The sequence below is a fragment of the Thermobia domestica genome, chromosome 7, assembly GCF_964235325.1.
Source record: "Thermobia domestica chromosome 7, izTheDome1.hap1.1, whole genome shotgun sequence".
NCBI classification, from domain to species: domain Eukaryota; kingdom Metazoa; phylum Arthropoda; class Insecta; order Zygentoma; family Lepismatidae; genus Thermobia; species Thermobia domestica.
In genome coordinates, this window is record NC_137460.1 from 287122916 (window position 1) to 287366708 (window position 243793).

Consider the following 243793-nt stretch of genomic DNA (forward strand, 5'->3'; position numbering starts at 1 on the left):
TAGCACTATACTTAGTAGAATATGTCGTACCTCACAAACTGTTTTTAGCGTACATAATGTAATATTATTTCCAGATTTTCATTACTTTCCTAGCTATAAACATAATGCTGTGATCTGGTTTACTGTACAAACTATCATGTTTATTCTTGTAACAGCACGACCATTGTGTCTTGAAATGTATGAGATGTATTTAACATACCAGGCTATGAAGCTCTCTCCTGTATGTAAACGAAAGTATTTTGCCAACTACTTATCTGCAATAGCTCCCACACTTTCTTATGATGTAACCCACAAACAAAAAATGAACTGAACCGGTAAGTTTTTTTTTCTTGAATAATGTTTTTATCTTGAATAATATTTTACACTTTCAGTGAGGCTGTGAATAGTAAATATCCTTGTATATTTCTCTGTATTTCGATGGAAATAAAGTTATTAAAAAAAAAAAATGTTAGCTCATTGGTAAGCTGTCGGATTTCAAATCATAAGGTTGTGAGTTCGAATCCCATCTGGGTCAATACTTTTTTTTTAAATTATATTTTCCGCAATGCATGAAAAATTATATAAAATAATTACATTAAAATACATAAGTTGTTTATATATAACATAATAATTGCAGAACATAGTAATTATTATGTTTAAAATATAACATCTGAGATAATTTTCACAGTAGGTCGGTATTATATATGAGGATGTAAATACAAGTTAAGAAACTCGTTCAATAGCAATAAATAAATCATGTAGTGTATTTATTTGCAGCTATTTGTCATATAGAGAGTAATTCTCAACATTCATGATATAGAATGTCATTTATGTTCTTGAAAAGTTATTCGATGCATAAACAGAGGGTATAAACAGAGAATCCAAAGTCGGAATGCTCGCAAAAAAATTCATGAACCCCAAAGGTCACGTGAGCAGACTGGAATGCCACAGCAGAAAGTCTTTACATAGATTTTCAATTCAATTCCTGATATATGCTTTTGCAATGTGGAAGTGGTGATGCCTTGAGTCGCCCTCTCTCGCTCGCTCGCTCGCTCACTCTCTCTCTATTTATACAGAATATAAAAGTGGATTTATGTGTGTGTTTCAACATAATTCTGATATATCTAGAGCAATTTTAACTATATTTCTTACAGTCTGGAAAAAGAGTACTGTCGGGATACATATCAAAAATGCTAGAAACGGGTCGATATTATTATTGAATCCATAGTTTCGTGGTCGCTTAGGTGAATAGCTCTACTTTCAATTCAAGTCCAATTAAGCTCCCATTAGCACCCAGGGTGGTTACGTAGCGACATAAAGATATCGAATCCAACCGATATTAGAATCGAATCATAAGTTTTCAGCGCCGCTAAGAGTGCAGCATTTCCCATTAGTCCACATTAGTCCCATTGCCTAGAGGGCAACATATTTGCAGAGTGCAAATTTTAAAACTTGAATAATATTTTAATTTTTTCCGTATGAAAAAGTTAAAAATCATGAGCAAATATACTATTTCACGAACAATCCTCTTTTACTATTCTAATATGTTTAATAATAGCGTAAGAAATGTAATAGTAATTCAGAACATGTTTCACAGTTGTTATTTTTTCTTACATAGTTGTAGCTGTAGCATGTAGTGAGTGGAATTTAACTGTAATAAATTCACTAATTAACCATATTCGAATTAAGTTTTATTTTTAAGTTCGGAATGAAGGGGCGGAGAAATATGGAGTTATTGGGGGCACCGAGCTTTTCTACATTTTACTTTCAAGATCTCCATTTTTCTTTTGTCATTTGTTCCTAATAAAAAAAGTTCAGTCACTTTTGGATTGTCATAGGATAGTAGGAGTTGGATTTTGGGATGCAGCCTGTGAGATTCTAGAGGAGCTAACTGCTTGAAAAAATATTTTTGAATCATCTGTAACATATGAAATAAGGATATGCATCATAAAAAATTGAAAGTAACTATGTCTGCGTAATCATCACGGTCAAATTGCAAAGTCAAATGAATTGACGTTTGGTATATAATCAGGCTCCAATCCCAACTGGGAAGTTATCATACGCGTGTCACTTTCATTATAATACATATCCTTAGGGGGAGAAGAAGTCCGAATTTTTGCGAAAAATTTAGTATCTCACAAGCCGTTCAACTGAGAGCTGAAATTCAGCATATAACTCTTTATTAAAAATAAAGAGAATATGCCCTGGCATTTTTTAAAATTGTCTTTTATGAGCGGGGGGATAATTTTCATGCATTGAGGAAAGTAGAATATCATAAAGGAATCTCACCTGAACGGGTATCGAACTCACGATTTAAACGCTCGGTGGTGTACCACTGAGCTAACATGACCGCTTTTCGGAAGCCGCTTCTGAAATATAACTGAGCTCATACGTAAATGCTCTTTTCCGTATGGAAATCACAATGACGAAACGAGAGTGTGAATACATAGTCTCGAAATATTGTATCATTAAGTATTTCAATCAATGTTACTTTTTTCTACACTTAATACCATTTCAACATGTCTTATTATATTTAACAGAAGGAAAAACATATCTGTACATCTTTTCCCGATTACTAAGGTTGGCTTTGGAGGTTCCAACCAGCAGCTTTAGTTTACTGTTTTCCGAAGACACCCGAAGTTGGACTTCGAAAGTGTTCGTCTCAAAACAGCTATAATCATATCGCTCAATCTGTTTGGTATATGGTATATGTTTTTATACGTGTAAAGTCAGTATAACAATTCATTCTTTAAACAGCTTTTCGTATGTATTAATATTCCTTTATAAAAACTGTTTTTATTATTATTATTACGGCGCACCATTTTCAGATTTCTTTCGCGAGTCGTTGACCAAGTCGTTCGCCACCAGCGTTGCCAGACTTACAGCTCGGAATTATTCCAAAACCTGATCGAACTTATGCTAGATTCTGTCAAATTATGCTAGATCCTCATAATTACTAATTCAGGAGTTAAAAAAAAAAACAAAGTTGAGATACGATAACGTAACTTAAAATACACAGAGAGCAAGAATGCATGGATAGAACTCAATACTTCACGCACCAAAATTTTAACTCAACTAAATTACTGCAGTCGTTGCCAAACTCAATGGCGTATATATCGTATAAATGAATGCAAAGTTTTTGTTTACATATTTTGAAAGAAAATTACTTCGCAGCATAAGCGGAGTTGGGAATCGTCTGCTGGGGGGGGGGCAGATTTTTGGTCGGTCTCGGAGCTGTCATTTCAGGAATAAATATGATCATGAAGTCAGAAGTAAAGATGGTGAAGTTGTCAAAAAGTTGGGGGGAGAATGGCCCCCATAGCTCCGCCCATGCCTCGGAGTTAAAGGATTAGAAAACCCTGGATGGAGGGGAAAAAAAGCCCAAAGCCGTTCCGAACTTACTTAGGAAAATAAGACTGCCTGTATGGTTTACCGAGTGTATGAATCAATGGAAGAGGATACATTTCTGCCGTTCTTTTTCTTCCCACGACCAACTTCTCCAGGTTTTACGGCTTTTTGATAACTTGCTGAAATTGTGCTAGATTTGGGCAGGATGCTAAAAGCAAGATGCTAGGTGCTAGAGACATGCAAATTATGCTAGATCTAGCATCATTATGCTAGATCTGGCAACGCTGTTCCCCACAATAGGCTTGTCGTGCAAGTAACCAATCACACGTCAGGTACTAGCTTTTACCTATTGCTTTCTTCTCACAGCTCAGAACATTGGTAACTATGGATAGACGTACAGCAGTAATTACTTTATGGAAGTTTGAAGGTTATTCTGCAACTGCAGCTAGCAGGCGAGTAGGTGTCCCGGCCTCTACAGGAAGGCAATGGATTCGGAAATATGGTGCTACAGGTCAGACCGGTAATTTACGATCTCCTGGTCGTCCGGATGTGTCAACCGAAGCCCAAGATGCGAGATTAGTAAACGAAGCCCGGTTAGACCCACTAAGGACGTCTAGACAGATAAGGGAAGCTTCTCTCTTTCCTGGTAGTAAGCATATAGCTCTGCGAAGGCTTCGTCATGCTGGGTTACGTGGCCGTGTTGCTGCCGTGAAGGAAAAACTCTCAGACGACCACAAAATTACCGTCTCGCGTTTGCACAGGCGAATGTGGGTCTCAATTGGGAAAACGTAGTTTTCTCAGATGAATCCATATTCACAACATCAAAGGAGGGACGCCGTTTTGTGTATCGTCCGAGAGGCACCCGATATGACCATGGATATGTGGCTGCTTGCAATCGCAGTGGCCATGTATCTATTTTATGTTGGGGTGGATTTCCAGTCGCGGAGCAGGACAGCTTCATAGAATTGAAGGACATCTGGACAATGCTCAGTACTTAGACATTATCAGTAATATCATGGTGCCATCTGTTTCAGCCTGATGGTGTAATTCAGTTCCAGCAATACCAGTCGCCAATACATAATTCCCGTGTGGTTCAGGAATGGTTCGCAGGGCACCCTGAGATTGATTTAATCGACTGGCCGCCTCGTGGAGCAGACCTCAATCTCATGGAAAATATGTGAGCAGAAGTGAAGCGTACTCTAAGGGAAAGTTGGCCTGAGGCAGATCCGCCAAGAACTCAGGATGACCTGTGGCATCTTGTTTCCGAAGCATGGCTGGAGGTAGGGGAAGGAGATAGATTTGTCACCCATGTAATAGATTCCATGCCCAGAAGATTGGAGCGTGTAATAAATTCAGAAGGGTCTTGGACACAATATTAATGACCCCGCCTTAACTCCCGAAAACAGCCCTTTTCAGGGCTACCTAAACGCTTCTGAAAATATTTCTAGAAGTAAATCACTCCTTGTATCCGATTTCTGTGCAATCCTGCTAACAAAAGAATGATAATTAGCTGTAGGCTTTGAACTCAAGACCTCTTCAGTGGCAAGTCCGTACTCTACCAGTGAGCTACCATGAACACGTAAACCTAACCCGAAGAAACACGACTTTCAATTTCTGGTATTCGATGACAATGATGCTCATATACTTTGCAAATGTTGTATTCAACTTGGGATATTCTGCAACACACACACACACATAAACAAAGCGAAAGAGAGAGAGAGAGAGAGAGAGAGAGAGAGTGAGAGAGAGAGAGAGAGATGAATACACAAAAGCATATTCAACGTATTCGAATGAGACTCTAAGTAACGACATTCCGTTCTAAAGAGAATTTGTGTTTCTTCCCGTGACGTTAAGGGGATCGGGAAAAGCTATGTGTCTTGAAGCAGGATACGACTTTGGATACTCTGTTTATACACTTTCTACATCCGTAGGAATATACTGTATTTCACGAATATAAATAACATACTGTAATGAGAATATTGAGAAGTTAAATCTGTATGACAAATAGCTGCAAATAAATACACTACATAACTTATTTATTGCTATTAAACGATTTTCCTAACTTGTATTTAACATTCTCATATATAATACCGACCTACTGTGAAAATTATCTCAGATGTTATATTTTAAACATAATAATTACTATGTTCTGCAATTATTATGTTATATATAAACAACTTATGTATTTTAATGTAATTATTTTATATAATTTTTCATGCATTGCGGAAAATATAATTTAAAAAAAAAGTATTGACCCAGATGGGATTCGAACTCACAACCTTATGATTTGAAATCCGACAGCTTACCAATGAGCTAACACAAGGACTTCTAGAACTAAGCTTCTAGCGATGTATAACGGATCTCAAGATAATTATGACATTCATATCCATGACAAACGCTGTTTCTGTTCTACTTTGACTTTTATTTTAGTACTCAGGCGATAATTATGTTCTATTTCTTAATTTTGAGCATTCTTTTACATATGGAAAGATTCTTTAACGTATTTAAATGCTCCATTACGTATAGAGAGCTAAATGACAAACAAGCATGTGCAAGGTTTCGAAATATTGTATCATTAAGTATTTCAATCAATGTTGCTTTTTTAAACACTTGGTAACAAGTCTTATTATATTTAAAAGAAGAAAAACAAATCTGCAAACTTTTTCCCGATTGCAAAGGCTGGCTTGGAGGTTCGAACCTGGCTTACTTTTTCCCGAAGATACCCGAAGCTGGACTTAGGAAATTTTTGCCTCAAAACACCAATAAAGAATGCGCTCAACCTTTTTGAGACAAGGTGTACCATTCAACTTATAAACAAAAATGCTAGTTCAGACATAAAACATACATTTGTAGTGGTATTCAGATAAATTCACAAAGGTTTCTTTTCAATTTCTTGTTACATTTTAAATATTGGAATACGATATTTGTTCTCTACGAACTCGATGTATGTTCCCTGCACTTTACACACACACACAGAGAGAGAGAGAGAGAGAGAGAGATAAAGAGAGAGAGAGAGATAAAGAGAGAGAGAGAGAGACAAACACTGTATATTTTTACTTCCCAACTTGAAATATTAGAAAATTTTCTGGTTTCCGAAAGCTAATTGGAAAATGATAATTTGTTGCTGTCTAAGTTTCCTTTACAGGAATTTAATTTTATATCTGAATGTGCAGTTAAATATAGTGGAAAAATTTCCACCTAACATCACTATACATAATATACAAAATTGTCCTGATTATGAAAAGTTTTTTCACTTGTCTCTACATCGTGATGAAAATTTTCCGATTCATGAAAATTCGTTTCACTTGTTTCTACAGAACACTAAAACTTTACGATTCCAAAAAGTTGTTTTACTTTTTTCTTGAAAATGATCAAAATTTTCCGACTCATAAAAAGTTCTTCAATTTTTCCATACAAGGAAGAAAATATTTCCATTCATGAAAAATTGTTTCACTTGTTCCTTCATAGTACTGAAAATTGTCTGAGCCATGAAAATTTTCAGATTCTTTAAACGATCTTTCACTTTTTAACATTTCTATACATGAATTCTATCAATTTTATAAATACTGAGAAATTGTTACTTGATCACTGATATTTAAGAACGAAAAAATCCGAAAAAGTATAGAAGAAAATTTTCATCTCGCATCACGTCTAAACAATGATGTAGGAATACGTGGAGTATATTTTCATGAGTCAGAAAATTTTCCATTTCAAAATTTTCTAGTAAATTTTTATCACTGTACAGGACAGACAATTTTTCGATTCATGATTGTTTCACTTGTTCCTACATAGTACTGAAAATTGTCTGAGCCATGAAAATTTTCAGATTCTTTAAACCATCTTTCACTTTTTAGCATTTCTATACATGAATTTAATCAGTTTTATGAATACTGAGAAATAGTTACTTGATCACTGATATTTAAGAACGAAAAAAATTTTCCGGAAAAATATAGAAGAAAATTTTCCACCTCGCATGACGGCCAAACAACGATGTAGGAAGAAATGGAGTATGTTTTTATGAATCGGAAAATTTTCATCACTGGTTGTACCATACAATAAATGTGCCCGTGGGTTTTCCCGGGTTATCTCATTTTTCCACATGCACATCCCACCATTTTTTCAAAAAATATAACTTTACTGCGTACATATGCGGTAATCTGTTTCTCAACAGGCTAAGTTTATTCCTCAGAATAACTGTCCCCTAGGTTTTCCCGCGGTTCTCCCGTTTACTGCCAAATTATCATTTTACTATTTTTCAAAGACTGTAAATTCCCTCTTAACCCCTTTTCATACAAAAAGAAAACGGTAAAATAACAATGTACAGAAAAAAGAGAACTTACATGTGTCTTTTAGGGCGAAGAGAAAGACTGCAAACAACAAAAAATCGGTAAGACACAGTATACACACTAAATATCACAATATAGGGAAAAGGGAAGGAAGTCAAGGTTTATATAACTTTTATTTGGGACAAAGGAGGTTATTCATCCAGCATCATTTAACATTTTCTCTGCAAAAATTAAATAGACGAATTCAAATATTACAAAAATGAGACTTTCCAATATTAGTAAATTTTAATGCAAATGGAAGGTAGAGATTTTAGATCAGTTAAGAAGCACCACATCTTGTTTTTGTAAATTCAAATTACGATTCGCACATACACTTCATGTTCAACTTGTACGATAAAATTTCATTCTAATGCATAGCCATTAATTTGTGTTGATTACAAATAGTTATACTATCATTCTGTCAATGCATTTAGAAGTACTGAGTTCTCAGAAACATATTTCACTCAGTCAATGAATCTCATTCATCTCTACCAAGTTCCTTACAATAGGGAGGAAAAGTATGTGAGCCCGGGTCAATCACCCAGGTCAGTGACAGAGTCGATTCAGAGTTGCAAAAGGAGAGAAAGAAGTAGAGTGTTTCCGTAAGGCTGAATGAAATACAGGAGGCCAGCGCCAATGTATGCAGAGGGATTTTTCATACACGTTTCTTGTAACGGACAGTGGAGTTCATCGACAGGGGAGGAATACTGACGTCAGAGATAGATACACTTTCACTCACAATAGTCAGTTCTTCCTGTTAGCGTTTAGTTAGAAGTAACCAGCCAAGCAGCTCGAAGGCCTATCTAAAAAGTGGTCCACGTCATACTATACCTATAAAGAATATGCAAAGCATATGAATATTAAAATAAACGAATAAAGAAATGTTCCTTCCTTATCCTGGATTCTCTTCCTCCAATTCACCTCACAAGTTCGCGATGTCTTTTCAGATTATTACCAACGAGTTTTTTAAAACGTTCACACACAGTGTTCTGAATTTGCAAAATCAAATGATCCAATAAAGTAAACATTATAAATGAGTAAAGAAATGTCCCTTCCAAATTTCTCCATGGCTAAGCGGATAGTATGCCACCATTTCACATAGGAGTCCTGGGTTCAATTCCCATTTTAGTACGCTCACACAGAGTGTTCGAGTAATCATTGTAAGCTTTTAACATTTCGAAGCAATTTAACATTTTTTTTTATACAATATCTAAAATCAATCCTGAAACGTACAACTGTTATAGTACGTTCAAACATTCTAATATTTTCGGAACACTTTAACAACGAGTATGCTTTGGCATACGAACCAACATGTATGGTAAGCTTCCTCTGGAAGCGAGCCATAATGAAATCATTAAGAGGGATTGTGAAAAAGCCAGGGTTCTTCTGAAAAGACCATTTTGAGGGGCCTGAGCAATACAAAAGCTATAGAAGTCCCTACACATGGGTATTCTTCAGGGGCTCAATCTCAAGCCAAGATTCTTCTGGGAGAGCCTTTTTTGAAGGTCCTGAGCAATACAGAGGCTATAGGATGTCGCTACACAGGGGCACTCTTCTGGGTCTCATTCTCAAGCCAGGGTTCTTCTGGGAGGGTCATTTTTGAGGATCCTGTGAATTAAGGACCCAGGGATCATATTTTTAAATAACGAGTATTATTATAAAAATACGAATAAAATAAAAAAGCCAGCATCCATGCTCCTAATAACGTCAAGGGTCATTCATATCCCAAATGTCATTCATATTTTAGAAATCAAAACCTATTTTCAGATGTACCACTTAAGACAACAACACTTTCTATAACTTGTAAAACATGATGAAACCAATCAGAACTAACAAATTCTGCAAGGACGGCAAATCCTTTTGATGTTGAAAAATCTAGACTGGTCGACTTCCTGACATTGTGGAAACTTTCCTTCAGCGAATTTTCATTTATTGAACTTGAGGCAAGTTCACATTTAACATTTGAGATTTTATCCTCAGACAAGTTTATAAACCGCGTTACTCAATATCAGTGGAGTGATTTTTGAACCGTATTACAAATGCAATTAATATTTTTGTTTATAAACTACGCATGAGGATTAATTGTTATGACTAAAGCACTTTTTACTTTTAGCATGAAATATCGTCCCCATCTGGCTATGAGAGAGCGTTTGAAAGAGTTAGTGGAATGATAATGTGGGAGTACCCCGAATAAACTCACACTTATTTGACTGGGGATCGAATCAGGAACCCCACACATCAGACCCCGTGCCGTAAGCGTCGCTAAACCACCGATGGGCGGTTATCTCACCAAAAATTTGCGGACCCGAAGCAACGATCCGCGGTGGCCTCTCTTCTGTTTTGAAAAGTATACCATCAGCGTCCCACCAGTGGCAGAGACGCGACAAAACGCCAATGAACCACAAAATTAATCCCACAAAATATATTAAATCGCCTATATGTGTGATTTGTTTACATTAAGGTAAGTCTAAAAACAATTTAAAAAGTACCAAAAAAGTACCGCGGAGGGGGCTCGAACCAGCAACCTTATGCTTACTAGGGAGTGTACTTCCAATTTCGGCACGGAGGCGACGAAGGGAACGTCGTTTGTAAAGGGATAAATCGTTGAGATCCTTTTAATGTGGTCAGTCAGGGTGTTCCTTTAACCTTTATTTTACGGCTGTCAGTACACTGCCAGAATAGTAAATCCGTTCTTTCCCGCGTGGCACTGTACTGACACAGGCGAAATGTTTACTTTGCCCCGCGAGCACACATATTTTTTTTTAAATGATGTGCCTGATTGTATGAAGAGATAGTCCATAGTGAAAGGAAAAAAAAACGTTGGTACTCAACCGGTGTGCTCGCGGGTCAAAGTAGACCTTTCGCCTGTGTCAGTACAGTGCCACGCGGGAAAGAACGGATTTACTATTCTGGCAGTGTACTGACAAGCCGTAAAATAAAGGTTAACCATTTATATTGGACGATAACTGTTTGGGATAAGACAAAATTGGTTCGCCATGTAATTGTATAACAAAATTACGCGTGTCTATTTACTTTAGTTCATAGTTCTCCCACACTTTCTAATGATCGACGACAGTTCCCATCTAAATTCATACAATTATCGCACTCAAGATTTTTCACTTCGTGATATTGAGGCAGAGGTTATTCTTGACACCCGGCTCTCACTTTAGGAACAATTCGTCAGGAGAAAATAATATATAATAATAACCGCATGCAAATGACTGGCAACAGTTTGTGTTGGTCCCGTCGATTTTCGGCGACGAATTGAAGGAGCGCGGACGAAAACAAAGTCCTCGCTGCTCTAGTAGTGGTATCTTCAACACCCCCACTCGAGATATCTGTTTCGACTCAATGAAACCCTGCCGCAGTAGGTTGTAATATAACTATCGCCCACATAAATATTCATGAGGGTCGATAATTTTGACATGGTAGCAGTTCTTAATCCACGGGCGGCTGACAGTTTGAAGAATGGATACACCCTTTTTTCTGCATAGTAATGATCTTGTAAATAACACAGAAGAAATAAAATTATGTATGCACCTGCGGACCAATATAGTAAATGGAAAACAGAACATGACACATAATAAATGTTTTCCGCTTAAAGAAATGTTAATTGGACATGCAGAATACAGAAAGACCTTTCGGAAATAAAATATGCAGATCACACACATAGAACAATTTAATATATACAATTTAATGAAAGGTAGAGATTTTAGATCAGTTAAGAAGCACCACATCTTGTTTTTGTAAATTCAAATTACGATTCGCACATACACTTCATGTTCAACTTGTACGATAAAATTTCATTCTAATGCATAGCCATTAATTTGTGTTGATTACAAATAGTTATACTATCATTCTGTCAATGCATTTAGAAGTACTGGGTTCTCAGAAACATTTTTCACTCAGTCAATGAATCTCATTCATCTCTACCAAGTTCCTTACAATAGGGAGGAAAAGTATGTGAGCCCGGGTCAATCACCCAGGTCAGTGACAGAGTCGATTCAGAGTTGCAAAAGGAGAGAAAGAAGTAGAGTGTTTCCGTAAGGCTGAATGAAATACAGGAGGCCAGCGCCAATGTAAGCAGAGGGATTTTTCATACACGTTTCTTGTAACGGACAGTGGAGTTCATCGACAGGGGAGGAATACTGACGTCAGAGATAGATACACTTTCACTCACAATAGTCAGTTCTTCCTGTTAGCGTTTAGTTAGAAGTAACCAGCCAAGCAGCTCGAAGGCCTATCTAAAAAGTGGTCCACGTCATACTATACCTATAAAGAATATGCAAAGCATATGAATATTAAAATAAACGAATAAAGAAATGTTCCTTCCTTATCCTGGATTCTCTTCCTCCAATTCACCTCACAAGTTCGCGATGTCTTTTCAGATTATTACCAACGAGTTTTTTAAAACGTTCACACACAGTGTTCTGAATTTGCAAAATCAAATGATCCAATAAAGTAAACATTATAAATGAGTAAAGAAATGTCCCTTCCAAATTTCTCCATGGCTAAGCGGATAGTATGCCACCATTTCACATTGGAGTCCTGGGTTCAATTCCCATTTTAGTACGCTCACACAGAGTGTTCGAGTAATCATTGTAAGCTTTTAACATTTCGAAGCAATTTAACATTTTTTTATACAATATGTAAAATCAATCCTGAAACGTACAACTGTTATAGTACGTTCAAACATTCTAATATTTTCGGAACACTTTAACAACGAGTATGCTTTGGCATACGAACCAACATGTATGGTAAGCTTCCTCTGGAAGCGAGCCATAATGAAATCATTAAGAGGGATTGTGAAAAAGCCAGGGTTCTTCTGAAAAGACCATTTTGAGGGGCCTGAGCAATACAAAAGCTATAGAAGGTCCCTACACATGGGTATTCTTCAGGGGCTCAATCTCAAGCCAAGATTCTTCTGGGAGAGCCTTTTTTGAAGGTCCTGAGCAATACAGAGGCTATAGGATGTCGCTACACAGGGGCACTCTTCTGGGTCTCATTCTCAAGCCAGGGTTCTTCTGGGAGGGTCATTTTTGAGGATCCTGTGAATTAAGGACCCAGGGATCATATTTTTAAATAACGAGTATTATTATAAAAATACGAATAAAATAAAAAAGCCAGCATCCATGCTCCTAATAACGTCAAGGGTCATTCATATCCCAAATGTCATTCATATTTTAGAAATCAAAACCTATTTTCAGATGTACCACTTAAGACAACAACACTTTCTATAACTTGTAAAACATGATGAAACCAATCAGAACTAACAAATTCTGCAAGGACGGCAAATCCTTTTGATGTTGAAAAATCTAGACTGGTCGACTTCCTGACATTGTGGAAACTTTCCTTCAGCGAATTTTCATTTATTGAACTTGAGGCAAGTTCACATTTAACATTTGAGATTTTATCCTCAGACAAGTTTATAAACCGCGTTACTCAATATCAGTGGAGTGATTTTTGAACCGTATTACAAATGCAATTAATATTTTTGTTTATAAACTACGCATGAGGATTAATTGTCATGACTAAAGCACTTTTTACTTTTAGCATGAAATATCGTCCCCATCTGGCTATGAGAGAGCGTTTGAAAGAGTTAGTGGAATGATAATGTGGGAGTACCCCGAATAAACTCACACTTATTTGACTGGGGATCGAATCAGGAACCCCACACATCAGACCCCGTGCCGTAAGCGTCGCTAAACCACCGATGGGCGGTTATCTCACCAAAAATTTGCGGACCCGAAGCAACGATCCGCGGTGGCCTCTCTTCTGTTTTGAAAAGTATACCATCAGCGTCCCACCAGTGGCAGAGACGCGACAAAACGCCAATGAACCACAAAATTAATCCCACAAAATATATTAAATCGCCTATATGTGTGATTTGTTTACATTAAGGTAAGTCTAAAAACACTTTAAAAAGTACCAAAAAAGTACCGCGGAGGGGGCTCGAACCAGCAACCTTATGCTTACTAGGGAGTGTACTTCCAATTTCGGCACGGAGGCGACGAAGGGAACGTCGTTTGTAAAGGGATAAATCGTTGAGATCCTTTTAATTTGGTCAATCAGAGTGTTCCTTTAACCATTTATATTGGACGATAACTGTTTGGGATAAGACAAAATTGGTTCGCCATGTAATTGTATAACAAAATTACGCGTGTCTATTTACTTTAGTTCATAGTTCTCCCACACTTTCTAATGATCGACGACAGTTCCCATCTAAATTCATACAATTATCGCACTCAAGATTTTTCACTTCGTGATATTGAGGCAGAGGTTATTCTTGACACCCGGCTCTCACTTTAGGAACAATTCGTCAGGAGAAAATAATATATAATAATAACCGCATGCAAATGACTGGCAACAGTTTGTGTTGGTCCCGTCGATTTTCGGCGACGAATTGAAGGAGCGCGGACGAAAACAAAGTCCTCGCTGCTCTAGTAGTGGTATCTTCAACACCCCCACTCGAGATATCTGTTTCGACTCAACGAAACCCTGCCGCAGTAGGTTGTAATATAACTATCGCCCACATAAATATTCATGAGGGTCGATAATTTTGACATGGTAGCAGTTCTTAATCCACGGGCGGCTGACAGTTTGAAGAATGGATACACCCTTTTTTCTGCATAGTAATGATCTTGTTAATAACACAGAAGAAATAAAATTATGTATGCACCTGCGGACCAATATAGTAAATGGAAAACAGAACATGACACATAATAAATGTTTTCCGCTTAAAGAAATGTTAATTGGACATAGTAGTAGGGACCCCGTTATATCTAGTCGAGTCAGCAAAAATTTTTGTGACGTCATAGGTCAAAGGTCAATGACCTTGGCCCGGGGTCAATGACCGAGGGGTACTTAGGACCACCCCCTCTAAATTTTGGCAGGGTCACCTTGGCCCACCCCTTAAATTTTGGCAGGGGTACATAGGACCACCCCCCTTAAATTTTGGAAATTGCCAAATCTAAAAATTGGGTGTGGTAGCCTAGGACCAGGGTATGTACCTCTATTAGTATTGGGTGTCTATGTCGTTCCCTTTCATGGGTAAAAAATTGCCAAAAATTCAAATTTCGGGGGTTTTTGACCTAATTTATCCCCTTTGATGAGGTGTTATTACCTTATATAGTTATATGGGCGTATACAGGGGTTCATTACCTTTCATAAGACATGGGTATATTAATGCACCCATTGAGAAATTTGGGAGGGGTACCTTGGCCCACCCCTTAAATTTTGGAAATTGACCAATTTAAACATTTGGTATTATAGTACAGGACCCTAATATGTATTATGATAAATTTGGATGGTCCACCTCGTTTCCTTTTAGGGGTACCAAATTGCCAAAATATAAACGTAAGCAATACGTTATACCACGTGTTTGGTTTTTGGCTCAATTTATCCCCTTTGATGAGGTGTTATTACCTTATATGGTTATATGGTCATGTACAGGGGTCCATTACCTTTCATAAGACATGGGTATATTAATGCACCCCTTGAAAAATTTGGGAAGGGTACCATGGCCCACCCCTTAAATTTTGGAACTTGACCAATTTAAACATTGGGTATTATAGGACAGGACCCTAACATGTATTATGATAAATTTGGGTGGTCCCCTTTGTTCCTTTCTAGGGGTACAAAATTGCCAAAAATATAAACGTAAGCAATACGTTATACCACGTGTTTGGTGTTTGGTCGATTTTATCCCCTTTGATGAGGTGTTATTATCCTATATAGTTATATGGTCATGTATAGGGGTCCATTACCTTTCATAAGATATGGGTATATTTGTGCACTCCTTTAAAAATTTGGGAGGGGTACTTTGCCCCACCCCTTAAATTTTGGAAATTGCTCATTTTATATATTTGGTATTATAGTACTGGACCCTAACATGTATTATGATAAATTTGGGTGGTCCACCTCGTTCCCTTTTAGGGGTACAAAATTGTCAAAATATAAACGTAAGCAATACGTTGTACCACGTGTTTGGTCTTTTGGCCCAATTTATCCTCTTGGATGAGGTTCTATTACCTTATATGGTTATATGGTTATGTATAGGGTCTATTCCCTATCATAAGACATAGGTACATTTGTGCACCCCGGGAGGGGTACTTTGACCCACCCCTTAAATTTTAGAAATTGCTCATTTTATATATTTGGTATTATAGTACTGGACCCTAACATGTATTATGATAAATTTGGGTGGTCCACCTCGTTCCCTTTTAGGGGTACAAATTGTCAAAATATAAACGTAAGCAATACGTTGTACCACGTGTTTGGTTTGACCTAAGTTATCCCCTTGGATGAGGGTCTATGACCTTATATGGTTATATGGTTATGTATAGGGGTCTATTCCCTATCATAAGACATAGGTACATTTGTGCACTCTTTTAAAAATTTGGGAGGGGTACTTTGGCCCACCCCTTAAATTTTGGAAATTGCCCAATTTAAACATTTGGTATTATAGTACAAGACCCTAACATGTATTATGATAAATGTGGGTGGTTCACCTCGTTCCCTTTTAGGGGTACGAAATTGCCAAATTTTAGTACAACCACGTGTTTCGTTTTTTACCTAATTTATTCACATGGATGAGGTCCTATTACCTTATATGATTATATGGTCATGTATAGGTGTTCATTCCCTATTATAAGACAAGGGTACATTGATGCACCCAGGGATGGGTACCATGGCCAATCTCTTAAATTTTGGAAATTTTCCAATTTAAGCATTCGGTATCATAGTACATGCCTCAACATGTATCATGATAAATTTGGGTGGTCCACATCGTTCTCTTTTAAGGGTACAAAATTGCTAAAATATAAACATAAGCAATATGTTGTATCACGTGTTTGGTTTTTGGCCCAATTTCTTCCCTTTGATGCGGTTTTATACCGTATATGGACATATGGTCATGTATATGGGTTCATTTCCTATCATAAGACATGAGTACATTGATGCATCCTTTAAAAATTTGGGAGGGGTATCTTGGCGCATCCACTCGGTTTTAGAAATTGTTTAATATAAGCATTTGGTATCTTCGTACAGGTCTTCAATAGGTACCACTATAAATTTGGATGGTCCACATCGTTCCCTTTTCATAGGTAAAGAACTACCAAAAATCAAATTTCGGAGGTTATTGACCCCTATTTAGCATGTTATATGGATATGTACAGAGGTTTATTACCTTTATATGTTTATGTTCCCTTTTAAATTTGGGAATTATCAAATAACAAAATTCGGTAAACGTTTTCTAAGACCCATTGGTGTTCCTCTTATGGTCAAATATTCAAAATTTAAATGTTATTGACCGGCTTTATTATTGAATAAGTACAGGATTTATTACTTTTTTCATAAGACACAGGTGTATTTGTGTACCAATCTTAAATTTTGGAAGGGGTACATTTCTTATTGTCGCATCAATAATTGGTAATTGGATAGTATCTCATTCATTGGGTAAATCATTATGATTACCTGATCGGTTATTGACCTATGATGGAATTAGGAGTCCAGGACATTGGTACATTGAAACTTTGTAGGATAATTTGATAATGCGTCATTGGTTTTGATTATTCCCGCCAAATATAAACGTAAGCAAGACGTTGTACCACGTGATTGTCCTTGATGAGGTAGTGTACAGGGATTCATTTCCTTTGTTGTGGTACTTCTTAAGTTTGAGTACACACACACTTCTAGAAAACAGTTGGTTCTACTCAGGTAAACAATTGACGGACATTATTGACCTTATTAAACATATAATGATATGATTAACTCTAAGACTTAGGTATATCAAGAGAAATATTCTTTAAATTTGGGAATGGTGATAAACAGAATTTTAACATAAGGTGCGAAATTTGAAACAATACATTGAACTTTAGTCACAGCTCATAGTCTAAGATCATTGGTGGTGATTGATTTGAAATCTGATAGCTAACCTTATTGAATCTTATGACTCATAGACGAAAGGCAATACATGCTACAACAGTTTAAAATTTAATCATAAGGTGATGTAATCTGACACTAGCAAAGTTATTGTTAATGCAATTTGATTGGATGATCACTATCTTTCCTGCAATCTGATTGGTTGATCACTATCTTTCGTGCAATCTGATTGGTTGATGATTTTCAAATCTTTGCTGTATTCAGTTTTAAGTTTTGTTTAACATTTAAAAATCTTGGTTTCGTTCAACATTTTGCACTCACTGATAAATATGATCAAAACCGTTTATTTGTTAATCGAATAGTTAAAAACCGGATAAAGTTTGACGGTTAACCGTGAAACGTAAAATTTTTAGTTTGAAACTTTTTGTTTGAAAATTCTTGCTTTCAAATTTTTGTTTGAATTTTTTGTTTCAAAATTTTGTTTGACATTTTTTTTGACAACTTTTGTTTCAAAATTTTTTTTGTTTAAAAACTTTTCGTTTGAAAATTTTTCGTTTGAAATTTTCGTTTCAAAATTTTGTTTAAAATTTTTCGTTTCCAAATTTTTTTTTGAAATTTTTTGTTTCAAAATTTTTGTTTGAAATTTTTTCGCTTCAAAATTTTGTTTGAATTTTTTTCGTTTAAATTTTTTGTTGCAAAATTTTGTTTGAAAATTTGTTTAAAATTTTTTTTCGAAATTTTTGTTTTGAAATTTTTCGTTTCCAAATTCTTTTTGTTTAAAATTTTTAAGTTTGTGCACTCATTAGTGAAGAACCGGAACTGCTTAGAAGAAAATTTGGTTTGAAATTTTTCGTTTGAATTTTTTTTGAAATGTTTGTTTCAAAGTTTGGTTTGACATTTTTAAAAGTTTGTGCACTTATTAGTAAAGAACTGGAATTGTTTAGAACAAAAACCTCTGGCAACATTGTGGTGCAATAGTACACGTCAGAACCTGGGGGGTTGTACTTGAAATGAAAAAACACAATTCATTGAAATGGATCATTTTATTACACTCCACATACATCCATACCAGATAGTGGTTCTGGATATTGTCGATACAATGTATTTTGAACTTCTTGCACTAGTTTTTCTTTAGCATATAATTTTAATTCCAGTTGAAGTCTTTTAAGGTCTAATGCAATATCAATTGGTGGAAACTCAATGTCCATTTGATCACAAATAAACTGTTTATCAATACAGGTATGCACCCACGAACGATGTTGACAACCGTCACAATATCTAGATACATGTTGTACAATATGCATAACACATTTTTCAAAATAGTACTTTTTCAGGAATATACTAGTTTTGTTGCACACTTCCACTGCATGTTTCACACACTGAAATACGCTGATAAATTTGTTCCATTCCGTTTCCGTTAGATACACCATGTTGCGAGGGACATGGAATGTACTCTTTTTACGTAACAGCACCATCTTCTCTTCGAGGACTGTACGCAGCACCACTTCATGATTTGAGCCTAATGATTTGACTATGGTCACATTTAGCTCATCATGAAAATAATCGTTCATTTGGTCGATTCGTGCCATTCTTCACAGGTCAGTTGTACACCAAATTGTTCTGCTTTGCCCAATCGAATCACAGGTTCAAATGTTCTAGCACTGATACCAATCATCACATGTTTTGTTTGAAATATATTTATTGGATAATAGCTTGCGAAGATGAACTCTTTATCGTTAGAAGTACACATCTTTCCTCCTGAAAAGCACTTGCTCAAATGATTTCGTGGGATGACACTGTATTTGCTGGTTTATAGTTATTGCTGACGTCATGTGCTGACGTTTGAATTCATGATTTCATCACAGTTGCTGACGTCATGCCGACCAACCATATTCATACAACTACAGCTGACGTCATTGGAAAGAAATGTGCTGATTCATGATTTCATCACAATGGCTGACGAATCCGGCTGTGTACTAAATTCAAGTTGATGACTTCGACCCAAGAATCCTTTGTAACATAAAGATACAGATCCAGTATTTAAGAAACGCAGCAGTTCTTCTTGTTTTGATGATTCCATGGGTAAATATCTTGCTGGTAAAATTATATTCTTATCATTTTCAACCTTCACTACGATTCTTAATCCAAACTTTGTAGGGATCATTTGGCTAGCTAAGATTCTATAAGGTACATTCTGTTGTAAATCAGTAATCTTGGTAAATGATTTCATCACATCACGTGTGTTTAGAAACTGCAGACAAGTAGCCATGATGACGTTATCATGAATACTAACTCGAACGATACTTATATATGATGCAAAACTGATGACGTTGCATTATCATGTTCTGACGTGTACTATTGCACCACAATGTTGCCAGAGGTTTTTGTTCTAAACAATTCCAGTTCTTTACTAATAAGTGCACAAACTTTTAAAAATGTCAAACCAAACTTTGAAACAAACATTTCAAAAAAAATTCAAACGAAAAATTTCAAACCAAATTTTCTTCTAAGCAGTTCCGGTTCTTCACTAATGAGTGCACAAACAAAAATTTTAAACAAAAAAAATTTGGAAACGAAAAATTTCAAAACAAAAATTTCGAAAAAAAATTTTAAACAAAAATTTTCAAACAAAATTTTGCAACAAAAAATTTAAACGAAAAAAATTCAAACAAAATTTTGAAGCGAAAAAATTTCAAAAAATTTTGAAACAAAAAATTTCAAACAAAATATTTGGAAACGAAAAATTTTAAACAAAATTTTGAAACGAAAATTTCAAACGAAAAATTTTCAAACGAAAAATTTTTAAACAAAAAAATTTTGAAACAAAAGTTGTCAAAAAAAATGTCAAACAAAATTTTGAAACAAAAAATTCAAACAAAAATTTGAAAGCAAGAATTTTCAAACAAAAAGTTTCAAACTAAAAATTTTACGTTTCACGGTTAACCGTCAAACTTTATCCGGTTTTTAACTATTCGATTAACAAATAAACGGTTTTGATCATATTTATCAGTGAGTGCAAAATGTTGAACGAAACCAAGATTTTTAAATGTTAAACAAAACTTAAAACTGAATACAGCAAAGATTTGAAAATCATCAACCAATCAGATTGCACGAAAGATAGTGATCAACCAATCAGATTGCAGGAAAGATAGTGATCATCCAATCAAATTGCATTAACAATAACTTTGCTAGTGTCAGATTACATCACCTTATGATTAAATTTTAAACTGTTGTAGCATGTATAGACTTTCGTCTATGAGTCATAAGATTCAATAAGGTTAGCTATCAGATTTCAAATCAATCACCACCAATGATCTTAGACTATGAGCTGTGACTAAAGTTCAATGTATTGTTTCAAATTTCGCACCTTATGTTAAAATTCTGTTTATCACCATTCCCAAATTTAAAGAATATTTCTCTTGATATACCTAAGTCTTAGAGTTAATCATATCATTATATGTTCAATAAGGTCAATAATGTCCGTCAATTGTTTACCTGAGTAGAACCAACTGTTTTCTAGAAGTGTGTGTGTACTCAAACTTAAGAAGTACCACAACAAAGGAAATGAATCCCTGTACACTACCTCATCAAGGACAATCACGTGGTACAACGTCTTGCTTACGTTTATATTTGGCGGGAATAATCAAAACCAATGACGCATTATCAAATTATCCTACAAAGTTTCAATGTACCAATGTCCTGGACTCCTAATTCCATCATAGGTCAATAACCGATCACGTAATCATAATGATTTACCCAATGAATGAGATACTATCCAATTACCAATTATTGATGCGACAATAAGAAATGTACCCCTTCCAAAATTTAAGATTGGTACACAAATACACCTGTGTCTTATGAAAAAAGTAATAAATCCTGTACTTATTCAATAATAAAGCCGGTCAATAACATTTAAATTTTGAATATTTGACCATAAGAGGAACACCAATGGGTCTTAGAAAACGTTTACCGAATTTTGTTATTTGATAATTCCCAAATCTAAAAGGGAACATAAACATATAAAGGTAATAAACCTCTGTACATATCCATATAACATGCTAAATAGGGGTCAATAACCTCCGAAATTTGATTTTTGGTAGTTCTTTACCTATGAAAAGGGAACGATGTGGACCATCCAAATTTATAGTGGTACCTATTGAAGACCTGTACGAAGATACCAAATGCTTATATTAAACAATTTCTAAAACCGAGTGGATGCGCCAAGATACCCCTCCCAAATTTTTAAAGGATGCATCAATGTACTCATGTCTTATGATAGGAAATGAACCCATATACATGACCATATGTCCATATACGGTATAAAACCGCATCAAAGGGAAGAAATTGGGCCAAAAACCAAACACGTGATACAACATATTGCTTATGTTTATATTTTAGCAATTTTGTACCCTTAAAAGAGAACGATGTGGACCACCCAAATTTATCATGATACATGTTGAGGCATGTACTATGATACCGAATGCTTAAATTGGAAAATTTCCAAAATTTAAGAGATTGGCCATGGTACCCATCCCTGGGTGCATCAATGTACCCATGTCTTATAATAGGGAATGAACACCTATACATGACCATATAATCATATAAGGTAATAGGACCTCATCCATGTGAATAAATTAGGTAAAAAACGAAACACGTGGTTGTACTAAAATTTGGCAATTTCGTACCCCTAAAAGGGAACGAGGTGAACCACCCACATTTATCATAATACATGTTAGGGTCTTGTACTATAATACCAAATGTTTAAATTGGGCAATTTCCAAAATTTAAGGGGTGGGCCAAAGTACCCCTCCCAAATTTTTAAAAGAGTGCACAAATGTACCTATGTCTTATGATAGGGAATAGACCCCTATACATAACCATATAACCATATAAGGTAATAGAACCTCATCCAAGGGGATAACTTAGGTCAAACCAAACACGTGGTACAACGTATTGCTTACGTTTATATTTTGACAATTTGTACCCCTAAAAGGGAACGAGGTGGACCACCCAAATTTATCATAATACATGTTAGGGTCCAGTACTATAATACCAAATATATAAAATGAGCAATTTCTAAAATTTAAGGGGTGGGTCAAAGTACCCCTCCCGGGGTGCACAAATGTACCTATGTCTTATGATAGGGAATAGACCCTATACATAACCATATAACCATATAAGGTAATAGAACCTCATCCAAGAGGATAAATTGGGCCAAAAGACCAAACACGTGGTACAACGTATTGCTTACGTTTATATTTTGACAATTTTGTACCCCTAAAAGGGAACGAGGTGGACCACCCAAATTTATCATAATACATGTTAGGGTCCAGTACTATAATACCAAATATATAAAATGAGCAATTTCCAAAATTTAAGGGGTGGGGCAAAGTACCCCTCCCAAATTTTTAAAGGAGTGCACAAATATACCCATATCTTATGAAAGGTAATGGACCCCTATACATGACCATATAACTATATAGGATAATAACACCTCATCAAAGGGGATAAAATCGACCAAACACCAAACACGTGGTATAACGTATTGCTTACGTTTATATTTTTGGCAATTTTGTACCCCTAGAAAGGAACAAAGGGGACCACCCAAATTTATCATAATACATGTTAGGGTCCTGTCCTATAATACCCAATGTTTAAATTGGTCAATTTCCAAAATTTAAGGGGTGGGCCATGGTACCCTTCCCAAATTTTTCAAGGGGTGCATTAATATACCCATGTCTTATGAAAGGTAATGGACCCCTATACATGACCATATAACCATATAAGGTAATAACACCTCATCAAAGGGGATAAATTGAGCCAAAAACCAAACACGTGGTATAACGTATTGCTTACGTTTATATTTTGGCAATTTGGTACCCCTAAAAGGAAACGAGGTGGACCATCCAAATTTATCATAATACATATTAGGGTCCTGTACTATAATACCAAATGTTTAAATTGGTCAATTTCCAAAATTTAAGGGGTGGGCCAAGGTACCTCTCCCAAATTTCTCAATGGGTGCATTAATATACCCATGTCTTATGAAAGGTAATGAACCCCTGTATACGCCCATATAACTATATAAGGTAATAACACCTCATCAAAGGGGATAAATTAGGTCAAAAACCCCCGAAATTTGAATTTTTGGCAATTTTTTACCCATGAAAGGGAACGACATAGACACCCAATACTAATAGAGGTACATACCCTGGTCCTAGGCTACCACACCCAATTTTTAGATTTGGCAATTTCCAAAATTTAAGGGGGGTGGTCCTATGTACCCCTGCCAAAATTTAAGGGGTGGGCCAAGGTACCCCTGCCAAAATTTAGAGGGGGTGGTCCTAAGTACCCCTCGGTCATTGACCCCGGGCCAAGGTCATTGACCTTTGACCTATGACGTCACAAAAATTTTTGCTGACTCGACTAGATATAACGGGGTCCCTACTACTGACATGCAGAATACAGAAAGACCTTTCGGAAATAAAATATGCAGATCACACACATAGAACAATTTAATATATACAATTTAATGAAAGGTAGAGATTTTAGATCAGTTAAGAAGCACCACATCTTGTTTTTGTAAATTCAAATTACGATTCGCACATACACTTCATGTTCAACTTGTACGATAAAATTTCATTCTAATGCATAGCCATTAATTTGTGTTGATTACAAATAGTTATACTATCATTCTGTCAATGCATTTAGAAGTACTGGGTTCTCAGAAACATTTTTCACTCAGTCAATGAATCTCATTCATCTCTACCAAGTTCCTTACAATAGGGAGGAAAAGTATGTGAGCCCGGGTCAATCACCCAGGTCAGTGACAGAGTCGATTCAGAGTTGCAAAAGGAGAGAAAGAAGTAGAGTGTTTCCGTAAGGCTGAATGAAATACAGGAGGCCAGCGCCAATGTAAGCAGAGGGATTTTTCATACACGTTTCTTGTAACGGACAGTGGAGTTCATCGACAGGGGAGGAATACTGACGTCAGAGATAGATACACTTTCACTCACAATAGTCAGTTCTTCCTGTTAGCGTTTAGTTAGAAGTAACCAGCCAAGCAGCTCGAAGGCCTATCTAAAAAGTGGTCCACGTCATACTATACCTATAAAGAATATGCAAAGCATATGAATATTAAAATAAACGAATAAAGAAATGTTCCTTCCTTATCCTGGATTCTCTTCCTCCAATTCACCTCACAAGTTCGCGATGTCTTTTCAGATTATTACCAACGAGTTTTTTAAAACGTTCACACACAGTGTTCTGAATTTGCAAAATCAAATGATCCAATAAAGTAAACATTATAAATGAGTAAAGAAATGTCCCTTCCAAATTTCTCCATGGCTAAGCGGATAGTATGCCACCATTCCACATAGGAGTCCTGGGTTCAATTCCCATTTTAGTACGCTCACACAGAGTGTTCGAGTAATCATTGTAAGCTTTTAACATTTCGAAGCAATTTAACATTTTTTTTATACAATATCTAAAATCAATCCTGAAACGTACAACTGTTATAGTACGTTCAAACATTCTAATATTTTCGGAACACTTTAACAACGAGTATGCTTTGGCATACGAACCAACATGTATGGTAAGCTTCCTCTGGAAGCGAGCCATAATGAAATCATTAAGAGGGATTGTGAAAAAGCCAGGGTTCTTCTGAAAAGACCATTTTGAGGGGCCTGAGCAATACAAAAGCTATAGAAGGTCCCTACACATGGGTATTCTTCAGGGGCTCAATCTCAAGCCAAGATTCTTCTGGGAGAGCCTTTTTTGAAGGTCCTGAGCAATACAGAGGCTATAGGATGTCGCTACACAGGGGCACTCTTCTGGGTCTCATTCTCAAGCCAGGGTTCTTCTGGGAGGGTCATTTTTGAGGATCCTGTGAATTAAGGACCCAGGGATCATATTTTTAAATAACGAGTATTATTATAAAAATACGAATAAAATAAAAAAGCCAGCATCCATGCTCCTAATAACGTCAAGGGTCATTCATATCCCAAATGTCATTCATATTTTAGAAATCAAAACCTATTTTCAGATGTACCACTTAAGACAACAACACTTTCTATAACTTGTAAAACATGATGAAACCAATCAGAACTAACAAATTCTGCAAGGACGGCAAATCCTTTTGATGTTGAAAAATCTAGACTGGTCGACTTCCTGACATTGTGGAAACTTTCTTTCAGCGAATTTTCATTTATTGAACTTGAGGCAAGTTCACATTTAACATTTGAGATTTTATCCTCAGACAAGTTTATAAACCGCGTTACTCAATATCAGTGGAGTGATTTTTGAACCGTATTACAAATGCAATTAATATTTTTGTTTATAAACTACGCATGAGGATTAATTGTTATGACTAAAGCACTTTTTACTTTTAGCATGAAATATCGTCCCCATCTGGCTATGAGAGAGCGTTTGAAAGAGTTAGTGGAATGATAATGTGGGAGTACCCCGAATAAACTCACACTTATTTGACTGGGGATCGAATCAGGAACCCCACACATCAGACCCCGTGCCGTAAGCGTCGGTAAACCACCGATGGGCGGTTATCTCACCAAAAATTTGCGGACCCGAAGCAACGATCCGCGGTGGCCTCTCTTCTGTTTTGAAAAGTATACCATCAGCGTCCCACCAGTGGCAGAGACGCGACAAAACGCCAATGAACCACAAAATTAATCCCACAAAATATATTAAATCGCCTATATGTGTGATTTGTTTACATTAAGGTAAGTCTAAAAACACTTTAAAAAGTACCAAAAAAGTACCGCGGAGGGGGCTCGAACCAGCAACCTTATGCTTACTAGGGAGTGTACTTCCAATTTCGCCACGGAGTCGACGAAGGGAACGTCGTTTGTAAAGGGATAAATCGTTGAGATCCTTTTAATTTGGTCAATCAGAGTGTTCCTTTAACCATTTATATTGGACGATAACTGTTTGGGATAAGACAAAATTGGTTCGCCATGTAATTGTATAACAAAATTACGCGTGTCTATTTACTTTAGTTCATAGTTCTCCCACACTTTCTAATGATCGACGACAGTTCCCATCTAAATTCATACAATTATCGCACTCAAGATTTTTCACTTCGTGATATTGAGGCAGAGGTTATTCTTGACACCCGGCTCTCACTTTAGGAACAATTCGTCAGGAGAAAATAATATATAATAATAACCGCATGCAAATGACTGGCAACAGTTTGTGTTGGTCCCGTCGATTTTCGGCGACGAATTGAAGGAGCGCGGACGAAAACAAAGTCCTCGCTGCTCTAGTAGTGGTATCTTCAACACCCCCACTCGAGATATCTGTTTCGACTCAACGAAACCCTGCCGCAGTAGGTTGTAATATAACTATCGCCCACATAAATATTCATGAGGGTCGATAATTTTGACATGGTAGCAGTTCTTAATCCACGGGCGGCTGACAGTTTGAAGAATGGATACACCCTTTTTTCTGCATAGTAATGATCTTGTAAATAACACAGAAGAAATAAAATTATGTATGCACCTGCGGACCAATATAGTAAATGGAAAACAGAACATGACACATAATAAATGTTTTCCGCTTAAAGAAATGTTAATTGGACATGCAGAATACAGAAAGACCTTTCGGAAATAAAATATGCAGATCACACACATAGAACAATTTAATATATACAATTTAATGAAAGGTAGAGATTTTAGATCAGTTAAGAAGCACCACATCTTGTTTTTGTAAATTCAAATTACGATTCGCACATACACTTCATGTTCAACTTGTACGATAAAATTTCATTCTAATGCATAGCCATTAATTTGTGTTGATTACAAATAGTTATACTATCATTCTGTCAATGCATTTAGAAGTACTGGGTTCTCAGAAACATTTTTCACTCAGTCAATGAATCTCATTCATCTCTACCAAGTTCCTTACAATAGGGAGGAAAAGTATGTGAGCCCGGGTCAATCACCCAGGTCAGTGACAGAGTCGATTCAGAGTTGCAAAAGGAGAGAAAGAAGTAGAGTGTTTCCGTAAGGCTGAATGAAATACAGGAGGCCAGCGCCAATGTAAGCAGAGGGATTTTTCATACACGTTTCTTGTAACGGACAGTGGAGTTCATCGACAGGGGAGGAATACTGACGTCAGAGATAGATACACTTTCACTCACAATAGTCAGTTCTTCCTGTTAGCGTTTAGTTAGAAGTAACCAGCCAAGCAGCTCGAAGGCCTATCTAAAAAGTGGTCCACGTCATACTATACCTATAAAGAATATGCAAAGCATATGAATATTAAAATAAACGAATAAAGAAATGTTCCTTCCTTATCCTGGATTCTCTTCCTCCAATTCACCTCACAAGTTCGCGATGTCTTTTCAGATTATTACCAACGAGTTTTTTAAAACGTTCACACACAGTGTTCTGAATTTGCAAAATCAAATGATCCAATAAAGTAAACATTATAAATGAGTAAAGAAATGTCCCTTCCAAATTTCTCCATGGCTAAGCGGATAGTATGCCACCATTTCACATAGGAGTCCTGGGTTCAATTCCCATTTTAGTACGCTCACACAGAGTGTTCGAGTAATCATTGTAAGCTTTTAACATTTCGAAGCAATTTAACATTTTTATACAATATCTAAAATCAATCCTGAAACGTACAACTGTTATAGTACGTTCAAACATTCTAATATTTTCGGAACACTTTAACAACGAGTATGCTTTGGCATACGAACCAACATGTATGGTAAGCTTCCTCTGGAAGCGAGCCATAATGAAATCATTAAGAGGGATTGTGAAAAAGCCAGGGTTCTTCTGAAAAGACCATTTTGAGGGGCCTGAGCAATACAAAAGCTATAGAAGTCCCTACACATGGGTATTCTTCAGGGGCTCAATCTCAAGCCAAGATTCTTCTGGGAGAGCCTTTTTTGAAGGTCCTGAGCAATACAGAGGCTATAGGATGTCGCTACACAGGGGCACTCTTCTGGGTCTCATTCTCAAGCCAGGGTTCTTCTGGGAGGGTCATTTTTGAGGATCCTGTGAATTAAGGACCCAGGGATCATATTTTTAAATAACGAGTATTATTATAAAAATACGAATAAAATAAAAAAGCCAGCATCCATGCTCCTAATAACGTCAAGGGTCATTCATATCCCAAATGTCATTCATATTTTAGAAATCAAAACCTATTTTCAGATGTACCACTTAAGACAACAACACTTTCTATAACTTGTAAAACATGATGAAACCAATCAGAACTAACAAATTCTGCAAGGACGGCAAATCCTTTTGATGTTGAAAAATCAAGACTGGTCGACTTCCTGACATTGTGGAAACTTTCCTTCAGCGAATTTTCATTTATTGAACTTGAGGCAAGTTCACATTTAACATTTGAGATTTTATCCTCAGACAAGTTTATAAACCGCGTTACTCAATATCAGTGGAGTGATTTTTGAACCGTATTACAAATGCAATTAATATTTTTGTTTATAAACTACGCATGAGGATTAATTGTTATGACTAAAGCACTTTTTACTTTTAGCATGAAATATCGTCCCCATCTGGCTATGAGAGAGCGTTTGAAAGAGTTAGTGGAATGATAATGTGGGAGTACCCCGAATAAACTCACACTTATTTGACTGGGGATCGAATCAGGAACCCCACACATCAGACCCCGTGCCGTAAGCGTCGCTAAACCACCGATGGGCGGTTATCTCACCAAAAATTTGCGGACCCGAAGCAACGATCCGCGGTGGCCTCTCTTCTGTTTTGAAAAGTATACCATCAGCGTCCCACCAGTGGCAGAGACGCGACAAAACGCCAATGAACCACAAAATTAATCCCACAAAATATATTAAATCGCCTATATGTGTGATTTGTTTACATTAAGGTAAGTCTAAAAACACTTTAAAAAGTACCGCGGAGGGGCTCGAACCAGCAACCTTATGCTTACTAGGGAGTGTACTTCCAATTTCGCCACGGAGGCGACGAAGGGAACGTCGTTTGTAAAGGGATAAATCGTTGAGATCCTTTTAATTTGGTCAATCAGAGTGTTCCTTTAACCATTTATATTGGACGATAACTGTTTGGGATAAGACAAAATTGGTTCGCCATGTAATTGTATAACAAAATTACGCGTGTCTATTTACTTTAGTTCATAGTTCTCCCACACTTTCTAATGATCGACGACAGTTCCCATCTAAATTCATACAATTATCGCACTCAAGATTTTTCACTTCGTGATATTGAGGCAGAGGTTATTCTTGACACCCGGCTCTCACTTTAGGAACAATTCGTCAGGAGAAAATAATATATAATAATAACCGCATGCAAATGACTGGCAACAGTTTGTGTTGGTCCCGTCGATTTTCGGCGACGAATTGAAGGAGCGCGGACGAAAACAAAGTCCTCGCTGCTCTAGTAGTGGTATCTTCAACACCCCCACTCGAGATATCTGTTTCGACTCAACGAAACCCTGCCGCAGTAGGTTGTAATATAACTATCGCCCACATAAATATTCATGAGGGTCGATAATTTTGACATGGTAGCAGTTCTTAATCCACGGGCGGCTGACAGTTTGAAGAATGGATACACCCTTTTTTCTGCATAGTAATGATCTTGTAAATAACACAGAAGAAATAAAATTATGTATGCACCTGCGGACCAATATAGTAAATGGAAAACAGAACATGACACATAATAAATGTTTTCCGCTTAAAGAAATGTTAATTGGACATAGTAGTAGGGACCCCGTTATATCTAGTCGAGTCAGCAAAAATTTTTGTGACGTCATAGGTCAAAGGTCAATGACCTTGGCCCGGGGTCAATGACCGAGGGGTACTTAGGACCACCCCCTCTAAATTTTGGCAGGGGTACCTTGGCCCACCCCTTAAATTTTGGCAGGGGTACATAGGACCACCCCCCTTAAATTTTGGAAATTGCCAAATCTAAAAATTGGGTGTGGTAGCCTAGGACCGGGGTATGTACCTCTATTAGTATTGGGTGTCTATGTCGTTCCCTTTCATGGGTAAAAAATTGCCAAAAATTCAAATTTCGGGGGTTTTTGACCTAATTTATCCCCTTTGATGAGGTGTTATTACCTTATATAGTTATATGGGCGTATACAGGGGTTCATTACCTTTCATAAGACATGGGTATATTAATGCACCCATTGAGAAATTTGGGAGGGGTACCTTGGCCCACCCCTTAAATTTTGGAAATTGACCAATTTAAACATTTGGTATTATAGTACAGGACCCTAATATGTATTATGATAAATTTGGATGGTCCACCTCGTTTCCTTTTAGGGGTACCAAATTGCCAAAATATAAAAGTAAGCAATACGTTATACCACGTGTTTGGTTTTTGGCTCAATTTATCCCCTTTGATGAGGTGTTATTACCTTATATGGTTATATGGTCATGTATAGGGGTCCATTACCTTTCATAAGACATGGGTATATTAATGCACCCCTTGAAAAATTTGGGAAGGGTACCATGGCCCACCCCTTAAATTTTGGAAATTGACCAATTTAAACATTGGGTATTATAGGACAGGACCCTAACATGTATTATGATAAATTTGGGTGGTCCCCTTTGTTCCTTTCTAGGGGTACAAAATTGCCAAAAATATAAACGTAAGCAATACGTTATACCACGTGTTTGGTGTTTGGTCGATTTTATCCCCTTTGATGAGGTGTTATTATCCTATATAGTTATATGGTCATGTATAGGGGTCCATTACCTTTCATAAGATATGGGTATATTTGTGCACTCCTTTAAAAATTTGGGAGGGGTACTTTGCCCCACCCCTTAAATTTTGGAAATTGCTCATTTTATATATTTGGTATTATAGTACTGGACCCTAACATGTATTATGATAAATTTGGGTGGTCCACCTCGTTCCCTTTTAGGGGTACAAAATTGTCAAAATATAAACGTAAGCAATACGTTGTACCACGTGTTTGGTCTTTTGGCCCAATTTATCCTCTTGGATGAGGTTCTATTACCTTATATGGTTATATGGTTATGTATAGGGTCTATTCCCTATCATAAGACATAGGTACATTTGTGCACCCCGGGAGGGGTACTTTGACCCACCCCTTAAATTTTAGAAATTGCTCATTTTATATATTTGGTATTATAGTACTGGACCCTAACATGTATTATGATAAATTTGGGTGGTCCACCTCGTTCCCTTTTAGGGGTACAAATTGTCAAAATATAAACGTAAGCAATACGTTGTACCACGTGTTTGGTTTGACCTAAGTTATCCCCTTGGATGAGGTTCTATTACCTTATATGGTTATATGGTTATGTATAGGGGTCTATTCCCTATCATAAGACATAGGTACATTTGTGCACTCTTTTAAAAATTTGGGAGGGGTACTTTGGCCCACCCCTTAAATTTTGGAAATTGCCCAATTTAAACATTTGGTATTATAGTACAAGACCTTAACATGTATTATGATAAATGTGGGTGGTTCACCTCGTTCCCTTTTAGGGGTACGAAATTGCCAAATTTTAGTACAACCACGTGTTTCGTTTTTTACCTAATTTATTCACATGGATGAGGTCCTATTACCTTATATGATTATATGGTCATGTATAGGTGTTCATTCCCTATTATAAGACAAGGGTACATTGATGCACCCAGGGATGGGTACCATGGCCAATCTCTTAAATTTTGGAAATTTTCCAATTTAAGCATTCGGTATCATAGTACATGCCTCAACATGTATCATGATAAATTTGGGTGGTCCACATCGTTCTCTTTTAAGGGTACAAAATTGCTAAAATATAAACATAAGCAATATGTTGTATCACGTGTTTGGTTTTTGGCCCAATTTCTTCCCTTTGATGCGGTTTTATACCGTATATGGACATATGGTCATGTATATGGGTTCATTTCCTATCATAAGACATGAGTACATTGATGCATCCTTTAAAAATTTGGGAGGGGTATCTTGGCGCATCCACTCGGTTTTAGAAATTGTTTAATATAAGCATTTGGTATCTTCGTACAGGTCTTCAATAGGTACCACTATAAATTTGGATGGTCCACATCGTTCCCTTTTCATAGGTAAAGAACTACCAAAAATCAAATTTCGGAGGTTATTGACCCCTATTTAGCATGTTATATGGATATGTACAGAGGTTTATTACCTTTATATGTTTATGTTCCCTTTTAAATTTGGGAATTATCAAATAACAAAATTCGGTAAACGTTTTCTAAGACCCATTGGTGTTCCTCTTATGGTCAAATATTCAAAATTTAAATGTTATTGACCGGCTTTATTATTGAATAAGTACAGGATTTATTACTTTTTTCATAAGACACAGGTGTATTTGTGTACCAATCTTAAATTTTGGAAGGGGTACATTTCTAATTGTCGCATCAATAATTGGTAATTGGATAGTATCTCATTCATTGGGTAAATCATTATGATTACGTGATCGGTTATTGACCTATGATGGAATTAGGAGTCCAGGACATTGGTACATTGAAACTTTGTAGGATAATTTGATAATGCGTCATTGGTTTTGATTACTCCCGCCAAATATAAACGTAAGCAAGACGTTGTACCACGTGATTGTCCTTGATGAGGTAGTGTACAGGGATTCATTTCCTTTGTTGTGGTACTTCTTAAGTTTGAGTACACACACACTTCTAGAAAACAGTTGGTTCTACTCAGGTAAACAATTGACGGACATTATTGACCTTATTGAACATATAATGATATGATTAACTCTAAGACTTAGGTATATCAAGAGAAATATTCTTTAAATTTGGGAATGGTGATAAACAGAATTTTAACATAAGGTGCGAAATTTGAAACAATACATTGAACTTTAGTCACAGCTCATAGGTGGTGATTGATTTGAAATCTGATAGCTAACCTTATTGAATCTTATGACTCATAGACGAAAGTCTATACATGCTACAACAGTTTAAAATTTAATCATAAGGTGATGTAATCTGACACTAGCAAAGTTATTGTTAATGCAATTTGATTGGATGATCACTATCTTTCCTGCAATCTGATTGGTTGATCACTATCTTTCGTGCAATCTGATTGGTTGATGATTTTCAAATCTTTGCTGTATTCAGTTTTAAGTTTTGTTTAACATTTAAAAATCTTGGTTTCGTTCAACATTTTGCACTCACTGATAAATATGATCAAAACCGTTTATTTGTTAATCGAATAGTTAAAAACCGGATAAAGTTTGACGGTTAACCGTGAAACGTAAAATTTTTAGTTTGAAACTTTTTGTTTGAAAATTCTTGCTTTCAAATTTTTGTTTGAATTTTTTGTTTCAAAATTTTGTTTGACATTTTTTTTTGACAACTTTTGTTTCAAAATTTTTTTTGTTTAAAATTCGTTTGAAAATTTTTCGTTTGAAATTTTCGTTTCAAAATTTTGTTTAAAATTTTTCGTTTCCAAATTTTTTGTTTGAAATTTTTTGTTTCAAAATTTTTTGAAATTTTTTCGCTTCAAAATTTTGTTTGAATTTTTTTCGTTTAAATTTTTTGTTGCAAAATTTTGTTTGAAAATTTGTTTAAAATTTTTTTTCGAAATTTTTGTTTTGAAATTTTTCGTTTCCAAATTCTTTTTGTTTAAAATTTTTAAGTTTGTGCACTCATTAGTGAAGAACCGGAACTGCTTAGAAGAAAATTTGGTTTGAAATTTTTCGTTTGAATTTTTTTGAAATGTTTGTTTCAAAGTTTGGTTTGACATTTTTAAAAGTTTGTGCACTTATTAGTAAAGAACTGGAATTGTTTAGAACAAAAACCTCTGGCAACATTGTGGTGCAATAGTACACGTCAGAACCTGGGGGGTTGTACTTGAAATGAAAAAACACAATTCATTGAAATGGATCATTTTATTACACTCCACATACATCCATACCAGATAGTGGTTCTGGATATTGTCGATACAATGTATTTTGAACTTCTTGCACTAGTTTTTCTTTAGCATATAATTTTAATTCCAGTTGAAGTCTTTTAAGGTCTAATGCAATATCAATTGGTGGAAACTCAATGTCCATTTGATCACAAATAAACTGTTTATCAATACAGGTATGCACCCACGAACGATGTTGACAACCGTCACAATATCTAGATACATGTTGTACAATATGCATAACACATTTTTCAAAATAGTACTTTTTCAGGAATATACTAGTTTTGTTGCACACTTCCACTGCATGTTTCACACACTGAAATACGCTGATAAATTTGTTCCATTCCGTTTCCGTTAGATACACCATGTTGCGAGGGACATGGAATGTACTCTTTTTACGTAACAGCACCATCTTCTCTTCGAGGACTGTACGCAGCACCACTTCATGATTTGAGCCTAATGATTTGACTATGGTCACATTTAGCTCATCATGAAAATAATCGTTCATTTGGTCGATTCGTGCCATTCTTCACAGGTCAGTTGTACACCAAATTGTTCTGCTTTGCCCAATCGAATCACAGGTTCAAATGTTCTAGCACTGATACCAATCATCACATGTTTTGTTTGAAATATATTTATTGGATAATAGCTTGCGAAGATGAACTCTTTATCGTTAGAAGTACACATCTTTCCTCCTGAAAAGCACTTGCTCAAATGATTTCGTGGGATGACACTGTATTTGCTGGTTTATAGTTATTGCTGACGTCATGTGCTGACGTTTGAATTCATGATTTCATCACAGTTGCTGACGTCATGCCGACCAACCATATTCATACAACTACAGCTGACGTCATTGGAAAGAAATGTGCTGATTCATGATTTCATCACAATGGCTGACGAATCCGGCTGTGTACTAAATTCAAGTTGATGACTTCGACCCAAGAATCCTTTGTAACATAAAGATACAGATCCAGTATTTAAGAAACGCAGCAGTTCTTCTTGTTTTGATGATTCCATGGGTAAATATCTTGCTGGTAAAATTATATTCTTATCATTTTCAACCTTCACTACGATTCTTAATCCAAACTTTGTAGGGATCATTTGGCTAGCTAAGATTCTATAAGGTACATTCTGTTGTAAATCAGTAATCTTGGTAAATGATTTCATCACATCACGTGTGTTTAGAAACTGCAGACAAGTAGCCATGATGACGTTATCATGAATACTAACTCGAACGATACTTATATATGATGCAAAACTGATGACGTTGCATTATCATGTTCTGACGTGTACTATTGCACCACAATGTTGCCAGAGGTTTTTGTTCTAAACAATTCCAGTTCTTTACTAATAAGTGCACAAACTTTTAAAAATGTCAAACCAAACTTTGAAACAAACATTTCAAAAAAAATTCAAACGAAAAATTTCAAACCAAATTTTCTTCTAAGCAGTTCCGGTTCTTCACTAATGAGTGCACAAACAAAAATTTTAAACAAAAAAAATTTGGAAACGAAAAATTTCAAAACAAAAATTTCGAAAAAAAATTTTAAACAAAAATTTTCAAACAAATTTTGCAACAAAAAATTTAAACGAAAAAAATTCAAACAAAATTTTGAAGCGAAAAAATTTCAAAAAATTTTGAAACAAAAAATTTCAAACAAAATATTTGGAAACGAAAAATTTTAAACAAAATTTTGAAACGAAAATTTCAAACGAAAAATTTTCAAACGAAAAATTTTTAAACAAAAAAATTTTGAAACAAAAGTTGTCAAAAAAAATGTCAAACAAAATTTTGAAACAAAAAATTCAAACAAAAATTTGAAAGCAAGAATTTTCAAACAAAAAGTTTCAAACTAAAAATTTTACGTTTCACGGTTAACCGTCAAACTTTATCCGGTTTTTAACTATTCGATTAACAAATAAACGGTTTTGATCATATTTATCAGTGAGTGCAAAATGTTGAACGAAACCAAGATTTTTAAATGTTAAACAAAACTTAAAACTGAATACAGCAAAGATTTGAAAATCATCAACCAATCAGATTGCACGAAAGATAGTGATCAACCAATCAGATTGCAGGAAAGATAGTGATCATCCAATCAAATTGCATTAACAATAACTTTGCTAGTGTCAGATTACATCACCTTATGATTAAATTTTAAACTGTTGTAGCATGTATAGACTTTCGTCTATGAGTCATAAGATTCAATAAGGTTAGCTATCAGATTTCAAATCAATCACCACCAATGATCTTAGACTATGAGCTGTGACTAAAGTTCAATGTATTGTTTCAAATTTCGCACCTTATGTTAAAATTCTGTTTATCACCATTCCCAAATTTAAAGAATATTTCTCTTGATATACCTAAGTCTTAGAGTTAATCATATCATTATATGTTCAATAAGGTCAATAATGTCCGTCAATTGTTTACCTGAGTAGAACCAACTGTTTTCTAGAAGTGTGTGTGTACTCAAACTTAAGAAGTACCACAACAAAGGAAATGAATCCCTGTACACTACCTCATCAAGGACAATCACGTGGTACAACGTCTTGCTTACGTTTATATTTGGCGGGAATAATCAAAACCAATGACGCATTATCAAATTATCCTACAAAGTTTCAATGTACCAATGTCCTGGACTCCTAATTCCATCATAGGTCAATAACCGATCACGTAATCATAATGATTTACCCAATGAATGAGATACTATCCAATTACCAATTACTGATGCGACAATAAGAAATGTACCCCTTCCAAAATTTAAGATTGGTACACAAATACACCTGTGTCTTATGAAAAAAGTAATAAATCCTGTACTTATTCAATAATAAAGCCGGTCAATAACATTTAAATTTTGAATATTTGACCATAAGAGGAACACCAATGGGTCTTAGAAAACGTTTACCGAATTTTGTTATTTGATAATTCCCAAATCTAAAAGGGAACATAAACATATAAAGGTAATAAACCTCTGTACATATCCATATAACATGCTAAATAGGGGTCAATAACCTCCGAAATTTGATTTTTGGTAGTTCTTTACCTATGAAAAGGGAACGATGTGGACCATCCAAATTTATAGTGGTACCTATTGAAGACCTGTACGAAGATACCAAATGCTTATATTAAACAATTTCTAAAACCGAGTGGATGCGCCAAGATACCCCTCCCAAATTTTTAAAGGATGCATCAATGTACTCATGTCTTATGATAGGAAATGAACCCATATACATGACCATATGTCCATATACGGTATAAAACCGCATCAAAGGGAAGAAATTGGGCCAAAAACCAAACACGTGATACAACATATTGCTTATGTTTATATTTTAGCAATTTTGTACCCTTAAAAGAGAACGATGTGGACCACCCAAATTTATCATGATACATGTTGAGGCATGTACTATGATACCGAATGCTTAAATTGGAAAATTTCCAAAATTTAAGAGATTGGCCATGGTACCCATCCCTGGGTGCATCAATGTGCCCATGTCTTATAATAGGGAATGAACACCTATACATGACCATATAATCATATAAGGTAATAGGACCTCATCCATGTGAATAAATTAGGTAAAAAACGAAACACGTGGTTGTACTAAAATTTGGCAATTTCGTACCCCTAAAAGGGAACGAGGTGAACCACCCACATTTATCATAATACATGTTAGGGTCTTGTACTATAATACCAAATGTTTAAATTGGGCAATTTCCAAAATTTAAGGGGTGGGCCAAAGTACCCCTCCCAAATTTTTAAAAGAGTGCACAAATGTACCTATGTCTTATGATAGGGAATAGACCCCTATACATAACCATATAACCATATAAGGTCATAGAACCTCATCCAAGGGGATAACTTAGGTCAAACCAAACACGTGGTACAACGTATTGCTTACGTTTATATTTTGACAATTTGTACCCCTAAAAGGGAACGAGGTGGACCACCCAAATTTATCATAATACATGTTAGGGTCCAGTACTATAATACCAAATATATAAAATGAGCAATTTCTAAAATTTAAGGGGTGGGTCAAAGTACCCCTCCCGGGGTGCACAAATGTACCTATGTCTTATGATAGAGAATAGACCCTATACATAACCATATAACCATATAAGGTAATAGAACCTCATCCAAGAGGATAAATTGGGCCAAAAGACCAAACACGTGGTACAACGTATTGCTTACGTTTATATTTTGACAATTTTGTACCCATAAAAGGGAACGAGGTGGACCACCCAAAATTTATCATAATACATGTTAGGGTCCAGTGCTATAATACCAAATATATAAAATGAGCAATTTCCAAAATTTAAGGGGTGGGGCAAAGTACCCCTCCCAAATTTTTAAAGGAGTGCACAAATATACCCATATCTTATGAAAGGTAATGGACCCCTATACATGACCATATAACTATATAGGATAATAACACCTCATCAAAGGGGATAAAATCGACCAAACACCAAACACGTGGTATAACGTATTGCTTACGTTTATATTTTTGGCAATTTTGTACCCCTAGAAAGGAACAAAGGGGACCACCCAAATTTATCATAATACATGTTAGGGTCCTGTCCTATAATACCCAATGTTTAAATTGGTCAATTTCCAAAATTTAAGAGGTGGGCCATGGTACCCTTCCCAAATTTTTCAAGGGGTGCATTAATATACCCATGTCTTATGAAAGGTAATGGACCCCTATACATGACCATATAACCATATAAGGTAATAACACCTCATCAAAGGGGATAAATTGAGCCAAAAACCAAACACGTGGTATAACGTATTGCTTACGTTTATATTTTGGCAATTTGGTACCCCTAAAAGGAAACGAGGTGGACCATCCAAATTTATCATAATACATATTAGGGTCCTGTACTATAATACCAAATGTTTAAATTGGTCAATTTCCAAAATTTAAGGGGTGGGCCAAGGTACCCCTCCCAAATTTCTCAATGGGTGCATTAATATACCCATGTCTTATGAAAGGTAATGAACCCCTGTATACGCCCATATAACTATATAAGGTAATAACACCTCATCAAAGGGGATAAATTAGGTCAAAAACCCCCGAAATTTGAATTTTTGGCAATTTTTTACCCATGAAAGGGAACGACATAGACACCCAATACTAATAGAGGTACATACCCTGGTCCTAGGCTACCACACCCAATTTTTAGATTTGGCAATTTCCAAAATTTAAGGGGGGTGGTCCTATGTACCCCTGCCAAAATTTAAGGGGTGGGCCAAGGTGACCCTGCCAAAATTTAGAGGGGGTGGTCCTAAGTACCCCTCGGTCATTGACCCCGGGCCAAGGTCATTGACCTTTGACCTATGACGTCACAAAAATTTTTGCTGACTCGACTAGATATAACGGGGTCCCTACTACTGACATGCAGAATACAGAAAGACCTTTCGGAAATAAAATATGCAGATCACACACATAGAACAATTTAATATATACAATTTAATGAAAGGTAGAGATTTTAGATCAGTTAAGAAGCACCACATCTTGTTTTTGTAAATTCAAATTACGATTCGCACATACACTTCATGTTCAACTTGTACGATAAAATTTCATTCTAATGCATAGCCATTAATTTGTGTTGATTACAAATAGTTATACTATCATTCTGTCAATGCATTTAGAAGTACTGGGTTCTCAGAAACATTTTTCACTCAGTCAATGAATCTCATTCATCTCTACCAAGTTCCTTACAATAGGGAGGAAAAGTATGTGAGCCCGGGTCAATCACCCAGGTCAGTGACAGAGTCGATTCAGAGTTGCAAAAGGAGAGAAAGAAGTAGAGTGTTTCCGTAAGGCTGAATGAAATACAGGAGGCCAGCGCCAATGTAAGCAGAGGGATTTTTCATACACGTTTCTTGTAACGGACAGTGGAGTTCATCGACAGGGGAGGAATACTGACGTCAGAGATAGATACACTTTCACTCACAATAGTCAGTTCTTCCTGTTAGCGTTTAGTTAGAAGTAACCAGCCAAGCAGCTCGAAGGCCTATCTAAAAAGTGGTCCACGTCATACTATACCTATAAAGAATATGCAAAGCATATGAATATTAAAATAAACGAATAAAGAAATGTTCCTTCCTTATCCTGGATTCTCTTCCTCCAATTCACCTCACAAGTTCGCGATGTCTTTTCAGATTATTACCAACGAGTTTTTTAAAACGTTCACACACAGTGTTCTGAATTTGCAAAATCAAATGATCCAATAAAGTAAACATTATAAATGAGTAAAGAAATGTCCCTTCCAAATTTCTCCATGGCTAAGCGGATAGTATGCCACCATTCCACATAGGAGTCCTGGGTTCAATTCCCATTTTAGTACGCTCACACAGAGTGTTCGAGTAATCATTGTAAGCTTTTAACATTTCGAAGCAATTTAACATTTTTTTTATACAATATCTCAAATCAATCCTGAAACGTACAACTGTTATAGTACGTTCAAACATTCTAATATTTTCGGAACACTTTAACAACGAGTATGCTTTGGCATACGAACCAACATGTATGGTAAGCTTCCTCTGGAAGCGAGCCATAATGAAATCATTAAGAGGGATTGTGAAAAAGCCAGGGTTCTTCTGAAAAGACCATTTTGAGGGGCCTGAGCAATACAAAAGCTATAGAAGGTCCCTACACATGGGTATTCTTCAGGGGCTCAATCTCAAGCCAAGATTTTTCTGGGAGAGCCTTTTTTGAAGGTCCTGAGCAATACAGAGGCTATAGGATGTCGCTACACAGGGGCACTCTTCTGGGTCTCATTCTCAAGCCAGGGTTCTTCTGGGAGGGTCATTTTTGAGGATCCTGTGAATTAAGGACCCAGGGATCATATTTTTAAATAACGAGTATTATTATAAAAATACGAATAAAATAAAAAAGCCAGCATCCATGCTCCTAATAACGTCAAGGGTCATTCATATCCCAAATGTCATTCATATTTTAGAAATCAAAACCTATTTTCAGATACACCACTTAAGACAACAACACTTTCTATAACTTGTAAAACATGATGAAACCAATCAGAACTAACAAATTCTGCAAGGACGGCAAATCCTTTTGATGTTGAAAAATCTAGACTGGTCGACTTCCTGACATTGTGGAAACTTTCCTTCAGCGAATTTTCATTTATTGAACTTGAGGCAAGTTCACATTTAACATTTGAGATTTTATCCTCAGACAAGTTTATAAACCGCGTTACTCAATATCAGTGGAGTGATTTTTGAACCGTATTACAAATGCAATTAATATTTTTGTTTATAAACTACGCATGAGGATTAATTGTTATGACTAAAGCACTTTTTACTTTTAGCATGAAATATCGTCCCCATCTGGCTATGAGAGAGCGTTTGAGAGAGTTAGTGGAATGATAATGTGGGAGTACCCCGAATAAACTCACACTTATTTGACTGGGGATCGAATCAGGAACCCCACACATCAGACCCCGTGCCGTAAGCGTCGGTAAACCACCGATGGGCGGTTATCTCACCAAAAATTTGCGGACCCGAAGCAACGATCCGCGGTGGCCTCTCTTCTGTTTTGAAAAGTATACCATCAGCGTCCCACCAGTGGCAGAGACGCGACAAAACGCCAATGAACCACAAAATTAATCCCACAAAATATATTAAATCGCCTATATGTGTGATTTGTTTACATTAAGGTAAGTCTAAAAACACTTTAAAAAGTACCAAAAAAGTACCGCGGAGGGGGCTCGAACCAGCAACCTTATGCTTACTAGGGAGTGTACTTCCAATTTCGCCACGGAGTCGACGAAGGGAACGTCGTTTGTAAAGGGATAAATCGTTGAGATCCTTTTAATTTGGTCAATCAGAGTGTTCCTTTAACCATTTATATTGGACGATAACTGTTTGGGATAAGACAAAATTGGTTCGCCATGTAATTGTATAACAAAATTACGCGTGTCTATTTACTTTAGTTCATAGTTCTCCCACACTTTCTAATGATCGACGACAGTTCCCATCTAAATTCATACAATTATCGCACTCAAGATTTTTCACTTCGTGATATTGAGGCAGAGGTTATTCTTGACACCCGGCTCTCACTTTAGGAACAATTCGTCAGGAGAAAATAATATATAATAATAACCGCATGCAAATGACTGGCAACAGTTTGTGTTGGTCCCGTCGATTTTCGGCGACGAATTGAAGGAGCGCGGACGAAAACAAAGTCCTCGCTGCTCTAGTAGTGGTATCTTCAACACCCCCACTCGAGATATCTGTTTCGACTCAACGAAACCCTGCCGCAGTAGGTTGTAATATAACTATCGCCCACATAAATATTCATGAGGGTCGATAATTTTGACATGGTAGCAGTTCTTAATCCACGGGCGGCTGACAGTTTGAAGAATGGATACACCCTTTTTTCTGCATAGTAATGATCTTGTAAATAACACAGAAGAAATAAAATTATGTATGCACCTGCGGACCAATATAGTAAATGGAAAACAGAACATGACACATAATAAATGTTTTCCGCTTAAAGAAATGTTAATTGGACATGCAGAATACAGAAAGACCTTTCGGAAATAAAATATGCAGATCACACACATAGAACAATTTAATATATACAATTTAATGAAAGGTAGAGATTTTAGATCAGTTAAGAAGCACCACATCTTGTTTTTGTAAATTCAAATTACGATTCGCACATACACTTCATGTTCAACTTGTACGATAAAATTTCATTCTAATGCATAGCCATTAATTTGTGTTGATTACAAATAGTTATACTATCATTCTGTCAATGCATTTAGAAGTACTGGGTTCTCAGAAACATTTTTCACTCAGTCAATGAATCTCATTCATCTCTACCAAGTTCCTTACAATAGGGAGGAAAAGTATGTGAGCCCGGGTCAATCACCCAGGTCAGTGACAGAGTCGATTCAGAGTTGCAAAAGGAGAGAAAGAAGTAGAGTGTTTCCGTAAGGCTGAATGAAATACAGGAGGCCAGCGCCAATGTAAGCAGAGGGATTTTTCATACACGTTTCTTGTAACGGACAGTGGAGTTCATCGACAGGGGAGGAATACTGACGTCAGAGATAGATACACTTTCACTCACAATAGTCAGTTCTTCCTGTTAGCGTTTAGTTAGAAGTAACCAGCCAAGCAGCTCGAAGGCCTATCTAAAAAGTGGTCCACGTCATACTATACCTATAAAGAATATGCAAAGCATATGAATATTAAAATAAACGAATAAAGAAATGTTCCTTCCTTATCCTGGATTCTCTTCCTCCAATTCACCTCACAAGTTCGCGATGTCTTTTCAGATTATTACCAACGAGTTTTTTAAAACGTTCACACACAGTGTTCTGAATTTGCAAAATCAAATGATCCAATAAAGTAAACATTATAAATGAGTAAAGAAATGTCCCTTCCAAATTTCTCCATGGCTAAGCGGATAGTATGCCACCATTTCACATAGGAGTCCTGGGTTCAATTCCCATTTTAGTACGCTCACACAGAGTGTTCGAGTAATCATTGTAAGCTTTTAACATTTCGAAGCAATTTAACATTTTTTATACAATATCTAAAATCAATCCTGAAACGTACAACTGTTATAGTACGTTCAAAAATTCTAATATTTTCGGAACACTTTAACAACGAGTATGCTTTGGCATACGAACCAACATGTATGGTAAGCTTCCTCTGGAAGCGAGCCATAATGAAATCATTAAGAGGGATTGTGAAAAAGCCAGGGTTCTTCTGAAAAGACCATTTTGAGGGGCCTGAGCAATACAAAAGCTATAGAAGGTCCCTACACATGGGTATTCTTCAGGGGCTCAATCTCAAGCCAAGATTCTTCTGGGAGAGCCTTTTTTGAAGGTCCTGAGCAATACAGAGGCTATAGGATGTCGCTACACAGGGGCACTCTTCTGGGTCTCATTCTCAAGCCAGGGTTCTTCTGGGAGGGTCATTTTTGAGGATCCTGTGAATTAAGGACCCAGGGATCATATTTTTAAATAACGAGTATTATTATAAAAATACGAATAAAATAAAAAAGCCAGCATCCATGCTCCTAATAACGTCAAGGGTCATTCATATCCCAAATGTCATTCATATTTTAGAAATCAAAACCTATTTTCAGATGTACCACTTAAGACAACAACACTTTCTATAACTTGTAAAACATGATGAAACCAATCAGAACTAACAAATTCTGCAAGGACGGCAAATCCTTTTGATGTTGAAAAATCTAGACTGGTCGACTTCCTGACATTGTGGAAACTTTCCTTCAGCGAATTTTCATTTATTGAACTTGAGGCAAGTTCACATTTAACATTTGAGATTTTATCCTCAGACAAGTTTATAAACCGCGTTACTCAATATCAGTGGAGTGATTTTTGAACCGTATTACAAATGCAATTAATATTTTTGTTTATAAACTACGCATGAGGATTAATTGTCATGACTAAAGCACTTTTTACTTTTAGCATGAAATATCGTCCCCATCTGGCTATGAGAGAGCGTTTGAAAGAGTTAGTGGAATGATAATGTGGGAGTACCCCGAATAAACTCACACTTATTTGACTGGGGATCGAATCAGGAACCCCACACATCAGACCCCGTGCCGTAAGCGTCGCTAAACCACCGATGGGCGGTTATCTCACCAAAAATTTGCGGACCCGAAGCAACGATCCGCGGTGGCCTCTCTTCTGTTTTGAAAAGTATACCATCAGCGTCCCACCAGTGGCAGAGACGCGACAAAACGCCAATGAACCACAAAATTAATCCCACAAAATATATTAAATCGCCTATATGTGTGATTTGTTTACATTAAGGTAAGTCTAAAAACACTTTAAAAAGTACCAAAAAAGTACCGCGGAGGGGGCTCGAACCAGCAACCTTATGCTTACTAGGGAGTGTACTTCCAATTTCGGCACGGAGGCGACGAAGGGAACGTCGTTTGTAAAGGGATAAATCGTTGAGATCCTTTTAATTTGGTCAATCAGAGTGTTCCTTTAACCATTTATATTGGACGATAACTGTTTGGGATAAGACAAAATTGGTTCGCCATGTAATTGTATAACAAAATTACGCGTGTCTATTTACTTTAGTTCATAGTTCTCCCACACTTTCTAATGATCGACGACAGTTCCCATCTAAATTCATACAATTATCGCACTCAAGATTTTTCACTTCGTGATATTGAGGCAGAGGTTATTCTTGACACCCGGCTCTCACTTTAGGAACAATTCGTCAGGAGAAAATAATATATAATAATAACCGCATGCAAATGACTGGCAACAGTTTGTGTTGGTCCCGTCGATTTTCGGCGACGAATTGAAGGAGCGCGGACGAAAACAAAGTCCTCGCTGCTCTAGTAGTGGTATCTTCAACACCCCCACTCGAGATATCTGTTTCGACTCAACGAAACCCTGCCGCAGTAGGTTGTAATATAACTATCGCCCACATAAATATTCATGAGGGTCGATAATTTTGACATGGTAGCAGTTCTTAATCCACGGGCGGCTGACAGTTTGAAGAATGGATACACCCTTTTTTCTGCATAGTAATGATCTTGTAAATAACACAGAAGAAATAAAATTATGTATGCACCTGCGGACCAATATAGTAAATGGAAAACAGAACATGACACATAATAAATGTTTTCCGCTTAAAGAAATGTTAATTGGACATAGTAGTAGGGACCCCGTTATATCTAGTCGAGTCAGCAAAAATTTTTGTGACGTCATAGGTCAAAGGTCAATGACCTTGGCCCGGGGTCAATGACCGAGGGGTACTTAGGACCACCCCCTCTAAATTTTGGCAGGGGTACCTTGGCCCACCCCTTAAATTTTGGCAGGGGTACATAGGACCACCCCCCTTAAATTTTGGAAATTGCCAAATCTAAAAATATGACTCGGTGTACTTTTATGGAATTATAACGTGACTAAGATATAATATGGAGGGTAGAGGGAATCAACATTATTGATTGCAGCGGAACTTGAACTAGTATTTTTCCACGTGGAGAACCGTACGCTAAACTTTATGCTTGCAGTGCGAACTTGTTACTTATATATAGCTATGAATTGTGTATGACATAACAGGAACCGAGCAGAATTGGCGTCGGGAATCGAACCAGGGCTTTTCCATGTGAAAAACCGTATGATAAACCTTAAGCTTAGCAGGTGTTGATACTTATATGTAGCTATGAATTGTGTAAGATGTATAATTAGTATTTAGAAAGTATATGTTAAGAAGAAAGTTATACTGGATAGGAAGCAATGACAGTGCCGGAAATCGAACCAGAGCTCTTCCACGTGGAGAACCGTACGCTTGCTTGCACTGTAGAGTTTTTAAGTTTTACTGTGTATGAACGAACTTATATTGGATAGGTAGTTAGCAGAATTTGCACCGCGAATCGAACCATGGCTTTCTCACATGCAAAGCCAATATGGTTAAGAACGTTAGTGCTACGTTGAATATCATATTTTGTGATTTGAAAAGTCATAATAGGTAACTAATTGCAGTTTTTTTTCTGTTCTAGGTGCTAAAGCAAATAATAAGTGATAGAAGCTAGAAAAACCAGAGAGCGAGAACGACAAAAGACGTGGATTTGACGTGATGAAGGAAAAAAAATAATAGAAACACTGGAGAACAAAGCTTTTTTACTGAATTGTTTGCTGTTGAAATGTAGCGGTGTTTTATAGACTGGTTTTAAAACATGGATTCACTGAAACCTTTGGATCTTAGTACAAGAGGTGAAAGTGATTTTACAGAATCGTCATCTTTGCAGGGAACAGAGGTTTTATATCAACTGGTGGTGATCCCGCACTTTCCGCCATTGGAAACGGAAGTTACCCCGGCCAACTTGGATGTATTGACGTCTTTATCGGGGACATCCCAACCGGTGGTGAGTCTACAACCTCCGCCACTGGAAACAGAAGTTTTCCCGTTACTTGATGTTGATCATGAAATAGAAGAATATCCCCCTACACCTTCAGCAACAGTAAGTAATTCCCCAGCGCAGAATTGGGAGTTGGAAGAATTTTTAAAGTTACCATGTGAGTGTAGTGTAGAACGTACATAATTGGATTGTATAAAAGAGTGTATAATATATTGGAAACCAGACGATATTTGTATTTGTATTACATGCGGTTTTTTGGAAGACGGACAGTTAAAGCATGATTGTTTCATGTTGGATACGGAATCTCTAGAACGGAAAGCTATAGAAACCATAACAAAAGTTGAGGTTCGTAAAGAATTATTATCAATTTACAGAAAAAAAGCATGGACATTTGTTTTTGATTACATGGAACTTTATTGAACGTTAGTAGTAGTATAAAAAGGGGCGTTCTGCGCCACTGACCCCCTACCCACTTTCTCAGTCCCGCCTGAAGCAGACAACGAATTCTTCAGCGCCGCCTGACACACTATGCCGGGGGACACAGGGAGGATACGAGAAATCGAGCACCTTCAACCGTCCACCCACGGTCTTTTACGACCTCCATTTTAGGGGTGTATTTGTTCTCTTTTATGAGCACCTTTTTAGGGGTGGACTCATTCTTTTTTATGAGCCCATTTTAGAGGTGGACTCGTTCTCTTTTATGAGCACATTTTCCAACCCCTTAGCAGAAATTACGAACACATAGCAGAACTAGTAAAAAGAGTATGTCTTATTTTCCAACCCCTATTTTAACATAGCAGATAATACATAAGACTCGTTCTCTTACGAACACATAGAAGAGCATAAGATTACGTAACACAGCAGGGGTGTATTCATTCCCTTTTATGAGCACTTGTTAAGGTGGTGTACTCGATCTCTTTATGAGCACATTTTCCAACCCCTTAGCAGAAATTACGAACACATAGCAGAACTAGTAAAAAGAGTATGTCTTATTTTCCAACCCCTATTTTAACATAGCAGATAATACATAAGACTCGTTCTCTTACGAACACATAGAAGAGCATAAGATTACGTAACACAGCAGGGGTGTATTCATTCCCTTTTATGAGCACTTGTTAAGGTGGTGTACTCGTTCTCTTTTATGAGCACATTTTCCAACCCCTTAGCAGAAATTACGAACACATAGCAGAACTAGTAAAAAGAGTATGGCTTATTTTCCAACCCCTATTTTAACATAGCAGATAAAACCTAAGACTCGTTCTCTTACGAACACATAGCAGAACATAACAGGGGTGTATTCAACCCTTAATTGAACATAGCGCAGTATGGTTCTTTAATCAGACAGAGACTACGAAACATAGCAAGGGTGAACTCGTTTCCTTTTATGAGCATATTTTCCATCCCCTATTTTAACATAACGAATATAGCAGAGGATATGAAACATAACAGGGGTGTACTCGTAATTACGAACACACACAGCAGAGCGGAGAATACATAAGATTCATTCCCTTTTATGACCACTTTTTCCACCCCATAGCAGAGACTACGAACACACAGCAGGGGTGCATTCATTCCCTTTTATGAGCACTTTTTAAGGGGGTGTACTCGTTCTCTTTTATGAACACATTTTTCAACCCCTTAGCAGAAATTACGAACACATAGCAGAGCAGAGAATACATAAGACTACGTACTATTTTCCACCCCTTATTTTACCATAGCAGAGACTATGAACACATAGTGAAGAGGTGAACTCGTTCCCTTTTATGATCACTTTTTTCCACCCCTATTTTAACATAACAAAAATAGCAAAGACTATCAACATTAACGCTTCGTTCTCTTTTATGAGCACTTTTTTCAACCCCTATCTTCCAACGGCCTATTTAACATAGCACATATTACATAAGACTATGTAACATAGCAGAAATTACGAACACATAACAGAGCATAGAGAATACATAAGATTCATTCAATTTTAGGGGTGAACTCGTTCCCTTTTATGATCACTTTTTCAACCCTTATTTGAACATAGCAGAAATTACGAACACATAGCAGAGCAGATAATACATAAGACAAGCAGGGGTGTTTTCAACCCCTATTTTAACATAACGAACATAGCATAAGATTCATTCCATTCTATGAGCATATTTTTTTTCAACATAGCAGAGATTACATAAAATTCGTTCCACCCCTATTTAAACATAGCAGAACTGATAAAAGAGTATGACTTATTTTTCCACCCTTATGTTAACATAGCTGAGATTATTTTCTTTCTCATCCAGGGCTTGGGACCGGCAATGACGGAGTTTAAAAAAATAACAACACCATCATCATACTCTCATAAATGAATAAACCATAATATCATTAGCATCAATAGTGGTAAGTGAGAATTTGTTTAAGAAATTGTGCAGCGAATAACCAGATGCACGACATGCTAGATATAAATAACAGTAATGTCCACAAAATTGAGATAAATCACTTTGAATACGTCTATTATTCCATGTATAATACAGACAGTTTCGTTTTAAAAACCTTATATGATGTTGTATATAGGGAGGTATACCATAGCTATCGAAATACTCTCTCACACACATATTAGATATATAAACAGCAACCCAATGTTCACCAGGCTTTTCACTAGAATCAGTATTTATAATTATGGCGGCTGGAAATGTATGAATAAACAAAGGTAACTCATCTGCAGCATATACACCAATAAAATGATCTTTAGGTAAATTTTGTTGTAATGCTTCATAAAGTTCAATTGTATTTAACATTTTTTATTTAATTAATATATATTTTTGTCTGGAAATCAATTTCTAATTCTGAAGAGAATTAACCATAAATATTTGCTGTTACAGGAGATGGCAGTGCTTCTTTAAAATGAACCTCTAAACGTACACTTCCTTGCCGTTGTGGACTAGTATGAAATGCAGCACTTGCGCTTGAATCAGGAGTTAAATCAAACACCAGTAGAGTATAACCATTAGGATATTCGGCAAGTGAAATATCATTACCTTGATTAGAATAATAAATACCTGAACCTGTAAATAAAGTATAATATGCTTGTATATATAGCTTATTATCAAAATCAGCTTATTATTGGTTTGGATGGCACAGGCGTTCCATCAACATACAGTGTAAAAAACGACATACTAACATGTTGAAAATTGAACGGATTTGTTTGATAAGTACCAATGAAACCAGCATTAGTAACAAAACCAATAATAATACGTTTAGGAACTATGCCTGAAAACAGATCTGGAAGTGTACTATCCATAATTCCTTGTGGCAGAGTTTCTGTCTTCACCTGCTCTTTTGTTAGAGGATATTTTATTCTAAATTTAGGATTTTGTAATACTTTATTTTGTGCTATTTTAACTTCTGGTGATACATCAACCTTTTTCACAAGCAATGTTGCATCTGTAATTACAACTTTTCCATCAGCATCTGCGTCACCCATTAGACAGAATGTAGGTTTAGCTGGAATTAGTTTAATGCGCAGTTGTACACCATTCAGTAAAAATTTCTCCTGATTAAATATATCAGCATGAATATAACCCAATAATTCAAATGACTGACTTAAAGCAGTGAGAAGAAAACGTTGTTTAAATCCTACATTAGCATCGGCCACACTGTCCATATGTCCTGCAGTATCTTTAAACCACATTGATGTTTGAAGATGCGTTGATTTAGCTTCAGCATTATAATTTAGTAGTTTTTCAATATACGATCGATATGGATATGTGTGTGAAGAGTAGGAAATAAGTTGATTATTTAAATATAATTGCAATTCACTGAACATTGCATTGAGAAAATCATTTACAGGGCCGATTTTCTTATCGGCAGAAGTTAAATTAGAACCATCTGATTTAGTAATTTTACCTTTAATATAAAACATTGTGTGCGATAAGTCAATATAGTCATCCCCATGACCGGGGACAACAAATTCTATTGGTGCATTATCAGCTATCGAAGCCACAGGCTTATATGGAACTATTTTATTACCTATAATACTGGTTTGAGTGGGTAAACCAGCAAATAAATCTAATTCTGATTTCATACACTCACACTGCATTTTTCTCTCTATTAATATTCACACATGGTAAAATTTATAATACCGTATTACGTTTGCGAAAATGTAATTTTACACATACACTGCCATGTTGGAAAGGAAGTGGGTTACCTGTACTATCTCTTAAATCAATAATAATTTGATCAAATTGTTTACGCTGCACGGGGACATAGTGAGGATTGTCAAAAATTTGTACATTATTAATACCATACTCTGTAATATTTGTATTTATAATACGTAACAATGGAGCTACTGTGTCACCCACCATTTGTGGTTCTACAATATCACTGTAAATATACATAAGTGTAGGTAGCGATTTTTGTAAATCAGGTGGATAACGAGCATGATGCACAACTGCAATATCTTCTTGTTGTATGTGATCAAAGCCTAGTATTCTGGCTAGTTCAGGAGATAGACGTACTTCTATACGCCTCTCTTGATCTTTTATTACTCTACTGACTTCAATTCGTTTTACTGATGCTTTAACTTTTAATTGTAAATTTAATATATCACTTTTATGATTAATTTGAGATAGAATATCATCAACATTATAATAGTGTCCTGGTAAGCTTTAGTTATGTTCCAGCTTTCTGTATTCATGAGACGGTAATAAATATTATTAGTATATTTGGAAACATTCTGAAATGAATTTGTATAATGTACTTCAACAACTGCCGTCTCCCACTCACCTTTCTCTAGCACCAATGGATGATATAATTTGGTGGTATAACATGACAAAGTATTTTGTGGAAAATACTCCATAGAACTGTTACTCGGTAGTGTAAGATAAAAGCTAGTCTGTTCCATATTAATCAAAAATATCACTCTTCCTTTTCTTTGTACCACCAGTCGTCTTTGCAAAATGAACTTTTCTCCGTTTTCTTCTTCTTCCAGATCCTTCCAACACTTGATTTATTTTATTTTGAGCTTTAGTTTTTAAATTATTTTTAGCTTCTTGCCAACGTGATGTTAAAGCTTCGTCAATAGGTCTATTATCACCTAATACATCTCCAGCTACATTAATTCCTGTACGTAACAATTCTTTACCAACAGTTTTTGCTCCTTGTTTAATTAACGGAAATACACTTCGAAATAAACCACCTAAAAAACTTCCAATACCATAACCTTCTTGATATGGTGCACCTCTATACACGTTATAACCACCTCCTGCTTGGTGAGTATAGTATTTAAAGTATGGATCATTCATTATTATTATTTTTTCCTATATACACAAATATAACAGTTGTTTATAATATTGTATTGCGGCTAAATGTTTTTTAAATATGACACAGGAATCCATGAATTAAAGGAAGGGGGATATCCCCGCCAACGAACAAGTACACGTTTACCTTTAACTTCTAAAATTTCATCTATTTCATAAACTTTAGGCAGAGGCACTCCTTGTAATTCCTCCTCGTAAAATGTACCATCAATTACTTCACCGTTTAAGTCCTCCAACACATAAACCACTTTCTTTTCCTTATGTATCACCTGTTTTATTTTAAATATTTCTACAGTCCACTTTTCCTTGTACCCTTTTTCAAAATGCCGTTTTGCTTTAGTAATGCGCACAGTATCACCTTTTTTTATTTTGCAATGTTAGTATGTGACATTGGTTTTATTAATTTATTTCAAACTTGTTGAAAAGTGTCCTGGTTCACACTGGCGGGTGGTAATTGATGAGCTCTATGCGGTCTAGAATTATATGCATGAACAAGTTTCGATAGCACATCTATGTATCGGTAAGTCTTCTTGGCTGTAAAATATTTCCACATTCGTTCTTTAAGAGTTCGATTAAAACGTTCCACCACACTTGCCTTAATTTCGGAGTTTTGTGTTGTGAAGAATTTAATATTTTGCTTTTTTAAGTATAACTGAAATGGTCTATTAACAAACTCTGTACCTTTATCTGTTTGTAGACGTAAGGGTCTACGACGAGTAGATGCAAATATTTGCTTAAATGCTTTTATAATGTTTTCACCAGTTTTTGTACGTACAGGCACAGCCCAGGCATAACGACTAAACAAATCAATCACTGTTAAAATATACCTATTACCATCATTATACTTTTGCAGACTGCATATCGTTTAAATCAGCTTGCCACTGATCGTCGATATTGAACACTAAATAGGGATTACGTGGAAACTTTTTACGTACTGGCTTATGCAGAGTATAAGTCGACTGTTCTTTTACCCACTATTGCACTTTGTGTAAAGGAATAGATTTCTTCACAGCTCTCCATAATGACGTTGCGGTTGAAAACGAGGCAGGGTGTGAAGGGTTATAATAAATATCGGCCAGCTTCTTCATATTTTATAATCACACCATCTGTTGACAACTTTACGTTTACGTGGTGGCTCCTCCTCCTCCTCCTCTTCTTCCTGTTTTGGATCAGCAGCAGATGATGATGTCAGCTTACGAATATATTCTATACGCTGTGGGTTGCCTATATACTCTAAAGGTATATTGGATTTTGCTAACAGTACAGCGAAGGGTTCCCAGCCTGTAGGGGGAATATTTTTCTTGCGATACCTGACAAAATCTGCTATTAGATCTACTATATTAGCTCCAGGAATTAATTTATTATAAATATTAACATTACCATTGTCATCCCAATGAATGTTGGAATTTTGTTTTAATCTACGTAATAAAGGTCTTGCTTTACGCAGACAATTTTCGGGGAGAGTAGATAGTATTTCATCGTCCTCCCCGTCCTCATCCTCCTCCTCCTCCTTCTTAGTTCCAACACTAGTTGATGTTGTTGCAGTAGGTTTTTGCACAATGTGTAAATATTTTTGTAACACCTCTTTATAGCGTATCCATTTTTCTTCAACACTCATATTTTTATTATTTAAAATATTTTTCATCTCATCATCTAAATTAGATATAGTTTGATATTGGTGCAATTTTTCTGGTGCAATTAAAACAAGCTTTTGTGCATGCTGCATAATTATTTAATTAAAGTAGATAGTATACCTCCAATAATAGGTGCAAGCAAAGCAGTAAGAAACCCACCTTTTTGTACAATTATTCGTTTTTTCTTTTGTTTTAATGATGGACCTTTTTTCGCTAAATACCTCAATTCCTTTCTATATCTTTTTAATCTATTTTTCTCTTTTATTTAACGGAACATTTCCTTGTAATACGTTATAGGAACATTCACAAATAGAACGAATTAATTCGGGATCAGCATTTTGTAAAATTGCTTGGCGTACTTTGGGTTTCGCCTTTGCTAAAAGTTTTAGTAAATGTGCACTCTCTTTGCTAATCATTTTTTTCTTTTTGTAGCTATTATATTTAAATTGAGTATTAAAATATATCAGTTATTGAGATTATTTTTTACCGGTACATAAACATAGTTGTAAGAATCTGAGGGGAAAATTTTTGTTCGAACACGATGTTCGTCGGGAGTGCCCTGTTTTAAATCAAAAACCAAATAACTATGAGGATCTTGTGTTGCGTCCTGATAGGCTTCCTGTACAAATTTTGTGTTACCAGGATATAATTGGCGTGCTAGATAACTAATTTGAGCCTGGTCTCTGGGGTTTTTAAAACATATTATATAATGGCAATTTAATGATATGTCTCGCATACCTTTAGCTTGATGAAACATATTTTGAGTTATAAAAATAACGCTTAAATCTCGGTGGTGGCTACCTTTAGTAAAAAAGTCAACAATTCGTGTATCACATTCTCGCATTAAATCGTCAATAATTACCAGATGGGGGCCAGCTTGTGCTGGAAAATCATCTATTTTGGGGAGCCCTTCTTTAAATGTACAACCTGAGGATAGAGTTTCATACAGAGGTTGCCACTCACCATAACACCATACTATATTTTTCCATTTTTCGGCATAATGTTTTAAAAACTCTTTTACAAAATATGATTTACCACACCCAGTGGGGCCAGCTATAATACAAGTAAATGGGTGTTGAAACTCCATATTCTGTTACACCACAAAATAATTATGAATATAATAACATATTATTATTACTTTTCAGGCATGTTTACAACTTTACATAATTGAGAACAAGTAATTATGGTCCGCTGAATGCACGGCAAATGAAGCTGGAGTTTTCGCCATGTACAAACACAGAAATTTACCTGACCATTACTATCGTCATCTGACGAGCGAATAAAACACTGACGAATACCTTTAAGAGTATCTGACAATGATATTTTATAATTTTCACTAATGAAAAATTGTGTAGGCAATGAAGAATTTGTAACAGCATTAAAGTAGTTTTCAATATATGAATAATATGATAGAAAAGTATACCACTCATCAGGTGAAAGACGAATACGATCAGAGTACTTATGTAAAGTGATAATAACAGAAAATTCTCCCTCATCATCGTATGCTAGACCAACACATACCTCGAGTTCATTGAAATAATAATAATATTGATTTAAAATTTGATTATCCATTTTTTTTACTCTCTACTTAATTAAAAACTATCGTTTCTACTAATACTGTATTTACCCTATTCGATTTCTTTTATAACCGTAGGGAAGTGTATCAAAATTTTCTATTCGTTTCCTTTTACTAGCAGTAACCTGATAGATTTTATGCGCCTCCGGCTTAGTAATCAATTTATAATCTTTAGTACGTACAATTTGTCGACCGAGAGGAACGCTAATAGAAGGCGAATTATTTAAAATCATATCTTTCATCTGTTCAAAGTTAACATATTTTAATGTTTTATTATTCAGTGTGATTCCCTTGATTTTACATATTGTCTTTGTTTTACCATTAAGAGTATTAACAACAGAATAGCCGTAACATTTGGGACCACCAGCACAAAATTCTTCGATATATGCATCCGGACCATATTCTGCCAACTCATTCTTCCATTCCCCTAAATGCACTCCTATTTTTAACTGTGGCTCACCAGGCGATTGAGTGTAAATAATACTATCGGTATCATAATATAACACACGCTCGCCAAGTAAATCCAAATAACGAAATAACTCGAGGCGAGCGTGTGTCGTGGTGTATGCGGCGATTATCACGTTAATGTTTTTAGCAGGAGCAATAACGCTCTCATTAACACTCCAGTTGAGCACACGGAATTTGTCGCCGATTGGAATACACGAATTAACCTCAATATTTGGATTTGTTAATTTATCGAAATACTCCTCGGGAGTTTTAATGATAGCGATTTGCTCCATGTTTTCTCTCTGTGCGAACTTACCCCACAGGCTGTTTACTCCTAGCTTTGAAATTCGTTTCTTAGGTTTGTTGCGCATAATCTTTTCCCGGTCTAATCGGATACCCTCTTTCTCATAATACTCCTGTATGAACTGGTCTTTTTGTTGTTCGGTGACGCATCCTGCAGGCCAACCGTTACACTCAGTCTTGATCTTCATAAACAGGTTAATGTATTCCGTGAAAAGACCGCCCTCTTTCTTTTCAGCGTCATACATTACAACCTCATAGCTCCATACCTCGTGTTTTTCTAGCACTCTATATCCTTTCTCGACAGCTACCCGCACTTCGTCTACAACCCACACTCCAGTCAAAGCTCTTTCCCCTTCTGAATGCCGGCATTCTTCTTCCTCATTCAGAGTGTCCGCGCACGTTCGGCATAAGGGGAATAATAATTTTCCACCACTCCGATAGGGCAGCACCGGGTGGTAGAGATTGGCCGGGGGTAAAACCGAACACTTTATTATTCCCTCAAACGCTGAAATATCGGGACACTCGTCATCACCTACATAAACTTTCGGATGACCCACAGGATATTTTTTCACCTTACAACAGTAAGGATAGAGGGAGATTATATCTGTATACATGATACGTTCTCCCTCTTTCGCCTTTCTGTAGAGTTTCACGTTGTCGACTCTACCGCCATACAGGGCATCCCGCGGGTGAATTGGGGCTTTTTTAGTCATGATGTGGTTTTTTACAAATATACTCACCGGTGGGTGTTCTTTTAAAAACTCACGCCACCGGCATTCCCACATTTCATGGACTATATACCCCAGCTCTTTTAAACGATTAATTCTGTTTACACTACTTTCATAACGCATATTGAAAGTAGTGTACGCGTCATTATATATGGGGTTGTCACGGCCTGTGGGGTAACACTCCCGGCACCCGTGAAATAGACACCCTTGGTACTCCCAAACGTGTTCTTCTCCGTTATAGTGTGCATATCCATCCACTTTATACCCTCCTCTCACCACAACCTCTCGCCCGTTACCAGAATGTTGGATTCGTGTTTTCAATCTGTCGCCCTCGTACACGAGCCACTGAACGGCGCCGACAGATTGATTATCACGCCACCTGTAGCCACTATGTGGGATAATACCAATGGTGTCTTGGCGCAGGAACTTTTTTCGATACATTAAGTTGCACGCGCTGGCAATGCTTATAGTCTCGAGGAACGGGTTGACGCCCGATATAGCCTCAAACTCGTTCATGAATTTTACGCAAGCATTGCGCAGCACGTCCACATCGTTCATACAGTATTTTATAAGTTGTTCTTTTAAAATGAAACCCGTCTCTCCAAGTGTTTCCTTTTCCTCATTGTACCAACGCAAAAACTTCTCTTTCTGTTTCTTTTTCAAACCTCCCACATCGTAATACTCGATACCTGGTAAAGCACCCCTATACTCCTGATTAGCTTTTGCATTGAACAAATGAGGGAAATGACCCTTCGAGACGGGCAGATCGAACGCGTCGCCTAATTTGGCCAAAGGCATCGGCAAGAAATTTAGACTATCGATAAATTTTAAACATAAATACTCCATCGATAAAATTTTACACCCCCGCATAATAATTCGCGGCGTCCACTCTTTATGAAGCATCATTGCACGTAAAATAAAATGGGCGTCGTAGCCCTTTGCGTTATGAGCTACGACGACTATTTTATTTATTTCAGAACGCCTTTGTGCTAAATAGTCTAAAAATTCGCCGATGCATTTGTCCCCGTAAAATACATGTGTTCTATCGCCGCATACGCCACACCGTTCAGTCTCACTGTTTTTACAACAGTAGCAAACCTGTTGGCTGACTAACAGGTTGGGCTCATGCTCAAAAATACCACCGGCTACTTCTTTATCCTGGCGGCACTCAATATCGTAAAACACTAATAGCCATTTCTGTGGGGTACGCGTTCGGCATGGTTGTATATAACATAAATGCCCTGACGGCATCATATTATTACACCCTGTGCAGAATACCTCCCCACAGACATGTGGATTCCGCCCTTTTTTCACGGCGTAGGCTTTACGACATTGAGGGCACACTTTCAGAATAGCGCACAATGAAGCCTTATGGTTTTTGAGGCACTGAGGCCCGTAAAAACATCTATTGCATTCCCGGCAGTATACTACACTTTTCGTAATTGTGCATGGTGGTCTGTTCTGGCGTTTATTGCATAAAGCTTTACACTTCCCTACGTGCCTGTCTTTGGTCTGAAATTTTTTGTGGCATTCTTCGCAGAAGTATCCGCATGAAAAGGCTGCTGTTAGGCTAGTGATCACGTTATAATGGTTGTTAATATATAACAAATTAATCTGTTTGCCATGACCGTGACCCTCAAAAAATATTTTTTCTCCCGATAACCCATCATACACGGTGATTTTATAGTCCGCTAAATATGCCTGAAATTTTTTTAATTCCGGTATCCCCCCGCCATTCTCTAGGCTAACACCAGCCTTTTCACTTAACTCGGATACCTTTTGAAACATGTGTTTTGCGTTTTGATTGCGATATCTATGTCTTTCTTTTGTATCATTTTTATGTTCAATAAGCCCTATAGCTACCACCAGAGCTTGACCCAAACAATAGTATTCAGGGTTTTTAATAACTATTATACCTCTGTTATGTTTTATGTACTCGTTTATGTCAGAAAAATTCTGTTTCACTCGTCCCATACCAATAGGTAATTCGACGTGGTGAAAATAGAGAATAAAGCGATCTTGATATAAGAATGAAGTATTGGATTGAATTACTTTTTCTAATGCACCCCACACATTTTCAGCAGTCATATTATTAGCAGTTCGAAACGACAAATAGAATGGTTTATCTGGGTGATTTTGGTTTATAAAAGTCAACCCTACACGATGATGAGGGAGCACACCTCTCATTACATACCGTACCAAATCATTAATACCATTTTCTACCCATTCAATGGGGTTTTCTCCCTCGGGGGGAGGAGTTAATTCAATTGTCAGTAAATTCCCGTTATCTTTAAACTGTCTATAATATTGCTGAGATTCGGATATTATATTAAATCGCTCCATTTTTTTTGCTGTTTATCTAACTTTTAGAATATTGTAAAAGCGTTAATGCTTGCTGTTTTATCTTAATTGTAGTCTTCCAACTATAGAACACCGATTAGTGTTTTTTCTAATAGCCTATTATTCTTAACGTTCAACAATTATTCACTGTAACGCTATATTTTTTGCAAAATTATTCTCGAAAAAATCAGGTATTTGCAAGAAAAAAGTAATTGGGGCTGTTCCAACTATAGAACACCAATTAATGTTTTTTCTAATAACCTATTATTCTTAACGTTCAACAATTATTCACTGTAACGCTATATTTTTTTGCAAAATTCTTCTCGGAAAAATCAGGTATTTGCAAGAAAAAAGTAATTGGGGCTGTTCCAACTATAGAACACCAATTAATGTTTTTCCCAATAACGTATTCTTTCTAAACCTGTAAATAGAAAAAAAACGGAATTTTACTTTGCAAATCCACCACCGAAAATTTTGACAAAGTTAAAAAAAATGCTTATTTTTACAAAAATCTATATTCGGCTTATTTTCGCGCGCTGTGACACCGGGTTTTCACGATCGTATTCAACACAACGTATATTTCAAAAATAATCTATCTTGGGTGAGGTTATGAGGAACACTTAAAATCCACCACCGAAAATTTTGACAGAGTTCAAAAAATACCCAAAAAGGCACATAAATTCTGAGGTAGATGAAATTGCATTTCTCGTTGATAGAAAATTGAGTAGGTTCCCTCGGTTTCTTTAAATTCTCAGCTAGCTAAAATGGCATATCTTTGCTAAGTATGTTCACCTTTGACCTCGATGATCATTATTTTGGAACTTGTAGCACCTGATGACTAATTACCAGACTTGGAAACACCATCTCAATATGTGGCTCAGTTTTCGTGTTATTAGTTTTTAAGTATGTTGAGCTTTGACATCGATGATCAATGTTTTGGATCTTGTAGTACCTGATGACCAATTACTAGATTTGGAAACATCTCAATATGTGGCGCCGTTTTCGAGTTACTAGGTTTTAAGTATGTTGACCTTTGACCTCGATGATCAATGTTTTGGATCTTGTAGTACCTGATGACCAATTACTAAATGTGGAAACACCATCTCAATATATGGATCCGTTTTCGAGTGATTAGGTTTTAAGTAGGTTGACCTTTGACCTCGATGGTCAATGTTTTGGATCTTGTAGTACCTGATGACCAATTACTAGATTTGAAAACAGCATCTCAATATGTGGCTCCGTTTTCGAGTGATTAGGTTTTAAGTATGTTGACCTTTGACCTCGATGATCAATGTTTTGGATCTTGTAGTACCTGATGACCAATTACTAGATTTGGAAACATCTCAATATGTGGCTCCGTTTTCGAGTTACTAGGTTTTAAGTATGTTGACCTTTGACCTCGATGGTCATTATTTTGGAACTTGTAGTACCTGATGACCAATTACTAGATTTGGAAACAGCATCTCAATATGTGGCTCCGTTTTCGAGTGATTAGGTTTTAAGTATGTTGACCTTTGACCTCGATGATCAATGTTTTGGATCTTGTAGTACCTGATGACCAATTACTAGATTTGGAAACAGCATCTCAATATGTGGCTCCGTTTTCGAGTTACTAGGTTTTAAGTATGTTGACCTTTGACCTCGATGATCAATGTTTTGGATCTTGTAGTACCTGATGACCAATTACTAAATGTGGAAACACCATCTCAATATGTGGCTCCGTTTTCGAGTGATTAGGTTTTAAGTATGTTGACCTTTGACCTCGATGATCATTATTTTGGAACTTGTAGTACCTGATGACCAATTACTAGATTTGGAAACAGCATCTCAATATGTGGCTCAGTTTTCGTGTTACTAGGTTTTAAGTATGTTGACCTTTGACCTCGATGATCAATGTTTTGGATCTTGTAGTACCTGATGACCAATTACTAAATGTGGAAACACCATCTCAATATGTGGCTCCGTTTTCGTGTTATTAGGTTTTAAGTATGTTGACCTTTGACCTCGATGGTCATTATTTTGGATCTTGTAGTACCTGATGACCAATTACTAAACGTGGAAACACCATCTCAATATGTGGATCCGTTTTCGAGTGATTAGGTTTTAAGTGTGTTGACCTTTGACTTCGATGGTCATTATTTTGGAACTTGTAGTACCTGATGACCTATTACTAGATTTGGAAACACCATCTCAATGTGTGGCTCCGTTTTCGAGTTATTAGGTTTTAAGTGTCATACAAACGACGTCCAGGTAAAAGTAGGTGTGGTTTTGGTAATCAGCATGGTCGAAAACCCACCATATGCTGAGTTTAATCCAAATCGGTTAAAATTGTCATGGAAAGGACGTATCCCACATGAACCATAAGACCCAGGTAAAAGTAGGTGTGGTATTGGTAATCAGCATGGTCGAAAACCCCCATATACCGAGTTTCATCCAAATCGGTTAAAATTGTCATAGAAAGGGCGTATCCCACATAAACTATAAGACCCTGGTAGAAATAAGTGTGGTATTCTTTACCAGCATGGTCGAATCGGAAATGTAAATGTTTCTGCGCATGCGTGTTATTTCCAAGTGTGGGTGTATACTATGTTATTTAGGGGATGAAAAACCGGAACCAGCACTGCAACTGGAACAGGCTGTAGTCTAGTGTAATTTTTCTGCGCATGAGTGGAATGTGTATTTAATTGGAAATTTAATTTTACTGCGCATAAGCAATCAAGTGTGTGTGTGTGTGGTTGTTATTTTTTTTTATTCTCTGCTCTATTATGTTGCTATAAAGTGCTCGTAAAAGAGAACGGGGGTGTTATGTCTTATTTTATGTTTCTGCGCATATGCTCATAAAAGTGCTCATAAAAGGGAACGAGTGCACCACTTAAAATGTACTCATAAAAGAGAACAAGTACACCCCTGCTATGTTATATGTGCTATGTTAAATAGGCAGTTGGAGAATGTGTTATCGATCTGCTATGTGTTCGTAAAGTGCTCATAAAAGGGAACGATATGTGCTATGTTAAATAGGTGGATGAAGAATGTGATATCTGCTCTACTATGTGACATGTGCGTGGACGGGGATCCGGCGCCGGCCGATCAACGCAGACCGTGCGCGTGGCCGACCAATCAGCGTCAAGGGGGGCGAGGTCCTGCGCCAGCCAATCGGAAGGGGGTCCCGCGCCAGCCAATCGGTGTGAACGGGGCGGGGTCCGGTGCGGGCCAATCGGAAGGGAGTCCCGCGCCAGCCAATCGGAGTGAACGGGGCGGGGTCCGGTGCGGGCCAATCGGAAGGGAGTCCCGCGCCAGCCAATCGGAGTGAACGGGGCGGGCCAATCGGAGGTCGTAAAAGAGCGTGGTCAATCAGCGTCAGGGGGTGTGGCCGGCACCGACCAATCAGCGTCAAGGGGCGTGGCCGGAGGCGTGGCCTGCACAGACCAATCAGCGTGAAGGGGGCGTGGCCGGCCAATCAGCGTCAGGGGGCGTGGCCAAGGGGGCGGGGTCACGTGACCTGCGCCAGCCAATCAGCGTCCAGTGTTTGCGCATGCGCAGTAGGAAAAAAAACAGGCCCAAGTGTCCCCTATCTACTGACCTGTTTATAATTTTTTACGTACTTTACGTATTTTACGCGTCATGTAGAAAACCTTTTTTTACGCGTAATTAAACAACCCTGAATACACCCTCCCTCTTGAAAGTGACATAAGTCCTGAAATATTTCATCCAGTTTTTTGCTGATATCATCAACCGGTTGGGTTACTTGATATCCGGATACAACAGGAAAACTTGTTATAACATCTGGTGATGAAGGTTGTATAAATCTTCTGGTTAAACTGCAATTGACTTTAACTAAATGATCAATACTCAAAGCTTCTTTTATAATTGATTCACATTGCGGCTTAATACGCTTTAAAACGTTGGTGTGTCACATAAATAGTATTCAGTCTTTTCATCTGGTAAAATATATGTTCTAAGGGTACGCTCGAATGCAGTTTTTACCCCCTGATTAGCTTTTTCTGTCTTTTCACAATATTACTTGATGATGATAATGAATGAATACATTTCATATGTCTGCCATAATATTTCTTTGTAATCCAATTGTTACACATACTACATTGTTGCTTTGAATCCATATTTTATCGTTAATGTTAACTCTTCCAACTATAGAATACCAACTAGTGTTTTTTTTCTAATAACGTATTATTCTTAACGCTGTAGATCACCAAGTAATGTTTGCTGTTTTTTTTTTATCTTAATTGGGGCTTCCAACTATAGAACGCCAAGTAGTGTTTTTTTTCTAATAAGCTATTATTCTTAACGTTCACTGTTTTACAACGATATATTGAAAGCAATGTTTATAGCATTTCTAATGAATCAAATTGGGACTTCCAACTATAGAACGCCAAGTAGTGTTTTTCCTAATAAGCTATTATTCTTAACGTTCACTGTTTATAGCATTTCTAATGAATCAAAGCCGCTCACTCTGTCCCTTATTTTTGTAACTATACTATAATAAAATGTCTTTTTTTCCTAATTAATTATTGTAAATTTTTGCAAAACTCCTCTCGGAGAAACGCTATCTCTCATAACTGGGAGATGATTGCCTGAGGGCCAGGTTGCAACTATGGCACTGAAACCCCCTGCCATGGCACGGCATTGGAGCTCTTCATCTCCCAAATGAGAGATAGAGTTTTTTTATTCAACAATCTATGGAGATGTAATCCTTTATAACCCGGCCAGTTATAAATTATTACGGCTCCGAACAGGATTCGAATCTACGTTATCGACCGAATTTCTGTTCTTTAGATTGCTGCTTTTACCAATTGCGGTACAATTGAAAAGACAAAAAAATTTCTGAATAAAAAGGTATTTAGCAGAATTATTAATCAATTATTCTTTTCTCCTATCTGCCGGCAATGCCATCTATTAGCAAAAACTATCAACCATTATTTTCTGACTGTATTTTACTGCCATCTGTTGGGCTGATTAATAATTACCAACAGCGCTAGTCCCAACATAATACAATATCACTCCCGGATTTCGACGTCGCCAAATTTAATATTGCCACGACAGGGGTGGGCCAAAATTTCAAATAATCGATAATTGTTCGCTCACTGCTAGGGGTACAGCTAGGGGTATACGGTTTCCAAAACCCAAAAGTACTGAAAATCGAAGTCAAAAGTCAATGCTAAAAAAACCTTTTAACTCCGCCATTGCCGGTTACACCCCTTTTGCTATGTTTAAATAATGGTGGAACGAATTCTCGGCTATGTTAATTTAAAGTAGGGGTTGGAAGAAATACACCCCCTTTTGCTATGTTAAAATAGGTGTGGAAAAAAAGGTGGTCATCAAAGACAACGAGTCCACCCCTAAAATGTGCACATAAAAGCGAATGAAGACACCCCTAAAATGAACTATGTTAAAATAGGGGTTCAACAGCCCTGCTATGTGTGTTCGTCTTAAAATAGGGGTTGAATACACCCCTGCTATGTGTTCGTAATTTCTGCTAACGGGTTGGAAAATGTGCTCATAAAAGAGAACGAGTACACCCCCTTAAAAAGTGCTCATAAAACGGAATGAATACACCCCTGCTGTGTGTTCGTAGTCTCTACTATGGGGTGGAAGGAAATGAGTCCACCCCTTAAAACGAATCTTATGTATTTTCCGCTCTGTTTTGTGTGTTCGTAATTACGAGTACACCCCTGTTATGTTTCTTATTCTCTGTTATAATCGTTATTTTAAAATAGGGGTGGAAAAAAGTAATCATAAAAGGAAACGAGTTCACCCTTGCTATGTTTCGTAGTCTCCGTCTGATTAAAGAACCATACTGCGCTATGTTCAATTAAGGGTTGAATACACCCCTGTTATGTTCTGCTATGTGTTCGTAAGAGAACGAGTCTTATGTATTATATGCTATGTTAAAATAGTGATTGGAAAATAAGCCATACTCTTTTTACTAGTTCTGCTATGTGTTCGTAGTCTCTGCTAAGGGGTTGAAAAAATGCTCATAAAAGGGAATGAGTTCACCCCTAAAATGGGCTCATAAAAGGGACTAAATACACCCCTAAAAAGTGCTCATAAAAGAGAACAAATACACCCCTAAAATGGAGGTCGTAAAAGACCGTGGGTGTATGGTTCATGGTGCTCGATTTCTCGTATCGTCCCTGTGTCGTCCGGCATAGTGTCAGGCGGTACTGAGAAAGTGGGTAGAGGGTCAGTGGCGCAGAACGCCCCTTTTTATACTACTGTTGTGACGAAATCTTGTTATGACGTTGAATACACTCCCACTCTATTAAAAATTTTACTAGAAAAAGATTTTGGGAAATATACTGATATGGTGTAAAATGTACAAGAAGAATGTACGAAAGTACGTTAAAAGTAACCTTAGTGTGACTAAAAGATTTTTATATTGAATTAGATTGTAGAAGATATTGCCAATAACAATAATAAGACAAACATATTTTTACATTTATGTATTTTCTTATAATGGAATATAACTTTAAGGAGTATATTTGGAAAATAATAGAACATACATTGTGATGTCATATTAGCGAATTGTTTCTTGGAAAAGATTTATTTTGTATCGCCTTGAAACATATTATTGAACAGGGAATTCGAATAAAATAATATTTGTTTTGTAATATAATACGGAAAATGCATAGGACACTTTATTAAATGTAAGGAAAAATGTGATTTACACATGCGCAGAAGCTTTTATTGTAGGTATATAAATAAATGTATCACACTTGAAAAAATTAATGTATTTGATTTGTTTTTGTTGAAGAGCAGAAAAATGACTAGCAGGGAGATTGTTTATGTTTCACCTAGAGGAAAAGAAATTCAGCGTGAAAACGAAAAACCTATACTGTTAATTCACCCGTCTTACCCCGATTTGCCAGATGAATTACGTGATAAAGTGAGAATCATATATTCATCACAAGAAATAGAAGTAGTATATTATTTTAGATGCTATAATAGATATAATGATGAAATACTCCCGGAAAGTGATGATGACAGTGTTTCAAATATTAACTGTTTTCAAGTGGAAGCTAATGCGTGAGAGTGTACTAGTGAAAGTATTAGTGATACATGTGTTATACAATTATTTAATGAGTACACACCAAATTCAGTATAATTATGTGAAGCATGTTCTGAAAATGAAAAAGATCACAACTGTTTGCTGCAGTATGATTACGAATTATTACAAAAGGTGTGGACGATCTTAATTAAACGTGAAATGAGAGAGAAAATCTATAAACTTTATTTAAAGAAGCATTTTAAAGTTTGTAATATTAAGAACACTTATACTTTGCAGAAAAAATTAACTGATATATGAATACACTACAGAGTGTGATTGTTATATCAAAGAAATAGTAGAAATGTTTTTAGAGAAAGATAAACAATTATTTAATTCTGTAAATGAACACTCAGACACTGTAGCATATGCATTTGATTGTGTATGAATAGAACATATTTATTCTCATATATATTAGGGCTAAATACTTTGATGTAAGTTGAGAAATTGCAAAGGGTTATAGAGAATTGAACTGCTAACTATATTATTTTATAAATGGATCAATTTGTAGTATTGTAATATTAAGAATTTAATAGGTTACAAACATTGGACTAACACATGTAAATAACAGTTAGAGCTAAAATACTGAATTACTGGCAGGTAAATTGTCAGTGAGAGTAATGTATTGTTTCCTTTAAAACAAATAAACTGATGTTAGAAAAAATAATTTTAGTTGTTTTTATGCTATATGAAGAGGCTAGTGTTTAAGAAGCAGTGTATTAAAAGAAAAATAATTGTTTGCGAAGAATGTGGTAGGAAACTGAAAATATTCAATACTTTATACTAGATTTTTACAGACATTATCAACGTAAGTGAATGATGAACTGTTATCGATTCAACAGGAGGCACTGAGGTTGATACATTGTGTTTAGTTTATGATATGAAGACTTTAGAATTCTTGTTTACGCAGTTACTTTAAATGAAAAAACAAGATATAATCTTGTATGCAGAATGGATTGAATTAAGGGTATACCGACGCGAGCGATTTTTGGACGCGGACCAAATTTAAAACTCTATAACCCAACAAACATGTCAACACTTTCTTAAGAAAATTGTGGTTACAGTAGAAGAGAAATGCGTGATATACTGTAGAAAAGTCGATGTTACAGTACTCTTGTAGTCTTTTTGTCTTTAAAATGAAGTTAGTGTACACTTTTGCTGAGAATATAGATGACAATATTGTAAAATTACGTGTCGTTTTATTGCAACTAGAATAATGTTACTTCAATAATGCTTAAACGCAGTGACTGTTAGTGCTGGATCCACCCTCCAACAAATTTTAGAATGTGCAGACCCTTACTTGGTATATGCTTTTAAAAAGAATAAACATTGTATGGTAACATCTTGAAACTTGTAAACCCAAAGTGAGGTATAGTAGGATATGGGGAGAGCACGGTGACTCACTGGTAGAACGACATTTTGATGTTTTCCCGGCGGGAGCTCCCGTGGTTCGGATTCCACGTTAATTAATAGGTCCATGTCTCATATCGCCTCGCTGCTGAACGGGACATTTAACTCAGAATCAACTCAACATTTTCATGTTCGTGATTTAAAAACAATCAAGTGAACTTTGTGGTGGACAACATCTTTTTTCCTGGTACTTCCATTTCCTACGTTTATTTATTGGCTTAATTAGCTTATCCGATTTTTTCTCTCTCTTGCAATAGAATCATTACAAGGATATGATCATACCTTATAATTATTATTAAATAATCCTTATTGAAGGTTTAATTTACTTCGCGATTTCTTTGGAAACAATATTTTTTTTACTTGAGATGGATTGTTTTCTTAGGAAGGAAATGTCAGAATCCTGAGAAAACTTGCTTACATGCTGTGTGCCAAACATAATAAGCCCTTGGCGGGCTAAGATCGAACCATGGACCCATCACGCGCCAGAGGTGAACGATTTTGAAAGCGATGAAGAATATTTTATAATCCCACAGTAGTATCAATAATTGTTTGAGATTCTTAGTATACTATGTGATACACAGGTTACATGAATTTTATTTTGTTCTTTTGAACTATTGTTTAGGAGGACCAGAAGGATAGATTTCAAGAACTACCTATGGTCCACGGATTACAGTTTTAATTTTACAGCTCCATACACTTGCATTCAAAATTATAGGGCCGTTAGATGGTTGTATAAGACTCCTTTTGGAATAAATGTTTTCGCTGGAACCTTTCTTAAAATTTAATGTAAAACTTTAAACATAGTGAAGAAAATAAGAACATGCTGAGATGAAATAAACTTGAAAACTTCCACCGTGCAAAATAATTAAGGAAAACAGCCTCTGTTTCAAGCTGAGACTATCCATGGTTGAGATTGACCACCAAGTATAACGATTTGTTTTAGATGATGAGTTCGTATGCTTATGCCACTAGCTAAAACTGGAAAAGAGAACCAGGTAATGTTTGTAAAATGGTATTATATGCTTCAATCTCAGAACATATGCAATTGTGATGGACAAAAAATTCCCTGAGTAGTAGTGGTGGTGGACAACAACAATTTCACGAAACATCTGTTGGTATCAAAAGTAGCGATAAATGAACTTTGAAAAGACGAAATGTTTCTTTATCTGGACTGTTAATACGTATTTGAGATTTCATCGGAACGAACATTTAACTTAAACTATAATAAACAAACGAACTATTTAGTTGTATTATATAAGGGCGAAACAGGTATGGATGAAACGTTTATGTATTGATTTCGAACAGGAGTTGTGTGCGAGTACTTCAAAATTTTTTAACTTTTAATATTAGAGATTATTTTATACGACCATATAATATTTATTATTTCTTATACATATTCACTTTCATCATTTGTCCATTTTAATGTTAGCAGAAAAAATACGAAAGTTAAGAAATTTGGCGAGTAGCGACTCGAGAAATTTCACTTCGTGGATATGAATTTCTTCTTTTACTGGCTTGAGAGCAAAGCAAGAACACTTATTCTGGCATGTAGATATGAGTATCTTCTTTTTACTGGCTTGAAAGCAAAGCGAAAACATTTATTCTGGCACGAGTCTTATATACTCATCTACTTGAGACATTTTACAAGTAGGCAACGTTGAATAGTTAATGATTGTAAAAATGTTGAATATGAAGAAAGTGGTAGGAAATGGAGAACCCCGAGAAAATCCAAAGGGTGTTGTCCATCACAAATTGTCATGGTCTGGGATTGAACTAAGGGATCCTCGTGCCAAATTGATACACTCTACTAATGGAGCAAAGTATTTCCGTTCAAAGAAGTATTCCGTACAGTCATAATTATGAATGTTGTCTAATATTTTTCTCGTAGGTTTTCGTGCTCATGTTTTTAAATACAACATTTTTTCTACTAACATTACAATGGACAAATGAAAGTGAATATGTATAAGAAATAATAAATATTAAATGTTCGTATAAAATAATCTCTAATATTAAAAGTTAAATAAAATTGAATTACTCGCACACAACTCCTGTTCGAAATCAATACATAAATGTTTCATCCACACCTGTATTGCAATCCTATAATGCAACTAAATAGTTCGCTCGTTTATTATAGTTTAAGTTAAATGCTTGTTCCGATGAAATTTCAAATACGTATTAACAGTCCAGATAAAGAAACATTTCGTCTTTTCAAAGTTCATTTATCGCTACTTTTGATACCAACAGATGTTTCGTGAAATTGTTGTTGTCCACCACAAGTACTACTCATGGAATTTTTGTCCATCACAATTGCATATGTTCTGAGATTGAAGCATATAATACCATTTTACAAACATTACCTGGTTCACTTTTCCAGTTTTAGCTACTGGCATAAGCATACGAACTCATCATCTAAAACAAATCGTTATACTTGGTGGTCAATCTCAACCATGGATAGTCTCAGCTTGAAACAGAGGCTGTTTTCCTTAATTATTTTGCACGATGGGAGTTTTCAAGTTTATTTCATGTCAGCATGTTCTTATTTTCTTCATTATGTTTAAAGTATTACATTAAATTTTAAAAAAGGTTCCAGCGAAAACATTTATTCCAACAAGAGTCTTATACAACAATCTAATGGCCCTATAATTTTGAATGCAAGTGTATAAAGCTGTAAACTTAAAACTGTAATCCGTGGACCATAGGTAGTTCTTGAAATCTATTCTTCTAGTCCTCTTAAACATTACTTCAAAAGAACAAAATAAAATTCATGTAACCTGTGTATCACATACTATACTAATATCTCAAACAATTATTGATACTACTGTGGGATTATAAAATATTCTTCATCGCCTTCAAAATCGTTCACCTTTGGCACGTGATGGGTCCATGGTTCGATCTTAGCCCACCAAGGGCTTATTATGTTTGGCACACAGCATGTAAGCAAGTTTTCTCAGGATTCTGACATTTCCTTTCTGAGAAAACAATCCATCTCAAGTAAAAGAAATTATTGTTTCCAAAAAAATCGCGAAGTAAATTAAACCTTCAATAAGGATTATTTAATAATAATTATAAGGTATGATCATATCCTTGTAATGATTCTATTGCAAGAGAGAGAAAAAATCGGATAAGCTAATCAAGCCAATAAATAAACGTAGGAAATGGAAGTACCAGGAAAAAAGATGTTGTCCACCACAAAGTTCACTTGATTGTTTTTAAATCACGAACATGAAAATGTTGAGTTGATTCTGAGTTAAACGTCCCGTTCAGCAGCGAGGCGATATGAGACATGGACCTATCAAAAACATCAAAATGTCGTACTACCAGTGAGTCACCGTGCTCTCCCCATATCCTACTATACCTTACTTTGGGTCTACAAGTTTCAAGAGGTTACCATAGAATGTTTATTCTTTTTAAAAGCATATACCAAGTAAGGGTCTGCACATCCTAAAATTTGTTGGAGGGTGGATCCAGCACTAACAGTCACTGCGTTTAAGCATTATTGAAGTAACATTATTCTAGTTGCAATAAAACGACACGTAGTTTTACAATATTGTCATCTATATTCTCAGCAAAAGTGTACACTAACTTCATTTTATAAGACAAAAAGACTACAAGAGTACTGTAACATCGACTTTTCTACAGTATAACACGCATTTCTCTTCTACTGCAACCATAAATTTCTTAAGAAAGTGTTGACTTGTTTCTTGGGTTGTAGAGTTTTAAATTTGGTCTGCGTCCAAAAATCGCTCGCGTTGGTACACCCTTAATTCAATTCATTCTGCATACAAGATTATATCTTGTTTTTTCATTTAAAGTAACTGCGTAAACAAGAATTCTAAAGTCTTCATATCATAAACTAAACACAATGTATCAACCTCAGTGCCTCCTGTTGAATCGATAACAGTTCATCATTCACTTACGTTGATGATGTCTGTAAAAAAGTCTAAAATAAAGTATTAAATATTTTCAGTTTCCTACCACATTCTTCGCAAACAATTATTTTTCGTTTAATACACTGCTTCTTAAACACTAGTTTCTTCATATAACATAAAAACAACTAAAATTATTTTTTCTATCAGTTTTTCTTTTAAAGGAAACAATACATTACTCTCACTGACAATTTACCTGCCAGTAATTCAGTATTTTAGCTCTAACTATTATTTACATGTGTTAGTCCAATGTTTGTAACCTATTAAATTCTTAATACCAGGGAAGCAAGAAAGTTCGTGCGCTTTTGAACCACTCCCGCTTCCATTTGGCTGCTGCGGCGACATCTGTCACCGTAGCATGAAAGTTTTGACTGTTTGGGAAAGCTTATTCATTGACGCATCAGCCACGGTGAATATAACAACGCATTTGTCAGTGTAGTGTGTAAAAATCGCTCGTGATCATGTCAGTGTAAAATGAAGTTTTTAGAGCTTGTTTGCTTTACGAGTTTAAATTGGGGACAAATGGTGCAGAAGCAGCTAGAAAAATATGTGTTCCGTTCGGAGAGGGTGTAATAAGTAAACGTACAGCACAAAAATGGTTCCAGACCTTTTCAACTGTTGACGAGACCTTGCAAGATAAGCCTCGCTCTGGGAGGCCTAAATCAGTGGATATGGACCACCTGAAGGCCTCTATTGAAGATTATTCCAGTCAAACTTGTGAGGAACTTGCTCACCGATTCGAGGTAAGCAGGAAAATTATTCGGGTAAGTCTGCATGAGTTGGGGAAGACCTGAAAACTGGGTCAGTGGGTCTCTCACGAGTTGACCGCTATGAGCCAAGTTCTAAGACAGAATATCTGTTCATTTTTGTTGACGAGACACAAAATCTGTCCAATTTTGGACCGTATAATAACTTGTGACGAGAAGTGGGTCATGTATGACAATAAAAAACGGCCATACCATTGGCTATCACCGAATGATCCGAAGCCTTTGACTGCAAAACCGAACATCCATCAACACAAGGTTTTGCTCTGTGTTTGGTGGACTACAAACGGTATCGTGCACTACGAATTCTTGGAACGTGGTAAGACAATTACCAAAGATTTGTACTCATCACAACTGAGAACGGTACCCACCAAACTGACCCAGAAACAGCCAGCACTAGTGAACAAAAGAGGTGTGCTCTATAACCAGGACAACGAGCGCCCTCACACCGCAATACAGGCACTGGAAGTAATCTCAGAACTTGGTTGGGAGCTTGTATCTCATCCTCCCTACTCCCCAGATGTCGCCCCTTCGGATTGCCATTTATTCTTGGCCATAGACAACTTTATGCCTGGCAGGCAGTTCAAGACTGAACAAGACGTCAAAAATGTAGTTGCTGAGTTTTCCGAGTCTCCGGAACAAATATTCTACAAAACTGGCATTTACAAGCTTGTTGAGCGCTGGGAGAAGGTTGTAGAAGCAAATGGAGGCTATTTTGCCGAATAAACAAACCGTTAAAACCCTGTAATTGACAGTTTTCTTCCATAGTATAAAAGCGCACGAACTTTCTTGTTTCCCTGGTATTACAATACTACAAATTGATCCATTTATAAAATAATATAGTTAGCAGTTCAATTCTCTATAACCCTGTGCAATTTCTCAACTTACATCAAAGTATTTAGCCCTAATATATATGAGGATAAATATGCTTGAGTATGATAAGTATGCTTCTATTCATACACAATCAAATGCATATGCTACAGTGTCTGAGTGTTCATTTACAGAATTAAATAATTGTTTATCTTTCTCTAAAAACATTTCTACTATTTCTTTGATATAACAATCACACTCTGTAGTGTATTCATATACCAGATTATTTTTTTCTGCAAAGTATAAGTGTTCTTAATATTACAAACTTTAAAATGCTTCTTTAAATAAAGTTTATAGATTTTCTCTCTCATTTCACGTTTAATTAAGATCGGCCACACCTTTTGTAATAATTTGTAATCATACCGCAGCAAACAGTTGTGATCTTTTTCATTTTCATTATATTCAGAACATGCTTCACATAATTATACTGAATTTGGTGTGTACTCATTAAATAATTGTATAACACATGTATCACTAATACTTTCACTAGTACACTCTCACGCATTAGCTTCCACTTGAAAACAGTTAATATATGAAACACTGTCATCATCACTTTCCGGGAGTATTTCATCATTATATCTATTATAGCATCTGAAATAATACACTTCTTCTATTTCTTGTGATGAATATATGATTCTCACTTTATCACGTAATTCATCTGGCAAATCGGGGTAAGACGGGTGAGTTAACAGTATAGGTTTTTCGTTTTCACGCTGAATTTCTTTTCCTCTAGGTGAAACATAAACAATCTCCCTGCTAGTCATTTTTTCTGCTCTTCAACAAAAACAAATCAAATACATTAATTTTTTCAAGTGTGATACATCTATTTATATACCTACAATAAAAGCTTCTGCGCATGTGTAAAACACATTTTTTCCTTACATTTAATAAAGTGTCCTATGCATTTTCCGTATTATATTACAAATCAAATAATATTTTATTCGAATTCCCTGTTCAATAATATGTTTCAAGGCGATACAAAATAAATCTTTTCCAAGAAACAATTCGCTAATATGACATCACAATGTATGTTCTATTATTTTCCAAATATACTCCTTAAAGTTATATTCCATTATAATAAAATACATAAATGTAAAAATATGTTTGTCTTATTATTGTTATTGGCAATATCTTCTACAATCTAATTCAATATAAAAATCTTTTAATCACACTAATGTTACTTTTAACGTACTTTCGTACATTCTTCTTGTACATTTTTACACCATATCAGTATATTTCCCAAAATCTTTTTCTAGTAAAATTTTTAATAGAGTGGGCCTGTATTCCACGTCACAACAAGATCTCGAAAACGTTCAATAAAGTTCCATGTAATCAAAAACAAATGTCCATGCTCTTTTTCTGTAAATTGATAATAATTCTTTACGAACCTCAACTTTTGTTATGGTTTCTATAGCTTTCCGTTCTAGAGATTCCGTATCCAACATCAAACAATCATGCTTTAACTGTCCATCTGCCAAAAAACCGCATGCAATACAAATACAAATATCGTCTGGTTTCCAATATATTATACACTCTTTTATACAATCCAATGATGTACGTTCTACAGTACACTCACATGGTAACTTTAAAAATTCTTCCAACTCCCAATTCTGCACTGGGGAATTACTTACTGTTGCTGAAGGTGTAGGGGGATATTCTTCTATTTCATGATCAACATCAATTAACGGGAAAACTTCTGTTTCCAGTGGCGGAGGTTGTAGACTCACCACCGGTTGGGATATCCCCGATAAAGACGTCAATACATCCAAGTTGGCCGGGGTAACTTCCGTTTCCAATGGCGGAAAGTGCGGGATCTTCACCAGTTGAGATAAAACCTCTGTTCCCTGCAAAGATGACGATTCTGTAAAATCACTTTCACCTCTTGTACTAAGATCCAAAGGTTTCAGTGAATCCATGTTTTAAAACCAATCTATAAAATACCGCTATATTTCAACAGCAAACAATTCAGGAAAAAACCTTTGTTCTCCAGTGTTTCTATTAATTTTTATTTCCTTCACCACGTCAAATCCACGTCTTTTGTCGCTTTCGCTCTCTGGTTTTTCTAGCTTCTATCACTTATTATTTGCTTTAGCATTTAGAACAGAAAAAAACAAAACTGCAATTAGTTACCTATTATGACTTTTCAAATCACAAAATATGATATTCAACGTAGCACTAACGTTCTTAACCATATATCCTTTGCATGTGAAAAAGCTATGGTTCGATTCGCGGTGCAAATTTTGCTAACTACCTATCCAATATAAGTTCGTTCATACACAGTAAAACTATACCATTTATAACTGAAAAAGTCTACAGTGCATTCAAGCGTATGGTTCTCCACGTGGAAGAGCTCTGGTTCGATTTCCGACAGTGTCATGGCTTCCTATCCAGTATAACTTTCTTCTTAACATATACTTTCTAAATACCAATTATACATCTTACACAATTCATAGCTACATATAAGTATCAACATCTGCTAAGCATAAGGTTTATCATACGGTTTTTCACATGGAAAAGCCCTGGTTCGATTCCCGACGCCAATTCTGCTGAGTTCCTGTTATGTCATACACAATTCATAGCTATATATAAGTAACAAGTTCGCACTGCAAGCATAAAGTTTAGCGTACGGTTCTCCACGTGGAAAAATACTGGTTCAAGTTCCGCTGCAATCAATAATGTTGATTCCCTCTACCCTCCATATTACATTATCAACACCCTCTACCCTCCATATTATATCTTAGTCACGTTATAATTCCATAAAAGTACACCGAGTCATATCATTTTCAATGCCGGAAAATCCGTAATCAATTCCCGATATAAACAAACACTTCCGTCCCCTTATACTCCAGACAATTACAATATGTTTTACATGTATTTCATTTTCCAATGTCCCTTTCCCATATAAAAATGAACAAGTACAATACAAGAAAACTACAAAGATAGTACTTACCAATCTTCCAGTCTCTCTTAGTAGTAAAATATCTTCTTCGCAAACCTAACACGTGTTCTTCATGTAATCTTCTACGTAAATGTACACATCATGCAAATGCATCAGTATTTATATACCCTTAAATCTTTCCAGAATTTTCCAGTGTGTTCTTTCCCTATTCCAACAATAATAACCTTGAGAAAAGATCTGGAAGTTTCCAGCGTTTTCTTTCACTCATTCCAACGACCAACATAAGCTGCTGCGTTACATATCATTGTTCTATGTGTGTGATCTGCATATTTTATTTCCGAAAGGTCTTTCTGTATTCTGCATGTCCAATTAACATTTCTTTAAGCGGAAAATATTTATTATATGTCATGTTTTTTTTTCATTTACAATATTCGTCCGCAGGTGCATACGTAATCGTATTTCTTCTGTGTTATTTACAATATCATTACTATGCAGAAAAAAGGGTGTATCCATTCTTCAAACTGTCAACCGCCCGAGCATTAAGAACTGCTACCATGTCAAAATTATCGACCCTCATGAATATTTATGTGGGCGATATTTATATTACAACCTACTTGCCGCCAGTGGCACACGAACGGCAATCCTTCGACGCATCGCTATATCGACTATTGACATTTACCCGTAACTGGGCTACTAGGTGTTGGCGACGTTTACGGCATGGGGGAAGTATCGTGTGCTTTAAAACTAAACACGAGGAATGATATGGTTTAGCGTCGCTTCAGCTTAATGTTGAAACTGAGCGGCCGCAGTGGTTGAACCCGGGCCAGAGGCGCGTACACCAATTATTTAAGGATCTCCTCCGTGGCTAAGCGGTTAGCGTACGCGCCTTTAGCGTGGGAGACCCGGGTTTGATACCCGGCTGGAGCTCATGTGATTCGGATTCCACGTTAATTAGTAGGTCCATGTCTCATATAGCCTTGCTGCTGAAAGGGACGCTAAACTAAAATCAACTCAACTCAGCTAATCATTTAACTATGAGGAAGCTCAATTTCTAAAAGTTACCACTTTTCAAAAACGACGCATGAATTTGTTCCCCGAAAAACTTTGACAGCGTCTTTTTTTAGCAGCGAGACGTGGATCTACAGTTTAACGAGAAGTCCAAGCTCCCGCCATGAATCGAACTTGAATCTTCCTTGTCAGAGGAACGTACACTAACCACTTAGCACGAGAAGTGTGCATGAAAAGTTTACAAAGCAGGCGCATGAGATTTTGTTTCCCTAACGACAATGTTTCATGTTCGTCATACGTTTCAAAGTTCTGTGTGAGGGAAAATGCTTACTACAATCATTCTCTCAGCTCAGTTAGAAAGCAGTTTCTTTCATTCATGCATTATTTTTATTACTACAAAAACTTAGCTCAGTTACGTGCTGATGTTACGTATACCACCTGGCCCCGGGTTTGATTTCCAGTATGAGAACAATAAAACTTTTTAGCACTAAGGCTATTTGAGATATGATTTACAAAAACTTTTCAAGATAATTCTCTTCTTCTTTGAGGATTGATAGTGTAGTCATTTTGTTACCGTTAAACGTTTCTCCTTTTGTCTTTCTTTCTTTGATAAACGTGTAAGTGAAATCTGATCTGGGAATTCAATTTTAATTAGTATTTTTTTTTTTTTTTTTTTTTGCTTTTTTCGTTTTAGATATATATTTTTGCCTACATCGTTTTTATTCCTTTTTTGTTTGTCTTACCCTTTCCTGTTTGAATATGGCTATCACTGGGTTTACTGTCTTGCGAGAAATCAATAGACATTATCGTCGTTTTAATCTCGAAGGACTATTGCTGGAAATTCAAATGAACACTCCGACCAGAGACACCGATATTGTTCAGTGGGTTCAATCTCCTTTCAACAGATGTTGGATTATTTATTGGAAAATGTCGACGAATCATCGCTGGTTGGATTATCTATTTTATCTTCTGATGAAAAAGTTTAACAAAAAAATTCCAAAATAATGCTCTCTAAACCAGCTCTTATATGTGTATAATGATTGCTTTTGGCTGTTGTAGTGGTCTGTCTCTGGAAACAAAACAACTCATAGGTGGATGTGAACACCTATGGGTTGTCATGTATTTGCTGTCATGTTGGTTGTCCGATTATCAGCAACAGTAAAACTACCCTCCTATTGAAAAAAGCTGTCACTTCTTGTATCTCCAACCTGTAGTTATTAAAATTTCTGTTTTAGAGCTACATGTACATCTATTCATATAAGGTACTGCTAAACATTTAATGAAAATGTGAAAGCCTACCTAATTTTCGAAGAACATATTTTTCAGGCATGCCCGGAACTTTGCACATGTGATAACACGGTATATGTCCCTTAACATCTCAGACTTCAACAGCTACAGGCAGTGTTGCCAGGTCGTAACTGTTCGTAAAGTCGCTACTGTACCGTCAAAATTCCGTCACGTTCCGCTACACTTACTGAAATTCCGCTATTTTCCGCTACATTATAAAATTGAACTTTGATGGTTAAAAAAAAAACACTTTTAATAACACTTCAAAATATTTCCTGTGTCCCCGCCGGAAGTAAAACCCAGGACCAATTGATTACAAGACGACTAGCATATCAGAACATTATAGGACTAGTTCTTAGTAATCAGAAATATCAGGATATTTTAAGATTTGCCCTTAGTAATCAATGAGATTTTATGATTGACCATAACATTTTAAAATTTCTATGACGGGGAATATTTATTAAAATTTTTATGACGGAATATGTTTATTAGATTTAATCTAAGTACAGTATTTGATTTTTATTAGAGATACCTCAGAAATGCAGCACAGTTAAGGACAATTCTAAAACATGGCTACGAACCTGTTATGGATACACTTGTCAGCATACAATGTTATTTTAAGAAGCACATTTCTTGCAAACAAACATAAGTACTTTTTTTTTCAAATACTTGTGCACTTTTGGAAAACTATTTTATGGAGTTAAATGTAAATGATACAGGTCAACAAATGTAATTTCCGTACAGATATGTATCCAGGCAAAAGCGGAGTTTGGTGGTCGCAATGAGGTGACCGAACCAGGCCCCGCGCTTTTAGAGACCCCACGTTTGAGCATGGTTCGTCCAAGAAGTAGATACAAAAGCACATCGCAATTTTTACCAGTACTCTGGCCCCGTGGGGTCGTTATTGACACTAGCTCAGCGCTCACCTAACGCCGCCTCTGTATCCAGGAATTTTATTGGGAGTGATCTCTAAGTTTTTCCAATTAGAATCTAAATTCAACCTGAATATAAATTGTATATTAACTCTGTAAAATCCACATGAAGTTTAATCAAATTTATATAGAAGTTGGACTTCCGGGTTATCTCTCGTCCTCGTATCCTCACCCGTGCGTACGTACCTGTTTGCGTAGTGCCGTCTATTACTTCAAAATTATAACACTTTACTTAAATAATTTTTGATTTGAAGTAGCAAACTCTAAAGAATTTTGGATTATACGGCTTTTTGTAGATGTACATTAACAAAAGATGCATCTTATAGCTCAATTGCAATTTCCATTTTGAATAAAGTCAGCAGGAGCAGGCAGAACACTTGGGTAATTCTCCTCTCCTCTTACATCAGCGTTCTCGAAAACAGGATAATCCCGTTTATTGAAATTTGTTACTTTCTCTCTACAAAATTATATTATGCATTATAGAAAGGAAGAAATGTTTTCTAACCTAATTTATTCACTTTTTTCAAGCTATGGGGGGAAACGGGAAGTTTTAAGATAAGTTTTCAAAAGTCGCTACATTTTCCGCATTTTTCGTCTGTCGCCGCTCTGTCGCCAGGGCAACGAAAAGTCGCTACGCGTAGCGGAATTCCGCTACGGTTGGCAACACTAGCTACAGGAAAAGAGAGAGGATGTGGAGGAGAATGGAATGTTTTTTCTTTCGAATAGGTAAGATATTTTAAGTAGTTTCTGCTTTTATGTTTACGTATACGTGTTTATTTGATGTTGTTTCAGGGGGAAAAGTTTTTAGGCAAACGCGCGACAAATATATCGAAAACCGACCTTTAGAGCTGAATTTAGTGACATTTTCTTAGTTGTGGCTGGTAGCAGTGGTAGAAACGTCATACTCATTAAAAAAATAAAAATGTGAGTTCGACTGTTGGTTAGGGCGAATGCCTCGTGTGTAGTGGTGTTCTGTGAAGAAGAGAGTTGAGTGGGATTTCCTATACATCTACACTACACTTACACTTTCTTTTATATTTACATGTACATACATCCCCTTCTTTTTTCCACACTTTGTTCTTTTACATTTTACACTTCCCACTTTCCTCTAACTTTCTGCCCTGTTCAACTTGGCCTTCAGCCCTCTTTCACTGTCTGAACTTCTTTCCCGATTCTGACCTATTCCTGACTTTGACCATTTTCCCGATAGTGTCTTTGGTAATAGTATACATGAGAACACCCTGTCTTCCGTGCGCGAGGATACTTCATATTATATATTTATACGTTACCAAATTAAATCACTGCGTTGTCTTCATTATATGTGCTTAACATTCTATTTTTACTTTCTAGAATAAATTTTGTTGATTTCGATTCGAAAAATGTTAAATATTTTTAAATGTATATCATGATGCAGACCAAAATCCTTGTTGCATATAATGTAATGCGCTATAGCATATAAAGTACAAGGGCAAATAGGTACGTTCTTTTTTATTTTCGTATCAGTGGATAAGTAAATGAAAGTGGGTTTGTTACCCCCTTTCTAAGTTCGTAGATACTCAATGAATAATCCCTAAAACTATGAGCGTCCAGCTTCTTCTGGAACTCAGACGGTCTTACGTATACTATATCCGTGTCTTTTTTACCAAATTGCGTCCTGCATTTATTCAATTTTTTTTATTGAATCATAAATCCTCCGTGTTCGGTACACATTTGACAATTTTGCAATCGTAGCACACACGACTTGCGAGCTGGTGCACCTACCTGTTTGACCGGTACTGGTCTACAAGACAAGACAAGACATTTTAAAAATGATGAATTGGAAAGGAAACAAACGGGGTTAAGTCTCCTGTATTTAATATTTACGTAACTACAGTGATGTAGGAAGGTAAAGGGTAATTGTTTGAAATTTCTACCTTCTATTTTGTTCCTGTGAGCGTAAGCGTAGCAAAATACATTTAATACTGTTAGTCGTGCAGGTGTAGTTTGGGCGCACCAAAAATTGTTGAAAAATTATAATTCTTTTACTAATTTCTTTCTTATTGTCTTCTAAAAGTTAGCGCTGGGGGACATGAAAATACCTCATTAGGCAAAGATAACTTTCAAGGGGTGCCATCAGAGATAATTGTTGAAAAATTGGAATTCCTTTTCGATTTGCGTATAAATATGGTTTCCGGATGTACGGCTTAAGGACTACAGTGACCACTAACAATTATATCTATCCGAGTCAGGGTAGGGCAAAGCTGGCGGGCCCACACAGTAGCGCGGGTGGCGCCTGGTGTAGGCGCGTCGCCGATGGAAGGTATACACGTGAGCCAGGATAGTGAAAAAAGTGGATTTTGGCAAATATAAGAGTTTCAATACCACTTGTCATGGCTTTATACTAGTAAGTTGAAACATAATATACAGCTTCTATACAATATGCACAAATACACCGCCGGTGAAAAATAACATCTAACACAGTCTCCTTTCATATGCACTCAGTTTTTTATCCACCGTACATCACTTCTAAAGAGTTTAAACTAGGAGCACTACACTTGTAATCCTAAAATAGAGCGGCATTGCTTTGCATACAAAGTATTCAGCTTTACCTACAAATCTTCCAAAACGTGGTGCCCCAAAACTACACTAGCTTCCACTTAGATTCGAATGTTCATAGCTGATTGCGTAATTCACTTATAAATACACGAACCACAAAGGATACACTAATAAAACGAAAATTCAGAGAATTAGGCTATATCTCACGGGAAAAAAACAGGGAGCGAGGTAAATACAGGCAATTTACATTAAAATAAGAAAATTAACCCGACCTAACCTAACCATACCTAAGCAAAAGTAGGCAATATTAAAAAAGTAATTTTTTAAGAAAGAAAACGAAAAAAAATGCTGGCCCGCCTCAGGCCGACCTATTCCCAGAAAACGAATTAATTATGCACATTGAGTTAATCACAAGCTGAGAACGGGAGAGTATCAATCTTCAAGTGTGCTTCATATTTTCTTCTCCAGGTCCGCTGTGCGTTATAAATTGGCTATCGCTGTGTTACAACATTTCGAATAGAGTTATAGTATAAGTGTGTACACTTGTTATATTTACTGGAACCACACGAAAATACATAGAAAAAAGAAAAAGTATTATTAAGCTTCTTCTGCAAATTACTAGCATGTGACCGTGGCTTACTTTTTAGTGATTATGCTTCAAAATACAGTGTGAACATTTGGCATAAAAAACTAGTGCATAAAACACGAACCAATTTGTGGCCACTAAAAACCAAGAATCCTAATAGATTCAGAGCAGGAGCGTAGCAAAGAGGGCCCCAGCGGCAATTAGGTTTTCGTCCATGGGAGCAGGTGTGTCAGTGGCAGTTGGTATAGACATGAATAAGAACAGTAGAGAATACTTTATATGTCACAAAATACAGCTCTTATGTGTTACACAGCTTCCAGCGAGATAATTAATGCCATCCTACAAGTACCAAAATGTACTAAATTACGTTAGATTCTATATGTTTAGTTAGATGTTTCTCTTTTTGTTAATGTTTAGCAGAAAAGGTCCAGCAATTGTTTCTAAAAAAAATTCTGTTCATATTAGGGTAGTTTAGGTGAGTTTGGGTTAGTTTAGGTTAGGTTAGTATATGTTAGATTATGTTAGTGTAGGGGTCCAGAATAATTTTCCAAAAAATTATAAAATTTCTGCTTATTTTAGGTTAGTTCAGGATAGGTTAGATTTCATTAAATTTTCTGTGTTTTACATGCCTATCCTATCTGCCAAACATAGCCCCTTATTATTTTGTGTAGTTTCAATTCCTTCCCATACTTACGATAAACTTCACGTGTTCAGTAGTTCATGCCTTTCACTCAATATTAACAACTGATGCTCTTTATTTTTTATAACTCGATAAAACCCAAACACGATATGTCACAATCTTGTTATTTACTCACTACCATTCCCATAAATTATAAGTGTACCTCTCCCGCAAATAGTCAGTCCCTTCCGACTCCATATATAGTGCCCCTTACAACATCAAAAACAACTTTTCATTCGTTTAACAACATTCAACTGACAACAATAAGCATTTTCTTAACTTCAACTATTCCTCTCTCTTCACTTACTCTTCCTCGTAAACCAAATAAATTCTCCAATTCATCTGGTACATTTTCTAAAATTGATCCGGCGATACAGCAGTTAACCCAAAGATCTTGACATATCGCGTTTGGGTTTCATCGTGTTATACAAAAATTACGAATGTCAATTGTTGAAATTGTGTGATAGACATGGTTTACTAAATACTCGAACAGTTCGTCGTAAGTGTGGAAACGAATTGATACTACACAAAAGAAGAGGAACATCTGACCTCTCTTTCTCGTTTTCAACCCAGCTGCGTCACGGCGAAGCACGAATTCACAATACTTACATTCTCGTCAAGTCCGGAGGTGGGAGGCGGCGGACAAGAATATAAGTACTTTAAAATGAAAGTATGTGCGTATAACTAAACTAGGCACAGACAACAAATTATAAATTAATTTAGTAAACAAATAATAAAACCTGATTTATAATGTGTAATTTATGTAATGACATTTAACACGAATTGTAATACATTTAAAATAACATCAACATTATAATCAAACAAACGAATTTTCTATTTTATAATATTTACGGCCGTTTCGATTTATTTCGAGGTTATAATGTGGCTCTATGATGTGAGTAATAGTTTGAAGTGTTTTATACTCACAAAGATCTTCGACCGGTCAACTCCTGGTTTATCGGTTCCAACTAATTACAGGAATTCCGCAGGAAGTTTCACAAATAGCTCGCGTTGATCCGCTTACAGCTACAAAAACAGTTACTCCAAGATTTCAAACGTTGTTAGTCCAAATGCCGCTGATTGCTTTTAATCCCGTCCAATTTCTACTCTCAATATTAGCTTATCGAAAAGCGAAAAATCAAAAAGTTTGACATCGGCTGGGAAACCTGTTAGTAATGAATCAATAATAAACTGTAATATGTAAGAGCTTGGAGCAAGGTATCACACTACCCTCTCTGGTTTCATAGCAAACAGGTCAATAGACTCGTAGCGCAAGAGCTGGAGTCCGTCGGCAGTCAAGGGAATCTGGAACCTTTGATAAAGTGCTCGAGCTGAGCTATTGTTGATAACGGTCTACATTACAAGCGCAGTGTTCCAATTTTATATCAACGAGAATGCCTAAATCGAAGTGCACATTTTCTTCCAATTTGAAGACTACCCTTTTCTGAAGAAAACGGAGTTGACTGACAATTTGCCATCCTACTTTTTTTTTTTCCATTACACATTGTGGAAATTTGGACACTCTTCAACATCAAAAAACAGGCAAACATAAGATGGTTTCGAGTGCTTCTACATCTACAAGCACAAGGAAGATGAATGACTTTTTCTCTAGCAACACATTAGGTAAGAGAAATTGTAAGAAATAGTCTAGGGCGCAGGATTGTGCTTTAGTTTAGGGCTTGGAAATGTGTAAATTCAGTCCTGACAATCACACACGACGCAAGCAGAAAAATCAGCTACGTTTTCATCAGATTAAACTGACAAACGCAATTTTGGCAAATACAGCCACGTTGAATTGTGTTGAAAAGTTGGTGGTAGTGGGGGGGAGGGGGGGCGATGGAAGATGTCCCGTATTCTCTCGAAGAAAATATGGTAGGCTTATTCTTTCCCGAAAATGAATTTAAAACAATTAACAAAGGGAGAATTTATATTTTATAAAGAAAATGCTTATGCAGAGTCGTTTTGACGTATGATTTAGCGTCATACTAAAGGCCTTATTACTAGAGGAATCTTATGTTGGTCGAACTCTTTAGGATATCACTAATCACGCGTCAAAATGACTCTGCATACGGCCCAAAATGTCTTAAATGAAGTTAAATATGTTCCAACTTAAAATAAATAGTTTTATTGTTGAAGTATTCATGCCTTTCCAATGCATTGTGTGTTCAATTGCGGGAATTTCCCGAGCACTTCTTTAACGACGGGTTTTCCCCGAAAATGGGACTTTCTTTACCGGACATCGACATTTCCACTAGTATGGAAGTTTAAATTCAGCACTTGAAATAGCAGGGTTACATAGTCTTCGGAACTGCGAGCATTAAGCTTCTTAAATGTGACAAGAATTTTTACGCTCTTGCTGGTGTTGATTCTACAGAATGCTTATTTGAAGAGTAGCAACAACTTAACTATTGTTTTTGGAAAACAAATTTTTTACTGAAGAATATTTGTGTTACCATCAAATGTATGAAATAATACTAATAGTTTACTAATGTATTTACATATTTACTGGTGATACAGGCACCTATGTCCTTGAACTCGTCAAACGTATGAGGGATAACGTTCCCCGGCGTCGCTGAGCACACTATTCACGGAAAGTATTTTCTAAAATATAAAATTGCATATTTTACTTCAAATAGGCTGTAAACAGAATCCATACACTAATTTGTTCTGTAATTATTTCGAGCTAAGATAAGCTGTTTTATTCATTCAGTGCATTCAGAACTTTATATAGCTGTAGCGTTGAATGTTGTATACTTTAACATGAAAGCGTCTAATTCGCTCAAGGGAAGTCTAAAATCTGATAAAAGTCACTTTCAATATGATCACCTTAGTTGTACCAATAGTATACTAAAAAAAAAGCTCAAAAACCCAGTTGGGTTTTAAAGTGGGTTTTTTCAGGTGGGTCCAACCCGAAAAAACTCGCCGGGTTTTTTCGGGCTGGGCCCACTTGGGCAAACCCTGGTTTCAGCCCATGACAGCTACCGCCGACAAGGAAGTATCATACCATATGTGAAAGCTTACAGTATTGGCTACTCTGAAATACGGGGGTCTTTTAGTCATGCAGTGTTGCCACGTAATAAACGAAGAAAATTGTAAAAAGGGAATTTATAGGGATTTTTCTTAAATTTTCCCACATTCCTTTCGTCAGTATGTTTGACAAGTGTGTTAATCATCTAAAAGCCCATATAATTCTAACTCCAAAGAGGTACAATGTTTACTTCTGTGGACATAACGAACAGAGTTATAATAATTTCGAAAGACCACGGGACTTCGTTACCGTTTTCTTTCAGAACCTAAAAAGAGGGTTTTAGCCTATGAAAGGTACCTCCTACAGTAAAGTATCATACCCCATCTGAAAGCTACTGTGACATACAGGGGTATTTTACTCCTTATGCAGTGTTGCTACGTGATAAGCAAAGAAAATGGTAAAAGGGAATTTTAGGGATTTTTTCTTAAATTTTCCCTCATTACTTCCCTTCAGTCGGTAGTATAGATAAGTGTGTTACATAACTTTAAAGCCTATATAATTCTAAATCAAAAGAAGTATAAATCATAGTCCTGTGACAAAAATGGACAGAGATACAGGCATTTCAAACGACCACTGAGCTAAGTAAAAATGTCTTTAAGATTCTAAATTGGGGAGGGGGGGCATTACCCCCTGAAAACTACCGATTTCCGAAAAGTGTCATACCAAATCTCCAAGATTACAGTGTTGGCTATCTAAAATTTTAGGTGTCTTTTACCTCCTCGAGATGAAACCATAAACCCCCTCTGGCTCAAGGACTATCAAAAGGATGCTAATTTATTTATTTTTGCAATCGTAATAATCTTATTTAATTTCTGAAGAGTATGTTTAGAAATATTAAACCTAACCTAATCCTTAACATTTTGGAGTTGCTCTGACCACAAAGGCCTAATAATTTATTACTCTAATCAGTTATATTCCCCTTATAGCTTATCTGCTTTTAGTAGGTATGCTTAAACAAAAAAAATTGTTTACCTAGCAAACCACCAGAGAACTCCTTCATGGCTTTTTGAGATGCTGTTAACCGTCGTCTTTGGCGCGGTAGATCCTGGTTCGATTTCGGATGGGAGCTCATGCGGTTCGAATCCCACGTTAAACTGTAATTCCATCTCTACTATAGCCTCACCACAGATAAAGAGACTGAACTTTTAATTCAACCATGGAACTCACCTGGAAATTCGGCAGCAGTAATAGGTGGATTCACGCAAGTGCATAGAAAGTTAGGACGTTGAGGGTGGCTCTGTTCTTTGAACTATGTACCGCTCCCGACACTTTCAGTAAAGCATGTACTTAGCCTTTAGACTTAGTTCCTACTTTTCACAATGTCCGTTTGCTCCGTACAGTTTTTTTTTTTTTTTTTTTTAACTTTATTATTATTTCGTCTTCCTCTACAATCACGCAATTAAATTGGCTTATCTCCCTAAAGAGCATTTTGACAAGATATTAACATTGTAGCTGCGAAGTTTGGCAACGATGTAGCAAGTCTTGGTATCCTGAAATAACTCTGTAGGTTTATTCTCGAATATATTAAACTGATATGATGACTTACGAAGTAGCAAGTCCTATGTCTCAAACGGACATGAAAAAATGATCATTAACACACTGTATTTGATTATTATAATGCTCCGTATAAACATCAAACAAACAATAGTAGCTTCTTCAAGTTTAGGCCCTCCAAGAACTTTGTGAAAGCTACTCTTCCTTTGCCTACTTTTTATCGTATGAATGTGGACGGGGAGCGGAGACACGATCACTTCGTCATCGTTCCCAGCAGAAGATGTACAGTGTAATACACATATTCGAAGCGAAGTGAGGAACGTAAGTCTAAGCTTGTAGAGGAGATTAACCTCCATCATCATGCCAAGTTTCATGGAGATCGGAAAACATCAGCTGAATAAAATATCAATTCAAACTCGAAAGACGACAGAATGCACAACAGAAAACTACTTAGAGGAGGTTGGCAAACGAGAGCGACGGGCAGAGCACAGTGTTTAGAAGAGAAGTTGTGCGATTTTACGCTATATCTGTGGTTTGCCGCAGACGCGAAAAAAAAAAAAAAAATTAAAAAAGGAACTCATTCATTAACTTTAAAACCTGACGAAAAATAAACAAAACAAAGAAAAATGTTGTAGTTCACAACTGATTCAATTTGTTCAAAGTGATTCAACCGGTTATAATTTGTGATTCAAATTATCGTAAAATAATAGTAATTTGTTTCCAGTACATTGTGGAAGTAACTAAGTTTAATGGCATGCAGTTCCATTATTACTGTTGACATCCTCATATCTTTACTGTAGGAAAGTAAATCGTTAGTGGGATCTCCGTTATATACATATCTTGCATATCTTTTTTTTAAATCCTTGGGTTTTGAGAGTAGAAAAGCAAACATGTTTATTCTTACTGACAGTTCATTCTCACGTGTTACATTGAATGGAGAGAACTGATCCAAGAAATCAAGCATATTTCAGATGTTATTCATGTTTGAAATATTTTACATGGTGATACTAAAACATTCTTCTTCTCGAAGTTTTCCCATTTTCTTCCACTTTCTTCTTTCCATTATTTCAATCATTCTCATCATCACCGTCTCGGTACATGCTGCTTGCATATTATCCACGGTGCGGTAGAAACTTGTGTTGAATCGCTAGACCGAAATGTATGTAACCTAACACTCATTTCTACAATTTATTCTGCGACTCTTCAGCTCGTCGAGGATTACAGGGTGCACAAAATCTCTTGTGAAGTTGTGCAGCGTCTGCTGGTTGGAAAGTGCCATTTGTTTTCAGAGAGCATTCGAAATTTGGAACTGTGTAATTAAATTTCTAGAACAAGCAATTCTGCGAAACACAAGACCTATAAAAACTCTTAGGAAGGCAGCAAACGATACATTTATTAAGTGCAAACTGACTTTCTGCAAGATGGGGTGTTGAATACCAGCCCTTCCTACTTAGGTTTCAGACTTCAGGGACGATGGCAGTGTTCGTCTTTGATCCTGTAGGGAAAGAAGATCTTACGACTTGGTGTATAAAACTAAGTGTACAGATAGAGAGCTGTTAACTGTTATTATAGCAGAAACAGGTCTTAGCTTGAGCAAAAATATTAACATTAGGTTTGTTGCTTGACGTTTTCTCGCAGAAATACGAACAAAGACTAAGAAACAACAGAAACTGGAGTTTTCACGTCTGCTGGTGGGTCCTAACTTCTATGATTAGTAAACTTCAACACAGCATTCCTTTGAACTACAAAAGAATTAACGATCCGTCGTTCTAAGGTAATTTAATATTCTCCTCATGTAAGTCGAAAAAAGGTTGACGAACTTCATGTGTTTCACATTATAGATGATGTGCTTGCTGAAAACTCAGGGAAATACAGCATCCCTTTCTCCCAGTCTAAATTCAGCAGAACTTTATGAAGTCTCCCAGAGTTGTAACAAATTAGAACTTGTCTGCTCACAGCAAGTTTCTTGTTGGAACTGAAGAATTCAAACATTTATTGAAGATAGTAAAAAAAAAAAAAAATTGGGCTTTCATTCTCGCGTGGAAGTAAAAGGGTTAAAAGAGGGTTTTCCAACAATAAATCACTCTTAATGGAAAATATGCATGAAAAGACTATTGTAGCAGAAAAGGATATTCATAACTGAATATTGGATACAGAATATGTTGAGCACACGCAAATCACCAAAAGGATTATGCTTTACTTGAAAGGCTTAGGAAATGCTACGAAGGGTATTGCACCAGCAGAAAGAGTAAATGAGAGAGTAGAACAAAAGGGGAAACTGAGAAGAAAATGTTGGATGCACAACTGATAAACTGGAGAAACAAAGGATGCATCTACAACAGGAAAGTGATGAAAATGTGGTAGCTGTTGACACCAAAATGAACAAGATCAAGAATAATAGTAGGGACGTTAACTGCGCACTTCAGAAATGCTTGTTTATACCTGGCAGAAGGAATCTAGAGGTAGGGCTCAAAGTTTTTGGTAGCCATATTGAAAAATGACCGCCATCTTGAAAAATAGGGCCATTTTTCAGAATATCCATTTTAAGTAGCTACTGCCTTAACATTATTCATCCGAATGTCATTGTTAGTACGTCATTCTCTTCAGAATAAAACAGGCTTTTAAATGCAACATGGCATATGTCCGTATTGCGTGCTAGAAAAGAAAAATTTGGAGGACATCAGGAATTTTTCTTTTTGGAAATTTGAGCCCTTCTAGAGCCGCTCCAGGTAAGAGTACGCGACCCTAATGTACCCTGAAATAATACAAAGGGGTTATGGTAATCTCTTTAACAAATAACATTGGAATATCCTATATAATGACATGAGAAAAAAATATTTCCTAATCCTGTTTGCAAGTAGAAAATTTGCAGGGGAAATTTCGATCTAAAATTTCTGGATAAAATAATAATCTAACAAATTTCATGGCTAGTACGTCATTTTCTTTAAAATGGTATAATTTCTCAACTGCAATACTGTCCATTCCCCTGTGAGGTATGGGAAAAGTGAAATTTGCGGGAACCGGGAAATATATCTGAAAACCCTTCTCTAAAGGTTTGGGCTCTTTAGAGCGGTCTCAGATGAGAGTATGCGACATTAATATACCCTGAATAATACATTCGGGTATTGATAATGTTTCTGCCAAATACCATTTCGATATCATACATAGTAACGTTGGGAAAAATAATTTCCCAATTTGTTTGTAAGGAGGACAAAATATCATTTTCTAGCAGTACTTTATAAAAGTTGACTCTGACGTAATTAATCCCATTGTCGAGGAGGCAAAGAAAACCACTCCATTGTGTTCGCGAAACATTCATACAACGTGCAGCATCGAACCCCCCCCCCCCCTTCTCTTCCACTTAATTTGTCAGAGTGTGAACACCTACGATAAATTGAGAAGTCGAATCATTTGCAATCAGGGTTGGGTAATTACGCGTAAAAAAAAGGTTTTCTACGTGACGCGTAAAAACGCGTAATTTACGTAAAATACGTAAAGTACGTAAAAAGTTATAAACAGGTCTACAAATTAAAAGAAAACGTTCTAGGCGCTGAGCTTTTAAAAAATTCTTCCTAAAATTGTATGGAATCTAGCTGGATTTTGCAAAACTTAATCCGTAAGCATAAACTGGGAATTTTGTATTGGCTTTGTAAAGTAGCATTGTATAATACGGTTTGCAAGCGTGACTGTTCAAAACCCATTTAATCATGTTTTAAACTTTCTGTAATCGAGAAAAGTTTTATGCCAGAGAAGCCGTGGTAAGCCTTCGTGGTCACCATTTGTGACGACTTTCTGCAATGTCTGAGACAAGCATCACGAACAAGTAGAGGAGTTTTTGTTGGAAAACCTAGGCCCTTCAAGAATAACTAGCTACCAGCAATACCGGGGAAAATGGAAAATTTGAAGAACTTATGAAGAAGGGAATTACAACACCACGCACATTCTGGTATTTCGCTACTCGGCAACATAAGGAGTTGTCGGAACTTGGTGTGAAGTTACTGAACATCCTAGCATCTTCAGCGCAAATTGAAAGACTTTTCTCAAATTGGTCCTTTGTCCATAACGTCGCAAGGAACCGGCTCAGCTTCGAACGTTCGAAGAAACTACTTCAAATATACTACACCCTCAAATTACAAGACAACTCAAGTTATGAATATTAGTGTGATTAAGAGTATTGTGTTCGAATTGTACTAAACTAGAATGGAAATGGCATGTAACTTTTTTTAGAATTAAAATAATAGCTAAATTTTAAATGAAATATACTCATTGTTATTGGAACCAAGTGAAATATATTCAGTATTCGAACTAGAAAGAAAGACAAATTGTTTCTCTCCAAAAACAACGAAGAAACAAGTAGTTCAATATTCTGTTGAGTATTTTCTTCAGTTTTGACTATTTATTATGAGCTTGAAAAAAATTCTACATTAAAAGTTCAAATGCTAGTCAAGTGCTAAGGGAAGTAATATATTTAGTGTTGTTGTTGGACTTGGAAGAAAAGAGCAAAATAAATGAGTTCATTCCGAAAAATGTAGTATATGTTCTGTTGGGTGCTTCTATATTTTTTCAGTTGTGTGTGTTTAAAATGGGAATCTAATAACTTTTACATCGAAAATTCAATATGTCCCAGTGCTAAGTGAAGTGGTATATATAGTATCGGTGGGACATGGAAGAGAAATCAGTTTATTCTAAAATTTCATTATTTCAATATTCTGTTCAGTATTTTTCGTATCAGTTATGTGTGTGTTAGTGTGTAATATGAAGGTGAAATGAGCCTAATAGTCAATCTCTTTTTCTTTTCTAATAGAAGTTTCAAAGTATACTGAAATGTTTCGAGTTTTATATTAAAAGCTGCAAAGTTATAACAATAAATTGTTATAATCAAAAGGTTACTTGATACTTTCAAACATATCCGAACCAACACGTATTTTTAATGTGTGTGCTTATATGTTGAGTGGTTGTGCTTGTGTGTGCGCTAATAGGTGGAAACTAGTAGTGGGTCGGCGAGGGGCTATCCAAAATTATCTTTTATTACTATGATTTGGCATGAAATCATTACTTTTAAATATAATGGTTAGAAGATAATAATGTTTTAATGCTTAAATAAGAAAACTAAGCTTACAATATAACCGACTATTCAAAATGATCTTTGTTTTAATGAAAGAAATATATTTTTCTACGTCTGCGGAAACTGTTTTTCTACATGACGTATATTACTAGTAAATTACGCGTAATTTATGTAAAATACGTAACAAGTAAATTACCTTGCCAACCCTGTTTGCAGTATTTTTCGAATTTTTTATTTAATAACTATTTCATCATAGATCAACAGTACTACTGTGGGTTGAATATAAAAACACAAACTCCGTGAAAAGCGCGAGTAATATGTTTTACATGAATTATGAGCAATGGATATCAGATATGGTGCGTTACGAATTTTCAACTTTATATATTGTTCAATATGGGCAGATGCAGGTAGTTGACAGGTTTTTCTGTATCTTTGGCAGCAGCAAAGGTCATTAAAATACGAAATATGGTAGGTATAAAAATAGCATTGAGATACCGGTCTAACGCAATTAAGTGAAGTTTTTCAAAACAGAAACTCCAACCAAGAGCAAATCCCAATTGTTGATGAGAAGCACAAGAAATGATGCCTTCCTCTTTTCAGAATTATATATCGAGTGTCAGCAGCGAGGTTCTGATCTTGACGAATTTTTTGGCCATGAAAACCAGCCGTTTCCAACTTCTTTGTCGGACTGTGGGTGCCTTCGAAAATGTAAGAAATCTGATCTTCAGTGTTTCAGAAATGTGTGTGACTAGTGACAAGCCTTCAGTACTATGTACCATACTGGATGGTCCAGTCTTAGTCTACATGATACCTCCTGGAGATGCCAACACTTTTGATGAGTGCGCAGAGAGATTTGTCAGCATAGTTATTCGTGAATGGGCAGTGTAAACAGAATTGATGTTGTCTGGGATGACTACAAACCTGACAGTTTGAAAGCTAGACCAGGATGTTTAGAGGTATAGTACGGCCGCTGTATCTCTGGCTCTGACAGCTATGCGAAAAAGAAAGCGAAGATTCATACTACATTGACACCCCCATATAAGGCCCAGTGAGTGACCGAGCTGTCACCGCGCTGGCATGGAAACCAGACGTTGTTGCGGTTCCGTATTCTTCCTTTTGTTTGTGCATAGTTGTGAAAAATGATTTGAGATCGTGTTTGGTTATTGCAACTTTTTTTCTTTGTTTTTTGTGTGTTTAGGTGTGCTGTTAAGAAATATTGTTATTAATTGATGACAGTGGCTAGTTTTTCAGAACCGAAGCCAAAGAAAATAGTGTATAAAGGACAAATTGGCAACATTGTTTTGTCCACGTGCAGAACTGTCAGAGCGAGAGACGTAGCGGCCGTACTATAATGGCATAAGACGAAAAGTTTGTGGTAGTACACCTGTATCTAATAATTGGAAGAACATTTTGTTCATTGGTGAAAACCAGAAAGAACTCTTCAATCTACTTGCAATTAAACTCGTATCTCGAGTCGGGAAAAAAGTGGTGACTACGAAATTGGAAGCGATATTATGCAATATACCACTATATATCCATGAAGATCTTCAGTCATAGTCAAGAGGAAGCGGATACAAGAATTTTGTTTCATGCCAAGGAGGCGTGTCAACCTGAATACAAATCTATCATCATTCGGGCAGTGGACACTAGTGTTGTAGTGCTTTGGCAACATTTAATCAACTAGAAGGAGACTTCTTATGGATTGCATTTAGCACTGGAAAGAATTTAGAGTACATCCCAAATTATCTCCCAACGCTATTTACCAAGCTTGGAGTCGAAAAAGCTATTTCCCTCTTATTTATTTATACATTGTCGGATTGCGACACAACTTCCTCGTTTGCTGGTTATGTGAAAAAAAGCGCTTGGGAAACGTGCAGAAATCTCTCGAATATCACACAGACATACCAGATTTTGTCCCAACAACGTGCAAAAATGGAGATTTTATAGACGAAGTTAAAAATTTGTTGTTTTGATGTATGATAAGTCATCATGACATAACACAGTTAATGAGTATAGGAAAGAGCTCTTTACAAAGAAAGAACGTTCCATGAAAAAAATATCACCAACAAAAGCAGCTTTATTTCAACATTTCTTGAGGAGTACTTTTCAAGCTAGCTATTGTTGGAGACATTTACTTACCTTACCTGATCCAGGTCTTTCGGGTTGGGACAGAAATGACACTGGGAGCTGGAAGCCACATGGACAACTCTTCCTGAAGCAAGTCGTGCATGTAGGGAATTATTCAGTTGTTCTTGGAAAAAGTGTAACACTACTCGTTGTAAGTGCAAAAGTTCACGGATGCGGTGTGCAATGCTTTGCAAGCGTCTGACTTTGAAAATGAAAGTTAACAATTCGAACTTCATTCTTGGGTTGACACTAGTGATTATGATTTTGACGACATTGAAACTGACATTTAGTGTGGTTTGTTACATGATATTAATTTTACATTTATTATATATATATATAATCTTTAATACTTCTTGCTGGTTTCTTTCTAACGTGTCAGATAGGAGCAAAGGTGTTTGTTGTGTCAAAGTAATATATATATATATATTAAAATATATGAATAAATAAAGTAAAAAATAAATATAATTATGCAGAATTAAATGAAACACGAACAAATGAAATGTTATAAATAATTTCCCTTTGTGGCTGCCAAAAACTTTGGGCCCTACCTCTAGATTTCTTCTGTCAGGTGTAAACAGGTATTTCTGAAAGTTTCACCTTTTTTCCGGAAGTGCACACTTAACCTCCGCACTGCAATATGGATTTCTTGACATAAATTTCAGTAACTCTAAGGTGAAGGTCAGTGTTTGGATACGATTTTGCGTTGATATGGTTTTAATTATATCTTAATTAGTGTTAATTCAAATAAACTGCTGCTTTCCATTTCTATATGATACTTTTAGTCGTATTTGTACATATTTTAAGTAGGGATAGTTGTAATCTTATTTAAAAACGAAAAATGTGTAAAAGCAAAAGCAGTACCAAAAAATGCTGAGGAAAAATGGTTAAATTGGTGAAGGAAGCTCAGCTGTAGGAGAAGAGTAAGCCTATTTCCCAAGAATTTCATGTGACAGGGAAAAGTGTATAGATAAATTGTGTAATTGTTTAAATTTATAATAGCGTAGTGTGTTCCTGTATATTATGGACTTATTTTAATCAAACCGTAAAAAAAGAAAAAAAAACTCTCAACAGCTGAAATAGAAAATATCATGTACAAATGTTTCCAATTATAGTGTAGTAGAATCCATTTAATGTGATCACCGGTTAATAGTCCAAGACAGATAATAAAGTCTGGCATAGTATAATTTTGTGTCTTACTGATAAACCAGTCACTTTTTTATGGGACGTAATTTCGTTTAATATCCTAAATACAGTTCATTCGGACCAATAACTATCGCTGACAATGAGTATCAAAACAAAAAGTATATGAGGAGACAAAAAAATATTTGTTTCTATATTTGGTCATGTTTTTCCTAAATGCAGTCTTGTATTCGTTGCGTAGTTTTATAGATTCCAGAGATGGAAATCGAGTGATAATTTATTCCAGAACTTTACTTTTTGAAATTAAAGCACACTTTAATTGTAAATGATTAATAGGGTCGTTAAGTGAAATATGTCGAATACTACTAATACAGTACATTTGTACTAATGATCAAACAAAACAATAGATTTGAAAATTTAATTTCTCATATTCGTAATCTTTGCTTGTGGCGGCAGATGGCAGCACAAGCCTAATTTCGAAAATAGTGTCTATGTAGCAGAAAGCATTCTCTGTTTTTGAATATAAGAAGTGTTTCCGTTCTTACCATACATCATGCACCCCGTGAACAGTTTGCAACTGGAGAAATAGGTCTCCAAAATATTCTGAGATGGTATTGACAGTTTAAGGTCATTGGCTGCCTGTGTAAGTGTTTCTGATGAAACAGAAACAGTGGAATGAGTTTCGTACCTTGCTCACAGAAGTCAACAATGGACTAGTCGGAATATTAATATTCCGCAGCCAACTGTCTGGAAGACTACGAACCTGATTGCAGCTGAAACCGTATCGCATATGGTTATTCCAAATGTTAAAACCGAACGACCTTGCGAAACATTATGAATTTTGTAATTCTGTGTTATTTTGTAAGAACTCTGTAATTAGATATATTTTTTTTTCTGTGTTCCTGCTTGGTTCACTACAAAGTCAGGTACGTTTGCACGAATTTTGTTGAATGTCAGGAACAATGGATTTTTTTTTTTTATTTATTTATTTTTGAAAATGTTTCCATTGTTTTCCATTCATTTACAACAATGACATGTAGTTCATACCGTTTAATAAGATATTTCAATACAATCTATGTCTCGCAACTGTAGATTGAATAGAGGATGAACAACAAATACCTCCTTGAATATGTGGTTAAAAGATGTTGTTAACCTATAGCTTGCAAATCGTTGAGAATAGAACGCATAGTCATATGAATATTTTAGAAAATGACCTCCTCCCAAAGAGGCGCTACTTTCTCCTGGGACACCGTGTGTAAGGTTGCGTTTCGTCTGCGAATCAAGATTTACTCAGGTTGAAATTAAAATTGAATTAATATGATAAAAAAACTCCTGCTTAAAATTAAATTTTCCATTCACTTCTACCAGTATCGAAGTTCACAGAGAACCTGTCCTTCCATTATGAAATGCCAAACTATGATCGCTGGTGTAACGTGCTTTCTTTTCGTACTTCCATGAAAAATTTCTACTCTGTTTCCTACTTTAGGTCATAAATTGAGGAAGTTCTTAATATTTTTTCTTTCTTTTGTAGGTTATTCTGAGAAGAATTCATTGTAAGTGATTTATTCTCAGCTACTAAGTATAAATATCAGATTATACATATGTACCCTTAATATTCCTCATTTATATTCACATATATTGTGTATAACTATTGGAAGTCATAATGGGAGATGAATGTGAACCTAAATGTGAACCATATTTTCACGAATGTGACAGTTTCATCAAAACCGAAAGTTGTGTTGACGATCAACTGGAAGGAAATGATGCATTCACAGAAATCAAAGACTCAAGACTCTCGGTATGGACAGAAAATAATCCAACAATATGTGAAACCAAAAATAGTGACTTGACTTCCGACTCACAATATGTAGTGGAACCTAAGATTGAAATTAAAGATGAACCCACAGATCTGCTTCAGTTTGATTCCGAGTTTATGGCAGGAAGTAATGTAACTACGGAATCACACGAATCGCTCTCAAGGAACGTAGTGGAAGACAAGATCGATACTAACAGTTGTGAACTTGAAAGGTAATATATTAATTTCATAGGAATCTAAGTAGTTTGTTTGTTAAAAATTTCTAATGTTTTTATAAAATTTCTGTAGTCATTTATACATATATTCCACTTAATTTTCACAAGATATTTATATTTGTTTAGCCTTAATAAAAATTATAGAAGTTGTCAAAAAGTGAAATTAAATAAATATGAAATTCGATGTTTTGCAATTACAGTGCTTTCTGTTATGTCAATATTAAGAGGATATTGATCGGACATCGTTTGCGCTCGATTGTCGAAGTCCGAAGTCTGTGTTGTGTCGATAGGTGTATTAATTTCTGAGCCATTTTTTCCCTTTGTTCAAACCCTCTATTAGAGACTGCCTCGGTTTTTGTTAGAACTAGCTAAATTGATCATTTGGAGACATGAAACGGGTGCCCATGTATTGTAGCGAATATGTGGCCATGTTTTACAAGCAATGCTTTATACATATCTTCGGAAGCTAGAGGTTTATGTTCACTGTATTTATTAAGTATAAGATTATCTCCGATAACTGCCTCCTTTGCTGTTTATGTTTCATGCCTCTGATGCCACGGAATGTAACGCTCAACTACATCCACATCTTTTGCACTGTAATGTTAAAAAACTTGAGGAAGGGCGGTGAAGAATATGGGATGGAAATAAATGTTAGAAAGACAAAAGCCGCGGTGATTAGAACGAAGCGGTCCGTGTCAAATGTAGAAGTAGGAAGGGAGAAAATTGAACATTTTTGACTAGTTTTCGATTCCTGGGCAGTATTATTAGTAATGATATGAAATGCAAACGTGAAATAAAAGCAAGCATAGGAATAAGGAGAAAAGGGCTATTTTGTGGGAGTTAAGGAAAAGACTCATAACAGAGTTGAGTTGATTTTGAGTTTAACGTCCCGTTCAGCAGCGAGGTTATATGAGACGTGGACCTACTGATTGACGTGGAATCCCAACCACATGACTGGAAGAATTATTTTGTGTGGAATATTGTACTACATCGTGCAGAAACATAAATATTACCTAAACAATGATGGTGCCTTCCATTTTAACTCAGGGAATAATAATAATAATAATATAAAAAATTAAAATAAAACTGTACTATTTCCATCTCAGATATTGTTGAAACTTTTGCTTGCTTGGTGTATTCTTCGCTAACAGCATGTAACCGTGCAGATGCTCCAATAGGTGTTGGTGCACTCACAACTCGTAGCACATTGTCGATAGTCAGAAAACACTTATTTTCACTTATCTTATGCTCTTCTGAAAACCTGTACCCTGCTGAGGATCCATGTTGAAGCATAAACAGCACTTTAACTTGACGTAATTCATAATTTATTAATAATATTTCTGCTATCCACCACTGGTTATCATATATGTATGTAACAAAAGTTCCTTTTTGCAGACTTCTTAAATCTACACTGAATTGCAGAAGCTTGATTTGGGGGAAGCATGAAGTTAGTTTATGGTGACCCGTTACTGCCATAAAAACTTCGCCATTTTCTGAAAGCCAAAGGTCACTTCGTTGAATACTAGTTTCCTGTCGCACACTTTCCCATTTTTGAATTTTTTTTTTTTTTTTTTTTTTTTTTTTTTTTTTTTTTTTTGTCGAATTCAGTTTCAGGCAACAAAACGAGAGTAATACCCGGAGTTTGTACTTGCACTATACTCATGAATTGTTCTGTACTGTGTATTTGTTTTTGCCTAAGGTTATGCCGCGTTGCCATATTTTTACAGCCTCTGTCCCCTCCCCGCCAATACCGTCGCAGAGACTCGTGCATGACCGGTTTCACTGAAAAAAGTACGGCTTTATCGGACCTGTCTACATCTCGAATATCTGAAAGCGATTTTTAAAGTGGGATGCAGCACCATCAGAAATCACTGACATGCTGTGGGAAATTGTAGACATTTATTTTCACGTATTCGAATCATTTTCTATAACGTATATTTTCTCTTTTCTTTGAGTACTTGTAGAATCTTGTCTATGGCTATGAGTACATGAGCCGAATTGTGTGTTTTGTCGTCGCTTATTACAGCAAAACTGTCAGTTGTTTCATAATAATATATCACTGCCGTAAAGATGGAAATTTAGTCGTTTATCTGGTGATAACTCGGAATTTCACTTTGCAGAATAACAGTCCTGTTTTCAACGAAGTCCACATGAAGTAAAATAGAATTTGTATCTTGAAATTTTATACGTTGCTTTTCGGTAGCAATTAATTCTCTTTGGATTTTCTTGATGTAGTCATGAATTACAATTCTTACAGTTAAACCAGCAATGTACGATACGAAAACAGAAAGTGGCACAGTTTTTTAACGAGATAATTGTTTTCCCATATGACATACGTAACACTTTCATTTTCATCAGGATCAATAATTAAAGATTCCACAGTTATTCCTTCCACTCCATTCACCACGTTCTTGAAGAAGACAGCTGTCATTTTCTACGGATCATACTAGAAAAAAAAAAAAAAAAATAGGTGACTCATAACAGCTTCAATACAGGTTGCACCTTTGATTTGTTGCAACACAGTAGCAGCTAACTTAAAATTTGCACAACACACACACACACAGACTTCTCTCGCAGGTTGCGGACTGGCCCACTGTGGTCGAATACTATAAAATTTCGAGTGACCCATTCTTATGCTTGGATTGTTCTGTTTAAAAAGTCCGTAAATTTCTTTCAAACGCGTAAGAAATCTTTTCGATTTTTTAACATTTTGTCCATTTTCAATCACTGTAATGACATCGCACTTATTGGAGCTTTGTCTTGAGCATTCCAAATTATCACTGAGGTAATAGTTCAGGCTTTTTATAGATCATTAGCATTTATTAGATGGCCGTTTAAAGTAAACTTAAAATTTATGTGTTTCGTCGTCGTAATTTCCACCTGAGGTTACTTCGCTTTAAGAAAACAGAGGAGTAGGGGAGGCTCATTTTACTGTTTCAGAGAGCCTTTTTGAACAAAATAATAAAAAACAGTCAAGAAAACCTTTTATTCTTTATTTAATGAATTTGAACCACAAACATCTTCAAATTATTACACTTTTATTGTTTCCAGTGTTACCAACTGTGACATCAAAGTTAACGAATCTTCGCTAACTTCAAAAGGCTGTAGTTAATTCATGAAGTATTGTTCGAGAATGGTATTCGGTGTGTTTATTATTCATGTAAAGTTGAACCATCTGACAAAATTTGAGAATTTTAAAGTACAGTAAAAGCTCCTTATTCACGCTTCCTTCAATCGCGTTTTCACTATTCGCGGATTAAAAAAATGCGACCCAATTCCTATATTTGCGGCTAAAGATTTCTTTATTCGCGGATCTAATCAGTACGTACATACATACATAATAAAAAGGATTCCAATAGGTATCCAACCCAATATCCTTTGTAAACGCCATCAAATGGACTAATAAATTGTAAAATAGACCTTATTACAACTTTGCCTAAAGTATGTTGTTAAATGATATCGCCGCTGTATTGGTTCGGACTTTGACATAAGCCGCCTTCGCCGCGTTCGGTGTTTTTGAGAATGTAAACAAACAGAATGAAAACAACCTTATTACTCAATGAATAAAGTATATTTTTAAATGCCGCCACATTATTAGACGTTCTGTCCTTTGGTAAGAGCCGCTTTGCGTGTTTTATTGTTTCGTCTTTCCATTCGTTACAAAAATTGTGATCGAGTAACACGTCTCTACTGCTGTCTTCCTAATTTATACAGTAATGTGAACTAAAAAAAAATGAGAAACGAGTTTCGACACGATAAAAATCTGTGTTACCGCTTAAAGTGAAAATAGAAATGCTTGATCGTTTACGCCTTGGAGAGTCGTTTGCATCCATATCACGCTCATTCGATGTCAACGAATCAACTGTACGATCGATAAAAAAAAAAAATCCGAAGATAAAATAAGGTCGTCTGTAGCTTCAACTTCACTGTCAGCGAAAATTGTTCGTGATCCAGCAATAGAAAAAATGGAAGTGCCGTTGTCATTATGGATCGAAGACCGCAACCAAAAAAGGGTGCCCCTGAGTGGTCCAATGGTCCGGGAGAAGGCAAAGCGTCTTTACGCTCATTTTAAAGAACCTGATGGTAGTTGTAGTGGTGAATGTACAGATAAAGGATTTCAAGCATCGAAAGGTTGGTTCAATAAATTTAAGGTGAGACAATCATTGCATAACATTAAAATCGTTGGAGAAGCTGCATCTGCAGACACTGCTGCAGCAGAACGATATCCAGAAGAATTTGCAAACTTAGTAGCTGATGGAGGATACAAACCTGAGCAAGTATTTAATGCAGACGAAACTGCACTGTTTTGGAAGAGAATGCCAAACAAAACATTCATTTCTAAAAGCGAAAAGTCTGCTCCTGGATTTAAGGCAGCAAAGGATAAGAGTTACACTGCTGCTATGTTCTAATGCATCTGGAGATTGTCATTAAACCACTGATGCTTTGCAGATCGTTAAATCCTCGGGCTTTAAAAAATCAAAACAAGGACGACCTGCCAGTGTTTTGGCGTGCTAATAAGAAAGCGTGGGTTACAAGCGCTATTTTTTGTGACTGGTTCCGGAATTGTTTTGTTTCTGAAGTTGAAACTTATTTAAAAAAACAGAATTTAGACTTTAAAGCAGTTCTAGTTTTGGACAATGCACCAGGTCATCCTCGCGAACTTGAAACTGTGCATCCAAATATAAAAGTGATATTTTTACCTCCCAACACGACGGCTTTGCTTCAACCTATGGGCCAAGGAATAATCCAGGCCTTTAAGCCCTATTACAGTAGACGAACCTTCAAAATCCTATTGGATATTATGGAATGTAATCCTGATATGAATGTTATGGAATGCTGGAAGAAATTTGACATAGCAAAATGCATCGTAAACATAAAAGAATCATTGGAAAAACTGAAGCCACACACATTAAAGTCATGCTGGAAAAAACTGTGGCCTGCTCTGACTGCGGATAATGACGAAGAATGTGTGCAAATTCAAACTTTGACTGCAAACATAGCCGAAATTGCGAATGGAATAGGACGAGATGGGTTCGAACAGATAGAATCAAGTGACATTCAGGAATTGCTTCAATCGCAAGATGAAGATTTGACTGAAACCTACTTGGAAGAAATGTTAAATTCACAGCCCATTGAGGAAGAGGCTTCAACAAGCACTGGAAACGTGACATTTAATTTAAAAAATCTTAGTCAAGGTTTAAGAATGGCAAATGAGCTTTGTGATTTCTTTATGAAAATTGATCCGTCTATGGAACGAAGTCTTATTTTTAAGAGGCAAATTGCTAATGCCACTGCTGAATATCAGTCTGAACTGAAGGAGCTTTTAAAACCTGCCAAACAAGAAAAAATTACAAAATTCTTCAAACCATTGCCTAAGCCTGAAAATAATAATTAATCAATATGGTCAAAAACTTGAATTACAGTAAATTGATTTTTTATATATGTATTTGTTTTTTTTTTTTTTATTTTGTCACCTAGGAACGTATCCCGTATAATCCCATATAAATAACCATTCCGTATTCACGGTTTCTGTATTCGCGTCATATTTATGGAACTATACCCCGCGAATAAAGAGCTTTTACTGTATAGTGTTTTCGAGAAAATGGCGCCCAAAAATGGCGACTTTTTGAGAATTTCACAATTTCTCGAATTTATTCTCGAGTTTTTTAAAGCGGTTAACTAGGTCTTACCAACCGTGAAAACAGAATTTTAAAATTCGAACCTGAAGTGCTCGAAAAAAAAATCGTAAATTTTGACTTTTCAGATAAACTGACGTTCATTTGTTAATTTATGTACAAAAAGAAACGCATACGCAAACCAAACTATAATAAAATATAGTTTATTTATATCCTTATATACATACCACAACAAGAATTATAACTCTACCTGTCTCCATAGCCGAATGGTGAGGCTCCGAATTTGACTATTTTCCATGTCTTCTACAATTCATAAATTGTACTCTCCGTCTTTGATGGCCCATTACTTGGCGGGATTTTTTTTTCGACAGAACAAAAACAAAATATATATATATATGGGTGTCTTAAAAACATGTCTAGTTGCTATAAAAAATGTTTCAACAATATCTGAAATGGTGATGGTACATGCTCTGCCTGAATTAAAGTGGAAGGCACCTGATGAAAAACGAGTGGAAGCTTTCGAAATGTGGGTATTGAGAAGAATAGAGGGAATTAGCTGGGTCGGATAGAAAACGAATGAGAGGGTGTTAGAAATAGTGGGAGAGAAAAGAACAATTTTTCACATTATTAAGAAGAGGAACTGCTAGAGACATTTGCTAAGAAAAAATATGTACTATGAAGGACATGCTAGAGAGTATGGTGGCAGGAAAGAGAGGGAGAGGGCGAAGGAGCCTACAATTAATGGACGGTATCAAGACAGCAAAATCGTAGGTGAAGGCAAAGAGGTAAGCGGAAGACTGTGTAGTATGAAACCTTAGTTGCGGCAAGTTACCTGCCAATAACGGCAGAATACCTGTGATGGTGATAAATATACATTGCCGATAATCATATATCGGACGCCAATTTTACCACAGTTACACGTCGGTCGTAAGTATATTATATTAGTTTTTTATAAGTTGTAATTACAAGAAATGTATTGTCTAAATTGTCAAAGCAATGTTTGTTCAACTGGTTTTCCTTTCTTTTCTGTGCATTCTCAAAATCATATAGCAGTTATGGAAACAGCTTATTATGTTCTGCAAACTACTAAAGATTTACTAAGGTTAAATTAATTAATTTAAACATAATTTGTGCTTCATATCCAGTGTCAAATGTTCAGTTTCCTTTAACTTAGATGAAATACTTAGATCAAAAAGATGACCATTAGACTAACATTAACCCTTCTACATTGTGAATCTTTACGTTCTTTAAATTATAGCAATTGAGAGAAAAAATGTGAGGTTATATGATCAGTGCATGTGATTATTTGGTTCTCTGTATTGTAATGTCCCAAACATATGACACTTAAAAACAAATAATCAGACTACATTGTAGCAGCTGTCACATGATTCAGAAGGCAGAAGAGATCATCTATAACAGTGCCAGTGCCGAGACTCAACGACGGAGCCCGAAGATCCGATATGAAAGGATGAGCAGCAAACACCTCAGCGTCAGTCATACCTGGGATTGACCATACCAAACTTCTCGCGTTCTGGTTGGTTACATTCGGCCGTGGTGTTTCCTTATTTAACTAAAACCTGTTCTGGTCCACTACATCGGACTTTGGAAGATTTCTACCTTCTTGACTGCATTGCGCTGAGATCCAGCTGCATTGGGCTGGAGCCTCCTATCTAACGTGCTTTGGTCTGCTTGCACTGTACCGGTGACCTTCCTATATATATATATATATATATATATATATATATATATATATATATATATATATATATATATATATATAAAATACCAGAGCCATATCTTAGAAGTTAGAGGACAGGAATAATGTCTTAACTCCGACTCGGGACGCTCTTTTTGTTAAACGTTATTGTGCTTAGCGTTTTTCGTTATAAATGGTAAAGGGAGAAAATCCAAAGATGTGTACGTTGATTCGACCAATCCTGACAACAAGAAAAATATTACAATGTTCATATAACTAGACACTATATTTCCCTGGTATTAAATGCTAGCCTTTAGTATGCTCTATAGAATTCTTAAATATACAATCAAATTTAGATTAAATACAACGCAAATGCTATAAGTAATATAATTTATATGGTATTATGCAATAAAACTTTTTTGTTTTACATAATGTATTTCAAACTAATTTGATTTCTTTTAAATTTATCTTCGTGAAAAAAAAATAATGAGCTACTTAGTATGTTACTGATTTTGTATGACACTTACGTATGTCCATATACAGCCAGCATAATCGAACGGTTCTATGATGTGTTTTTGCCATATTGTATAAGGAGCGTTTAAAAAGAAACGAGCTGGAGGCCAAGGAACAAACTCTTACCTGTATGTTAGAAGTATTGGCCCTGACTGTTGAGGCACTTGTCCCACTGGCGGTGAATGGCTATCTCGTAGAATTCCCTGGCCTGCGTTGCAAACCAGTTCCGAACGTACTGCTGGACATCGTCGTCCGAGGAAAATCGTTTGCCCCTCAGAACCTTAAGGGAACCATTCATGGCGTAATCGCAGGGAGAGAGGTCTGGATTGTATGGAGGGTGACCGAGAACCACCCTTGAATTTCTCCACGACTGCCCTAACTGTGTTTGCCGTATGAGGTTGGGCATTGTCATGGAGCAAAATGACCCCTCGGGCGAGCTTGCCTGATTGTTTCGATTTGATCGCTTGGCGAAGGTCGGTCAATGTTTGCGCATAATGATGGGCATTCACTGACCCGTTCTGGAACTCTATCAGAAGAGGTCCGTCTTGGTCAAAGAAGAACGTCAGCATAACCTTTCCTGTACTTGTGTTAATGGCCTTGTGGTGGTGACCTTGGATCTTCCACTGAAGACTTGTCGTTTCGATTCTGGTTCGAAGTGATGACACCAAGATTCATCTCCAGCCACTACTCGTTCCAGGAACTCATTTTTTCCCCTGGCAAAGCGCTGCAGATGATGAAGATAGTGGGCCATTCGACATGTTTCCTGTTGTAGTTGAAGACTGTGGGGCACCCATTACGTACACGCTTCCGACGCTCAAGTTGACCGTGGCAGCTACGACTTTCACCGTAACTCTGTGGCCCTGGGTAACGAGTGCATCAGTCAGCTGGACGATGTCATCGATAATGCGGTATGGTGTTCCAGACCGTGCATCATCGGCTAACGACACTCGTCCTTCCCTGAAGCGCTTGTCCCACTCGACCCTTGCAAGGTACATGCAGTGTTCAGCGTACACTTTAGACATTCTTCGATGAATGTCCGTTCCCCCTACTCCTTCCGCTGTCAGGAAACGAACAACACCTCTTTGCTCTTCCTTTGACGCCTCCATTTCCTTCTTGCACTGCTCACAACACGACTGACCGCACTGGACGATTGGCGTCTGCTTCTGCTGGCTTTATAAGTCGTGGCTTGTACCGTGACTCTCTAGCGGCGGGTTGTGAACTTTCGTACTCTTGTTGGAACGCCTATTTGTTACACACGCAACAATATTACCATTCTGTCACCGATGTGCACATTATAGCCTTCGGCTCGTTTCTTTTTGAACGCTCCTGAGGGGCCGTCCACATATGTAACGCTATTTTTACCAATTTTCACCCCCCTCCCCCGTCTTGTCAAACTTCGTAATGCAAGGCCGAACCCCTCCCCCTTTGTTAGGTAACACTTTTTGATTTTTGTTTTTTCACCAATTTTGATTATTTGGGGGTGGTAGAACTTTTTGTTACAAAATGCTTGTATTGTGAATATATTTGTAGTGTTTTCTTGGACAAGAAATCAAAGTATTAGAAAATGGTAGAACCGTAATAATATTTTAACCTCATAAGGTGGTTTAATCAACCAGTCTTAATTCTTCAAAACTTCTGTCGTTTCCACGAGGAGATCGCATCCATCATTTTAGGTCATCGATGATTGCAAGGAGGAAATACTGCCGGAAGATGCAGGTAAAACAGGATATAAAGAACTAACATGAAGCTCTTCTTCCGGGCTCCAGGATGCTTCGTACATTCGAAGTTAGGCAGTGTCAACGATGCAAAGTTTTCTTCCTCGTCGACCACAGATTTGAAGTAGCTGCACACGTGAAGGGGCAGGAACATCCCGTTTGTGAACAAGCTTTCAAGCATCTTTGGACTGTGGACTTCAGTTTACCTCTTTTCAAATTCTTCTTGTCCTTAATTTGTGCAAGAATGCGGATAAACTCGATTTCTTCAGATATTCAAATCCGAAAATCAAATACTTTAGTATGAGATCAATATACGACGAATTAGGTTTATAATATCTAATTTTGGTCTGCAAATCGTGAATTGTTCCGTCACGGAAAATATTATTTCACGGAAAAGAGTTTCTTCTGTTTCACATGCGAAACCTTTTAGAAGAAAAGAGTGGGTAATGATTCAAATCAAAAGTTTTAAATAATATTGTCAGAAATAGCGATACGAGCGGGAATGCAAGGACATTTTCAAGCAATGGTTACGATCACTAACAACTAATTCCAGAAAAGCGTCTGCCGTAAATGCAGTGTTGCGATAGCAACAAAACAGAGTTTTATTGTATTGTAATACACTCAGGGTTACTCACGGATCATGTTGGTGTCTAGTGCGTCTTCAAATCCCTTCTGTATGATTCAATTTATATAGGTTATAGCTCGCAATTTTCCAAAACAGTACCAATATATATATATATATATATATATATATATATATATATATATATATATAATGAAAGTGACTACATTTGTAACTTAACTCTTGAACCACCTGACCAATCTCAATCAAATTTTCAACATAGATGAAGTTCGTGCCTAGGATATTCTTTTTTTTTATCATTTCACTTTGAAGAGGAGGGGTATATAAAAATTATCGAAAATGGCCGATATGGATGTCGAATCCATAGTTTTAGGGGTCGCTGAAATGAACAGTGACACTTCCGATGCCGCTTATTATCCAAATTCAGTCCCCATTAGTACTCCTAAAACGGATGGTGACGTAAAAATAATTGAAAATTATCGATATTAGTATTGAAATTCATAGTTTTTGGGGTCCCTAACTTGATTGAGGACAGTTTTGGTACCCGTTATGTCCAAACTGAAACATATTCTCCTCGTGCGAAGAACGGGTATTCTGCTAGTTTATTTATAAAAAAGAAAAGAACTGAATAAAATTATTTGTTTAAAATTGCATTTAAATCTGAGAATAAAAGTAAAAATTAGAACAAAAAAAGAAAAACGCGTTACATAACGAAGACATAAACCCCCTCCTCTCCCTTGTCACACTTTGTAACGGAAGGCCGAAACCCCTCCCCTCCCTTTGTCGCGTTACATAATATAAGGATGACCCTTATATGTAGCTAGCTTTTATCACTGCATTGTTCGTTTTTTTTTTTTAAAGTTCTTCACACATATTTATTAACTAAACAGATATATCTTTGATTCTTATAGGTATAAAATAACAGCTATATAAAATTCATTCTTAGGTAATGTGTCGTTCAATTACTGTAAATACACAATGCATTTCTGTCTGTTGAAATTTACATTTGGACAGTGTATTGTCTAATAAAGGCGGCGATTTTGCATCTGCGGTGATATCCTCCATTTCAACGTAATTACAAAGTGCTATTACTTAAACAATCGTAATTATTCGTGGAACAGAGCTGAATAAGAATTTTATTAACATTAAGAATATGAGATAAAAAAATAAATGAGTTTCGTTTCAGAGTGTGAAGCTACGGTAGATGTGCAAACTATGCGAATTGAACACTCAGACTTGAAGTACTACATCTATGAATACTGGTTCCAATAGAGGAATATTATCTAAGATAACACCTGTTTCTCGAATGCCGAAATCATATCAAAAAGCCATTAGTCGCTATTTTGTACTCTGTTCTATGACGATAAAGGTTAAAACCGGAAATTGCTAATTTAAACGATTTCCGGTTTGAATAGAGGCTTAACGGAGGAAATGGAATCTATTCTTGGAACACTGAATCGATTGAAAAAAAAACTCGATATCTTTTACCGCGTTTGCTCTGATACTGTCGACAGATGGACAGGCATAGCCGTTCTATAAAATTTTCTGACACTTAAGCGTAGCATAGTGTACAAGTCTGAACTGAGACATGATCTTTAGTCAATAAAGTCTTGGAATAATCGAAGTGTAAGATTTGTCAGTAAGTCTTTCGAATATCTGCGAAATTGTAGTCCGTTGAAAGCTGATATCTGTGTGAATTTTGTTACAGAATATTTGGAAACTCTTCGGAGAGAAAGCGTTCCACTGAAGACTTTGAGAGTGAAAAACTACAACCTTGTGAGAGTGGAGTTGTTCAGGACAGTGGAAACTCTCTTTTACGGAAACAGCATTCTGCTGCTGCAGAAATTGAGCAAATTGACAAGGTTCCTACAGCTACCTTCAAGGATAGGGACCCTAAGGAACAGCGTACTCGGAAATCTTGCTCAAAATCCGTTGCGGGTGAGTTTGTTTTTTCTCTTAAGATGTAGATTGTTCTTTCTAGTATGGTTGAATGTAGTGAAGGCAGAGTTAGATGTTATTCCTAATATTTCTAACAGTTGTGTAATGATTCTTTAATGGTAATGGTACAGTTTGTCTTTGCATTGTCATAACTGCGCATAGAAGACGATATATACTGGCGAAAAAAGAGGCAAATGAAGCCTCAAATAAAAAGAACTAAGTGCTGTGGGAAAACTTAATGTTTGTACAACAGATATATACAACACGTGTTAATTGTATTGGGGTTATAATAGTCATATTTTACTTTATATTTAATATTTTTTTATGTTAATGAATTTGATTGATTGGGACGGTTTTCTGTGCATTGAATTATTATTATTATTACTATTACTATTATTATTATTATTATTATTATTATTATTATTATTATTATTATTATTATTATTATTATTATTATTTAGTGAAGTGTTTTTTCTCAAGCTTCTCTATTCATTTAGACAAAGTGCGTTGTTATTAATTATTATTGAGACCGTGGGAAACTTTTCGTTTAACTGATCTCGATTTAGTTCCTGTCAGGTGCAAAAACACTGATAGAACACTGCAGACAAAGCGTGAATAAAAACTGTATATTCTGATGCTTTTAGAACACCAATCGTAGAAAAAAAAAGCACTGGTTACGAGACTTACTGTAGCTGGGTGAGAAGCACTAGTCAACCATGTCATTATGGAACTCGCCAGTGGAATAGGAAATGACGTAAAGACTTCGCTGGGAACCACATAAATCACGTTTTCTTTAGGCTGTTGTAAAGTACAGAGTTAGCATAAACGATTCATTCATTTTGAAAAGGCTAGATTTTCAAAAGTATTACCCATACACACATGAAAGATATATAAAAAGAACCACGAACTTACCAAGATTATACACTCTCTACGAATATTCAATATGTACCCCCTTGGTGACACGACACACGTCAAGATGGTGTCGTTTCTCTTCTTTTCTCTCCATTTTCGACAGGTAATAAACTCGTACTGCCACACTGTCACACCCGATCAGAAAGGTAATGATTTGTGCTGCAACCTGGAATACGCAAGACAAACTTGGTGAGATTGCGGTTCTTTCCACGTATATTTCTTGTGTGTACGTGTAATACTTTTAAAAATACAGCCTTATCAAAACGAATGAATCATTTATGCTAACCCTGTACCAGTGTTTGGAAGTAACGTGACGCAAGTAACGCGTTACGCGTTACTTTTTAAGTAACGTTTCCTAGTAACGCGTTACATTTTTTCCAAAGTAACTGTAACGGTAACGCGTTACAAATTTTTAAGTAACGTACCTACTTTGCGTTACTTTTATCGCGTTACATTTCGGATGAGTAACTACATTATATGTATATATATATTTTTTTTTCGGAAACAAATGCTTCTTTCCTGTAAGTGAATTTCTCAGAATGAAACAATCGAGTATGAACTACGTATGTCAGTGACCGACAGTCACAGACACACAGAGAAACAGATAAGTTCGTAGTGCCACTTGCTGTTTTTTGAAGATGAGGACAGCCTTAGGGAAATCACGTGTACTGATTGCAACCACCTGGAAGATTTTGTAGTACATTTTGACAGCTCCAAATCAATACATTCAGTGAGTGAACTAGGAGTGAAATGATACCGGTAGTCTATTTTACTTTGATTGGTGTTGTTTTTATAAAGATGGATATTGAAAATATTTTACCGTTCGAACATTTGAAAGAATACTTTTTTCTTAAAAGCTGAGGATGATGGTGGACAGAATTTAAAAGCAAATTGTTTGAAGTGTCCCGGCAGAAAATATTTATCATCAACTAGGATACCATAATTAACGATTTACAATAAGGGGTTAATATGAATAAACTGTGTTCTGATGAGCAGGCGTACTTTATTACTAGAGAATAGTTTGCTGATGGTATGTAATATTGGAGTTCTTTCAGATCACTTTGCTTTTCCTACAGTCCAGTTGATTATAGAGTAATGTAATGTCTCTCTATACTCTTTATTTTTAATTTTACATAACAACATTGTCGAGTTTCGAATTCAAGTCGAGTTTCGAGTCAAGTCAAGGGTAATATTCTCAAGTCGAGTTCCGAGCCGATTCAGTTTTTCGCGTCGAGTTTCGAGTCCAGTCGAGTTTGATAAATGGCTCCTTCGTTTTAAGTCGTCTTGAAATCATGGCGTGATTACACTGGAAAACGAAAGCCATGAGAAATGTAAGCTAAACAGTAATATGGAATACTTTTAGTGTTGCTCACGAGAGGGGACACTGCTAGCATCTCGTCTCGTCTCGGTAGCGAGACCACAAGAGGTTTTTTATAAAAAGCTCAGCTCGGTTCGGCTCAACTGAGAAGATGGCTCGAGCCGGCTCACTTGGGGTGAACGATCGGCCTGAGCTGGCTTGGTAAGGATGAGCCATTTTCTCAGTTCGGCTCAACTGAGCTGAGGGCTGTAGCCGAGTCGGTTGGGTGAGCTGTTGGCTCGGCTCACTTCTCGGTTCGGGTCGATAGTGAATGATTCCTGAGCCGAGCTGCTCGAGTCCTTGACAATTCTAAACCCGGGCCGAGCAGTTTTGAAGATATTTGGCCAGTGATCTATAACTTTCAACATTGTTTGGCTCGAGCCCGAATACTCAACTTAGACCCTCAACCCAAATTCAGAAGCTCGTGAACAATGTCCTTGACTCCTAGGCTTCACGACTACCGAGGATGACAAACAACTAGTTTTTTAGTATTCAACTACAAACCGCCTTTCTTTCATTTTTATATACAGTGTTATAATAATAATAATAATAATAATAATAAGTTGTAGTAGTAGTAGTGTCATTGATAATAATTATACTGTCTATGTAATATACTTGAAGAATGTACTCGAAACTACACACCGGATTTGGCTCGAGTCGACTCGAAACTCGACCCCAATTCGAGTTGAGTTGGAGAAAATTTTTCGAGACGAGTTCTCGGGTCGAGCTCAAAGATGTCTGTTTTTAGTCGAATCGAGTGTCAAAGAAAACTCGCTCGAACTCACTTGTGTCCATCCCTACAAGTAACGCAGTATGGCATTTTATTAATGTTACATTATATGAAAATGTTCATATATCAAGTAGAAATTCGTCCTTGCATTTACATAAAGGGATTCAGAACGTGCAATAATAATAATAATAATAATAATAATAATAATAATAATAATAATAATAATAATAATAATAAAAATAGCGGTAGTAATAATAGTACGGAAAATTGAAGTCATTTTTTTTCACATTTTTAAAGTTTCGGACTTAAAAGTAACGAGTTAGTAACGCGTTACTTTCGAAGTAAAGTAACAGTTGCTTTTTGGGGGCAAGTAACGCGTTACATTTTAAGAAAAAGTAAAGTAATTTGTAGCGCGTTACATTTTTACAAGTAACTTACCCAACACTGCCCTGTACAGTATGTTAACGACATCTCATTGTGTACCCATACCACGATGTATGTGTAACATTTATTTTGGTTCCAGTAAATAGTTTGTGATAACTATAATTGTGATGATCGATATTTTGATGCACAAACTTCCCATGTAGTTTCCCTTATATGAATGCGAAATTTTCTGAGTGCCTTGTGTTTGAAACGTTATTTTATTCTTCATACCTTTATCTTTCCTTGATGTTTCAATACGGGAAGAAATTAATTGTTTGTAATTTGGCTTTGCTCCAAGGACCTCTTCCGATCTACAGTATCTATTATCAGGGTGTCTATTGGTCACGAAAGTCACGAATGTTACGAAAAAGTCACGAAATGAGAAAACGGTCATGAAAGTCAAGAAATTTAGCTTTTGGGTCACGATTTTTTTTATCTGTACAAATATATGTACAGGCTGGAAAATTTTGTTCTACAAAACATCAAAATTCACCACCAAAGATGTCTATGGTCGGCTTTAGACGCTACGAAATCGCTACCAAATCGCATGCATCAAAATTCGGCCTAATTCGCATCCAACTTCACTTTTGAGAATGTTCCGAAATTTTATGGTTTGATAAAGAAAAGGTCACGAAACAGTCAAGAAATTTCATTTTGGTATTTTAGTAGACACCCTGATTATAAAATTGGCTTGGCTTTCACTCGGAAAATCCTTGGGATATTCTCTGTCTCTATAGGGATAGTGTCTCTTTCAGCAGCCAGGCTATATCAAATGTGGAATCCGAACCACCATAATGCTTTTACATTTTAAGGTTTTCCTTCCAGGAATCGACCCGGAGACACTATGCACCAACTAACTACTGAAATAGCGGAGAGGGCGTATATATAATATATCAACAATTCTTCACTTTATTTATGAATAGCAGTAAAGGGAAGACAGCATTGAACAAAAGATGTAATGCATTATCAATACCATGCACCCAAATCATTGTTGCTTCATTAGCTCAACGCAATTATCTATCTAATATAAATAAAATACAGTTTGTTTGTTTGTCCGTCTGTTTGTGTGCGGCCGGGGGACCAGACAAGTGGACCGAGAGTTATCAAATTTTGGTCACGGGTACCTTAGTGTAGGGCCCAGACCAAGACGAAGCGTTCTTTTTTCTTTTTTTATTTTTTTAAATCGAACCAGGGGAGTCTCATGGGGCCATTTACCGGGACATGTAAAAGTAGTAGAAAATAACCGATATTAGTGTCGATTTCATAGTTTTCGCGGTCGCTGAGATCAATGGTGAAACTCCAATCGCATTAACCTCCAAATTCACCCCATTTGGCTGCGGGCCGTTGTGGAAATACCAAGGCGTGTAAAAATAATCCAAAATGACTGATATTAGTGTCAAATCCATAGTTTTTGCGGTCGCTGAGATCAATGGTGACTATTTCATTAGCGATGACTTTAAAATTCAGATACCATTGTATTCGAGCCGGGGGTCACCCGCGGGGCGGGGGGGAGGGGGTTACCGAAACTTGTAAACATAATCCAAAATTACCGATATTAGTATCAAATCCGTAGTTTTCTCGATTGCTGAGATTAATGATAATACTCTCAGAGGCGTTGACTCCTAAATACAGCCCCCATGCGAAGAATGAGTATTTCAGCTAGTTTATAATAAAAAATAAATAAATACCTTTGCGTATTTTTGTATTTTTATTTACAAGCCGGTGACCTCGATAACAATGCAATCCTGGATATCTTTGTTGAGGAAAACATCACCTTAGAGTAATAGATCTAGTTAATAATTTACATATTAATCTTTTGATATATTCATTTAAATAATGTACTTCTTATAAACACTACAATTTCCCATGAAACATAATAATAAATAAATAGAAGTGTTATATACAGCTGGGTTTCAACATGCGAACACGTACGCTTAAGATAAACGTTTTAGCTGTGAGGCTACAGAATATAGTAAGACTGTCACCTATTAATATCAAAAGCATTCACTGAAACTTAACCTCTGTATTCATATTCTAGTTTCGTCAGACTACGAAACAAGCAGACGTTGGCCTAAATGGTTTTGGGAGAGAAAAAATGAAACTGGCAAGACTTATACAGAGATTCTGTTGGAGATTTTGAAGACGGAAACATATTGCCAATCGAAATTAAAAATATGGAAATCTATTGTAGATGAAATGGTTAGAAGAGGAGCACGATTTCCAGGAAACAAGCAACAAGCAGCGTCTAAGTGCTGTTCAAGGTGGCATAAATTAAAATGGGAATGTATTAGATACAGCAGAGGCATTCATGTAGACCAGCTTTGTGTACCGAAATACTACCATCAAGTAATGGAAATTATGCCTACTAATAGTATTAGCCTGCTGCCTCCTGTAGTCTCCGAAGGGAACTCGGCAAAGCGTAAGTTGTAATTCAATTTTATTTTGATTATAATATAACAATCGGTTTCAATCATGTTATACGTTAATGCTTGCAAATTAATTTACTTTTATGTTTAAATAATGAAGTAGAGATTTATTTTTGATTTTTGATTTTTTTTTTTTTTTTAATTTTAATTTTAAAACTCTCCGCAATATTTTCCTCTCGTATCTATCTAGAAGCAACGCTTTGCAGGCTTTTTCCGACTGACACTTAATTCACTTTTATTCACATCATTCTGGTTACTTCTTTGTACACCATAAAACAATATCTTCGAGTCATAGCACAATTATAAAGATAGTAAAGCGGTGAGATGCGGAAAAGTTGAGAAGCAGTACTTTTGAAGCACTAGAAATGAACCAGAGGTGGCAATAGAATTTTATTGTTGACACATCTAGAACCATTGTGGAACTAGATAAGTTCAAGTTGGTAGAACAGGAAATCTTTATATCAGAGATTTAGAGGTTTTAATTGTATATCAGAGATTTAGAGGTTTTAATTGTTAATAATAGAATCTCATTCCTTATGTAGACCGCCTTTGTCCAAAGTGAATTTTCCTTCCGTTGTCTTTGCATTGTCCGTATGTTCTTCTACATAGGCCAGTGAGAGGCATATATATATTTTTGAGAAGGAGCAAAAGAACAAGAAAAATCTTTAAGGGGCCAATAAAATTTCTTAAAAACAATGGTATATGGAACAAAATTCTTGTAATACTAAGCCTTATGAATGAATGAAATTTCTCATAATCTGATTTGAACTGAGAGGCATTGATTCTCAGAAATTAAATTAAATACTCACCAATCAGATTGTTTTTAATACAACTCTTTCGAATTAATTCTGTTCATTCATTATATAGGAATCATATTGCTTGCCTGATAAAATCTTTCAAAGAGTCACATGTTGTTTGCGAGTCGTAGTGTACTTATGAGTAGGATACGCAACAGGACCATACCATTAACAGTAGAAACTTCTGAATTTCTGAAATAAAAATTTTCCAATATAATTTGGCACCAGAATTTCCTAATAATAAAGCTGTTTAATATTCTCCACAATTAAACGGTATTATGCATCAATTGACCAAGCGCCATTTTGCAATTTTCGAGATTTTATATCAGTGAGTAGAAAACAATGTAAATAATGTAATAAAAATAGTTTGAAATCCTACTATTTGTTTAAACGTTAAGGAAAAGCTATTCGACCAAGCGTCAAATACTGGATCGTAAAGGGAACATTTTTTTTTTTTCCTTCAATGTCTCCGAACCGTGTTTTGGCACTTGGTCAATTGATGCATAGCATCGTCCATTGTTCTAGATGTGAAATTTAAAAAAGATGTTAAGTGATGTTCACTTCAGAACAAGAACTGCATAATCTATGTCGTTTATGTAACGTTGTTAGGGTCATCAATCTGGGAGGCTCAGACAAACAAGAGCCAGAATGGAGGAAATACTTTTAAAATTGTTAATGAAAACCTAATTGGAAAATAGTCAGTGAGGAAGACCTAGGCGCAGATAAAAGGGCGATATTAAAATGGAGCTCGGAGAAATCAGAATAAAAAGTAGAAAATGAATCCAGTTAGCTAAGAACAGAAGACAATGAAGAGCTTTTCTGAATGCTGCACTGCACCTTCAGATTCCATAGGCCAGAGAGTTAGTTTAGTATTAACCTCTTTTTATTGGTGTTGAGAGCTTCCGAAGTTTAGAGGCTTTATTATTATGCTTCAGGTGAAAGTTTGTGTTTCACTGTATACCAAGAAACAGCCAGAAGATTATGAATAGTAGCAGTTCAGTGGTGATCTGAGAAAACCTAGCCAGACCTCCTTTCACTAAAAGAGCAAGAGATATTGCAAAGGATTATAAATTTGAAAACGTATCGAGGATAAATAGTTATTTTGTGTACTTAACTGTATTTGAAGACAATGAAGTTTAAACTACATATATATCTTAGTTATTGGTTCTTGAATACTATCGTGCTGCCTTAAATCCTGTGGTTATTGTGCCGATACTTATGAAGCCGATACTTATAACAGGGAGGATTCGATTCCTGTAGCTTTTACTGTTCGGGAGCCAAATTTGTAACAAGATATGGTTCGAATTTATTTATACCTCGCCTCGTGATGATATATTTATAAAACAAATGGTTCGATTCACGATTCTCGACACTTAGTTTGCTCATATAGCCCAGGTTGATAGCACTGTTTTTATACAGAGAACTGTTCCGATTCAACGTCTCATATCTAACTCGGCTAAAATACAGACCATTACCTAAATGAGGATCGAACCCGATACGAGGTTTGCTTAGTGACAAGGATCTCCGTAGTACCACCACCTTTAGACCACTGTAATGAGCATGTGTGTATGAAGTATCGTGTTTTGCTGCTACGCCCTTAATTTTAATAACCTGGTGGTTATAACATTTACTTCAATTCACACTTCGTTATGTATATATATATATATATATATATATATATATACAGGACACGCAAGTTTGGCCCTCCATTGTACAACACGTGTTGCGGTTGCCGATCGTTTATTGTTTTCAATGTGTCATGTGGACCTTCCTCTTCCGTCGGCAGTAAACAGTTCACCTATGAGTGTCGTGGTGTGAAAGTGGTGCGGTAAAATGGGTGACCTGACAGACTTCCAAAGAGGCATGATCGTTGGTGCCCGTCTGGTTGGATCTTCAGTGGTAACAGTGGCGAACATTGTGGGGATATCGAAAGGCATTGAGTCCAATGTCACGAGGACATACTCAATTCATGGGCAAACGACGTCTGCATAGCACAACAGTGGTCGAAAGACAATCCTGTCAGATAGGGACCGGAGGGCATTAAAACGGATTGTAGCAGCTAAAAAGAAGACCACTGCAATGAAAATTACGTCTTAACTCAATTCCGGCCTACAGAACCCGGTTTCATCGAAAACAGTGCGACGGGAACTTCATAAAATGAAAATTCATGGCAGGGCCGCTATCGCCAAACCCCTGGTCACAGCAGTAAATGCGAAGAGGCATATCCAGTGGTGCAAGGACCACAAGGCGTGAACTCATGAGCAGTGGAAACACGTAATGTGGTCCGATGAATCGACCTTCACCTTGTTTCCAACAACCGGTCGTATTTACGTATGGAGAACACCGTCGCAGGCCTATGATACAGACTGTCTGCTCCCAACTGTAAAGCATGGGAGTGGTTCTGTTACAGTATGGACAGTGATATTGTGGTTTTCTGCAGGTCCCATCATAGCCCTGCGTGGAAAGATGAATGCGTATGAGGCCATTTTGGAGGACAGGGTTCTACCCATGGCCCAAATATTGTTCCCTGATGGTGATGGCATCTACCAAGATGATTTGGCACTCTGTCACGCTGCAAAAACGCTGAAATCATGGTTTGAGGAGCTATCACACCTCCCCTGGGTCCCACAATCACCAGATCTGAACATCATTGAGCCATTGTGGTCTGAGTTAGAAAGGCGTGATGGGTCTCATTAACCTCCACCAGCATCCATTAAGGAACTGGAGCATGTTTTGGAGGAACAATGGTACAAAATTCCACACACCACGATTCAGGGGCTGTATACCTCCATTCCACGTCGTATCCAAGCTGTTTTGGACGCAAAAGGAGGCCCCACACCATACAAGGTATGATTTTCACACTTTTGCAAACGTTTTAGATTTTTTGGTCCCACTCCTATATATATATATGCCGTAAGTTTGTTTTTAATGTGCTAAAAGTCACTTTAACGTAACTTAATAGTTAAATGTTCAAAATAACAACACGGAATACGATATACGCGAATTTATGTATTTAGCATGATTTCTTTACCATTTACCTTCATAATGTTTACAAAATATCTTCTTTTTAAACGAATATAAACTCCTTCGTAATGGCGTATCCTTTATGTTCTAAAGTAACTGTATAAAACATAGATATTTATGTCTTGCCCAACTTAAATAATATAAATAAGCAGATCTGGCCATAAAAGAAAATGATATCATACACTACGGACGGGCATTGTTAATTTGATTGACCTCGTACAAATTAACAAAGAATCCTAGACCAATATAAGATTATTAATACAGTTTGCTATAAAGTACACTTATTTTCTGAATGGCTCTCATAAAAAATATAATTACATAATTTTCACATTTCATTTTTCATTTATCTCTCATACTTATTTATTCATTATTTTATTTTATTATTCATTCAAAAATTTTTAATTATTCATACATCTGAAGGCACATTACGAAATAGTATTAAACTTGGTCATTAATTGGTCCGTTTTTATATGTCCTCTGTTAGTGTATCTGTAATAGTTCTACGTAGTACCAATTTATATTGCGGAATATTTTCGTTCGGGTGCATTAAGCATATAACTTAGTAATGAAGTTATTATCATATAGACAAGTTGTCTTACATTTTTTTCTGAGTAACTTAATAATAGTTATGCACACTCATGTCCAAAATGATTGTCGCGTATCTACAAGTGTCTTCTTGTAACAATATAATACATTAATGATTTTACAGGGCACTTTTAATACTGATATTATGTGTATAATCGGAAAATGTATATTTGTGGCAAATTTCATAGGAAAGCAATTATAAATACGAAAATTAGAATGACTAAAACAAAATGTAGCTAAATGGCCAAGAAAGTTTCATACTCGTTTTGTTCTTATTTATTGCTCTTTTGACATGAAACTTGTCACATACATGTCTTTGCCGATTGTACACATACTAACATTATAAGAAATACCGTGCGAATTCGTTATCAAATTATATTCCTACAACAATATATTTATAGACATACGACAATAATTTTGGACATGAGTGTACATACATTGGAGTGAACATAAATTAAAGTAAACAAGAAATACTTTTCACATTATTAGGTAACATTCAATAATAACTACGAATTAGATTAAACTGGTATGTGTCAGCATGGGCTGAAAGTTCAGATTACTACTCTGTATTTAATGTTCCTCAAGTAATAAATTTTGATGCCTATTGTAACGAAAAAGTGTTCAGAGAGATAACTCATCTGCTGAAATCTTGTGCAAGGTTAAGGATAGGACATATTCGAAGTAACTTTTTTCTTTAAATATGTCTGTATAAGGCTTGTTTTTCGTGACAAATTATCTATATAAAAGAGTTGTAACATGTGTATAAAAAGGAGTCATTACTACTACTTGAAGGCGGAGTCCATTTCAGTATCACTGCACTAAAGAGGAGAAGGCATAAGCCCTGTCAATTCGCTGAGCGTACGCCATTAATACTGATTAATCATCAGCTTTGTTACTCTCATGTACCTAACTGGATGTTGTAACGTGCGTGTTGAAATTAAATATTGAAAAATAACGCATCGTCACTGGTCAGGGTCACAAAACGCCACCCCAATATTATAGTGAGAGAGTAATCATCATATAGTAATTGTGCATTTAAACTGATATAAGCAACTAATCTTGAATAAATGCATTAATCTGCAAAGGCGATTTAAATAATTTGCTTCCAGCTCTCAAACGCATACACAAAATACTGTAATGTTCAGGAACATCTAAAATTCTAATTTCGTAAGGTTGAATAACAAGTTGCGTGAATGAAAATTTAAATACAGTAAAACCTGTCTTCAACGGACCCTTTATTAAACGGAAAACTGTCTTAAACGGAAATATTTCACGGTCCCATGAATTTTGGAGAACAAAACGTGTAAAAGTCCCTTCATTAAGCGGAAACTGTGTTATGCGGACAACGGAAAGCAAAATAAACATTTAACGGAAAATTCTGAGTTCCGGACTACAGCGTTTAGAAGATGTTTAGACATTTTGTGAGACATATACATTAAACTGTCTGCGATAAAATGTTCGTTCTTTTGTTAAATATTTCTGGACAGTGTTTACCTTCCCCAACCACTACTCATATTCACCTCCACAAATTGTCCTTAATCCCTGCAACTTAATCAAAAATCATACGGAATGTCGGAAAGAAGAAAACGAGATAGAAGAAGAAGAGGAATACGATACCGAGTTCGAAGAAGAGTGTAGAATAAATACATATCAAGATGCTCTCAGAAGTTTAAAGAAACTGAAAAAAATGTCTTACGGAAAAATGATTCTGATTCACTTAGTATAATTTCTCAGGCTAAAGTGTATGCGGAAAGTCAAGCAGCCAAGCAGCAATGTACACAGAAAACCCTGCTTGGCTAGTATATTTTGTATTCATTTTAATTTTTTTGTGTATTTATTCGTAGAAGAAAGAAGTACTGTAATCGAACAATGTACGTACAGCAATATATTTTCTCAGTATACCTCTTTATAAGCATGTATTTAAAAAAAGGTCTACCTCCACTAAGCGGAAACCTGACTTTAACGGAAATTTTTGCAAGTCCCGCTCGATTCCGCTAAAGACAGGTTTCACTGTAGTTATTATTTTTGAAGATAATTATAGAACACTACAACAAAATACAAGAAAATTAACAATCAAAGTAATGGAATTCAGAAATCGACTATCCTATGAGCTGTAAAGATGTAATCTTTTTAATATCAGCTATAATTAATTTTAACAATTCTAGTTCTGATTTCCATCTCTGGATTCTTCGTAATATCAGAATATCTAAAGTTTAGACAAAAACTGGAACAATGAGTGGACCCTAATTACACTTAAACCTTCAGATACACATGTCCAGTTAAATTGAATGGCGGCCTATTTTAACAGTTTTAAAAGATTTAATTAACGTTTAATAATCAAAATCATAGAACAGACTCACCAAATTTGGATAACATAACACTGAGTACACTTCTGGATATCACAAATAATAGTTTTATTCAACTGATGATCATGAATGAACAGTACTAAAGATATTATAACATTTACAACACTTGGTCAAGAAGGGTTCGACCAGTTCCAATTTTCCCTGAAATCTGACGCAATTCGTACGAACAGAATTTCACGCAGAAGCTTTTACTTTCAGTCGCAAGATGGCACTGTTACAAACTTATCAGTGTTATCAACTCATGTTCCATTCAAACATTTAATATCTGATTTTTATTTTTATTTAACATGCCATAATGTACACAGTTGATATTTTATTATTGCATACTACACTATTGCATAACTTGTCTGTGACTGATCTTATTTTCTCCTCGATATTTTTCTTCTTTTACCATTTTTACTTTCGAGAAACGATGGGAAAGAGGAAAGTATGTTGATGATAAAAAAAAAAAAAAAAATCGAATTCGAGATTTAAACGGATTTACACATTTTGCGGTCTCTACTTCCGGAAAAATGGATTTTTGAATATGGGTCGTTTCGTTCCGATGTAAAGATGTTCTCTCGCCTAATGGTCATACCGTTCAATGTGTCGAGACCAAATTTAAAACAAAGTTTTTATAAGATTCCTTAGGGGCGTTTTCTTTCTTAAATTTTCTTTCTACCGTAAAAATAACGGTAGTTTACTGAAGGGTGAAAATTAATATTTGCGATTGGCTGAAAAAACGGCGCTAATGATTTCGTTCATATTTCATAAATGAATGTTTCACTAACAACCCTTAAAAAGGACTCGGGTGATTTTGTTCATATTTCATGAATACGTGTTTTAAGAATAACCTAACAATATGACATAAGGGTAAATCCATGTAAAGTGGTCCAGAAAAGGAATAAATCGTTGCTCGACAATTTTTAAAAAATCTGATTTTTTATGTACAGGTAACTTATCATGGCGTTAGTTCAAAATTAGCATGATTTTAATTTTATTGGCTTTTGGTTTCGAGTGGCAGCCATATTTGTTTTCGAAGATGTGCCATTTTGTGGTGTTGAAAGGGGTTACAGAATCTAAAATATCTCAGCCCCTAATTACCCTATGGATGTGGAACCAAAACCGAAATGTTCAGTAAGTTGTACACTTTAAGAGTGTATATTAGTTATTGTCCTTCATAAATTATGAATGGGTAAAATTAAAATTTGAAAAAGTAGGTGATTGACGTTAAAAATCCCAACTTTGGCACTTATTTTTTAAAGAAGGGAAGGGGTCAGGAAGTTGAGGTTTACTGAATAAAGAGAACTGATATAGTTCTTATCACTCACCAAGTTCCAACCCTTAGACGTGTCCCCTTTGTTTTCTAGAAATTATCAAAAATTCAGAAAAGTGGAAAATCTGCATATTTTATAGGTATATATCTCTGGCGGGGTACCTGATAAAAGTATACAATACCTCCCCATAACAGGTCTACATGATATTATTCTATACCGGAAATTAGGAGTTTCAGATTAGAATATAAGTACCTTTATTATGAACACAAAGTTATACCTATAAATAAGCATAGGCAGAAGTACGGATAAACGAGAGTTTACTGTATATCCATCATAAATCGGTTGGCAGTGGATGAATAATGCATAGAGTGGTTAAGCACAAGATACAAGAACAAGTGTTTTCTGTTAATAAGCAAACAGAACAAATGTAGTGAAAACACAATTCAGCAGAGTGCTTGTTCCAACATGTACATAAGTGAAAGACTAAAATGGAACCATTTTGAACCATCTGCAGGCCTTGTCCACTTCCTCACGGGACATGGACCCTATGGCCAATATTTTCAAAGGTTTGGCTTAAAAGAAGAAGGGAACTGTGGTTGTGGTGAGTTTGGAACTCCGGAACACTATGTAATGTGGTGTCCCCTACTAGAAGACCGAATGAACGAGAGGAATAATATAAGAACAGGAAGATTAGAGGATATTATTAGCGAAGAGGAAGACTTTAAAGTGCTGAAAGAATTACGGCTGAATTTTCCGAACGCAGCAAAAAACAATATGAAGAAAGGAATCTAGCAAACAGAAACCAATAAGAAATTAACAGATATATAAATGAATTAGTTTGAATGTGTGAACGTGTGTATGGGGCGTTCCTTTCGGACCGGAGGTCTCCTCCAAGATTGCTGGTATTCCGCATGCCCCGGAAGGAAGCGCGGGAGCAAAAGTGAGCTCGACACATCCCCGGACAGACCGGATTGGAACTCCGGATGCGTCGGGCCGGAGTGAATTTCGTGTTTCGGTGGTGGGTCATCGTGCATTCTAATATACAGCACATTAATATCTCATAGAATTAAGAAATGAGACAAATGAACTCGGGTAAAAGAAAACAGTGACCGTCCGCGATCTTGTTGCGTACGCGCCGCTTTCGGTTCCGGTGCACACGGCGGTGGGACACAACTGACCAGGGCCCGCACTAAGTGCTCCGAGTGGATCCTGAACCCCAAGCCGTTGTATTGGGGACCGTGGACATACGTAAAACAACCGAGGAACATATATCAAAAACAAAATCATCGTACATGAGACAGACAAGATTTAACGAAGAATGCACAAAATGAACGGAACAAGTGTAGTGTGTGTGGTGGAATTACTGTGTTTCCACACAGGAGTGTGATAGTGTATGAGTGTAATATTATAAATACCAGTGTGGACAGTGCTTAATAGTGATAAGTGAAGTGTGTGTTTAGTTATTTTGTAGGAGAATGTGGTAAATTAATAAAAAACATACAGGAGAGAATCAAATTATATACAAAGGTGAAAAACCTAATCATACAGGGAAAACCTGAACGAAATGAAACAAAGAAGAAGAGGGAATACCACATGGATGAGCTAAGTATAGGCAAAAAGCAATGAATGATGATATTTATGATAGGACCAATGTTAAGCTCGACTTGAGACAGAATGTAGAGTAGATTAGTTTGATTAGTTAAAGAAGACAAATAATCATTAGAGAATAGTAGTTAGTAGTAAGGATTTGCTGTTTTGAATGAATGAAAATGAATGATGAAATAAAGAAGGAAGACAAGATTGCAATGATGATAGCCCGTTTCGGTTCAAATCTTCAGGTGCCGAAACCGAAGAGGCGCGTCTGAGCAATAAAAAAAAAAATAAAAAATCACATCCTGTCAACATCCTGTCCACAAATTGCTCCTTCCTCAAGAAACACAAATTGCAAAGAAACACATGTGTCTGCTCGCGTTGCCTTCTGGCCCGGAGTCAAACCATGTGAGACCCATCGACTCTACTTGTAGTGCTTACAAGTTGATGGAAGTGCTACCGAATGATTTCTCCACTCACCCTGAATTGTAGTCCCAGTTCCACACATGCCTAACCACTGTTTGCCTCAATTGCTACCTCAATATCTTCATTTTGTACATGTATTGGTATTCCGGCACGTGTTGCAGCTTCGAGTGTTTCGTCACGGTCCTTAAATTTGTTACGCCGCTGCTGCACTGTCCGCGTAGTCACAACACCCTCACCAAAGACCTGGCCTATCTTGCGCCCGCTGTATCGGCGTTTGACTCCAGTTTGAACTCGTACTGCATATACGCTGTTATGACGCTCTGTGGAGATACCATGTTCATTCTGTCCTTACGCAAGTTCACAGTGTAACTGAACTGCCACAACCAGGTAATATGTTGGATATACCCAGACCAACAACTGACCTTCGCCTTATCTCCATTTGCATTCAATTCATGGTGTGAGGGCCAATTGAACACAGACCTGCACAAAAAGCGACATAACTTTCTTGGTTACCTTTATAATAGGTTTGAAGTTTTTGTAAGTGAAAATAAACATTGAATGTGAATGTGTTTTCTTATAATAGTAATGATGGTAATACAAACAAAGATAAAATACATATGAAAGACAGTAAAGGACATTATAAAAAATTATGGTCTAACCGGAATTTAAAATTCGTTTAATATGGCCCATATGTTCATGATCGTATTTCGAAATGGACTTTAATAATTTATCGTCACACTCTTTTGAGAATAAGACTTGATGGATCGTAACCCCTTTAAGACCAATGGACATAGATACTTTTAGAAAGTGTTCCGAAAAATCTTCTGAAGTGACTAAAAATATATATTTAGAATATATAGTGAAGTGAACTGCTAAACCAAAAGTGTTCCAGGGTTCTGTTTGTTTTTCAATTCCCTACAAACAGTCGTCTTTTCGAGAGCCTTTGTGACACTATGAGAAATCAGTGGAAAAAATGTTGACTTCTTAAATAAACCTCATATGGAAAAGTTCCAACAAATTTTCTCTTTGCAAGTGTATATGCATATATGTTTGCTTGTGGTTATGATAAAAATCGCTACAGACTCTGTCACTTCTCCTTATTTGGTGAAAAAGAAAGAAATTTCCCGTCGCAGTGCATTTCTACAGACAAGATCATAGTTAATTTTAGCTATTGCGTCAGCTGGTTGCGTTGTGGTTAAAACTGGGATCTTCCCGATGAGAGGAGACGCGCCCAAATAGCGAGTTAATCTGACTTCAACAGTAAAAGATACAACAGCATGTAAACGATGGAGCACGTAAAATATACTCTAACTTTAGTGAGAAGACGAACAAGACGCAAATGCAACTGTAAGAAAATTTTAATTCCTAATGTCAACTCTAAAAACAAATCCAATAACATGATATACGATAACGAATGCACTACGTAGGGAAAAGAAAGAAATAACTAAAACATAAGACTAACGGAAAGTGTGGCGTGAAGGTGAAAATGTTTTATTAGTAGAAGAGTGAAGAAATTCTTCTGGAAGGAAAAAAGAGAGACTTAACAATAATGGAATGAATAGCAGGTAATGTTCCTCTAGAATTTTGTTCGTCAGTAAAATTCTGGTGGTTAGTCAAAGCGGTCTAACAGTTCAAAATGTGCATGAAAAATTCCAGTGATTCGTGACAGTCGCGATCGGGACGAAAAATCTGGGCCTATAAAATGCGTTATTTCATTAATTAAATATATATATGAGTTCATCGTAATATCCATGCGTTAAAGTGAAATGTAAATTTTTTTTCTTGTACATGTAAAACGAAACGATTTTTTCCTACTTTTATATGACAACCATATACATGTAGATTTTAACGTAAATAGTAAACAATTTTATTTCAGTATTTGTTAATTGCAAAATACATACACTATATGAAGGTGATTTGAAGTAAATCTGTGTGATTTAAGTATCACTAATTAGTACTTTCTTCATGCGAAGTGAGGCAGGAACGTAAAGCCTTCCCGAACTCGGAAACGGGTATGTTGGGAGTGGTAATTGCCGTAAATATGCTTTGTGGGAAATTTCACTTTTGGTCATTTCCGTCCCCGGTATGTGATGTACTGTAATTTCAATTAATATCACATAGCGGATGCAGGCAGTTAAAAGCTGGGGTAACTCACAAAGTTGAAAGGAGTGCTAGGATGTTTATGAGACAATAGTAAAAATAAAATGAGGAAATAAGATAATTTTACAACCCTCTCCAACTAACAAAAGGTTTAGGTAAGCTTCGGCACATGGCATCGGCATTAAACGCCATTGCTCACCGAGCAGCTACTATAACGCTATGTAGAATTTAATTCATACACTGATATATATTTCGTTTATTCTTTTCTCATTCGGTGGTAGAAGTACTTATTTTCTTTTTCATTCATTTAGGTTGTTCTCCTCAAACCATTCCTATTGATCTTTTTTTTTTTTTTTTTTTTTTTTTTGTAATTTATTCATCTTTTCGATTATTGGTAGACGAATCATGTGTAGAAGAGTCACATGAACGGATCTCACGGCACTCAGGGTCGTTTATGTACAGTAAGAACAGCAAAGTGTGAATCTACTCCCTTGTGGCACTGCTAGATATATTTCCTTTGTATCTATGCATTTGTTGGGGACATACTGAATAAATTTGCAGCAAACGTTTGTTGGAAATAGTTCCTCATTAACGATAACGTTTTCATGAGGCTTGAAGTTTCTTTTACAATGGTCGATGAGTGGATACCATATGTCAGAACTTATTGCAAATTTACATTTTTTCAGTGATTTAGATCTATAACTCTTTCTCCATCAAACTTTAGAATTTTCAGTCTGTCAAAATATGTTCCTGCTCATTGTAAAAGGGTAGTTCATATTATTTGCTCCATAAGTCACTTATAGTAATATTATTTGCATTGGTTGCTTTTCACGATAAATTTTTATTGCTAAAAATGTCTTGATTTCTTCTCCTAGTGTTTTCTATGTAATACGTATCTAACAATTCATATTTCTACTTCTGTTTCTGGTTTCACCCACATATTATTCTTCAAATAAAACTCTATACTAAATAGTAAGCTCATTAATTCCCCCATTACTTAATATCACGCGGGGGAAAAAGAAACGCGTGGTGCTTCTAGGTATATCAGGTCGAAACTCCTTTCACCACATAACTACTTCTTCAAATTCTTAGTAAATACGTCAAATTGATAATAAGCAAAAGTCACAGTGTCTGGGAGACATATTCAAGGAAACAATTTAAACAAAAGAAGATACAAAACTGTGATCGGTCTAAATGAAATACTCGGTATTTGTTTCCAGAGTTAAACAGTGGCTCGTCCCCAGGGTTTGCCCAAATAGGCCCAGCCCGAAAAAAACCACCGGGTTTTTTCGGGTTGGACCCACCTGAAAAAACCCACCTTAAAACCCACCTGGGTTTTTGAGCTTTTTGTTAATATATTACTGATACAACCAAGGTGATCACATTGAAAGTGATTTTTATCAGATTTTGAACTTTCCTTGGGCGAATTGAATGCTTTCCCGTTAAGGTATACAACATTCAACATAAGACCTTTATCAAGTTCTGAATGCACTGAATGAATAAAAAACCTTACCTTAGCTTGAGATAATTAAGTAACAAATTAATGTATGGATTATGCTTATAGCCTATTTGAAGGAAGAAAAAAGTACAATTTTATATTTTAGAAAATACTTTGCGTGAATCGTGTGCTCGCCAACTCGGCGACGCCGAGGAACGTTGTCCCTTATACGTTTGAACGTTGTCCCTTATACGTTTGACGCGTTTAAAGCCATAGATGCCGGTACTACCAGTAAACATGTAGTGCATTAGTAAAACTATTATTATTATTTCTTACCTTTGATGGTAGGACAAGTATTCTTCAATAAAATTTAGTTTTCCAACAAAAACAGTTTAGTGCAGTTATTTGTAGGTACTCTTCAAATAAGCATACTGTAGAATCAACACCAACAAAAGCGTAAAAATTCGTCAAATTTAAGAAACTCGATGCTCAGAGTTCCGAAAACTACGTACCCCTTACTGTTTTAAGTGCTGAATTCGAACTTTCGTACTAGTGGAAGTTTCGATGTACAGTAAAGGGAGCTGCATTTTCGAGGGAGGAGGAAAAAAAAAAAACATTCCGAAAGAAGTTCTCGGGAAATTCCTCCAATTGAACGCACAAAGCATCGGAACTGAATACCTCAACAATATAACTATTTATTTTATGCTGTAAGATATTTAATTTCATTTAAGACATTCTGAAACATCCTAAATATATATAAAACTACATGAGCTGATATACATTATTGAGCACTTCCTGTAGGGCTACAATGATTAAATTTGGCATGATGGTAGCTTTCCGGGACTAACGGACAGAAAAATTGCCAAAAGTGAATATTTTTAATTTTTAGGGGTCTAAAGAGGGGATGAGAAGTTTCCCCATGTTATTTAAATAGGCCTTTTTTTGGACCTATAATCTCATGTTTTGGGTACTTACAATTGGAATAAAAACTTGAAATTCGGTATGCTTGTACGTTTTCTTAGCAGAACCTAAGTAAATCAGTAAAAATTTAAAAATCCAACTTTAGAGTGGTTTTATAGGGAACTGAAAAATCTTTCCCATGTTATTTATATGGGACGTCTTCTACACCCCAAAATGTTTAGGCCCTTCCGGCATGATTAGAATGATGAAATTTGGCATGATTATAGCATTCCAGGACTAACCGACAGGAAAATAGCCAAAAGTGAATATTTTTAATATTTTTAGGGGTCTAACGGGTGATGAAGAAATTACCTTGTTATTCAAATGGAAGTTTTCTTGGGATACAAAATCTTATCTTTTAAATAGTTGAAATAGGGAAAGAAATGATAGAATTGTGGGTTCAAGAGATGCGAGGCCGTAGGCCGAGCGAAGGCAGTGTATGGGGGGCGAAGCCCCCTGATGGGCAGATTCAGGAAATATGAAGAGCAAGTTCACGAAATTCACTGTTGATGCAAAGGGCGATAGATAAGAAATGCGAGGCCGTAGGCCGAGCAAACTCGGGGGCCTGGGGGCAGAGCCCCCAGCTAGCCAGTAGCTAGTTTATTTTATAAAATATGAATTATATCTTTCTTAATGGTCCTAAATTAATTTTCTGGAAAGATCCTTCTTGCAAGAAGTGCTCGGGACATTCCTGTAATTGAACACACAAGGTATTGAAAGTGAACTTCAACAATAAAAACCATTTATTTTACGCTGTTAAATTAATATATTTGGTGTTCATATTTGGCAAACGTCACAGGCTTCTGGGATGATTCAATCTGCATTTGTTCGTTCGTCTGCTTGTACCACACATAGTGCAGGGAATCACTTCCGGTCTTTTAAGTGTAAATTTTTAGAGTACAAGCACGATACACATTAAATTTCCTGTGTAGATTTTGGCGGCATACCAACGTAAAATTTCAAAATGGTGTCAATTTATTTTTTTCAAAATAGCGGGTATGCACGCTACAAAGCGCAATTTTCGGTCTTTTAAGCCGAAATTTTTAGAGTAGAAGCACAAGATACTTTGAATTAGCTGTATATATTTTGGCGATGATCCAACGTAAAATTTCAAAATGGCGGCCATTTTTTCAGAACAGCAGTGAATAGAAAATTGTTGCAAGTTGTGACAATGATAATCTTGAAATATAAATCATATTTTAACACTTTTACCCCAAAGACATATTGATATATTTTGATAAAACCCAATTAAACTCGAAAAAAAACAATAAAACCCGAAAATACCCGAAAAAACCCATATGGGCCCAGGTGGGTTGGGCTTTTTCAGAAAAACCCGTGTTTTTTTAAGCCCTGCCCGTCCCACCACAAAGTCATTGGTCCAACATAGTTGTACTCTGCGCAAAACTTTCACGTTTTCATGCGTAAGAGCCATGGCGTGTCCTTTCGAAAAGCGGTTTCATCCGGCAGCATTGTACCTGCTACAGCACATTAACTTTGCTACACAGCAAGTGGGAGAGTGATGTACGTGCGCGAAGCTTTCTTGCTCGGTGAAACCCACTTTAACAGGTGTCGTTGTCTTCAAGTTGTTCGGAAGGAGACGGATCAGAGTCTGTTGAAGAACTTTATCAGACGAAATTTTGAAGTTTGTACCAAAAGTTAAATAATAGTGAACTGAAATGGGATCAAAAACGAGGAAAGCTTATAGTGATATGGAAACTGAAATATAATCTGTTTTCTTGATTGACTTAATGTTTTATAAGAAAGCCACAACACGTACTTTCTGAAAACTTCCATTGACTATTCCTTTCTGTAAAACAGTTTGTCATAACTTACGGTGAGACATATTCTTCTGCACCCTTCACTGAAACAAATGAAAGATAATACATAATGAGCAAATACCTTTTTTTGTTTTGTTTTGTTTTGTTTTGTTTCTAGAAGGGCCAAAGAATTATAAATATTTCAGAAATGAGGTGGCAGTGCATAAAGTTCCCAATCTATTACAGAAATATACGCAGAATAACCTCTGGAAAAAATAAACATTATGCAAATTACGGAACCAGCTCATACTCATTTAAGATTGAATTTAGTTGTATAAATATATGTAGAAAGGATGTATGCTAGCAATGCTACTTTTTTTTTCATCGTATCTCACGTGAATATTTTAGATAATAATATAGACCTCGGCTGTAAAAAGTGATAACCCACATATCACAAAAATGTTACTTCTGTGAATGAACAAGGCGACAAGCCTCTTCTCTGTTCAAGGTGAAACATTTTTGATTTTCATATATAGATGGCAATGAAGGGCATGGTGACATGCCACCCTGGCGAATTTTATGCACGTATAAGGACAATCTGTAGTTCATTCACAGAAATAAAGTTTTTCTGATATGAGGGTTATCACCTTCTACACCCGAGGCCTATGCCAGGTAGTAAACTCTTTAGTGATGCTCATTGCAGAGAATTGTATTCGATACACTAAGAAAGTAAATTTCAAAATTGTAGCACAACTAACTATATTTGACAGATACTAGATTATCATGTTCGAAATTCTTAGAAAGCTTCTGTAATCTGTGGCAATTCGTTCATTTATTGTTGACTCAAAATACATTTTCATTAGAGCAAATGACCTAGTATCAAAAAACTGTATTTTCTTTTCTTTGTTTTAGATAACGTAATCTCTAACAACGGGAGTCTTCTCATTTCTTGGGATAAAGAAATAAAAGATGGAAAAAGCGCTACGCAGATTCTACTCCATATTTTGAAAAAAGAACAATTTTATCTGATTTTTCTTAGGGAACCAAGATCGAAAGCATGGGAGGAGATTGCACATGAACTTAATAGAAGATGTTTCCCTCACACAGACTGGCGTTTTTCGGGAAAAAAGTGCAGTTCACAATGGAGTAGTGTTAAAAAACTGTATTTAAAATCCAGAAAGTGTGAAATTGAGAGTTGGAAGTATCACAACGATGCCCGTATTGTGTATAACATTTTCGAGTGTCTTGATCAGTTGAAGAGAAACAAACTAAAAAAAGTGCGTGGTTCAAGTTGGACGTCCCAATATGATCAGTTATCGCGTTTAGAAATGGAAAACAATGTATCCAGTTCAAGCATGGACAGCGAAGAGGATGTGAAAGAAGATGATCAGAAATGGTCCTCTGAAGAACGTAAGTACACAGTAGAATTTAGAGGAAACAGGAATTTACGAGAAATAATAGAATCCCGAGAAAATCCATAGGTACACTCATGTCCAAAATTATTGTCGCATGTCTATAAATATGTTGTAGGAATATAATTTGATAACGAATTCGCCCGGTATTTCTTATAAAGTTAGTATGTGTATAATCGGAAAAGACATGTATGTGGCAAATTTCATGTCAAAAGAACAGTAAATAGTGCGGCTGTTTAGCTAGGATATTTCAACATACCTAGGTATTGTGCACTTTTGATAAAAGCACCAAATTTGGCACAGAGCTATATAGATGTAAGATGAACAAATTTGGATGTGGAGCCATCGGTCAACTGACCCCTGGCGGCCGTGGTGGCCATTTTCCAAAATGGCCGCCTTGGACACTCGAAAGACAACAGAAGTTAGATAAAGTTTGTTGCTGAAGGTTTTAATAGATGCTTTGAAGAAAAGTATGACAGATAATTTGTAAGTTATATATATTTAGTTCATAATTTTACATTTCAGAGCATTCCCCGTCGCAAGCACACAGTGGTGTGCATTCCAGACTGGCCTTCTTGCACTTGCACTTTTTCATGCAGTCTTTGCATTTGCAAGAGACGAGCTCCCAGCAGATCTTTTCATACACGCCGCTGGTCTTGATCCAACCCCAGTCGGTTGGTGATGGCAGTGTTGGTGCAGGAACCATAGCCTGACCCCAGACATGTCCGCCCTGATATACTGCTTTTCGGACGTGCTGCTCCAGGGCTGCTCTTGTTGGTGGGATCAGCTGGACGTTGTTTTTCTTTGCAAACAGTTTGCGACGTGCCTTGTCAATGTCAGTTTCTGTGCTGTTCTGTCATAAAGCAGTAGGATGAACCTTTCAGTTATATGCATGGCGTCTTCATTAATACGATCTGGTGCAATGGAGAGAAGAGTGAGCGGCTGCGTGAGCTCAGGTAGCATTGTCCACACTGCCCATGCTCAGAGAGGAAGATGAACAGCTCTGTCTTGTTTTCGTCGACTCTGAGGACGCTGGCCCAGTTCCCGGGTATAGTTGAATTATACACCACTCGTTTTCTCACCCCTTTTCCCCGCTTGGCTCTTGCTGCACCTTTCAACGAGTTTCTTATGTAGCGGTCCAACACCAGGTCCAGTCGCGTGGCTTGATGAAATGTTGAGATTATGTGAGGCACAAAATTTGCTGTGCATATTCTTTGAAGGTTTTTGCCGTAGCAGGCTTCAGAAACTGCATGATGACTGCTCCATCTAGAACAAAGCAGCTTGTTGGAGGAACCTCAGATCTACGCTGACTGAAGTCTTCTAGACAACTGAGAAGATCACTCTTTACACCAAACCGGATGCCACCGCCGTCCGATAGTGCAGGAGGGAAAGCTTGGTTTCCATGTTTGAAGAATTCGTCTAGATTTCCATCCCCGTTCTGGCATCCAATATACAGACGAGAGAAGAGGTTCACGTCGTTTCTGAGGGATTTCATTTGCTGCTTGCCCTTTGCTTGAGGTTTTGTTGTAAGCTGACCAAATATTTTGATATTGTTTCTTTTGATAGGATCATGTATGGGTTTTGTTCTCTCCACCAGGCGTTCTCTGACAAATTTGTCAAACTGCACCTGTTCCACTTTATATGCACGACGGAGGTCGTCTACAGCTCGACATGGCGCGATCTCCTTGGTGTCAAGTACCAACAGATCTTGACTATCCACTTCAAATGGATTCCCAAAGTCTTCCATCACTTTGATCATTGACTGTACATCTGTTTGGAAAGCAGTTTGCACACTCGATGTCTGGTCATGATGCTTTGTGTCTATTGATCGTTCTTGGCTAGAGTCCTGGAACTCTTCGATGAGCCTAGAAACCTCTGGTTCTGCCACCATCCACCGTCACATTGCGCTGGGATTGTCAGTTAGACCTACTGCACCTCCATCTCCTTTTATAGCTGCAATGTTCTGTTCGTGGGCCTGATCGATGGGGATGGTGGACAACGGCCTAGTCGTTTTGTGGACTGTGAAATTCCCTGTGAGGAATTCATCGGCAATTTCAGGGCGTTTAGTCGGCAGTTCCACCATGTCTCGCAGATGCACAGGAATCCAGCGCACGTAGTTGGTGTGATCCAAGGCATGGAACCACGCTGCTAGTTCTTTGAGGGCATCGACGTACATAGCAAACATGCTTGGCGCAGAGAGCGCACGCACACTAAGATCGTCAGTTCCAATTCCAGTACAGTTGCCCAGTAGTGGAACTGGGGATAAGTCTCCGCCTTTTGCTGGCACCACTTTGCGAACTCAAGCTGCTTGGTGCTGGCGTCACGCAACTGGTCAATGTAGTGGTTGTATGCGTTCTGCTGCAGGATGAAGAGGGCTGCTGCTGTTACTTGATGCGCTCTCCTGGTTCGAATGACATGTGATGCCCGCAGGAAGGATCTACAGTCCCGGCACTGGTGATCTCTGTCTCATCCAGTGCTTGCACCCATCCGCTCCCTCGCAACAAGTCACCAATGGTCTTCAGTGCTGCCATCTCGATATGAAGACCTCCGAAGAGGATAATGAACTTCTCTTCACCGTACACCTGTGGCCACTTCCATTGGATTTGCTTTGCCAGTGCAAAAAGCGGTTGGTCGAATGTGAGCACTGGAATCTGGCTTGGGTTAAGATGTTCCACTGCATTCCTGACGACATCCATGGAGTGCTCGATCATAGCGACGGTATCGGCACTCTCCAGGAAGAGTGGGAGTAGTGAGGTGGGGCAGATAGCCCGACTTGTGTTACTGGGCTGTAGACTTGCGTGGTATGCAGCCCATGAAGTATTTTCTAATGGAAAACTTTCTTTTACGGATAATTGGGCGTGTTGTAGCCAAAGATATTCTGTTTCAATATGTTGCTTGAGGCCGCTGCTGCATCTCAGGGATGTCACGTTGGTAACCGGTACCTGCGTGTTCTTGATGCTGCTGTTGACGGGTGGAACATCTGTATAGTTGTGGCAAACGGTCAACTGATTTCATGTCTCTTTCGTTCGACCCTCCGAGGATACTGATGCAGCGGTCAGGAAGGAAGGATGTTGCACCAGCGAAATAGCAGTCCCATGAAATGACTGTTTTGAGGTCGTAGAACTTGGATTATGGTTGATGTTGTCTACTGCGGCTGTGGTGAAGACTTTGCCTCTCATCTTGGGAGGGCAGACTACTTGCTTCTGATGGTAGAGGCGCCAGGCCCTGTTCCCCAACTGTGCGGAGAGGGACAGGACTCGGTCGTAGGAAATAGAAATTCCTATGTGTGACAGCTTGTCGACTAGCTTCCTTTTACGAGTGCGTGCGTGTAGCATGAGTCCGATATAAATGGGAAGTGGCGTCTCCTGCGTGGTGGCGTGCCGGACTGGTCGAGACGTACTGCCTATGTCGGCTCTTCGGTGCTTCACACAATTGAATTTGAGGAGTTGGCTGATAGACAGTGCCGCTTGTGTAGTGCTTTCTCTAAGGTCTTTGATACTTGATCCCTCCAAGATCATAGTGACTAGGGCAAGCAACACGGATGGCACGGAATCCTGTTGACATTCTAGACGAAATTCGTTGAACCCATTGTCATCTCCGAAGATCTGGCGTCGCACAATTTGGGCAGCGCGCGCCAGATGGACAGCATCAGTATCTGTATCCAGTTCACAAGCCTTTGCCAAGGCATCGCCGAGGTCTTCATTAAATGCAAGCAGGACATCGCGCCCCTGATGCTGTACACACATGTTAGGAAAGTAAGCAAGCAGTCTCTGTTTAAGACGGGTCGTGTGCACTTTGCCTTCATACTTGATTCCCAACATTTGTTCCATCAGCGAAACATATAACTGGGCCAGGGTCTGCAAGTTTGAAAACCGGAGCCGTCTTGCCTTCCGCTAAAACTTCTTCAATAAACACGACCAGCTGTGCAAAGGCAAGCCCTTCTATTGCTTGTTCATCATTTCAACTTTTACGAGTCATTTCCTTAATCTTCCGAACGCGGTTGTAGAAATTCACGAGACAGTTGCGGTGGTACTTCCCATCTTGTGCAATCATGTCCCCAGCGTTGAGTTTCGTCTGTAGGTCCTTATCGTCCAGAATCATTGCACACGACCTGACACGCGAGTCCAGTTGGAATGTCGCAGCTTCATGAAGAGGGACACGACCAGCAGTTTCTCCGCAAAAGAAACATTTCACTTCTCGTTGTTTAGGCTCAGTACTTGATTGTCGTAACATACTGCATTTTCGCTTGTGGCCAGCAGCTTTCTGTACTTCGTCATTTTCGCCTATTTTCAGCTGCCTCTTTTCTGCTCTCTCTCTAACTTGGCTTTGTTATACCTCAGCATGCAAGTTTTGTGGTATCGTGCATTGTTTGCAACCAATGCTGCTTCAACGCCACTTCCTTCATCTAGTCAATTAAAAAGAAATAATTTGGGGAGAAGCTCAAGGTCATTGAACCTTTTCAGATATCCTGCAAGAATGCTGTAGCTGCTCCCCTTGTCTTTACGTGGATTCTTGGATGGATATGTTAGCGACTCTTGCGTCACTTCTTGACATATTGACCAGTCTGTCTCTGTTCTTGCTGTTCGGCCGGAGGTAGACTGTACTGTTTCTGCTTCTTCACCACGAGGCTTCACGAGTTTGAAGAACTTTGACATTGCTCTGAAAACAGAGAAGGAAGAATGAGTAAATATGTAAATTAGTGTTAAAAAGCAGCATATTTCGAAATTTAAAAACTAGCTCAAATTAGTGATTGTTTATAATGGTCCGGCAGTTTAGCGGGATATTTCAACATATTATGCACTTTCTCATGAAAGCACCAAAATTTACACTCCGATAATATCGTATCTCAAGTGACACTCCGGGAATTTTTTTTTCAATAATTGTACCAAAATTGTGGTTGTATCTGTAGTTATGCAATGGGAATGAAAGGGTTAAGTATTACTGTTGTAGTATTGCGCCTATATATATATATATATATATATATATATATATATATATATATATATTACAACACAACATGTTTTTATTCAAAATATTCAATAAACATTCACTAAAACATTCAGCAACAAACTTTATCTAATTTCTGTTGTCTTTCGGGTGTCCACTGGCGGCCATTTTGGAAAATGGCTACCACGGCCGCCAGGGGTCAGTTGGCCAATGGCTCCACATCCAAATTTGTTCATATTATATTTGTCTACCTCTGTGCCAAATTTGGTGCTTTTATCAAAAAGTGCACAATAGGTTAGCTAATCCGCAGTACTAAAATAAGAAAAATAAAACAAAAATAAAATTTTCTTGTCCATTTAGCAACATTTTATTTTACTCATTATAATGTTCGTATTTATAATTATTTTCCTATGAAATTTACCACAAATGTACATTTCCCGATTATACACATAGTATCAGTATTAAAAGTACCCTGCAAAAATCATTATCAAATTATATTCTTACAAGAAGTCAGGTATAGATATGCGACATTCATTTTGGATATGAGTGTACATCTTTGTGCATGAAAACCTCAATATCTTGCAGAGTGTCTACCAGTTACGAAAAGTCAGGGAATATGTAGGGTCAAGAAATTTCATTATGTGTCAGGGAATAATTTTTCCTAGGACCTCTACAGTGGGAACTAGCCTAAAGCTAGCGCTGGGGCTTCGCCCCAAGGCCCTCGCGCTAGCTCGGGCTACGGCCTCGCACCTCATAAACCTACAAGCATGCCAAATCTCGTCATTATGGCCCTACCGGAAGTACCAACATTTTGGGATACAGAATATGTAATACTTAAATAACATGGGAAAGATTTTCTAGTTTCCCTAAAATTTGTTTATTTATTTATTTATTTATTTATTTATTTGTTACTTAGATAACGCTATCAGAAAGTTAGGCCCCCCAGCTGTCCTATTTTCCTATTTTTTCCTATAGTTTAGAAATTTATGTATATTTGTCCTATATATATCCTATATTTTAATCTTGTCCTTTATTTCCTGTATTTTTCCAAGTTCCAGTGATGCCAAGGACAGTTCCAGTGATGATTTAAATTGCTACATATTAGCAATGTGCTAAATTTGTCTTAACATTTTTGTTTTCTGAGGACTAGTTACTAATTCTCACTATTATATTTTTTTAATTTGCTTTTTCCTATTCTCCCATGTCCGCTCTTTTTTTCTTTGTTTCCTATGTGCTTGTTGTTCCCCACCGAAGCTTAACTGAGAAACCTTGCCATGCTCCAGTTTCTTATAACGCAAGCTGTATCAGCGTTTATTTCAGCAGCGTTGGCTGGCCATTGAAGTATGTTGGTGTTCACTAACTATCCCAGCGCCTTCCAGTATTGCTGTACATAATATGCAGGGTTTCCACACGTCCTGGAAAACCTGGAAATAAAAGTGTGTTGTGAAAACAGGTTTCAACTGGTTAGGGAAAACTCAGGGAAAATGATGCAGGTCAGGAAAGCTTAGGAAAAAACTGGAAATCAAGGGGGAAAAAAAGGAATTAAACTGTGTTGAGAAGAGGAAGAGAGAGAAGCAGCAGCTTCTGCAAAAAATGGAAAAAAAAATAGAGAATGAGAAAAGACGTATGATAGTAGAAACAGACGTAAAGCAAAGGAAGATTATAACACAAATTGCTGACATTATAAACGAAATAAGCAATATTGCGGTAGATATTAATGATCACAGTATGGGACGTCGCTCAGATTTTTAAGGGAGGTAACTGGAATGTACGTGTGACCAATTGATTACTATTTGTTTCTATTGAATAAACTTTCTCATATAAAATATTCACCGTTATATATTCCTAACTTATATGTCAACTTCATCCGATACCTGTCATGAAAGTCAGGGAAGCAGATTTGTCCAGATCAGTAGGAATCCTTGTCTAAGAAGTCTCCTCCCCTCCCCTCCCCGAATGTGTCCCTGATTTTCACTTCCTGAATTTTCGTGTACAATTTGTCTATTCTAAACATTAATTGTACGATTTATATGGAGGCATTACTTCTTTATCTTTGCAGTAATGCACAGGAGATAGGAACACATGTCTGCATAGTAGGCTGAGATGTGGGAAAAAAGTACATAAGGTTATTTTCATGTAAAATTAAACTTACATATTTCAACTAAATAAGCTAACTTATTTTTCTGGTATCACGAACACGATGTCCATCATTTGATATGTTGTTTTATTCTTTTAAAACAGGGTATCTATTGGTAACGAAAGTCATGAAAGTCAAGAAAAAAATCACGAAATGTAGCTTTTGGATCACATTATTATTATTTATTTATTTATTTTTATCTGTACGAATATAAGTAGAGACTGGAAAATTTTGTTCTATAAAACGTCTAAAATGTCTATGGTCAGCTTTAGACGCTACCAAATCGCAATCAAAGCACGTTTCTATCGCAGTACATGAAGATTCTACCTAATTCGCATTTAAATTCGCTCTTGAGATTATCCTTTAGCTGGCATCATTGAGCAGTGGCGATGAAAATCGCATCGCATCGCCGAAACCACCTACGCGTCTAGCTAGTTTATTCAACTGTGAGAACATACCACGTTTTTATTACTCCAAGGAACAGCCTTTGAGAGTAGAGGTGAGATAAAGATAAATGCTAAAGAATATAGGTACTGTTATTAGTTTTTGAATGTTAAGAAATATTATAGTTTGGTAAAGGAAAAGTCACGAAATTTCAGTTTGGAATTTTAGTAGATTTCTTGTAAAATTACAGTTCCAAGTTTGTCATTTTCGCAATTTTAAGGTCATTTTCCATGTTTTAGAGATCATATATCTATATTTTTAGGTCATGAACTTCTGCCCACTAGATATGAAACTACAGGTATAGCAAAACTTTCACATATGAATATCAAAATATTAACGGAAGCTCATTTTGCATACTCTTGTCATTACTATTTATTTATTTTATAGATTGTTCTCAGCCCAGCCCTACCGAGCGTGACCTGGAAACCTTTTGGGAACAAGAAGTTAGAAATGGCAAGACTAATATAGATATTCTGTTCGAGATTATGAAAGAGGAGGAATTTCAAACTCTTTTACATAGCGACAAACCGAAATCGCAAACATGGGAATTCGTTTTACACGAAATGACTAAAAGAGGCGCACCAGTTCCAGGAGACAAGGAAAAAGCTAAATGTTACTTGAAGTGGGGTGTAATAAAATTAGCATGCAGTAAATACACAAAAAATGTTCGCTCATACAAGAATGACATTGATGTTCCGAAATCCTACGATGGAGCAGTGGAAGTGAATGCAGCGAATTGTAAACTGTCGTTGCCTGACAAGAAAAGAGAAAGAAAGAGTTTATCACTTTTGAACGGTACGGACCACGTAAATGAAAGTTCAAATTTGGAAGAGGATAATAGTGTAATTACTTCTACTAATAGTATTAATCCACTGTCTTCTCTAGTCTCCGTAGAGGATTCTACAAAGCGTAAGTTACAATGGAATGTTATTTTGATTGTAATATAGCAAACCATTTTAACAACAATTTGCATATTAACGCACTTTTATTATTTGCATATTAACACACAATGAACAGGCTATTTACTTTTGATACTTTTTTTTTTTTTAATTTATTAATGTTTTCCTATGCAATGTTTTCCTCTCTTTTCTTCCTAAGGAAAAAATGAAATGAAATCTTTGAGTTTTACTCCTACTGTTACGCCGTGTAGGCTGAAGAAAACGGGAAAATCCCGGGGAAACCCACGCACACGGTGTTTGTCCACTATAAATTTCACTTGATAGGGCCGCAGTGGCTCAGTGGTAGGGCCTTCACCTCTGTTGCATGGTGTCTCTGGTTCGATCCCAGCTCGCGCTAAGTGAACTTTGTGGTCGACAAACACCGTCTGCGTGGTTTTTCTCGTGATTGTCCCACTTTCTCCATTTCATTTATTTCTCGTCACCACAGTCTCCTTTAGCTCAGCCGGCATAACGGTGGGACGTAAAACTGAAAGATTTCATTTCAAAGTTCACTTGGCGTGGGCCGAGATCGAACCAAGAACGCCACACCAGATGTGAACGTTTTACCATTGAGCCACTGCTGCCCCTCTTCTTTCTGAGCATCGCCTGACAAGTTTTCTCAAACCAACACTGAATATCTATTCCTACGCTAATGGCTACTTCTTTCGTTAAGAGAAAACAAAAACTTCCACTTTGCGAACAAGTATTAACAATAAAGCTGTGAGATGTAGAAAACTTGAAAATCAGAACTTCTGAAGCGCCAGAAATAAACCAAAGGTGGCAATGTAATTTCAGTGTGGACATAGAACACTTAGCAGTCTTGATTACTCCGAAAATGTTGGTGCCAAATTATATTTGGAAATTTTCATATCAAGAGATTTAGATGTTTTCATTGTTAATGATATAATCCCTTTCTTATACACAGTGCCTTTGTCTAAATTTAGTTTTTCTTCTTTTGTCATAATGAGATTCATAGATTAATCCTTGTAATAACGAGGACGTCTTATGTAAAATGTTGACCACTTTTATGGAATGTTTAGATTTGCAAAGATGTGTAGACAATCCTAAAATGCTAGATATTTCTTCCTGATATATTATTCTGGAGAGAAAATGAGATCATACGATTGACAAGTGAGCATCGTTTCACAGTGAGAAACTTAGACTTCCAAACTATGTGAATTCAATACTCAAGTAGTGCATCTGTAAGTGCTGGTTGCCATAGGGTAAAGAAGCTCTTCAACAAATGTTGAATTCATATCGAAAAGCCGTTACTTGCTATTCCTTACTGCTTTTGTTCTTTGACGAAAAAGGTTGAAACTAAAAATCATTTATTTCAACCACTTCCAGTTTGAATGGAGAGCTAAGGGAGGAGATAAAACCTATTCTGAAGATACTGAATCGATTGTAAAAATCTCTTTCTTGATATATTTTACCGTTTTTTCTATACTGAAATCAGTATTGAAACTGAAGATAATAGTAAATTGGTACCACTTCTGGTTTTGGTAGAGTGTTGAGGATATTCATGTGTTTGTCGTCGACGCTCAATCGTTGTAAAACAAAGATTCACGCTAGCTGTTACCGTTTTCTTTGTATGGTGATAAACGTTGAAACCTGAAATTACTAAGCCACTTCCGGTTTGAGCAGGGCGTTAACGGAGGAGATTTAAACTAGACTTTGGATGCTGAATTGATTGCAAGAAACATCATCTCGAACCGGTTTCGTTCCGGTACCTGTCGACACGGACGAACCGAGGGATAAACCCGTTCTGTAAGACTTCCGACACTTATACATGGCGTAGTTTGCAAGTGTAATAAAATCATTGAAATGTGTCATATAAAAAAAGAGGCCCGCGGCAACTCAGTGGTAGAGCGTTCAGCACTGGTGCATGGGGTCCTTGATTTGATCCCAATTCGTCGCAAGTTTGCTTTGTAGTGGACAAACACCGTGTGCGGAGTTTTCTTCATTCCACCATTTCATTCATTTCTCATCATCACCGTCTTCTTTAGCTTTAGCGGCATAACTGTGCGACGTAAAACTTAAAAGATTTCATTTCATTTCATTTCCCTTTTCTGTCTATTTATGATTTTTTCTTAATTTTCTAATGAATTCTTTCCCAATAATGAATTATATTCATAGTTTCAAAGTATTAGTTATTATAGAAATATGATACATTGTTAGCATGAAAGGTATGTACTTATAAGACATGGAACATGAAAAGAATAATGTCATCTCACTAAAGAGGAAAAAAATAGCTAAAAATCTTGGATTTATTTAAAATGTACTAGTTGTTCACCCGAAGTTCTTATTTATTTATATTTTAGTTTGCACACCAACTAACTTGCGGCTGCTGAAATATTAATGCTCAAATCTGTCCCAGATTTGATTCCTGATGGGGACACATGGTCGGAAAGGTGTAACAGCTTTTCGGGTCAACCATTCTGAGTGAGGCAGATGGGTTTCCTCATTCAGACCATTCAAATGCAAGGATGGTACTTAACATACAGGCCCTAGGCCGTTTCCTTCCTCCCGTTTTTTCGGATAGTGTGTTCGCCGAGGAACATTATTCCTCGTACGTGATGGACTTACGGTCATAGATGCCGGTAATACCCAGCAATATGTATAAATAAATACTCAAATATAAATATGGTATAACTTATTAGTGGTACTTAACAACAGATATTTCATTCATATGTTTGTTGGGCGTGATAACTTGTACCGAAATCATGGCGATCCATCCTCTCATGGTTCGCCCTTTTAAAACAAACATGGCGTAAAGTATGAGCGTTAGTTTATTGTACTTGATTTTTTCATTGACCGTAATTTTATTTTTTATATCGGACTTCCGAAGAATAAATAAAATATCACGCCTTCAGTTTTTAAAATAAAGGAAGAAGAAAGAAGAAGAAAGGGAAAATGAAAGAGGAGAAGAGGAAAAGAAGAAAAGAAATAGGGAAGGAAAATGAAAAGAGAGAAATACGGAATGATTACGGAAAAACGATAAAAGGTTATATTAATTGTTGAAGAATAACAAATTTAATGAACTACTGACAGAGAATCCAATTTGAAGTGATTTAGAGTAGACACATGTTCCCACATACAACCCAGATCTGGATCCAGGTAACTACACAAGAGAGAGTTATCCGGACCCAGCCTTGGTGATGAGAAAATTTAATTAAATTAGTTGTTAATTATTTTGTAATGCCAATAATCCAACTAATATTTAGCATTTGTTGATCACAGTGGAGATAGATAGCACATTTGAGCTATTCAAAAAGAATATATATATATATATATATGATATCATTATTTATTTAATTTAATAACTGTCTTTTCTTTTATAGATAAAATTCTGGACATATGATGAGATCGTCGTTTATTTTAGTATATCGTATCAATTTGGTTGATCGAGTTATTTTATTGGCTTAACTGTTTCTCAGAGCCGATTTAACTTTAATTAAAGGTTAGATTGTATGCTATACAAAACAAATTAACATACATAAATTACCTTATACGACTATGATTGTTTTGAATACTACAAATTAGTCTTAAATTCTAAACTTAACACTAAATACGATTCCCACTCACACTCACACTCATACAGGACAGTGATATCGTAGTCAAAGAAAACAAAACAACTACAGTAGGTTATACATTTATTAATATCTATTATGAAACATTATGCAACATGCACTATCTACACATATATTAGTATATCAACATTACGATTAATATGAGTGATTCCATTTCAAATCGTCCAGGGTGGTCCACATGACTATCTCAGATTTAACTTATATTTTAAAATAAGAAACTACATACAAAATTATTAGACCCATATTTTTTCTTTTTGCTGAAAAAAATTTTTTCTTCGATATACAGCCTTCCAAAATGGCTGCCCTCCTCTCGGATTGCTCGAAAAATTGAAAAACATGTCAAGTTAAAAATTTTATTGTAGAGAAACGAGTGTACTTAGTAACATAATCTCAATAGAAGGAAGAGTATAAAGTTGTATGTTTCGTTGGAGGGTAAAAATTCGTCTATTGGTCCAATAGGAATCGCGCAATTCACTCGCAATGTTGCCAACTTTGATGAAATTTTTGCTAACTTCAAACATTTTTTTTTCTGTCCTCACGAGCAATATCAACCATCTGCTTGTAGCATCGAAATCTACTCCATAAGGTCTCTTGAAAATGTAAAGGACTTACGTTTTTGATTATTACATCCCACGTTATAGCATGATGAAAAGCTGAAAATTTCATTAAGACGCTATGTTTGGACGTCATTTTCTCAAAAACCCCACCTTTTAAAAATCTGAACTTTTTTTACATGTATTGGAAAAGTACCTAAGTATTTAATATCCGTTAACCGTTCATGCGGCTGAAGCCTCTAACATTCGCAATTAATTATTGAAATTTCGATTTTTGTACTTGCAATGTAAATATTTCCTATGGGCATTTAGGTCCTATACACAAGGCGATTTGAAAGGGAGTATGAAAATTTTGAGAGATGAATCCTGACATCAAATCCAGTAAAAAAGTTCCTATAAACATGAGTCGAATTCCGCTTCGTTTTCGAGTTACAGGGTTTCCAACTCGGGACCAAAAATCGGCTCGCGACAATGGAAAATAAAATATATATTTCGCGTTAAATCAGAAACTGCGTGCTGAAGTTATGATGAAGTTCAGAAAGTTGATTTGTATCAATATGAAGATTTTTACGTGCGTTCAATTCGGTTGGTAGTGTTGCCAACTTGGTAGAACTTTTATTTCTTTCCAAATGACACTACGTGGACTTTATTTGATATTTGGTATTCATTAATGATTGCAAACGTCACATGAAGCACAATTTTCCCAACATCACCACAATTTTCCCAACATGCGTTATTGATAGTTTGTGTGATTCGGTATCCTGAACAGCGTCCTAGTGTTCTCTGGAACCATGAAAATTGTTTTTACTGGTAGCATGACATTGTAGTGCACCAGTTAAGTGTTTGTGTGAATAACAATGGGGAAGTCCTATTAGAGTAAGGACCTATTAAATGTGTTGCTTATGCTAAAAGCCGTAAGTGGATTGTGCACAGAAAGAATTCTAGACAAAAAAAATATCTTGCGGTAAAATATATGGATTGCGTACAGCGTGTCAGCCCAAACGTACTATTAGGGGAGGATGATTATTTGTGTTCTGTACACAAGGCGATTTGAAAGCCAGTATGAAAAATTTTGAGAGGTGAATTCTTCACCGTAGTCTAGGTTTCACCGATAACGGCCGTTTTAATGGAGACACATTCATGTTTAGCATGTTAACTGTCTGGTTAATGGTTTCAAAATCTACATTCAGAGGAACGAATTCTTTATCTTGCTGGTGCATAATTTTATATTTACATCTCTTTCGTGGTCACTAATATCTCACACACATTCATGTTGTTCACGGTAAATATTCAACGCACAATTTACACAAATAATCAATCCTCTCCTAATACTACGTTTTGGCAGACGCGCTGTACGCAATACATATATTTTACCACAAAATAAAATGTTTGTCAAGAATTCTTTCTGTACACAATTATCTTATGCCTTTTAGAATCATCAACACATTTAATACGGTCCTTATTGTAATAGGACTTCCTCATTGTTATTCACACAAACACTGTAACTAGTGCACTACAATGTCATGTTACCAGCAAAAACAATTTTCATGGTTCCAGAGAACACTAGGACGATGTTCACGACACCAAACCTCGTAATAAACTGTTTCGTGGTTTCAGCAGAACTTCTTGAACAAGTTCGAACTTGATGCGTGGAGTTATGAGAGGTTTTGCAATAATAAAGAATATTTTTCTTCTTTTTATTATTATTATTATTATTATTATTATTATTATTATTATTATTATTATTATTATTATTATTACTATTATTATTATTACAACTTACACAGACGTAGTTTTTATTCGACATTTTGGTTTTACTAATGTTGACAAACATCGAGTGAAATTCACACTTAATGTTGCAAACTATCAATAACGCACGAGATAAACCGTTTAATGAAATACATGTAAGTTTTCAAAAACTGTGGTGATGTGGGAAAAATTGTGCTTTATGTGATGTTTGCAATCATTAATGAATACCAAATATCAAATAAAATCCACGTAGTGTCATTTGGAAAGAAATAAAAGTTCTAACAAGTTGGCAACACTGCTAACCGAATTGAACGCACGCAAAAATTTTCATATTGATACAAATCAACTTTCTGAACTTCATCATAACTTCAGCACGCAGTTTCTGATTTAACGCGAAATATATATTTTATTTTCCATTGTCGCGAGCCGATTTTTGGTCCCGAGTTGGAAACCCTGTAACTCGAAAACGAAGCGGAATTCGACTCATGTTATAGGAACTTTTTTACTGGATTTGATGTCAGGATTCATCTCTCAAAATTTTCATACTCCCTTTCAAATCGCCTTGTGTATAGGACCTAAATGCCCATAGGAAATATTTACATTGCAAGTACAAAAATCGAAATTTCAATAATTAATTGCGAATGTTAGGGGCTTCAGCCGCATGAACGGTTAACGGATATTAAATACTTAGGTACTTTTCCAATACATGTAAAAAATTCAGATTTTTAAAAGGTGGGGTTTTTGAGAAAATGACGTCCAAACATGGCGTCTTAATGAAATTTTCAGCTTTTCATCATGCTATAACGTGGGATGTAATAATCAGAAACGTAAGTCCTTTACATTTTCAAGAGACCTTATGGAGTAGATTTCGATGCTACAAGCAGATGGTTGATATTGCTCGTGAGGACAGAAAAAAAAAATGTTTGAAGTTAGCAAAAATTTCATCAAAGTTGGCAACATTGCGAGTGAATTGCGCGATTCCTATTGGACCAATAGACGAATTTTTACCCTCCAACGAAACATACAACTTTATACTCTTCCTTCTATTGAGATTATGTTACTAAGTACATTAGTTTCTCTACAACAAAACTTTTAACGTTTCAGTTTTTCGAGCAATCCGAGAGGAGGGCAGCCATTTTGGAAGGCTGTATATCGAAGGAAAAATTTTTTTCAGCAAAAAGAAAAAATATGGGTCTCATAATATTGCATGTAGATCCCATATACAAAAAATAAATGAAATCTGAGACTATGATGGGGACCAATTGTGGTTTGCCTGGACGATTTGAAATGGAATTGGTCATATATAAAATAAAGCATACGTCGTCATACTAACGCATTCGACATATACATATGTATATCTAACAAAAGAAAGAAAGAAAAAAAATTAGGTTTGTTTATTTAACGTACAATTAGATCACATCACATATTTAACGTGCTTCACATACATAGTTTGAATCGTTGATTGAGAAAAAAAATTATCAATGAAAACAAAAGAAACTTTGGATTTTAGATAAAGGTAAGTCCTTTCTCACTCGATCACTTTATATAAATTTAAATTAAAGTTTTATTGGAATATCATGAGTCCATTTCTCATTTGATGAAATGCTTACTAATTCCACAATTTAAGCGTATACTAATTCCACTAAAACCAAAGGGAACTACTACCCTTATGGGTATCGTTCAATAATTTTATCCCTGTATGATACACTAATTATGTAGTCTCTGGGTGCTCACTTTAACACCCTCGGTAAATATATATAGTTCGAGACTTTCCACTCTACGAGGAATACGTATCAATATATTTTTTTTTTACTATAGCCATATTCGTCATATTCAGTCATATACGATCATAGTTATGGTTATCGCATAGTCGATATGGTATGTGTGAACACACACATTTCCACTCCGAGCCCAAAGAAGAATTCACTTTATTTTATTTATTTGATGAAGAGAACGTAAGAACTTCACTGATCTTGCTTGGAGGATAGCAGGACAGGTAAAATATTTCAAATATGGATATATATATATATATATATATATATATATATATATATATATATATATATATATATATAAGGTTAAGGTTATTTGATTTGCAACGAATTTTCTTATAAATGATGTCACAGAAATAGAGGATAGCCTGTCTTCAGTTAAACTGACATGCCATTTATAATAACAACCACTAGTTTACTTACTGAGATTAAATTATTCAAACAGAATCATGCACAGAAAATGGCGGTATTCTTACTACTACTGTATGTTGGATCTTTGTTACTATGGCAACCAACTAATGTTCGGGGTTAGGCACGACATTTTATATATATATATATTTATTTACTTAATTCATCAACAAATATTAAATTACTTTTACACTATAATCATCCGTCGTTCATAATTAATAATTCATCATACATACTCTAATATATATCTCCATATATATATATATATATATGGAGATATATATTAGAGTATGTATGATAAATTATTCAATATATATTATATATTATTCAATAAACATACATTAAATATTCATATTCTCTGTAATATCCACAACCCCGATCAATAAACTTTTCTTCGGTTGCATTACATTGTACATTACATTCATGTTACATTAATGAAAGAAAGAAAGAAAAATTCGACACCAAGTATAAATGTTTTAATACATACCCGCGCATACACAATATTAAAGAATAGGATATACTTTTCAGAAATAAAGTATTATTGATTATTTCTGGCAGTTATGTGAGTACAATATATATATATATATATATTTAAATGGTAATAAATCTACATTGATATACTAAGTTCTTTTGGGCCCAAACTATTACTATGTGAATATTTATTTAAGTTAACTGAAAACAGGTATCGAGATGATCCATCTTGTAGTATGAAATAAAAAAAATAAGACAAGGCTGGAGAAAACGGAGGTAAAAAGAAAATTAATTTAAAAGTACAAAAGAACCATAGACGCTTCTGCGGCAGGTCAAATCACGATGAAACCCGGTCCCTTGTTACGATGTATTAGTGAATTACCTCCACGAATTACGTCTTACGATAGCTCAGTTTTTAGATTTGAAATGCAAACATATACTAGGCAATGAAAAATTATAAGGTTCAAACCTTGGGGGGGGAGGGGGAAGGTTGAAATTTAAAAAAAAAACTTTAGAAAAGGAGTAGAAGAAAGAATAGGTGAAAAGAGAGGAGACAAAACACTACTACTACGAAAGATAAGTGGTCGAACTTACGTATAAACATACTATAACCAAATATTTTCTTTTATGCCAAAAGGGGTTCGGCTTACCAAGTAAATAGCCGAAAAACAAATATCTTCAACAACTAGACGAGTCTGTGCCCTCAATGGGATTTTCGGAAAGACAAAGACTTTAGGGAAATCCCACCACTCACCGTATCCGGTCTGCGCCATTGAAGTTCCCGGAATCACCGGAAGGTTGGTGTAGCCTCTAATTTAGAATTTCAAAATAAAAACATCATCCGACCCCTTAGAAGTCTAAGAGGTTAAAAGACAGAGCGGAAACTAAAGTGAACTACGATAAGAATAGGAAAACCTAATTAGGGATTTACCAAAATTAAAAAATAAATAAATAAATCTAATTTTGTACTGGCGATTTTAACAGCCAAAATAACGCCAGTGGCTACCCATCCGCAAGAGTGCCAGTCTTGAGGTGTCTATCAAATTTCACAACTACTTAATTTAAAACTAAAAGAGAATCAAAATGTGTGGCGGGGGAAAATTGACACCTGGGTACGGTATATCGAAAGTCTACTGTCTATTTTTATCTAATTTCTTGTTACCATCCAAATTATTTCCTCTTTGAGCAATATAAACAATAGTAAAATAGGCTTGTTGAGTGACGGGAAAAAAGAATCTAAATTACAGAGTTACACTGAACCAAAATGCAGGGAGTTCATCAAACTATGTTTTCAGCTGGTCAATAAATTCCATGAATATTCTAAAAATGTTTTGTAATTCAACCATATAATACTATTTACAATGTCAGACCAAATTTTCAATGTTGTATGTCAATGTAAACAAATCTTCCCCCAAACTATGACAGAAAGGTAGCCTTCTGTATTTGCACAAACCTCTTCATACAGGACTCGGGTGTGAAAATCAATACCCGAAATAATCATAATAATACTAATCCAACATTACATCACATATATTTCTCGAAGTGCCTTCTTATTCGTAAATATTTACTTCACTATAATCAATAATCATATTTATCATTCTTATTCATATGTACTCATAACTAATATGTCGTCGATTTACTAATAGGCACCCTATACTTCATATTACTGACTGTTCGAGGCAGTCACATTCATTTAATATACTTATATTCAACTAAAATTCAATAAAATCGTAATATTGATTAACACACGGAAATCATGTATGAATTCAAGACCATTTAACTTCAATACCTAATACATTTCCCCTCACAGCCAGGAAAATTATATGTTTACACAGTTAAGAGAAATTATCAAAACTGATTCTCTATTTAATGCAATTTGCTTAAACTACAACAATGAACTTTCATTCTGCGGTTACGAATCAAAATAAAATTAATGTTATGGTCTGACTTGAAACACGAGTTTATATGGCTGAAATACTATTTAAGGAAATAAGTGAAGTTTATTAACGTTAATGTTTCAGTTGTTTGATTAGATAGAACGTCAAGATCTTCAGTAATGTTGTATCAAGGACCAATATAGCCACCAAATGGTTTATCTAAGCTAGGAACGGTATAGAATTTTAAATAATAACTAATTTACCACGCATGTCGACGAACCTATTTCACTAATGAAGTACGAAATTTGGTCACAACGGCGCTGTACTCGCATGTGAATTCTCCTTGTACTCAGTCTATTAATTCGCTGCTAAAATTACTGAAATGCTTTGACATTCATGTCCACGAACTATAATGGAAAATTTGGTAATGAACAACACACTGTCCAGTCCTGCACACTCATATCCCATACTCATCAACATACTACAATTAACTACCATTCACATCACTACACAATTACACTTACTAATACATATAACTCGACACATACTACTCAAAATTAAATGCACACCAAAACCACAAATAAATCATCACTAAACCGGCTCTGAGTTCAAAGGATAAACTGATATAGGTCCTGGTGGACCTACTTATAATTACTACATCTTTACCAAAACAAAACAGAAGATGATTTGGAGATCCCCTTCCTGAAGGGAAGTCTCCCATAAACTGGTAATTCAACCCATTTTTTGGTGGGGAATGGTATTCATTCTAGAAATTTGAGCGGGAGCCCCTATCTAAATTTACTCAAACATAATCACTGAAATTAACCTAACAAGATAAAATACTAGAGATACCGCCATGTTATAAATAATACAAATTATATTAACTACACATATGAACCTACTTTAGGACAGGCTATTAATTGAATCTGGGGAAGGATTTAGAAGGAAATTTTGAAATAAAATGAACTGTACACTATTTCTCACTAATTCCAATTCCTGTCCTGTCCTGCTATTGCTTTCGAAACATGGCAGGTCACTAATCCATCGTTTAGTAGTGATATTCAAAAATACTGTTTTGATTACTGATTAATTAATTCATTTGCTTCTCTCGATGAACTATACTGTTTTAACTATATAAATAATATCAATTTACCTTCACTCAGCCACAAAATCCAGGTAAAACTTAATGTTTGACGAACGGCTATAACAGTTTGACTTATCACCACAGAATCCGATGCCAAAATACGCAAGCAACCTCTTCATTACCCATAATCCCCAAATAAAATTGTACCAATCAAAGCAAGGAACTTGGTGTTGAGAAAATAAACCGAATAAATATTTACTAAAATTCTAAATATAACTGAATTTTAACATAATTAAAGTATATCAAACTAAGTGGAAGGGGATTTAAAATATTCTTTTAAATTCAGATTAGTGTTTAAAGCCAAAAATTTTACCCAATGGCGGATATATAATTTCAACTAGGAGTGAAACGGTACTACCCATAATTCTTTCTAATAAATGCGTTTGCTTCTAAAACTATCATATACTAATGTAAAATAAAAGTAATTTTTCCTCAAAATATAATCTCTACCGATTTGTAGTTTAAATAAATACTAATTTGGAGAATAATAATAATCAAATAACTAAAATATACAGACCGAAAAGTATAAAAAAAAAATTTGTAGCTAGGTATACTCGAGGTAAAAAGTGCGTTCCCTCCCAACAAAAATTCTGTACTATCAATGCTGTGACAGTATGTCACATGTTGCTCCTATTTCCTTACTTCTATGTAAATATTTTCAGCTTTAATGTATTTAACCGCCTCTAGAAGATATTTGCGGGAGATATGCCCCACCAATCTTCCCTTATCAGTGATACCCGTGTCGCTAACCTTGGAATAGAAACCTGACAAATTAATGTTATTGTAATCTCTCTGAGAGTAATGGGAAACAGTAGTTCTTGATACTTGACGAAAGCAAAGTGCTCCCTCCCACGTGAGTAGTGTCTGCCATTGGTAATCTACTTTTCCCTCTGTGATACAAGATGATAAAAAGCTCTGCTCCTTAATTCTTCTCAGTATTTGGGTAGAGCCGATATTGCACTGTTCCTTTCGTTTTATTCTGACATAATCGTCAATTTCTGGAAGTGCTAAAGAAAGTTGGCTTGGAATAGAAAGATCGAAGACTCATGAGAAACTTATATATGAACCAACAAGTAAGTGATAGAATAGGTGAGGAAATGGCAGAGGAGAATGCAATTGGAAGGAGAGTTCGACAGGATTCTGTCTCTCGCCTACATTATTTAATATCTATCTAGAAGAGAGAGTCAAAAAGAGCCTACCCCAAAATGAAGACTGCATTTCAGTAGAAGGTAGAATGATTCTAGGTGTATACGGTTTGCAGGTGATATAGCGCTTGTTGCAGAATCTAAAGAGAAAATCAATAAGATGTTAGAAAACTCGAAGTAGGAATCTGAAGAATAAAGAACGAAAATAAACGTTAGAAAGACAAAAGGCCATGGTGATTGGAACGAAGGGGTCGGTGTCAAATATAAAAGTAAGAGGAAGAGAAAATAGAACAAGTGACTAGTTTTCGATATCTCGGTAGTATTATTAGTAATGATATGAAATGTGAACGTAAAATAAAAGCAAAAATAGGTGAAAGAAGCCTTTGGAAGGGAAAAATTCTATTTTATAGAACCTTGAATAAAGAGTTAAGAAAAGACTCATAAAATGCTTCGTATGGACTCTTGTACTGTATGGGTCAGAAACATGCGCATTACGACTGGAAGCCTTCGAAATGTGGGTGAGGAGAAGAGTAGAGAGAATTAGCTGGGTCAAGTAGAAAATAAATGAGAGGGTGTTAGAAATGGTAGGGGAGAAAACACCAATTTTAGATATTATGAAAAAGAGGAAGAGAAACATTGAATAAGAAGAAAATGTATCATGAGGAACCTGCTAGAAGGTATGGTGACAGGGAAGAGAGGGAGGGGGCGAAGAAGACTACAATTAATGGACAAGATTAAAATGGAAAATCGTACGTGAAGACGAAGAGGTTAGTGGAAGACCATTGGAGCATGGAAGCTTCTCGTATGCAGCAAATGACGTGCCAATAATTACAGAATACCTATGATAAGGAAACGCCAATGAAGAAACCCTCTGGAAGTTGGTGGAAGCATTCATTTGTGGCTCTCGTCCTTCTCGTGTCGTGAAAGGTACGGTATGGGAAGTAGTTTCGTTAACATTGTTTAAAAATATAATAATTCATATTGCTAATAAAGTAGTCATGTAATCTAGACTAGGGACGGAAAATCAAACATTCTGTGTTGTACTGTTAGTCCTATCTTTGTACTACTTGGTGTTGCTTGTACGCATTATTACGGGTTGATTAACGTGCATGTTGGCGAATGGTTCAGGGTTTGTTTCTCGTTTTCATAATAGAATTTTATTATTGATCTGATATCGTGAGGCGATTGTTGAGAAACTCGAATTTAGTATGATCGAAATGCTGGCGTTTGAAGTTAATGCGCTAAATGTATCAGCGCATTTCTTCTGCTCCCGTGTTTTGAAGGGCAGGTAATAGGAGAAAGAAAATAATTGATTATACTGAAGTCTTAATGTAATAATAAAGTCAAGAAAGAGTAAATTCAGTTATAACTCCTTGTACACCAAGGGAAGACTAAAAAATGTCCACACTGTTTTTTTGAATAAAAACTCTTATAAACATTTGTTGTAGTATCGTGCCATAAATTAGGTTTTTGTGTCAAAAATGTTGTAAATTTTATTTTCTGCTGTTCAGTGTTTTATTTCTTTAAACAGTAACCCATTAAAAAAAAGTTTTCGTAGTATACATGAAGTATCCCTCCCTTGATGTAACTTGGCACCAAAATGTACATAAAATTATTTTCATTCTGTTGCATGTAGATGGCGTTGTTAGTGAGTAAAATACACTGGTATTATAGAAACACGTAAGCATCGTCATTCTTCAGTGGAAAGAGTGGATGAATTATAAATCATTCAGTGCAAATCCAGCATATTAGCTGTGTGAAAGTAATATTAAGCTAGAACTAGCGAAGTATGCAACAAAAACGGTTCCATACTTAATACTTGCTCTGTTCATAGTCTTTAGTTATTTAGTTTTATGTTTAGTACAAAATAGAATATACATATTTTCGGAAGGAAAATAATATGAGTGGTGGACATTTTTTAACTTGCCTTTGTTATTATTATACTTGAGCAATGCTAAAAACTCATAACCTAAATATCGTTTAAAGGCAACGTTTTAATTGTTACTGTATATTTAATTATTAATCATTATTGCAGGTAGTATCCTGAACATAAATCTCATTCCATGATCCGATTACCTACTAAAAACCATAGTTCACAAACTTTTAGCAAGTTAAGCATTCTTCTCCAATTTTCTTCTTTTATAACAATGGCATATGCACTAATTTATAACAGATTCTGCCTCTAACATCCTCCTCCTCTCTAACAAATGTTCATTAATACCCCCATCTGTCAAGAGGTTTCCCTTTTCTTTGTAGCCTTCTCCAACCTTCAGTAATAACTGTTTCTTCTCTAACATTATTGTCCATTTGCAAGTTCTCTGAAACGTCTTGTTTTAAATAAGTATGGTTTACTCTCCTATCCACCTCAGAATGACCTGTACCATCATTACTGTATCTTCTTGTAATAATTTTATATTTTTCATGTCTGTCATTCTCTTATTTTGACTTGAAACGAGATCTGTCATCCTTGCTTGATGCGTATGACATTTACGTATCGAACCATTTAACAAGTATCTCTAATGTGTTATTGCCTGTGTATCTAATTAAACTTTTCCAATAAATTTAGGAAGGTCTGTTCTGTAATTTCGTACCCAAACGTTTATACCCTCCTGTAATTATGGTTCTGGTTTTTCTTCATTCAGACACTCATTCTCTTTGGTCGGTACTGACGTGCTTACATTGAACCAAGTAGCAGGTTTGGAAGAAAATACCAAAGAAGCCGGTGAGTTTGCATAAGCTTCAAAGGCGTATGCAATAGAGTGTAATTAATTTCTTTTAACCACTGCATCACAGCTTGCTTGCTAACTTTATATCCATTTTGAATTTAGCGTTTCTTTTTCAGTAACTAAATTAAAGGTCCTTTTGAAGTCTAAACACAATCTTAGAGTACCGTTTTTCTCTTTGACTATTACTGTAGGTGTAGCCCAATCTGCTTGTGTAATTTTCCTTAAAACTGCGGCTTTACATAATTTATCTAACTCGTTATTTTACTTGAATTTGTAATGCGTACGGTATATCATACGCTTTTCTAAATACAGGCGTGGCATCTTGTTTAACAGGAATGTTTACTTTAAAATCCTTAATTGGTACATCAATAGATCCTTCGAAAATCCCCTCAAATTGCTTCAATAATTGCTCTTGCAATATATTTACAATCTTTCTTAGATCATCTGTAGTACCAAACAAATTTTTCAGTTGACTCCTTCACTGTGGTTCTAACTCATATAACCAACTTCTGCCTAAGATCGAATGGAATGGTTCTTGTTTGACTATCATTAAGGACAAACAATCCTTGTAATTCTTATGTTCCACAGTAATCTTACATTTACCCCATGGTGTTAATAGGTGATCCGTCAGCATTATTGAAACGACTTTGCAAAGTTTCGATCCAAGTGAGTTTTAACAGAGGTGATTATAACCTATAGCAGAAACAGCTGCTCCCGTATCAAGTAAAAGCTTGATCATTTGTCCATTACATTTTAAATAAACATAAACAAGACTCCTGAACATGGCTTTGCTAGCATTTACTACAATTCTACTGACTGCACCAATATGTTATACTTGAGCAATGCTAGAAATTCATAACCTAAATATCATTTAAAGGCAGCGTTTTAATTGTTACTATATATTTAATTATTAATCATTATTACAGGTAATATCTTGAACATAAATCTCATTCCATGATCCGATTACCTACTAGAAACTATAGTTCATAAACTTCTAGCAAGTCAAGCATTCTTCTCCAATTTTCTTCTTCTTTTATAACAACGGTTTGTGCACTGCTTTATAACGGATTCTGTCCCTAATAGGTATACGGTGTTACACGAAATCCCTTGGTGTACGAAGGATTAAGAGCCTGCCTTTACTAAAAATAACTCAACATTTACCTTTTTCCTTTTGCTTGTTTTTCATAAGTGAAAGGAGATAATGAAATGCAACTTACCACAATCATAGATAATGTTATTCTACAACAGAAAATATGAACCTAAAGAATGTTCAGTGTTGCCAGAATATCCATAGAAATTACAGTGTTGCCAGAAAAACAATTTCCCTAAAATCTAAGTTAAGGTAGCGACTAGAGAAACGAACTCAACTGCATTTGATTACGTATCATGTTGTTTTGGTTTCCTGTGAACTACTTTTTAAATAATAGTTGCATTTAGTATGTTAAACAAAATAATTTTAACATACAGTTTTTAAAACTAAATAATAATGCTATTTAAAAAGTAGTTCACAGCAAACCAAGACAACACGATATGTAACCAAGTGCAGTTGAGATCGTTCCTCTAGTCGCTGCCTTAACTTAGATTTTAGGGAAATTGTTATCCTGGCAACACTGTAATTTCTATGGATATTCTGGCAACACTGAACATTCTTCAGCTTCATATTTTCTGTTGTAGAATATCATTTTCTATGATTGTAGTAAGTTGCATTTCATTATCTTCTTTCACTTATGAATAAACAAGCAAAAGAAAAATGGTAAATTTTGCATTATTTTTAGTAAGGCAGGCTCTTAAAGTGACATGTAAACCATCACTTGCAAGTTTTACTTCTATGAACTTTGGACTGTCAGCTTTCAACATGCTAATTTACATGCCAAAAGGCGAGCGTTTCAGCTATGACGCTGTAAGATATGGTAAACATTCTCTTAGGGATATCAAAATATTACCGGAAACATATCTTGCGTATTGTTATGATTTATTTTATGTACTTACTTATTGTTTAATTTTCAGGGCGCAGAACTTGGAAGCGTCACACAGAAAGCTTTTGGGAAAGAAAAAGAAAAAATGGCAAGACATATACAGAGGCTTTGCTGGACATTTTGAAGGAGGGTGAATTTCAACGTCTTTTATGTAGTGACAAACCGAAATCAGAAGCATGGAAATTCGTTGCAGATGAAATGGCTAAAAGAGGCGCACCAGTTCCAGGAAGCAAGGAAGAAGCAGCGTGTAAATGTAACTGTAGATGGCTTATTTTAAAATGGTTATGTAATAAATATAAAAATGCCAGTGGTTTAGAAAAGAATATGTGTAATGTTCCAAAGTACTACGACGAAGTAATGGTAGTAGATTTACTTTGTGAAGTGTCGTTGGCTGTCAAGGGAACAAAAAGAAAGGGTCGGTCACCTTCGGGTTGTACGGACCAGTTGGATGAAAGTTCAACTTTTGAAGTCGATAATAGCGAACTGCCATTTGTGATCCCCGAAGGAGACTCTGCAAAGCGTAAGTTACAATTCAGTTTGATGTTGATTCTTGTATAACTAGCAGTTTTAACCATGTTATATAATAAAGTTTGCATATTAACACATATTTATGTATTAACAATAAAATACACATTTACCATTTTTTTTTCACATTTATAATCCACTACAACATACATTTCTTTCTTTCTTCCTCTTTCCTTTTTGTTTATTGCTTTCTCTCTTGCTTTTCCTTTCTTTTGTTTGCTTTCTCATTTTCGTTGCTTTCCCCCTTTATTTCTTTTTTCTTTCTCTGTATTCCTTTTTCTTTCTCTTGCTTGTCTTTTCCTTTTCTTTATATCTCTTGCCTTTTCCTTGCTTTTTCTTTCTTATTGTTTTTTCTTTCTCTTTTCCTTTTTTGCTTTCTTACTTTTTTCTTTCTTTTCTGCTTGCTTGCTGAGAAAATCGTCTGGAAGGTTTTCTCAGATCAACACTGCATCTTTTGTATTTCTATGCTTCTGGCTATTTCCTGCGATACAAAAAATTAGAATTATTGTTAAGGTAGTAAAGCTCTGAGGTTTAGAAAACTTGGAAACCAGATCTTCTGAAGCATAAGAAATTAGCATGACCGCTACCAGGTTATAGAAGTATTTTTTTGTGGACGTTCTGTATATTTCGTAAAGACAGTGATTATTTTTTCGATTTATACTTTATTTTGCGACGCAAATAAGTTCTTTCTTCGGTGGGAATTGCTTCCTTCCCACGCAACTCAACAAAGAAGTCTCTCATTGTTTTTTCACATATATATTTAAAACATTGCTTTTTGGTGAGAACGTTTCAGTGAGCGATGAATCTTTTCAGTGTTTTTCCTTGACTTATTATATGCACAGTATATATTCTATAGTTATTTGGAACTGAATTAAATGCTTTCTTTAATCGTTTATGGTAATACTAGCTGACCAGATATTCAAGTGACCAGAGTGACGCCAGTCACATTACTTTTGCAGTTCCTTATCTGTACTTTCTCACGCCCGACTTATCGCAATGTCTTCTCCATCGGGCTACAATGCATTGAAAAGGCAAAGAACGACCGTGATAATGGAAATAATTATATATGTATCTAGTGTTGAGTGTTGTGGTAATTTCTCTTCGTTCTTCTTTTAATAGTATCCTAAGAAATGAGTATGGTGTCGTTTAACCCAGTGTGTTTTCGTTGTATGTGTGAATGATGTATGTGTGCGTTATGGTCTGGATGACCGTCTGATCGTCCGTGAGGATTTCGAGACGAGATATCCGAACCTCTCGGCGCCTAATACTCATCTCGTCATTGAGATCGACGAGCAATTTGGAAACAATTTGATAATCCCTTCTTAGACAGGTCCTTCAACGTCCTACTCAGGTAAGTCCAGGTCTCCAGCAAATACCCGTTGCCAGAACCATGAAAAGTGACCCGATACATGGTCGATTACAAATAAATGGCCGCCCAAACAGAGACCACGAACTGGCTATATGAACAAAAGGTGATAATGGAATTTCAATATTAACATATCGAGAACTTGTAAATGATTCGTTGTCTCTTTTCGGGCAGCCATTTATTTGTAATCGACCAGGGAATCGGGTCGCTGTTCGGGCGTCATTTATTTGTAACCAGTTCGTCGTCTCTGTTCGGGTGGACATTTATTTGTAACCACCCGGGTAGCAGTCTGTCCTCCGTGGTCCTGTCAATGGGTATTTGCTGGAGGCCAAATTGTTTCCAAATCGCTCGTCGGTCTCAATAATGAGATGAGCATTAGGCACCGAGAGGTTCGGATGTCCCGTCTCGAAAACCTCACGAACGATCAGACGGTCATCGAGACCATAACGCACACAAACATGATTCACAGATATAACGAAAATACAGTGGGTTAAATGATACTTTACTTATTTATTAAAATACTATTAAAAAAGAAACGAAGAGAAATGATCACAACACTCAACACTAAATACATATATAATTATTTCCACTATCACGGTCGTTCTTTGCCTTTCCAATGCACTGTAGCCCTTTATCACTTTGGTATATATATGAAGAAGATTATAATTCAGATTTCACTGTAAATGCTTTTCTCACACCATTGACGCACTTGGGGGATTAGCACTGGGGAAAAGTCGCCGGGATAATCCCACGTAGTAATCAGTTGCTGCTCCAAACAATCCTGAAGCGTTGAGATGAGTCTTCAGCAAATTAAAAAATGGGTCTCCGAAGTGGAATGCTAGTGTTGGAGGGCGCGTTTATAACTTTTTAGCGCACAAGGTATGTGAACCTGGGACTTCACTAGTTGGGGCTAGTCATAAGAAAACGTCCTTCACCGGCTAATAGCTTGTGCCCCTTAACACAAAGTCATACTTAATTCTAAACGCGACGTGCGTGGCTACGGCTTCCAAACCTGGAGTCAAACTCTTCGAGCACAGAGGTTCGAGATACGAGCTGCAATGGTTGACTTTAGAGTGTTGGCAGTTCATTCTAAAAAACACTCAGTTAAATCACCTGTATACACATGCAAACAGAATACGGAAAAGAATTTATGTTAATTTTAGTCCACTGGCCACAATGCACTATACATTGCGATAACTTGGGCGTGAGAATGTACAGATAAGGAACTGCAAAAGTGAGGTGACTGGCGTCACTCTGGTCACTTGAATATGTGGTCAGCTAATATTTCCATAAATGATTAAAGAAAGCACTTAATTCAGTTCTAAATAACTACAGAATATATACTGTGCATATAATAAGTCAAGGAGAAAAACTTAAAAGGTTCGTCGCTCACTGAAATGTTCTCACCAAAAAGCAATGTTTTAAATATATGAAAAAACAATCAGAGATTTCTTTGTTGTGTTGCGTGGGAAGAAAGCAATTCCCACCGAAGAAAGAACTTATTTGCGTCGCAAAATAAAGTATAAATCGAAAAAATAATCACTGTCTTTACGAAATATACAGAGCGTCCACAAAAGGTACTTCTATAACCTGATAGCTGTTATAGATTTGACATCCGACAAGTGGAACGACCTGTCCAGTGTCTGCGTAGACAGGTTGAGAATTGACTGTTTAATGAGATTTGAATAAAATTAGGTTTTTCACCAAAAATTTACAATCAGTTTGTTGGCAACACAGTGATATGGTGTGAGACTTACGTGCATAAACGATGGATAGTTTGTCACCTGTAAAAGGGCTATTTGAAATAGTTAAATAACTTGTTCACTCACTACAACTTGATGAGTTTCCGCGTTCACCTCCGGTGCTTGGGGTCCCTGGTTCCATCCCAGCTCGCGCCGTGTGGACTTTGTGGTGGACAAACACCGTGCTCGTGGGTTTTCTCGGGGTTCTCCCGTTTCCTCCCACTTTCTTCATTCCACCATTTCACTCATTTCTCATTATCACCGTCTCCATTAGCCTAACCGGCATAACCGTGGGACGTTAAACTTAAAGACTTCATTTCATTTTTTTTTTTTGATGAGTTTCCTGCATGTGCATGTCCAACCCAAATGTTCCATGAAGTGATGAGATCCTCTTGAATGTCTTTAGTCGTTGAGTTTCCTTATCTTCTGTTTCTTCATATGTTGCAATCCATGCTATCTTCCTGTTTTGAATATCTTCCATAATTTTCCAACGATGAGTTGACGAGTGGAGAAGGGGATTTTTTTATTTCTATATTTTTTTACACTGGTGTGAGAAATGAGATATGGTTAAAACACCTGTATAATAACTTTTCCCGCAGAAAGCGTTTGTAGGGCTATTGAAATTCTTATTTTCTTTAAAAAATTTTTTTTCGTAAAATGTTTTTAAGTGCTCCGTTTCGATCACTTTATTTGGTATAATATGAAGTAAATATACACACTCAATAACTATTTATGAAAATACTGACTTAAAGAATTATCAAATATCGCAATAAAAGTTAGTAAATATCTTTTTTAAATATACTGATATCTGTATTTAAAATATTAAGTTGAATGAATATGCAAAAATTAACAAACATGTTAAACTTATTAAAATATTAAAATTATTGTCAAAGTTTCAATATTACTGTAATATATTTGAAAAATATGAAAATCATTGAAAGAGCAAAATGAATGAAAACACATTATAAACTGACAATATACAAACAAAGTAAGGTTTTCACCTGTATGTCCCCTTTTTTAATAGTGCCTTGTGTTGTTTAGGGAAAAGAACGAAAAATCGTTTTTCAAAAATAAAAATAATAAACTTAAGTGTCAAAAGTGATGTTGATAGTAATTCCGAAAAACAAGCATTATTCTGTATATCAAGAAAAAGATTGTGATTTCCTTGACATGTATCAAGAAAATTCGGTACGTCACAAGATCAAAATGACATATGTTCGCCATGTGAAATCGAGACTTTAATTCAATAATGCTCAATAGAACAAATGGTTTTATTCTGAAAAAAAAATATTATCAGCTCAAGCCTAGAATAATAATTGTTATTCACTTCCAAAAGTCGTAAATACTGTAGTGTTACCAGAACGTATGGGTATTGTCTGCAAAAAAATCATTAATAAAGCGTTGAAAACTATACAGTGTTGATCCAAGTTTTTCGTAGATTTGAATCAAGGAAGTTGACTCAGTAGTCCAAACATTCCTAAAAATAAATAGCCATTACGCCATGACTTGACCAAAACCATAGGTGGGGAAAATGTGTAATACTACACGTACTTACACACAAAATATGCCATCGACACCTGCGATGCAAAACTAGAAACGTGAAAAGGCCTGCAACCATAGGCACTTATAAAAATGTTTCTATACATAACTGAAATATCAGCACTTTAATGTTCAGTAAAATACATGTATGTTCCCTGAAACATAACGTACGTCTTCCACCTAGAAAAAAATGTGTAAACACACAAAATACAAATGCTCTCCTAGCATCGTAAAATATGTCTCTATAAGACAAAATACATGAGACCTATTAAAACAACATGGGATACAAACACAAAAATATGGTCAGCGACATTACAACTTTCTGGTCGGGCTGAAACATCAAAATTAAATTCCCTACAAAACAGTTATGTCATTCCACGACAGCTAAACTTTCTTAGACATCTTCGCTACAAAACATTTAAAATGATCTCATTAACACATTAAAATTCAAAGTCATCGAGCATATGAAATGATTGACAGAAAGTAGTTTTCATAAATCTTTATGGCTTCATGCTGTTGGAAAGAAAAGAATTAGTTTATTTTTCGGGATCTATATCGGATTCAAATAGTTTCTAGGACATACTGTAACTAAAATACATTTTTTTCAAAATTAATATGAAAAACATTACAACGTATTACCATACCAATACACATCATATAATTACGATTCATAAACATTAAAATATTCACTAGAGTATTACTAGACGATAAAATATACTGAAAAAATCCAACCTAAGATTACACATGTTCAGTTACGGGTTACTATAAAGGAAGAAAAGAAACGAAAAAACTATATTTGCGATTGATGGCGAAAATTGTTAGCTATGGAATATCCAATGGATTAGCCACATCCATTTTGCAAGAGATCTGCAATTACAGGATATATTGCCTCCCTGAAAAATAAATATATTCATCCTCATAAAATATCCTACCCGAAGAAGTTTCTCTACGGTCGTTCAGTGGTCTAAAGAGACTAAAAGAACGTTAATCAGAAATTTCAAGAAAATATAGTAATTAAACATGTTTCCACATACATATCAATACGGGAAAAAAACGACCGTTCACCATCGTAGTATCAGTTCATATAGTTCCTTCTAAAATAAAAGATTATTGCTTTCGTTCGGAAGATATACTATTTACATGACATTCCTGCACATACTATTAACAAGGAAATGCCTGTTTAAGTTTTAGCCTACTTTCCTTTCTAAACTTTTCTCTTCGAATAAAATATATCATGTTACACCCTGGAAATACAAATAAGTCAAAATCGGGTAAATGACGTAAATGAGATTACACAAAATTACAATAAACACTTCAAAATGAAAACGAGAATCTAACACTAAAAAAGAAATTTAACATTGATTATAAGTGTAACATTTCATATTCTACGCATGAGATTATGTACTGTTTCAATTACAAATATACAAATGTATATATGTAAACGTTAAACAAACATTAACAACTAAAAATTTTCTTATCCCGTGCATCTTGATACATTTTTTAAGGATTCTAAAAAGAAAATCAAACATTAATTGTGAATCATGTAATAACGTATTTAAGAATTTAGAAAGTGGGAAGGGATTCTAAAAAGAATTTTAAAATTTTAAGACCATAAAAATATATTATAACGCCAAATATCTTCCCACTAGCTGAGGGTGCGGAAATTTCGCCTAAATTTCAAACCGTTTTTGGATAAATACGGTTCCCCTACGCATCTGGAATGCGTTGATTTTTACTGAAAATCCTATATTCAAACATCTGAAAAAAATTAATGACATTAAACTAAAAGTAAATTATTATTAATAAGGTTTGCAACATTGGTATATAGTTGAGTATATGAAGTACGACATTGAGGAAAGACAGAAAAAAGAAAACAATTAATCAGCTTTGTGTCGCCCGTTATTCATCGGCATAAACAGGTGGTCGAGAATCCAGCGACTGTCTTATCAAAATAAAAAAGAAGGAGAAACGTAATAGCTGCTATTCGCTGAAAGCAAGAAGAAAGAAGTTTAAAAACAATGCGTATTTCTCTTTCCATTTTTTCCGTGAGTCATCAAAATTAAAAGCAAAAAGGGAGAAACATGAATACATGTTTATCACTTAACAGTTGAAAGAGAGATTAAGAGAAATACGTCGCTCTTCTGGAAGAAAATTTTGTATCAACATACAGTATGGTTACTTTTTTTCCTATGATAACTATTTCTATCTTGATATTTACAGTTGGTTTGTCTACTCCTACAACGGTTACCTCTATGTACAAATCTATGCTAAATGTTGTCATACAAGTTGCAATTCCTGTCTCGTTTGTAATAACTCAGATTACGTGACCAAGATTTACGGCTCCTTTTGTTTCTGTTATTCTTTTGTATAAAGTCTTGGTTCTAATTCCCTTTAAATTTCATATTGTTTACATTCTGGTCTTGGTATCTTTCCTTGTTACAATAACTATAACCTCGTTTGCGCTTTTTCTCTGTAGTTCGTCGTAGTAGCTATTTTACAGTAGTAGTAGAAAATGGATCGATCTGGGACATAAGAGAACAACTCACGAGCCCCTGAGAAATTGAGCACCGTACACCGTGAGCCCACGGTCTTTACGACCTCCATTTTAGGGGTGAATTTATTCCCTTTTATGAGCACTTTTTAGGGGGTGTACTCGTTTTCTTTTATGAGCACATTTTAGGGGGTGAACTCGTTCCCTTTTATGAGCATATTTTCCAACCCCTACGAACACATAACATAACAAGGGTATACTCGTTCTCTTTTATGAGCATTTTTTCAACATAGCAGACAATGAACATAGCAAAGGGGTACGAACACACAACTATTTAACATAGAAAGGGTGTATTCATTCCCTTTTATGAGCATATTTTCCAACCCCTATTTTAACATAGCAGAAATTACACTGAGACTATGAACACATAGCAGATACATAAGACTCGTTTTCCAACCCTTATTTTAACATAGCAGAACTAGTAAAAGAGTATGACTTATTTTCCAACCCTTAATTGATCATAGCATGGCGTACGTGAACCCATGGTCTTTTATGGCCACTTTTTAAGGGGTGAACTCGTTCCCTTTTATGAGCATATTTTTCAACCCTTATTTTAACATAGCAGAAATATAGCGAAGATTAAACATAGTCCATTTTAAAGGGTGTACTCATTCTCTTTTGTGATTACTTTTTCAACCCTTGATTGAACATAGCGCATCAGACAGAGACTACGAAACAAAGCAGATAGGGTGACTCGTTTCCAACCCTTATTTTAACATAGCAGAACTAGTAAAAGAGTATGACTTATTTTCCAACCCTTAATTGAACATAGCGCATCAGACAGACTACGAAACATAGCAGGGGTGAACTCCTTTCAACCCCTATTTTTAACTATAAACATAGCAGTTGGCCTATTTTTCCACCCTTATTTAGAGTATGGTATATTTTCCAACCCCTATTTGAACATAGTAGAAATTACATAAGACTACGGGGGTGTATTCCAACCCCTATTTGAACATAGCAGATAACACATAAAACAGTAGAAATTACATAAGACTACGGGGGTGTTTTCCACCCTATTTGAACATAGCAGAGATTATTTTCTTTTACGGGGGTGTTCAAATAGGGGTGTATTCGTTTTGGATTCCACCCTTAATTGAACATAGCAGACAGTACGTTCCCTTTTAAGGGTGTACTCGTTCTAATGTAACAGCAGTTGGCCTATTTTTCAACCCCTATTTGAGCATAGTCCATTTTTAAGGGGTAAACTCGTTCTAACCCTCTATAGTAAATATAATCATTTAAGGAGTGAATTTGTTCTAACCTATATTTGAACATAACAGAGATTATTTAAAGATTGCAAAGGAATACGAACTTCCGTGTTTTGTTATCATTTACATAATAACTTCCGCCATATGTGGATAATTCTCATTACGTCATTCATCCGGATTTTAAAAAACATTGAGCTAGTTTTCTCTTTAACAGACAATAACTTGTCATTCAACGATAGGATTAAAAAAAAAGAGGGGAATTCCCGACCGTGACTCATCCCTATTGCGCAATATGACGTAATGCGATCACACAGGTATAAAAGACTGACCGAGATGTTTTTTTGTAATCACTTCCTGTTTGGTGTTTGAAGTGTAAAGTTCAGATATTATTAGTGTCGTTTTGTTTTCTTTTGTAGGTAAGTCTTTTTATAATAATAATATTATATTATAAAAACTCACTTCAGAATTATTATAGTAACTTTGAGTTATTTTTTTTTAAAAAAATGGCAACAAAAAAGGTTAAATCAAATACTATCAATTCACCAACTGATACTCTATTTAATAATAATTTGAAAAAAATCATTTTAAAATGTGATACTGTTTTAAATGAGGATAGTGGATGTTTTTTAAATAATAAAAGAAAAGACTTTAGATATATTAAAACAAGAACAAACTAATACATCGTTTAAAGTAAATTTTTCTTTGGCTACAACTTTTGTAAAACCAGTATATTTAGAAACATGTAGATTCTTTGTAAATAGTGGTAACGAAATTATTTTACCGAGTACAGATGTGGATTCTATAATTGAAAAACTATTTAATAAAATTTTAGTTGAACAAGAAAATAGAGCAATTAAGAAATCAGGGTGGTCTTTATGTTCTGAACCAAACCATCACTTAGAAATAAAAATCAGTAAATATGATCCTCTGTCAGCTTCATCATTTATAAAATTACCTCAATGGATTTTATCCAAAAAGAAATGTGTTATAAATATTCAAAATAACGATAATAGATGTTTATGTATAGTATTCTAGCTGCTTTATATCCAGTAAAAGATAATCCACATCGTGTGAATAATTACATACAATATATTAATACTTTATTACCGTTATTTGAAAAAACTAATATAAAATTTCCAGTTGAAGTAGAACACATAAGCAAATTTGAACATATGTATAATTCCGTATTTACTAAGGAACAAATTTCTATTAATATATATGGCATTGATTATGATAATGGAACAATTTTTCCGTTACGTATAAGCGAAAACACATCTGTATTTAAACGTATAGATTTACTGTATTGTGAAGAAAATTGCAACAGTCATTATTGTCTTATAAAAAATCTCAATGCGTTATTAAAAAGTCATAAAGAGAAAACTTATGTAAAATTGCCTCAATGCATTTTATCCACAAAATGTGTTATAAATATTCAAAATAACGATAATAGATGTTTTATGTATAGTATTCTAGCTGCTTTATATCCCGCAAAATAACAACCAAATCGTGTGAATAATTACATACAATATATTAATACTTTATTACCATTATTTGAAAAAACAAATATAAAATTCCCCGTCGAAGTAGCACACATAAGCAAATTTGAACATATGTATAATTCTGTATTTACTAAGGAACAAATTTCTATTAATATATATGCCATTAATTATGATAATGAAACAATTTTTCCATTACGTATAAGCGAAAATACAGGTGTATTTAAACATATAGATTTATTATATTTAAACTCTCATTATTGTTTAATTACAAATTTAAATGGTTTAGTTAGACATCAGTTAGGTAGTCATCAAACATTTATTTGTAGACGACGTTTAGTATCTTTTTATAACAAATCAAAATTAGATGAACATGACAAATTATGTAAAGAACACACTCCAACCAAAATTAACATGCCGAAACAAGGAAAAGTTTTAAAATTTCGAAATTTGAAATTGTTATTACAGAATGATGTGATAATAGTTGCAGATTTTGAAAGTTTATTAAAACCTATAAATAAACAAAGTGGATCTCATACAATACAAATTCAGCAACATATACCATGCAGTTTTGGTTATATTGTATGTTGGAGTAACAAATATATGAAATCAGATTTAGTTATTTATCGAGGAGAAAATGTATCGATGAAGTTTATGTCTGCTATGGAGAATGAATTAAGAAAAATCATAAACATATTAGATCAACAAAAACCATTAATACCATTAAATAGTTCTCAGTTACAGGAGTTTAACCTATCTACTGAATGCTCGGTTTGCAATAGTAAATATACGAGTAACAATAGAAAAGTTAAACATCATAACCATTTAACTGGTCAATTTATTGCCACGGTGTGCAACAATTGCAATTTACAAATTAAACGTCAAAGTAATTTTATCCCTGTCTTCTTCCATAATTTGTCTGGGTATGATGCACATTTATTTGTGAAAGAATTAGGTTGCACCCCTGGCAATATTTCTGTAATTGCTGAAAGCACTGAGAAATACATCACATTCTCTAAACACTTTAATTTTAATGGTAGACCTATCGAGTTACGTTTTGTAGACTTATTTAAATTCCTGCCGTACAGTCTCGAAAATTTGGTGTCAAAATTACAACCTGAGCAATTTGTCTATACAAAGCAATATTTTTCTGATGATAAGTTCCCTTTAATTCTTCGTAAGGGAATTTATTATTATGATTACATAACAAATTTAGATACATTTAATGAAATTGAATTTCCTGAAAGAGAGGCATTTAATAGCAAATTGAATGGAACACAAATTTCCGATACTGATTATCAATATGCAAAACTGATTTGGCGTGTGTTTAAATGTGAAAATTTAGGGGACTACCACGATCTATATTTAAAATGTGATGTACTTCTCACAGCAGATGTGTTGGAGAATTTTAGAAAGACATGTTTAAATGCTTTTTGCATTGATCCGATTAATTGTTTTACTGCACCTGGGTTGGCATGGCAAGCCATGTTATATAGAACAAAAATTGAACTTCAACTTTTATCAGATATCAATATGTATATGTTTGTAGAAAAATCGATTCGCGGAGGTATTACTCAAGCTGTGTTAAGGTATGCCAAAGCTAATAATCCCTACGTACATGATTTTGATGCGGAAAAAGAAAAATCTTATTTACTCTATATTGACATGAACAATCTGTACGGACTATCAATGATTGACTATTTACCATATGGTGGTTTTCGGTGGGAGGATAAAATTGACAATTGGCAAGATAAAAATAAAATTATCAATTGGCCCACGGATAGTGAATGGTTTTTTTTTTTCTAGAAGTGGACTTAGAGTATCCAAATTATTTACACGAATACCATTCTGATTTTCCGTGTGCTCCCACTAATGAAGTTCCACCAAATGGTAAATACTCAAAATTACTATTGACACTTAAATCGAAATCGAATTATATCTTGCATTATAGAGTATTACAATTTTATCTAAAACAAGGTTTAATATTGGTAAAAGTACATAAAATATTATGGTTTCGTCAATCTAAATGGCTTGCATCTTATATACAAGAAAATATTAAACGCCGTGCAAATGCTACAATTGAATTTGAAAAAGATTTCTAAGTTATTAAATAATTCTGTATACGGAAAGACAATGGAGAATGTACGAAAACGCATTGATATAAAATTAATTAACAATGAAAAAAGTGTAAAAAATTAGTAGCGCAAGATCAGTTTCAAAATTGGGTAAAATTAGGAGATAATCTTGCATTATTCCATATGTTAAAAAAATCTGTAACTTTAAATAAACCGATCTATGTAGGAGCTACAGTTTTAGAATTATCAAAGTTAGCAATGTATGAATTCCATTATAATATAATGAAACCTCGATATGGAGATAAGATTAGTATTGCTTATATGGATACTGACTCTTTCATTTACTAAATTAAAACCGACGATATTTATAAAGATATAAAAGATATGAACGAATATTTTGATACCTCAAATTTTTCTCAACCTAATCCGTATGATATTCCATGGAAAAATAAAAAAGCTTTAGGTAAAATGAAAGATGAATTAGGTGGACTTCCCATTATTGAATATGTTGGTTTACGAGCAAAAAATTATGCAATAAAAACTGGTGAAAATAAAGAATTGAAAAAATGTAAAGGGATCAAGAAAAATGTAGTTAAAGAACAAATTACGTTTGACGATTATAAATCATATCTATTTCAAAACGAAACGATTCATAAAACACAATTTGAAATTAAAAGCAAATACCATAATTTAACAACAAATCAGGTAACAAAATTAGCGTTAGATCCGTATGATGACAAAAGAAAAATTTTAAATTGTAATATACACACTGTTCCTTGGGGGTATCATAATAAAGATTTAACATGTACGATTTGTATATTGTAAATATCATATATTTTTTTTGGATATATTAGTATTAAAAAAAATATGTCACAATCAGTTCGAGAACAAATAGTTCCAGAATTACATAAAAGTGCAAGACGAAACTATCCTCGAATACCCGTTATAACGAAAGGTATTCATGATTTATGGCAAGCTGATTTAGTTGAAATGAATAGTGGAAAATTGAAAGGTCTAGCAAAAATTAATCGAAATTACAAATATTTATTAACTGTCATAGATACATTCTCTAAATATGCTTGGGCTATTCCTGTGAAAAATAAAACTGGGAAAGAAATTACACAAGCATTTATAACAGTACTGAGAAAAGCAAACAAAGGCCCTAAATTTTTACAAACTGACAGGGGTCGAGAATTTTATAATTCAGAGTTTCAGAAGGCGATGAACCTAAATAACATTAAACATTATTCCACGTACAGTGATGTGAAAGCAAGTATTATTGAAAGATTTAATAGATCATTACGTAATTTAATGTGGAGACAATTTACACTGCAGGGAAATTATAAACGGATTGGCATTCTGCCGGAATTACTACATAAATATAATAATACTATTCATTCCACTATAAAAATGAAACCTATCGACTCTATTAAAAAAGAAAATGAAAAACATCTATTGCAAAAAGTTTTCTGTGATAAAAAGAAAAAGTAAATTTAAGATAGGTGAATATGTAAGAATTAGTAAACTTAAGCGTCCTGGTTTTGATAGAGGTTTTACACGCAATTGGAGTACAGAAATGTTTCGAATTGCTAGTTTTCTTCACTAATCCTCCGACATATCACTTAGTAGACTCAAATAAGAAACCTATTGAAGGAAGATTTTACGGACACGAATTACAATTAACGAAATTTCCAAAAACATTTAATTGAAAAGGTTTTGCGAAAGAAAAATAATAAGGCCTATGTGAAATGGTTAGGTCTGCCAAAAAGTGAAAATTCTTGGATTGATTTAAAACATACTATATTGTAAAAAAAAAAGAGAAGTCAAGAATTTATAGGTGAAGCATGTCGTCACAAGTATTTTAAATTCTAGCAACACTGTAAATTTTCGTTCTTCAACAAACGCTGTTTTTTTATGTAAAGGAGAAAAGAAAGCAAAATATCTGTAATAGAGATGGAATGGAAAATTCCTTTTACATGTATGGTAGCAGGTCCTACAGGTTGTGGAAAATCATATTTTGTTAAAACATTTCTTGACCATTATAGTAAGTTATTTAAAAATCTTGTATGGTGTTATGGTGAATGGCAGCCGTTGTATGATACTCTTTCAGACTGCACGTTTAAAGAAGGTTTACCTCAAAATAATGAATTTCAAGCACACGAAGGTCCACATCTTGTCATTATTGATGATTTAATGCGTGAGTGTGACCATCGGATTGTAGATATTTTTACTAAGGGTAGCCATCATAGAAATATAAGTGTAATATTTATAACACAGAATATTTTCCATCAACAAAAAGGAATGCGGGATATTTCGTTAAATTGTCATTATATTGTTTGTTTTAAAAATCCTAGAGACCAAGCTCAAATTAATTATCTCGCACGACAATTGTATCCAGGTAATACAAAATTTATTCAAGAAGCATATCAAGATGCAACTCGAATTGCACATGGTTATTTACTCTTTGATTTAAAACAAAATACTCCTGATGAGCAGCGAGTTCGAACAAATATCTTTCCAACAGATTCTTTTAATTATGTTTATGTACCTGTAAAAAAATAATTGTAATATGGTTTATATTCTAACAACTATTTGTGCTTTAATAGCCGTAAAAAAATGATTAGTAAGGAAAATGCACATTTGTTAAAACTTTTAGCAAAGTCAAAACCGAAAGCACGTAAGGCAATTTTACAAAATGCAGATCCTGATTTAATTCGCTCTATTTGTGAATGTTCCTATAACGTATTACAGGGAAATGTTCCATTAAATAAAACAGAGATAAATAAGCTAAAAAAATATAAAAAGGAACTGAGATATTTGGTGAAAAAAGGTCCGTCATTAAAACAAAAAAAAAACGAATAATTATACAAAAAGGTGGTTTTCTTACTGCATTGCTTGCACCTATTTTAGGAGGTATACTATCTAGTTTAATTAAATAATTATGCAAAACGCACAAAAACTTATTTTAATCTCACCAGAAAAATTACATCATTATCAAACGATATCTAATCTTGATTATGGAATGAAAGAAATTTTAAATAATAAAAGTTTAAATGCAGAAGAAAAATGGACAAGATATAGAGAAGTCTTACAAAAATATTTAAATATAATTCAAAAACCGGCAGCAGTTACAACAACAGCAACTACTACTACGGAGGAAGAAGAAAAGGATGAGGAGGAGGAGGATGAAATAATATCTACTCTCCCTGAAATTTGTAAACGTAAAGCAAGACCTTTATTACGTAAATTGAAACAAAATCCAAATATTCAATGGGACGATAATGGAAATGTGAATATTAATAATAAATTAATTCCAGGTGCAAATATAGTGGATTTGATATCCGATTTTGTTAGATGTAAGAAAAATATTTCAGTTGCCGGCTGGAAACCTTTTGCTACATTATTAGCAAAAGCCAATATACCCTTAGAGTACATTGGTAATCCTCAACGAATAGATTATATTAGAAAACTAACAAAAGACGAAGAGGATGGTCCTCCACCCCGTAAACGCAAATGGTGTACTTATAAGCAATAATACTAATATTCTATTGTAATCTATTGATATTTTTAAGTATATAGAAAGAAAGAAAGATGAATGAGCCCTACCTTAATTATTACACACATCAAGCAGGAGGTAATTATAACATGTATAGAGGTACAGCATATCAAGAAGGTTATGGCATTGGTAGTTTTCTAGAAGGTTTATTTCGTACTGTATTTCCTTTATTAAAACAAGGTGCAAAAACTGTTGGTAAAGAATTGATACGTACAGGAATTAATGTAGCAGGAAATGTACTAGATAATAATAGACCTATTGAAGAGTCTTTGCATGATCGATGGCAAGAAGCTAAAACAAATTTAAAAAATAAAGCTCAAAATAAATTAAATCAAGTGTTGGAAGGATCTGGAAGAAGAAAAAGAAAGAAAGTTCATTTTAGTGGTGCTGGTGTGAAACGGATAAAAAGATCCAAAGATATTTTTGATTGATTAATTATGGAGCAAAGTGATAGTTTTTATCTCACACTTCCTAGCAATAGTTCTATGGAATATTTTCCTCAAAATACTCTTGCTTGTTATACTACTAAATTATATCAACCTATTGTACTGGAGAAGGGAGTGTGGGAAACAGCTGTTGTTGAAGTGCATTATACAAGTTCATTTCAGAATGTTTCTAAATATACAAATAATATTTATTATCGTCTCATGAATACAAAAAACTGGAAAATAACTCAAATCTTACCAGGCCACTATTATAATGTTGATGATATTCTATCTCAAATTAATCATAAAAGTGATATATTAAATTTACAATTAAAAGTCAAAGCATCAGTGAAACGAATTGAGGTTAATAGAGTAATAAAAGATCAAGAGAAGCATATACAAGTACGCCTATCTCCTGAACTAGCCAGAATACTAGGTTTTGATCATACTCAACAAGAAGATATTGCAGTTGTTCATCATACTCGTTATCCACCTGATTTACAAAAAGCGCTACCTACACTTATGTATATTTACAGTGATATTGTAGAACCACAAATGGTGGGTGACACCGTAGCTCCATTGTTACGTATTATAAATACAAATATTACAGAGCATGGTATTAATAATGTACATATTTTTGATAATCCTCATTATGTGCCAGTGCAACGTAAACAATTTGATCAAATTATTATTGATTTAAGAGATAGTACAGGTAATCCACTTCCTTTCCAATATGGCAGTGTATGTGTAAAATTACATTTTCGTAGACGTAATATGGTATTGTAAATTTTACCATGTGTGAATATTAATAGTAAGAAACGAAAACGCAGTGTGAGTGTATGAAATCAGAATTAGATTTATTTGCTGGTTTACCCACTCAAACCAGTATTATAGGTAACAAAATAGTTCCATATAAGCCTGTGGCTTCAATAGCTGATAATGCACCAATAGAATTTGTAGTCCCCTGTCATGGGGATGACTATATTGACTTACCGCACACAATGTTATATGTTAAAGGTAAAATTACTAAATCAGATGGTTCTAATTTAACTTCTGCCGATAAGAAAATCGGCCCTGTAAATGATTTTCTCAATGCAATGTTCAGTGAAGTGCAATTATATTTAAATAATGAAATTATTTCCTACTCTTCACATACATATCCATATCGATCGTATATTTAAAAACTACTAAATTATAATGCTGAAGCTAAAACAATGCATCTTCAAACATCAATGTAGTTTAAAGATACTGCAGGGCATATGGACAGTGTGGCCGATGCTAATGTAGGATTTAAACAACGTTTTCTTCTCACTGCTTTAAGTCAGTCATTTGAATTATTGGGTTATATTCATGCTGATATTTTCAATCAGGAGAAATTTTTACTGAATGGTGTACAATTGCGTATTAAACTAATTCCAGCTAAACCTACATTTTGTCTAATGGGTGACGCAGATGCTGATGGAAAAGTTGTAATTACAGATGCAACATTGCTTATGAAAAAGGTTGATGTATCACCAGCAGTTAAAATAGCACAAAATAAAGTATTACAAAATCCTAAATTTAGAATAAAATATCCTATAACAAAAGTGCAGGTGAAGACAGAAACTCTGCCACAAGGAATTATGGATAGTACACTTCCAGATCTGTTTTCAGGCATAGTGCCTAAACGTATTATTATTGGTTTTGTTACTAATACTGCTTTCAATGGTACTTATCAAACAAATCCATTCAATTTTCAACATTTTAGTATGACGTTTTTTACACTGTATGTTGATGGAACTCCAGTACCCTTCAAACCTTTACAACCGGACTTTAATAATAATCTATATGTACAAGCATATTCTACGTTATTTACAGGTTCAGGTATTTATTATTCTAATCAAGGTAATAATATTTCACTCGCCGAATATCTTAATGGTTATACTCTACTGGTGTTTGATTTAACTCCTGATTCAAGCGCAAGTGCTGCATTTCATACTAGTCCACAACGGCAAGGAAGTGTACGTTTAGAGGTTCATTTTAAAGAAGCACTGCCATCTCCTGTAACAACAATTATTTATGGTGAATTCTCTTCAGAATTAGAAATTGATTTCCAGAGAAAAATATATATTAATTAAAGAAAAAAATGTTAAATACAATTGAGCTTTATGAAGCATTACAACAAAATTTGCCTAAAGATCATTTTATTGGTGTATATGCTGCTGATGAGTTACCTTTGTTTATTCATACATTTCCAGCCGCCATAATTATAAATACTGATTCTAGTGATAAGCCTGGTGAACATTGGGTTGCTGTTTATATATCTAATATGTGTGTGGGAGAGTATTTCGATAGCTATGGTATACCTCCCTATATACAACATCATATAAGGTTTTTAAAACGAAACTGTCTGTATTATACATGGAATAATAGACGTATTCAAGGTGATTTATCTCAATTTTGTGGACATTACTGTTTTCTATATCTAGCATGTCGTGCATCTGGTTATTCACTGCACGATTTTTTAAACAAATTCTCACTTACCACTATTGATGCTAATGATATTATGCTTTATTCATTTATGAGAGTATGATGATGTTATTTTTTTAAACTCCGCCATTGCCGGTCCCAAGCCCTGGATGAGAAAGGAGGAGGGTTGGGGTGTTGCTACCCCCGTAAAAGAAAATAATCTCTGCCATATTCATGGAATGCTCTGCTGTGTGTTCGTAAAAACGAGTTCACCCCTGCTATGTTTCGTAGTCTCTGTCTCATGCGCTATGTTCAATTAAGGGTTGAAATCTGATGTTCTGCTATGGTGAAATAGGGGTTGGAGAACGAGTACACCCCTAAAATGGAGGTGGTTGTGTGTTACGTAGTGTTGATAGTCTCATGTTCAAATAGGGGTTGGAAAACGAGTACACCCCTGCTATGTTTCGTAGTCTCTGTCTGGTGCGCTATGTTCAAATAGGGGTTGGAAAATATACCATACTCTTTTACTAGTTCTGTTATGTTATGTAGTCGATGCTAAAGGGTTGAAAACGAATACACCCTTGCCATGTTTCGTAATCTCAAGTGTTCGTAAAAGGAAACGAGTTCACCCTTAAAAATATGCTCATAAAAGAGAATGAATACACCCCATATTCTTATCTGTTATCTGCTATGTTAAAATAGGGGTTGAAAAATATGTTCATAAAAGGGAACGAGTTCACCCCTTAAAAAGTGGTCATAAAAGAGAACGAATACACCCTTGTGTTACGTAGTCTTATGTTCTGCTGTGTGTTCATAGTCTCAGTGTAATTTCTGCTATGTTAAAATAGGGGTTGGAAACGAGTGCACCCTTGTTATGTTACGTACTCTTATGTGTTATCTGTTCTGCTGTGTGTTACGTAGTGTTATGTGTTATCTGCTCTTCTATGTGTTCGTAATTAACATAGGGGTTGGAAAATATGCTCATAAAAGGGAACGAGTTCACCCCCTAAAATGTGCTCGTAAAAGAGAACGAGTACACCCCCTAAAAATTTCTCATAAAAGGGAATAAATTCACCCCTAAAATGGAGGTCGTAAAAGACCGTGGGCTCACGGTGTACGGTGCTCAATTTCTCAGGGGCTCGTGAGTTGGCCTAGGTTGTCCTCTTATGTCCCAGATCGATCCATTTTCTACTACTTACAGTCTTTTCGTGTGCGGTCTTGGTTCTGATTCCCTTTAAATTTCATATTGTTTACATCCTGGTCTGTATATTTTTGCCTATTGCTATAACTATAACCTCGTTTACCATTTTTCCCTCTGTGGTTTGTGACAGCTGTTTTAGTGCGTTTGCGACCTCTGTCGTCTACAATCATAAGTTCGTGATTTTCACTACTACTACTACTACTAGCAGTGTCATTAGATTCTGAATAAGCAGAATCGTTGACATGTCTATTACGAGGTTGATCCAAAATATCTATCTCTATTTGGGACTCTGATTCTTGGTTGTTTTCACGAAACACGTCCCGTAAAGCGTCTCTCTTTTGACCTAATTCGCTCTTCAACTCAATAAAATTCTCTTTATTTCCCTGTTCTAATCTGGCAAAATTCTCTTTTTTTGTTTTTATCCAATTTTTGTTCTAATCTAGCGAAATTTTCTCTATTTTCAACGCAATTCTCTTTATTATCCTTTTCTAATTTATCAAAATTCTCTTTAAATTGAGCAAAATTCTCTTCGTTTTTAGCGCGATTCTCTTTACTTGGCTTTATTAATTCTTCAAGAAATGAAATCACCCTAATTCTCGGATCCACTTCTTGCTGTTTCATCTTGGATAAAATGAAATAAACGATCACAAAAACATATTAAAGTCACATGAAAAAGATTTTTTTTTTTTTTTGTCAAATTCCTCGTACTTAGCTGAAAGAGAAATGGTATTTTAAAATATTGGTATATAAGTATTCGAGCACCAATGGTCTCGATTCGGGTCCCCCGCCAAGTGAACTTTGTGGTGGACAAACACCGTGTGCGTGGGTTTTCTCGGGGTTCTCCCGTTTCCTCCCACTTTCTTCATTCCACCATTTCATTCATTACTCATCATCACCGTCTCCTTTAGCCTAACCAGCTTAACCGTTGGACATAAAACTTAAAGATTTCATTTCATTTTTTTGAATCGGGTCACTAGTTCGAGCGCCATTTATTTGTAATCAACTCGGGTATCCATTTATTTGTAATCAACTCGGGTATCCATTTATTTGTAATCGACCAGGGGATCGGGTCGCTGTTCGGGCGTCATTTATTTGTAACCAGTTCGTCGTCTCTGTTCGGGCGGACATTTATTTGTAACCACCCGTGTAGCAGTCTGTCCTCCATGGTCCTGCGAATGGGTATTTGCTGGAGGCCTGAACTTACCTGAGTAGGACGTTGAAGGACCTCTGCAAGAAGGGATTACAAATTGTTTCCAAATCGCTCGTCAGTCTCAATGATGAGATGAGCATTAGGCACCGAGAGGTTCGGATGTCTCGTCTCGAAAACCTCACGGACGAGCAGACGGTCATCGAGACCATAAAGCACACAAACATCATTCACACATATAACGAAAACACACTGGGTTAAATGCCACTATACTTATTTATTAAAATACTATTAAAAAAGGAACGAAGAGAAATGATCACAACACTCAACACTAAATACATATATAATTATTTCCATTATCACGATCGCACTTTGCCTTTTCAATGCACGTAGCCCTTTATCATTTTGATATATATGTAGAAGATTATAATTCAGATTTCACTGTAAATGCTTTTCCCACACCATTGACGCACTTGGGGGATTAGCACTGGGGAAAAGTTGCCAGGATAATCCCACATAGTAATCAGTTGCTGCTCCAAACAATCCTGAAGCGTTGAGATGAGTCTTCAGCAAATTGAAAAATATCTCCCAAGGTGGAATGCTAATGTTAGAGGGCGCGTTTATAACTTTAGCGCACAAGGTATGTGAACCTGGGACTTCACTAGTTGGGGCTGGTCATAAGAAAACGTCCTTCACCGGCTAATAGCTTGTGCTCCTTAACACAAAATCATACTTAATTCCCGACGCGACGTGCGTGGTTACGGCTTCCAAACCTGCAGTCAAACTCCTCGAGCACTGAGGTTCAAGATACAAGCTGCAATGATTACCTGAAGTGTATTGGCAATTCATTCTAAAAGCCACTCAGTTAAATCACCTGTATGCACATGCAAACAGAATACTGAAAAGAATTTATGTTAATTTTAGTCCACTGGCCACGATGCACTAGACATTGCGATAACTTGGGCGTGAGAAAGTACAGATAAGGAATTGCAAAAGCAATGTGACTGGCGTCACTCTGGTCACTTGAATATCTGGTCAGCTAGTATTTCCATAAATGATTAAAAAAAGCACTTAATTCAGTTCTAAATAACTATAGAATATATACTGTGCATATAATAAGTCAAGGAGAAACACTAAAAAGATTCGTCGCTCACTGAAATGTTCTCACTAAAAAGCAATGTTTTAAATTATGAAAAAACAATGAGAGATTTCTTTGTTGAGTTGCGTGAGAAGGAAGCAATTCCCACCGAAGAAAGAACTTATTTGCGTCGCAAAATAAAGTATAAATCGAAAAAAATAATCACTGTCTTTACGAAATATACAGAGCGTCCACAAAAAATACTTCTATAACCTGGTAGCGGTTATAAACTATTGTGGAACTTTCAGTTACTAAAACACTTACTAGACTTGATTACACCGAAAATGTTGGTGCCAAATTATATTAGATCATAGATTTAGATGTTTTTATTGTTAATAATATAATCCCATTTCTTATACATACTTTCTTTGACTAAATTCAACTTTTCTTCCTTTGTCATAATAAAATATGATTCATAGATTAATCCTTATAATAACGAATAAAATGTTGTTGACTTCTTTTTTGGAATACTTGTATTTGGGGAGATGTTCAGACAATCCTAAACCTGCTAGATCTTTATCCGTGATTCTTCTGGATAAAAAATGAGATCATACCAATTAACAACAAGTGAATATCGCTTCATAGTGGGAAACTAAGACTTCCAAACTATGCCAATTGAATACCGAAACTTGAAGTATTGCATCTGTAAGTATTGGTTGCAATAGAATACTAAGATAAAGATAGAACCTGTTCCTCGGATACTGAATCAATATCAAAAAGTCATTGTCTGCTATCCCTTCGCGATTTCGTGCTATGGCGATAAAAGTTGAAAGAAGAAGTAATTTATTTCAACCACTTCCGGTTTGAGTAAAGAGCTCAAGGAGAAAGATAGACTTATTTTTGGAACACTTAATCTATTGCAGAAAACCCCTTCCTAATATCGTTTTCTGGATAAGAAAAAGGAAAAAAAATGGAATCATACCATTAATAATAAAATTACACTCACTGGATAAAAAATTAGCCACCCTTGTGCAGGAGAGATGAATCGTAAAGCCTGTACAGATGGCGCAGCAGTCGAGTCACGTGCACTGTCTCTGCGGAACCATAAGGCAGCATCAGTCAGTGAGACAAGTGTGTTGCAAGTGGACAGTGTCCGTAAAAATGGGTAAAAGTAACGATGTAACAGAGTGGCAAAAAGGGGCAATCGTGTTTGGCCGTGCCCATGGCCATACGGTGAGGGAAGTTGCTGGATTTGTTGGTTGTTTCGCAGCGAACTGTTCAACGCGTGTACAAGCAGTGGTGTCATACACGTGGCCACGAAACACGGCGTCAGAATTGTGGTCGGAAGAAGATCATGACTGAAAGTGACCGGAGACGCGTTTCTCGGCTTGTCAATGAAAATCGGTTCCAAACCCGACAGGAATTGCTGCAGACAGTGAATGCAGGTCCATCCCAACCTGTTAGCGAAAGAACATTACGACAGGAACTGCATGCATTGAACATTTGGAGTCAGGCACCTCGCTAGGGGCTATTGCTCACACAGGCACATAAAGCTGCGCGTCTTCAATGGACCAGAAATCACCAAACGTGGACAGTAGCTGACTGGCGGAAGGTAATGTAGTCTGACGAATCACGTTTTTGCTTGTATTCCAATGACGCACGTCGTCGAGTGTACCGAAGGCCACATGAAGCATTTCATCCTGAATGTGTGCAAGGGCATGTTCAAGCCGGAGGTGGGTCTGTGATGTTTTGGGGGTGTTTTTCTTATGAATTGGGCCCACTTACTGAGGTCACCACTACAATGAAGCAGCATGTGTATTTGAACATTCTGGATGAGCAAGTGTTGACTTTCAGTCAACATCTTCATGATGAGTATGCCGTGGAAACTCCTAGTTTTCAAGACGACAACAGCAAAGTTCATAGGGCTGAAACAAGTTGTGCGTGGTATGATGAACACTCCAGAACCCTCTTCAATCTAGATTGGCCTGCAAAGTCACCAGAGTTTGCACCCCATCGAGAATCTGTGGGACACGTTGGAACAGCGGGTAAAACGCCGAAATCGGCATCCATGCAATTTGGCGGATTTGCGCGATCAAATCCTAAACGAGTGGCTTCAACTGGATGTGACATACGTGCAAAACCTTGTGGACTCGCTTCCAAACCGAATCCAGGCGGTTATCAAAGCCAGAGGTGGTGTTACACGCTATTAATTACTGCTGTTCACGAATTCTTGAGGGGTGACTAATTTTTTGTCCGGTGAGTGCATCTAAATCTCTTATATAAAAACTTTCCAGTGCAATTTGGTACCAAATTTCCAAAGCAATCAAGTTACACTTCGCAATAGCACTAAGACAACATTGAAAATTTAGAAGTTACAAATAGTAGCTACCTTTAAGTGGTTTTCAGTGTTTCAAAAGTTCTGGTTCGCAAGGTTTCGTACATCCCAGCTTTTTTATCTTTACAATAGTGCTCCAAGTGAATTTTTTTGTTTTCTCGTATGGCAACAAACACTACAAGAATTTAAAGCGATTCAGTGTTAGTCTGAGAAGAAACGGTCAGACAATGTCTGAGGAAGTGGAGAACGCGAAATATTGCAGAGAGTTATAAATTAGAAAGCTCATCAAATTTAAATGACTATTTTCTTTTTTAACGTATTAGCTTCAAGACGATGAGGTTTGAATATACGCCTTAGTTGTTGAGGTACTCGAATACGAGCATGATTCCAAACCCACTAATTCATAAGGAAATTTTGAAATTTCTAAGTTTGATATCCCACATTTATCCCTTTAGGGTGATTAATAAACATGAGTAATAATAATAATGATAATAATCTGTATATCCAAAGAACTCCATCTTTTATCTTTAGCTGATAGGTAGAGACGAAACTTTTTCCAAATGCGATATGTGCGAAACGTTAAAATAATGCGTATATTTTCAGGAAACCTCAAACTTTTGGTTTCGGAACCAGAAATCGCGTTTATATTATCACAAATTTTTGAGAAGTTCGGCATTACTTGCGATAAATGCAAATGAAAACGAAAAAGTGGAATTCTAGCTAATTATTGCTAATAATAAGTAAAAAGCGCATTTCCAATATTATTTAACTTAAAAACCGTTGCATTTTACCGAAAACGTGCGTGTTAAAAGTATTGATAAAGCTGCAAAATTACACACAAGTAAGTTACGACAATTTTGTTTGGAGAGCTTACGAAAATCTCTGCAAGTTATTTGATCCAGAAACTGTTTCACTTCATAAAGATGTAGAGATCAACAAAACTGAACTCTTGTTTAAATCATTGACTGTGTTTTGTGGTGAAAATGTTCATGATCTGTTAATTGCTTACCATGAATTTAAAAGTAAAGTTATTGAAGTTCTCAACAGTGAGGATAGGGAAGTTGACAAAAGTTAACCATAGGTCTTTTGATGTCAGCTCGTTACATTTAATATGGTTGCCAGTCTCGAGCGTTGATGCCAAGAACTTCTTTTCGAAGTATAATATGATTGTTACTGACAGGAGAACAAACTTAAAAAAAGAATTGGTAATGTTTTGCTGTATGTTATCCTTTAACTAAGGATGAGGTTACAGGAAGTGTTTAAATTTTTGCATTAATTTCTTTATTTCAATGAATATCGAGAATGTGCACCTAATCAAGGTATATCATCATTTTTGTATTAGATACACCTTACTACCAAAACTATACTGTAAACAAGTACCATAATAATAATAAAAATTAAAAAACGTGTGCTACATTTTAAAAAATGCGAAAATTGTAATAATTAATGTTTAAAAAAATATATCAAAATTGTTGCGAAAAATTTTGTCTCTACTGATAGGCAATATATTTTCGATTTTTTTTTTTTTTCTTCATATTCGTCATCCAGGTTTTTTATTGCTGGTTTGCTGTCTAAGAACTGCTTACCGTACCACTAGAAATTTTGTTCTTTTTTTTTCTACCCTAAGATCTTCTATTTATAAAACTGCAAATAAATGTTTTTTGTTCTAGATATTTTAAAAACTAAATTTGTTAAAGTTCGTTCAGAACTTATTCAGTTATTAAAGAACTTTTAATGTTATAAATTTAATTTAGAGTCATATCATTTGAGAGATTTTTTTTTGCAACGGTTATAAGTTCTGAATTTTAATTATCTGTGTTGCTTTTTCCTTTCGACTTTTCTTTTTCTTTTTGCTTTGTTTTTTCTGCATGATGGGATCCTGCATCTTTTCATTTTATCTTAGTTATGAGTTTTTATTTATATCTCATATTTTATCGTAGAATACAGGGTGTTTCAAAACAACACCAACAATGTTTGGGAGGTGATTCCTGACACCAAGATAAGACAAAAGAGTAGACCAACCTGGGTGCACGAATGCTTCTTTACGGAGTTATGAATTGCCGAAAACATGAAAAAAAAAAAAAAAGGAACTTTTAAAGGCCCATAGCTCCAAAACTATGGGAGTTACCGTAGTCGGGTCAAGACTTAACGTAGAAACTAATAAGTGCGCTATCCAAAAATACATGTTTCAAAATACTATGGTACTTCCGCAACAATTTTACAGAGGTAGTTGGTGAGTACTTCAAATTATATGTCCGTAGCCAAATTCCCTCTACAAAAATTATTGCGGAAATACCGCAGGATTCAAACTTGGATATTGAATAGGGCACAAACTAGTTCCTAAGTAAAGTCTTGACCCGGCTACGGTAGATCCCATAGATTTGGAGCTATGGACCTTTAAAGTTCATTTTTTCGTATCTTCGGCAGCCTATAACTCCAAAAGGAAGCATTTATGCACCCAAGTCGGGCTATACTTTTTGTCTTATGTTGGTGTCAGGAATCACCTCCCAAACGTTGTCGATGTTGTTTTCAAACACACTGTATATTTTATTTTATTTATTTATTTATTTATTTATTTTTTTGTATGAGGATTTTACGATTTGAACTGCATGTACAGTTATGTTGCAGATGTAATTTCCCTCTGTCAAATATATTCTAAGACTTTCTTGAATATGTATGGTTGCATCTGTCATGTACCTGTTGCCTGAGCGCACTTGTGACTGTGTATGCTGCTTGCTGCCTAATAAACATTTATTATTATTATTATTATTATTGCGCTCACCAGGGAATCGAACCCGGGGCTATGTATACACCATCCACGAAACTAGGGCAGAGAGTTCATTTATGAAGAGGATTTTTTTCTGTGTAGTAAAGACGATGCATTTAAAATTAAATTGTATTAAGTAAAGTTATTATTAATTATTGACTTCGGAAAAATATTTGAATTATCTGTACAGAAGATAATATAATTTCTCATTTTTTAAACATCAATAGTGTTCCTGATTTTTTTTCCCCGCCTCAGACTAGATGACAATGTGGTCTCGTAATTTACAGTATTTAAAGCTTTGAGAACGTAGATTTGAATATCATGTTCAGAGCGTTGAAGAATCTGAAGGTGGGCTACAAAGACAGAAGAATAATATACCAACTTTACAGAAACCAAACAGCTGTTATAGAAAGAGATCAGAAGGAAGCAATAATAAGTAAAGGAGTAAGGGAAGAATGTAAACTTTCACCTCTCTTCTTCAACGTGTATATAGAAGAGGGTATGAAAGAATTCTTTGATAAAAACGAGAAAGGCATAAAAGTAAATGGCCGGCTTTTAGCACAATAAGGTTCGCTAATGACATAGTACTGATAGTAGGGAGCGAAAACGACGTGCAGGAAGCACTTTCAAACTTGAACGACCAACTGGAAAAAACATGCAAAATAAAGATAAAGAAGAAGAAAACGACAGTGATAAAGTGCTCAAGAGCAGGACAGGAAGGGGCAAACGTATGGCTAGAGGGAGGTAAATTCGATGACGTTAAGACGTTCTCGTATTTAGGAAGTCTATCCTCGGACGGAAGAAGTGAAAAAGACGTAAGTTCCAGAATAGCGCAGGCTAAACAAGCATTCAGTAGGAAAAGAGGACTGCTAACATCAAGAAATATGTCCTTGGAGTTCGAAAACAATTTATTAAGACTCTGGTATGGAGCGTGGCGCTTTACGGATCAGAGACGTGGACATTGAGAAAAACTTAAATATTCAACCTGGAAGCATTCAAAAGGTAGTGTTGGCGCAGAATGCTGCGCATATCATGGACCGAAAGGAATAGGAATGAAGACTTAATAAAGGAAGCTAATGAAGGACGACAGATCCTGAAGACAAGAGGAAAAAGAAGAAACAACATGCTTGGCCATCTTATTCGGCACTCCGATTAGATCACCATGCTGATAGAGGAAAAGACAGAAGAAGTACCAGGAAGACCAAGGATAGAATATCTAGATGCAGTTAGAAAGAAGAGATCTTATCAAAGCATAAAACAGCTCTCCCAAGGGAGAGAAAAGTTTTAAAATTTCTCTGTTGTCCACCAACCTATGGTTGAGATGAGAAAAAGATAGTTGACGGTGATTCTATAACAGATAGTCTTTATGACTGTGGTAAAATAGAAGACAATTATGACCGTGGAAGTATCCATCTGTCGTATTCTGCTCGCAAAACTTAGAATGTTTCACTTTTACTCAATGTTGCCAAATAAGAACGCTACAGTATCACAAACATCTAAGTAGTGGTGGCATGTACTAGCAGTAATAGCACGAATGAGAAAAACTGGGAAATACACATCCAAGGTACTTGAGTGTCTAATACTAAGATGGATTTCGAATGAATACGAACAAAATTCGATTGGATTGAAAATTGGACTTTCTTCAAAACCCTGTGTTTCGAGAAACTGCTTAGATAAGTACCTCATCCAGTTGCATAAATGGTTTTTAATAAATGTGATGATCACACTTCTGTTTACAGCAATTTGATATCTGAAACCGTGCTGGAGATATGATAAAACATGGTAAAGTCTGCAACACTGCTTAAAATTTTGTAATTCCGATAACTCATTTCAATTACACCTATCAGAAGGTATTGATGTAATGTTTTAGAAGGAAAGTGAATAAAGAATTGTTGTAAAGAGTTCTCTCAAATACGCCATTTTAAGCAATATATCAAATTGCTATAAACGGTATGAAGATCTTTGTTTCCATTGGAACATGTACGTAATATGACATGGTAGTTATTTAAACACTTTTTCGAAATAAGTCCTTTGAGGAAAGTCAAATTTTCAATTCCCTGTAGCTTTGTTTCTACCTGGTCGGAATACGTCATACGATGATCATACTATTCGACATTAAGGTACTTTGGATGTGCATTATCTCGTCCATCTTACTTTTATTATTATTGTTGTAAAATCCTAAAATGAGCAGTGTCTGTTCAGTTTCGGCGGCATCAGACAACGACTAACAAGATACTGTTGCATGTCACTCAGGCGATGGGTTGCACATGAGCGGTACAGTTGTACACTGACTTCGGCTCAGTGTAAATAAATCAACCTCTGTAGTTGTAAGAATTGTAAAAGGTAGAAAAGATACTTATTATCCATGACTAAAAGGAGACAGAACAAATAACTGATAACGAGTAGGTATAAACTATGCTTTTCAAATGAAACATTAGTGATTGTGTGCCTGTTTGTGTTTCAGATAACAGTCCGGAAGAAATTGTAGAAGTTTACTTTGATGATGATATTCCACCAGAATCTTCGAACAATGAAGAGGCCTCAAAACAAGTAAAAAGGAGGAGCATTGGTAAGTTTACCTTATGTCTTATAAAACTAAAAGAATAATGTACTTACCTATTTATGTATCTAGTCCTAAACGATGGCCCAGCCTGAGGCCGCGGTGGATCAGTGTAGATCGTTTACCTCTCTCTGGTGCGTAGGATCTCTTGATTCGATTCCCTAGGGGCCGCGGTGGCTCAGTGGTAGAGCATTCACCTCTGGTGCATGGGATCCTTGGTTCGATCCCAGCTCGGGTCAAGTGAGCTTTGTGGTGGACAAACACCGTGTGCATTTGTTTTCTCGGGATTCTCCCGTTTCTTCTCACTTTCTTCGTTCCACCATTTCAATCATTTCTCATCATCACCGTCTCTCTTAGCCTCGCCGGCACAATCGTGGGACGTAAAAGTTTCATCTTTTTCTGATTTGATCCCAGCTGTCACCAAGTAGGTTTTATCATGGACGAACACCGTGCGCATGGGTATGGGTTTCCTGTTTCCTCTTTTTTTTTTTTTTTTTTTTTTTTTTAATTCTACCATTTCATTTGTTCTCATCACCACCATCTATCTTCTTTAGTCTACACAGCATAACCGTAGAACGAAAAACTGAAAGATTTCATTTCATTTCATTTCATGGTGTTCCGGTCAGAAACAAAGCAGTTTCCTCCAGCAGCACCCTTTCGCTACTAGCGAGACATATGTGCCCCACAATCATTTCTACTACAGCCAATGCTAAAACTGCTTTCACACCGTATCACCAGTAGGAGGATTGATGTCAATGAACAAATACCTCACATTAAACTGTTTGGGTTCAATATAACAGTGAAGTGGTTATAGTTACTTGTCCAGCTTCTGTAATAAAAATCACATTGCGAATATTTTTTATCCGCAAATATAGAATATTTATTTATTTCATGAATGCTGCATACATGTTCCAAGCAAAAATATGTACACTCATGTCCAAAATCATTGTCGCATATCTATAACTGTCTTCTTGTAAGAATATAATTTGATTATGATTTTGCAGGGTAATTTTAATACTATGTGTACAATAGGAAAATGTATATTTGTGGTAAATTTCGTAGGAAAAGAATTATAAATATGAAAATCATAATGAGTAAAATTAAATGTTGCTAAATGTACAAGAAAGTTTTATTTTCGTTTTTATTGTTCTTATTTACTGTTCTTTTGAGATGAAATTTGCCACATATATGTCTTTGCCGATTTTACACATAATAATATTATAAGAAATACTGGGCGAATTTGCTATCAAATTATATTCCTACAACAACATATTTATAGACATGCGACAATAATTTTGGACATCAGTGTACTATCTCTCTTCTATCTTTCAGAAAAGAAATGGCAAGAAAGTATTTGACTTTTTTTTTTTACAAGTTCCTTATTCAAAATAACCAGACACTACTGTCGTTCGTTATATATATATATAATATAGGGTGTAACACCGACAACGTTTGGGAGGTAATTCCTGACTCCAAGATAAGACCAAAAACATAGACCAACATGGGTGCACAAATGATTCCTTTCGGAGTTATAGGGTGGGGAAAACGAAAAAATGAACTTTAAACGTCCATAACTCCAAAACTATGGGACCTACCGTAGTCGGGTCAAGACTTCACATTGGAATCAATATGTGTGCTATCCAAAAATATATGTTTCAGAATCCTGTGGTACTCACGCAACAATTTGTTTGGCTACGGGCATATAATTTGAAGTAATCATCAACTATCTCAATAAAAATTGTTGCGGAAGTACCACAAGATTCTGAAACTTGTATATTCACGACTGTATACTGAAACAGTCGTGAAATGAAATAAAGTTTTTAGTTTAACGTACCTTCATTATATCCTATATAAAGCAAATGTAATAGCTCATTAAACAAGAGAGGTAAAACAAACGAATGCTCACCAAAATCACCCAACAGCGCGCTCTTATTAGGGTGTACATTTTATTATATAATGAGTATGATATTTTTCTTATCTGTTCGATAGCGAAATCGTACATTAGTTTTGTCTCACGAACTGTTTTGAAACAAGTGAAATCTTTCTTCATGGTGAACAGAAAGTGGTTTACAATAATGGTTATCTAGGAACTATAAGGAATCATATTTGTAAAGGAGTATATCTCAATTGATAATGGAAGGTTATTTCACTTGAAGTTTGTGATACTGTGGCAAAAAAAAATAAATTTGACGCTCACAGTGATGCCAGATATGTATATATTAAAATGCTAGGTTTATATGTTTGTGGTCAAGAAATATTTATATGTCTGTGGACGTTTATATCTTTGTGGCCAGTTTTTTTACAGTGATATCTTGGAAACCACATTCTCTAGAAAGGTGCCGTTTTCACTGATCGATTGCAAATTTTGTGTAGATTGTTCAGTGCTAATTGAATATTAAAAAATGGTCATTATTCCTTTACTACATTTTTTGGGAGATACACTGGAAATATTGACATTTTTAAAAGTAAAGCATCATATCCTACGAGTTACACATTCCAACGCCACACATTTGTATACGGGGTCAGTATATCTGTCTGGCGTTTGTTTCATGGCCAAATGGTAATGAAAAAAGAAGGATAACTATTTCTCCAGTCTAAGATGAAGTTTTATTGTTTGGAGTGTTTTGCCCAATGAATACCATATATCACTGACATTATGATTAATTGTGTGTGTAATGTATTTGCTTACTACATACTGCATGCAAGAAGAAAGAAAACACTGATCATATATGAATTAGAAACTCCAATCGGAAGTAGGCTCAAATCTTGCAGACAGTGCGAGATATTAAAAAAAAAAAAAAATAATCGAAAAAATCTCCTCTTTATAATACCCCTTATTACCTGACCAGCGAACGAGTGGGGGCGGACGGTTTTTGCAACTAAAATACAAACAACAGTGTTTCTAACCGGATTACTTGTAATTAATCTTTCACAGTTATTTTTGTCCTGTTCGTAATAAACCACTTCACGCATATGTTCAAGTTAAGACAAACACAGTTTCAAAAGTTATAAAAGTTATTTCCTGAACAGTTTAACGGACTGCAAAGAAAAGTACACACACTTTTCATATTAATTTCGCAATAACTTACGAATAAACTAACCTCGGTGTTGTACAAAGAAATACTAAGAACTTCGTAGCATTCGAGTGTATGGAATTCCTACTTCTCCTATTAACAAAACCCTAAATTCATCTTTGTGAATAAAAGTTATACTTTGGCAACTGCTCTATCATTGTGTACAGGAAGTTCTATTATGTAGTTTTGAGATAAGACGTTTTCGAAATTGCGATTAGGTTGGACCATGTGATCTCCGATCGATTGTGTAAGTAGTGTCTTGAGTAACAAAATTCTTTTGCATTGAAATCATTTTCGGATGTGCTGCAAAAGTCCGGTCAAAGAGAAACTGATAATCTTTCACACTCCTAACCGCCTCCGAAGGAGACTTGGATCCGCCCCTGATTGAGATGATAGATAAAGATAACTCTCTCTAATATCTAACCTGTCATTATTTAGCATGGTTTGGTAACTTAAAAAATCCAGTATTTCTGCCTTATTTTGAAAACTTTATTTAAAAGAAATATACCCAATGTTACATTGGAGGCGATAGGGGAGCGATTAAAGTTTAAAGTCGGGTGCCTGAAGATTGAAGGTTCCTTGTTCTTCCAAGGAATTGAACTCCAGTGAAATTCAGAAAAAAATGAATTACGTATTAAAAAAGAAATACAAAATATATTTCCAAGGCAACTCTTACAGGCATTATGTTATTATAAAATTAATGCTACTTCTGAAGTTGGTTAGAGTGAACAAATAAATATTTGAATAACAAAACCACTTGCATAAGTTTATCAAAGTATTAAGTTTGAAGAACGAAATTTGTCTTCCACTCTTATTTCATTGCTCAAAGATACCAGTGATAAAGCAATTGGCCAGAAATCACCCGGCCGCTTCGTACATCAATTCACGAAGAAGATGATGAGTGCCAATGTTATCTACCTAAGTTCAGTATCAGAAAAAAAAAGAAAAAAAACTTGCAACTATATGTAGAATATTTTAATACTTAAGACTTGAAATAAAAATACAGCTGTTTGAAGATGATTGCCTTTGTCGTTGAATTTCATATGTAAATAACAATACAGGACTTTTCAGGTAGAGGAGGGGGAGGGGCAGGTTTTATTAAACAAGACCGTACATCTGATATGTTTGAACTATATGCAACTTGTGCTTACGGGCTAAACTCAGTCCTCTGAAGTCAATCGACAAATGATTATGTATTACAGACACAAAGATAATACTAGGCTACCAAGTTTTAAATTATATTGTATATGAAAACAGATAGTAGAATTAATTCTATCACCTGAAACCCAGAGTCTGAAAGAAATTCAGAGAGAGTTCAAGTGAAATTTCTGTACTCATAAATAAAAGTTGTGAATTTATTATGTGTTGAAGCAATGATACTTGCGCTTACATTACTCATACGCTGATGTTTCATCAATACTTTTATTCCACATTTACCAAAAGGCTGGATTTCGATAATAATCCTAAAATAAAGGTACACTATAGTAAGATTTTACATGTCAACTCCAAAAGGCAAGCTATCCAATCCCATAGCCCTTTAAAAATAACGAAGGAAAAATTTCTTCTTCACCTTCTTTTAACTCAAAGGATTCACATTCATCAAAAAAAAATAAAATGAAATGAAATGTCTTTAGTTTAACGTCCCATAATTATTCTCTTTATGCTAGAGGAGACAGATGATTAATGAAAGTGAAAGATTGTAAAATTAATTTTTGAGCTCTCACTGGGATTTCAACCCAGAACCACGTACAACAAAGGCACCGATTCATGCGCTACCGAATCGACCAACGGAGAGGACTTCCACAGTTTTCAAGTGGAAAGGTATGGGAATTCCTCCTTGGCTAAAACTCGAGAAAATAATTTATTTATCAACCTATAAACATACATTTAAAAGAAACACAAGCATCGCGAGCCTTGATTTAAACTTACAGTTACAAGATATTGCGCAAGTCTCTAAGCTAATCAACCCTTAATTAATCTTTCAGTCATTGGCATCGTTATTCTTGCGTTTTACAGGTTGCTTCTGTCTTATAATGAAATCAAATAAAACGTAGTTTTTATACAATGTGCTTAATACATGGTAGAAAGTCACTTGCGTGCTATGTGGTTGTTAAATTATTAATTTCCATGCATATGTCATTATGCACAATACATCTGCATTACTGCAGGAATAACCATTCTTGCATTTAATAACAACTATATAATTTATGGCGTTCTTTATTAAGAGAAGCAGTTTATGCTACTTATAACATGTAAACTGCAACTCTTAGAAATCGTTGGATACACTACAGAGTGACGCTTTCCGCTCCTCTGACCCACCGCGCTTACCAAGAAACTGATGTAAACACAACAGCAGCGCCCTCCGCAAAAAACACACTAATATCCTGGTCGGGTAATACCGATTTTTACCAAAACGTCCTTCACTTGTATCTGTAAAGGCACATATACAGATGTTGTGAGAAATGACAAGGAGATCCATGCTCATATGGGAATGATGCGCTGTGTAGAGAGCGCAGGTTCAGCTAGTTACTTCTTAAGAAGTCATAAATTTCATTTTTTAAAACTTTATCTATATAATGTGTACTACAATTGGTAAGTTCGCTGTATCTATAGTTTCAAAATTGTAATATGATAAGCTTCATATATATTTCTTTTGATTTCGTCGTCCCTAGTTCGATATCGAGGCATATGAGTGGTGGACAGCATCATGTCTGCGGGTTTTCTCGGGATTCTCCCGTTTCCTGTCACATTTCACAAGTTGTTTTCAATGGACATCTGTCTCACTTAGCCTAAAAGGCATAAGCGTGGGATATAAAACTGAAAGATTTCAGTTTATTTTTCTTTTCTGCTTATATGAAAGCATCTTAAGACGCTTTTAAACAAGGATCAGTTTTAAATATGAAAGTTTTATGAAATAACATTAATACATGACCTCAGGAACAATCATAAGTAGCAGAACCATTATTGTCTTGCGAGTTCTATTACCAAACTTTATGATTTGAAAGTTAACTAGCCTTGTGGTAGCTGGGGGCTCTTCCCCCAAAGCCCCGCATTTGCATCAAGAGTTAATTTCGTGCATTTGCTCTTAATATTTCCTGGATTTAGCCAGCTGACGGCTTCGCCCCCAAAACCCGTTTTTGCTCTGCCTACAGCCTCGCACCTCCTAAATCACAGTTTCACCGAATTTGAGGTTTCTTTTACTATTTCAACTATCTAAAAGATAAGATTTTGTATTGTAAGGAAACGCCTTTTAAATCACATGGGAATTTCTTGATCCTATAGATCCTTCAAAACCTAAGCATATTCACTTTTGGCTATTTTCCTGTGGGTTAGTCCCGGAAAGCTACAATCATACCAAATTTCATCGTTCTAATTCTGCCGGAAGTGGCGAAACATTTTGGGGAGTAAATGATGTCCCTTATAAATAACATGGGAAAGTTTTTTAGTTCCTCAGAAAACCATTCTAAAGTTGGAAATTTTCATTTTTGGGGATTTACTTGTGTAATGTTAACGAAAACGTACAAGCATACGGAATTTCAAGTTTTTATTTCAATTGTAAGTTCCTAAAATACGAGATTATATGTTTAAAAAAAAGTCCCTTTAAATAACGTGGGTATTTCTTCATCCTATTTTTAGACAACCAAAAAATTAAAAATATTAACTTTTGGCAATTTTCCTGTGGGTTAGTCCCGGAAAGCTACAATTATGCCAAATTTCAAAATTCTATGTCAACCGAAAGTATCCGTTACTTTATGTCACTTCATGTAGTTTTATATATAGTTACGATATACTTTTCTATCGCTATTTGTAGTTGTACAGTACTGCATATTCATATTTTATACTCAACCAATAAACCCTGATTCTCCAAAGAATCAAGTTTCTCAGATTCAGATCCTGCAATTCAGATGCACATTTAGTTCTGTCAAATAAAATTAAAAAAAAAAAAAAAAAAAACCTGGAAAAAGTAGTTTAAATTACAAATAAACATAAAAGTACTCACTATTGCTCTTTTAAATTTTATGTAAGATTGTTGTAAAAAATACAGTTTGTCAATATTTTGTAGAGAACTTCCAGCATTCTCAAGACAGAGATAAGCAGTATAGAACTTAATGTTATACTCGAAAAGAAAAACATCGTACTCCATAGGATATACTTCTTTAATCTTTTCTTCTTCAGCTTTTGGCGGTGATGGAGAAGGTATCAATGATGTTGTCCCAACTTCTTTTCAATTTTCCAGTTTCCAAATTTAATTTTGATGCTCTGGTTGGAATGTAAAAAGCCTCGTATGTCTGCTTACTTTTATCTTGAGAATGTTGAAAGTTGTCAAGGAAAATTCGATAAACTATGTTTTAAAAAAATCGCAAATAAAATTTTGAGAAGCAAAAGTGAGCAGTTTTGTGTTTATTTGTAAGATTCCTTTGAAGCAGTTCATATTCCTATACATTTATATTATTGTACTATGTACACTCATGTCCAAAATTATTGTCGCATATCTATAACTGTCTTGTAAGAATATAATTTGATAATGATTTTGCAGGGTACTTTTAATACTGATACTATGTGTACAATAGGGAAATGTATATTTGTGGTATATTTCATAGGAAAAGAATTATAAGTACGAAAATTAGAATGAGTAAAATAAAATGTTTCTAAATGTACAAGAAAATTTTATTTTCGTTTTATTGTTCTTATTTACTGCTCTTTTGATATGAAATTTGCCACATACATGTCTTTGCCGATTGTACACATTTTTACAATAATAATAATAATAATAATAATAATAATATTTGATATATGATACTATTTTCCTTATGATGATCACTTTCCTTAAGACTATGGTTGCGTGAATGTGTCACCGACTGGTGATAACGAACCTACCGGGTCCAGGTGGGCAAGCCATCAACACTCACTGACCCATCCACCAAACCAATCATCCCCGGAAAATCGAACTCAAATTTTGACCCAAAAATGTGAAGATTTCCAAGCCTCCTTCATTCTCACTCACAGCCCGGTGTCCAGATCTGCAGCTCACCAGCCACATCCCATCGCGAGATAAGTTGCGTACCACCAAACTACCGATACAAGACACCGACCCAAGACTGGAACTGACAATGAGTGCTTCGGAGATCTTAATGTTGGTATTTACTAACCCAGACAAAAGAAAAAAAAAATCTCTCGAACTGGATTTTGAATAGCGCAACGGAATTGAATTTTGTACACTAAATGCCTAAAATGAATTTAGTTGATTCTAACGAAGTGGATTTCTGTCAGGTCTGCTATTCCAACCCCGGTCACACTAGGTGAAATCAATTCGTTGGTTTTAAAGCGATAAACTTTTGATTGCTATTCACTGTTTACGTACTTTCAAAATTTCGTATACTACATACTAACAATACACAACTGAATTTCATTTACTACTTAATACTAAATAATGAGCTTTGTACTTGAAAAGAAAAGGTTTTGTTTCGGCCCGTACATTTTATTTGTACTAATTTTCTGTGATAAGAAGATAAATAAACACAAGAAAATAATTTTTTAAAAAAATGTTGCAATGTTTGGTAATTGGGAATAAAATTTTAACCCATCTGAATGAGAAAGATGAAGTACAAAATTGAATAAAATAACATTCTATCGTCTTCCCATCTCGTGAGTATTACTTTACACGCACTCAATTTCTATTGAACATTAGGCAACTCTGCGTGTTATATGACATCTACAAATTATTCAGAATGAAGACAAATTAATCACACATTAAATACCCTATACTACATATATGCATATACATCACATTTCACTTCTGTGTGCTATATACTAATTTTCTTTTTTTCTCTTGTACTATTCTCGGTCGTACTAATGTTGTGTTTTCCAAGTGGTGCCAGCATAGAGGATTTATACACATTAGGTGACCTCTTTATACAAGCTTAGGCCTGTCCACATTTTTCCCTTCCACAACAAATCACAATGACATGGAGAAAATACACACACAAGGAAAATATTCAATAAACTGTACTTAACCTAAAATCCCTAAACCTAACTTAACCTAACACATATTAAAAATCACTTACATAGATGAATTTTTATTTTTGTTTAGTATATAGCCTGCAGTTTTTGTTAAGGACGTATTGAAACGAATCCAGTTAAATTTTATAATTTTCTAATTAAATGGCCAAAAATTACTAAATTATGTTCTCTGAAATTTAAACTTTTATTTTCTCACGATGGGAATCCAGAATACAAAACGAATATTTCACCATTGACAAACATCTCCCATTACCAATAGCCGTATATGGCACCCTTTTCATTAATGTGACCCGAAAATTCATGTAAACATTAGTCTCATCAGATCCAACCTGAAGTAAATCTGAGCCTAGAAAACAGTGAATAGATTTGCATTGTAATAGCGAGCAGTACGTGGAATTTTGAGGTTTACACATCTAACATATATAGTTTGGGGAAATGTATGTACCCGGAAGGTACACACATTTCACGGTCGGTTATGACAATCGTCAAGACACTGAAACTTAAGGAAAGACACTCCCCCTCCCCCATTGAGCGAGCAGTGCTAGTCACATCATGAGCCTATATACGAAATAACTCAGGGAAAACGACGCAGAGTTTAGAACATTATGTTAAGCATCACAACTCTAATAGAGACACACATCTTAAATTCAGAACGATGAAATTTAGCAGGTTAAGTTCGTCCGAAATAGAAATTTGGATGCATAAATTAGTCACTTACTTGGTCAGTTCCATGGCATACAACTATACAAACTTTACCAAATTCCTTTTATCCACTTGCCTGCTGGCAAGTTTCCCGGATATCTCAAAATAGTCAAACCTGGAACCTGGACTCCATGCTTTCTTCACGATCTGTGTGACAACGTGCTTATCCGACGCCAGCAGCTTGCTCTCTCGAACCACTGCACTGTGAGCAAGTCAAACTAATTTCTGTTGCGCCGCAGTCCTCAGGAGTTCATACTCCTAAAATGGTCCACTGACAGCTAACTAAACTGAAATATTGTAGTTACTTTCTGTAGACAAGACGCACTGCACGTCTGCTCATGGCGGATCCACTAACGAAAAGAACAAGAGAACTGGGAGAAGATTCCCAATTGGATTATTTACAATGACGTAATGATAGGATGATCTAAGATCAAAAGGACCGAAACTCTTCACGACAGCAGAGATTGGAGATGCTCCAATCACAGACAATTTAGATTAAACAAAGAGATGCATCATGAAGCTATTATGGCTGAGTCTACAAATGTGAAATTTTAAAGAAGATTTATGAAATAAAAATTTTGATTTCTTTTGATGATCCCCTAAACCAAAAATATCCATGAAAATACACTGGAAGGGATCCAAAATGACCGGATATGACATTATTTTCTAAAATAACACTAGATTTTGGCTAAATATATGAATATTATACAATATATATATATATATATATATATATATATATATATATATATATATATATAACCATATATTTTCGTCTAAATACACTTAAAATCATTATTTCAATAGAGTTTACGCAAAATTTGCGATCTACATAAAAATTGGGCAAACAAATAATTATATTTTCAAAGTTCAATAAATATAAAATTCCTACATATATACTGGTTGCTCAGAACTTCCGGGCCATGTTACATTATACCATGTATAAGGTAACAACATACTAACATTATAAGAAATACCGGGCGAATTCGTTACCAAATTATATTCCTAGAACAACATATTTATAGACATGCAACAATGATTTTGGACGTGAGTGTACATAACTGTGCATTGTTAGAATGTACAAGAGCACTTCTGCTAAAACAAAGGGGTCACGGTGGCTTAGTGGTAGAGCGCTTGCCTCTAGTGCGTGGGGTCTCTGGTTCGATCCTCAGCCAAGTAAGATTGTGGTTGGCAACCTTGTGTCCGTGTACTCTCGTTTTCTTACATTCTCATTCCACCAAATCTTGCATCAGCATTCACTTGGCTTAGCATAAAGGCCATAACCGTGGGACGTTAAACTCAAAGATTTTATTTTTATTTTTTTTTTTATTTCTGTTGAAATAAAATGCGAACTGTAACTCCGAAAGATTTACATTTACTCTATCGTTAGCAATACCATGCGGTGCAGCTGTAAAGCTTTTTTTTAATAGTTTTTAAGGAGTTTGGTTTCTGTATTTACCCCATCTGTCTGTGTCAATCCATGTTGCAGAAGAAATCTCAGGAATTAGTTGATGGATTATTATCAATTTTGACCAGAATGTACAGGGTGAAAACTTAGAGACTGACAGTTCATTAATGAAGGTTATTCCATTTCTGGTTTTAACGTTGACTACTATAACAAAAAATTGGTTTCTTAGCAATAAATCCTCCCGTGGGAAAACTACGCACTCTCCATACGTAGGGTAACAAGAATAAAAGCAGATGGGACAAAAAAGATGTGGAAAGAGGAATAAAAAAGCAACATTTACACAATATAAAGCAGGTTAATGTGATAGGTTCAGCAGAAACAAAGAAACAATAGGAGATTAAAGAATCTTTCTTTATTCATAAATATAAACTGGCTTTAAATCTGGTTTTTGGCAACATTGATGAAATCTGGTTACCTACCTTTGATGTATATTTCGGATCTGGCAGTACTCATGTAACATAGACATCGTGCTTCCTTCAATTGAACTCATTCTTTCGCACTACGCTCTGGGTGTGGTGTTTCAGCATCGTTTACGTTATATTTATTCACTCTGTGGTATGTATTCCTTTTTTCTCCCATCCGCTTTTATCCTTACCACTAAAGACGGAACTTCGAAACGTGTGGAGAGTGTCTAGTTTTCCCACGGGAGGATTTATTAGTAAGTAACCATTTTTTTGTTAATTTGAATTGTCCTCTCATGTACTTACATAATAATGTTGATCATTAGTTTAAAAACCGTAATAGATAGAAGCAGTTTCCTACTATTTATTAAGCTTTTCAACAGTACGTTCCATCTCTACTCGAATCTCTTTATTAAAACCGGAAGCGGCAGAAATCTCCTGCCACTTCGGTCTCAGTGTTAATTGAGAAAGTACCAACGCCATACTAACCAAACTCCTTTACATGGTATACACGTAACATAGTTATTTGTTCCTCTGAATATACCCATATTGAAGAAGTAATCAAGTCGGTCAAATCGTAATTGACTTAGACGACAAACTGGGTAAAAATGAATGTAATTTAAAAGGAACACATACTTCACGAAACAGTAGGGGATTTAGATTTCTGGGCTTTCTGCATCTAAGGCCATTTAGCCCGTCACGATTTGAGGGATGACGTCCCTCGGCGAGCACATATTACGTAGAACAGCGTTTTCCATGCTTCTTCCAAGTGAGGACCAAGTGAGAATGTCTTTAGTCTGAATTTTCAATAGACCACAGCAGAGCCCTGCAACCCCAGGCCCGAAGACGGTCCGGCCCGGATGGATCTGAATTCTGTGCCCGGCTCGGCCCGAACACTGTAAAAGACGGATCGGAAACTACTGTTGGCAACCAGTGTTAATCGTAATGTGTTTACTTCTACTACTCTTATTACTACTACTACTGCTACTGCTATTATTATTATTATTATTATTATTATTATTATTATTATTATTATTATTATTATTATTATTATTATTATTGTTACTAATACTATTACTACTACTACTAATACTATTACTACTTCTACTACTATTACTTCTACTACTACAACTGCTACGACTTCGCGTCAGAGTTGACATGTCTGGTGGTACATACTTTACAATCTAAGTACAGAAAAAATCGAAGAAATACTAGTTATTATGGCCGGTCCGTGTAGAATGCGAACCGATGCTTGACGAGGGGCAACGGTGGCTCAGTAGGTAAAGCATTCACATCTGGTGCTGGAGGTCGTCGGATCGATCCCTCCTCGTGTTATGTGAGCTTTGTGGTGGACAAACACCGTAAGCGTGGGAGTTTTCGGATTAGCCCGTTTTCGTCCACTGTCTTCATTCCACCAATTCATCCATCATCATCCATACGTCTTGAGCTGTAATTGCCTAAAGAACATATGAGAAATTCAAGTCCTTGACCTATTAATTAGAATTTGGTCCGCTACCATTAGACCACGGAGGCCGAAACCATGAACTGGCGTGTTCATAAGATTAGCGCAATTTGAAGTAATGTTCAATTAGCACGGCAGATTCCAAATCATATTACATGTTCCTGTATTCTTTATAATTCGATGCTACAATAATAATAACAAAAAACAATGATGAAATAAATCACCCAGACCCCAGAGTCGATAAAGTGTTCCTGGAACGGTTCGTAACAAGAAAATAACAGAGCTATATGACGGAATACGAGGCAGTAAATCAAAACAAAATCTACAAATATAATTGTTGAACGAAAAATACCTCAAAAGTCCCCTGAATGAAAAATGTATAGATATCAGCTATCAAAACACTGTGCTCATGGGTTTCTTCGGGTTCTCCCGTTTCCTCCCACTTTCTTCATTCCACCATTTCATTCATTTCTCATCATCACCGTCTCCTTTAGCCTAACCGGCATAACCATGGGACGTAAAACAAAAAGATTTCATTGTTTTCATTACTATACTAATACGACAGCGATTACCACTACTGCTATTACTAGTAAAACGAAAACAAAACAATGAAAATGAAATCTTTGAGCTTTACGTCTCATAGTTATGCCGACTAGGCTAAAGGAGACGGTGATGATGAGAAATAAATGAAATAGTGGAATGAATAAAGTGGGAGGGAACAGGAGAACGCCGCGAACCCGCCACACGCTGTTTGTCCACCACAAAATTCACTTGGGGAGAGCTCGGATAGAACCAGGGACCCCATACACCAGAGGTGAACGCTCAACCACTGAGCCACCGTTCCAGGAACACCTAATCGACCCTGGCAACTTGGTGATTTATTTGATCATTATATTTTGTTATATTTGTAGCATCATACTATAAACAATACATGAACATGTAACACCATTCGATATTTGCCTTTCTAATTGAACATTGCTACAAATTGCACTGATCTTATGAGCACGCCAGTTCATGATTTTGGCCTCCGTGGTCTAATGGTAGCACCAAATTCTACTTACTAGGTCAATTACTTGACTCTATCATACGTTCTTTAGGTAACTACGGCTCAGGCTGTATGGATGATGATGGGATGAATTGGTGGAAATAAACCAGTGGAAGAAAGCGGGACCACTCCAGAAACTCCCACGCACACGGTGTTTGTCCATCACAAAGCTCACATAGCATGAGCAGGGATTGATCCGACGACCTCTAGCACCAGATGTGAGTGTTTTTTCTACTGAGCCACTGTTGTCCCTTGTAGATCAAGCATCGGTTCACATTCTACGCAGACCGGCCATAATAACTAGCATTTCTCCATTTTATTCTATACTTAGAAGGTAAATTCCAGACACCTCTGACGTGAAGTCGTAGCAGTTGTAATAGTATTAGCAGTGGTCATAGTAGTAATAGTAGAAGTAGTAGTAATAGTAATAGTATTACCAGTACATCGCAGTCTTGAATAAAGAGTCAGTTTCCCAAACACATTACGATTAACATAGGCTGACAGTAAGACCGTACGAACACGGCAAAGGTAGAGATAGTGGAGGACATTAAAAAAACAAATAGGCTGACAACATTAGTTTCCGAACCGTTTTTCAGAGTATGCGGGCCGAGCCGGGCCGGCCCGAAATGTGCCCAGCCCGGTTAGGGCCCGGTCCAGTTTGATATTACTTGAAACGGGTCGGGTCGGGCCGGGCCGGGCACTAGGCCGAACCGGGCGCGCCCGGCCCATGCAGGGCTCTGGACCACAGTAATCTTCTCTCCTTTGAAAGCGAATTTATATTATTACTATCAGAATATCGGTTGTTCGCACGGGGAGAGTACATTTCATTTTGTAGACATAAAGGGGTGAATTTGGATTTAAACAGCATCGGAAGTGTCCCTGTTCGTCTCAGCAACCCCGAAAATTATGGATTCTTCACTAATATTGTTCATTTCTGATATATATATATATATATATATATATATATATATATATATCCCGTCTCCCTCCCCCAAGTTGCGGGGCTGAATTTGGATTTAAACGGCATCGGAAGAGTTACTGTTCGTCTCAGCGACTCCGAAAACTGTGGATTTGGCACTAATATCGGTCATTTTCAATCATTTTATGTATCCCCCCCTCCCCTACGTTGCACCGTCAAAGTGAAACGATGAAAACCATTCCAGGTACGAACCTAATGTATGTTGAAAATTTCCTCGAGAACGATCTGGTGGATCAAGAGCTATAAAGTCAGAAAAATTGTCACTTTCATTTTTATGTATTCTTATATATCTGCACCCTCCCCTCCCCTTCCCGTAACTTGTACCGTCCCAGGCCAGAAATTTAATCGAGATCGGTGTGGTGGTTCAAGTGGTATGAACACTTTCAATTATATACATAGATAGATTATTTTAAAGTTTTTAGCCTATATTAATAGCAATATACTAAAATTTTCAAAGTTGAATTGATTAAAATTCCCGTTAGTTTATGTTGGTATTAATATAAGGAAATAGATATTACTATTTTGTAATAATTGAACGGTATCAAAACAAACGAATTGGATAATATACTTCATAAAACATCAGCCCTGGGAAATAAAATATAAGGTGCTTTCTTCGTAATTTCCGAATGCTATTTGAGATTCTCAACTTTTGTGTGAGATACGAAATTCACTTGAATTTTTCAAACTATTATTTAAAGAAAGTTGGCCGCAATGGCAGAGGTCGAGGGCCAGTTGAGAAACCAGCGACGCACTTAGGCTAGTTGTCGCCCAGGGCAAGAACTTGTCTTAGCGCAATTCCCTTCCCTGACCAAGCAAACAAACTAAAACGCTCCCCGGCTACACCTGATATTAGCATCACACAGTAATTCTTCTATTCCATTTTTTCTTCAAATGGTAAAGCTTCACTTTAAAATTGCAATACATAATTTAATTTTTAGTATAAAATGAAACACCAAACTAATTAGTATTTGATTGCCAAATAATCTCAGAGTAGCATCCTTGACATATTCTTATAGTCTTATCATAATAACTGCAAATAAAAATATTTTTGAATTATATCGGGATGTGTATATGTATAGAATGAATCAACAGTATGTTGCTTTAGAATAGAATATTTAATTATGGCAAACAGTCAAGCTGTTGTCTCGAGCATTATGCTCGGATATTTTGCAAATCTTTTAAATCGATTTAATGAAAACACAAAAAGTTGAAACTAAAAGTTAACTTCGCTGGTTCTTTTGGTTGCAGAGGTTTTTACAGTGTCCTCAAGAGATAACTTTGAAGTTAACTTCTGCTCTATGGATATGATCCTAAGGTTGGTGAGTCGTTGTTATCTTGTTAAGTTTCTGAGGTAATTTTTTATGATCTTAGCTAAAACTCCTTTTGTTGTCCCATAGTAAACATAAATATTTGCCCAGTATTGTGCCCCGCAAATCCGGCAACCCTCTCGTAGTTACGTTACTGTGAAAAACGCGGATTTAGGAAATTTAGTACACAAATTAAATTATTTCTCTGTGATTTATGTAGTATTAAAAAAATAAATAAATGGTACTGATGAGTACTGTGATTCATTTGTCAATTGTTTCATTGAAGTATTTTAGATGGTAGCAACTATGAAGTAAATATTTTTTTTCAAGAAAAATTAATGATGAGTAGGGGTGAATGAGCATCACTTCGTTTTGAATAATTATAACCCTTAGAACTTTCTTCTGTAAGTTAAGAGCATTCTTTAAATAAATAAATAAATAAATAAATAAAAAACTACTTTAGAAAAATGAACGAGAATTATTAGTGTTAAAGAATGCAATACTACTACTAATATTACTTAAAAATACTTATACCAATCAAAGTAATGTTTAAGCAAAAATTTGAATCTTCTCATTGATACGAGGGTAATTCAGAAAGTAATGCCTCCAAGGTGATATCTTTATTTGTGTTGGACAGGTAGCAGCGATACAGGTATCAGTGAAAAGCTTGCAATGTTAGCTACATGTGGTGGCATCATTTTTGAACATTATGGGCAATACACTTCCACCAACGCGAAACAAGATTTTTCATGGCGTCGGCGAAGAATTGTGATGGCTACTAGCAACTCCATTGTCGAACTGCTGCTTCCACCTCTACGTCACAACTGTAGCGTTGGTCCTTAAGGTGATCCCTAAGTTTGGAGAAGAGCCAAAAGTTGCAGGGCGCAAGATCCAGACTGTAGGTAGGATGAGGCAGAATGTCAACAACACTGGCAGCAAATCGGACAACTTTGAATTTTCTTTTGGCGGAATTGAGCACGTGTGGCGGTACTCCATCGACCGGATCGTAATGGTGTATCCAAGACTCGTTGCCGGCGATGTTCCATTACTCTGTAACGAAAAGAGATAGCAAGGTGAAACAAGTGACATTCTATAGCTTAAACATAAGTGCATTAATGATAAACAGTTCAGAATGTTTGCAGTACTATTGGCCAAGTAGTGGGCTTGGAGGCATTACTTTCTGAATCACTCGTACTAGTTAATGGAGTGTGGCACATCTCCGAATTTTTCTGCATGGGTATATCTGTAAATCTCAGATCAAAATACGTGGGTCTTACTTATTGTTAAACAGTCAGTAAATGTCTTTAATTCAAGAACCGGAGAGAATCTTAATTTGTTTTCCTTATTTCAGATGAGATTGCAAACAATTTCATAGAAATCGTTTACGATGACGAAGTTGCTTCTAGTTCCGCGAATAACGAAGAAAATTTCTCCGATGATCAAGAAATAGAAAATATAGGTAAGTTTTAAATCATCAGTACTCTTTTAATTTATATAACTCGGATGTTAAATGTGTTTGCTTATGAATAGCATTGTTTGTATATTTAACGCGTGAATGTCGTATCAAGTTCCTTCTATTTTCTGCGAGATCCACGGGAAAGTGATCTTCCTGGTGGCATCAGGAGTCAAATTTGAGATTTAGAAGAGAATCAAGGAAGAACTGATTTGATGATAGAATGTGTAGAAAATGAGCGAGAAAAATCGTATTGTTAAAACTAAGGTTTGTGCCTTTTTACATTATATATTCAATGTATTGTCGGAGTGAATAACGTTTCTCCCGAAGTAATTAAAAGTATTATTCAGAGAAATACAGGAGAATTCAGCTGTTAAATGGATTATAAACTGTTATTTTATTTTCTGTTATTTTGTCTTTATATTTCATATTGTCCTTTTCATTGTAGAAAGTTACGTGAAAACAAATTCGTGGAAAGAGTGTGTTCAGTTGTTTGCTCATGAATTTCATGGTGTCAAAGTGCCAGCAAAGAGTACAATGCAACGATTTGTGAGAAAATGGCGTGTGACAGAATCTGTTTCGAACAAGGAAAAAAAATCCGAAACGTGTCCATTAACAGAGGTGGAAAAGACTTACGGGTACTTCCAACAGGATGGAGCAATTGTCCATACAATCCGCCGAACCATGGATCACATTTACAGAGTTGTCAGCAGAGGTCAGTCGGGTGTCGGACCTAGCTGGCCCCCCGGTCACCTGATCAGTCCGTGTGCGATTACTTTTTGTGGGGAAACCTCAAGTCTAAGGTGTATCGCAACAACCCTCAAAGTCTTCAAGAACTTCAGCAGAACATTTCTGATGAGATTGCAGCAATTCCAGCAGCCCAGCTTCGATCTGCCTTCTGCAACTTGCTGATCAGGGCTCAAAAGTGCCAAGAGACGAATGGGATAATTTTCAACATCTGCTATAAGCAGGTTAGCGAACTATTTCCTTTCCTTTGCTGTGTTTCTTTGTACCCTGGAACTCTGTTCTCCAGGCCACTTTTATTTGCTCCAGCCTGTATAAACTCTTATGGAATTTAACTTAGTTGTTACACGTTACAGCTGAAGACGATGCTTTTTTTTTTTTTTTTTTTTTCAAATACCTTGGGTCTTGGAACTAGAGAAGTAACCATTTTATTTCTTGCTAATGACTCATTATCATGTGTTACTTTGAATGAAGGAAACTGATGGAAGGGTTCAGCGATGTTATGTGGGTTTGAAATGTTTTTGCTTGTTGGTGGTAACTTAACCGCAAAGCCTAGTCGGTAGAGCGTTCACTTCTGGCGCAAAAGTCCTTGCATTTAAACCATGGCTACGCGATACCGAATGCGCTTGTTTTCGCTGAGTTCTTCCGTCTTCTGCTGCATTCGTATTCCTTTCTTTCTTACATAATCTCGTGCGTTTAACAAATATTTTTTACCTTAAAAAATCGAAATTAAAATTCTATTTACAGAATAAAATTAAAGAAGTCTACAATTATTACTGAAAAATTAATGCTGTCACCCATTTCGAACATTTTAAAAGCGCATAGCTTCTAATGTATTGAAATTTCATTTCTTGTCGATAGTATGAAATGTAAATAGTTGTAATTTTCCATAATTGTTTCCCAAGTGGATCTGTATACCAACCAAAGATAGTTTTGTCAAGCTTAACAAAAAGTGCAAAATAAGTCTCTTGAAAACTGCTCTTGTTTATAAAAGAATACATAATGATCACCTTTGGCTGTTGCAGTGGTCTCTCCAAACAGTTTGATGAAAACTAAGCGTAGCATAACAACAAAATGTACTTCTTTTATAAGGAAGAAAAAAGGAAAAGCTTGGTGAGATGAGTGTAGGAGGGCGAGTCACTTTTTTTAACTAAAAGTTACTTTTTTAAAAATTTGTCGCTAAAAGTTATTTTTTGGGGAGGTAAAGTGACTTTTTCATGTGATTTGAGTTTTGTATTGGCAGTTTTCTAAGAAACAAAAATAAATGGGAAAAAGCAGAAACTTGTTTCTCATTACTCTTCTGAAAGCTTCAGTGAAACAGTCAGCTTTATTCTCACTTCAGCTTCTATTCTTTCTAAAGTACAGTGGATGGTTGGTGGATGCTTAAGCTATCAAGATGGGGTTGAGAACCCTTCTGTGTCTATTCTTTCTTCTATCATCATAGTATTTTAGTTTTCTCTCGTAATAGTTAACGCTCCACTCAACGTTGTGTGTGTGTGTTTCTATGGTCCATCATGTTCGTCTTTTGTTATGCTTCTTGTATGTTCTTCTTAAGAGTAGATGATGAATTTGAATATTTCATGGCTTTGAAAACTCTCAATGCTAAGTTATATATAATGTCTGGGATGAAGAACTTCGGAAATAGGCCGGAACTGGTTCCACTTACTCAGAAGCTTCTTACATATGCTAAGTCTGCTTACCGTAACCAGAAAGCATACTTAGAAGAAAGAAAGAAAGAAGCTCAAAAAGAAGAAGTAAAGAACAAAATATGAAACAAAACAACAAAGAAAGATGTGATGGAGAAATTAACAAAGGGAAAAGGGGGCATGCAGAGATTTTGGTCAATTATTCGTGTGCGTTTGGTCACTTTTCAACTATTTACCAGAGACCAGATCACTATGAGGCCTGCTGTAGGAAGCACTGACTTCTACTTCGCCCCGGGCGCCAAATTTTCAAACTACGGCTCTGCCAGTTACAAAAGGAAAACAAATGCATTGACGTAACGCAGGAAATCATATAGCGCAGTCATGTTTTTGATGCAATTCTAATAATAGTTTTTATATTTATCTAGTTCTCCTAATTCGTTTCCATAGTAATAACTGCTAATGGCTGGTACCCTTCCGTTTGAATGAACGAGAAATAATTCACTCTCTTTTTAGTATATTTCCGTCGTTCTTGTTTAAGTGCTTTAGGTAGATCTTATTTAAGATGGCCGAAAGTTCATCGTTGTAAATAATAGGTTTTTAATATCTTCTATCATTACTTATAAAGCCCAGCGTCTCGGTGCGTCATACTAATTCCTAATACAAAGGGAGTCCAAAAATAGGTTTTCCTCAGGAAAGTGAACAGCAATTGGGGAAACGAGACAGCGATTGCACGCGCAACACACCTAGACACAAAGTGGGTATCATATCCTGCAGATGGCGCCTGCACAAAGCAGAGACGAATCTCTCAGTCTGATCCTGATAGCTATGGAAAGAAGGCGCGTTTTGACTTCGTGATCAAAGGAGGAAGTGCGAGCGGTTGTCCAGGCGAGTCGGAACAAGTGGCCTGGACTTTTTACATCTGATATTCTGTTGTTGGATGACAATGCGGCGACACAAAACAATATTGCAACTCTTGGATAGGTGCGCCTTTCCCATCCGCCATACAGTCCTGATCTCGCACCGAGTGACTTCCATCGGTTTTCGGCTTTGAAGAAGACTCTTGGTGGCAGGCGCTTTGGAAACAGTTCTGAAGTCACAGAAGCTGTTCGACCTTCTTCCGTATGCAGAGCCCTGAATTTTTCCTGGAAGGGTTTTGAAGCTTATAGACTGATATGAAAAATGTCTCAATGTACGTGGTACTTACGTGGAAAAATAAAACTGTATCCGGTTTTTGCTATTTTTGGTCTTGCATCCCTATCTCTGTCCACAATCGCCTAGGGAAACTTATTTTCGGACTCCCCCTCGTAGCAATCAGCCACGCTAATAGATGTCGCTAGCGTACAGGCAATTTACCAACTTAAAACTATTGTCACGATTTTTACTTGCAACTTAAAACTTGTATTGTCTGGATTTGGTTGTTCAAAGTAGAACAAAGTTAGTAAACATACTTAGGTTGGAGCATTAATACATCCAGAGTAATATAGTCTAACGATTTAAGTACAACTTAAACTGCATTGTTTCGGTTTAATTATTTTTAAATTGATGGTGATAATGCAGAAATTGAACTTGCTTTGCTGTTTATTACAACGTAACTAAAAGAGCTCTTGCCATTTGTGACCATCAGAAACAGACATACAGCACATGATACACAGCGTTAGATCTGGCAGTAATCTCCATGAGTATGAAGCACTCTTCCAATGTTTCTGCAGCTGCGCAATGCCCTGGCGATAAAACTCAGGGGTCTTGGACGCAAAGAACTCGATGTGTACCGCAGGTCTGCCTCATTGTCGAAGGACTTGCCACGGAGAAAGTTGTCCAGGGAACGGAGCAGGTGGTAATCTTATGACGTGGAGTATGGTGGATGGTACAATCTCTCCCAGCCAAATCGATAAATGAAATCAGAGGTCGTTCTTGCTAATGTAGTCTCACATTTTCAGCGCACTCGTGCGTTAACCAACGCTGGATCTTTCTGCTGCAATGTATGTTGCAACTGGTGCGCTGTGGCCTAGCGGTAGGAGCTTGTAACGCACCGCTTTGGCGAGTACTTTATCAGACACAGAGCATGATGAAGAGGTCGTCTTGAAATAAGAAGCATGGTGTCACGTGATTACAATTGTGCTACGCTTAAGATTGTCATACTGGACTCACTTTTCTCACTCATAACCACTCGGCAAAATATAAATCTGTTATGATGCCGAGAAAGCAATGACAAACAAGCAAGCACACCTTATTTTTTGTTGGCTGCCGACAGTATATGGGGTACCCACTTCTACAGTTCTATGGGGCGCACGTGAAAAGTTTTGACTGTTTCCTCGGAAACCTGAAAGCGTTCGCAAGTTCACCACACGTTCGATTGGTCCCTTCTTTATAGCTGCCTTCAAGGCCACGTCATCAAACACCTGTGGTTCCTCACTGCTGTGTTCTCCTGACTTGAACTCCTGTAGTACTGTGTTCTTCACGACATCCTGTTCAAATACTGGCTATTTGCCGATTTTACGGCTGCTGATAGGCCCACCTCGAAGTCATGCAGCAAGCAGCCTTCGATACCTTCATTTTTCTTCGACACTAGACGAGCTGTGTTTGGGCAATTCAATAGTCATACTAGCGCTCCATCGCTTTTCCGGGGGTGTAAGTCATTACGCTTCCTCTCTGTGAGTGCTTCCTCAAATGATACGTCAAACAGGTAGGGACGTTTATAGTTATCTTGTATTACAGCAAGAGTCGTGAACATGTTTCTGTTTTAATGTTAATAGTTGTGTAACCGTAAGTTGATTGATAGTCAAAAAAAAAAAAAAAAAAAAAAAAAAAAGTAAACAGCTAAACTTCTAATTAAGCATAGATATAGCATAGAGGACGCAAGAGCCTACGGCGCCAACAACTAGTTCTAAGCCAATCTGATGAAGATTTGTTTTATTGTTCTAGAGTTCCTACTGCTCACGGAAATCAGGGAAATTTTATAGAGTATATATATATATATATATATATATATATATATTAACATTAACTGTACAGCAGTTTCAACTTAGCCAACCATTATAATAGCTGTTTGGGTTATATTGCTATTTTTTTTTATTGCTGTATGAGCAATCGATTACTGTTTCTCTCTATAGAATAAATGTTCTCATATTTATAAGTATTCGCCGTTATTTTTTTTCTTATTTATGTCAACGTCATCCGATACCTGTCATGAAAGTCAGGGAATTTCGTGCCAATGGTCACGAAAAGTCAGGGAAGTAGATTTCTCCAGATCAGTAGGAACTCTGTATTCTTCCAGGGATTTTATTTTTTATTCTTCACACTTTTCTTTTGGTCTACTCTGAGATCAACTAGAACTATGCGCAGGTCACTCATTGTTTCATTTCTTTTACTTTTATAGGTAATGAATTTCACACCAAAAGGAAACATTCAGCTGCATATATGGGCAAATATGGCATTGGAGAGCGTGCAACTCAAGTTCTTCTTAATATTCTTAAGGAAGAAAAGTTTCGAGAAATCCTCAATAATGAAAACATTTCAAAGAGCAAAAGGTGGAAAAGAATTAATGTGGAAATGCTTAATAGGGGGATCAAGAATTCTCGACAGGATCTAATATGTTCAAGATGGGAAATTCTGAAACAAAACTACTTGGACTTTAAAAAAAGTGTGATAGAAGGATGTGGGAGCTATGTCATACAACCAGAATACGCAGACCAAATAGCTCAAATTCTTTCGGCGGAAGAAAATCCGGGGACACAATCTAACAGTTATAATGAAACATTGCCGCAAGTAGCTGAAGAAAGTGTGGAGTCGGCTGGCGTTACAAAAGATCTAATTAAAAAATGTGAAACGGAAGGATTTATAAAATGTGAAACCGAAGAATTTATAAAATGCGAAACGGAAGAATTTATAAAACGTGAACCGGTAGAATTTATAAAATGCGAAACGGAAGATTTCCAGGTAAATGTAAATTATGTTTTGGTATATATTTTGCAACAGTGAGTACGAAGTGTACTTGAACACTTCCTTCGTATTTCCATCGCTACTGACTTCTTAACTTTTCGCACCTGCTGTGGATTCAAATAAGACACTAATTTGAACGCGTATTACTCATGACACACAGATACGAGCAGACTGCTGTTTCCACTGCTTCGTACATTACGCCCTCTGTTATGAGATTACAGGCAGTATCAGCTGACGAGATAGTCAGCGGGAAACATGCAGCATCGAAAGCGGAAATCAATCGGACTCGTGTTCGAGATTTCGTGCTGAGGAATGCGGGACTCTCTGACGCTGAAGTCGTGAAGCACTTTCAAGAAGAGGGATTGAGTAGTTCAATTGTGTACAGAACATTAAAAGCGGTTCAAAGATGGGGTTTCAGTGAGAAAAAAGAGAAGGGAGAGGAAAGAATAAAAATGAATGTGACGAAAAAAAATCAAAGAGAAGATTGTGTCACTGATGGACGTGAGCGACGAATGTACCATTTCAAGTGCTGTACATGCATTAAAAGTGAGTCGTGATGTTATGAGGAAGTGGCTACTGGAACTTGGGATCAAAAGGAAGACAAGAAAGGATGCTTCATATGCAGGTGAAAAACAAAAAGTCATTCTGAATAAAATTGCCAGGGCCATGTTTCGTGCCTCTAATGATGATAGGGACGTAATAATGGATAATGAAACGTATATTGATATAAATGGATATGATTTTAGTGAAAACATGTCATACTTTAAATCTGATCACATTCCTGTCCCTGAATCCGTAAAATTTAAGATGAGAACTAAATTTCAACAGAAACTACTCCTCTGGATGACAATAAGCAGAAAAGGTCATTCTTGGCCTATTTTCATAAGCAATCAATGGGTATAATTAATCAAATTATATATCAAAATGAATGTGTTCGAAAGAGACATCCCATTTATCAAAGGAAACTATCCGAGTGGTGATTACATCTTTTGGCCTGATTTAACTTCTCACTATGCAATAGGGGCGCAGCAGCTGCTGGACCGGGAGGGAGTGCAGTTTCTGCGCAAAGAGCGCAATCCATCAAATGCCGTCCCCTTGAGAAATTCTGGGGTCATTTAAAAGTAAAAGTATTCCAGCCATCACATAAACCAAAAAATTTAAAAACGAGCCCGAAAAATAATATGTCAATTCAGTGCAAACTACTTCGAACAGCTGATGGGGAATGTGGGTCCAAAAGTCAGAGTCACTGGAGTGCTAATTAGGGTGTTCTTTCTATCATTAACTGATTTCATATGATTGTAGAATGTCTATTCTGTCATCAGTACAAAAACTGTGACTTTTCATGTGCAAGTAAACAAAATACGGCAATTCAAAAATGTGTTTCATCTGAATCCACAGCAGGTTATGTGTAGCCACACGAATAATAATAAAGATCCTATTGCTGGACACGTGCAGAATAGTAAGAAATTTGATATAAATCTGACAAGGAACGGACATGAACGTGTCATCCGAATCAAACCCAGTCCATTCGATAAACATTACAAAGATATGTTCATGCACGAAAAATTAGGTGCCATGTACAAACGGAGTATGTCCCTGGGGCCCATTAACCCTGTTAGTATAATAAAATAGTAACTTGCAGTGAAATAGCTATTGCATCAACACTGTTTATTGAAAAGTCATGGTTTATAGTTCATTCTCTTCAGCATGAAACAAGCTTTCCAGAGGTGCTATGTATTGGGGCCCATAACATACTTGAACAGGGAAAATTAGTAGAATGTCGGGAAAGTTCCCTCCAGAAATCCCTCCCATCAACTTTGGGCCCTTCGGGAATGGCCCTTGGTAAAAGCACACAATCCAAATGTATCTCGAAAAATACAATAGGGATAAGAAATAACTGTATCAAGTTTTAAACATAATTGAGGGGAAAGGTTGCCAATACACACTTTCCCCTCATACCTTTTCCGTCTATCAATACAAAATTTGGTACATACATTTCTGATCCCCCTATAGTATTTTTCGAGATACATTTGGATTGTGTGCTTTTATCCGGGGCCATTTCAGAGGGATCCAAAGTTGATTGGAGGAGGAGAGGATTTTTGGAGGAAATTTTCCCCACATTCTCCCAATTTCTCTGTTCAGGTACAGTATGGGCCCCAATACATTGCACCTTTGAAAAGCTTGTTTCATGCTGAAGAGAGTGAACTATAAACCATGACTCTCTCACGAAGAGTATTGATACAATAGCTATTTCACTGCGTGTCTATGATTTTCTTTATTTAACAGAATTAATAATCCCCAAGGACACACTCCGTTGTCCATGGCACCTAATTTTTCGTACGTGAACATATCTTTCCTATGTTTATGGAATGGACTAGGTTTGATTCGGATGTCCGGATGACACGTTCATGTCCGTTCCTTGTGAGAAGAAAGGAAGAAACACAGGGATACAGTAACACTGGATGCTTCGTAGTAGAAGCATATTATTTATTGGAGATTATTATTGCCTCACCTTTGGCAATTTCAATCGCAACCAAGAAGGGTAATTCTAAAGCTTTCAAAACACGCCCTTATTTTATGATTTATATATATATTATGATGTCAACCAAAAGCAATGTCTGCGAAGTCTGAAAGAAAGTATACACATTGTTTCATGAAAATCGAGTAATTTAAGGAAAGTTATTATTAACATGCTATCACAGAACGAGACGAATTCACCTTTCTTTTAATTTCATCCTTATAATGATTGCTGCGGATGGGAAAAGAAACGAAAGTGATAACCAAGATTGGAAATGGGACTTTAAATACATTCAGCACCCGTGCATTGACAGCTTCGCCAATGTCAGTCTGAATGCACACAAAGCTATCTGTACATAAATGCTGTTTTCCCGCAAATTGTGATGCGATTCAAACAAAACGAAGTTTTGTTCCAGCCTCATTTCAAACAACCACAATAAACCACTATAATAGAAGTTATGGATTAAGCAATTATAGATAAAACATACTACAACAAACTATTACACATATAACATCCACAGAGGAGAAATCCTAAATTAAATACATACATGGTCTAATTTGTCATATATTATTAATATTTCTAGTTTTCTACATACGTACACAAAAGTTAAAAAAAATGAATAAAAAATTTCTGGTAACATAAAAATTAACCAGGACACATGATGCAAGTCTTTACGTTAAACTACCATCTTGAAGAGTAGAGAATCGCTCTTCCCACTTCACAGACGAAGCTCCGCTCACGGGACTAGAACTCAGTCGTGAAATCTCAAATCCCTCATAACGTATAATTTTTTATTCATTTCGTCTTCACATGTATTCTCATTGGTTGGAGCATTATCATGACGTACAGGAAAGGTATGTGAGAATACGTTATCAGAATAGTTCTAATGGGTGAGGTTCAAACGTGAACAAAGACTGCATTATGACTAGAGGCACGAGTTTTTCGCAGAATTAAGTAATTTTTAGTTTCTTGACGTTTTATGATATTCTGTATGTATCTTCATTGGTTTCCGTTGCGCGATAAAATCCAAATTTCTAACAATATGCGAAATAACGCGAAACTTTAAAAATACGTTTTCATTAACTTAAGAATGCTAGTTTTCCGCTGACGGAATAGTAGAACGTGGCATGAACGGTGCATTTTAGGTAATTCGGACACGGCTATAGAGAACACATTGCATCACAATCGTAGCAGGATGGGGAGTTTCGAAGTGATGATTGTTTCAAGTTTGTTATAAATGCACTTACATATGTGAGGCTTCCAACAAGCAAACCAATTGTAAGAAATATTTTTCCAAGTATATACTGGTGGTAAGTGATAAACGTACAACAATGAAGGAGGAAAATGCAGAAACAGGTAACATGTTTATGTTTAATGCTTAAATATAACTTTTGGTTATGTGTTTTTAGAAGACAGCAAAACGTTCCTACTCATAGTAAGTTTAGTTTATGATTTACCTTCAGTTTGATTTAAAAAAAAAAAAAAAAAAAATTGTTCTCTAAGTGAAATTTACAATGTCAAGTAAAATATTCAGTGTATTTTATTTTTAGGTAATTAATGGTTTATTTCTGTAGTGATGTATAAATAAAAGGAACAATTGTAGAAATGTCAGGGAATATCTTTTCCACAAGAGCTACAAAATGCGAAACTTTTTTTTGGAAATGTGACAAAACGCAAAATACGAAAAACGAAACGCGAAATTTTCAAATTCTTAGTGCAAAAAACTCGTGCTCTTAATTATGGCATAAAATAAAAGAAATCGCAGAAATAAAACGAAATGTATTTCTTTAAGTCCAGTGCATAAAATAAAATGAATATCCTCAAAAATTAGTTCATAATAAAGATTACTATAATATCCTCGTGCTTAATTTTTGATGAAAGGGATGGAAACGAATTTTTTGAGCCTAAGAATTATGTTGTTCGTTTCCATTCTTCTTCTGCAATAGACTTTTATTTCTTTATGTACGAACATGTAAAATAACACTCTCTTAAGTAGCATACTGTATAAACAAAAGTGAAAAGTAAGCGATTGGACCGCGACTTGAACTCATGTCCCAGCCTTCCGTATTTGTGCGCTAACCACTACGTTACCGAATTATTCTCGTGGCCAACCACATACGAGGCAGTATCAAAACGTTAATGTAATCACATGGAAGAAATGCACTCTGGATAACTCTGACACCATGATGGTGCTAGTCCTTCTCTACGTAATTACCGTGTCTAATGACCAGGGTGGATTGATTTAAATCGTATTCCGAAATAAATTAATTTAAAGTGAAAATAAGTAAAATCCCGTTTCTGTTCTGTTATTTCGATTATGAAATTTAATAATCATAATACAATGAGACTCAAATGTACAGTATAGTATGAAAACAAGTGTCATGCAGAGGATGATTAGGGAAAATCCCATTTTGAACAGGTAACAGAGCAATCCTGCTTTCTTCTTTTCGTAACATTAGGTGTTGGTTTTAAAATCGTTAACTATTCCAATGGGAAATCACCATCGACATTTAAGACGAAAATTCTTTTTTGCGCCTGTCTGTTTGTTCCCAGATAATAGGGCATATTTAGAGGGGTGCTATCTTTTTTGTAACTTTAGGCGAAATTTATGTGTTCCATGCCGCAAGTTAGTTCTGAGTTGTTAAAAATAGGCTCCTGCTAAATATCAGTAACTTTTTGTGAAAAAAGTGTCATTTTGATAAACGTTGCTGCACTTTTTCCTTAATGCTTAACCTTTTAAATTATATCACCTATTTTTACGTGATAGGGTAGAATCTTCATTATTCGATTAAGAAAGTACCAATAAGGCTTTTTACTTCGGTTTCTTCAAGACTGGAGGCATTTTAGAATACATTACATATGCTTTCACGCCTTTCTGCATTGAGGCATAGTGTGTGATGACGTCATAAATTTAAAAAGATATTTTTTGTTATGCGTATTATTATTATTTTTTGGCGGGTTACATTTTGCATTCAGAAGACTGAAGTTTTGCACACTCGTTCAGTGCACCCCTTAATAATTTTCAGATGTTTTTATATCTCTGCGTAGAAACAGCGGGGCAAAAATGTTTTTAAAAAAATATTTTAAACAAAAAAAATAGCTTTTTTCGTGATTTTCCCGCCTCAGATGGAGACATATGAATGGTACCGTTTGAAAGGCTGTTCTATTCTGAAGAAAATGATGTACGTACTATGCTCCTAGGATAAATAGGGGTGTCTCAGGAAACTGTTACCTGATATCCTGTTTTATACGGAAATCTGGGGTATTTGGGGAATATTATTTTTCGCGGGCTTACTTTTGCACCTACAAGATTGAAATTTTGCACATTTACTCAGTGCACTCCTCAATATTTTTCAGATTTGTTTCAGATCTCTGCCTTAAAACAAGGGGAGGGGTCACAGAGGTAAAAATTTAGAAAAAAATATATATTTTTAACAGAAAATTCCTTTTTTTCGTGATTTACCCGCTCCAGATACATGATGGAGACATTTGAAGGGTACCGTTTCAAAATTTGTTTTATTCTGAAGAGAATAATGTACAAATCGTGATTCTAGGATAAATAGGGATGTCTGAGGAAATTTTTATATTACATCCGGGTCATCTGGGTCATGTGGGAATGTTCTTAGCTCATTGTTAAATAGTTTCCTCACCCTTACTACTCAAGATAGAAGCTTGAAATTTTGTACACATTTAGTACAGCCTTAGTATTTTCCAGTTGATTTTGAGATCTGTGCGTTAACACAGGAGAATCCAGAGGGGATCATTTTTTTTTTTTTTTTTTTTTTTTAAGTATTAAAAAAATGCCAATTACTCTCAAAATTTTCCGCTTCAGGGACATGATGGAGAAATATGAATATTACCGTTTTAAAAGCTGTTCTATTCTAAAGAGAGTGAGGTACGGACCATGATCCTAGGATAAATAGGGATGATGCTGTAGCTGCTTGACTGAAAGTCTATAATTTACCTTTAAAAAGAGCCATAATTTAAAAGGGTTAAGAAACATTGTTTGGGATTGATATAGGTTAACGATTGGGGATAGTTCAAAATTCAACCTCAATACTTTCACTTAAATGGCATAATTAGCATTTAGTACTAATTCCTAATGTTTTTTCTTCCGTTCGCGACTTGTATTATACGAGGAGAAAGATTTGATTTAAATCAAAAAATCATGATTTTTTCCACCCTGCTAGCGACACATTTTTGCCAGCAGTTCTTCTATTTCCGTAAGCTCGTTTTGTAGAAGTCTGCAGTTTGGCATTGAAACCACAGTTCAACCTTATCCCTACTGTCAAAATGGCGTCCTCTCAGTGGATGCTTTATTTCTGGAAAGAGAAAGAAGTCAGTTGGTGCTAGGTCCTGTGGGTAAGGAAGTAGAGCAATATTTCATATCCTAATTCCACTATCTTCATCATGGATGCATGGATGGAATGAGGTGGTGCATTGTCTATCGACATCAGCACCCCTTTTGTGAGCAATGCACGACGTTCCTTCTTCAGTTCCTCTTGTAATTTAGGAGATGGGAATAATAGTTATTAGTAATAGCTTGCCCCTGTGGTATGTAATCTCTCATGATGATCCGTTCACAGACTTAGTAGGCGGAAAGCATTACCTTGGCGCAAACTTCTGCACTCGTTCCTTGTTAGGGGAGAACGAAGGGTGTTTCCATTGCTCATTTTCTTTGTTTCTAACTCATAAAGATAAACCCAACTTTCATCCATTGTCATTAGCCTGTCGAAAAATTCATCCCCTCATAGCATTGCTACATTTCTCTTGCAGCGTCCTCGCGATTTGTCTTCTGCATAGGCGTGAGTAGTCATGGCATCCACCGTGCTAACACTTTCTGAAGATGCAGCTGATGTTGAATGATATTCCAGGCAGACCCATAACTCCTACCTATTTGCACAGATGACACTTTCAGTGGTTATTTTCCTATCTTTCATTATGATCATCTTAACTTTCTCTGTGAAGGCAGCATCATCTGTGAAAAATGGTCTTCCAGATCTAGAGGCGTCCGCGGTGATTATGTGTTTAGTTTGGAATTGCCGTTTCCACTTGGGGTACCATCACATACTATGAGCTTTCATAATCATAGACTTCTTTTATCTCTTCGAGGATCAGCTCTGCTGATTTCCCCTGGAGATGGATGACCTTTTTGACGCTCCGTGCCTCAAGCTTGTCAATCATAGCACGTTCAGTGATTTACCTGAAAAAAAAAAATCTAACGAATCCAAGATTTGCAAGGTCACCATACAAGGACCGAATGCATGTGCGATGGATTCGTATTTCGTCACCTTCTAGTGATTGCACAAAGTTTTTGATTTCTTCTTGTACTTTCGTAGTTTCATTTTTGAGGTCGTTGCTCAGCCGTTCAGATAACATTGACTAAACACAACACATTACGTGCCCCCCCCCCCCAACAAAAAATAAAGATAATTGTATTCTCCATTTTCTATATGAAAATCATTTTATTTTTTAATGTCATAATACATAACGTGTGGTGAATATATGTTTTATGCTTGTAAATAAATAATTCGGAAATCTTATTTTAGATACGTTTTCTTAAACTGTATTTTTGTATTGCAGGATACTGGGAACATATATCTGACGGACTTTAGTTAGAAACTTCGTGGAAGTCTCCGATCTATGGAGGGCAAATACCGCCTTCAACATTATTAAATATAGAAGAGGAAAGAGGAGAAAATTCAACTGTTAATACAAACAAGTCAGTAAAGGAAGCGTGGCAGATAGTAGCCAGCGAAATGAACGAAAGGTGTACCCGTAATGAACAAATGTTAGCAGGTGCCAGTTCTCAGATGAAGTGAAGGGCTCTAAGGTGTGATTATGTGAAATAACAACTCATTCAAAAGAGAATCAGAAAATAGTGAATTTGAATCTACGCAGTGCGTACGAAACATTACAATAATCATGTAGTCATTATATGGCGGTGAACAAGAAAATCCAGTTACGGTTGAATTTTCGTTTATTTCCTCGCCTTCATCGAACGTTCTGTTACGGAAGAAGAAAATAACAGTATTAAAAACCAAAGCGCTAGCAGTAAAAGAACAATTGGTAGGAAATGTGCTTGTAACCATTGATCATAGCAGTTCGTAAGGAATTCGAACTGTTTTGCATCAAACTTTAAAACAATATCAAACGAGCTTTGAGTTTAATTCCCAAATTAAAAACTACAAACAATATGGGGAAAAATATCAGTTCAAACTGTGAAAAGTTAAACTCAGCAGCTGCACTCATGCGTTTATTTTTCTAATGGATTACGTTTAGTTTTTCGCGCACTAAAAATTCTACAAGCAGTGAATCAATTTTTATCCTACAATTTTTATCCTACAATCCTATGTTCATTTACTACTTCCTTTGTGTCTCTTATCGTTTTTGGTCTTGTTCGTGAATCATTCGTACATAACTAACATGACAAATTCTTATCACAAGGATACATTGACCTAGTAGGGCTACCATCAGCAGTATATCCATGCATAATGAACCACTCCAACTCACTATTCTTAACTATAACATTAATGTAGTCTCAGTCTATTCATCTCTACACAAATTCAAAATTTGTTATATAGTTTGGTATATTCTCAGAAGTGTATGAGATTGTATATGAATGCAACGAGTGATATGTAGATATTGATGAAGAATAACATTGAAATTAAGAGAACAGCCATGTAACGGAGTGTACAAGCATGAAAACACATTTAACCTCTTAAATGTCCTAGGATTTTTACCCAAATCAGAGATACCACGAAAAAGGAGGACTTTGATTATAATGAAAGCGAAAAGGATATATAATAACCAAAGTATTTTAAATTTTAAATTAAAAAAGAAATCTTTGTTTATTAATGAACTGCAAAGAATACCACATCAAATAACAGTTACCAACAAAAATAATAAAAAATGATAGCACTCAATATTTGTACAGGGTGTTTCAAAACAACAACGTTTAGGAGGTGATTCCTGACACCAAGATAAGACGAAAAGTATAGACCAGCCTTTCCCAACCTGGGGTCCGTGACCCCCAAGGGTCCTCAAGCTAATCTGACAAAGGCACACACACTGGTGAGAAATAAACAATTTTAAGTTAAATGATCGTCTTTTAATTAATAATGGCAAGTCAATTTGCGTGAGAAGTGATATTCGACGTACAAGAAGTTGACTATACTTATTATCATGTTAACTTGTTGAAGTTATTACTTTCTTTTCTTTCTTCAGAAAAATACTTTTTTCTGTGCCTGATAGGTAAGTTATTGTGGTTTAGTTTTGTTTACGACCGGATTTATTCATATATTTGCAACATCTCTAAAGGTGTTCGGCTCCAGGTTTGAAACCCAGGACCGCCTGATTAGGGAGTAGTCATCATACCACTCTCACATGATTATACCATATATATATGTTTTAAAAATGGCGCCTACGGACCACAGAGCACTCTTCTACAGGTCAAAATAAAGCGAAAATGTTATATGATGAAATGCCCTCTGGGGCCTCCTTCAGTCGCTATGGGAATAAAAATTTCACAATGTGGCAACGTCGCAGATTAACTTGGAGCCATTAGCATTACTCTACGAATACAACAAAGCAGTTAAACCGATTGCTACACTAATAAGTGATGCTAGTGTCAATGAATATCGACGTTAGTTCCCATCTGGAAAGAATCGATATAACTATTTGATAGATTGGTGCATCTAACCTATGGTTCTTTATTTGCGACGTTGCCACATAGTGTAATTTATGTCTCCACACGATGACTCGAAAGGAATACAAATATATATATTTTTGCTTTATTTTGACGTGTAGAATAATGCTCTATGGTCCGTGGACGCCATTTTTAGAATACCCGATATATATATATATACTAATATGGGGAAGAAATATAAATACTAACCGTATATATTGTGAGGGGTCCTTCGCATGTATTGTAGACTCTAAAGGGAGTTACAGAGTGGAAAAGGTTGGGAAAAGCTGATATAGACGAACCTGGATGCAGAAATCCATGATTTCGAAGTTTTAGGCTGCCAAAAACATGAAAAAATGAACTTTAAAGGTCCATAGCTCCAATATTGTTTGATCTGCCTTAGTCGGGTCAAGATTTCACTTAGAAACAAATATGTGTCCTATCCAAAATCCCATGTTTCAGAATCCTGCGGTACTTCCACAACAATTTTTATAGATAGTTGGTTAGTACTTAAAATTATATGCCCGTAGCCAATCACCCTCTACCTAGGTAAGAAAATTTTTACATGATTACCTTAAGATTCTGAAACGATTATTTTTGGATAGCGCACATATTAGTTCCTAAATGAAGTCTTGACACGACTATGGTAGGTCTTATAGTTTTGGAGCTATGGACCTTTAAAGATCATTTTTTCGTGTCTTCGGCAGCCTATAACTCCGAAAGCAAGCATTTATGCACCCAAGTTGGTCTATACTTTTTGTCTTACGTTGGTGTCAGGAATCACCTGCCAAACGTTGTCAGTGTTGTTTTGAAACACTCTGTAAGTCACCTGGAGACCAGGCATACATATTTACTGATATAAGAAAGATAAAAATGTAACATGTTACCTTCAAGTTTTTATCCTTATTCTTTTCTGTTGACAAGAATATTTCAACAATGGTAGAAACTTTCTAATTCGATTGCAAGGTAATATTGTTTATTTAGTGAATGCTGTAGGTGCAAGTGGTCTAATGAAAACGGTTAAGATTCAATTCTGTGTTTGTTTCATAACAAAGCTCATACTACAAATATTGGCCTATTGGAATTGAATTGAGATATGTAGTTTAACGCCCTTCGATATTGTTACATTTATTGTTAGTAAGTTGGTGTGTGAGTTTGGTTTGGGGGCTCCACCACCTGTGCAACATACGCACAGGACAGGTTCGATGGAATGAACCTATACTTTTCTTTCTTGTATTTTTCCTTCTAGCTGACGGATTCTGTATTAATCCGCGATTAACCTTGAACTGAGCGTTTTCTTCGGTCGCTAGTTTGAAATTAAATAACTGGTATTTTAATAAAAAAGAAATAGCATCAAAGTTCGTAGCTTAAAGGCTTAATTTTAAAACTGTATTTAAATTGCCTAGTACAAATGTAAAAATTCTTGGCTTGTACCTAAATTATTAAATAAGTTTAATAAATAAATAAATAAAAATTTTATAATAAAATATTTATTACAAAAAAAATTTAAAAAAAAAGGTACAATTAAATTACATAAAGCGTAATCAAACTATTTATAGTTTAATTGACATTACTCCATTTTACATATATATTACTAGCCTACAAACTGCTCCTTAGTTTGCAAAACTTTCACATATTGTAAAAATGTGAAGAGAAGAAAAAAAAAGAAAAGAAATTTAAAAAATACCTGAACTCAAGCAGCAAGTAAGGTGTTAATACTTGCGTAACCCTTTAGCTTTTTTTGGCATATTATCGCTTCTTTAAAAAAATTTAAGTTAAATTATATTAATGGCAACTTAAAAATAATTTTTAGGTTTAGCAGCATACCTAAATTTAAAGTAGTAGCGCAACTGTTACAAGTTAAAAACAAAAAACAAAATATCGGCAAGGTCAAACTCACCTCTTTTATACTCTCGGGGCGGTAGCTATTGCATCAAATTTTACCGTGTTTTATTCAATTGCACCACTTCCCGTATTTCACCTTATTGCACCATATTGCACCACATGTGGGCGAATAGTCAAAGCCAATTTAACTTTTTTTTATTGTCTTTACGACCTCTATTTCACCTTGAAAGAGTGTGTAGGCCAATAGCCAAGATCAATCCAGCACATTTCAAGGAGCGCGTAGGCAAGAGTCAACACGTAGCAAAAAGCAGAGTATAACTAACATTGCCGTTGCCCTAGCGGCCAACTATGGTACTAACCCATGCTAGGCTATACACCTTGCGGCAAAATTATATTTTTGTTAAAATTTATTATTTTACTATCTATATATTTAGAGTTTTCTTGTTTTTTTTTTATAACTAAATTTTGTTCTGCCATCATGAATGGCACAAAACCTTTTTTGCTTTGTCTTTTATATATTTGTTCGCTGCTCTGCGGTCTTACAGCCAACAGGGGCCAAAAACACAGCTTAGCCAGGCAAAGTTTTAAATAAATCATTCCCAAAAAAATATTTTTCTCCCCTGTCTTCTGTCACTATGTCACCGCCACTAGCTCCCACTCCAAACCACAAAATCAAAACCCGGTCATCAGGGTTATCGGCAACTTTAAATGGTAACAATATGCTCTTTTTGATTTTCGCATTGACACATTTGTTTGTTGACGTATTATTAAATATAAAACTACGAAGACTCATCATCATGAGATTTTCAGACAGCAGATAAAAGCCACACGTTTCTTGGGGTCGCCGTTGATGTGGAGCTTACGTTTGACGGAAGGATCATACACTGACTCCCAGTTAGTGTGTGTGAGCTTATAGTGAATAAAATCATATTGAGATTTCGTCTTTCAACCCGTTTCCTCATTCGCTAATTCTTTAATTTCCCTACGCCACATTGAGCCTACAGTGTAATTGTGGGACGTTAAGTGAAAGAGTCTATCCCATTCCATTTCACTATTTTATTTTCAAGCAAATTTATTGTGTACAGTCTATCCGTAGGGTACTTTTATTAAGTTCAGAATCAGATTCAACCTTACGTGAAATTCGAATATTAAAACTAACATCAATATTGGTCAAAATATCTTTTAGAAATGATCCTTTGCCTTTTTAAAATGCGAAATAGTATTTTATCGATTGTATGCATAAGCTGTTATGATGTATTTTATCGATTGTACAACCATGTGAATCCGTTTCAAGATGACTTCACTTAATGCAAAAGTGGTCTCTAGTTTTCAGATGTATGTAATTAAGTCATTGTAGAAAAATTCAAATATATATCTGAAAATTCCAAAATCCTGGTATTAATTTTTTTGTAATAGCGTTATAAAGTATATATTCAGAAATTCCTTGTAACTATTTAGTATGTTGCTTACTAGATAATACCGTTTTTTTTTTTGTGTGTGTGTGTGTTCTGGAAAATTCAATCCAACAGACGATTTTATTTTATTTTTTCCTTACAAATGAAATTAGCTAAGCTTGTGAAAAATGTTTGTAAAATATGTAGAAAGTATATTGGTAAATAATTTTTTTTATAAATATTGCTGTACTTTTATTTTCCTGTACATTTTTCAAACTAACGAAATAAGTTTTATCGAAGATTTAAAAAAAAATAAGATGGAAAGTGTGTATTCAGTCAAAGCTTCCGAAATTTAGATATAAAATTTATTAACGTTTTTATGTAAACGTCTTAACAGGAAATACTTGTAATTCGTACTTACAATTCTTTATAATGTTGGATAGAGCGCTTACGTCTGGTGCGCGTTGTCCTCGGTCTAGCAAGTTGTGGTGGTTGACATAATCAAGTGCGTGGGTTTCTCAGAATACTCCCGTTTCCTCTGACATTCTTCCATCATCATTCAATTGCTTTAATCATCGTCTCCCTTTGCCTTAAAGGCATAATCATTCAGTTGCTCTAATCATCGTCTCCCTTAGCCTTAAAGGCATAATCATTCAGTTGCTTTAATCATCGTCTCCCTTAGCCTTAAAGGCATAATCATTCAATTGCTTTAATCATCGTCTCCCTTAGCCTTAAAGGCATAATCATTCAATTGCTTTAATCATCGTCTCCCTTAGCCTTAAAGGCATAATCATTCAATTGCTTTAATCATCGTCTCCCTTAGCCTTAAAGGCATAATCGTTCAATTGCTTTAATCATCATCTCCCTTAGTCTTAAAGGTATAATCATTCACTTGCTTTAATCATCGTCTCCTTTAGCCTTAAAGGCATAATCATTCAGTTGCTTTAATCATCGTCTCCTTTAGCCTTAAAGGCATAATCATTCAGTTGCTTTAATCATCGTCTCCCTTAGCCTTAAAGGCATAATCATTCAATTGCTTTAATCATCGTCTCCCTTAGCCTTAAAGGCATAATCGTTCAATTGCTTTAATCATCGTCTCCCTTAGCCTTAAAGGCATAATCGTTCAATTGCTTTAATCATCGTCTCCCTTAGTCTTAAAGGCATAATCATTCAATTGCTTTAATCATCGTCTCCCTTAGCCTTAAAGGCATAATCATTCAATTGCTTTAATCATCGTCTCAATTAGCCTTAAAGGCATAATCATTCAATTGTTTTAATCATCGTCTCCCTTAGCCTTAAATGCATAATCATGGGACGTTAAATTCAAAGATTTCATTTCATTTTTTCTTTATAAAATTTACAAAGTTACTTTTTAATGAAATTCAAACATTGTTATTACAAGTAAAACCACATTAATTATAGTTATGTTCTCGTACACACAGTAAGCTTCGAATGAATGTCGAGATTATAAACTTAAATTCGATGTGAAGCTGAGAAAAAAATGTTGTAGGGCATAGTTTTCAGTTTTCACGAAACTTTCGAGAAAAAACAGCAGTATTATCGTACCCAAGTTGGAAGATGAAACAAGATTTTTGAGTTGGAAGTTTTTCTTTCTTTTTCTCTCAAAGAATGGGGTGTCATTCATCTACGACCTTCGTAGGAATTTTCTTTTTCGTTCCTTCCATCTCTCTATGTAACCTGACACCGCTGACCAATTTGCAGTAGTATGCAGCCAGTGCGTTTGGTTTCGAAGTGAGTGATTGAGTCACACTACACTGTCGTTAATCAGGCCGTTTATTGCACAGAACAACACCGAATAGTGAAAATGACGGATTACTGAAAGCACGTAAAATTTTTGTATATGCAATATATTATATGATTTTGTTTTATGTAACAGTGGAATTGTAAGCAAATACACAATGTACACCACAGATTAAATCACCCAAGTACCTCTATCAGTAGTATATAGAGAATGTTATAAATGAGGGTTGATATCGTATGAAGTTGATTTCTACAATACAGTACAGGGTACAGAACAAAATTTTGAATGGTTTACTTAGTATACAGGTTTTGAAACGTTATTACTTTAAAATATTGTATGGTCACAACAGTGTTTCTTGATAATACACATACAAAATCTGATTAGGAAGAGAATAGCGTATTTGTGAAGGTACTAGTTAGCAGAAAATTATATGTACACTCATGTCCAAAATTATTGTCGTATATCTATAACTGTCTTCTTGTAAGAATATAATTTGATAGTGATTTTGTAGGATAGTTTTAATACTGATGCTATGTGTATAATCGGGAAATGTATATTTGTGGTAAATTTCTTAGAATTATAAATACGAAAATTAGAATGAGTAAAACAAAATGTTGCTAAATGGACAAGAGAACTTTTTTTTCCTTTTATTGTTTTTATTTACTACTCTTTTGACATGAAATTTGCCACATACATGTTTTCACTGATTAAACACACACTAACACTATAAGAAATACCGGGCGAATTCGTTATCAAATTATATTCCTAGAACAACATATTTATAGATATGCGACAATAATTTTGGACATGAGTGTACATCTGTTTCTGAATCTGGTATCCCTGCACTGACTGGTGTGGAAAATACAAGAATTAAATTAGACAAAGCTCTAGTTTTTGTAGAGAGACCCAACGAAAGTCTGGAATATTTTGCGTAAGAGGGATAGAAGCTGTAAATACGATAATATAACAGGAATACAAAAGAATCTATGAAACGAAGAAAAATATCATAGAATTAAATTGCGTTTGAGTTTAATGTCTCTTTCAGCAGCGAGGCTATATGAGACGGAACCTACTAATTAACGTGGAGTGCGAACATGAGCTCCCGCCGGGAAAAATATCAGAATATTCGAAGTGGGAGCACACAGTACGATTGCAGTAAAGAGATCCTTCAGAACGTATTGAAAGCGAAGTAGTCTTGGTCTAATAATTAAGAAGCCGTTTACGAATCTGAAGGACCATAATTCGAATCCAGTCAGTTTTTAACATTTTTTTTATAGGCCAAACGTTGTAATATTTTACTTTAAAGTTGTTGATATAATTTCGACGACGTAACTAAGTTTCTATGATCATGGAAAATTAAATATGTATTTACGATAGGGGTGAGAAACCTCGAAATATGTATAAGAGAAAGTAGTGCAGTCTTGGCTGAACGAAGGGGAAAATTTGTGTGATGGGCGGAACCTCGCTGTGACGTAGGTGAGGGTATACGTGTACGGAGCAGACATTATCTCTTTTTGAAGGCGCGCGCTTTTTCCAGTTGTAGATATTTGAAACGGTTTACACTCTTTTCATACTTGTTTTTAGTACAATTGAGTAATTTGGAATAACAGTCATACACGTTGCGAAAATATATGTACGTGTAACTGTGTCGAAAATGCCTTCTATTTGTGCTATTTTGGCTAGTCTGAATAATTCTTTTTTTTTAAAAAAGTTATCTTTATTTTCCTTAATGTTCTATTGCTTAGTGGTAGGTTGGAAAGTGCGAAAGACAGAACAACTTCAAACCGAAATTAGTAGGATGTGTTCAAAGTAACTATATGAGAAGTTTGAAAGCAGAGTTGTTTGTTAAACTTAAATTCAACTTCGATGTCCTAATTTCAAAACGGGATCTCTGAACATTCATATACCATCTTAATGTTTGAAATTGAAACTTTCCTTGAAGATTTTCTCGACTTTTAGAGATTTCAATAAAGTCTGTGTGTCCTTTCTGCTCTCAGATAAATAAATGTCTCTCTTAACGAAATTTCTAATTCGGTTCCTAATGCAATTTTAATACGAACGATTTAAAAAATATATCATCTCTTCATCAGAGCTCTTTTTCTCCCTAATTTTCCTCCGTGACTATTATGCTTGCCTCTGCATTCAGACTTTCTTACCGATTTTTCTCCAAAGGGAATAAGACCTTTCTATATGAATATATCAGGAATTTGAGATTTCTGTCATTATTATTTAACACGTGAATAATTCTCATAATAGAGACAAATTTTACATTGTGATTTTGATGCCCAAATGATAAACAAATATATAGAATACAATTTTGGTGCTTCTAAGAGATATTGAGAATAGGTTTGCGAATCCCAGCGATGCATCAGGCAATATCTGAGCTTTTGTTGATGAACCACATCTTCTGAAATTATTAAAGAATCATTATTTTGATAAACTGCTTGTTGTATTCTCAAATATTTTAATAACGAAAGCAATAATTCAACCTTTTTTAGATAAAAATTACGGTGAAGCGGACTTCTCTCTCCATATCAGATACATTTCAGTTGCTTTCAGAAAAAAAACTACTTTTATATGCAACTCAATTGTTTTCTCAAGAAACAAGTGTAATAGCCTTAGAATGTTTTCTAGCTGCCGAGAAAGAAACTGCTCAATTTTTCAAATTAAAAAAACACTTAGGTAATTAGTGTGATGTGACGCACTTATATTGACAGAAAATTACGTTGATAAATTGAAAAGTATTTTGATGAACAAGACATCTCGAATCCCGGAAAAGTTCAGCATGCAGTTGGCCATAGAAACCTACTACCGTTCCAGTAGTATATCATACAGTCATCAAATATACTTCTTGGCTTGTGATGAGATGAGGAAAAAGCAAATGTATATTTCCTTATGACAGCAAAGCTGAAGAAAATTTCTTTCCACATCTTTGTAGAACGGGAAGATTTTATGACCATCAATTACCCACAAAGCCTAAATATAGGGTATACTTATTGTTACTTGGTGTAAATGTTAATAATTTACTCCTGAAAATAGCAGATAAATGTAGCGAGGCTATAATGAACAAGCAATGTATCCAGAGAATGAACGAGGAAAATGCTATCATTGAACATGTTAGTAATGATATTACAGCTACAATGTTCTCTGGTTTGGTAACTAACTTTCCAAGGAAGACGAACATGACTCAGATTAAATATATTTTTCAAAACTTCTAGTGTTGCTCACGACACGAGAAGTTTATTTACAAATTCGAGACGAGACGATAAACATGACTTCATGGGCAACACTAATTTATCAAGTCTTAGGTATCAAACACTTTTTAGTGTTACATGATTCACAGAAGAAAACTATAAATTGATAAAGTGATTTTAGGAATATAATGAAGGGTGGTATTTTCAACGTTTAAAGATACGCATTTTATTACACAATATACCCATCATGGATTTCTCGCGTAATTGTAGTGTACCATTACAGTTGAGAGTAATGGCAACTTTTTTCCTCACCCTGTACCTAGTGAATTTTTTTTTAAATTTGGTTTCGGTTTAATTACACGATGTATTTATTCTCTTTACTTCAAATTAATGTAATAAATCGAAAGGTCTTATTAGGAATCATATTTTCACGGAATAATATATTTATTTATATTTTGATTAATTGTAAATCCCATTTTCGCATATACAAGTTGAATAGTTACAAGGTTTACCATTCTGACGTCATACCGAAACATAGTTCCGCCATTAGATATAAATTTTCTTAATTTCAGACCAATGTAGAATTTGGCCAGATAACCAAACCTTCCCTCACCCTCACTCACTAGTCCATAGTCACTTTCAGATCCGGTTATATCTGGATTTCACCAATTTCTATTTGCTTTGTAAATTCCGCGGCTGAAAGGTTTCGCCCTGATTGGAGGAATCCTCCTATCCCTGTCGTTTTCGGCGCAATGTTATCATTCTTACCAAAAACATCTCAGTAGGCGCAGCTTGTGATTTTTCCTGGCACATATTTTCTGGGAAGGGCTTAAATTTCGAGTGAAAACCAGGTAAAATTTAGATTAAATGTCATAATAAACGCCGTGTGATCATTTAGGAACCTATAAATCTATACTTTTGTTGAAAGAACTATAACATTAAGGAGAAATAGGAACCAGTTCATCAGACGCCATGTTGCTGCCAAACTAGAACAAACATAATGGAAGTGTGATTTTACTCTCCTCTTCTTTCAAACCATAAATTCAGTTAGGGATTAGGGAAATACGACTTGTTTCGTGCATTTTGTTCGTGTATATAGTGAATGTGATATTTTTTTATTATTCAGTAAGTGCATGTACGTAGTAGGTTTCATAGTTGTAATATTAACTATCAGAATGGCAGCTTAATCTAACAAAAGGGCTCTTATTCATTTTCCGAATTGAACCATTTCTAGCGGGGGATGGGTTAGTTATTGTTTGTATTAGGGCCTTTTCCCCTCTCAGGGGAAAGGTCCCTCAATAAACTTTGTTAAGGTGCCCCCAGGGCTTCAAACTCTAGTAAACATGTTTTAAATAATTGGTCAGGTCAATTGGACCTAGGGTTACCCTTCTCATTTTGTTCACCCTAAAGTTCAATGGAACCAACTTTATATACCGATAGGGACTAATATGTTTTAAGCCTAATATATCAGGCACTTGTCTCTAATATGCATATAATAAATGGTGCTTGTTTAGTTAGCAGTCTTATGTGTAGTACTTATAGTGTTGTATGTAGTTAGTAGTTCTGAGTGAGTGCATGATTTTACTGTAAGGACAGTGTATTTACTATTTGTTAATTTAATACCATTTGTTTAATTCGAAATACACCAAACAAGAGTAAATACTAGTGTTCTGATTAATAAGTGTAAGGGTATATTTTAGTACACAGTAAATTATTTCTCTACTACAGCGCCCTCGTGTTCATTTTCGGTAATCAAATGTTTGTTGACATTACGTCTTTGCATGAGTTAGCGATCTAGATTGTTTGATTTTGGCCTCTTATTCTTAAATTACATCCCGTGGACATGGTTTTCGGTTCGTATGAGTGTACGTTTCAATGAAATAGCATGAGATCTCGTAGTTTCGAAAATTACAGCTTGCTACCTCAATTAGAAACCTAAATATCCGCCGAAATCAAGAATGCATATTTTCTTAATAGAAGTAAGCCTACATGATGTTACTGTTTGTTTCAAAATGCAATATTAAATTCTCTTTTCCTGTTGCTGTAGAGAGATTTCATTGTTGCTTTAGTTCTATCAGCAAAGCAGAAATAAAATAATCGTTGACAATTTAACTTTCAGTGAATACACGTATGATTTTTTTTTCAAAACTGCGAAGTAAATATTTTAGTGTTTCGGAACAGAGTCCGTGGTTCGATGAATGATATCGTGTAGCAGTTTAAGTTTGACGGATTGCGATAATTATAGATTTATTAGTGCATAATGTAATATGTGTATGGCCTGCGTGTAAATGTTTGTAATAGGGTGTCCGTAAAATATTACTTCGCGTGGAAATGAGTAAATAATGAATAAGGCGTGCTATACACTATAGGATAGATCCTAGGAAATCTCTTACGATTTGTCCTAGAGTCAAAATCTCAACGTGTATGGCATCAGATCGCATGTGATTTCCTGTGTTCTGAAAGATCCTATGAGATTTCTCTTGTTTAGAGCACGCTCTATTTCGGAAAGAAAATTCGTAAGATTTCGATTTAAGCGACATCAAGTGAGAGAAAGTGAAAACAAAACAAGTGAAAACACAACTGATGAGGTATCGTCTGATCGTACAGGTTAACTTTAGGTGTACCACTCGAAATAATTGTTGAAAAATTATAATTTATCATTGTTTCCTAAATGATTTACGTACGTTAACCGACATGAAAATTATTCACATAGCATAAATAAAATCCCTCAAGAGAACCATCAAAAGCAATTGATGATAAACTACAATTCCTTTACGATTTGCGTACAAATACGGGGTCCGGATATATAGCATAAAAACTATAGTGCAAAAAACGCAAACCAAGTTGTGCTAGGTGGCCTCTGGAAAGTACGAATGCTAACTAACAGTCAGGGCAGGACGAAGACGGGGCCCAAGCGTCAGTCAGGGGTTGCGAGCGAAGGAAGCAGGCGCGTCAGTTAATGTAGTGAAAACGAGTGGGTTTCGGCAATGATACGAGTTTGAATAGCAATTGTCATGGTATCGTGGTGATAGCGCTCCACTTGTAAACATAAACTATAGCTTCTGTAAACTATACAGAAATAAACCGGCGGTGGAAAATACTATCACCGGTCATCTTTCATATGCATTCACTTAGGTAAATGTTTCGCAGAAGATGTCCCAAAAGTAGGCAAAACATACAAAATTTACAGGAGAAATGGAAGATGCAAGTACTTAGACCTAACCAAATCTAACCTAATGAAATTAACTAACTTAAACTAATCTAATATTAATAGAAGTAAGCGAAATTCTGTCACTTTTTGAAAATTAGCTGGAGCCATATACTAATATAATCTAACGTAACATAACCGTAACTAACCTGAACCAGCCTAAACTAAACTAATGTGAATAGAAACTACCGAAATTGTAACATTTCTTAGAAAAATTAGCTGGACCCTTTCTGCTAAACATTGTCTCACCTATTTTATCCGTCGTTAAAACATTTATAATAATTTTACACTAGTAACCCTACAATTGTAAACATAAAATAGAGCTGTATTACTTTGTATTCAATTCTGTTTGCAGAAATTTGATCCTTATAAATATATCTTTTCATGTAACGTTTTAAATTTTATTTGTAAATATTCTAACAAGTGGTACACCAAAAGTATACCAGCACCCTTCTGACATTTATGTTCTTTTTAAGAGGTATCCAATTTAACAATATAACGCTTGTTATTAATATCAGTGGGATTTGCAGTATGGTTAGCATAGTAATTCTTCAATTTTGTACTTTCATTAAATAGAACTATTTCACAATGTTGATAAACGTCATTCGGTCAGACAGGAAAACTTCACGTGTATGGCACAAAAAGGGTAGGATTTCCTACAAGATATGTCATAACATTTTTCCAAAGATAAATCCTAAGATATTTCCTAGGATTGATCTCGCGGTGTATAGCGCTTAAATGTAATGACATAGTAATAATACGATTATGATATAAAATATGAATGAGATGATAGGACACCTGTACTTAAGTGGATAGGCCCAGTGTATATTATATATTGAGAATATGAATATGTTTATTGAAAATCTCTCGCGTTTGGACTTCTACACCGATATATTCATCCAACGGAGTTTGCTATTGGATAGTAATGTGTAGTTGGGAATTATATGTTACGTCACATTTAAATTTCTTATATTAACAGCTCTGATTCTTAAGAATTTCATCAGATAGGGTAGCATCATGTAGGAATTACCTTTGAAGGTTTACGGACATGATAATTAAGAAAAATAACTGCTAAATCCTGGGATCATCGGAAAGTACAGGTTTGGTCATTTGTACCTTTAACATTCATTGACTCTCCGAGATTTTTTTCTACGTTGCTTACATGATTTACCGTACAGTGTTCATATGCCTAATGGATCGGATAGGGCTATCCAATTAAATCAACCGCTACTAAATTAATATCTAGGGCCATTGCGTACCCAAATGTCGACCCCTAGTCCTCTTAAGTATTTTCGTTTCTTCTCTTAGTTTAATTAGATGATGATGGAAATTAACGACATCTCAGACTTTGGCATGTCTGCGCAGGGTAGCTATCGGTGATGTTTGGCCACTGAAATCACCGATCCAAAATTCAATTTATTTTAAATTTTTTTGGCAAATTACTAGTTAGGGATATCTTAGCTATTATTTACTCTAGTTTCATTACAACTCTGGAATTTCTTAGTTTTCTGAGAGGTCGGATGATTTTTTTGAAATTCCCAAATTAAGAATCTGCATCAACCTTCCGGTGATTCCGGGGTCTTCAATGACGTTGACCGGATACAGTGAGTGGTGGGATTTCCCTAAAGCCTTTGTTTTTCCGAAAATCCCATTGAGGGCACCGACTCGTCTCGTTGTTGAAGATATTTGTTTTTTGGCTATTTATTTGGTAAGCCGAACCCCTTTTGGCATAAAAGAAAATATTTGGTTATAGTATGTTGTATATGGAAGTTCAACCACCTATCTTTCGTAGTTGTAGTGTTCTGTCTCCTCTCTTTTTACCTATTTTTTCTAATACTACTTCTCTAAAGGTTTTTTTATTTTTTTGAACCTCCACCCCGGTTCTGAAACTCATGAAAGCATACAATGTTCATATCACTTATTTCGATCGTATGTACTAACTGAGACATCGAGGGATACAATTCGTGGAGGTATTTCAGAACAACTTACTACCGTTTTTCACGATACTCAACACACCATGGGAGGGACTGACGAGACGGTACACTACGATTTCAGATTCTCAGAAGCTTGATTATTGTTCATCGATCGTACAAACTATACCCATTGATTACTGATTTCTGGTTTCTTTCTATTGATTGGTTATATTGTGTGTGTGTATTAGTAGTTTGGGCCCACTAATTTCTAATAATCTTGATTTTTTTCTTTCTCTGTATACACATTTATATATATGCTTACATAGTTTGAAAAGTTACGTGCCTGTTCTATTTGTTGTATTTCCACTTCTTGTGTCAACTTATTAAATAATATCAACCATTTCTCTATACGCGGATATTAGTAAATTGAATTATTATCGGTTATCGGGTTTATATATACATTTCAATGTTGCAACCTTATTAAAACAAAAAGACATTTTGTTAGGTTTTTTGTTTTGTTTTGAGCCAAGAAAATGTGAATATCGAATATGAAAAGGTTATGTAGAAAATTAAGTGTCGACGAAATACTAAGATTGATATTAGAGTAAAATTTATTATATTGAGTAATATGAATATATATATATGAGCGAATATGTATGTAATGGGCTCGGTATTTACCCTGGTTGTTTTAGGTTGCCATAGATTTTTGACACCTGATATTGAGTAACTATTTGTGATTGTAGAGTATTACCGCGTAACTTGTAATAAATAACGCCTTACGGATTTGTTATTAATGTTCGTATCTATTAAATATTTCTTATACTACGTTAAATGTTGCATGTAAATAGAACAAGTAACAGGTCGTAAAAATAACCCTAATCCGTATCCAAAGTTATTTTGTGAAACCATAGCGAAATCAGTGAATTAGGAAACAGTGTGCCCCAAATCCTTCCCCTACAACCGGAAACAACTATTTGTCATTCGCCAGTTCAGTGACTCGAATATCTGACTCCACGATCTAGACCAGGAATAAAATAAAATTGAACTGAATGTGGTTAATAATTTCGTAATATAAATACAGGACCTAGGATAGGTCCAGAGACCTAGCCCCATTGAGATATCGTATAGTAGAATGAAAATATGTTACTAATGTTTGGGACTGGATTCGATTTAAATCTCAAGGAATTTGGAATTTTCATACCAAGTGACGAAATGAAAAATATATATAATGTGAAGCAATTATCCTTGTTTGTAGTTATGACAAACGACTAACCACCCTCATGGACGCCAAACATAGTGCATAAAGAGAGTTGATAAAGGAGTTATTATCGACGTGAGAAAAGGACTCATAAAATTGTCGAAATTTCCCCTCTTGGAATAGAGACTCAATAAAAATGCTACCAAAGTTTTTCTATAAAATGATTAACCATTTTTTTCTTCTTTCGCATTGATATGTACTCGTTTCGTATTGAATCCTAAATATGTTCAATGTTAACCTTTGTTTTTTTGTTTTTCTCCTTTCGTTTTGTCGATTTCTTTAACGTAATCCAACTTTTAATGTATCTACAAAGAGAAATGTGTTATTCGATATTGTTGAAAGTAACAGATTTCTGTGCATGCCTATGAACCATATTATTATTTTTATATTTTTTTTCATGTATCAATCTTTTCCTGTTATGTCAAACTAAGTTTTCTTTGAATTTAATAAATGTCTATAGAAATGTAGTTAGGTTAGTTTAATTCGACTAAATGCAACCTGAAGTATACATTGTCCTGTATGAATGTGTGTGAGTGAAATGTAGGATTAGCATTAAGTGCACCAATTCTTTTGACATATATGTGTGACTTATTGTAATTAATGATAGTTGACAAAGTCGTTGAAAAGTCATACTAACTCAATTTAAGTTGGCTCTATAAAGGAAGCAGAAAGGACGGAAATAGTCTGAACGAATGATCATCATGGGAGAGCTTTGAAAGTCAAAATCTTCGACAACCATGTTTGTTACTTTGAATTTTTTTGTTTTTCTCTGTGGTCAACTCTAACGTGCCGTTAATTTCATCATTTATACTTCAAGTGCTGGATACTAGTCAAGAACTTTCGGAAATATTGAATAAACTGTTAAATTAAACTTTCTCATCTATCTCAGATTTTGATTGGGATAATTCGGTAGTTGAGGTTAAATGGATCTAGGTCTGGGGGGTATGAGTTAACATGTGTCTATCTTTGATCACCTTAATACCAAATACTCACCCAATAGCTCTTGGAAATAATCCCAATTCGATAATTATTCACTTTCCTTTACCATATTTTCCAAAATATCCAGTAACACTCTCCCTCTTTTCTTTCTTCCTATCCCATCTTCCTATTCTCTTCTTTACTTCTATTATTAATAAAACTAAAAAGGGGGTCGTGACTGGGAATTCTATATATAATAAACACGGTTATGTATTTATTTTATTTTATTTTTCTTCGGAAGTCCGATATAAAAGTCTTCTCATTTTGATTGAACCTTGTATGTTCGAAAGTAAGAAATGGATAATATATTCCTATATAATTAGACATAAGCTGATAGCTTCATGAATATAACCCCCATCAGGGGTGGAGGGTTCCCACTCACGACTCATTTCCATGCATCTCATTTGCACGATACAGGGTTTTCCTCCCCTCTTTTGTTACAGAGCGAGTGGAGCTTTGTTTCTTCATTTATTTATTTTCTCTTTCTTTTCTTCTTCGCCCTTTTCAGTTTTTAGATTGGCGAACAGTGACAAGGGCGGTTGTCATGGCAACGTTTTGTTCCCATGGTAATGGATCTGAGTTTAAATGGCGACCGGTAGATCTGAATTTTTTTTAAAGAATGTCAAAGAGTGAGGTTGAAGGCATGTTGAATTGATTACAACATTGAAATTAATAAGAGAAATTTTATAGTCAAGTGGGACAACTAGAGTCGTTGGCTACTCTGTCATTTTTGTTTGCTTTTCAAAGGGGGAAAAGGAGAAGGAGTGTCAAAACTTTTTCTAAATTAGAACTAAACGCTAAAAGGGTTTCAAGGAAGGAAAGAGAATGGGAGTCCTTTAATTCATGAATAATATCTGTCTTGATAGTGAATAAGTATTTCATTGTATATGTGTATTTGTGATATATATATCTTGTCTTTTGTATAGTGTTTCAAAGCTATGGCAACAAATAAGAAAGTTATTGGTTCACAGGACGAATGTGAAGTCACGTGCACTCAATGCACGTTAGATGATAACGCTAAAAAATCACGCGCCCCGCGGAGATTAATAAGATGCACCGGTTGTGGACTAAAATGGATCCACTTTCCTTGCACCAATCTGGATGATACTGCTGAAAATGCAAAAAAAAAGTCCAAACCGGGGAAATAGTAAAATACTGTGATGATTGTGCAGGAAAGTTTCGCCATTCTTGCCAAATCATGAATTTATCCCCTGCTAAAGAGACCGAGCATCCCGACTCAGATGAGGAACGTGGTATAGTACCCCGAAAGAACGAGGCCAAATATCTCCAGTGGAGATATCCGACCTCGATTATAAGGAAAAGAATGGAGATCACAGCGATTCTCAGAATCAGACGGTAAACCCGAAGGAAGGAATGTCATCTGGAGGATCTGACACGTCTGCATCAATTCGCCAGATGATGCAAATGATGAATGAAAAATTTACTAATATGGATAAAAAGTTCGCTAACATGGAACAAAAAATCGATCAGAACGGTGCAGACCTGAGACGTGAGAATACGGAAATGAGGCGTGAGATAAATGAAAAGTAAGATCAGAATAGTGAAGACCTGAGGCGTGAGATAAATAAAAAGTTTGATACCTCGAAACGAGAAACCGACGCTCGATTCGAGGCACTAAACAACAAATTTGATCAGATCTGTTTAGACTTTGCTTCTTCAAGTAGCAAATTGAAGAAGCAAACGTCCACTGAACTAGACCAGGTTAGATATCAGGCCCAACATTCTACCGAGCTGCTGAGAGAGGAAACAAATGCAAAATTACATGAAGTAGATGTAAGGTTTGAGAACACAAACATTAGATTCTGTGACATAGAACAAAAGGTTGAGCAGCAGCAGGCTGGAATAAATAAATTAAATGTTACAATATCCAACCTATCAATAGAAACCAAGCTAGAATCGGTTGATCAAAGATTAGTCAAATTCAAACCGAAGTAGACAGTCTTAAGGGGAATATTACTAAATTGGAACTAGTCAAGTCTGATATCTCCTATCCTTTTCCTGGTAGCGATTCCCCAAGGAAAATTTTCCCAGAAACGAGTAACATTCAACCGGTAAAGAGTAAAGTGTTGCCTGATGCACGGGACACAGCAATGTATTGTCCCCCGCACCAGCCAGCCTCAAAATCATGGTTGAGCAATTTCAATGTACCGATGCAGTCAAGTGTTGTGACTAAAACAGTCACTAGCGTAAATGCTCACTCTACCTTTGGAATGGTACAATCTTACAGCGTGCCGCCAGGAAAGGGAGAGAGATGTGCCGGACCGTCGGTTGCTGCCGTGGTGGATCCTACGTTCGAACCTCAGATGGTCGACACTAATTATAAAACCTCTCTTGGTCATATGGGAGCGTTCAGTTCGGTGACCACTCCGTCGGTGGCAATCCGGTGACAACCCCAACCGCTCAGGATAACGCGTTGATTCCACTAGATTCTTTTCCTGCCCCGTATAGTATGAGCTCTAAAGTTTCCCTCGGGGATATTGAACGTTTTCCCACTTTTGATGGGAACATTGCTAACGGGTTACCTCGAGTTTTCCTGCGAAGACTGCAGCATAATCTCGACATGTATAAACTCACTGATGGGGAACGTTTGCAAATGATCGAAAAGTGTTTAATCGCCGCTTCAAGTGCATGGTTTGCCTCCGTCAAATATCAAATTTGAACATTTAGTGATTTTTTGTGAGCACATCGAGCGGCTCCAAAAGAGAAACTTGCAATCACTCCGATATGATCGCTCCAAGTATGGGTCCCTCTTGGACTATGCTTGGAAGATAATTGAATTATACTATCAGATAGCTGAACACCCCTCTCAGGCCGAACTGGTAGACATTATAGTTAACGCTCTTCCACCCGATGAGTCCCGGGCCATAGCGTCCCACTTGTGCCAAACGGTGCGAGAAGTCACCTCACGTCTGGCTGCCTTGTGCGGAAAGGAAGTTGGTGGTCCACCAAAACGGTACTTCGCCCTACAGATTCTAAAACCAACTAAAACGAAGTAACTGCAAGTTGTCAGACAGATTTCCTGAGTTATACCCAAGCTGGATCTCGTTATTCTAGTGGGTATGGCTCAGAAAACAATAATGGGCGGCGACTATTCAGGAATCGGTGGTCCATGTTCAATAATCGCCGGAGTTATCGTCCCTATGACCGAACTAATATGGAATCGAACCCGAATAGGGGCGATAACGCCCGGGGGAATTTTAACAGGACGTACTGAAGAAGGGAGAACGGTAATAGTCAGGGTAATAATAATAATAATAATAGTAACAATAATCTAAATCGACCCCAGAATTCAGTTTCTTAGCAAGTGCGTGGTAACGGTGAGCCTAGAGTAATATTAAATGGGAGTGATAGTCGGGAAACTGCATCCTAATGTCATCGGATATGCTAGTCGGCGAGTAAAGCCTTACGAGTTTTCTCTGTCGGTTTCTCAGAGCTTCTGTCCGTTCTACTCCTATGTGAACACCACTGGCTCGTTTGTTGTAAAAAAAAATTGCTGAATACTGCGCCGTTTTGCATAATCTAGAAGGTGAAAGTATTGGAACTCATAACTTTCGAAATTTAAAGATTTTCGACAGTACAGAAGATAAACGTAGCGAATTACTCGCAGGATACCCCACCAAAAACTATTTCTACTCGATTAGGACTACTAGACCTTTGGTGCGTAAAGTCCATTGTTCGATCCTCAGTAAAATAAAGTAAGTTTGTGGTGGACAAATACCATGGACATGTTTTTTTCCTGTTTTCCCGTTTCCTTCCACTTTCCCGTTT

General features: G+C 35.9%; 1 protein-coding gene across 7 annotated transcripts; it reads left to right on the plus strand.

The window, feature by feature from the left end:
* The first annotated feature begins 80483 nt into the window (after positions 1-80483).
* On the plus strand, positions 80484-223597 carry LOC145691002 (uncharacterized). Of its 7 annotated transcripts, none has more exons than XM_081766485.1 (11): positions 80484-80507; positions 97967-98463; positions 110318-110547; positions 116008-116388; positions 133607-134104; positions 142022-142543; positions 160016-160504; positions 189911-190015; positions 207817-207924; positions 213685-214244; positions 222349-223597. In XM_081766485.1, the coding sequence occupies exons 2-11, from the start codon at positions 98099-98101 to the stop codon at positions 222382-222384; spliced, it is 3294 nt and encodes a 1097-aa protein (XP_081622611.1). In that variant the 5' UTR covers positions 80484-80507; positions 97967-98098; the 3' UTR covers positions 222385-223597. The 7 variants fall into 7 exon arrangements, with proteins under 7 accessions (XP_081622611.1, XP_081622613.1, XP_081622610.1 ...); XM_081766484.1 differs by lacking the exon at positions 80484-80507 and adding an exon at positions 81433-81673; XM_081766483.1 differs by lacking the exon at positions 80484-80507 and adding an exon at positions 81433-81666.
* The last annotated feature ends 20196 nt before the right edge of the window (positions 223598-243793 follow it).

What these genes read in the sequence shown, in the direction of transcription:
- LOC145691002 (XM_081766485.1), top strand. Translation starts at nt 98,099, where the DNA reads ATGGGAGATGAATGTGAACCTAAATGTGAACCATATTTTCACGAATGT. An exon ending in TCAAGAAATAGAAAATATAG is followed by an intron (nt 207,925 to 213,684) that starts GTAAGTTTTAAA and finishes TTACTTTTATAG; the next exon opens with GTAATGAATTTCACACCAAA. An exon ending in GCGAAACGGAAGATTTCCAG is followed by an intron (nt 214,245 to 222,348) that starts GTAAATGTAAAT and finishes TTTGTATTGCAG; the next exon opens with GATACTGGGAACATATATCT.